This window comes from Ahaetulla prasina, chromosome 12 (assembly GCF_028640845.1).
Source record: "Ahaetulla prasina isolate Xishuangbanna chromosome 12, ASM2864084v1, whole genome shotgun sequence".
In the NCBI taxonomy this organism is placed as follows: Eukaryota; Metazoa; Chordata; class Lepidosauria; order Squamata; family Colubridae; genus Ahaetulla; species Ahaetulla prasina.
Genome location: NC_080550.1, coordinates 8,773,544 through 9,060,492, shown reverse-complemented (window position 1 = coordinate 9,060,492; position 286,949 = coordinate 8,773,544). Strand labels below are relative to the sequence as shown.

General features: G+C 43.2%; 9 protein-coding genes and 1 long non-coding RNA gene across 14 annotated transcripts; 5 read left to right on the top strand and 5 right to left on the bottom strand.

The window, feature by feature from the left end:
• Window positions 1–27,484: 27,484 nt before the first annotated feature.
• On the bottom strand, window positions 27,485–66,510 carry SHCBP1 (SHC binding and spindle associated 1). 2 transcript variants are annotated; one of them, XM_058154963.1, is made up of 13 exons: window positions 66,296–66,510; window positions 62,192–62,374; window positions 61,145–61,260; window positions 59,761–59,969; window positions 55,684–55,776; window positions 48,849–49,082; window positions 47,364–47,532; window positions 45,478–45,598; window positions 35,958–36,089; window positions 33,029–33,147; window positions 30,598–30,684; window positions 29,150–29,282; window positions 27,486–28,387 (listed from the first exon to the last, which is right to left on the bottom strand). In XM_058154963.1, exons 1-13 carry the CDS (start codon window positions 66,474–66,476, stop codon window positions 28,077–28,079), a joined length of 2,088 nt encoding a protein of 695 aa, XP_058010946.1. In that variant the 5' UTR covers window positions 66,477–66,510; the 3' UTR covers window positions 27,486–28,076. The 2 variants fall into 2 exon arrangements, with proteins under 2 accessions (XP_058010947.1, XP_058010946.1); XM_058154964.1 differs by lacking the exon at window positions 55,684–55,776 and having other exon boundaries at window positions 27,485–28,387.
• Window positions 66,511–88,436: 21,926 nt separating this feature from the next.
• LOC131184283 (histamine H3 receptor-like) lies at window positions 88,437–94,343 on the top strand. Its single transcript, XM_058155405.1, has 3 exons — window positions 88,437–88,641; window positions 91,586–91,752; window positions 93,462–94,343. The coding sequence occupies exons 1-3, from the start codon at window positions 88,437–88,439 to the stop codon at window positions 94,341–94,343; spliced, it is 1,254 nt and encodes a 417-aa protein (XP_058011388.1).
• Window positions 94,344–95,484: 1,141 nt separating this feature from the next.
• Window positions 95,485–116,912, bottom strand: VPS35 (VPS35 retromer complex component). Its single transcript, XM_058155287.1, has 17 exons — window positions 116,822–116,912; window positions 113,297–113,395; window positions 112,620–112,716; window positions 112,135–112,258; window positions 110,777–110,959; window positions 109,763–109,976; window positions 108,678–108,761; window positions 108,053–108,162; window positions 105,514–105,610; window positions 103,700–103,848; window positions 102,808–103,015; window positions 101,438–101,593; window positions 100,616–100,738; window positions 99,884–100,063; window positions 99,392–99,631; window positions 98,360–98,503; window positions 95,485–96,578 (listed from the first exon to the last, which is right to left on the bottom strand). Exons 1-17 carry the CDS (start codon window positions 116,822–116,824, stop codon window positions 96,399–96,401), a joined length of 2,391 nt encoding a protein of 796 aa, XP_058011270.1. The 5' UTR covers window positions 116,825–116,912; the 3' UTR covers window positions 95,485–96,398.
• A 311-nt stretch (window positions 116,913–117,223) lies between these two features.
• Window positions 117,224–127,485, top strand: ORC6 (origin recognition complex subunit 6). Its single transcript, XM_058155020.1, has 7 exons — window positions 117,224–117,344; window positions 118,457–118,586; window positions 120,680–120,843; window positions 122,101–122,190; window positions 123,887–123,999; window positions 126,220–126,294; window positions 126,674–127,485. Exons 1-7 carry the CDS (start codon window positions 117,238–117,240, stop codon window positions 126,793–126,795), a joined length of 801 nt encoding a protein of 266 aa, XP_058011003.1. The 5' UTR covers window positions 117,224–117,237; the 3' UTR covers window positions 126,796–127,485.
• A 987-nt stretch (window positions 127,486–128,472) lies between these two features.
• Window positions 128,473–169,131, bottom strand: MYLK3 (myosin light chain kinase 3). 3 transcript variants are annotated; one of them, XM_058155589.1, is made up of 13 exons: window positions 168,135–169,131; window positions 148,437–148,527; window positions 146,532–146,922; window positions 142,661–143,199; window positions 141,318–141,423; window positions 136,822–136,915; window positions 135,728–135,837; window positions 134,281–134,422; window positions 133,618–133,688; window positions 133,218–133,346; window positions 132,696–132,848; window positions 131,375–131,507; window positions 128,473–129,698 (listed from the first exon to the last, which is right to left on the bottom strand). In XM_058155589.1, the coding sequence occupies exons 1-13, from the start codon at window positions 168,177–168,179 to the stop codon at window positions 129,615–129,617; spliced, it is 2,088 nt and encodes a 695-aa protein (XP_058011572.1). In that variant the 5' UTR covers window positions 168,180–169,131; the 3' UTR covers window positions 128,473–129,614. The 3 variants fall into 3 exon arrangements, with proteins under 3 accessions (XP_058011572.1, XP_058011571.1, XP_058011573.1); XM_058155588.1 differs by lacking the exon at window positions 168,135–169,131 and adding an exon at window positions 160,139–160,907; XM_058155590.1 differs by lacking the exon at window positions 168,135–169,131 and adding an exon at window positions 156,003–156,022.
• LOC131184385 (uncharacterized) lies at window positions 156,271–160,132 on the top strand. Its single transcript, XR_009151960.1, has 3 exons — window positions 156,271–156,576; window positions 157,626–157,771; window positions 159,438–160,132. It is a non-coding gene; the product is annotated as an uncharacterized LOC131184385 (long non-coding RNA).
• Window positions 169,132–176,871: 7,740 nt separating the features above from the next.
• C12H16orf87 (chromosome 12 C16orf87 homolog) lies at window positions 176,872–193,089 on the bottom strand. The gene is made up of 4 exons (XM_058155359.1): window positions 192,933–193,089; window positions 181,481–181,577; window positions 179,691–179,873; window positions 176,872–177,856 (listed from the first exon to the last, which is right to left on the bottom strand). The coding sequence occupies exons 1-4, from the start codon at window positions 192,996–192,998 to the stop codon at window positions 177,738–177,740; spliced, it is 465 nt and encodes a 154-aa protein (XP_058011342.1). The 5' UTR covers window positions 192,999–193,089; the 3' UTR covers window positions 176,872–177,737.
• Window positions 193,090–200,812: 7,723 nt separating this feature from the next.
• Window positions 200,813–233,163, top strand: GPT2 (glutamic--pyruvic transaminase 2). 2 transcript variants are annotated; one of them, XM_058154776.1, is made up of 12 exons: window positions 200,813–201,148; window positions 201,606–201,982; window positions 217,227–217,316; window positions 218,116–218,224; window positions 221,512–221,645; window positions 223,328–223,571; window positions 225,116–225,195; window positions 227,370–227,506; window positions 228,982–229,156; window positions 231,412–231,567; window positions 232,833–232,945; window positions 233,050–233,163. In XM_058154776.1, the coding sequence occupies exons 2-12, from the start codon at window positions 201,611–201,613 to the stop codon at window positions 233,138–233,140; spliced, it is 1,701 nt and encodes a 566-aa protein (XP_058010759.1). In that variant the 5' UTR covers window positions 200,813–201,148; window positions 201,606–201,610; the 3' UTR covers window positions 233,141–233,163. The 2 variants fall into 2 exon arrangements, with proteins under 2 accessions (XP_058010759.1, XP_058010757.1); XM_058154774.1 differs by having other exon boundaries at window positions 200,813–201,154.
• Window positions 233,164–238,156: 4,993 nt separating this feature from the next.
• LOC131183969 (borealin-2-like) lies at window positions 238,157–253,465 on the top strand. The gene is made up of 10 exons (XM_058154779.1): window positions 238,157–238,376; window positions 239,900–240,028; window positions 241,581–241,633; window positions 243,037–243,097; window positions 244,693–244,769; window positions 245,484–245,542; window positions 246,650–246,757; window positions 248,620–248,743; window positions 250,223–250,309; window positions 251,581–253,465. The coding sequence occupies exons 1-10, from the start codon at window positions 238,214–238,216 to the stop codon at window positions 251,626–251,628; spliced, it is 909 nt and encodes a 302-aa protein (XP_058010762.1). The 5' UTR covers window positions 238,157–238,213; the 3' UTR covers window positions 251,629–253,465.
• Window positions 253,295–274,914, bottom strand: DNAJA2 (DnaJ heat shock protein family (Hsp40) member A2). Its single transcript, XM_058154778.1, has 9 exons — window positions 274,661–274,914; window positions 268,223–268,282; window positions 266,504–266,727; window positions 258,711–258,791; window positions 258,269–258,402; window positions 256,527–256,723; window positions 255,056–255,200; window positions 254,773–254,900; window positions 253,295–254,183 (listed from the first exon to the last, which is right to left on the bottom strand). Exons 1-9 carry the CDS (start codon window positions 274,736–274,738, stop codon window positions 253,995–253,997), a joined length of 1,236 nt encoding a protein of 411 aa, XP_058010761.1. The 5' UTR covers window positions 274,739–274,914; the 3' UTR covers window positions 253,295–253,994.
• Window positions 274,915–286,949: the final 12,035 nt, after the last annotated feature.

Below are 286,949 nucleotides of genomic sequence, written 5' to 3'. Positions count from 1 at the left end.
AGAAGAGTAGAGTTGATGAACAGAGGAGAGCAGAGGAGAGCAGAATAGAGTAGAGTAGAATAGAATAGAGTAGAGTAGAGGAATAGAGTAGAGTAGAGTAGAGTGGAGTGGAGTGGAGTGGAGTGGAGTGGAATGGAATAGAATAGAATAGAATAGAATAGAATAGAATAGAATAGAATAGAATAGAATAGGTCAGTGATTCACTTAACAAATGTGGCAAGAAAAGTCATAAAATGAGGAAAAACTCAACAAATTTCTCACTTAGCAACTTAAAATTTGGCCTCAGTTGTAGTTATAAATCAAGGACTACCGGTATATAAAATCAAACAGTGTCCTCTTTTGTCCAGCAACTAATGAATGATGGATTCTCCTGTTGGTTCTTTTTATATTGACCCTCCAAAGAATTTACTCACCAGTTAATTGTAACAAAGAAACCAACCTCAAGGGAAAACCCACCTCTAGCAGTGGTTAAGATGCAGGCGATATTAGATATACTTTTGAAGGAGAGGGGAATTGAGTGTGTGACTAAGTGTGGTGTGACTAGAGATTATAATTTAGGAATTATTTTGGATTATGATTGTTAGTTTTGATACCCTGCATTTTGTTCTGGGAAGTCGGGGTGGGGGGTGGGGGGTAAGGGGGAGGGGAATTGGGGGGGGGTTTGGTAGAGATGGAGTGATGGTTAATGTACAGGGATTATTGAAGAAATATAATTAATGTAGGGTCGGGTCTGCATAGTTACCATTTTAGAACGGTGAGGAGGGAGAAAAGAGAGAGTAGGAGGTAGGAAAGAGGAGAAGAGGAAGGAAGAGGGATAGTAGAGGGAGAAGGAAGGTGTAGGGTGGAGGGAGGAGCGGATGTAGTTAAGAGAAGGAGAGGAAGGTTTGGAAAGTAAAAGAAGGTAGAAGAGGGAAGAGTGTTAAAAAGGGTGGTGGTGACTGGGCAAGCCCGACTAATTGTATATAACTGTACATTGGATGAATTATTTGATATGATTGTAAAAATAAAACTTTTTATTAAAAAAAAAAAAAAAAAAAAGATGCAGGCGAAAAACTTTCAGTGAGATAAATCGACTTGCCTTAGGGAATTCACTCCTGTACTTTCGTTCTGTGGATTTTATAATGTGCTTAAATAGAATTGCAGCAAAACATGGCAACAGAACATAAACACTTGGCAAATTTGCATTATTACCCAATGTCTGCTGTGATGCTTGTTTTTATCTGTTCGTGTAGGTAATGATTGAAAACAGAATCCTCTATTCCAGTGTTTTTCAACTTTGGCAACTTTAAGATCAGAGGTGGGTTTCAGCAGGTTCTGAGCAGTTCTGGAGAACCGGTAGCGGAAATTATGAGTAGTTCGGAGAACCGGTAGTAAAATTTCTGACTGGCCCCACCCCCATCAATTCTCTGCCTTCCAAGTCCCAGCTGATCGGGAGGAAATGGGGATTTTGCAGTAACCTTCCCCTGGACTGGGGTGGGAATGGAGATTTTACATATCCTTCCCCTAGGAGTGGGGTGGGAATGGAGATTTTACAGTATCCTTCCCCTGGAGTGGGGTGGGAGTAGAGATTTTACATATCCTTCCCCTAGGAGTGGGGTGGGAATGGAGATTTTACAGTATCCTTCCCCTGGAGTGGGGTGGGAATGGAGATTTTACAGTATCCTTCCCCTGGAGTGGGGTGGGAATAGAGATTGTACAGTATGCTTCCTCTGCCATGCCCACCAAGCCACACCCACAGAACCGGTAGTAAAAAAAATTGAAAGCCACCACTATTTAAGATGTGTGAACTTCAGCCAGCTGGCTGGGGGATTCTGGGAACTGAAGTCCACATCAGAGGTGGTATTCAGCCAGTTCATACCGGTTCAGGCAAACCGGTAGTGGAGATCACTGGTAGGCCTGTCCACCCATCTTAGCTCTATGCCGACCTATTTAGGCATAGTTTTGAGGCCAGGCACATGTGTGGAAGGCCAGGCCCAAGCATAGGAGGAGCATGCAAAGTGAGCATGCACACACGTGGATGCTGTTGTGGTCCACCAGCAGCTTGCGCAGCTGGCAACGGAGTCGGACAGCGATGAGGCAGAGATAAGGCCAAGACCATCGGGGGGTGAGGTGCGGACTCCAGAGGCTCCATAGACTGATAGTAGTGTTGTGTCTTGCCCGCTCTCACAGCAGCCGGGGCCTTCTTATCTGCTCCCGAACACGGAAGAATGTATGCCTCCCGGTCCCAGCCCTGGCTCCATGCCCAAGCAGGCTGCAGAGGAGGGAGCACCCCCCGGCCCCAGCCCTGGCTCCATGCCCAGGCAAACGGAGCAGCTAGACCCCTCCCCCTCCTCCACAGCATGTGAGCCTGAGGAAAGTTTATTTCCAACAGCTGCTGATTGGAGTGACCCTCGCATCAGAAGACTGGATAGGCGGAGGCAACAGAAGGAAGGGAGGGGCAGGCCTTAATGAGTGCTGAGTCATGGAGCCACACCCCATGGCCTATATAAAGGATCTGCTTTCTGGCAGTCTCTGAGTCAGGCAAAGTCGAACTTATCTTGCTGAAGTCACTTTCTGGTCTCCTGCCTGCTCTGAGGACTTTGCTAGGACTTTGGGCAGAGCTGCAGAGGCAAGCCTGATTCGGATTTCCCTGACCCGGCCGTCAGCGGAGGAGTGGGACACGACAAGTAGTGAGGCAGCGGAACAGGAGGAGCCTGTTCCTAATGCACGCATGAGAAGAGCTGCCAGAAGGCAAGAGCAGCTCGAGCGAAAAGGAAAACTCGGGAGTAGGGAGTAGGGAATGAAGTAATTCTCAGCTGTTAAAGTTGAATAAAGTTTGTTTGTTTTTTCATGGACTGAGTTTCCTACTACCTACTTGGGCCTGGGTCACAACAGATGCCAAATTCTGAGCTATCTTTTTGAAGTTAAGACCGGCAAATGTTGGAAATTTGATTCAATTTCCTCTCTGCTACCCCGAATACCCACATGGAAATGTCCAATTGAACCTAGGATTTTGTACATAAAGCTAAGGTTCATAGGAGGTCTCTAAGTGGTTTTAGCTTCACCGGTATTATCTATATCTCTGTTGTTTTATCAGACGTTCAATATTTGAATTCATGAATTATATAAGACTGCAATTATAAGCCTAATCAGACCTGCTGGTAAACCTAATTATACACATTTCTAGTTCGGTTTTAATCTGCGAACGCAGATCCTTCTATTTGCATTGTGTTCAGGTACTTCCACTGTAAACAAGCCAAATATGTAATTATGAATTAAGCCCTTGTTGATCTTGGACAAATGTAAATGCAATTATTGGGAAGATAATTTTGATGGGGCGGGGCAGGCAGAAAGAAGAGAAAGGATGCAAAATCTCACCTCTAGCTGCAATCATAAGACCAACGGTAAATTTTCTGGGGAAATGCATTAAAATGACAAGGACAGACTTCACACCTAAGTCATCTTTCTCTAAAACTGAACCTTGAGGAGTTTCATTTCCTTATGCAGGTAGCCCTCACCTTACAAGAGTTTGTTTAGTCACCATTTGAAGTTACCATGGCAGTAAAAAAGTGACTTACGGACATTTTTCACGCTTACAACCGTTGTAGCCAGAGGTGGGTTTCACATGTTTTTATCACCGGTTCACCCTGCCCACACACGCTCGCTTCTCATGCGCCCAGCTTTCTGTGCGTGAGTTTTGCTTACACACATGCCTTCCACACATGCACCTGCCCTCAAAAACATGGCTAAATAGTATAGCAGCATAGACTACTAAGGGTAGGCTGGCCCACCCTCAGTCGCTGCTACCGGTTCGTCCGAACCGGTCCGAACCACCTGAATACCACCATTGATTGTAGCAACCCCATGATCGCAAGATTCAGAAGTTTGGCAATTGAGTTCTCTTTATGATGGTTGCAGAGTCCCTGAGTCATGTAACACCCTTTTGTGACCTTCTAACGAGCAAACTCAATGGCGGAAGTCAGAGTCACTTAACAACTGTGCAAGAAGGGTCACTTAAACTCACTTAACAATGGTCTCATTTAGCCACCGTTGGACTCAAATGTGGTCATAGGTCGAGAACTGCCGGTACTTATCTCATAGTTAGGTTGTTACGCAAGGACATGCCACCTGCATGTAAATTCATCGAATGAACATTTTTAATATAAGAAAAAAGATAGGGAGAAAGGAAGGGAGAAAGGAGATGACACGTAGTCTATACATGATTATCCAAACAACTTTGGATGACCATTTTTGATCCCATCAGCATGATTACAGAGGAGATGCAGATACCTTAAAGCTCCCTGTGATTTACCTTTCTATCAGCAGGTGAATACACTACTTCTTCCCAGTCATTAGATTTCATTGAGTAAAATACGTCCTAACAGTTCTGGGTTACTCACGTCCCATCTATGTAGCCAATCAGGACTGTCCTTAGCTATAAAGACATCATAACATTTACAGAATGAGGACTCTTTAAGCAGTGATGGGTTCCTTCTGGTTTAACAACCGGTTTGGTGACCGCACGCTTCAACGAAAGATCACCTTCCGCGTTAGTGCTAGGGAATTAAAATAGCTGAGGTGTGGCAATCTGCTCTGCCACACTAATCAGCTGTGAAGATAAAGGTAAGTAAAGCGCAGTGGCGGTCAGTCGGGTCCAGCTGATTGTTGGAGTGAACCGGTTCATTCCCAGCTGATTGTTGGATCTACCGGTTTACCCGAACCGGTCCAAACTAGTAGAATCCCACCCTGTCTTTCATCCAACTGATGAAAAACCCAGACTGCATCCATGTATACAAGGACAGAACATACTGTACTTTTTCAAATCTCTCCCTTATCCTGAAGATTGAAATCCAAAATACCAATTTCAGAACCAAACCAGCAAGAGGAAAAAAACAGCTTGAAGAATACATTTGGAGGTGAATGCTCACAACTCCTAAATCATGTATATTCTTCTCTCTCCAGGAATAAGCAAGCAACTCAGCAGGTTCCCCTACTCCACGTCTCATTACTATTGACAAATCATGAATTTATGTATTCGGAACAGCATGTAGCCAAATGTGCACATGGGTTTTATGAAAATCCTCTATTAGCTTTTTCATATTTTTTCCGGTGCTGTTAAAATGTCACTTGGGGTAAATAATATGTGGTAATGTACCTGATAAATCTCACCTGCTTTTGTTCACTGTCTCAATTCTCCTTTGGTTATAATTCAGCCCTGATGAGTTCATCAATGCCATAAAAGAACCCAAATCTTCAGCTTCCAACTTCCAATTTTATCAGATCTAATTTAGTTTGCTGAGAAGTTATGCAAACAAAATTTAAGAGATTTCAGGTGAATTCTGTTTTCCAGTTCTGTAGTTTGCTACCATCATGGATTCATAAGGGGGCGTGATGGCTCAGTGGTTAAAGATGCTGAGCTTGTCAGCTGAAAAGCTGACGGGTTCGAGACCAGAGCAACATGTGACTGAGTGAATGAGCTCCTGTTCCTGCCCCAGCTCCTTCCCATCTAGCTGCCAAGCGTCAGGGAAATCAGAAGATTCAGGCAGTTCGAATGAGCATGAAGATTTATTGCAAGCTCAAACTCTCTACCTACAAGACTCTGAGTTACTAACGGTCAAGGCTAATGAGCAGGAATTAAGAAGGCATTCAAGGTGGCCTGGACTTTGATCTCTTGTGGGCGCTCAGGAACTCATGACTGATGACGTGTTTAACTCAGTGGTGGGTTGCCCCTGGTTCGGTCCGGTTCTATAGAACTGGTAGTAAAACCAGCAGGAGGCTCCGCCCACCCATCACGATGTCATCACGGGTGATCTGCACATGCATAGAAACGTGCAAGAGAGAGAGAGAGAGAGAAACGAGCATGTGTGCACGCTCCCGTTGCGAACCGATAGTAAAGGTAAGTAGAACCCAGCCCTGGTTTGACCCCTCCCTCGGCCTGTAAATGCAAGTAGGTAAATAGGTACCACTTCAATGGGAAGATAATACCATTCTGTGCACCTCAGTGTATACTCATGCTGATCACATGACCACAGAAATATCTTTGGACAATGTTGGCTCCCTTGGTTAATAAGCAAAGCTGAGCACTGTTCCCTTGAGTTGGACACAACTGGACAACTTTACCTTTACTATAGATTTATGGTGATCATTAAGAGACTCAGCATATCTTTAGTATGCAGAACAACACAAGGCTTATTGTGAGGAGCATATCTAGTTCAAAATTGATGGGTAAGCGCCTCCAATTTGCTCAAATGGAAACTCAAACCGGGCAGCCGCTTCAGAGGAATCCTTTTGGCCTTTCAAATGAAGTGGGATTCCCTCTTGTATCAAAACAGCGAACCTTCAGAAAGCCCTGGCATTAATTCAAGCTTTCTTAAAAGTTGCAGAAAGACAGATGGTACTCGCTCACTTTCTCATACATATATATGAGGCATTAAATGCAGAGCAGTGGCCTTCCCTTTTAATTCAGTTTAGACAGATTAGGTAAACTCTCCTTTGAATGAAGACCAATTCCGGTAACTTCATGGACACCGACAAGTTGTTTTCTTGGCAACAGACTGATACTAGCCAGCCACTGCCTTCTGGGAAGCATGGTCCCACCCCAAATTCTCAGTCTAGCTTAGAACCATGAGGTTTTCAGATGTTCTTCCATTCAAGTACTCACCAGATCAAAGCTTGCTTACCTTCTTAAGATCAGCCAAGACCTGCCACTTATTCCCTCTCCCTAATCCTCACCCCCTCGCAACCAATCTTCAGCCAAGCTTCATCTGATTCCAAGCAAATTAATATCTTTCAACTCAGTACAAAAACACTGGGCTTGAACCCCAGAATCTGCTGAAGGCTGATAGCGGCTTGGCTGAAGATTGATAGGGATGGTTAGAATGGGTGAACAAAACCCCTGGATGAATCCCTAAAGCCAATGGGAGGTTTAACAGATACGTTCTGATCTCCCTTTCTAAGCATAGCCTCCACTTGAGCCCTATAAACTTCTAGACTTAAGCTACCGTTTGTCAAATATAAAAACAACTGAAAAACATTACTGTCTCATTTACACGTAAGCCAGATTTTTGGTCAACCTCCGCGGCAGGGAAAGCTGTTTAAAGACCCAAAGTTTTAGGAGTTTATTCAACTGTGGTAGAAAGGACAGCTGTTGGACTTGGAATCTTCTGTATTCTTGAACACTGAGTGCTTTTCAGGGGTGAAATGCTACCGGTATGGACCGGTTCACATGAACCGGTAGTAATAAAAGCTACCGGTTCGGGCAAACCGGTAATAAAAAGATGCTACCGGTTCAGAGAACCAGTATTTCCAATGATTAGCTGTGCTGCGTGATTTATATTTGCTAGAAAGCGGGAAATCCTGCTTTCTAGTGAATCTAAATCACACGGCACAGCTGTTCTCTCCCCTCGCTGTTCTACTTACCTTCTTAAGCCTCCTTTTTCATGCCACGCAGTAGCGCTGCGGTGCACCTGTGTGCAAAGTGTGTATTTGGCGTGCATCGCGCATGCACACATGCAGCAAACCAGTAGCCAGACCTCGGAGGATTTCACCACTGGTCTTTTTACTATTTGATCTCTGCACGCTTATTGAGGGGAAAATTCTAAACAAAGCAAAGATCTTCCAAGGAAGAAGCTAGCAAACGTGTTACTTCCTTTCTGAATTTTCTGCTTTTGCTATAGAAAGTGAAAGGGGATTTGGGAATGACTGATTGTCCAGCTTGAATATCTCCTAGGTTCCTCTCCAAGTTTGACTTGTATTATAGTGTTAATCTAAGACAGTGGTAATAACTAGAGGCAGACAACATACCAGAGTCACGTTTTAGCTGCAATTCCTGCTTTGTTGTACTTTGTGGTGATAGATCAGATTGAGAACATTTCTAAGTTCTAAGGGACCTTGGAGATCTTCTAGTCCAACCCTGACTCAAGCAGGAGACCTTGTACCATTTCAGACAAATGGCTGTCCAATCTCTTCTTAAAGATCTCCAGTGACAGAGTGCCCACAACATCTGGAGGCAAGCTGTTCCACCGGTTAATTGTTCTCCCTGTCAGAAAATTTATCCTCAGTTCTAGGTTGGTTCTTTCCTTCATTAGTTCCCATTCATTGCTTCTTGTCTTGCCTTCAGGTGCTTTGGAAAGCCAGCTGGCTTTGTGGCAGCCCCTCAAATACTGGAACGCTGCTATTTACGATTATTTACTATTTGCTACTCTTTAACAGGTGGCTCAGCGGCTAAGACGCTGAGCTTATCGATTGAAAGGTCGGCAGTTTGGCGGTTCGAATCCCTAGTGCCGCCTAATGGGGGTGAGCTCCCGTTACTTGTCCCAGCTTCTGCCAACCTAGCAGTTCGAAAGCATGTAAAAAATGCAAGTGGAAAAATAGGGACCACCTTTGGTGGGAAAGGAACAGCGCTCATGCGCTTTTGGCATTTAGTCATGCCAGGCACATGACCACGGAGACGTCTTCGGACAGCGCTGGTCTTTGGCTTAGAAACGGAGATGAGCACCTCACCCTAGAGTCGGGAAAAACTAGCACATATGTGCGAGGAGAACCTTTGCCTTTTACTCTTTAACATTGAATTGGGGAAGGGCTTTTCTTAAGAGAATTTTTTTCAAAAACTAAACAGGGATGATTGAAGCCAATGCAATTTTCCTTTTGGGTAGCTAGTCTTTTTTAATTCCTTCTCGTTGCCCGTCTGGACTGACTGGACTGAGAGGTCCCTTTGATGGTTGTAAAACTTCCTTCCATGGAGCAATGGATAGATGGGTTCCGAACTACTCCTATAGTTTGTTTAGTGCTTTGTCAGGAAAATTACAGTAATATCTCATGCCATCTGTCCTCTTTCCCTTTCCACAGCAGGAGTCCTCTTCAGCTATAAAGTTGCGAAGCCGGATTTAAATCTAAAATAGTTTGCATGCGAGAAGAGCACATTTGGAAGAGACAAATATTCGGCTCAAGAGAAGGGAAAAAAAGCTAAAACTGAAGTTGAGTAGTGAGATTTGCGTTCGGCATGGCTTTTTTCTCCACCCCTTTTCATTAAAAAAAAATTTTTTAAATGTGAGTGAGCTTCAGGGACACACATCCTTCTCTAAAAATGCTCACGTCTTAGCAAATCTGCTGTGAGAGATCTCACCAATTTAGCAAGTACCAATGGTTCTATTGGAAAAAGATTTTGTGTGTGTGTGTGTGTGTGTGTGTGTGTGTGTGTGTGTGTGTGTGTGTGCATAGTTTTCCTGAACTTGGAATTCAAGGATCTCTCCTCTTTGTAGGACATGAATCAAGATTCAAGCCAGTCAGGCTCATCTTAATCAAGATTGAATTCCTACAATAAATAACCCGCAATCGGCCACAGGAAGGGATCCAAAATGACGGTAAAATTGAAAGTAGCCAACATTGGAACCAAGATCAACCAGCATCAGAACTCAGAACAGGCGTTACTAGACCAGATTTTATTTATTTATTTATTCGTATTTGTATACCGCCCTATATGATCCAACCAAGCTTCAACAAATCCATTGGCAAGGATCAGTGGTGAGTTGATACCGGTTCGCCCCTGCTCAGGCGAACCGGTAGCAGGAGGAGAAAGAGGCTCCGCCCACCCATCATCAAATACGATCTGCGCACGTGCAAGCAAACCAGTAGCAAAGGTAAGTGAAACCCACACCTAGCAAGGATGGTATGTGGAAGAGACCTTGGAAGAGGTAACAATATCAGTATCGGAGCTGGAAGTCTGACTGCCAGTTAGTGCTCATGAATGCATTCTGCCAGTATAATTGCTATTTTACTGGATTCTGTTTTGCCAATGTTGCAGTGGTTTAATTGCATCATATATTTCATGTTGCTATTGTTGTTTTAAAAAATGCCTTTCATATTTAAATATTTATTTGAATATATTTGACCCTGAAATCAGGACAATGAAATGCAGTTTAATAAACATACGTAGATTTTAACAGGTTCAGTTATTCATTGAAATCAGTAATTAAACCAATGCCTACCTAACCCATTTGATCTATAATGCCTAAACTTTATTAACAATGGTAAAAAAAATAATTAATGCAGAAAATTACAGTTCAACGAAAAATTGAATTAGAACCACCCACAGCTTTAAAACAAATATCACAGCACATTAATGAAATACTAGCTGGGGTAAAAATAAGATTAAGAGTTCACTTACAAACCTGCAATAATAAAATTGCCGAGATTAGCTTTGGAAGGAATCAAAAATTTTGGAAATATCACCAAAAGGTGCTAATTTTGGTATCTAACCATGTAATAATTCTTTCAGCAAGCAGAGCCTCAAAGCTTGAGGTTCATTTCAAGACTAATCAATAGGGATTGATTGATTGATTGATTGATTGACTGACTGACTGATTTGAATTGAATTGAATTGATTGATTGGATTGGATTGAATTGAATTGAATTTATATGACTCCATCACACAGTCCAAATGTCAGGACTGGAAGCCATTTTTTGTATTGGGCCTTCAGACCTGCCACATTTACTACTGTGGGGAACTGGGAGGGGGGATTGTATGGAGCATAGGTGATATATAGTCAAAATAACATTCCTTTCTCAGAGAGTCAAGGACATCTTGCCCTGCCCTTGGAAGGCTGGAACTGAGAGGCATCTCCAGTTGGGACAGTGTTCGGATTGGACCATGTGATGGACTTGTGGATGTTGGGCAGGGACTTGGACTTTCCTTTGGGTGGGGAAAACCTGGAAACTTTCAGATTCGGGTTTTCCCAGATGTGCCAATATGACATATCTAATAAAATGTAACTTTGAGGAAACTCAAACTTCAGAGTTTTCTTACGTTGGGGGTGTTACTTGGAACCCTTACACCAAGGGCAATCAAAATAACAGAATTGGAAGGGACCCTGGAGGTCTCCTAGTTCAACCCTCTGCTCAAGCAGGAAACTCATTTCAGACAAATGGTTGTCCAATCTCTTTTTAAAAGTTGTTTGAACACCCACAACTCCTGGAGGTGATTTTTTTTTCCCCATTGGTTTCTTGTTCTCTTTGTCAGGAAATTTCCAACTTGGTTCTCTCCTTGATCTAAGGTGAAGTTTCCTGACCGTCAGAACAATTAATCCATGGAACAACTTGCTGCTGGAAGTTGTGGCTGCTCCTACACTGCAGGTTTTTAAAAAGAGATTAGACAATAGGACATGGACGTGGCACATGGAGCCATGTCGCCTGGCAAGCGCGACAACACCCGTTCCTCTTCCGGGTTTCTGGCATGCATGCGCAAACGACGATCAGCTGGTGTGTGTGGCAGTACCAGAAACAGGAAGAGCTGGTCTCGGTGTGAGCATGTGTGCTGGCCAGCTGATTGGTGCATGAGTATGTGCGGCAGTAACTGGCTTGCTGGCATGCTTGCTGGAAACTGGAAGTACCTTATCTGACGCGCGAGAAGTTCTCGCGCGCTCACTCCCTTTTCGGCACTCAATGCCAAAAAGGCTCACCATCACTGGTATAGGATTTCCTGGGGGTTGGACTAAAACAGGGGTCCCCAAACTACCACCACCACCCCGCCCCAGCAACCGGGCCACACAAACAAGCGAAGCCCCATCCATGGGACAAGATGCAGACAGCACGCAAAACCACATCCACTCTCCAGTTCCACTATGCAGTTCCGAGAACCCCCAAATCCCACTCCTGGCTGGCCCCATCCACCCTACCCCTCCCCTCCCAGGAGTCCCCACACAGCCCGTTTTGAATGCAGATAAGTGCAGGGCATGTGTGGAGGCTCGGAGAGGGCAAAATATGGGCCTACTGGGAGTTCAGGCTTCCGGAGTCTGGGGAGGCCATTTCTGCCCTCTCGGAATCTCGAGGAAAGCCTACGGAGGCCAGAGAGGGCAAACCCAACCTCCCCCGGCCACCATGGTGCAGGAAGCCAACTAGGCCACGCCCACCATGGCCACGCCCACCCAGCAACCAGGCAAAGAACCCCTTGCTAGAACTTTTGAAGCCCACCCCTGCATCCATCCATCCATCCATTCCCATTGGCCAGTCTTGAAATGATCCTCAGCTTTGAGGCTCTGCTGGGTGATGTCCAACCCTCGGACAACATACTGTTTTTTGTTTGCTTCTTACTTTCAAGTCACCTTAAAAGTTTCAAATTTTGCAGCGCCCTGAGCTATTTGGAATATATTACTCTGCATCATTAGCTGAAATCTCTTTTTCCTGCTACTGGTTAAAATAAAAGCGCATCATGCATTGATTAAAATTCTTCCCTTGAAGAAGCTGAAGCTGGCTGCTTTCAGCTGATTAAAATGTTTCACAGCTACTTGCCATTCTGCTCCGGTATCTGCGTTTGTCTCTTTAGTGAAATGATCCACTTGGTTATAATTAGTTCTGGTTTTATCTCCCTTCACCTTCCCTACATACCACAAATATACTGAGATTCAACTCTCTGCTTACTATCAGCTTAATATCCGCATACAGGCGGGAGGTTGAACAACTAGCCTCGTGGTGTGACCAGAACAATATGAACTGAACACATGCAAAACCATAGAAATGGTGGTAGACTTTAGGAGAAACCCTTCCATACTTCCACCTCTTTCAATACTAGACAACACAGTATCAACAGTAGAGGCCTTCAAATTTCTAGGTTCTACCATATCGCAAGATCTAAAATGGACAGCTAACATCAAAACCGTCATCAAAAAAGCACAACAAAGAATGTTCTTTCTGCGCCAACTCAAAAAGCTCAAACTTGCCCAAAGAGCTGCTGATCCAGTTCTACAGAGGGATTATTGAGTCTGTCATCTGCACCTCTATAACTGTCTGGTTTGGTTCTGCAACCCAACAAGACAGAAACAGACTTCAGAGGATAATTAGAACTGCAGAAAAATTCTGACTTGTCTTGTACCCTTTGCTAATGGAAATATATTTGTGAGTTGCGATGGACAAGGCATTTGGAAGAGGGCGGAACCAGAGGTAGGTTTCAGCAGGTTCTGACCAGTTCTGGAGAACCGATAGTGGAAATTTTGAGTAATTCAGAGAACTGGTAGTAAAAATTCTGATTGGCCCCGCCCCAACTATTCTCTCCCTCCCAAGTCCCAGCTGATTGGGAGGAAATGGAGATTTTGCAGTAACCTTCCCCTGGATTTGGGAGGGAATGGAGATTTTACAATATTCTTCCCCTGGAGTGGGATGGGAATGGAGATTTTACAGTCTCCTTCCCCTGCCACGTCCACCAAGACACGCCCACCAAGCCATGCTACACCCACCAAGCCATACCCACACAGAACCGGTAGTAAAAAAAAATTTGAAACCCACCATGGTTGGAACTTGTTGTGGTTTAGTTGTTGGATTCTGGCAAAGTTCCTTTCTTGGTCTTCTTCCTTATCTGAAGACATCTTGTGAGACCTAGTCCTGATGGACATCAACTGGACATAATTACATTTCCTTTCTTTTATTCCATCCCTTTAATATGTTTCCTTACTATATTTTATTTCCCTAGGCTTTGCAGACCGTTTTGCTTCAAGCCAATTGAGAGTCAATGCCAACCCGTTGACTCGACATATTCGTTAACTGAGTTTTGCTCTATTTTACGACATTTCTTGCCCCACTTGTTAAATGAACCTGGTTTGCTTGTCAGAAAGTTGCAGAAGGGAATCACGTGACCCTGGGACACCGCAGCCAATTTTTTTTTTTGAATTTTTTTTATTTATTTTTAAACATAAAGAAAAAAAACTTATCAAATCAATTTCATTACAACATGTGTCATGTCCCACTCTCCCTCCGACGACTGGGTCTAGGAAGTCCGTATCAAGCGGGACAACGAAGCCTCTGCAGCTTTGCCAAATTCCTTCCAGGTTTCTCAGGGCAGGCAGGAGTCCAAGTTGTGACTTCAGCAAATTAGATGAGACTTTGCTTGACTCAAGGTTGGAATGCCACAAGCAGGTCCTTTATATAGGCTGTGGGGTGTGGCTCCATGACTCAGCATTTATCCAGGCCTGCCCCTCCCTTCCTTCTGCTGGCATCGCCTCTCAGATCTCCGGAAGTGAGGATCCTCCCACTGTCAAATCTCTTCAGCTGAATCTGCTGTCGGTAATTCCAACACATGGCTGGCTCCCTGCTCATACGCTGCAGGAGTGAGGTTTGTTTGTTCATTCCTGACATCCTGTCTGGGCATGGGGCCAGGGCTGGGGGCTGGAGGCATGACAGGCCATTCATCTTCATTATCAGACTCCGAGTCTGATAACAGGCCCGGGTGTAGACGGGAGGGGCCCGGCTGAGGAGAGGAGGGAGGATGAGGCACAACAACGTGCTACATGGGTGCTAACATATCTTCCTGTGCATTCACAAAATGAACATCTCTTTCATACATATATCTTATACTTATCTTTTCCAACATGCCTTTCCATCTAACCAATTATAGAATAAGCCCCATATTTTAGTACTGCTTATCTTCTTGCTCTCTAATTTCAAATGTTAATTTACTCATCTCTGCACATTCCACCGCAACCGAATTTTGATCGCGTGATCACGAGGAGGCTTCTCGCATGGTCGTAAGTGTGAAAAGGCTGTCGTAAGTCACTTTTTTGGGTGCCGTTGTAACTTTGAACGGTCCCTGAATGACCTGTTGGAAGTTGGGGATTGCTCGCAGTCTCGGGTAGCATATGATGAACTACATGTACTCAGAAAGCCATTCTCAGCGGAAATAAACACTGGGCTAGAGGAAGAAGTAATAGGATCATTATACATTTTTCAGGCATCCTGGTGGTTTGTTCCACGAGGCTATTTCAAATCCTTAAGGCCAGGAATGAGAGAGATTAATTTCCCTCTCCTTCATTTGTTTCCTAATGCTTGTTACCATCTCTAAAGCTCTAAAACAGCGAACTCCCTGGGTATTTAAAGGACCTACCGTTCATTTGCTGAGTCAACTCCCCCAGCTGGGATCTTCCAGGAAAAAAAAAATGAAGATTCTCCTTCCAACCACTGTGCGATTTACGGTAGGTTAATCATTGTGAAAGAGGCATTCTGGTAACGCTTCGGATGTGACTGCTTTGCTCAGAGAGCCCCGTTGCAGCCTCCTTCTCTCCGTTTTAACAGATTAACAGAGTTGGAAGGGACCTAACAGGTCATCCAGTCTAACCCCCTGCTCAAGCAGGAGATCGTATACCAGTGATGGCTAACCTTTTTGCCATCACGTGCCAAAAGCGGAGGGGCGCGCGAGGGGGTCACTGCGCCCGGCCCTGCCTCCCCCCCCCACAAGCTTCCCACACTTTTGGCACGTTATGGCACAGTGGGCCCGGTAGACCCGTTTTTCATTCTCCCCAGGCTCCAGAGCCTTTCTAGGAGCCTGGGAAGGGCAAAAATGGCATTCCCCACCCCCTTGGAGGCCCTCCGAAGGCCAGAAATGGCCCGTTTTCGACTGGTGGGCCCAGAAGGCCCGAAAATGAGCTGGCTGGCACACACATGCACGCCAGAGCTGAGTTCATGTGCCCACCGATATGGCTCCGCATGCCACCTGTGGCACGCGTGCCATAGATTCACCATCACGGCCCTGTACCATTTCTGACAAATGGCAGTCCAATCTTTTCTTGAAAGTCTCAAGTGATGAAGCTCCAACAACTTCCGAAGGCAACTTCTGTTCCATTGGTTGATTGTTCTCACTGTCAGAAAGTTCCTCCTCATTTCTAGGTTGAATTTCTGCTTGGTCAGTTTCCATCCATTATTCCTTGTCTGGCGTTCGGGTGCTTTGGAAAACAATTTGACCCCCTCCTCTCTGTGGCAGCCCCTCAAATATCAGAAGACGGCTATCACGTCTCCCCTGGTCCTTCTCTTCACTAGTCTAGCCGTGCCCAGTTCATATAACCATTCTTCATATGTTTTATTCTCCAGTCCCCTAATCATCCTGGTTGCACTTTTTCCTCTGCACTTTTTCTCGAGTGTCAATTAAAAAAAAAAGTTTTGCAAAAAAGCCACAGAGACGATCCTTTCAGAACAAGCCAGTTGATCTTTCTTTTTTTTCCCCCACTTTTTGCTTTCTGAATATTTTATAATGTTGCTGGTCGAATTCTGTATTGGAAGGATCTGTTTCAAGTATTATTTGGGTCTCCCCTTTTTTTAAAAAATAAATAAATAAATAAAAGAAGAGGAATTGCCCCCTTTGAAGAACCACAAGTAATCTCGGCATGTAATAAGTAGGGTGCAAAAGCTATGTTTTTTAAATAAAAAAACAGAACAGAACAGGGCCTCTGATGGCTCAGACTGGTAAGATAGTCTGTTATTAACAGCAGCTGCTTGCAATTACTGCAGGTTCAAGTCCCACCAGGCCCAAGATTGACTCAGCCTTCCATCCTTTATAAGGTAGGTAAAATGAGGACCCAGATTGTTGGGGGCAATAAGTTGACTTTGTATATAATATACAAAAGGATGAAGACTATTGCTTGACATAGTGTAAGCCGCCCTGAGTCTTCGGAGAAGGGCGGGATATAAATGCAAATTAAAAAAAAAAAAAGAACAGAAACAAATGTCGGTGAGATTTCCACTCAGTTGGTTTCTTTGTTGTTGTTAGTTGCGAAGTCGTGTCTGACCCATCGCGACCCCATGGACAACATTCCTCCAGGCCTTCCTGTCCTCTACCATCCTCTGGTTGGTTGGTTTCTTACTAGAGCTAAATGAAACCATTTGCAGCAAAAATAAATAAATAAATGTTTTCTCACATTAATATACAGTGGTGGTGGGTGGCTTCCGACAAGCAGTCCTTGGGCTTCTTTTGAAACTGAGAAAGGAGGAGATTCTGGGGTGTTTTGTTTTGTTTTTTGTTTGTTTGTTTGTTCTTCTTCCTCTTTTCAAAACATTCACGCCATTGACAATGTCATTTAAGACAAATGTGCAAACACCGTAGGACACGTTTATACCTGATGGGTTGCTGTAAACAACCCATTCTTTTGCCAAAAAAAAAAGCACCCAGAACTCTTTGGAGATTTGTCAAGAGAATCCAGAGATGAAAATTCTGAATTGTGACAGCTTTTTTTTTTTTTTCCTTTCTTTCTTTCTTCTTCTTTTCTCAGAAGCAGAGAATGCATTTAGGAAGCAGGGGCTCTGTGGAGAAAAGGACAACATCCCGTTAAAATGAGAGCCGGTGTTGTGACTCCAGCCCCCGAACCTGGCCCCATGCCCGAAAGTGACTCCGAGAGTAAGGGGGAAGGGCCAGTAAAGCTTACCTTTGGCCCAGCTCCAGGAGCCAGGACGTAATGAGGCCGTCATCCCCTGATTCCTCCCTTCCCCAGGCTATGCCTTCAGACCCAGCTGATAATAATAATAATCATCAAGCTTGGATTAACCCACGCTTCAGAAGATTAGAGAGGCAGTGTTATCAAAGGGAAGGGTGGGGCTATATAAGGAGCTTTGGGACTGCTCTCACTCCACGGGAAACAAAAGTTTAGCTGAACCGTTTCAAAAGAGCTGAAAGTCTTGCTACGTGAGTCATTTGTTTGAACTTTGGCAGGCAGCTGCGATTTCTCTGCCAGGACTGATAAGAGCCGTGAATTCACTGGCTGAAGGCCAGCTTCAAAGTGGGGAAGGAGACAGAACAGCCAGGTTCTTTGAGGAACCGTCTCACCACCACCCCCCACAATGGTGTGGGCCCGTGCCCCATGCTGTCTGCCAAAAAGGGGCATTCTGTGGGCCCCCTAGGTCAAAAATTCAGCTGGCAAGGTCTCTAGCAGGTCCCTGCCTTAGGTTGCGGTCCCCACTCTTTGGAATAACTTGCCACCTCGGATGAGTTCTGCCTCCATCCTGTTGGCCTTCCGGAAGGCATCAAAAACCTGGCTATGCTGGATGGCTTGTGGTCCTGATGGGGGCGCTCCATATTGGAGATGACTGGTGCAGGGGTAGGTTCTACTTACCTTTACTACCGGTTTGGATCGTGCTTGTTCACACTCTTCTGTGCATGCGCAGAAGCTTCTGCGCACGCGCAGATCACTTTTGATGACGTTCGGGTCAGGGGCGGAGTCTCCTGCCAGTTTTACTACTGGTTCTACAGAATTGATCCAAACCGGGGGGTAACCCATCACTGGACTGGTGGATTAACTGGGACGATGCCACCGCTGTACCGATTATGTCTTTTGTTTCATGTCTTTGTGTCAGAGCTTGTTGAGCACACACAATCAGGCACAATTAAATGAACTTCTGCAGGATTCAAATTAGAATAGAATAGAATAGAATAGAATAGAATAGAATAGAATAGAATAGAATAGAATAGAATAGAATAGAATAGAATAGAATTTTTATTGGCCAAGTGTGATTGGACACACAAGGAATTTGTCTTGGTGCATACACTCTCAGTGTACATAAAAGAAAAGATACTATCATCAAGGTACAACATTTACAACACAATTGATGGTCAATATATCAATATAAATCATAAGGATTGCCAGCAACAAAGTTACAGTCATACAGTCATAAGTGGAAAGAGATTGGTGATGGGAACTATGAGAAGATTAATAGTAGTGCAGATTCAGTAAATAGTTTGACAGTGTTGATGGAATTATTTGTTTAGCAGAGTGATGGCGTTCAGGAAAAAACTGTTCTTGTGTCTAGTTGTTCTGGTGTGCAGTGCTCTATAGCGTCGTTTTGAGGGTAGGAGTTGAAACAGTTTATGTCCAGGATGCGAGGGGTCTGTAAATATTTTCACGGCCCTCTTCTTGATTCATGCGGTATACAGGTCCTCAATGGAAGGCAGGTTGGTAGCAATTATTTTTTCTGCAGTTCTAATTATCCTCTGAAGTCTGTGTTTTTCTTGTTGGGTTGCAGAACTGAACCAGACAGTTATAGAGGTGCAAATGACAGACTCAATAATTCCTCTGTAGAACTGAATCAGCAGCTCCTTGGGCAGTTTGAGCTTACTGAGTTGGCACAGAAAGAACATTCTTTGCTGTCCTTTTTTAATGATGTTTTTGATGTTAGCTGTCCATTTTAGATCTTGCGATATGATAGAACCTAGAAATTTGAAGGTTTCTACTGTTGATACTGTGTTGTCTAGTATTGTGAGAGGTGGAAGTATGGAAGGGTTTCTCCTAAAGTCTACCACCATTTCTACGGTTTTGAGTGTGTTCAGTTCCAGATTGTTTTGGTTGCACCATAAGGCTTGTTGTTCAACCTTTCGTCTATATGCGGATTACATAAGAAACTTCTTTATATACAATACCATACAGGAGAATTCGACATACACTATCAGGAACACAGAGGCAATATTCATAGAAGCGAGTCATTACAGAGTAGAGCGATACAGAGGCTAATATATTGTACAGAGGCTCTCATTAGAGGCCAAACCAACTCTTATACACAGTTCAGCAAGTCTAAACCACACCCAGACCCCAAACTGTCTCTTATGGCCCCATACAAACAAATACTATGTTTCAGTATCCAAACAGTCCTCATTGGCTGACCTATTACCATGTCTATCCAAACAGTCCCCATTGGCTGATCTATTCCAGTCTATGAATATTCATACTCTGGCACTTCGTTTCTAATGTTTTTAAATATTATGGAGAGAGAGAGAAATTCTGGAGAGAGAATAGAATTCCCTGAAGATGGGCTCCAGCGTGAGCCCAAAAGCTTGGGAGAATAAACCTTTGATCCCGGCAATTGACTCCGATTAGACCCTAGAACATTACCCTAGGACAGGGATCGGCAATCTTAAACACTCAAAGAGCCACAAAGGTCCTAAGCGGAAGCCCCCATTCAATTCTGGAGCCAACCGGAAGTCCGGTTTCCCCATCATAGTCTCCTCCTACGCGGCGTCCTTTTTCCTCTGCTGACCGGAAGTCCAGTTTCCCCACCATAGAGTCTCCTCCTAGCGCAGTGTCCTTTTTCCTCTACCTGTCCTAACCAAAAGCCTTTCAATTGTGGAGCCGACCAGCAACAGGGAGCCACAGCAAAGGGATGAAAGAGCCACATGTGGCTCCAGAGCCACAGTTTGCTGACTCCTGCCCTAGGACACATATAATTTACCTTCCTTCATAATATTGTCGCATTTGTCATTTGAATTGGAAGCTTGCCCAGAGTCGCTGTGCAGAACGGGATGGGCGGCTTATAAATTTAACAAAGAAATAAAGAGTCAAAATTGGAAATCTGCCTCGATTCACGGATCCGTTCAGACACAATGCCGGAAGTAGCTCCATCCATCCAAAGAGATGGCAAGATTGAAAAACGTGATTTTTCTTTTTAAAAAAATTTTTTTTTTTTTAACATTCATATCCAATAACATATTTAATGTACCATCATATACAATTAATCGGAGTGCCCGGTCACCACCCCCTTCCTTTAACTCTCTTCCCTTCTCTACCTTCTTCTACTTTCCACGACCATCCTCCCCTTCTCTTATCTACATCCTCTTCTCCTTCCTCCCTACTCCTTTCTTCTCCCTCTTCTATCCCTCTTCCTTCCTTTCCTCTTCCTCCTCTTCTCTTTCCTACCTCTTTCTCTCTAAAAAAAACCTGATTTTTCTTGTTTCCCATTGAATTAGTACAATTACCCTTGGGGTTGTCATTGATTCCCCTGAATGAACCTTTCTCTAAATTAAATACACAGTCTCCGATCCATCATTCATCTCAAGGACCATTAAGGGAGGGTAAGTTTTGAAAGGAAGCAAATTGATGCCGTATTTTTGCCCTGGCACCCGTCTCTTTGGGGTTTTTTTGCATATGTTAAACTTTTGTGTTCCTTCTTGCTTGGCTCCCTTCTGCTTCGACGGTGGCATGACTGACCCTTGCAAATTACTCTTTCTTGTTCTCTCTGCAAACCAAGTGACTCAGAAGAGTGACTCTTGGCAATGCAGAAGACAAAGAGAAGGGGTTTGTTGTGGCTCCAGCCTCCAAACCTGGCCCCATGCCCGAAAGTGACTCTGAGAGTGAGGGGGAAGAGCCGGTAAGGCTTATCTCACGAACACCGATTCCTTTGGCCCAGCTCCAGGAGCCAGAACCAAGCCAGTCGGAGGACGTAATGAGACCAACATCCCCTGATTCCTCCCTTCCTCAGGCTACGCCTACAGATGCAGCTGATAACCATACCAATCAAGCCTGAACCGATCCGCACTTCAGAAGATTAGAGAGGCGGCGTCATCAAAGGGAAGTGTGGGGCTCCTACAGGATATATAAAGAATTTTGGGACTGCTTTCAGTTCTACGGGAAGCAAATTAGCTGAACCGTGTCGAAGTGAGCTGAAGTCTTAATCTGTTTGAACTTTTTGGCAGGCAGCTGCGTTTTCCTGGCCAGGACTGATAAGAGCCGTGTATCCACTGGCTGAAGGCCAGCTCGTTACTCCAGAGTGAGGACAGAGAAAGAACAGGGTTACTCTCCTTGTCTTTTTGCATCATCAAGTGCTGTGGTGGCGCAGTGGATAGAATGCAGTATTACAGGTTAACTCTGCCCACTGCCAAGAGTTCGATCCTGATGGGGCTCAAGGTGAACTCCTTCCATCCTTCCAAGGGGCCGGTAAAATGAAGACTTCTTGGCAGTCGCCCGCTTCCCATCGATCCATCTCCCTTGCCTGCAAACTCCTGCCCCACTCCCGCCTCTCCGCCGTGCGACCCCTGGCAGCCCCAGATGCCCAAAGCCTGCACCCACCCAGCTCCCTTTTCCACAGCACCCGGCTCTTTATCGAGTGGGGTGGCATGTAGGGAGGGGGAGAAGCAAGATGGCGGAGAGGCGGGAGTGGGGCAGGAGTTTGCAGGCGAGGGGGATGGATAGATGGGAGGTGGGCGAGTGCCAAGGACACTGGGGAGATTCCCACCTTTGGTTGCCCCCAGCAAACAGCTGACACAGCAGCAGCCATGAGGTGGCCACACTCACCGCCTTCCGCACCCCCAAAATAATAAGACCCTCCCCCAATAATAAGGCCAGGCTCTTATTTTGGGGTTCAAAAAAAATATAAGACAGGGTCTTATTTCCAGGGAAACACGGTAAGTCTAAGGGCTATTGCTATATACAATAGCTTTACAGCACTCTCCGAGTGGTTTACAGTGTAGAAGCATTATTTGCACGTTGCTCCCAACTTGGGTCTTCATTTTACCAACCCCTCGGAAGGATGGAAGGAGTCCACCTTGAGCCCCATCAGGGTCGAACTTTAGGCTGTGGGCAGAGTTTTCCTGCAACGCTGCGCTATAACCATAAGAGAAGTCTAAAGTGTTATTGCTGTCCTTTGTTAGGACCTTCTCCCAACCTTGCCCTAAAAGTTCAACCTTGCCACAACCGGATATCTATTTTGTGGAACTCTGATGTGAAAATCCGCACCGCACAGCTGATTATTTGCGTGGAGCAAATTAGCATATAAGAGGAGAAGCGCATAAGCAAATCGTCCATTAATATGCGTCTCGTGCTGTGAGGAAGTGTTAGAGTCCAGCTCTCGTTGGCAAATAGCTGGCAGATAAGATGATCTAATCACTATGCACATTAAGACATTTGTTTCATTAAGGGAGTCTAAAAATAAAGAACTTACTTGTGGGAAGCGGCACAGAAACGGAATCCATCAGCATGTAAGTGACAGGTATATTGTCATCACTTCTTTCTTCACCTCATTAAAATATCCATTTGGGACCAGAGAATCAGTTCCAAAATAAAATAGAGGGAAAAGTTACTTCATTTCATAGACCCGAATGTCTGAAAGCGTATTTTTCTGCCGTGTCTTATTGTTTTCCTAAGATCCAAGGGCCACGGCAAATCAGGTTTACACAGAGGTGTAAATTAGTTCTAGAACTTACCTTTTGTCTCCTTTAAGAACCAAGTCACGGTGTATGCCCGGTGATCTGGAAGCGAGTAAAAATCACATCCCAAGCTCCAAGAAAAAAAAAAATTAGTAGACCAAGTTCGGTTTTCATTTCAGCAGATAAATTAAAAATTAAATAAGAGAAGAGCCAGAAATAGTAAGTGCTTCTTAAAATAAAATAAAGTAGAACAGTCAGTTCCCCCATCTTGGCTTTTTCCAGCCGTGTGAATTTTGATTCCCAGACTGTAATTAATGACCGTGTTGGCTGAGGAATTCTGGGAATTGAAGCCCATGCATCTTCAGGGTGCCCAGGTGGGGAGGTTGAATTAGATGTAGACTTTATTCAGTTCAATCAACCGATCAGGAATTTCAATCTTTAAAAGTGCAGTCAATAAGCTGCATAGCACACACAGTTCCATACTTTCCACTGGATAAAACAACATTCAGCAAACAACAAAGGAGAAACTGAGATAAAAAGATAGGGCTTTCCACAGAGGGGGATTTCTACTGATGAATCAGAATAAATACTAGATAAAGTAGAAAAATGTGGGTTAGACAGCATCACCACCAGATGGATACGTAACTGGCTGACCAACTGCACCCAACGTGTAGTCCTCAATGGAACTGCATCTACATGGAGGGAAGTATGCAATGGAGTACCCCAAGGCTCTGTTTTAGGCCCACTACTCTTCAACATATAGGGGACGCGGTGGCTCAGGGGCTAGGACGTTGAGCTTGTCGATCAAAAGGTCGGCAGCTCAGCGATTCGAATCCCTAGTGCTGCCATGAAACAGGGTGAGCTCCCGTTACTTGTCCCAGCTTCTGCCAACCTAGCAGTTTCGAAAGCACGTAAAAAATGCAAGTAGAAAAAATAGGGACCACCTTTGATGGGAAGGTAACAGCGTTCCGTGCGCCTTTGGCGTTGAGTCATGCCGGCCACATGACCACGGAGACGTCTTCGGACAGCGCTGGCTCTTCGGCTTTGAAACGGAGATGAGCACGGCCCCCTAGAGTCGGCAACGACTAGCACGTATGTGCGAGGGGAACCTTTACCTTTACTTATTCTTCAACATCTTCATCAATGACTTGGACAAGGGGATAGATGGGGAACTCATCAAATTTGCAGATGACAGCAAGTTGGCAGGAATACCCAACACTCCAGAAGATAGTCTCAAGATACAGAAGGATCTTGACAGACTTGAACATTGGGCACTATCTAACAAAATGAAATTCAATGGTGAAAAAAGTAAGGGTCTACATTTAGGCAAGAAAAACAAAATCCACAGGTACATTTTATGTGGTACCTTGCTCAATAATAGTAACTGTGAGAGGGATCTTGGAGTCCTAGTGGGCAACCATTTAAATAGGAACCAGCTGTGTGCAGCAGCTGCCAAAAAAGCCAACACAGTTCTGGGCTGCATAAACAGAGGGATTGAATCAAGATCACGTGAAGTGTTAATACCACCACTTTATAATGCCAACTGTATTCAGTTTTAGTCACCACAATGTAAATAACAAGAATTGGGAGGGACCTTGGAGGTCTTCTAGTGTAACTCTGTTTTATACCATTTCGGACAAGTGATTGTCTGGACTCTTCTTAAAAGCCTCCAGTGTTGGAGCACCCACAACTTCTGGAGGCAAGTCATTCCACTGGTGAATTGTTCTCACTTTCTCCTTAGTTCTAGGTTGCTTCTCTCTGATTTGTTTCCATCGTTTCTTCAGTAGCTTTGGGGAATAGCTGGACTCCCTCTTCTTTGTGGCAGCCCCTGTGATATTGGAATGCTGCTATCATGTCATCCTTAGTCCTTTTTTTCTCCAAACTAGTCATTCCCAGTTCAATTCAATTCAATATCAATAGCATGAATGACTGGAATGATTATTTCAGTTGATTTTTTTGCAGGTTCTGCTAGCACAGTGCTGAGTCCTTGGAAAATTCAGTCCCCATTGTGTTGTGCCTAGCTCGCCCCCCCCCCCCCCCACGCCGCAGCCGGGCCCCTCTTATCTCCTGCCTCCCTCCGATAGCATGTGCGCCTGAAGCCAGCCACGAGCTGGGATTACCAACAGCTGGAGACGAAATGATGCAATGGATAGATAGGTGCAGGCCTGGATAAGTGCTGAGTCATGGAGCCACACCCCATGGCCTATATAAAGGATCTGCTTTCTGGCATTCTGAGTCAGGCAAAGTCTAATCTGGATTGCTGAAGTCACACCTTGGATTCCTGCATGCCCTGAGGACTCTGATAGGACTTTGGCAGAGCTGCAGAGGCACGCTTGATATGGACTTCCCCGACCCGGCCATCAGAGGAGGAGTGGGACACGACACATTTATTTTTATTTATTTATTATTCATATTTGTATACCGCCCTATCTCCCGAAGGACATTGTTGGAGTTTGTTCATACTAGTTCTTTCAGTTCTTTAGTTTGGAGAAATAACCTAACAAGGGGGATTGGATTCTTCTCGGTTAACCCCAAATTCTGGTTCTGTCTACAATGTCCCAATTGCCTTCTGACTTCACTTCTGCCTTTCTAAACTTTACAAGATCACCGATGACATTGTCACTTAGACTGGGGTAATTACGCATTGATCATTATAAGGAGGGTCCACAAGTCCCACCTCCGTCCTTCACTATCATCTTGATTTAATGACCTTGTGGGGTGGAGTCTGGGCAACTGAATGGAGCTGTTTTAACGGCCGGATGCCCTTCCTGTGGCCAATGCGGAGTTTTGTTCAGCGGATCTATTCTCAGTGTGCCCAGAGAGAGAAATATCTGTACCTAGGATTGAACTCACAGCCTCGTGATTGTGAGACGAGAGCTCTGCCTCTAGGCCACCGCACTCCCTCCATCCTTCACTATCAAGAGGCAAAACACTAAACATCATTGTAGCACCCTAGTATGCTGCCCTTTGGAAGACTTATCAACCCAACCAGCCTAAGGCGTAACTTTTTTGATACAACCCATAGCATCATCTAGTGTCGTGTCCCATTCCTCCTCTGACGGCCGGGTCGGGGAAGTCTGTATCAAGCGAGGCTGCGAAGCCTCTGCAGCTTTGCCAAAGTTCTGTCAGAGTTCTCAGGGCAGGCAAAAGACCAGGATGTGACTTCAGCAATCCAAGTTAGACTTTGCCTGACTCAAAGAATGCCAGAAAGCAGATCCTTTATATAGGCCATGGGATGTGGCTCCATGACTCAGCACTTATCCAGGCCTGCCCCTCCCTTCCTTTTGCTGACGTCGCCTCTCCATTCTCCGGAAGCGTGGATCTATCCATTGCATCGTTTCGTCCCTAGCTGCCGGTAATCTCAGCTCGTGGCTGGCTTCAGGCGCACATGCTATCGGAGGGAGGTTTGTTTGCTCGTTTTGTCCGGGCATGGTGCCAGGGCTGGAGGCTGGAGGCATGCCAGGACATTCTTCTGTACTATCAGTGTCTGGCAGGAGATGAGAAGGGCCCGGCTGCGGTGGGGGTGGGGGGGGTGGGGGGGCGAGCGAGGCACAACACTCTAGTAATGCATCTTATTTAAACAGAGCAAGTAGTGATTCTAGCTTAGAGAATCATCCTGAGCAAACATTGGGCTGTTTTTAAGGAGGCGGGGCAGGGGGGGAAATCCCCTCTAGTCCATATTAACACTGTTAGAAGGTGAATTCAGATCTTGAAAGAGAAACCAACGGTCCATCTCTCTCAACAATTCACCTTTCTGCAAATCTCTCAACAATTCACCTTTCTGCAAATAACCGTATCCACAGGAACAAATAGCGAGTCAATCCCAGCATTGATCACTTTTAACTTCTCTTTATTTATCAAAGTTTTGAAGACCAACTTTCCGGACTGATCGATTTGTTACGAAGGAGCACTGAGAAACACATCATCACATAAAATATTTTATGTGCTGCTGCGCTGTGAAATAAATATCAATACATACCATGAGTATGTGAACAAATAAAAATCCACTGGGAAGTGGGGGGAAAGTAATAACAAAACGTCTGCGGTTAGAAAAATGAGATGGGCTTGGGGATTTGCGTATATAATGATGGAGAGCTAGCTTATCCCTGCAAAAAGTGGGAGTTGTGAGCTGTGAACAGGACCCAACCTAACTAATCAATACACATTCGATGTGCTCAGGGGTGAAATCCAGCAGGTTCTGAAGGGTTCTGGAGAACCGGTAGCAGAAATTTTGAATAATTCGGAGAACCGGCAAATACCACCTCTGGCTGGCTCCAGAGTGGGGAGGGAATGGAGAAGTTGCAATATCCTTCACCCAGGAGTGGGGGGGGGGATGGGGATTTTGCAGTATCCTTCCCCCAGAATGGGATGGGAATAGAGATTTTGCAATATCCTTCCCCCAGGAGTGGGAAGGGAATGGGGATTTTGCAGTGTCCTTCCTCTGGAGTGGGGGGGGGGAATGGAGATTTTGCAGTATCCTTCCCCAGAGTGGGATGGGAATGGAGATTTTGCAATATCCTTCCCCCAGGAGTGGGAAGGGAATGGGGATTTTGCAGTATCCTTCCCCAGGTGTGGGAAGGGAATGGGGATTTTGCAATATTCTTCCCCCAGGAGTGGGGAGGGAATGGGGATTTTGCAGTATCCTTCCCTAGGAGTGGGGTGGGAATGGAGATTTTGCAGTATCCTTCCCCTGCCACGCCCACCAAGTCACACCACGCCCACATAGCCACATCCCACAGTAGTAGTACCAGTAGTAAAAAAAATTTGAACTTCACCACTGGATGTGCTATTTAGATTCAACCATGTTCTTTGTAGGCTTGGTCCAACATATTCAACCAAGGATTTCAATGCCAGGCAGAGATAAACTGGAGAGCAAAGAGCAAAATAAACAGCTTCCCTCACGCCCAATCAACCGGACGACTAATGCAAGAGGACAATTTTGCTAAATATAAAGTTTTACTCAATGTAGCTGAAACCGACGGCCAGCCATTTCTCAAACAACAAATGTTCATTTTACCTGCAGTCCCGAGGTCGAAGGGCAGTGCCAACAGTCTCCCTTTAAATGTACAGAGTTTTATTTTATTTTTAAAACGAGGTGATCAATGTTAGATATAAATAGTATAATAATAAACAGATATACAGAGCCAATAAGGATGAGAGCTTCTCCCTTCGAGAGGGTCATCAGTGAGCTTTCAACTCTCACGTTACGGCTTCAAAACTCACTCCAAGCCAACACATGCCTTTCACTGCTGCAAAGCACAACACCCACTGCTGAAAAGAACGCACAAAGAACACAGTGAAGTAGGAAATATAACCAGATTTAAATTTAAAAAAAACAACACCACCACAAAAACCAGGTGTCAAGGGAGTTTTCACTATTCTGGAAAGCATTAGTGCTTAGCTGCGGGTTATTCTTGTCAGGTTGATAATACAACTCGGAAAGTCAATAAAGAAAGGTTCCAAAACACCCTTTCCCGTTACGCTTGAACTGGTTGCCCAAGATGGACACAAACATCTCCTGAGATGTCTGGCTGTCTGCCTTTGGGATCCCCAACTGGCTCAGTCTCTTTTGGCGCAGCTGGTTCTTCTTCAGCGAGGTGGCCCAAAGCTCCTTTGAAATCTGAAAATTGCCTTCTCCATCATCGTCGTTGTCTCTTCTGTAAGGGTCCACTTCGCTACCATCCAGTTCATGAGGACCTTCGCAGTTCTCAGTGGTGGCACACTCTTCAGCAGACGCGCTCTCTTTCGGCTGTCCTAAATCAGAAATAGCGACACCAAATTGATTTTACCGTTTGTGGGTGAAAGTCATGATTCACAGCATTTGATTTGATCTACAACAGGGGTGAAACCCAGCAGGTTCTGACAGGTTCTGGAGAACCGGTAGTGGAAATTTTGAGCAGTTCGGAGAACTGGCAAATACCAGCTCTGGCTGGTCCCAGAATGGGGTGGGAATGGAGATCTTGCAATATCCTTCTGCCATGCCCACCAAGCCACGCCCACCAAGCCACACCACACCCACAGAACCAGTAGTAAAAAAAAAAATGGATTTCACCACTGATGGATTCATTTATCACACTGCTGGGCATATAATACCATGTGTTTGGTTGCTTCTGATTTGGCGCATTGGGGAACCAAACTGTTGCAGTATGAAAATACTGGCTTAGGCTACATTGCAATCTGTACCATGCATGCACCATGCCCTTTCTGCAAGCTTAATGGCAATGCTGATGGATTTGCCTGTACTGTAATTTTTTTTTCTTTTAAAGACCCTATAATCCCTTGCAGGGTGCAGTCGAAGCGGCTGAATGGAGATGAGCATTTGCTAGCCGGATGCCCTTCCCGACGCCTACACAGAGCTCACAGCAGATATTTTTCCCCTTTGTGTCCAAAGACAGACATATCTGCTGCTACCAAGGATCGAACTGACAGCCTCCTGATTGTGAGGCGAGAGCTCCACCTCCAGGCCACCATGCCGCTCAATTGCCAGGACTGTAAATAACATCTATAAAACCATACCTGACGTGCTTTCTGGCGTGACCTCACTAGCCTCTTTAGGTTTCATCAGTAACACACCATAGCCTTCATTATTGTGTATCACATTGTTCTTCATGGTTATCTTGGGCACGTCAAATTGCTCATCCAAAAAGTTCTAAAAGCAGAGACAGACAGACAGACAGACAGACAGACAGACAGAGACAGAGAGAGAGTTGCATGAGATTTATCCAGTTCAAAGGTTCTGAGAAAACTACTTTACAGACAGAAAACCGAAGGCCCACTTGCAATGACTTTATGGAGAGCAAAGAACCAATAACAAAAGCTAGGGCTATTCACCATCCTAAAGAGACATGATGGCTCAGTGGCTAAGAGGCTGAGCTTATCGATCAAAAGGTCGGCAGTTCGGCTGTTCGAATCCTGAGTGCCGCATAATGGGGTGAGCTCCCGTTACTTGTCCCAGCTTCTGCCAACCTAGCGGTTCGAGAGCACGTAAAAAATGCAAGTAGAAAAATAGGGACCACCTTTGGTGGGAAGGTAACAGCGTTCCATGCGCCTTTGGCATTGAGTGATGCCAGCCACATGACCACGGAGACATCTTTGGACAGCGCTGGCTCTTCAGCTTTGAAACGGAGATGAGCAACCGCCCCCTATAGTCGGGAACGACTAGCACATATGTGCGAGGGGAATCCTTTACCTTTATTCACCATCCTGCCAACACCTGCCATCCAGATGTTAACCAGAAGTACAGAAAGCAGCATCTGGAATCCTCCTCCTAATTTCCTAATCAGTTTTTCAGTATTGTGCAATGTTTTGTTTTTTAAAATCAAATCTGGACAGAAGAGAGCCATGATCTAATCCTAGCTTGATCACGGAGGTTTATTGGGCGACCTTGGAACAATTTCTCTCTCTCTCTCTCTCTCAGCCCAGCCTAGCTTCAGAGTCTTTAGTGAGGACAAAGGGAAGGAAAAATTCACCAAACACACTCTTTTGATCTCACAGGGAAATAACCCAATAAAGATTCTATCTTCCTACCAGTGGATTTTTCTCTCCCTTGCTTTTAGGTAAAGAAACATCAAGTACTTTTTAATTGCACAATGAATGTCCAATCAATTCTCATCTGTGGAATTTTACAACGATTCCAGTTTCGGTTTGCAATACTTCCCAGTGTGATTCAGAAGTAATAAAACTGAGAGTACGGTAAAGAGTTACTATACGATGGAAAAAGCACAAAACTTTTTTCTTCGCAAAACGAACAAAATGCAATGCCATTGGTTGTTTGCAAAGGAGCCAATTTGCCACGCTTCTATTTGTGGTTCTTTGCACTTTTTTTTTTTTTAAATTAAATTCCTGGGTGGAAAAAGATTGTTGAACGAGGGGAAAAATGGAATAGTTAAAACAAGCCTTTTCAACAACAGACTCAAGCGCAGTGTATTTCCTTTAAGGTACTCAGCTCTCGAGCTAGAACACACCTTGATCAGGATTCCTTCTCGACAATGGTGTAGCCCATTCCCCATCAAAATGCAGGTGCTGCCTGGGTGTATTTCAATCCCAGCACCCTGAAATTTAAGAGGAGAAGAAACGGTTAAGAAGCAGGTCAAAAATAGGAGAGACCGTGTGGTCAGAGTATATTCGTGAACTGGAATAGGGCATAGCAACAGGTCAGCCAATGAGGGCTGTTTGGAAACTGAAATGTAGCATTTGCTGTATGGGACCATAAGACAAGAGTTTTGGAGCCTGGGCGTGGCTTAACTGTTCTGTATCTAAGCTTGAGGGCATTAGCTTCTCTCTCCTCCATTTTTGCCTTTTCCATTTTGTGCTGTGTTTGTACTTGCTATTTCTCTTCTCTACAACGTGGAAAAATCTACAAGGGTATTGTATGCCTTATGTGTTGTTAAGTATATAAAGATGTTTTGAATCCTGCTTAATAGTCTGCTTCTGTGTGCTGCAACAAACTCTGACCCATGCCTCATGGAGGCAGTTGGAAACCTTCTTTTGTTTTTTCCTTTGAAGACACTTCGCTTCTTCTTGAAGGAGCTTCTTGGATGAGTAGCGGAAAACGTCTTCAAGGAAAAACGAGAAGGTCCAACTGCCTCTCGAAAAAGCATCTTAGAAACAACCATGACCTGAATGCCTGAGACTCTCCATAGACAATGGGACTAAACAATGCTAACTTGGTCTGGAAACTTCTCTAGTGTCAGTTGCCTTCAACAGGAATCCATAAAACGGGTGGAAAAGACACAAGAAATGTAGCAGTGTGGAAAACTACAAAACCGTTTTAAGCAGAGGTAGCCTTTGACTTAGAGCCGCAATGGAACCTGCCCGTTATAGTCGTAAACCATGACATTGGGTAATCATGTGACCAGATCCAATTTTATTTATTTATTTATTTATTTATTTGATTTGATTTTTATACCGCCCTTCTCCCGAAGGACTCAGGGCGGTGTACAGGCATAATAAAAAACCGGCAATACAATATACAAATTTAAAATACGATTTAAAAAACTTATTTAAATTAGCCCAATGATTAAAATTTACCCTACTGAAACCCCATTTAAAATTAATAAATTTAAGATTAAAATCCCAATTTAAGCCAGCCCCGCGCGGATAAAAAGGTGAGTCTTGAGTTCGCGACGAAATGTCCGAAGGTCAGGTATTTGGCGTAAACCCGGGGGAAGCTCGTTCCAGAGTGTGGGAGCCCCCCCCAGGGAAGGCCCTCCCCCTGGGGGCCGCCAGCCGACATTGTTTGGCGGACGGCACCCTGAGAAGTCCCTCTCTGTGGGAGCGTACGGGTCGGTGGGAGGCGTATGGTAACAGCAGGCGGTCCCGTAAGTACCCAGGTCCTAAGCCATGGAGCGCTTGGTCTGGAAACCAGTTATCAGTTTTGCGACAGTCATTAAGCAAATGGCACAGTCCCAAAGCAAACGTGGTGGTTGTTAAGTGAACCCATTGTTCGCTATATGGGGCATTTTTGCCCAAAAGCCGAAACAAATGCTAGTTTTTGGTTAAAAAAACAACAACCATTGTAAATGAGTTATTGGACCATGGGATCATAAATGTGGGCTGTTTGCCGAGGTCCTGAAATGCAGTCACGTGACCAGGGAGGGAGGAGGGTGTTGGACCTCCAGAACTGGTCATAAGTAATTTTTGAGGAGTCCATCATAATTTCAGTTGCTAAGCAACCGGTCATAAGTCAAGGATGACCTGTAGTGGAAGAATCACAATTCTATTCGCTATTCGCTCTGGTTTGTACAAATCTAGGGTTACATACAAGGGACACAGTGGCTCAATGGCTAAGACCCTGTGCTTGTCGATCGAAAGGTCGGCAGTTCAGCGGTTCGAATCCCTAGTGTCGCGTAATGGGGTGAGCTCCTGTTACTTGTCCCAGCTTCTGCCAACCTAGCAGTTCGAAAGCACGTAAAAAAATGTAAGTAGAAAAATAGGGACCATCTTTGGTGGGAAGGTTACAGCATTCCGTGTGCCTTTGGTGTTGAGTCATGCCGGTCACATGACCACGGAGACATCTTCAGACAGCACTGGCTCTTCGGCTTTGAAACGGAGATGAGCATCACCCCCTAGAGTCGGAAGTGACTAGCACACATGTGCGAGGGGAAACCTTTACCTTTACCTATGGTTACATCACTAGCAACTTTCTAAACATACTAAGAGCTATTTCTCAACAAACATGCAGAGCTAGCAAGATATTCATTCTTGGATTTCTGCCAGATCTTGCAATGTGCCATCGCTCGTATTGGCAACCCAGGTCTCCTTTATTTGAACACTTTATTTGTTACCAATCCATCTTCTTTTGGTAACAGGTATCATGTACCGTGATGGATTCATAGAAGCTCTTTGACGCTCTGGAAAAAAAGACAACCAACGAATGCAAATATCCCTTCCTACCTTCGCCCCATACAGGTCAGAGTTCTTCATTAAGAACTCGGCAGCCATCCGGACCGTAACTCCAGTAACTCCACACTGCAACACACAGTTTTCCAGAGTAGTCCTTCCTTGATGAACACCTGCCAAAACACATTGTGCTCTTGAATTTGTGGGCGCGCAAAACAAGACTTAAAAGGCAAAAAATTTCCCGGCGAGCATAAACAAGGAATCCCGAAATGCTTCAGCAAAACATCTTTTGTCGGGTACCTGAAATTCATTCTTAAGTCAACGGAGGCTGATTTGCACAAACACAGCCATCCGTTGGATGATGGGTCTCAAAACACAAAGGCCCAGGTGCGTTTTGAGTTGCACAAGCCGGTAGGCAAGTTCCTTTGTGGATGACACACACTTTGATTAAAAATCAATGAGCGCAATCATTTCTTGATGATAAAAGTAGCAATCAAGAGACGGGCTTTCCAAAGTCTCGTATGAAGGAACTGAGCAGCGTTATTGTAAACAAGGCAGTTAAAAAAAAATTAAGGATAAATCTTTGAACTGTTGGGTTGCGACTCCCTAAAACTTTCCTCTGCACGAGGCTGGTTGCCCAACGCTTTGGAGAACACAAAGATGGAGAAAGGAACACTTGAGAATGAAGAAGCATCTCGTGTCGAAGTTTTAGACCACGTCTTGATTTTCTTGCATCGAAATGCCAGAAGCTCCTATTAAACACTTACTTTTTTTTTTTTTTGAAAAGGACACAATGTATAAATTTACTCCATTAAATATATTAGGGGCAAGCAATTAATAACTTTCTCCAAGAGTGGCTCAAGCACCCCCTCCCCAATATTTTTTTTTTCCTTTTGGTGAGTGAATATATTTTCACATAAAAGGTGCTGAAATTATCTTGCTAGCCCATGGAGCATTTGTTATTCAAATCCACATCTCAGATGATGAAGTGTTAATTATCACCTTCTTCAAAAGGCAGAGGGACACAGCTAACGAAAATTCATCGAATTTGAGGGGGGAGGAGAGAGGGAAGGAGAGAGGGAGAAAAAGAGGACAAGAGAGGTGGGAGGTCCACATTAGGAAACAGCGTCTTTAAAGAAACTTTGAACATCGAACTAAGAAAACTCATCCCGTTTGTCTGTTTTAGCAAGACACACAGAATCAGTACTATTAACATTGAAATGAAACGAAAGGGAAAAGGGGAATACAATAAACTTAGAACAATGGGTACCCTAAACCTTTTTAATTTCTGAATGTTATAATCAAGAAGCAGGTGTTACCCAAAGGATGCGATCCTCAAATATATTTTTCTGTGGAGTCCTGGATCTTCTCTGAGCTTGGTTTTCTGTTTGTAGGTGCTTCGTTACCAGAGTTGGTAACATTAAGAGCAGTGGTGGAATTCAATTTTTTTTACTACCAGTTTTGTGGGCGTGGCTTGGTGGTGTGGCAGGGTGTGGCATGGCTTGATGGGCGTGGCAGGGGAAGGATACTGCAAAGTCCCCATTCCTTCCTCACTCCAGGGGAAGGATACTGTAAAATCCCCATTCCCTCCCCTCTCTAGGGGAAGGATACTGCAAAGTCCCATTCCCTCCTCACTCCAGGGGAAGGAAACTGCAAAATCTCCATTCCCACCCCATTCTGGGACCAGCCAGAGGTGGTATCTGCCGGTTCTCCGAACTACTCAAAATTTCTGCTACCGGTTCTCCAGAACCTGTCAGAACCTGCTGGATTTCTCCCCTGATCAAGAGTACTTGGTTGCAAACAAGGAGCCAGGCTGAGAGAACATCAAGGGCTCCACAGTTCAACCCTGAGTTAAATATATTGTCTGCCATTGGAATATTTCTCTGTGTACAAAACAAAGACCGCATTCAGACAACCAGTCTAGGTTTTTTTTAATAAACCCCCCCCCCCCCTAACAAATGCATATCTACAACATGCTATATACTTGGTGGGTCTTGCCCTTGATTACATTTTCTATAGCATTGTCTGTCAATCATACAGGAAGAGTTTTATGTATTCTGTTTACCTATATCTCTACCAAAGAAAGTTGGAAGTCATTCTTTTTGCAGTCTTTTTTTCCCCCTTCCTTCCACTTCCACTTTTTTCCTGAGCTTTTTCTTCTCTCAAATCTGTTCCCGTTGGTTTATTTTTTAACTTTGCCATTTTTTTAAAAAATTGATAATTAAGTCAACTAGCTTTGTGCATTGAACAAACCCCACGATAGAGTCAATTCATGGTTCAGTGCCTTAAGTTTAATAGAGAAGTCAGCAACCAATTTAAGGATGCCAGTGAGTGCTCCTTGGGCGCTATTCCCTCCTGATGGCCTTTGTTACAGGTTAGCCAGCAGAAGATAACACCTTGTAATAGACCCATGATGGCGCAGTGGTTAGAATGCAATATTGTAGGCTGACTCTGCTCACTGCCAGGAGTTCGATTCTGACAGGCTCAAGGTTGACTCAGCCTTCCACCCTTCCAAGATTGGTCAAAAGAGGACCCAGATTGTTGGGGGTAATATGCTGACACTGTAAACCAGTTAGAGAGGGCTGTGAAGCACTGTAAAGCGGTATATAAGTCCAAGTGCTTTTGCTATTTTCCTTCCTTCCTTCCTTCCTTCCTTCCTTCCTTCCTTCCTTCCTTCCTTCTTCCCAGTGGTTAGAATGCAGTATTGCAGGCTGACTCTGCTCACTGCCAGGAGTTCGATCCTGATGGGCTTAAGGTTGACTCAGCCTTCCATCCTACCGAGGTGGGTCAAATGAGGACCCAGATTATTGGGGGCAATAGGCTGATTCTGTAAACCGCTTAGAGAGGGCTGGAAAGCATCATGAAGCGGTATATAAGTCTAAGAGCTATTGCTATCAGACGCACCATTGCATCTTAGAACATCCATTGATTGTATATGCCTCATTTGACTTGGGAAATCAGCAGGCCAACTCAACAAACTCACTCAGAATGCCTTTCTCCGTATCATGTTGGATGAACTTCAGGTTAGAGATTTTCACGTCCTTTCCGGTACACTCAACAAAAGCATGTGTCTTCCCTTGCTTTTCTATCACGATGTCATCCGGCAGTCCATAGCCTTTGCAGAAATAAAAACAAAAAAAGGGGGGAGCATCATTTTGTAGGTTGTTAGATTTCCAGAAATAGTAGATCCTTCCCTAGAGAAATACTCTCTCATCATCATATGCTTATATAGGATAGTAAAAACATATTTGTTGTGACCCAGGCCCAAGTAGTTATTACCAGACACAATCAGACCTAAACAAACATATTTTATTAGAACAGCTGAGAAGTACTTCATTCTCAACTTAGTCCAAATTAAGTCCAAAACAAATTCTTCATAAACAGTCCTTCGGCCTTATCACAAACCTTTGTCTTCTTTGGTACCCTGCCAAAGGCTTTTCTTGGCAAGAACCCTACGAAGTTCAACAGGAGACAAGAAACAATTGTAGCAATGTTGCTTTCCTGCAAAGAACCCAAGAGCCATTGCTGCTCTTTTAAGCTTTATGGGAGGGGCCAATCATCTCCTGGCCTTACTCCCGAGTCGTCCTTTTTGCTTTAGCTGCTCTTGCCTTCTGACAGCTCTTCACATGTGTGCACTAGGAACGGGCTCCTCCTGTTCCTCTGCCTCTCTGCTGTCCGCCTCTGGAGGCTCCAAAATCCACGCATCACTCCCAGATGACCCTGGTCCCATCTCTGCCTCCAACACAGAGCCCTTGTCTGGGCCTTCCCCTGACTCCAGGATTGACCCATTGTCCTCCCCAGCCTCTTCATTGTCCGACTCTGCTGCCAGCAATATTCTCTAGTTCTACAATCCCCTCATGCTCAACAGCCAGGGATTATTCTAAACTCTGATCATCTTTATTCAGCATTATTCTAGAAAATATCAGCGTTATTCTAGAAAAACACATTGACCGGGATTTGAATCATAATTCTATGCATCTGCATTACAAAGAAAAGTCTGCTATATTCAATGGTCTCATATATCCATACAGTAGTGGCCAAAATTGTGGAAACCTTTTGGGAAAAGTGTATTTTCTATAACTAGCTAATAACACCACTTTCTTCTGGAGTAGTACCATAAAATTATATATCAATGGAAAGATAATTGAATCAAGAATGTAATGCAATAACTTTTATGAAGGATTTGCTATTAGAATAGCAGTTACTGTATAAAGAAGAAAAGTGAAACATGTAGAAAAAATGAGATATATAAAAATTATCACCATAGAAAAAACAAGATATACAAAAATTATCACCATGTCAGTTAATAGTTGGGTAACCTTTAGCATGAATTACGGCCTTACAAAGTCTTCCCATGGAGTGAACCAAGTCTTTTAGTTCTGCAATGGTTATCATGTGAAACCAAGATTGAATGATGGCTTCTATTAACTGGGTTTTATTGCTGGGTCGCTTCTGACTAACAAGTTTCTTTAGTTGGCTCCATAGATTTTCAATTGGGTTAAGGTCTGGGCTATTCCCAGGCCATTCCAGCAGTGGAATATGATTTTCTTGAAACTCCCCCAAAAAGTGGTGTTATTAGTCATCAAACCTCAAAAATACACTTTTCCCAAAAGGTTTCCACAAGTTTGACCACTACTGAACAGGGAGTTGGATTCGAAGACCTCTAAGGTCTCTTCCAACTCTGTTATTCTGTCCAAAATACACACAATGACTCAATTTTAAAGATGTAGCAGCCAATTAATTTTTTTTTTCACCCAAAAGTTCAGGAAGCACTATTGCAACTTCCAAATTTATTGGAACCTGTGTTCTTGATTAAACAAGCAACTCTTTTTAACCTGTGCAACATCACTTATCTTCTTAAAGTGGTGCTTTAAGGAAGGTAGTGTTATGTATTACTTAGGAATGTTAAAAAAGGCTTTACGTCCCTTGAATTAGCTTTCCTCAAATTGACATTCCCCAGATGTGCCCAGGTACGGCTCACACCGTCTCCAACTCTAACGCAGTACACCTTGAAGGTACACACCGGCTTAAAGATAATCCCTCCAAACAAATAAGGTAAGATGAGCTAGGGAAATGATATCTTTTAAAGAAGCAACTTCTTTTTCCTGGGCTCACTCAATGGCCATGCAATCCCAGGAAAATAAAGATAAGGTGGCGCCAACAGGCCGTGATAAGGCATTTCTAGGACACCGTAGGCATGTTGATGGAATCTCCATACCTCAATGCATATGTTTTCCTAGGACTGCATGGCCCACCTGCAGGGCCAGGAGAAGACACATCTCTTCTTTAAGGAAGCACCCCAAGAATGACATGCATACCTTGGGCCACTCTAAAGCAGGGGTCACCAAACTTTCGGACCCCAGGGACCACTAAATTCATCATTTTAAATCCCGCAGACCGCTGTTATGATTTGCCTAATGAATGGCTGGGTGGGCGTGGCAAGGTGGACATGTGACTGAGTGGGCGTGGCCGACTCGATGTCGCTCACGTTTTAATGTTTCATTTTGTTGTCTCTATTGGTTGTAAGCCTCTAGGTGAGATGGGCAGGATATAACAGAGGGATAGAATCGAGATCATGTGAAGTGTTAATACCACCACTTTATAATGCCTTGGTAAGGCCACACTTGGAATACTGCATTCAGTTTTGGTCGCCATGATGTAAAAAAGATGTGGAGACTCTAGAAAGAGTGCAGAGAAGAGCAACAAAGACGATGAGGGGACTGGAGGCTAAAACATATAAAGAACGGTTGCAAAAACTGGGTATGTCTATGATGAAAAGAAGGATTAGGGGAGACACGATAGCAGTGTTCCAATATCTCAGGGACTGCCACAAAGAAGAGGGAGTCAAGCTATTCTCCAAAGCATCTGAGGGTAGAACAAGAAGCAATGGGTGGAAACAAATCAAGGAGAGAAACAACCTAGAACTAAGGATAAATTTCCTGACAGAACAATTAATCAGTGGAACAACTTGCCTCCAGAAGTTGTAAATGCTCCAACAATGGATGTTTTTAAGATGTTGGATACCCATTTGTCTGAAGTGGTATAGGGTTTCCTGTCTAAGCAGGGGGTTGGACTAGAAGACCTCTAAGGTCCCTTCCAACTTTGTTATATCTATTCCATTCCATTCCATTATTCTATTCTATTCTATTCTATTCTATTCTATTCTATTCTATTCTATTCTATTCATAAATATGTGAATGTTATGCAATGGGAGACCACACTATTCCTTCCAGTTTAGGACTGATTTTCCTTTCCATTATCTTGAAATGGACAGAACTGAATGTTTTGTCATGACAAAGCATCTACTAGATCCCACTGTCACACCATCTCATGATTCAGATCTCCTATTTATAAACTTCTACATCATCGAAAGGGAAAGGCCTGCTGTTTCCTAAGGTAAGCCTTTAACACCACTGCTTTTCTTTCTTTTTTTTAAGAGCAAGGCTAAGTTAACTCAGTTATCCGCTATTGTTTACACCAAACCACTTAAAGAAATTTATGAGCATGTAAAGCTTTTATGGCCCGTCACTAGCATAACGACATGGCAACCGGGAATATAGATACCATCAGCGTCATGGCATATATTTTTCTGTTTTTTAAGCATCTCCAAACTCAAGAGATGGATCGAATGAAGAGATGCATGGTAAAGCTGTCAACTTAAAAAAAAATGTTTGAGGTGCCTTGTAAGAAGCTAGGATTTATTTAAGATTAGACATGCACATGGGTCCATGCTAGAGAGCGTGCAAAATATGTCAGGTTTGAAATATGTGAAATATTTGAAGCTTGTGTCAAAAATACCCCGTGTTTCAGAGCAATAGCAGTAGCGCTTAGACTTATATACCACTTCACAGTGCTTTACAGCCCTCTCTAAGCGGTTTACACAGAATCAGCCTATCGCCCCCAACAATCTGGGTCCTCATTTTACTGACCTCGGAAGGATGGAAGGCTGAGTCACTCTGCCAACTGCCTGGAGTTCAATCCTGACCAGCTCAAGGTTGACTCAGCCTTCCATCCTTCTGAAGTCGGTAAAATGAGGACCCAGATTGTTGGAGGGGGGGCAATATGCCGACTCTGTAAACCGCTTAGAGAAGGCTGTAAAGAAATATAAAGCAGTATATAAGTCTAAGTGCTATTGCTATAAAAGGTAAAGGTTCCCCTCGCACATATGTGTCAGTCGTTCCCAACTCTAGGGGGTGGCGCTCATCTCCGTTTCAAAGCCGAAGCGCCAGCGCTGTCCGAAGACGTCTCCGTGGTCATGTGGCTGGCATGACTTAACGCCAAAGGCGCACGGAATGCTGTTCCCTTCCCACCAAAAGTGATCCCTATTTTTCTATTTGCATTTTTTTATGTGCTTTCGAACTGCTAGGTTGGCAGAAGCTGGGACAAGTCACGGGAGCTCACCCCATTACGCGGCGCTAGGGATTCAAACCGCTGAACTGCTGACCTTTCGATCGACAAGCTCAGCATCTTAGCCGCTGAGCCACCGCATCCCTATTGCTGTACCGGCTGCCAAACGCCCAAATTTTCATCACGTGGGGGCCGTGGGGATTCTGCAAAGTCAAACTGTGAGGACCACTCCTAAGTCATTGTTTTCCGGTGCTAACCCTCACTTCAAATAATAGCGGAGCAAATGGTCGTAAGTCGAGGATCCCCCGTACTAGCAAGCCCGGCCTTCCTCCTTAAAAAAACAAAACGAGGCGTATTCTCAGCTGCATCCTGCCAAGAATACAACCGATTCTCGTTAGGCCTTCCTTGCAATTATACCTCCTGCTTCATTAACCCTCACAGTGAGCCGCCTCTGCCGTCCAAACCATCGCTGGACGGCGGCGGCTTTCGTGACTTTCAAAAGAGCCTCCCGTGATCGACAGGGAGACTTCCTGACTCTTGAATCAATCACCGCATCGGCTCTGTGAATAAACTTGACCCGGGTTTTTTGTTCCTGAAGAGCTTCAGGCTCGGGGCTGGGCCTAACGCGCACTTTTAATACGCTCTTGCTCCCGTTCGCCTGACCTCTCCGACGGGAGATGCAATTTGTCACAGATGCCACCTCGTGTGCCCAAACCAGCTTATCCCTCACCCCTACCGATAAATGAAATTTATTTCAACTCCATCTCCTGCAGGGGGTTCGGTAGGCTGGCGTGGATATCTGCATAAATCAAACGTCGGAGAGGAGAAAAGCGGGATGGGGGAGGGGGGGAGGCAAGGAAATCGTCATAAAAACCAACAATGTAAAAAAGGAGGGTGGGGGGGAAAAAGGAAAAGAAAAGATGACTGGCAGAGAGAAAGGTGGGGGGGGGAGAATTAGAACCCAAACAGCAGGAAATTAAAAAAAAAAGGAAAAAAAACCCCTTTGGCTCTGTTTTTTTTTTCTTCTCCCTATTACGGAGTTTTGACAAGATAAAGAATGAACCTTCAACAAAAGCTCACTCCGGAAAGCCGCGAGAATGTGGAAGAGCAATAGACATGCCTATTATGCTAACAATGAATGGCAGACCTCACCTTCCTGCAGATAGAATAAGGGAGCTCAGCCTACCCCAGTTTCTTTTTTTAAAAAAAAATGATCTAAGATCTGGGGTGTTAAAAACAAGGGGGTCCTTGTTTTTCTTATCTCCCAAGCCAGCTGCAGCTTCTGTTGTGGCCCGCCAGAGCTGGCAACAGATTCAGACAGTGAGGAGGTTGGGGGGGGAACGTGGGCCAGCTCTGGAGTCTGGGGAAGGCTCGGACAATGGCTCTGAGTCAAAGGCAGAGAGGGGGCCAAGGCCATCTGGCAGTTCTTTGCTGCCTCCGGAATCTGACATCAGCGAGGCAGAAGAACAGTATGAGCCTGTTCCCAGTATGCACATGTGCAGAGCTGCCAGGAGATAGGAACAATTAAGGAAAGAGGGTCAACTTGGGAGTAAGGCTTGGAGATGATTGGCCCCTCCCATAAGACATAAAAGAGAAGTGAACGGGACGTGAGCTTTTGCAGGAAGCAATTAGTTCATCTGGCCGATTCAAGATTTGAAAATTCTGTTTGTGACTCTGTGCCAGGTTTGGCCTTGCCCTGCGTCTGAAAATTAGGTCTCTGGCAGTAGGTGGGTGTTGATAACCTTCCTCTAAAAGACCGTTCATCAAGCCTTGCGGACTGTAAATGAAAGTAATTTATGAATTAAAGAGGTTTGCCGGGACTAAGTTTGTGCTGTTTAATTTTCCAAGGAAGCCTAAGTCAGAACAGCTTCATGCAAAATGCCTCGTTGCTGAAGGCGGCATTGAAATTGAAATTTGAAAATATGGTCCAGGATTCATTTCTGGGGTGTTAGCAAAGAGAACTTCAAGTTTTTGGAATGTATCCGTACAAAGCGCAGACTGGACACTTTTTGGATTCAATAAAGGAAAATGAGTGGAGCTCAGGATTGAAATGAGGGGTTCCCTGATACTCTCTGAGCTTCTTCGGTTGCTTTCCTGCAGATGGTTCATTATTCAATTAGGAAACCTCATCAGTACTAAGAGGGACTCTTCTAGCACTGATGGTGGTACCTAGTTGGGTAATGAAACGCCAGCAAGGCAACCAAACTCGGAGAGTAATGAAGATCCCTCACCTTTTGGACTCAACAGCAACGAGGTAGTCCTTGACATATGACAACTGGGACCGGAATCTCTCTTGCAAAGCAAGTTGGTAGTTAAGTGATTAAGGGACTGATTTTACAGCCTTTTCTTGCAGTGATTAAGTAAATCACAGCTGCCCCCGTTAAATACATCATGAGAAGAATTAATCAGTGGAACGACTTGCCTCCAGAAGTTGTGAAGGCTACAACACCGGAAGTTTTTAGGAAGATGTTGGACAGCCGTTTGATTGAAATGGTATAGGGCTTCCTGCCTGAGCAGGGGGTTGGACTAGAAGACCTCCAAGGTCCCTTCCAACTTTGCTATTCTATTCTATTCTATTCTATTCTATTCTATTCTATTCTATTCCATCCCATCCCATTCCATTCCACTCCACTCTACTTTCTACTCTACTCTACTCTACTTTCTACTCTACTCTATTCTACATTCTATTCTGTTCTGTTCTGTTCAGAATCCTATTCTATTCTATTCTATTCTATTCTATTCTATTCTATTCTATGCTATGCTATGCTATGCTATGCTATGCTATGCTATGCTATGCTATGCTATGCTATGCTATTCTATTCCTGCACATCTAGCACCTGAAGCCCTTTTGCCTTTAAATTGGAAACACTGCACAGCGTTGCTGGAAAGCTTTCTGGGATCTAGGATCTAGACCAGGGGTGTCCAAACTTGGTCCCTTTAAGACTTTTGGACTTCAACTCCCAGAGTCCCTCAGCCAGCAAAGCTGGCTGAGGAACTCTGGGAGTTGAAGTCCAAAAGTCTTAAAGGGACCAAGTTTGGACACCCCTGATCTAGACAATATTTTGCCGTGAGAGAACCTGAAAACAGGCACTCTTAATACAAGAAACCTAATTGTAGAATTCTCTCCTGGTCCATTAAGGTTTGCCTGAAGCCTGACACCTTTTTGGCATCAACTAACAATCATCTAATCATGGTTAGGCTGCTTTTTAACTGATTTGGAATTCCCTCTGTATTATAGACTTTAAGGTGTTAATGATACTCAGCACATCTTTCTTATGTGTTTTTGCTTGTTTGCCTATAGCATTTCTGCGGCCATCCATCTCACAGCGAGGTATGAAAAGTAAAACCAAAAATGAAACTTAAACCAACGATTCAGATAACGAAGGTCTAAAGTTGAAGAAAAAAAAAATCCCCTCTTACAGCAGAAATAACCAACAATGAATCCAATCATCCAGCAGAATTCACTTAACCTCCTGGCCTAAATTTTTTTACTGAACGTGTCCTTTGGCTTACAATAAATTTTAAACCCTTGCTTTTTAATTTATTCTCATTTTCTTTAAATTGTTCCCCGATTTGGATATATTTTTAAGAAAGAAAACAGGGATTTTTAAAAAAAATCCCAGCAATTAAGCAACCTTTCATGAGCTCATCAAGGAAATACACCTTCAGAAATGCTAGACAATTAATTATAGACAATTGGTGCTGCCAATTAAATAACAGAATATGGAAGGCTAGGGAAAAAAATGGAGTTTAATGATATTAAAAAGTTTGATCTGCACAAAATGGGCTTCGGAGTTAAGAGTTTTATCCCACTTTGCATTCAGAATCTCCAAATCTGTCATTCCCAAGATAACTGCACTATGGTGTCAAAATAAAAACGTCATCTAGGAATTCAAACAGACCACATCAACATAAAATAAGAGGTTAATTTACATTCAGTTTTAGGATTGCTGTAAAAGAATATTTGAATTTGTTTATTTATATTTCCTCCTTTGCTTCTTGCACTTTTCTTCTCTTATTTTTTTCTACCTCTTCCTTTTTTTAAAAAAAAATAAAAATCCTTGAACAAGGACATTAATAGTCCTTGTTCAATTTTATCTCTTGTATTAAAATATGTAGGAATATACATTCGTGTATATACATATGGGAACATCAAATGGGACATCCAGCAGAGTGATCTCAACAAGGGAGGTGAACATTTGGTGTAGTTTGGACACCTTTGGAATAAAAATCATAGGAACAGGGCCGCTTTATAATGCCTTGGTAAGGCCACACTTGGAATATTGCATCCAGTTGTGGTCACAAAATGAAAAAAGACGTTGAGACTCTGGAAAGAGTGCGGAGCAGAGCAGCAAACAGGATTAGAGGACTGGAGGCTAAAAACATATGAAGAATAGTTGCTGGAATTAAGTATGTCTAGTGAAGAAGAAAAAAAAAAGGACCAGGGGAGACATGATAGCAGTGTTCCAATATCTAAGGGGCTTCCACAAAGCAGAGGGAGTCAAGCTATTCTCCAAAGCACCTGAGGGCAGGACAAGAAACAATGGTTGGAAACTAATCCAGGGGGCCTCTGGTGGCTCAGACTGCCAAGACAGTCTGTTATTAACAGCAGCTGCTTGCAATTACTGCAGGTTCTAGTCCCACCAGGCCCAAGGTTGACTCAGCCTTCCATCCTTTATAAGGTAGGTAAAATGAGGACCCAGATTGTTGGGGGCAATTAAGTTGACTTTGTATATAATATACAAATGGATGAAGACTATTGCTAACATAGTGTAAGCCGCCCTGAGTCTTCAGAGAAGGGTGGGATATAAATGCAAATTAAAAAAAAAATAATCAAGGAAAGAAACAACCTAGAACTGAGGAGAAATTTCCTGACAGTGAGAACAATTAATGAGTAGAACAGCTTGCCTCCGGAAGTTGTGAGTGCTCCAACACTGGAGTTTTTTAAAAAAGAGATTAGACAACCATTTGTCTGAAATGGTTTAGGGTCTCCTGCTTAATCCGGGGGTTGGACTAGAAGACCTCCAAGGTCTCTTCCGACTCTGTTATTCTGAAAATGTGTGCGATGAGAATTCTCCCATCCGGGGAAAAAGGAATTTCTCTCTCTTTAAAGACAGGAAAGTTAAAAATAGACCAGTCTCCACCGAAATACTCACCTTCTAGGGCCACAGAATCAGCGATAGGCAATGCTCCCTCAATAATGTAATGGCCGGGACAAATGATGACCTGATCTCCTTCGTAGCAATTATTCAAAGCAGACTGTGGATCGTTGTGGAACTTAAAAAGAAACACACAGAATAATGAAAGCTGGCAAACCCCAACGCTGTGGGGCTGTATCAAAAAAAAAAAAGGCAGTACAAACAGACAGGAACAGCAGCCAAAGAACCAACTTGGATTTAGGGCGAGATGAACTCTAATCTAATTCAGATAAGATTATCCCACTCCCATTCGTTTCACTTCACCCAATCATTATTTTTTTTTAATTATTTATTTATTTAAAACATTTATATGTCCGCCCATCTCAAAAACAACTCTTGGGTAGCTTGCGACCAATAGAAACAGAACAAAACAACAGAAACGGACGTAAAAATTCCAGCTGGGAAGATTAGCAAGGTCCAGAATCCAGATCCTAAAAAACTTAGAAAAGGCTGTGGATGGTTTTGCGGTGGTTCACCAACCTTTTGAGATAAGAGCGTAGGAAAAAAACCCAGATATTGTGTAGGGAACTGTTGTGACTCCAGCCCCCGAACCTGGCCCCATGCCCAAAAGTGACTCCGAGAGTGAGGGGGAAGGGCCGGTAAGGCTTATCTCGGAAGCACCAATTCCTTTGGCCCGGCTCCAGGAGCCAGAGCCAGACCAGTCGGAGGACGTAATGAGGCTGTTATCCCCTGATTCCTCCCTTCCTCAGACTACGCCTTCAGACCCAGCTGACAATAATAATAATCAAGCTTGGCTTGACCCGCACTTCAGAAGATTAGAGAGGTGGCGTCATCAAAAGGAAGGGTGGGGCAGGAGCCCCACCCCACAGGATATATAAGGAGCTTTGGGACTGCTCTCACTCCATGGGAAGCTAAGTTTAGCTGATCCGTTTCAAAAAGAGCTGAAAGTCTTGCTACCTGAGTCATTTGTTTGAACTTTGGCAGGCAGCTGCGATTTCTCTGCCAGGACTGATAAGAGCCGTGAATCCACTGGCTGAAGGCCAGCTCGTTAATCCAAAGTGGGGAAGGAGACAGAACAGGAACGTTCTGGCATAGCAGAATAGCCACCGTGTGTTTAAAACCGTTCAGATCACTAACTCTATATAGTTGTTGAACATCTTAAGATGACAGTGATAAGTCATGATTACATTTGAAGCCTAGGACCCAGGGATGACATAATTAATTCCTTTACACTCTTGTTTACAGCTTAATCAATGCAATGATTTTTCTCCCCCTTTGGTGAATCAGCTATTTACCATATTTTTCGGCATATAAGACGCACTCCCCCCCCGAAAAGAAGGTGAAAATTTGGGTGCATCTTATACACCGAATGTAGCCCCATCCACCCCACCGCTGTCCCCCCCCCCCCGGAAAATGGAGCGTGCGGAGGCGGCAATCGGCTATGGCAATCCCTGCAGCCTGAAACAGCTGATCTTCAGGAGGCCAATCCAACCGACAATCAGCTGCTTGTGCTAATTGAGCTGAAACTGAAACCGAAACAGGCTATTTGCTGTAAGGAGGCAAATTGCTGGGAGGCAGAGGCAGATATTTTTTTTCTTGTTTACCTCCCCCCAAAAAGTAGGTGCATCTCATAGTCCGGAGGGTCTTATACTCCGAAAAATATGGTATTTATTTTTTTTTAGTTTCCTCTTATTTCTCATTTTTTCCCCACAATGTTTTGGTTGTGTTTGCTATACCTGGCTGGTTCACAACCTTAAATAAAAGCTTGACAGCTGCTATTAAAAAAAAAGAACCCAGGAAGTGCTAGCTAGCCAACTCCTGAGCATCTAAAGAGAAGGAAAACTACCGATCTATCGAGAAATAATTCCTTTAACCAAGCCAACCTGGATTTCAATGTCTTCATTGAAGTGTTCCGGAGAAAGTTTGTCCCTGAACAGACATTGTAGGAAGCTCGACTGGATCGTAGCACAGACAACGTGGGTAATGGTGACATTAGAGGAACGGGTTCCTTTTGCTTTGAGCCCAGCGTGCTTCTTATAACCAAAGACGAATCTTTAAAAAAACAAAAACCAAGCAGCTAGTTAAGGACAGCCAGTTAGGTCTGGTGTCAAGGTTCCAGAAAAACCTCTTCTGCATAAAAAAAACTCAGAAGCCATTGTCTTTCAGAGTTCTTTACTAGCATGAGGAAACTGGCACACGATGAGTGAAATTCCAAAACTGAACTTCCGGATTCTTTTCCCAGTTATACAAACCCCAAGAGTCCCACCCCCGTGACCCCTTTGCTGGTCACATGGTCCCACGTTCTCCCAGTTCATTCGAATATCTTCTCGCCACTCCTCCTGCAGATGTGAACACCATCCGACCTGGACCGCTTGAAGAATGTTACCATACCCCTCAACCCCCCTTCTTCCCCTCAGGGGAAAAATGTGGCAGTGTCTGGAACCCTAAAGTCTAGTATGGTTTCCAGGCCTGACATCTGGTGGTTAAGGCAGCAGGATAGAAAGAGGGAGAATTCTGGGGATTGAAGTCCACAAGTCTTAAAGTTGCCAAGGCTGGACACCCTTGGTTTATACTATAATTGGTGTTACCTTAAGATGTTTCCTGCCCCGAAGTCAGAAATCTGCTTTGCATTCTGATACACTTGGTTGCAGGAATTGGCTAGCTTTAATTTAATGAAAAGGAGGATTAGGGGTGACATGATAGCAGTGTTCCAATATCTCAGGGATTGCCAGAAAAGAGGGAGTCAAGCTATTCTCCAAAGCACCTGAAGGCAGGACAAGAAGCAACGGGTGGAAACTAATCAAGGAGAGAAGCAACCTAGAACTAAGGAGAAATTTCCTGACAGTGAGAACAAATCATCAGTGGAACAACTTGCCTCCAGAAGTTATGGGTACTCCAACACTGGAGTTTTTTAAAAAAGAGATTAGACAACCATTTGTCTGAAATGGTTTAGGGTCTCCTGCTTAATCCGGGGGTTGGACTAGAAGACCTCCAAGATCCCTTCCAACTCTGTTATTCTAATTATTCTGTTACAATAACTCCCAAAAATGCAATGACAGCTTTTAAAATCGCAGGCAGCAGACTTCTGATTCCCTCCCCCTCCCCTCTTATTTTTCCTGACACAGTTACTTTTAACGGGATAAAAAAAAAATTGAAATCCATTAATTGCCATCAAATATTTAACCTATTATCTGCTTTGGTCCCCAAAACCAAGGTAAGCAAACAAAATTATTCCACAAAAGAATTTAAACCAAGGGGGGGGGGGGAAAGGAGGGGTGTGTGGAAACAAGACTTCTTTGCATTAGGTTCTGCAGGCAGCCATAAATTCTTTGTTCCAGGGTGTTTAACCCGTTAAATATTTGCTTTACCGGAATAGAAGGTTTTCAATCATTTCCAGCTGTTGTTTCAGGTGCTCGATCTGGTCGTAGAGTTTCATCCCTTCCGCCACAGAGACATTGTCTTTTTCAGAGTCGGAATCGCAGGCCGAGATGCTGTTCCTCAGGACTTGGAACTTGAGGTAGAGTTCCTCACATTGAGAAAGGCGACTGTGATAGTCCGCCACCAGAGCTGGAGAGACACGGTCTTCCGCGATGTCGTAATACCTAGAATTCCAAAGGTTGGAAGATGGAAAACGATACTTACGTTGCAAAAATTCCTGACGTTCTATGCAGCAACCCCTGAATTTAAAATTTCTACTGTCAGAGTTCCAGCCGATGCCCTAATTAAATCATGAGCCTCGGAGCCAAGCTTCAAAAGAAATCCAGTTATTTATTAGGAGCTTCATGTCGGCACGTTCCAAATGAAGCCAACTCTAACCTCACTTAATTCACGCCCCGGCTCTGACCCTGTTTTCCCCTCCCCACCCCACCCCCAAAGTGTGTCATCAGTCACATTCCCCAAAGAAGCAATTTCATGGGTTGTAGAGTCCCTCCCTCCGGCCACTGTGGATCTCCGTGGAAATGGCCTTGACATAGAGATGTCTGGAATGCGCTTTTGTTTCTGACTGAAGTGTGATTCCCTCGCTGCAGCTGCGAGGCTCAGTTCCCCATCCCCCTGCCTGTGGCAACTCGAGAGCAGGTCAGGAATGTTTCGTGATTTGACATCTACAAGTTTATTTATTTATTTGTATCTCCCCTTTGTTGCTTTTACAAATAACCCAAGGAAGCGAACATATCCAACAAACGTTTCTCCTCCTGTTGGGTTGGGCTGAAAGGGAGTGACTGGCCCAAAGTTACCCAGCTGGCTTTCATGGCTAAGTGGGGACTAGAACTGACAGTCTCCTGGTGATTGGCCCAAAGTCGCCCAGCCAGCTTTCATGCCTAAAGCAGAACTAGAATTCACTGTCTCCTGTTGATTGGGTCCAATGACTCGGTCATTTGCTAAGTGATTGGGGAGGAAGGGAGGCAGAGAGGAGCGGGTTGCTAGTCTCTGCCCTCTCATTCAGATAAATTTCTCTCCTAGTCCTCTTGGGGCTGATATTTTGACAGATTTACTTAAACAGTTGATTAGAACGCTCCCAGCAGATGCTGCCTGAAATTGACAAGATTTTAATTTGTTTCACACTGAAGGCTTGTTGTTATTGTTGTTGCAAATGGGGAGAAACAGGCTCAAGCTCAATCCCTCCAAGACAGAGTGGCTGTGGATGCCGGCCTCCCGGTACAGTCAGCTAAATCCGCGGCTGACCATCGGTGGCGAGTCACTGGCCCCGATGGAGAGGGTGCGCAACTTAGGCGTCCTCCTGGATGAACGGCTGTCTCTAGAAGATCATTTGACGGCCGTCTCCAGGAGAGCATTCTACCAGGTTCGCCTGGTGCGCCAGTTGCGCCCCTTTCTGGACCGGGAGGCCCTATGCACGGTCACTCACGCCCTCGTGACGTCTCGCCTGGATTACTGCAACGCTCTCTACATGGGGCTTCCCTTGAAGGGCATCCGGAGGCTACAGTTAGTCCAGAATGCGGCTGCGCGGGTGATAGATGGAGCCCCTCGTGGCTCCCGCATAACACCCATCCTGCGCAGGCTGCACTGGCTACCTGTGGCCTTCCGGGTGCGCTTCAAGGTTTTGGTGACCACCTTTAAAGCGCTCCATGGCATAGGGCCGGGTTATCTACGGGACCGCCTACTGCGACCAGATACCTCTCACCGACCCGTGCGCTCTCACAGAGAGGGACTCCTCAGGGTGCCGTCAGCTAGGCAGTGTCGTCTGGCGACGCCCAGGGGAAGGGCCTTCTCTGTGGGGGCTCCCGCCCTCTGGAACGAACTCCCCCCGGGACTCCGTCAACTTCCGGACCTTCGGACCTTCCGTCGCGAGCTCAAGACACATTTATTCATCTGTGCAGGACTGGCTTAGATTTTAAATTTACAGGGGTTTTAAATTGATTTTAATATTTATATTTCTATTTTTAATATAGGGCATTAGAATAAGTTTTTTAATGATTATTTTAATTTTGTATATTGATGTTTTATATGCCTGTGAACCGCCCTGAGTCCTCTGGGAGATAGGGCGGTATATAAATTCGAACAATAAATAAATAAATAAATAAATAAATAAATAAATAAATAAATAAATAAATAAATAAATAAATAAATGCAAGTCTTGCTTGGAAAAGGAATATTTTGCTCCCATTTATTATCCTTGCATTTGGCAAACGGTCACTATCCAAGGCAGCTGCTAAACAAGGACTTCCTGTATTTCATGCCTTTGCGTCAGACCGCAAGACCCAGCGAGACCCTCTGCTTCCAAAAGCGATTAGGCTAATTCATGGGGGAAAACAAGCGTAAGGGCTCCTCACTAAGCGTGCGAGCTAACGCAACCTCCGTGTTCTGAGCCAGTACACCTTTGCGCACCCGTGCCTTGCAGCAGCCTAGGATTGTAGATCAGAAGTGGACAACCTGTAGCCTCTGGCTGGATTTCAAAAGATCGTTGCAATCAATTAGCGCCGAGCTTTTGCCAAAAGCAACGTGTCTTTTTTTGCAGTGGTACAGTTGCCTAAAGGTTGGAGAGGAAACATATTCCAGAAAGGAAGAAGGACTGAGTACAAATTGCGGCTGTGCAACGTATAGGAGAGAGGGGGGGAAGGAGGGAGAGAGGAAGAGAGAAAGAGAAAGAGAGAACGAGAGAGAGAAAGGAAGAGAGAGAGGAGGAAGACAGAAAGAGAGAGAGGAGAGACACAAAGAGAGAGAGAGAAAGGAAGGAAGAGAGAGAAGAGAAAGAAAGAGAGAACAAGAGAGAAAGGAAGAGAGAGAGAGGAAGACAGAAAGAGAGAGAGAGACACAAAGAGAGAGAGAGGAAGAGAGAGAGAGAGAAGAGAGAAAGAAAGAGAACAAGAGAGAAAGGAAGAGAGAGAGAGGAGGGAGAGAAGAGAAGAGAGAGAGAGGAGGGAGAGAGAAAGGAAGAAGGAAGAGAGAGGAGGAGGAGAGAAGAGAGAGCAAAGGGAGAGAGAGAGAGACAGAGAAAGGAAGAGAGAGAGAGGAGAGAGAGAAAGAGAAGAAAAAGAGAGTGAAAGGAAGAGAGAGAGGAGAGAGAGAGGAGAGACAGAGAGAGAGAGAAAGGAAGGGAGAGAGAGGTGAGGGGGAAGAGAGAGAAGAGAGAAAGAAAAAGGAAGAGACAGAAAAGAGACAGAAAGAGAGAGCGAAAGGAAGAGAGAGAGAGACAGAGGAGAGGGGGAAGAGAGACAGAGAGTGGAGGGGGACATATTTCCTATCTACCACCGTTTACCCACAATAAATATCTTTTGTGTCAATTGCAGGGAAACGCAATTGCCTTCAGATCTGCTTTGCCGACAAATCCAATGCATCTCAATTTTCTTCTGCAGTGGTGAAGGAGACAAGGCTCGAATGCTGGAACGAGAAGGCCTTTTGCGCTCAACCAGCAAGGTCCTGCTGGAGATTGGCACGGCTTCCCAAGGAAGCAGACAAAATCCATTTCACTTAAGACCTTGTCAAAGCGTTTCCTCGGTTGAAGGACAAAAGCAGGGATTCCCCAGACCTACGGGGCCATTTGGGAAGAGGGGCAATGAAAAGAATGGGGTCCGTCCATCTGTCTCCCCCACCCACAGGTACCCACAAAAATAAAGCTTCTTCTGCAGTGCTGTTGCCAAGCAACAAGCAGGCAAGGCATTTGCTCTGCCCTACCAAGACGTTACCCACCCCACACACACACATTTTAAGGATTCAGTGGAGAAAGACAGGCTCCCGTTCATGTGATTTGAGGATTGTGCTTCGTTTTTCAGCTTCTTCAAATAAATCGGCTTGGGGTTTGCACCCGTGAGATGCAATCTCTCCGCTGCCAACATCCCAGAATGGAAAAAGGGAAGGAAAAGAAAAGAAAGGGAAGATAGGGAAAGGGAAGGAAGGGGAGGGGAAGGAAGGAAAGGAAAGGAAAGGGAAGGGAAGGGAAAGTCGACCCAACCTGACCAAAAAAGGTTGTGATCTCATTTTAAGAGGCGCATATCCAAAAGGGGAGCAGGCAAACCTCCTCTTTCAGGATGTCTTAAGGATTTTCCAGAGGAAAACATGAAACATGTTTTCATCAACCCATTTACAATCAGTTTTGTGCTGCCATCTAGTGGTAGATGGATGCAATGCCTCAGACAGACCCCCCCCCCCAAAAAAAAATACCCCTGCATTCTTTTCCTCTTATCTTTTCAATCGCTGGGTTTTCAGGCCGAAAATATCAATAGAACTATTTAATTGAAATACAGAATGCAGGAAGGGGAGAAGAGTTCCTTAAATTTTCCCTGTCGGCTCTACCAGCTACTCTCCCCGCCAACGGCAAACTAAACTTGCCCAGTCTTTTGTTGAGTATTTGTCCTATTTGGTAGTTCTCGACGTACAACAAAATAGGGGCTGGAAAATTCGTTACTAAGTGAGACAATCGTTCAGCGAGGCATCACAGGAAGACTTGTGCAGGCAATCTCCAAGAATCAGATGCAATTGAAAGGACTTTCTTCCTTCCTTCCCTTTTTTTCTTCCTTCCTTTTTTTTTTATTTCACATAAGGCAATCACAAGACTGCAGAATGCCAAGCAATGTCGGCTGGCGGCCCCCAGGGGAAGATCCTTCTCTGTGGGGGCTCCTACCCTCTGGAACGAACTTCCCCCTGGCTTGCGCCAAGTGCCTGATCTTTGGACCTTTCGCCGCGAGCTGAAAACGTATTTATTTACTTGCGCGGGGCTGGCTTAAATTTTAAATTTTAAAATTTTAAATTTCTAGATGAATTTTAAGGGGTTTTTAGATTTTAAATGTTTTAAATTTCGGCCAATTATTTAATAAGTTTTTTAATTTTGTTTTAATTGTATATTGCTTGTGTTCTTATCTTTGGCTGTAAACCGCCCTGAGTCCTTCGGGAGAAGGGCGTTATAAAAATCTAATAAATAATAATAATAAATAATAATAATAAATCTAAGCTGGGTTATCCAGCATTTGGATTGCAATTACCGTATTTTTCAGAATATAAGACTCACCTAAATTTAGAAGAGGAAAACAAAAAACAAAGGTTTTGGCCTCCCTTTTTTCAGCCCTTTTCCAGTCTTTTTTTTTGGCCTGTTTCCAGGGCCTTTTTCAGCCCGTTTTCAGGACATTTTTGGCTCATTTTTTTAGGCTTTTTTCAGCCCGTTCTTGAGGCTTTTTTCGGCCCATTTTGTCTGAAAAATGGGTTGAAAAAACCCTCAAAAACGGGCCAAAAATGCCCAAACAACAGGCTGAAAAAGTCCCTAAAATGGGCCAAGAAAAGCCTCGAAAACAGGTCAAAAAAGCCCCAAAAATGGGCTGAAAAAAGGCTGAAAAAGGCCCAAAAAAAGGCCTGAAAAAAGGGAGGCCAAAAACTGTTGTTGTTGTTTCTTTCCTTTTCTAAATTTAGGTGCATCTTATAGTCCGAAAAATACCGTAGTTATTTTCTTCCGGTATTATTAGCACCGTCAAAACTCTGAATGATCGCTAAATAAAAAATAAAAGTGCTCCATGGCATAGGGCCGGGCTATCTACGGGACCGTCTGCTGCCACCGATTGCCTCCCACCGACCCGTGCGCTCTCACAGGGAGGGACTCCTTAGGGTGCCGTCAGCCAGGCAGTGCCGACTGGCGACACCCAGGGGAAGGGCCTTTTCTGTGGGGGCTCCCACCCTCTGGAACGAACTTCCCCCAGGTCTTCGTCAACTTTCCGACCTTCGAACCTTTCACCGCGAGCCTAAGACACATCTATTTATTTGCGCAGGACTGGACTAGAATTTTAAATTTTAATTTGGTTTTAATGGGGTTTTATTATTTTTATTGCAATTTTTAATATTCGGCCTTATTTAATAAGTTTTTTTAAATTGGTGTTTTATTCTGTATTCATATGTATGTTTTTATTAGGCTGTAAACCGCCCTGAGTCCCCTGGGAGATAGGGCGGTATACAAATGTGATTAAATAAATAAATAAATAATAAATAAATAAATAAATGGTCGTTAAGAGAGGAGTACCTGCCTTTCTCTTCTCAGCTTCCCTCGCTCGATTTGCAATACAGCCAACCGACAGCTACTGTCGTGTCCCACTCCTCCGCTGACAGCTGGGTCAGGGAAATCCGAATCAGGCTTGCCTCTGCAGCTCTGCCCAAAGTCCTAGCAAAGTCCTCAGGGCAGGCAGGAGACCAGAAAGTGACTTCAGCAAGATATGTTCGACTTTGCCTGACTCAGAGAATGCCAGAAAGCAGATCCTTTATATAGGCCATGGGGTGTGGCTCCATGACTCAGCACTTATCCAGGCCTGCCCCTCCCTTCCTTCTGACGCCGCCGCCTATCAATTCTTCTGAAGCGAGGGTCACTCCAGTCGGCAGCTGTTGGTAATTGACCTCCGTCAGGCTCACATGCTGTGGGGGAGGGGGAGGGGTCTAGCTGCTCCGTTTGCCTGGGCATGGAGTCAGGGCTGGGGCCGGGAGGTGCTCCTTCTTCTGCAGTTTGTCTGGGCATGGAGCCAGGACTTGGGCCGGGAGGCATACATTCCTCAGTGTTCGGGAGCAGGTAAGAAGGCCCCGGCTGCTCTGAGGGCGGACAAGACACAACAGCTACCCTTTTCGTGCCCGACACATTCAGTGATTGCTTGCAAGCAGGCTGGGGGTGGATGGGGGGCCCTTAGCAACCCACGCCATAGACATAATTCCACGTAACGCGCTGCCTTCCATGCTCCCAGGCTTAAAAAAATTAATAATAATTCCTTCTGCAGGACTTACAAACGCAGTCGTGGCTCCACGCATCGGACAAAGTAGTCGAAGTCGTCGTCGTCTTCTTCATCCCAGCTCCGCCAAATGTGCTGATAGAAAAACCTGCCGATTCCCCCGCCAAAAAAAAAAAAAAAAAGTGAGCTAAGAGACTTCGTGTTTTCACCAGGCAGGGCAGATGCAAACTATGGATCTGGTTCACTTAGCACTTAAGACTTATATACCGCTGCTCCATAGTGCTTTATAGTGTTCCCTAAGCGCTTTACAGAGTCGGCATTTCCACCCCCCTCCCCCTCAACAATCTGGCTCCTCATTTGACCGATCTCGGAAGGATGAAAGGCTGAGTCAACCTTGAAGCCGGTCAGGATCGAACTGCTGGCAGTGGGCAGAGTTAGCCTGCAAAACTGCATTCTCACCATGGTTCTTTAGCAATAGCATGTAGGCTTATATATTGCTCCACAATACTTTACAACCCGCTCTGAGCAGTTTACAGAGTCAGCCTATTGCCAACAATCTGGGTCCTCATTTGACCAACCTCAGAAGGATGGAAGACTGAATCAATCTTCAGCCGGTGAGAATTGAACTGCTGGCAGTCAGCAGAGTCAGCCTGCAATACTGCATTCTAACCACTGCGCCACCACGGTTCTGTTACGTTACATTAAACCCTGGCTTGCCTTAATCATTGGTCCCTGAGCAGGTTGCCACCGACAGGTGTTGACAGAATGCCCCAAGTCCAGCTCTAAATCACGTTTGGTGTCCTACAAGGTGCAAACCTTTCCTAATTGAGATCTAATCAGAACAATTCTGATTTCATCCGAATATTAATTTTTAAAATTCTCTTTATCATCCTACGTAGATAGAAAGTTTGACCCAGTGGCTAAGGCAGCAGGCATGTGAATGCTAGTCCTGTCTTAAACATGAAAGCTAGCTGGGTGACCTTAGGCCAATCACCAGGAGACAGTGAGTTCTAGTCCCACCCTAGGCACGAAAGCCAGTTAGGTGACTTTGAGCCAATCACCAAGAGAGTCTGAGTTGTAATCCTGCCTTAGGCACAAAAGCTGGCTGGGTGACCTTGGGCCAGCCACTTTCAGCAAACCAACCAACCTCACAGGGTTGTTGTTGTGGGGAAAATAGGAAGAGGAAGGAGTGTCATGTGGGTTTGCCGCCTTGAGTTATTTATTAAGTAATAAAGGCAGGATAAAAATCTAATATCTATAATAGCCATCACTCTGCTAAACAAATAATTCCCTCAACACTGTCGAACTATTCATTAAGGCTGCATTACTATTAGTCCTCTCATCGTTCCTATCACCCACCTCCTCCTTCTTATGACTGCATGAGTGTAACTTTGTTGCTTGTATCCTTATGATTTATATTGATATTGATAGTTTCCTGATTGTTAATTTGTACCCTATGATTATCATTAAGTGTAGTACCTTATGATTCTTGACGAACGTATCTTTTCTTTTATGTACACTGAAAGCATATGCACCAAGACAAATTCCTTGTGTGTCCAATCACACTTGGCCTATAAAAAGTTCTATTCTATACTATTATTCTATTCTATTCTATTCTATTCTATTCCATTCCATTCTATTCCATTCCATTCCAATGATTCTTGACGAATGTATCTTGTCTTTTTATGTACATTGAGAGCATATGCACCAAGACAAATTCCTTGTGTGTCCAGTCACACTTGGCCTATAAAAAATTCTATTCTATTCTATTCTATTCTATTCTATTCTATTCTATTCTATTCTATTCTATTCTTTCCTTATTCTATTCTATTCTATTCTATTTTCTATTCTATTCTATTCAGGATGAGATAAAATATCAAATAAAAATATCTACTTCAATATTTTTCTTGCTTTCACACAAGTCCACCCACTCCTGTTCAAACGTCGCTTCACCTTTTTCACATTTCCGACACAAACGAGAAGCACCTTTATACATCTTAGACAATTTCTCTTGCCGATTTGTACCGATGGTGTGTGTGTCGTTTTATAAAAATTCTCTTTTAACATTACAAGATCGTGTGAATTTCAAAGCTTTTTAATGTCTAATCCTAACCCTGGTATTTTATCCTGACTTCTGGCTGGGCCAGCTTTCTGCATTTCTTTTGCTTTCCCTTTCATTTCTTCACCGGTGTTATCTCCAGCTTTCACACCTTCACCCTGCAGCGAAAGTGGAAAATTGCCATTGTAACAGGCTCATTATCTTGTTTCCATATTACTTCCTGTCACTGGCAGGGGGTCCCTCACAACTTGGCAAAGAAGTGTGATCAACTCACAATCCTATTTAAACTACGAAGGGGAGGAGGGAGAGTTTGAAACTTTGGCAAGACCAAGTTTCTTTCTCACAGGCTACCAAGCCCAACTGAAAAAGGACCAGCTGTGTTCACACACAACATGCTGAACCCAAAACTCGACAATCCCCTTTTGGTTTAGCAACTTGGCGGCGCAGTGGTTAGAATGCAGTATTGCAGGCTGACTCTGCCCGCTGCCGGCGGTTCGATCCTGACCGGCTCAAGGTTGACTCAGCCTTCCATCCTTCCGAGGTCAGTAAAATGAGGAGCCAGATTATTGTGTTGTGGTCCACCAGCAGCCCACAGAGCTAGCAGTGAAGTCGGACAGTGAGGAGGCTGGGGAGGACAATGGGTCAGTCCTGGAGTCAGAGAAAGGCCTGGACGAGGGCTCTGCGTCGGAGGCAGAGATGGGGCCAGGGCCATCTGGGAGGGATGCACAGACTCCGGAGCCTCCAGAGGCGGACAGCAGAGAGGCAGAGGAACAGGAGGAGCCTGTGCCTAGGGCACGCATGCGAAGAGCTGCCAGAAGGCAAGAACAACTCAGGAGTAAGGCCAGGAGATGATTGGCCCCTCCCATAAGGCTTAAAAGAGCAGCAAAGGCTCTTGGGCTCTTTGTAGGAAAGCAACGTTGCTACATTTGTTTCTAGTCGGCATCTCTTGTTTCTGAACTTCATGGGGCTTTGCCAAGAAAAGCCTTTGGCAGGGTGCCAAAGCAGATAAGGCTGAAGGACTTTTTCTGAAGGATTTGCTTTAGAATTAATTTCGACTAAGCTGGGCATGAAGTAATTCCCAGCTGTTACAATAAAATAGGGTTGTTTAAGACTAAGTGTGTCTGTTATGCCTAAGTGAGTCCAGGTCACAACATATTGGAGGCAATGTGCTGCCATCGTAAACTGCTTAGAGAGGGCTGTAAAGCACCGTGAAACGCTATATATAAGTCTTCTAAGTGCTATTGCTATCTTCTGCAACTTCAGCTTGGGTGGCTGGCTCAATTCCCAGCGCAAAAGAACAGGATGCTCTGACAGTTGTGTGGGAACCTGTCTCAAGTCACTTTTGTTCAGTGCTGTTGTAACTTCAAACGTTCACTGAACAAACAGCTGTAAGTCAAGGATGACCTGTACAGGCCATCCTCGAGTTACGGCCATAATTGAGGCCCAACATTTCCGTTGTTAAGGGAGACACTTGTTAAGTGAGTTTTGCCCTACTTTATTTATTTATTTATTTAATCATATTTATATACCGCCCTATCTCCCAAGGGACTCAGGGCGGTTTACAGGCACTAAAAAACAGATAAATACAATATAAATACAATATAAAACATTTAAAAAACTTATTCCAAAGCCCGTCCAATTAAAAATAGAAATAAAACCCAATTTAAAACCCAAAATTTAAAATCTAGCTCAGTCCTGCACAATTTACAACTTTTCTTGCCGCAGCTGTTAAGTGAACCAGTACAGTTGGTATGTTAGTCACACGGCTGCTCAGTGAATCTGGCTTGCCCATTGACTTTGCTTGTCAGAAGGTCACAAAAGGTGATCACATGACCCTGGCGGACACTGCCACCGTCATAAATATGAGTCACTTGCCAAAAGTCCGAATTTTTGATCACACGACCATGGGGATGCTGAGAGGATTGTAACTGTGAGAAACGGTCATAAGTCACATTTTTCAGTGCCGCTGTAACCCTGAGTGGCCGCTAAACCAACTGTTGTAACTTGAGGACTCCCTGCAGTCAGAATTTTGAATCTTAGCGTCTCCCCGAGCCCCAGGCCAGCGCAATCTACCTGACATGCTCTATTGCAAGGGCTGTCTGGTCGAATTCTCCCGAGTCATCGAACACAACTGACAATTCCTGCAGCGGCAGCTGATGTTCCTTCACTTCCAACAGTGCGCACACCTGCTCCGAGGTGAAGACCCCCTCTTGCACCCGGCACCGAAAAGGCTCGGAAAGCCGCACCATGGCTTTTAGGGAGGCGTAGTCTACATTGGTAACCTGGCAGGTAGAGAAAACAAGAAAGTGGCAGTGAATTTTCTTTCCACCCCCAACCACACCTCTGGGAGGGAAAAAACTCTGCCCTAAAAGAATACAAAATTTTTGAGGCTTTTTTCAGCCCATGTTTTTTTTTAATCTGAAAAAGTTTTATTTTTACATTCATATCCAATAACATATTTAATGTACAGTCATATACAATTACCGTATATACTCGAATATAAGCCGATCCGAGTATAAGCCGAGGTCCCCAATTTTACCCCAAAAACTGGGGTAAACTGGGGACTCGAGTATAAGCCGAGGGTGGGAAATGAGGCACCTACCGTTGGGGAAACCTCCTCCTCAGCTGAGAAGGCTGGCGGCTCCCCGCCCGCCTCTCACTGCACCGGCAGGGCTTCCCGCCGTCCGGTAAAATGTGAAAAAAAAAACTCGAGTATAAGCCGTATATACTCGAGTATAAGCCGAGGGGCTTAAAAAAAAAAAAAACTCGAGTATAAGCCGTATAGACCCGAGTATAAGCCGAGGGGACGTTTTTCAGCACAAAAAACGTGCTGAAAAACTCGGCTTATACTCGAGTATATACGGTAGTCGGATCTGTCCAGTCAGCCCCCCTCCTTTTAACTCTCTTCCCTCTTCTACCCTCTTCTACTTTCCACACCTTCCTCCTTCTCTTATCTACATCCTCTCCTCCCTCCCCACTATGCCTGCCTTCTCCCTCTTCTATCCCTCTTTCTTCCTCCCCGTCTCTTTCCTACCTCCTACTTCCTTCTCCTTTCTCCCTCCCCACCCTGACATGGTAGCTGGGCTACAATTTTTGAGGCTTTTTTTTGGCTGTTTTCGAGGTTTTTCCCGGCCAGTTTTTTTGAGGCATTTTTCAGCCCTTTTTCGAGGCTTTTTTTGGCCCGTTTTTTCAATGAAACCTCAAAAACTGAAAAAAGGCCTGATAAAGGCAGAAAAAGCCCATTTATGAGGCTTTTTTCAGCCCGTTTTTTTCCCCAAAAAAAACAAACAAACCCAAAACAGGCCAAAGAAAGCCCGAAAATGGGCTGAGAAAAGGCTGGAAAAGGCCCAAAAAAAGGGAGGCCAAAAACTTTTATCTTGTTGTTTTCCTCTTCTAAATTTAGGTGCATCTCATAGTCCGAAAAATACGGTAAATAGCATGGCTGTGTTAGGCTTACCTCGACTAAGACTTCAAAGGCATTAGTGCGCCAGATTGCCTGCCATCCGGAGGGTTCAAGGACCTTTTCCAAATACTCGGCTGTAAATTCTTTCACCTCTGAAGCTTTGCAGTCAGCTAAAAATTAAACCAGGGACACAACATGTTTCTGTTAGGCTTTTTGCCTGTGCTGCTGCTGCTGCTGTTATCATCATCATCATCACCACCACCATCATCAAGCTACAAATAATGTCATGACACTGTAGCAGCTATAATCCGTCAGTCCCGGTGCAACCGGTTTTAATTTCAAAGTTTCCCAAATGTGCTTTAACCTCAATGCGGAAAAACTAATCGAAAAGGGTTGTTTTACAAAGTTGTGGGATTACGGGAACCTAGCCGCTTTTCCGTAAAAGAGACAGCAGAAGATTTATAGTTGCAAACTTGCAAGATTCTATTGTTTTTGAGCCTTATAAAATAAAAGAGAATTATCCTGTCCGGATTACCTGGACAGCTGATACTTTTGCAAAGTGTGGCATACAAATAAAGAGAAGATAGAAGGGAAGGGAAGGGAAGGGAAGGGAAGGGAAGGGAAGGGAAGGGAAGGGAAGGGAAGGGAAGGGAAGAGAAGAGAAGAGAAGAGAGATGAAGAATGGAATAAAAGGGAGAAAATAGAATAGAATAGGAGGGGAGGGAGGGAGGGAGGGAGGGGAGAGGAGAGGAGATGAAGAATAGAAAAGAAGGGAGAAAATAGGATAGGATGGGATAGGATGGGAGGGGAGGGGAGGGGAGAGGAGAGGAGAGGAGAGGAGAGGAGAGGAGAGGAGAGGAGAGGAGAGGAGAAGAGAAGAGAAGAGAGAAGAGAAGAGAAGAGAAGAGAAGAGAAGAGAAGAGAAGAGAAGAGAAGAGACCTTGGAGGTCTTCTAGTCCAGCCCCCTGCTTAGGCAGGAAACCCTGTACCATTTCAGACAAATGGTTATCCAATCCAATCCAACAAATGTTGGGCTCAGGTGTGGTCATAAGAGATATAAGATAGGTGCGTCCAAAGCACCGGAAATTCAAAATCACTCACCTAACATGTAATCCTGGTAGGTCTTGAATCTCTCATAGAAGAGGAGGTTGTTTGTCTGGAAGGTGTCTGGAAGAAGAGCTTTTGCATCTGACACCGCCCTCTGCAAAGAGGTCCCAGGCCTGTCGTGACTCCCGTAGCCGCTGCAGCTGCTGCCCTCACTACTCCCACTCTCATTACCTTCGTCTAGCAGCAAAGGGAGAAAGATATTCATCGCTCCACTTAGTAGAGTTCATTTGTGCATGCAGAATCCTTACATTCTATTATGACTAGCATTATCATTGAGTGACTGCCTAGCTTAGACACCATTCACACTTCCGACAACGATGAAAAAGTAACTTTGCAACCGATCATTAGAAACCTTCGCGGGTCCATAAAGCCAAGGAAAGATGAAGGAAGATCATAAGTGCAGTCAGTTTTATTTAGCAACTGATTTTAAGCAAAAACCCAGCTGTCAGTCCCAGTTATGGTCGCTAAAGGTGAACCATCTGAATTATTATTGTCAGCTTGCTGTAGCGGTTAAGGTACCTGGCTGGAAATCAGGAGAGCCTAAGTTCCAGTCCCACCTTAGGCACAAAGCCACCTGGGTAACCTTGGGCCGGTCATTCTTTCTCAGCCCTGGGAAGGAGGCAATGGCAAACTTCACCGAAAAAACTGCAGTAACCTGTTCAGTTACCAGGAATCAACACTGAGTTGAAGGCAGCCCAAAAATTATTTGTAATATATCGGTAAATGTAAAGGTTCCCCTCACACATATGTGCTAGTCGTTCCCGACTCTAGGGGGCGGTGCTCATCTCCATTTCAAAGCCGAAGAGCCAGCGCTGCCCAAAGATGTCTCCATGGTCATGGCCAGCATGACTCAATGCCAAAGGTGCACGGAACGCTGTTACCTTCCCATCAAAGGTGGTCCCTATTTTTCTACTCGCATTTTTGACGTGCTTTCGAACTGCTAGGTTGGCAGAAGCTGGGACAAGTAACGGGAGCTCACCCCGTTACATGGCACTAGGGATTCTAACCGCTGAACTGCCGACCTTTCGATCGACAAGTTCAGCGTCTTAGCCACCGTGTCCCTTTGTAATATATACTGTCATATTATATACACATGCAATCACAACTGCCAGTTCATTAGCTATGTTGACAGTATGCATCAAATTCTTACCAACAACCAGCTTAACGTAATGTATCCTTATAAGGTATGTCTGGATACAAGCAGTATGGCCTTTTGTAATTGACCGATGGAAATTTCTGTCAATGCCCAATTTTCTAATTACTCCCCAATATTTTTTTGGTACAACATCCAGTGTCCCAGTAATCCCTGAGACCACCACACCCAGTTTATGCCACAATCTTTTAACTTTGATTTTTATTACTGATATTCTGTTCACAACATTGTGAAGTCACAGATGCCACTTCTTTTAACTGGAGCGGGCCTTCATAGGCATTGAAGTCTTCCCAACTCAATATTATTATAGTTGGTGACACCATCAGTCAGATGTTGAGCCTGCATTTATTTCTGATGGAAGTTCGGCTCGGCCATCCATCCTTCTGAGGTCAGTTAAATGAGCACCCATATTGTTGGCAGCAATATGTAATTAATGCTTCTACATTTCAACTTCAGTTCAGTTCATTACAGTCACAGACTAGAGACCAGAACAAATAAAAACACTCAGAAAATCCAGAATTAAAAATTCTAGAATAAAATAATAAATAACAGATCAAAATCTACGATAAAATCCAGGCTGTCAATTATACACACTCTAACTATACTAAAATTACAATTTTATTTATTTATTTTTTATTTATTTAATTTAATTTATATACCGCCCTTCTCCCGAACAACTCAGGGTAAACAGCCAGGGTAAAAGCACAACTCTGAAAAGTTAAAAAACATTTAAAAACTACTTAAATTAAAGGCTGAAAGAATATAAGAGTATAATAAAACCCCAATAAAAACTTCATTAAGCCAGCCCTACACGATGAAATAGAAAAGTCTTTAGCTCGCGGCGGAAGGTCCGGAGGTCAGGAAGTTGACGTATCCTCGGAGGCAGCTCATTCCAGAGGGCAGGAGCCCCCACAGAGAAGGCTCTCCCGCTGGGGGTCGCCAGTCTACATTGTTTGACCGATGGCACCCTGATTAGACCCTCTCTATGGGAGCACACTGGTCGATGGGAGGCTATTGGTAGCAACAGGCGGTCTCGTAAATAACCCGGTCCTATGCCATGGAGCGCTTTAAAGGTGATAACCAACACCTTGAATTGCACCCGGAAGACTACCGGAAGCCAGTGCAACACTCGCAGGACAGGTATTACATGGGAGGCTCGGGTTGTTCCCATTATTATCCGCGCGGCCGCATTCTGAACCAGTTGGAGCCTCCAGGTGCTCTTCATCCATAAACTACTGCACAGTAATTGACAGACCGGGTTTTATCATTGTTTTTTTTTTATCCATTCTTCATTTTTTTATTCTAGACTTTTTAATTGTAGATTTACTGAGTGTTTTTATTTGTTCTGGTCTCTGACTGTAATAGACTGAATTGAAATTGCTTCTACCTTGTAAACCACCCAGAGAGTGCTGTGCAGTGCAATGGGCCAATACATATGCTAAATATATATGTCTATTATCTATCTATCTATATTTCTATATCTGTCTATCTGTCTGCCTCTATATCTATATATCTATATATCAATATAGATATAGATCTATAGATATAGATATAGATCTATAGATCCTCCCTCCCTCTCTCTCTCCCTCTATCTATCTATCTATAATTCTAGACTTTTTATTGTAGATTTACTGAATGTTTTTATTTGTTCTGGTCTCTGACTGTAATACACTGAATTGAAATTGCTTCTAGCTTGTAAACCATCCAGAGTGCTCTACAGTGCAATGGGCCAATACATATGCCTAAATATATACATATATATAAATCTATTATCTATCTATCTATCTATCTATCTATCTATCTATCTATCTATCTATCTATCTATCTATCTATCTATCTGTAGGAAGTTAGCACCCACCCCCTCCTAGAAGAATGAAATATTTTAGAAAATATTTAAAAGGCAGAATATATTTCCCTGGATGAGAAATGGAGAAACATGTTTTAAAGACAAAGCAGCTTCCTGCAACTTTCTGCAACCCCACCCCCCTACCTTTGTCAATGGGCCATTAAAGCCTCAGCCAAGCTCACTCATTTCCCCCCACCTTTGTCAATAGGCCAGAGGCAGAAATTAATTCTCCCCACCTTTGTCAATGGGACCATCATCTGCAACACAATAGGACCCACCTAGCAACAGAAACTCACCACATAACACCTGGGAAGATTACATCAGCCAGCAAGGCTAGCTAAGACCCCCCCACCCCCTGGGAGTCTGACAACCAATCAGGATACTCTTCCTGTGCCCCAGAAAGTTCAAAGCTCAGAAAAAGCATAAAGCTAGGGAGCGCAAAGGATCTCATCCCTTTTCTGTTCAGGAACTCAAGCCATGTGATCCTGACCACCATTAAACCATCTTTCCAAGCAGCCTCCATGTTTCCAGTGTCTTTGTCCCCACTTGGAACTGAACCAGATGGATATTTCTTCCAACATATCTTTCTATATCTGTCTATCTATCTGTCTGTCTATCTATATCTATCTATCTATCTATATCTGTCTATATCTATCTATCTATCTATCTATCTATCTATCTATCTATCTATATCTGTCTGTCTATCTATCTAATCTATATCTATCTATCTATCTTTCTATATCTGTCTATCTGTCTGTCTATATCTATCTGTATCTGTCTATATCTATCTATCTATCTTTCTATATCTGTCTATCTGTCTATCTATCTATATCTGTATCTATCTATCTATATCTATATCTATCTATCTTTCTATATCTATATCTATCTATCTATCTATATCTGCCTGTCTATCTATTATATCTCTATATATCTTATCTATATATTCATATTCTCCAGTTTGCCAGTAAACCACTTCCGGATTTTTAAACGCAATGTCCGGAGCCGAGACAACAACTGAAAAGTGGAATTAAAGTGGAATTTATCGTTCGAGGCTTGGAAGGGAGTCTGGCAGTAAAGAGGGAAGACAAATAAGCCTTACCTGAACTAAGATCTTCCGCGATTTCCTGGCTGCTGCCGGCGGCCGGTACGGGCGGCAAGGCGGCTTCTGTTACCTGGTTGTCCTCTTGTGCCGGCTCCGGCTCTGGCTCTACCTCTGGCCGGGCTTCCCTCTCCTCTTCCCCGGTCGCTTCTGCCGCCCCTGCCGCTTCTTCCACGGCCATCGGCGATTCAGCCTCCCCGGCTGATTCCCCTCCGCTCGGCTCTTCCATCCCGCCGCCCCCGCCCAGCGCCCAGCGCCCTTCGTTGTAAATTTCAAACTTCGCGCCCCGACGTCACTCCCAGGTCAGCTGCGATTGGTTCGAACGAGGGAACTCCGGAAGCGGCGGAGCCAATCGGCAGGCAGCAAAAAGAGGCGCGGTTAAGAACGTTCGGGGGAGTGGCGGGGGTTGCTCCGTTCCATAGGGGCGGAGCTTGAGTTGGTTGAAAGGGGAAAGGCGGTAACTTTGAACTTGGGCGCCCGACGGGAAACCGAGGAAGGGAGGGGTAGCAGTGGAAGAGTGTGAATGGGAGGGAGGGGAAATGCTGCCCGCTGGCGCCGGGGAAGAGGCTTTTCCTTGGTCTTCCAATGAGATGGAGGAGGATGGGAATTGTAGTCGGGCACTTGTGGGAGGGCGCCTGGTTGCAGAAGTCCCGTTTTTCTAAGCTGCAGGTCGCGATTGATTTATTATTGTTGTTGTTGTTGTTGTTATTATTATTTACACAAAATGACAGTATACACAACAAACGAGATAACTATTTATTTATTTATTTATTTATTTTGTCACAACAATATATGTAACTATCATACAGAAAGGTTATATAGTATATAAAGGTATAAGCATATATATATATATATATAGATAGATATAGATCTTTGTTATTCGGGTTTCTCACGTAAAATTGGAAGTGTCTTGGCGGCGTTTACGAAGTCTCATTCGTCATCTTCAGGCTTCAGCTGCTTCTGGGAGCAATGAAAGAAGCACGGCTGAAGCCTGAAGATGACGAATGAGACTTCGTCAAACGTCGCCAAGACACTTCCAATTTTACGGGAGAAAACCCAACAACCAAAGACCTATATACAAACACCGTGAAAACCTCAGAAAACATATATATATATATATATATATATATATATATATATATATATATATATAGGAAGAAGAAAAGAAAAACAATAGGACAGGAACGGTAGGCACGTTTGTGCGCTTATGCACGCCCCTTATGGTCCTCTTATGCTGGATTTCGTATCACGGATCACTAGTCGAACACTTCCCAAGCGTTTAGGACTGTGTGATGTATCGGCAAATTATGCGAGCAGATCCCAGTAAGGTGGCCTTCTGCAGCTGACCAATGGTGATCTTGTTAGCGCCAATTGCTTTTAAGTGTTTGCCTAGGTCTTTAGGCACAGCTCCCAGTGTGCCGAGTACCACTGGAACCACCTGCACTGGTTTATGCCAGAGTCTCATTATTATTATTATTATTATTATTATTATTATTATTATTATTATTACAGTATACACAGCGAACGAGATAACTATGCTGGATTTCGTATCACAGATCATATTATTATTATATTATATACACAGATAATTATTATTATTATTTTGAATATTTTGAATTATATTGAATATTTTGAATACAAAATAAACATTTTGAATACAGTGTATTGTCAGGGCGTATCGTTTACAAAAGAAAAACAAAAAAAGAACAAAAAGAAATATTAAGACATAAACTGGTAAGAATACTAATAATGTAACAGAGTAGTTTTTGGCTAAATTTCTCTTTATGTTAGCTTGTTTATAATTCTATGAATTATATTGGCATGTTTATAATTATAAATCATCTTTATATTTAATTCATGCAGGTCGCGATTTTGGCTGGGTTTCCACAATGGACCAAGAAATGTTGCGTAGCCAAAGGGTGGGTTCAACCAGGACCCTTGACCAGTGGTGAAATCCAATTTTTTTTTTTTACTACCAGTTCGGTGGGCGTGGCTTGGTGGGCGTGGTGTGGCTTGGCGGGCATGGCAAGGGAAGGATACTGCAAAATCCCCATTCCCTCCCCACTCCTGGGGGAAGGATATTGCAAAATCCCCATTCCCTCCCCACTCTGAGGCCAGCCAGAGGTAGTATTTGCTGGTTCTCTGAAATACTCAAAATTTCTGCTACCAGTTCTCCAGAACCTGTCAAAACCTGCTGGATTTCACCCCTGCCCTCGACCCACAGTGCTGTATTATCTATCTGCAGGTGGAGTATGGTGCGAATGCAGCCCCTTTGGTTCAACTGGCTATGATGGTTGATCTGTGTCTACGTAGACTGAATTTTCCCCTTAAAAACTTGAGGAAATATCCTAAAAGTTCTGCACCCCAAAAAAAAAATATTGGTTGCAAATAATGGAAGATCCAGTGGTCAAAGTAGAGGTTGAAATGCTTAAATTAATTTCATTTTCTTTTTTCTCTTTTTTTATCATTCATTATAATATTATTATTATTATTTTGTAGTTGGTTTCTTTTAGCATTTTTTTTTGGAATTTTTAAAAAATATTCCTGGTAATAAAATAGTTTTGAAAATTATCAAACTACTCTTCCCAAGAGACACCGAACTGTTTTGTGTCCTGGTTAAGAACAAAGCCACTGTGTTTGCGGATGTTAGCTAATCCATGGCCACTGAAGTAACTCAACTATCCAGGTTTGCACAACCGATGAAATCAAGAAACACGCAATTCAGCTTAGCATGTTGTATGCTGTGTGTACCCAGCCCATATATCCGTGACGCCGAATCTATGGCACGTGTGGCATAGGTGGCACACAGCACCCTCTCTGTGGGCATGCGAGCCGTCACCCTAGTTCAGCTCCACAGCGCATGCATACGTACATGTGCCTCCTGCCAGCCAGCTGGTTGTTAGGTCTCTGCCACGCATGCGCGGGGGGCGCAGGGGCATGGGAGGTGAGGCCTATGCGCGGGGTCCCACATGAGCATTGCATTTTGGGGGTTCGGGCAACATGCACGCATTTGAGTGCGTGCGCGAACGCTCTGGGCACTCAGTCCGGAAAAGGTTAGCCATCACGGCCATATATAGATAAAGGTAAAGGTTCCCCTCGCACATATGTGCTAGTCGTTGCTGACTCTAGGGGGCGGTGCTCATCTCCGTTTCAAAGCCGAAGAGCCAGTGCTGTCCGAAGACGTCTCCGTGGTCATGTGGCCAGCATGACACAACGCCAAAGGCAAACGGAACACTGTTCCCTTCCCATCAAAGGTGGTCCCTATTTTTCTACTTGCATTTTTTTACGTGCTTTCGAACTGCTAGGTTGGCAGAAGCCGGGACAAGTTAAAGGGAGCTCACCCCGTTACGCGGCAGCACTAGGGATTCGAACCGCTGAACTGCCGACCTTTCGATCGACAAGCTCAGCGTCTTAGCCCCTGAGCCACTGCTGAGCCATATATACTCCTTGACTTTCCAGGACTGAAGGAATGGGGGGAAAAACCCATTATTGTGCAATCAAATTACTCTAGCCACAAGAGGGCCATGTAACATTTCAAATTAAAGACTAACAGGAACTTTTTGCACTTAGGGTTGAGATGGAGAGAACACAGACTCATCCCCAACAGCCTGCGCCTGTGTTCAACAGTGAAGGAACACAGGGCAGAGAAAAAAAATTCTGCAGAAAACACAGCTCCACAATGCAGTCCTTTCAGCCGCTCCAAGAAAGCTCCACACCCATTTGCACTACTCAGGTGATCCTGAGGACACAGACAGAACCTCCAAGTGGCCTCAACGACTCTCTAAAAAGGATGCAAAAGACCGGCTGTCTGCAAGGAGTATAAATTAGTGGTGAAATCCAAATTCTTTTACTACCGGTTCTGTGGGTGTGTCTTGGTGGGCATGGCAGGGGAAGGATACTGCAAAATCTCCATTCCCACCCCACTCCTGGGGAAGGATACTGCAAAATCCCCATTCCCTCCCCACTCCTGGGGGAAGGTTATTGCAAAATGTCCATTCCCTCCCCACTCCTGGGGGAAGGATACTGCAAAATCTCCATTCCCTCCCCACTCCTGGGGGAAGGATTTTGCAAAATCTCCATTCCCACCCCACTCTGGGACCAGCCAGAGGTGGTATTTGCCGGTTCTCCAAACTACTCAAAATTTCTGCTACCGGTTCTCCAGAACCTGTCAGAACCTGCTGGATTTCACCCCTGGTATAAATCCTTCCATTCCCCACCATCCAGTCACAGCTGAAGAAGCTTCTTGGATGAGAAGCAAAACGTCTTCAAAGAAAAAAAAGTCATTTGCCTTTTGAAAAAGCACCTTTGCCACCTGCTTGAGCAGGGGGTTGGACTAGAAGATTTCCAAGGTCCCTTCCAACTGTTATTCCGTAAATGAAAAAAAAAAGTGATATACTTAAAACCTTTGCAAACATTTGCAAATTTGGACACATGGCAAATTTGGACACATGGCAACTGGCATGTATTTATGAGGGTTGCAGTCGCCAACAGATTGGCATTTGCTTCTGATAAACAAAGTCAGTAGGGAAACTTAACAACTATATGTTCTCTTAATCACACACACACACACACAGGTCACAAAATCAGGCACAACTGATTTAACCATTGCCTCACTTAGCAACAGAAGTTCCAGGTCAGTTGTGGTTATATCCAGTGGTGGGTTTCAAATTTTTTTACTACCAGTTCTGTGGGTGTGGCTTGGTGGGTGTGGTGTGGCTTGATGGGCCTGGCAGGGGAAACATACTGTAAAATCTCCATTCCCACCCCACTCCAGGGGAAGGATACTGCAAAATCCCCATTCCCTCCTGATCAGCTGTGACTCGGGAGGCAGAGAATAGATGGGGGCGGGGCCAATCAGAGGTAGTATTTACCGGTTCTCCGAACTACTCAAAATTTCCGCTGACGGTTCTCCAGAACTGGTCAGAACCTGCTGAAACTCCCTTCTGGTTATATCCTTTCAAAGTAAGGAGGAGGCCCACGCCCTACCATTCACACTTTGGACGTTAAATCCAAAATACTAAGAACCTGGTGTAGGTTGGGGCTTTTTGGACTTAATATGTTGCATGCATGAATCCAGCTCTTGTAAGTTATAAACTAGTGTTACCCTTCGGTGCGGTGCATGAAAGTACCCACTGTGGCTTGTTAAATAAACCACAGTTTAGCCAATATGTATCACCCAACTGTTTTCTCTAAATTAGGCCTGGGAGCAAATAATCAGAAAGCATTTATTCATTTATATATAACCTGCAAGTCGTTCGACAGGAAAAAAAAAAACCCCATTTATTCATTATGTTATTCCTGTCTTAGAAACAGCTGACTTGTTTAGACACTTCAATTTTTGCCAGCTAATATGGTTTTCATTGAGCAAGACTGATCACCAGAAAATCGCTCTCTAATTGTCAAAATAGAACGATCCACCTCATTAAACAAATGCAAAAGTCATTGTCTTTAAACCATTAAGGCGTACATTTCTTCCTGAAGTGGAATAATGCGATAATTTTGTTGGTTTCCAATGACTCTTGAGTTCCTCTATAGAGATTTTGTTTTCTCTTAATTTTTTCCCTTGGTAACCATTTAGGCAAAGCAAGGTTGATGTTGGACCTTTATCTCCAGAATGGCCAGGCAACACACCATTGGCAGAGGTGGTTTCACATAGTGTTGCCACCGGTTTGCCGTGTGCGAAGGCATGCGCCTTCCACACATGCGCCCCAGTAGTGGGTTTCAAATTTTTGAACTACTGGTTCTGTGGGTGTGGCTTGGTGGGCGTGGCTTGGTGGACATGGCAAAATCTCCATTCCCTCCCCAATCCAAGGGAAGGTTATTGCAAAATCCCCATTTCCTCCTGATCAGCTGGGACTCAGGAAGCAGAGAATAGATGGGGGCAGGGCCAGTCAGAATTTTTACTACCGGTTCTCCAAACTACTCAAAATGTCCGCTACCAGTTCTTCAGAACTGGTCAGAACTTGCTGAAACCCATCTCTGATGCGCCCGGCCTCGAAAATGTGGCTAAATAGGATGGCATTATGTTCAGGTGGGTGGGTGTGCTGGCCACCCGCAGTCGCCGCTACCAGTTCGCCTGAACTGATCCGAACCAGCTGAATATCACCTCTGACCGTTGGCCATGCTTGCAAGCAAGAGAAGTCCAAAACGTCTCTAGAGCATCAATGTTGTGGTCCGCCAGCAGCTTCTGGAGCTGGCAGTGGAGTCGGACAGTGAGGAGGCTGGGGAGGACAATGGGCCAGTCCTGGAGTCAGGGGAAGGCCCGGACGAGGGCTCTGCATCAAAGGCAGAGATGGGGCCAGGGCGGGGAGCGATGCACGGATTCCGGAGCCTCCAGAGGCGGACAGCAGAGAGGCAGAGGAACAGGAGGAGCCTGTTCCTAGTGCACACATGCAAAGAGCTGCCAGAAGGCAAGAGAAGCTGAAGAAAAAAGGACAACTCGGGAGTAAGGCCAGAAGATGATTGGTCCCTCCCATAAGGCTTAAAAGAGCAGCAACGAGCTGTTGGGTTCTTTGTAGAAAATGAATGTTGATTCCATTGCTTCTTGTCAGTGTCTCTTGAACTTTGTGGGGGCTTTGCCAAGAAAAATCTTTGGCAGGTTGCCAAAGACATCAAAGCTTGGTGATAAGGCCTACGGACTGGTTATGAAGAATTTTGTTTTGAATAAAATAAGTTTGCTGAGGACTGAATTGTGTTTGGTAATCACTACTTGAGCCTTGGTCACCACAATCAAGTTCAACCTACCTGAAGGGCAGGGTTTTAACTGTACGGTCATGGCCATCGATTAGAAATATCCCCATTAAATTCAGGAAGACAGTTCCCCAAAACTTACTTTGCTAAAATTATAGTTTAAAGTTATTTGCTTTCTGACTCCCAGTGGCTTGCTAAACTTTTGTGGCAACCACTCAGAGCTATGTTCTTTGGATCTGGTCCCGTACCTTTGTCTCTATCCCTCTCTCCCTCCCTCCCTCTCTCTCCCTCTCCCTCTCCCTCCCTCCCTTCTTCCCATGTGCTCTATTGCCCAGGATCCAGCAGGTTCTGACAGGTTCTGGAGAACCGGTAGCGGAAATTTTGAGTAGTTCAGAGAACCGGCAAATGCCGCCTCTGGCTGGCCCCAGAATGGAGTGGGAATGGAGATTTTGCAATATCCTTCCCCCAGGGAGTGGGGTGGGAATGGGGATTTTGCAGTATCCTTCCCCTGAAGTGGGGTGGGAATGGGGATTTTGCAGTATCCTTTCCCTGCCACGCCCACCAAGCCACGCCCACAGAACCGGCAGTAAAAAAAATTTAGATTTCACCACTGCCAGGACCTCAAACCATATGGTCCTGTCCACCATTAAACCATCTTTCCAAATAGCCCCCAAGTTTCTGAACCCAGATGGACGTTTCTTCCAACATAATGGAACAATATTTCACACTAATGGTCCTCTGGCGTACCAGAGGTCAGCGCCTATGCATCCCTGGGAAAAACCTCTGCAACACACGACCGTATCTTCAGTGGCAGCATCTTGTCTTAACAAATCAGCAACGTTACCTTTATTTTTATTTCTGTTTTTTTACCTGGATGTTAAATCATCACGGGCCTCTGGTGGCTCAGACTGGTAAGACAGTCTGTTATTAACAGCAGCTGCTTGCAATTACTGCAGGTTCAAGCCCCACCAGGCCCAAGGTTGACCCAGCCTTCCATCCTTTATAAGGTAGGTAAAATGAGGACCCAGATTGTTGGGGGCAATTAAGTTGACTTTGTATATAATATACAAATGGATGAAGACTATTGCTTAACACAATGTAAGCTGCCCTGAGTCTTCGGAGAAGGGTGGGATATAAATTCAAATAATAATAATAATAATAGTGTAAGCCGCCCTGAGTCTTCGGAGAAGGGCGGGATATAAATGCAAATAAATTTTTTTTTAAAAAATCAGTGTCTGAGAATTTAGAAGCATCTAGGAACATCCGTTGCCAGCTCTCTTGGTGTGTCAGCTTTGTTTTGTTCTCATCGTTCTGGCACCTCGTTGAACGCGCTGAATAATTGAAGGAGTCTCAACAGTGCTGGTAGCCAAACTGAACAGATGGGCTCTAGAAAGAAACAATCTGGTTGAAGGCAGCTTGAGACAGCTCTAAGGATTAGTTGCATGATGCAAGTGCTCGAGATGTTGAGGCCTGCCAGTTTAGATACATTGAAGGGGGAAGTTGCGGCAATTCGTGGAAGGGGAGAGGTTTATTCGTTGAGCATCCTGTGTTCATGAATCATGGCTTAGGGCCGTTGATGTTGTCAAAGAAACTGTTTGCTGAGAAGTCCAGACCAGTGGTGAAATTTAAATTTCTTTCCTATCGGTTCTGTTGGCATGGCTTGGTGGGGGGGTCATGTGACTGGGTGGGCGTGGCTATGTAACCATGTGACTGGGGGTATCAAAAGACAGAAATTCACTAACAATGTCCTGCTGGAGGAGGGTTGGACTAGATCAGGGGTCTCCAACCTTGGCCACTTTAAGACTTGTGGACTTCAACTCCCAGAGTTCCTCAGCCAGCTTTGCTGGGCTAGATGACCTACAGGTCCCTACAGGTCCCTTCCAGCCCTGGATTATCCTCTGAAGCTGCATCTAGTGCTAGGTTTGTAATTCTTCCTTCCTCTCCTTTTTCCTTCCTTCCTTCCTTCCTTCCTTCCTTCCCCATTCCCCCTCCCCCTCCCTTCTCTCTCTCTCTCAAAAAACAAAACCCCACCCCACATTTTTTGCCTACACCCCCCCGTTTTTTTGCCTAGATGGCTTCAGGGAAGGCTGCTGGGAGCAAAAACGGACTCCCCCACCCCCATTAAAAAAAAAGGCTCAGATGATTGTACACCACAGCTGTGATCGTCGGAGCCTTTTTTTTAACCTTTTAAAAGCATTTTTTTTTACTACCGGCTCGGGTGAATAGGTTGTAAAAAATGCTTTTAAAAGGTTTTTTAAAAGGCTCTGATGATCACAGCTGTGGCGCACGATCGTCAGAGCATTTTTTTTAACTTTTAAAAGCAGGAAGTAACGACACCTGGGCGGGTGGGCGGAGCCTCACACCGCCATCATTACCGGTTCTCCGAACCACCTGCCACAATCGCTACCAGATCGCCTGATCCGGTCTGAACCAGGAGCATTTCATCCCTGGTCCAGTCGTTTCTGCTCCACCCTCGTCCCTCACCCTTCCAGATACATTGGATCATTGAGGGCATAATAGTCACTGTACTAAGATTCTCCTTTTCTGAGGGTGGGGGAAATTAAGCAATCATTCCCCCAGTTTCTTTGAAAGCTTCATACCAACCTCCAACCTCTTCTCTATGTTGAAAGGCACGTTTAGGCCAGCGGCTTTTAGCTCTGCAGCTGTTATATTGTGAAACCAAGACTGAAGGATTGCTTCTATTAACTGGGTTTTATTGCTGGGCCGCTTCTGACTAACAAGTTTCTTTAGTCAGCTCCATAGATTTTAAATTGGACTATTCCCAGGCCATTCCAGCAGTGGAATATTAATAGAATAGAATAGAATAGAATAGAATAGAATAGAATAGAATAGAATAGAATAGAATAGAATAGAATAGAATAGAATAGAATTTTTTATTGGCCAAGTGTGATTGGACACACAAGGAATTTGTCTTGGTGCATATGCTCTCAGTGAACATAAAAGTTCATCAAGAATTCTAAGGTACAACACTTAATGATAGTCATAGGGTACAAATAAGCAATCAGGAACCAATCAATTATCCTGAAACTCCCCCCCCCCAAAAAAAGGAGTGTTATTAGCCATCAAACCTCAAAAATACACTTTTCCCCAAAGGTTTCCACAATTTTGGCCACTATTGTATTTTGTAACTTATTTTTATTTTATAACCCAATAAAAACATTAAACACATGAGTTCATCGTATCCTTGCCTGTGAATATACTGCAGGGGAGAATGGATGACTCCTGAACGTACTTATATGACTTCCCAAAGGAAGAGAATAGTTCACCTTCCAGCTCTGATTATATGCAAATAATAAGCACTTCTCAAAGAGCCACAGAAGCGATGGAGAGAATTCCTGGCATCTAAACCCCAACGAAGATATCTGCTGCTTCTCTCTCTCTTTCCACTCCAAGATACGTTTGGCAAAAGAGCCCTGTGACTCAGCCTCCTTCTTTCCCACCATGGTCCGGTTGTGATGAAGCTAGCTTTCCCCAGGAAAATGTGTGCGCTATGTAGATGTTCTACTTCCCACGCGATGGGCTGGCTTGGGTGAGTAAATTTCCACCTGGCACCCCTCAGGAAGGCCTTGGGGAAAAAGCCCCCAGACTCAACGCCAGCAGACGCGAACAATAACAAAACGGAATTTAGGCTGAAATAAGACTAAGGTGAAAGATTTTCAGGATGAGGGTGAAGATCATCTCGGGATGAGATTTCATTGCAAAGATGCAAGATAGCAGAGAGCAGGGGTGAAATCCAGCAGGTTCTCACAGGTAGTAGAGAACTGGTAGCGGAAATTTTGAGTAATTCAGAGAACCAGTATCGTGTCTCACTCCCCCTCCGATGACTGGGTCTAGGAAGTCCGTATCAAGCGTGGCAACGAAGCCTCTGCAGCTTTGCCAAATTCCTTCCAGGTTTCTCAGGGCAGGCAGGAGTCCAAGTTGTGACTTCAGCAAACTAGATGAGACTTTGCTTGACTCAAGGTTGGAATGCCAAAAGCAGGTCCTTTATATAGGCTGTGGGGTGTGGCTCCATGACTCAGCATTTATCCAGGCCTGCCCCTCCCTTCCTTCTGCTGGCGTCGCCTCTCAGATCTCCGGAAGCGAGGATCCTCCCACTTTGAATTGTCTTCTGCTGTTTGAGAAAGGGAGGGGTCAGAAGGAGTAGGCCCGAGTAATTCCAATCTGTGGCTTACTCTGATGGCTGAGCCAAAGGAACACACGCCGTATGAGTGAGGTTTGTTTGTTCATTCCTGACATCCTGTCCGGGCATGGGGCCAGGGCTGGAGGCATGACAGGCCGTTCATCTTCATTATCAGACTCGGAGTCTGATAGCAGGCCTGGGTGTAGATGGGAGGGGCCCGGCTGAGGAGAGGAGGGAGGACAAGGCACAACACCGGCAAATACCACCTCTGGCTGGCCTCAGAGTGGGGTGGGAATGGGGATTTTTGCAATATCCTTCCCCTGGAGTGGGGTGGGAATGGAGATCTTGCAATATTCATCCCCTGCCACGCCCACAAGCCACGCCCACCAAGCCACACCCACATAACCGGTAGTAAAAAAAATGGATTTCACCACTGGCAGAGAGTCTAAGGAGACTTGCGCTCCCCAGTTTTGTATACTTTTTTATTTTTATTATTTATTATTATTGGCCATGCCCATTCAGTCACCTGACCACCAAGCCATGCCCACTAATTAAGCCACGCCCACAGAACCGATAGGGAAAATTTTTAGATTACACCCCTGACCTATTTCTAACCACACATATATAGGATGGTGGGTATATGTGTCCCAGATGAATAGGACAAGTTAGCCATGCCTAACATGCTGATGCAGATCCAATTTAGAGTCTAATAGTGTATAAAGCCGTGGGATAGGAAGCAAAACTGTACAATACATCTGTTTGATTGGCAGAGCTGTGTGAAAAGAAAGCAGACGAACAAGACGTGACATCAGGCTACAGGCACAATTATGTCAATTGTTTGTTGCCCAAGAAGCAGGAAATGAAGGGTCACATTTCCATGGAGACTCGAACATTGTGGACCACGAGGAGACAAACAGGGGCATTTTCATCAAAAGGCATTGCAACAGTTCAGAACAAATGCATGTAATACAACACTCATACACGCACATTCTATACAGCATTTAACTACCAAGAAATTATAAAGGGTGGGAGCATTCAAGGTCGAAAGCATAAGACCGGTGAGAAATGACGTCTGTACACTAATATTGTGGTTAGTCAACAACAGTGAAACAAATGAAGTGAGAGTCCCTGAATATGCATGAGAATAGAATAGAGTAGAGTAGAGTAGAGTAGAGTAGAGTAGAGTAGAGAAGAGAAGAATCATGGAATGGAATGGAGTGGAGTGGAGTGGAGTACAGTAGAGTAGAGTAGAGTAGAGTAGAGTAGAGTAGAGTAGAGTAGAGTAGAGTAGAGAAGAGAAGAATCATGGAATGGAATGGAGTGGAGTGGAGTGGAGTACAGTAGAGTAGAGTAGAGTAGAGTAGAGTAGAGTAGAGTAGAGTAGAGTAGAGTAGAGTAGAGTAGAGAAGAATCATGGAATGGAATGGAGTAGAGTAGAGTAGAGAAGAATCATGGAATGGAATGGAGTGGAGTAGAGTAGAATAGAGTAGAGTAGAGAAGAATCATGGAATGGAATGGAGTGGAGTGGAGTGGAGTAGAATGGAGTAGAGTAGAGTAGAGTAGAGTAGAGTAGAGTAGAGAAGAGAAGAGAAGAATCATGGAATGGAATGGAGTGGAGTGGAGTGCAGTAGAGTACAATAGAGTAGAGTAGAGTAGAGTAGAGTAGAGTAGAGTAGAGTAGAGTAGAGTAGAGTAGAGTAGAGTAGAGTAGAGTAGAGTAGAATTATGGAACAGAACGGAATGGAATGGAATGGAATGGAATGGAATAGAATAGAATAGAATAGAATAGAATAGAATAGAATAGAATAGAATAGAATAGAATAGAATAGAATAGAATAGAATAGAATAGAATAGAACTTTATTGTCACTTTAAATGTACACTAATCAACATATATTAAAATGAAATGTTGCATATACATGCACGCACCCACTCACCCACCACGTCCAGGGCCCCATTCTGACCAGGCTGGTGGTTGACCCCTGCTATAGGTAACCCAGATGGACATAGGCCCATTTTAAGTTCCAAAGGAAAGAGGTTTTAGTTTTACCATGCTGCCAAAAAACTCAATATATTTGCATCCATATCATATCATTTTACCTAACAATAAAAAATCGATATTAGATAATGTTTCATTTGCCTTCCATTGTTTCAGTTAATAAGTAACTTGCCCTGCTTTCTCATTTCAGTTCAATAGCTCCCACCAGTTGATTGCCATGTTCCAAAAATGCTGTCTCGGATTCACTCAATTTTCCATCCCACCATCACAAAAAAAATAGCAGGTTGCGTCTTTCTATTATGGGTTCTTGTGATGCAGCCGGGTATACTTAGGTCGGCTGGAATTGAGGCCTCTCTTTGATACTTATTGCAAGCTTTTTGGACAAAGGATCACGTCTCATAATAATAATAATAATAATAATTTAAATCTGCTCTTTAAAAGAAGCAATCAGTAGAATAAAGGACCTCAAGTAGAAGACAGAAAATTGAAACGTTACCCAGATGAAATTATTCCATTATCGTCATTGCACTTTCGCTGTTTTTCAAACACATAAAAAGGTTCATTGAACATCGTTCACACATTATGCTAAACCACAGAACGGTCTGCTTGTTTCCGAATGCTGTGAATCCGGCCACTTTTATTTGGTAAACTACCATTGATGGTGATGCGGTGGCTCATTGGCTAAGATGCTGAGCTTGTCAATCGAAAGGTCGGCAGCTCAGCGGTTCAAAACCCTAGCGCCCTGTAACAGGGTGAGTTCCCGTTACTTGTCCCAGCTTCTGCCAACCTAGCAGTTCGAAAGCACGTAAAAAAGGCAAGTAGAAAAATAGGGACCACCTTTGGTGGGAATTTAACAGCGTTCCGTGCGCCTTTGGCATTGAGTCATACCAGCCACATGACCACGGAGACATCTTCGGACAGCGCTGGCTCTTCGGCTTTGAAATGGGGATGAGCACCGCCCCCTAGAGTTGGGAACGACTAGCATGTATGTGTGAGGAGAACCTTTACCTTTACCTTACCATTGATAGATCTGTGCGATACAAAAACCTAGCCAATTGTGATTCTTTAATAAACCGGAGTCAGAAAGAGCCTCTTAGTAGAATGTGTGCTGAGTTTGTGTGAATTTCCTAACAGGTTTTGGGAACAATAACCACCTGTTTTGGGAATAAAAACTGTATCTATGCCCTGAGTCTAATTTGGTTGTGCTTGGGAGCCAATCTCCCACTTGTCTTTTTTTTTTCCTGCTTCCTTCCATTCTCCCAATTACTAGTTAGGTTTAAATTTTACTTCTACCGAAGTTGCATGAAATATATATGCCAGGTTATATTTTATTCACCAAAACAGTTCCTTTAAATCTTTTATCCAGTCATTTCTTTTCATGCTTTATTTATCCCCTCTGCTCACCCACACTTTGAATATATGCCTATACTTCTCTTTTCCTTGCTTTTTTGTAAATAAATAAATAAATAAATATATATATATATATATATATATATATATATATATATATATATATATATATATGGGTGGGAGATGAAGGCTTACGGTATTCTTTTTGCTCAGTGCGTTCTGCTCAAAAAAGAGGTGAGTCATTTCTCAAGGTGAGCCTTAATTATTCATTTTAATTTGATCACCAACTTTGCCCCAATTTTATACAAGCGACCACAACAACTAAGCAAGGTGGTTAAGTGAATTGTGCCCAAATTTATGACTGTTGAGCCACAGTTGTTGAGCAAATAGCAATAGCAATAGTGCTTAGACTTATATACTGCTTCAAAGTGCTTTACAGTCCCTATCTAAGCAGTTTACAGAGTCAGCCTCTTATCCCCAACAATCTGGGTCCTCATTTTACCCACCTTGGAAGGATGGAATGCTGAGTCAACTTTGAAATGGTTGGGATCGAACTGCTGGCAGTGAGCAGAATTAGCTTGCGATACTGCATTCTCACTGCGCCACCATGTTTTTTTAGAAATAGCATTTAGGTTTATATATAGTTCCATAGTGCTTTACAGTTTACAGAGTCAGCATCTTGCCCCCAACAATCTGGGTCCTCATTTTACCCACCTCGGAAGGATGGAAGGCTGAGTCAACCTTGAGCCGGTCAGGATCGAAATCCTGGCAGTGAGCAGAGTTAGCCTACAATAGCCATAGCACTTAGACTTATATACTGCTTCCTAGTGCTTTACAGCCCTCTCTAAGCGGTTTACAGCCTCTTGCCCGCAACAATCTGGGTCCTCATTTTACCCACCTCAGAAGGATGGAAGGTTGAGTCGATCACTACAGTTAAGTGAATCGTGCTGACTTTCCCTGTTGACTTTCCTTGTTCGAAACCGGCTGGATGACCATGGGCCAGTCACTTTCTCTCGGCCCTAGGATTCACTTAACAACCGTGTCGCTTAGCAACATAAATTTTTGGGCTCAATTGTGGTTGTAGGTTGTGGTCCCTGTGCTATCATATTCAGGCATCGACCAGGTTCTTACCCTGAGTAGCCTTTTGATGATCAACCACGCTCGGCCGCAGGTATGCTAAAAGCTACCGCTTCAAATAACCATAGAGATCACACATGCATTGCAGCAGAATTCTTAAACCGAAACTCTGATGTGAAATGCTTGAAATATTTATACATATACATGTATGTCTATATAGGCAGGTTTTGGTATGTTCGGGTCTTTTCCCGTGTAAGATTGAAAGTATTTAGGCAACGTTTCGATGAGGTCTCACTCATCATCTTCAGGCTGGAGTTTTTGGCTTTGTTCTTATGTGACAAAGACAAACAAACAAACAAAGCCAAAAACTCCAGCCTGAAGATGATGAGTGAGATCTCATCAAATGTTGCCTAAATACTCAATCTTACATGGAAAAGACCAACATACTAAACCTGCATACATATACCCGTGAAAACCTACGAATATATATAATATAACAACAGAGTTGGAAAGGACCTTGGAGGCCTTCTAGTCCAACCCCCTGCCCAGGCAGGAAACCCTATATCATCTCAGACAGATGGTTATCCAACATTTTCTTAAAAATTTCCGGTGTTGGAGCATTCACAACTTCTGCAGGCAAGTTGTTCCACTGATTAATTCTTCAAACTGTCAGGAAATTTCTCCTCAGTTCTAAGTTGCTTCTTTCCTTGATCAGTTTCCACCCATCGCTTCTTGTTCTACCCTCAGATGCTTTGTAGAACAGCCCGACTCCCTCTTCTTTGTGACAGCCCCGAGATATTGGAAGACTGCTATCATGTCTCCCCTAGTCCTTCTTTTCGTTAAACTAGACATAACCTATATATATATATATATATATATATATTTGTTTTCTGAGGTTTTGGTGTTTGTATGTAGGTCTTGGTTATTTGGGTCTTTTCCGTGTAAGATTGAAAGTATTTAGGCAATGTTTCGATGAGGTCTCACTCATCATCTTCAGGCTGAGTTTTGGCTTTGTTCTTATGTGACAAAGACAAACAAACAAACAAAGCCAAAAACTCCAGCCTGAAGATGATGAGTGAGATCTCATCGAAATGTTGCCTAAATACTTTCAATCTTACATGGGAAAAGACCCGAACATACCAAAACCTGCATACATATACCCGTGAAAACCTACGAATATATATAATATAACAACAGAGTTGGAAAGGACCTTGGAGGCCTTCTAGTCCAACCCCCTGCCCAGGCAGGAAACCCTACACCATCTCAGACAGATGGTTATCCAACATTTTCTTAAAAATTTCCGGTGTTGGAGCATTCACAACTTCTGCAGGCAAGTTGTTCCACTGATTAATTCTTCAAACTGTCAGGAAATTTCTCCTTAGTTCTAATTTGCTTCTTTCCTTGATCAGTTTCCACCCATTGCTTCTTGTTCTACCCTCAGGTGCTTTGGAGAACAGCCCGACTCCCTCTTCTTTGTGGCAACCCCTGAGATATTGGAACACTGCTATCATGTCTCCCCTAGTCCTTCTTTTCGTTAAACTAGACATAACCTATATATATATATATATATATATATATTTGTTTTCTGAGGTTTTCGCGGGTGTTTGTATGTAGGTCTTTGGTTATTTGGGTCTTCTCCCGCGTAAAATTGGAAGTGTCTTGGCAACGTTTCGACGTCGAATGAGACTTCGTCGAATGACGAATGACGAATGACGAATGACGAATGACGAATGAGACTTTGTCGAAACGTCGCCAAGACACTTCCAATTTTACGCGGGAGAAAACCCGAATAACCAAAGACCTACATATATATATATATATATAATGTAGGTCTTTGGTTATTTGGGTCTTCTCCCGAAAATTGGAAGTGTCTTGGCAACGTTTCGATGAGGTCTCACTCATCATCTTCAGGCTGGAGTTTTTGGCTTTGTTCTTATGTGACAAAGACAAACAAACAAACAAAGCCAAAAACTCCAGCCTGAAGATGATGAGTGAGATCTCATCGAAACGTTGCCTAAATACTTTCAATCTTACATGGGAAAAGACCCGAACATACCAAAACCTGCATACATATACCCGTGAAAACCTACGAATATATATAATATAACAACAGAGTTGGAAAGGACCTTGGAGGCCTTCTAGTCCAACCCCCTGCCCAGGCAGGAAACCCTATATCATCTCAGACAGATGGTTATCCAACATTTTCTTAAAAATTTCCGGTGTTGGAGCATTCACAACTTCTGCAGGCAAGTTGTTCCACTGATTAATTCTTCTAACTGTCAGGAAATTTCTCCTTAGTTCTAATTTGCTTCTTTCCTTGATCAGTTTCCACCCATTGCTTCTTGTTCTACCCTCAGGTGCTTTGGAGAACAGCCCGACTCCCTCTTCTTTGTGGCAGCCCCTGAGATATTGGAACACTGCTATCATGTCTCCCCTAGTCCTTCTTTTCGTTAAACTAGACATAACCTATATATATATATATATATATATATTTGTTTTCTGAGGATTTCGCGGGTGTTTGTATGTAGGTCTTTGGTTATTTGGGTCTTCTCCCGCGTAAAATTGGAAGTGTCTTGGCAACGTTTCGACGTCGAATGAGACTTCGTCGAATGACGAATGACGAATGACGAATGACGAATGACGAATGAGACTTTGTCGAAACGTCGCCAAGACACTTCCAATATATATATATATATATATATATATATATATATATATATATATATATATATATATATATGTATATATGAATAAAGCAGAAGCTGTCTTGTTCTAGTGAACATTTAAACGCATCTTTGAAAAGTGCTCCTTACATTTCCAATTCCTTTAATAATTTGACAAATAGGAATTCAGCCACGTCAATACAGTACATTTTGTTCTGCTAGCAAAGCAGTAATTAATCCCAAGCGCTCAGGAAAAATTCGAAAGCACATCATTCATGCTTGAAAGGAAGAAATATAGATATATATATATTTCAGGCCTGTTGATTTCAAGCAATTAGATGTTTTAAGAAAATGAAATGTTCAAGAGGTTAAGTTTCTCTAGGGAGAAATGTGATTTATGTGAAGTTTAGGAGATTCATTGGAAGAAGTCCCCCTTTTCGTATCCTTATCCTATATTCATAATCATGTTTATACTTATATCTGTTATCTTATACATGTTTGACAAATAAATAAATAAAATTTAAAAAAAACAAGGTCACATCATCGGGCTAGAAGGCAGTGAGATTTGCTCTCATTTTATATACAAGGGGCTTGTTGTGTTAGCATCGGTGGGTGTGTCCTTGCCGTTGCTTGGAATACTGTCTATTGCTTGGTTGTTGGTCTAGCATTAATCTTGGTTTTAATCTCTGCTTGTCTGGGGGTAACTTCCAGGATTTTTTTCCCCAGAAAGGAAGGGCTTCAGTGACTTGATCGAGTAAAATAGCCGGGCTATAATTAATTCCACTTGCCAACATTTCTAATTCCCAAGGCATCATTTTTGCAGTCTTTTTTTTTTTTAAGCATGCAAGTCAGTCATCTGTCACTCAGGTTTACACTTTACTGGTGGGGGCGGCATGGGGAGCACAAGAAATTTCCTTCCTTCCAGTCAACGAGATTTCTAGAAATGACAGGAGCAGCCGAGATGCCAGCACTACAATAAATAAACCCACTTGGGAGCAAAAGATTAATTTATCATACGCCGTCCAAAGAAGGCAGATAGGAAATGAGTGTGATAGATTTTCTCCAGCCGTTTAATTAAATTTAGACGTTACTAATAAAAGCGTGTTATTTCTCCGGTTGAGAAATCCTTGGATACAATCCTTTCACGAACATGAAGCAAGGCTCCTTACAAAGCCTGTGGGCCTTCTTTGTTCTTGGGAAGAACAAACTCAGGAATATCTAAATAGCTAGTAGGCAGTGGTGGGATTCAGCCAGTTCGCACCTATTGGGGAGAACCGGTTGTTAACTTTCTAAGCAGTTCGGAGAACCGGTTGTTGGATGAAATCTAATTTTGTTTTTTTCTACTTTAGAGGACTAATCCTGTAAGGAAGGCAGGAAGGAAACATTCTGGTGGTATTTCTAGCCTAATCTTTATTGCCCTGCTTACAGAAACTGCCTTTCTGGTTAATCCTTGTTACATTGTAACAGCTAAGGCGAAGTGCCCATTGACGTGAGTGAAGTTGAGTTGGCCACGCCCACACGGTCACATGACTACCGAGCCACACCTACCCAGCTGGTCATTAGGGCAGAGAACCAGTTGTTAAATTATTTGAATCCCACCACTGCTAGTAGGGTGGAATCTTCCAGAAAGACGTCTATAGAGGATGACTTGCTTTGGAAAAAATGCCACAGAAATCGTTGCGTTTTGCAAGGGGATGGCCGAACATCGTTTGTATTCTGCGCGAGATGAGCCAGTATAAAATAAAGCCCTGAAGCTGAGAGAAAGAAAACAATGGGATGTTATTCCATTCAAGAAAGCACTCACCAACTGGGCTACATAAACTGCTGATGATTTATATTACTTAAATTGCTTCTCAGGATGAATGTGAAGGAGAGCAGGGATTAGTTTCTTTTTTCTTTTTTATCCACAGTTTCTTCATTCTGCAGGTTCGTTCCAATTGCTTTTCTCCGCCATAAATAAAAGAGTTAACAATCTATCTTAGAAAAACACACACACACACACACACACACACACACACACACACAGCACAGCACAAAGAGGCTGAGAGTATTTTGATAGCTGGGATCCAACTAATACTCCATCTGGTGCCCTTCAGAGGAGATGGACTACATCTTCCTTCATTCCCAGCCAGAATAGTGGCTTTGGGTGAAGTAAGCTGTGGTCCATCCCCTTTGGAGAACACCACCTTAGGGGTTGAGTCTCACTCAAGCAAGAAATGTCACAGAATAAAGATATTAACACCAACACTTCACATCCCCCTTTTTTCCAGACCAGAGAACCAAACCACTATACACCCTCATCTTGGCAATGGATCTTAGGAATGGAATGGAATGGAATGGAATGGAATGGAATAGAATAGAATAGAATAGAATAGAATAGAATAGAATAGAATAGAATAGAATAGAATAGAATAGAAGAATTGGAATGGAATGGAACGGAATGGAACGGAATGGAACAGAATGGAATGGAATGGAACAGAACAGAACAGAATGCAGAATTGGCATGGCATGACAGAGAAGAGAAGAGAAGGGAAGAGAAGAGAAGAGAAGAGAAGAGAAGAGAAGAGAAGAGAAGAGAAGAGAAGAGAAGAGAAGAGAAGAGAAGAGAAGAGAAGAGAAGAGAATGCAGAACTGGAATGGAATAGAATAGAATAGAATAGAATAGAATAGAATAGGAGTAGGAGTAGAGTAGAGTAGAGTAGAGTAGGAGTAGGAGTAGGAGTAGAATAGAGTAGGAGTAGGGTAGAGTAGGAGTAGGAGTTGGAGTAGGAGTAGGAGTAGGAGTAGGAGTAGGAGATAGAATAGAATAGAATAGAATAGAATAGAATAGAATAATAAATATGGAATGGAATGGAATGGAATGGGATGGGATGGGATGGGATAGAATAGAATAGAATAGAATAGAATAGAATAGAATAGAATAGAATAGAATAGAATAGAAGTAGTAGTAGAGTAAAGTAGAGTAGAGTAGGAATAGGAGTAGGAGTAGAATAGAGTAGGAGTAGGGTAGAGTAGGAGTAGGAGTAGGAGTAGGAGTAGGAGTAGGAGTAGGAGTAGGAGTAGGAATAAGAATAGAATAGAATAGAATAGAATAGAATAGAATAGAATAGAATAGAATAGAATAGAATAGAATAGAATAGAATAGAATAGAATAGAAATTCTTTATTGGCCATGTCTAATTGGACACACAAGGAATTTGTCTCTGGTGCATAAGTTCTCAGTGTACATGCAAGCCACAAGTGATAAACTATGTTCCTAATCATAAAATACCATCATCATGCTGAGCTTAAAATGACAGAACAGCCTACTAAATAACATTATCTCGGGGTCTATTATTTGAACATATTTTTTAAATGAAGTACGTGGACTTGAACCTAACTGGGGAACTAAAACTAAGTCCCTGATTAAAAATGCATTCGAACCCAGACGCCTCAAAATCTATTGGTCATTTAGCTAGACGGATGAGTCTGAAATGAACTGTTTTGAAATGCATGTGGTTTTCATTGCAGTTCACATTGCCAGCCTTTTCTTCCCTCCCCCCGTCCCCTCAATAACACATGCATGTGCGTGCACACACATAAGCTCGCACACATCCTCCTACCCAAACTTATTTGAAACAGGAAAGGAATACAACTGGCAGTGCTTTAACAGAATCCAGGGAGTTGGTTCTCTTGCTTTGCAACATCTTTGTCCAAAAGGGCAGCTATGCGAACTGCAGAGAAGGACAGAAAACTCTGAAAAAAGAGATTAGCTTGAGCACCCAAAGAATGGAACACCAAGCTGGTAATTTGGTCTCCCCTTTTCTCCTTCTCTCCGTGGAAGTCTTTCTTGTGAGAAGCAACGGTTATTATCTGCCTTGCCTTTGTGTGTGTTTCTTTCTTTCTTTCTGATGCTTCCTTTTATTCTATCTTTTGTCCCTTCTGCTAATTTTCTGTCCTCTGCTTCTAGGAACCAATCCAACTGATATGCTTCGGCAGCCTACAGCTTCCCCTTTTCTCCAACGGTTGATATCCCATGCTTAGGAATGAATCTATCCGTGAATAACCAGAGTAATAACAACTATCAGACTTTCCAGCCTGTTGTTTATAGTCACAGTACAACAACAACAACAACAACAACAACAACAATGCTAATCCGTTTTGTGTTTGTCTTTTCACGCTGCAGCTTTGTCTGAGGGAGCTCAAGTGGGACTGAATTTGTCTACCTGCCTGGGCAACGGATGTATGATTGCTGCAGAACATCATTTTCAGCACCATGGACAGTTCTCAGCACCCGTCACCGTCCTGCTGGCAATACTCATGGGATTCCTAGTGTTGGTCACCGTCTTGGGCAACGCATTGGTCATCTTGGCGTTTGTGGTGGACAAAAGCCTACAGACGCAAGGGAACTTCTTCTTCCTGAACTTGGCCCTGGCAGATTTTTTAGTGGGTGAGTGAAGCTTCTGGGAAATGAGTCAAGCCAGAGGGAAGTCAAAGATGGGAGGGGGGGGTGTCCGGTGGAGGCTTAGTTGGTTTCTCTCTGAGAACTCAAAACACCACTCAGGGCAAGGAAAGGGGTCTTCTTTCATCGTCTCCCAAGAGCAAGCACTGTGTGATTGAACTGAGTAATAAGTAGAGTTCACACTTCTTGGTGTTTACTCAACCAGTTGGTTGTTGACTAAGCCAAGGGTCTCCAACCTTAGTCCCTTTAAGACTTGTGGACTTCAACTCCCAGAGCTGGCTGAGGAACTCTGGGAGTTGAAGTCCACAAGTCTTAAAGGGACCAAGGTTGGAGACCCCTGGACTAAGCAATAATAGAAATAGCATTTAGGTTTACGTAAATTGCCCGATAACACTTTATAACACTCTCTGGGAAGTTTACAAGGTCAAAGCATTATTTGCATATTGCCCCCCCCCAACAATTCAGGTCCTCATTTTATCAACCTCGGAAGGATGGAAGGTTGAGTCAACTTTGAGCCCTGTCGGGATTGAACTCCAGGCTGTAGGCAGAGTTTTCCTGCAGTACTGCACTTTAACCACTGGGACACTAATATGCAGCGGTTGGGCTGGGCTGGGTTTACATAGGGTTCTAAAAGAAACCCCAAGTTGTGATGGGTTTTTGAAATTGGCAGAATTAATTTCTGCTAGAGAACATGATCCAAAACTCTCAATGGCAATGATAAAGATGACATGAGTTTGTTGTGATGATACTTTGCATTCATCCAATATGTTTAACCCAGTGGTGAAATTCAATTTTTTTTTTACTACGGGTTCTGTGGGTGTGGCTTGGTGGGTGTGGCTTGGTGGGCATGCCAGGGAAAGGATACTGTAAAATCTCCATTCCCTCCCCACTTCAGGGGAAGGATACTGCAAAATCCTCATTCCCTCTCCACTCCTGGGGGAAGGATATTGCAACATCTCCATTTCCACCCCACTCTGGTGGCTCAGACGGCTAAGACTCTGGCCTCTGGTGGCTCAGACTGCTAAGACAGTCTGTTATTAACACAGCTGCTTGCAATTACTGCAGGTTCAAGTCCCACCAGGCCCAAGGTTGACTCAGCCTTCCATCCTTTATAAGGTAGGTAAAATGAGGACCCAGATTGTTGGGGGCAATAACTTTGTATATAATATACAAATGGATGAAGCTATTGCTAACAGAGTGTAAGCTGCCCTGAGTCTTTGGAGAAGGGCGGGATATAAATGCAAAAAAACAAAAAACAAACTGGGGCCAGCCAGAGGTGGTCTTTGCCAGTTCTCTGAGCTACTCAAAATTTCCGCTAAATTTTCTCCAGAACCTGTCAGAACCTGCTGGATTTCACCCCTGGTTTAACCTGATTGTTGAATTAACCCATTTGTGGATTTACATAATACAATGAACTGTAAACCAAGGAAGAAATGAACTGGGTTTACGCAGCGCATTATGTCACAAAATAACCAAGCTTCCCACTACACCAAACTTAACAAGCTGTGTAGATACAGCCCCTGGGTTTGTGGTTTGGTTTAATGTGTTGTGTGTACAAAGTCCCTGTAGAAGAAGTCAGATTCGTGCAAGTGGTCTTGTGTTCTTCCGAGGAAAGTCTCAGTATATGTAAAAATACTGTGTAAAAATGAATAAATGTGGCAAAGAGGCAAAATCAAAGATTGAAGCCACATGGGCTTGAAATACAAAGAATATCTGCAGAGAAAACAATGTGTAGTCCTATTGACATGGCAACTGCAGAGCTTAATCGCTTTTTGGTTCAGTTTGTATTCATTTTTTTTAAAAAGGAGTTGACTTCACAGGGATAGTACGTGCACAAAGAAAAGGGGGAAAAAGCATTGTTGCTCGTAGGCTATAAATGAGAGTTTAGTTAATATCATAGTGGCAAACTCCTGGATTAGAGGTCCAATTGCATTAATTTTTCTACCTCTCAGTAAAGACAGAAAGGTGACTTTTCATGTGGGATCTAAAGTGGAGAAGGGGCCAGCTACAATTCCCAATTGATCTCCGGTATCCCTTTAAACTCAGAGTCCCCAAACTAGGCAGACAGAACTTATTTACATTTGAAAGGAGGAATTTAAGAGGGAGAATTTGTTCATTAAACCTGAGACGGAAAATAACCATTGCATCTCTTGAAAACCTGGATTGCTTGCCTTTGACTGGGAGGTTTCAGTGCACTCTTCTTAGCATTTAAAATCAGGAAGAAGGAGAGGGAGGGAGGGAGGGAGGGAGGGAGGGAGGAAGGAAGGAAGGAAGGAGATGGGAAGGAGGAAGAGAAGGGAGGGAGGGAGGGAAGGAGGAGGGGAGGAAGGAAGGAAAAGAGGAAGGGAAGGAAGAAGAGAAGGGAGGGAGGGAGAGAGGAAGGGAGTTGAAAGAAAGGAGGAAGAGAAGGAAAGAAGGAAGGAAGGAAGGAAGGAAGGAAGGAAGGAAGGAAGGAGAAGGGAAGGAGGGAGGGAGGAAGGAAGGAAGGAGAAGGGAAGGAGGGAGGGAGGAAGGAAGGAAGGAAAAGAGGAAGAGAAGGAAGAAGAGAAGGGAGGGAGGGAAGAGGAAGAAAGGGGAAGGAAAGGAGGGAGGGAGGGAGGGAGGAAGGAAGGAAGGAAGGAAGGAATAGGAGGGGATGTTGCTAAGGTTCAGAAACAGTGCCCAGGTGAGATTGTGAGTGTTCCACCTCTTGAGCTTTTTAAAAAAGACATTGCACAGCCAACTCTAGTTGGTTTCCCCACACATTGCAAGAGGGTTGATAATCTCTGCATTCCTTTTCAAGTCTGCCTTTCTATGAAATCATGCCTGATTTCCACGTGAGTTTACCATTTCAAATGTCCAGTGGGTGAAAGGTTGAGGGGGTGGGGAAATCATTGCTTGTTGTTAATACACTTTATGGCTGTCTCCGCAACCTTGTTTCCTTTGTCCCCAGGTGGGTTTTGTATTCCCCTCTACATCCCATATATCCTGACCGATGAATGGAAATTTGGAAAAGGCCTGTGTAAGCTCTGGTTGGTAGTCGACTACCTGGTCTGCACCGCTTCTGGATTCAACATTGTCTTGATCAGTTTTGACCGATTCATCTCCGTCACAAGGGCGGTAAGAAACGTTGCTTTCCATGGGCTTCTGATTATCTCCAGCCAGGGGCATCTTCTCAGAATCCAAGTGCCACTCTAGGCAGGTGACACAAAAAGCCACACATTCTGCTGGGCAACCCACCAATTGCAACTAACTAAGTCAAACTGCCACGAAATTTAAGGCACACCCAAGCGATCGTGGTTGCACAGAGCCTTTGATTAGCTCCCTGATGTTTAGAAAACACTGCCGTGAATTACTAGGCACTCCTATTTCTGCCTTAATGGATTGAAGGGACTTGTTGAGTCTCCCAACGTTTTCTGACTCATTCTCTTTCTGACATCATCGCACAGTTGTTCAAACTTTGTGTTGTGACCCAGGTCCAAGTAGGGAGTAGTAGATGCAATCAGTTCAAAAACAGACAGACTTTAGTAGAACAGCTGAGAATTAACACATTCTCAGCGTAGTCCAAACAAAATCAAAGCAATTCTTCACAACACAACTCTTCAGTCTTATCACCAACCTTGGTCTAATTAGGCAAACTGCCAAAGGCTTTTCTTGGCAAAAGTTCAAAAGCAGAAGACGCCGACAAGAAACAAATGCAGCAAGACTAGGAGCAACTCTATCAATGTTGTTTTCCGGCAAAGAGCCCAAACGTCGTTGCTGGTCTTTTAAGCCTTATGGGAGGGGCCAATCATCTCTTGGCCCTATTCCCAAGTCATTCTCTTTGCTTCAGCTGCTCTTGCCTTCTGACAGCTCTTCTCATGTGTGCATTAGGAACAGGCTCCTCCTGTTCCTCTGCCTCACTACTGTCAGCCTCAGGAGGCTCTGGAGTCCACACATCACTCCCCGATGACCCTGGCCCCATCCCTGCCTCTGATGCAGAGCCCTCATCTGGGCCTTCCCCAACCTCCAGGACTGGCCCATGTTCTTCCTCAGCCTCATCGCTGTCCGACTCCGTTGCCAGCTCCGCAGGCTGCTGGCGGACCACAACACATTGAACCTGTTCACAGGTGAAGCCATACAGTATCTAATTAACAATGGCTTTTTAAATCCACTCCAACTCCATACATACATGCAACACATTCAGCATGAGAAGCAACAGATGGTCTCAAAAACTGCAGTTAAGATGTCAACAGGCAAATCACATGCTGTTGGTATTCACACATCACACTAAAGGCATGATGTGGGTTTCTTGGCTCGACTTCCTAAATTGTGGAGAGCTACAGCTATGCCAACCTCCGTTTTAGGGTAGCATGTGATTAAAACAATGGTAACTGTGTTTTATTCAACCCGTGTGGTAAAGCAAAGCATAGCTTGGTATACACTATGTGAACTTAGCATGATGATCCAAGTCAGTAGAAGAAGATTTAATTATGAAAGGCCAAGAATGAAAAACTATGGTTGGCCATCAACCATGGAAACAGTTGTTGCTTAGAGTTTTCCATCTGATAAACAAGCTTTTCATAATAATCAGATTTCCACCTGTTGTAGATGATCAAGCTGAGCCAGAGGGAAGGGTCAAACGTGTCATAAGTCTCGAGCCCCCTCATGCCCACAAGAGATCTAAGTCCACCTTGAATTCTTTTGACTCTCAACTACTGCCAATTTGACTTGACCGTTAGTAGTTCAGATACTTGTAGAGAGCATTAGCATACAATAAACCGATATATTCATTTGAACTGCTTGGGCTTCTGTTTTCTTGGGCTCGACATCTACCTTTTTTTTTCTAGGTGAGCTACAGAGTTCAGAAAGGGATGACCAAGAGCACAGTGATGAAGATGGTGACAGTGTGGATTGCAGCATTTCTCCTTTATGGTCCAGCCATTATCAGCTGGGAGTACATAGCCCAGCAGAGCATCATCCCTGAGAACAAGTGTTATGCCGAGTTCCACTACAACTGGTACTTCCTCATGATCGCCTCCACCATTGAGTTCTTCACACCATTCATCAGTGTCACCTACTTCAACTTAAGTATCTATTTCAACATTCGCAAGCGGACGCCGGTCAGAAGCGAGAGTTCCTTGGCAGCCCGAAAGGACTGTGGACTTCTTTGCTGCAGGAAGAAAGGAGACCACGTCGTAGTTTTCACAAAAAGAGGGGACGAGAGGAATGAAAAGATGGACAGCTTCAGCCCTAGCAAGCCTGCGGCGGGGAGGCTCAGCATCCCTAACCTCCAGACTCACTCAGTAGAGTTTAACATCAATCAAGACTTTCCACCTTGGAAGGTAGACATTCAAACCAAATCACCGTGGGGCGGTGTCTACAAAGCTCTAGAAAATATATCCGGCACCGCACAGAAAGCAGAGTTGGCCAATACTGCAGCTAGCCGGTTTAGGCTTTCCCGAGATAAGAAAATAGCCAAATCTTTGGCCATTGTTGTCTGCATCTTTGCTGTATGTTGGGCTCCCTACACTCTTCTAATGATCATCAGAGCTGGTTGTCAAGGGAGATGCATCCACCATGATCTCTATGAAGTATCGTTTTGGCTACTGTGGTTGAATTCAGCTATTAATCCCGTATTATATCCTTTGTGCCATATCAGTTTCAGAAAAGCCTTTTTGAAATTGCTCTGTCCGGCCAAGGCAAAAATCTACCCTAATATTTTTACATGAGAGAGAGAACACCGAAGAGATGTTTCTGCTTAGATACCTTTGACATAGAACCTCTGAACATGAACTTATCCTCCAAGTAGGGAAGACAAATTCAAATGTTCGATCCAAAGAGATTGACTCCTACATCTTTTTGGCAAAAATGAAAGAATGGAGAAAGCTCAACCTTGATTTCAGAAAACGCAAAAAATTTACAGTATTTTGCAGTGCTTATGTATGCAAATGAGGACTAATTTATTCTCCGGTACCTAAGCTCGGCACGCTTTGTAAATTCCCAACCGAGCCCTCATTCATAAGAAATAATTTAATTCTGATATAAAGCAATTTAACCAGAGGACATTGTACACTTGTGTTGAAGTAACTGCAAATAAAAAAAAAAGGCAGTTTCTTTTTGCATGTAAGGGTTTTGTACTAGTTTTTTTTTAAAAAAGAATTACTTGTCCACTTTATATTGCAGAAAACACAGTGCAATGGAGCATCTCTTGCTAGATCTGTGGGTGGACCTTGCTCATGTGCAGTGGTGCTTTCCCAAGAATTACTCAGAGTTCCAAGGAATTATTCCAATTCCACTTGGCAAAATGCAACTCATAAGCAAAGGTAAAAGGTACAAGAGTCCCTGCAGATTTTACTCTTTGCCACCTCTAGGGAGTGATACTCATCTCCATTTTAAGGCCATTGAGTCAGCACTGTCCGAAGAGATTCCATGGTCATGTGGCCAGCTTGATGTCGCAGAGAGCTGTTACTGCCCACTAAAGTGGTACCTATTTAGCTATTCGCATTTCGAACTGCTAAGTTGGCAGGAGCTGAGGCGAGTAAGGGAGCTTACCCCGTCGCGTGGAGCTTGAGTCTCGAACGTGGGCTGCCGGCTTTCCAGCCTGCAAGCCGTTTCTTAACTGCTGAGCCACCACACTGCCCTACTCATAAGCAAACCTCCCGCAAAACCTGGGTCGAAAAGTAAGATGGACTTCATCAGGCAATTTCCAGTCAATACATCAAGCCATAACGCATTGAATGCATAGCTTTGCCTGTGTGAAAATAGCCGTAGTTGCTATACCGGCGCTTTTAATACAGGCATCAATTGCAGTGTTTTTTAAAAAAGAGTTAGAATGATCATTAAATGCAACAGCAGATAGTTGAGACCATATCCATTAATAGCAACTTTATTGTTATACTGGCACAAATTAAGGATACAGATTGCATTTCCCCCTAATTTGACAGCACTGAAGGTTATATACTCTATAGACCACCGTCTGATTTGAATTTTCTTACTATTATCTTGATAAATATGCCCTGTGTACTATACTGAACCCTCACTGTATGTCACTTGAGTCCCCATATGCAAAATATAACTTTCTTGGTTTAATTTCTTTCCTTTTTTTAAAAAGAATGGTGCTTTATAACTCCAAATACATGCATGAAGATATTCTGGGGGAATCTGACAGAACTCTGACAAATATGGAAAAAAAAAAAAAAAGAGGAGAAAGTGGAATCTGATAGACAAAAAAATGAAACGTTATTTTTTTTTTAAAAAAAATTGTCCACAGCCTTAGTAACACTTGCAGATGAAAAAGTGGATTAGAGATTATATGGCTTTTGGGCGGAAATGTGAGGACAGAAGAGCAGGAGAGAAAAATCAGCAGACAAGGGGGGAGGGAGAGGGGAGAGATGTACAACCATGTGGAATTTTAGAAGAACGGATTCAGTCATGCTAATTTTCTATTGGCCTGCTAGTCCATACCTTGGAAATTCTGACAGGAATACTTAAATCCCAAATGCTTGGAAGAAGCAGCCTGGAACATATTTGCACATTCACACACACACACACACACACACATACACACACATACACACACATAAAAGAAGAAGTGTGAACCGAAAGCCTATCGTTGGCACTCCCAAAAGGCACAAAAGTCTATGATCTCTAATGCAAGAAGAATGATAATTAACAACAAAAATGCTGTGTGTATTGTACGTGGAAAGACAGAGGACAAGCGCCCACAGAATGGGACCGGGATGGGAAGGTGGGTGGGTGGGTGGGTGAGTGGAGTTGTCTTTTGTTTAAATGACCAGCCCTTCATAAATTGGCCCCTCGGATTCGGGGGACTCCCTCCTCAAGCGCAAATGCTCCAGCGTGTTCTGAAAATGTTTGTTGATCTGTTCTGTTTCCTCGGTCGATTCGAGATTAGGAAGGTCTTCCCGGATTTTTTGAATGAGCTGATTCAACACCTGAATTGTCACCTATGGTTAAAAAAGAGAAGTGTGTCAGACAGACGGGGTTTATACAATGCATGATCTGGTTTAGTTGCCAAGACCACCGTGACGTTGCCGAACAACACCTCCCATCATCCCTCATTCTGGGGCTGCTGGGAGTTGTTGCTCAGCAACAATTGAGAAAGAGGCAAATCATATGGTGGGGCTGCCACCCTTGAAGCTAGATGCTGGCAGAATTTTTCAGTGCCCGCTCACCCAATGGCCAATCTCAGATCAGAGTTTAGCGATTTAATTGTGGAGAGGAAAGCAGAGAAAGATCTCAAGATGGTCATGAAGATTCAATCAAATAATGCACCTGAAGTCATAATGATGGTCCACCACTTTGTAACTTGCTCAATCTCTTTCACATTCCCTAACCTATACTCTTTTTTTTCCTCGTTCAATTTCAGTTATGCACTGTATATTCAGAGCACTCCAATGGTAGAAAAGCTGTTGGGAAATGAGATGCTCAGCCTCCTTTCCTGCTATTTCCCAGTGCTCTGCAGAGAAGTAAAGGACTACAGACTAAGTGTAACATGTAGTCTGGCCTCTTAAGACAAGGTTGTGCTGCTGTGCAAAGCAACTGGGCTTGAGACAAAGAAGGGATGGTGCCAAAGGAAGTGTTGTGTCTCGTTCACTTCCCCCACAGCCGGGCCCGTCTTATCTGCTTCCGAACGCTGACGAATGTCCTAGCATGCCTCCCGGCCCCAGCCCTGGCTCCATGCCCAGACAGGCAGAGGAAGAAGAAGTGCCTCCAGCCCCCAGCCCTGGCTCCATGCCCAGGCAAACGGAGCAACTAGACCCCTCCCCCTCCCCCACAGCATATGAGCCTGAGGAAGGTCAATTACCAACAGCTGCAGACTGGAGTGACCCTCGCTTCAGAAGAATTGATAGGCAGCGGCGTCAGAAGGAAGGGAGGGGCAGGCCTGGATAAGTGCTGAGTCATGGAGCCACACCCCATGGCCTATATAAAGGATCTGCTTTCTGGCATTCTCTGAGTCAGGCAAAGTCTACCTTATATTGCTGAAGTCACTTTCTGGTCTCCTGCCTGCCCTGAGGACTTTGCTAGGACTTTGGCAGAGCTGCAGAGGCACGCCTGATTCGGATTTCCCTGACCCGGCCGTCAGCGGAGGAGTGGGACACGACAGGAAGCTCCAAATCTGAATTTAGCATCTGTCAAGCACTCTTACATTGTTGAGACCATTAGAAAATTATAGGCAGTCCTCCACGTATGACAATAATTGAGCCCAAAATTTTTGTTGCTAAGTGAGACGTTTAAGTGACTCATTTTATGACATTTCACGCCACATTTATTAAGTGAGTCATTGCAGCTGTTAAGTGAATCTGGGTCCCCCATTGACTTTGCTTCTCAGAAGGTTGCAAAAAGTAATCACACGACCCCCGGGACAGTGCAACCGTCCTAAGTATGAGTCAGCCGCCAAGCATCTGAATTATGATCATGTGACCACGGGGATGCCACAACGGTCGTTAAGCATGAAAAACAGCCACAAGTCACTTTTTTCAATGCTGTTTCAACCTTGTATGGTCACTAAAGGAACGGTTGTAAGTCGAGGACTACCAGTAATTTTAATTTAAGTCAAAAGATTGCCTCCTTTTGTTGTTGGATGGAGGGGGAGAAGAACATTCCTTCTTTTTGGTCTCATTAAAGTTCTCATTTTGATGGAAATTTTGGAGAGATGGTGAGGGTGATGGGAGGGAGGGGCAAATTTTGCACCTCTGCACAAAAAAGACAACGTGCTTCTCCTTACCGCCTCGTTCTCTTTTTCATAAAAGTAGATATATCTGTTTAAAATTTCTATGAAGAGCTGAACTTGCAGAGAGGGATCCATGCATTGGTTGGCTATCTTCAGCGCCTTTTTCAAGCATTCCATGACCCTCTTGCCTCCATGGAGCTAAGCGACAAAGGAAAAAGAGGGGATTAGCACTCCCCACATCAACACATTTACCCAATGATTTCCCCCAAATGTAAGCTGCATGACTGACATGTTTATTTAGCCGATTTAGGGAGGATGAAGGAATTCACAAAAAGGCAATCAATTTGCACCTCTGATACATCAATCAAAATCTGTATTCCTTCTAGAACCCTGCCAAGATATGCCAAGGCTGAATTTCTCCTTAACCCAGAGGTTAATCCCATTAAACACTGTTTTCCAAATTTACCAACGTTAAGATATGTGGACTTTAAATTCCTGAATTCCCCAGCCAGCATCCCCTCCAAAGTAGTCCAGACTAGGAAATCAAAACCAAGAAATCAAATTCTACCTTTATTGCGAGAATACAGCAACAGCATGGTGTTTTTTTAAAATTTGAATTTATATCCCGCCCTTCTCCGAAGACTCAGGGCGGCTTACATTGTGTTAAGCAATAGTCTTCATCCATTTGTATATTATATACAAAGTCAACTTTTATTGCCCCCAACAATCTGGGTCCTCATTTTACCTACCTTATAAAGGATGGCTGAGTCAAACCTTGGACCTGGTGGGATTTGAACCTGCAGTAATTGCAGGCAGCTGTGTTAATAACAGACTGCATTAGCCTGTTGAGCCACCAAAGGCCCCGTTTCCAGCCTGAAAGCACTTCCCCCGTCCCCTGCCTTTACTTTCCAAAGAGCTAGGGAGGGTCCTTCCTGAGATACTTTTTCCACCCCAATTGCCTTTTGTGGGGTGGAAAAGATAGCTGAACAGATAGCTCTTATCAGTTGCCTGTTTCCTCCATCTCTCAAGGTTACTCTCACAGCCCATTACAGCAGACCATTCCCTCAAGTCTTGGACTGGCCTTACCTCTTCCCCATTCTTGTCTGTGTTCCGGCCAGACCAGAAAAGATGGGCGCAAATGCTTACGGCTCGGCACTGATCTGGCTTCTTCAGCAATTTCGAAGCCGCCAGCGCGCACTGAGTTCTCAAGGGTTCGTGGTTCTCCTCGCCAAAGCACTTCATCCGTTCAAATGTCCCAATTATCAGCGTGATTGCAGCCAGCTGGGCTTTTGAATCACTGATTTCATCTTCATAGAGAGAAAATGCCTGATTCAGACAAGAAATATGGGCAGAGGAAATAGGAGAGAGACAGACAGACAGAAGAAGTGTTATGCACTGTATTTTTTATTCCTCTGAAAGTAAAAAAAAAACCCCAAGTATTTCAGCAACTAGTAGAAATCATCTTGATTGTTGTAATGTTTTTATTTTTGCTGCTCTCGATGGCGATCAGAAATATTTCAAGGAAATATAAAGGAGGGGAGGGTGCCTCAAGAAAGAAAAAGATCTTCTGGACCTCACCTGAGACATGAATTCATAGGCCACTGTTTCATGGTTCTCAAAGCCAATTTCTCCAGCGGCTAAAGCTCCCTGAAGGAAGAGACGGAGAGGAAGTTCCGCCAGCTCGGCTTTAATCAAAGCACTGATGGTCTGGTGAGCAAAAGTGAAGATCTTCTGGCATTTCTTTTCCCATTTGTCATCCTGGGGGAAGGGAACAAATCAGAAGAAGTCATCCCAGATGGGAAAGAACAAAATCTGCATTCTTCTATTTAGAATTCCATATCAAATGCTATCTAGATCTGAAAAAGCAAGCGTGTGACCATGCAAAACTAAACATGTCATTTAATAAATCTTTTTTTTTCCCCAACATACAGTTTAAGATTTTATACCATCCAGTCCAGCCACATCCAAGTAAGTGTTTGCCAATCCTGGTAACTTTTAAGATGGGTAGACTTCAATTCCCAGAATTTCCTAGCCAGCAATGGTGGCTGGAGAATTCTGAGAGTTGAAGTCGACACGGTTTGAAGTTAACAAAATTGGCAGACAATGGTTTAGAGATTACTTTCATCCAATTTATTCCATATTGCACCAAATTTAGGGACCTGCACTTAATTTATCGCCTCTCATTGGTCAAAACTTTCTCAGACTCATACAATTTGCCATTTCTTTCTTTTCTATTCTGCAATTTCCAACCAATCCCTCTTAGCTTAAGTAGCCATTGAAGCAAATCGTATCATATGCAGATGTACTCACCACTTTCTCATTCTCTTTGTAACGAAATGCAAGCTGATACGCAGCAAACACCAATGGCGGCAACGTGTAGCGGATGCGCTGGTTCCCACCGGCACCGAAGTGCTTCCGCGCAGTATTTAAAATCTAAAATATGCAAAGGTTCCCATGTTGATATATGCACTGAATATCGTAAGAGAGACATATAAGTAAGGAACAGCCTAACTTACAAATTAGAAAACTGCCTTTTAAAAGGGGGGAATTGACTAAAACTGCCTTTTAAAAGGGGGAATTGACTAAAACTGCCTTTTAAAAGGGGGGAATTGACTAAAAATCACCAGAAAAGGGCAGGTCAAGGGTCCAATTTCACACTTTCAACGTTTTTATTTTGGTATGCACAAACCTACTTAGTCTCAGAAGCTGTGAACAGTTACCTGAGGTAAAATGGGCAGTCAATAAATTGGATAGATGGATGGGGGGAGGGGAGGGGGGAAGATAATACCTACCAACCTAGAGTTCATATACAAAGCTGGAACAAAACAATAATTCAAGATTTGTAATGTACACTGTTAGATAAACTCAGCTAGTTAAGGCTGGGCCTACAAATTGTGGTTAAAACAGTTAATGACTTAGTACAAAAAATGAATGAAGACCAACAATTGCATATGGTCCGTCAATGTACTGAATTTCATTCTGGCTACTTCAAACTTGATTCCTTTTGGTGTGCTGGATTCCAACTCCCTTGGCTAACTTGATAACCAGAGATGAAGTAAAAGGAATTCTAGTCCCTTTGGTGACCGTCCAGTTATGGAAGGAAGATGCAAATGCCTCGGAAGGCCACCGTACCAGATACTGCTGATTGGGATCGTCTGAACGGAGCAGGTGGATAAATCTGCCTACAAGACCCTGTTCATCAGCCATGTCTTCAGGGTCTGGATCTTCAGCCGGCTGGTCTGGCTGGTCCTGAATTAGCGTTGAAACCAGATTCATGATGGCATCTACCTACAGAAGGCAAACCACATTCAGGTCAAGTACGGCTCCTAAAGGAAAGGAACTCACATCAGTTTGGCTTGGAACTACCAGTAGGGCTCCACTGACTCATTCCATTTCCTCCCTGCTGGACCAGCGTAAGATGGAGATGAAAAGGCTACTGTAGAAGGAGAGTCTCTGCACATGGAGCCTTTTGCAGAAGGGAAAACGACTTCCTGTCATGCCAACCACTCCAGGGATTTGCAGCTGCAATGAATTCTGGTCAACAGGCTTGGGAAGGCAATTTTTACGGGTCGGAACAACTTAAACCCTATTTCAATGAACTCAAGTTTTTGAATGGTTGTTTTACATCAATTTGTAAAGAGCAGCTGTTAGAATGCCACATTGCAGCCAAACTCTGCCCACAGTCAGGAGTTCGATCCTGACAGGGCTCAAGGTCGACTCAGCCTTCCAACCTTCCAAGGTTGGTAAAATGAGGACCCAGAGTGTTGGGGGCAAGAGGCTGACATCTGTAAACTGTCCAGAGAGTGCTGTACAGCACTATGGACCAGGATATAAGTTTAAGTGTTATTGCTATTGATAATTTGTTTTATTGATGACCGTTTTTCAGCATGCTGTTGCTTCCCTTCTAGCTTCCTTTAAAGAGAAGCAAGTCTATGCACAACCCTTTTCCTTTTCACTTAAATACCGTGTTTCCCTGAAAATAAGACCCTGCCTGATATTTTTTTGAACCTCAAAATAAGCGCTTGGCTTTATTTTATTTATTTATTTTTTGTTTACATTTATATCCCGCCCTTCTCCGAAGACTCAGGGCGGCTTACATTGTGTAAGGCAATAGTCTCATTCTATTTGTATATTTTTACAAAGTCAACTTATTGCCCCCCCAACAATCTGGGTCCTCATTTTACCTACCTTATAAAGGATGGAAGGCTGAGTCAACCTTGGGCCGGGCTCGAACCTGCAGTAATTGCAGGCTTTGTGTTCTTAATAACAGGCCTTACCAGCCTGAGCTAAACCGGCCCCTTTGGGGAGGACTTATTATTTTGGGGTGCATCCTCTTGCCATCTTACCTGATTTCCAGCTCTGCATTTAAATATTTTCGATGAGGGCTTATTTTCAGGGAGCGCATGCACTCAAAAGCCCGATTGGGCTTATTATCAAGGGATGTCTTATTTTCGGGGAAACGGGGTAATACAAATGGACGCTCGTTCCTGTGATTTCCCCACCTGGTCTTGGGAGATAATTTCCGTGTTGTAATCCAGCACGTTGCTAAGCACATAGCAACTCATGGTCTTTCTGGATTCATAGTCAAAGTACTCGAACAAAGGGTGGAAATGCTTCAGTTTCAGGACTGTGAGGACGTTGTTGTAGGTGTCAACAGGGATCTTCAAGAGTCTCATCAGTTCCTTTGAAACAGCGCTGCTGGTTGCAATGCTGAAAGGACAAAGAGCGGGTGATCCATGAGAGCCTCCAGCGCTTTAGCGTCTTAATTTACAGAGAAAGTCTTTACAAAAGACAGAAATTCAAAAAACTTTGGACTGTGCTGAAATGGACAGGCTAATTTTAAAAATAAAAGATAAAGAAGGCACAGAATACTATTCGATATGGAATAGATTTTATGAATGGGTACAGACAAGAGGTAGAAATTAGATGAAGAAAGACTACGAATATTTGTACTAAAGATAGAGAAGATCTATAACTACAATCATCATAATTAACAAAAATGTAAATAAGTCAATTTAAAAAGAAAAAACTTTTTTGGTTATATTATTATTATTAGTAGTAGTACACATGTTATTATATGAATATTACTATTATTAGTTCATGTGTTAATATTTATTACTATTTTCTGTTTGATCTTTTTTCTCTCTCTCTCTCTATTGTAAATGGTATACCCGGACAATGCTCAGTATTCAAAAATATTTTTTTAAAAAGAAAGACAAGACAGAACTGGCAGAAATCAATCTCCATCAACCCAAAAGCCAGCTCCCTCAATTCTTTCATCGACCAGGTAAAGTCACCTCATTTGAAGCGTCAGACGGTGCAGGAATTTATTTTGTTTCTCCAACTGGGAGAGTTTTTTTTCGGCACAAAGCCAAGAAATTCGCATCAACTTACTGTTCCAGGTTAAGCTTGTTGAAAATCTCCACTGTTGTCTCCAGCACTTTGTCCACATAGTCCACACGATCTGGATAGCACTTCATCGCCAAGTTAATGAGCGAGACTTGTAATGACACTACATCCTCGGAAGGCATATCTTGTCTAGACTGAAGGTTGGATGGCCAACAACGGAAGCAAAAGAAGCGTATTCAGGCATTAGAGATAACAGGAAGGACACTTCTATTTATGAACATCGAATTTTGCTTTTTATAGCCGTGACCAAATTGAAGTACAAGTGGTCCTTGACTTATGACAATTGAACCCAAAATTTATGTTGCTAAGCGAGACAATTGTTAAGTGAGTTTTGCCTCATTTTATGACTTTCTTGTCACAGTTGTTAAATGAATCACTGCAGTTGTTAAGTTAGTAAGATAGTTGTTAAGTGAATTTGGTTTATCTTTTGACTCTTGCTTGTCAGAAAGGTCACAAAAGCAGATCACATGATCCCAGGACACTACAACGGTCATAAATGTGAGACAGTGGTCAACAGTCTGAATTTTCATCACATGATCATGGGAATGCTGCAACAGTTGTAAGTGTGAAACATGTTCATAAGACACTTTTTTTCAGTAACGTTGTAACTTTGAGGAGTCACTAGTCGAGGACTACCTGTAGTTACTTATCCAGACCTGAACCAGTCAAAGAAGCACTTGTTTTTAGCTAGACTGGGTTTCTAGCAGATTCACCTTTGTTATTTTACAGTGGGGGGAAATACTTCCTTTGCATACAAAAGTTCTCACATTCAAACTTTTAACATTTACAGGCATGACTGAGAAAAACTCCAGCCTAAAATCCTGAAATTGCCGATCTGTAATGCTCACAGTATTGAGATAAACCAATTTCCAATGGGTCAAGGATTTACCAGCACGCTAACTTTGCCAAAGAAGATATACTCAATTAAAATTCAAATCCCAGGCAAGTTGAAATTTCTGTACTTCTTGAGAGCCTGTTGATTACAGGGGCGATGAAAATAATAAGCAGTTTGCGAGGGCGGTTCTTTGTCAGCATACAAATTCGCAGCTAAGAATTGAATATGTATGTGCCTTTCTAATAGATTCTTAAAGCAATCAAATCACCCTGGCCTTCCTTTAAATTTATAAGCCAGAATCAGAAAAAGCATTAAGAGAAAATATTCAATACATTAAGTAACCAGTATAGTTAAAGACTTTCACTGCAAAGATAAAGGTAAAGGTAAAGGTTCCTCTCGCACATATGTGCTAGTGGTTCCCGACTCTAGTGGGCGGTGTTCATCTCCGTTTCAAAGCCGAGCCAGTGCTGTCCAAAGACGTCTCTGTGGTCATGTGGCCAACATGACTAAATGCCAAAGGCGCACGAAACGCTGTTACCTTCCCACCAAAGGTCGTCCCTGTTTTTCTACTTGCATATTTTTACGTGCTTTCGAACTGCTAGGTGTGCAGAAGCTGGGACAAGTAATGGGAGCTCACCCCGTTACGCGGCACTAGGGAGTCAAACCGCTGAACTGTTTAATACCCTGCACTTCTGATTGAAAAAAAATGAAACATTGTTACAACCTATACTTCCCATTTTTCTAGGGATTAAGGCAACATGAAGTTCTTTATATTTATTATTTTATTTTATTTTTTGGCACTCTATGCCAGGCAGCCTTTTCTGCTACTTTCCTTAGCCTCTAACAGATAATTAAATAATAGTTTTTGTCTTGATTCGCTAGTGATCAGATTCAAGGATATCAAACCCAGCAAACACATTTATGATGAGCAACACAAAAGAATGTGCAATTGTTTTCCAGTTACCTGTATGACTGTAGCCACCTGCTGGGAGAATATGTCAAAGAGTTTAATATCCGCTGGGATCCCTGGACCATCCTCTCGGTGGGCAAAGAGAGCGAGTCTAAAGACAGAACAAGATTTATGAGATGCAGCTTGCAAACTTGTTAAACAGGCAACTGTGCCGTTCAAATCAAGATGTTTGCAGTTATAGCATTTGATTTGTCTTGGAGAAAAATGGGACATGCCCCCAATCTCCTCACCCATCAGATCCACACCCTGCTCTTCTTCCATCGTGGAATTCAGGTTGCCATGCATGAAATCCCTCCCTGGCTAAATACATTTCATCAGAACACACTGTCAAACTCACATCCCTTGACCCAAGAAGCCAGACAGAGTAAACATATGAAGGCAACCTTCCTCTGATAAACCATTCTTTGATCCAAACTGACTTTTATTAACACAAGTTAATTCCACCTTTCCTTTATGACTCCCTACTCCGATGCTCCCAAATCTCTTCCAAAAACTGGCAAAGCAATTAGGAAAGGCAAACTAGTAAGGATTGTTTTTCTGGAAATCACAAACAGATGGAACAGCTTTTCACCAGCAGATGGTTACCACCAGATAAGAATTAAACATGAGCTAGGCGGGAGAAAGGAGGAGGAGGAAAAGGAGGGTGAAGGGCTCCTAATCATCATACGAGACAGACAAATTTCTAATTCAAGATTCTGTCTGAAGACAATTTGACTGAATCGCCGAAATCGAATCCTTTGCGAATGACACTTTGGATCAAATCGTCAAACACCCTTTGAATTGATAGGACAATTCAGAAAAGATTTCGGACACATCTCTAAAGTGATTTCACGGTCCAAACTGATGAAGTGAATCACAGCCGATTTGCACGCCCACTATAATCAGTCTGCCCACAGCATAAAGTAGTTAAACAAAGTGGTGGTGGGGAGAACCTTATCAGCACCCCACATCTTGCACTATTTAGTGCTGTGAAAAGTATGTCAAAGTAATGGTGGAGAGAAGGATTTAAAAAATGGCTTGCTCCACTTGATATAACAAGCTTTGAAACTACCTAAAGCTACATTTCAGAGAAATCTTCTATTCACAGCTTTCTGCAAACAAACGAACAAAATTGGGAGTTTAAGCTCACTCCAGAAAGCAGATTTACATGCATCTCTCATACAGACAGCAAACAACTAGCTTCTGCAAATGTTTATTTTAAAATGTACATTTATAAACATATATATATACCAAGTATATGCAAATATTGTAGTTTTCTGAACATATGCCGACATAAATTGCTATTTGGAAAAAAAAAACAATATCACAAGGAAGGTGGGAGGAAGGAGAACGGTAGAGATAGAGAACACTTGTTAGAGAATACTGTTCACATTGTCTCCAAAAATATGATGGGAGAAAAGAGTTGTGCCCAAAAATCTATAGGGAAGGACTTAGTTGAAATCCAGTACAAATCAGCGGTAAATCAAGCCTTTGTATTTCACATCAAAGCTTCATATGTCTACCTTAATCATGTTACTAGTCCTTATGAACTACAACCTGCATCCTTGAGAATATCCTTGTCTGTTCAATTTTCGGAGCAATTAGCTGCTTCCAATTTCAAATTCTCAAGTTTTTCCCCCAAAATGCATTTTTTGCTTCTTTGCAATAAGGTAATATGAAACATAATTTGAAACTGGTTGAAAGTAATTTGAGGTCTCTGTTTCAAGCGTGAGACATTTCAGGATATAACACTTTTCAAATTTACATTTTGTATTTACTAATTCATCTTTTCCTTCTATGTATACCTATTAACACTATAACTTCTTCAACCTCTATTAGTTTTTTCTTCAGTTTTCCTACCTAAACTAAAACATATGTCTTTTTATTATAAATCAGTCTTAACTTCTATCTAATCATCTACTAAACAGGAAGATATACAAATGGTTGCATTGAAAAATGTCTTCCTGCAAATAAATAATAAATGTGTGTGTTTGTTTGTGTGTGTGTGTGTGTGTATACACACACACCATATTTTTGGAGTATAAGACGCACCCCAAAAAAGAGGGTGAAAATCTGGGTGCATCTTATACTCTGAATGTAGCCCACTTCTCAAACGGAGGTTTCAGCGATTGAAAGAAGCTTCAGAAAAAAGCCCCAAACAGAGCTTCAAAAAAAAAAGCCCCCAAATAGAGCTTCAGAAAAGAAGTTCCCAAACAGAGCTTCAGAGGCTTTTTTTCTGAAGTTCTGTTTTGGAGGCTTTCAGAGGCAGAAAAAAAAAGCAAAAAAAAAAGCAAGGCGCAGAGTCACAACCAAGGAACCTGTTGCTAAAATTCACCTCTGGGAACAGCTGATTGGGGGTATTCCGGGAGGCAATCTACCTGCCAATCAGCTTTTTTCTTATTTTCCTCCCCAAAAACTAAGGTGCGTCTTGTACTCTGAAAAATATGGTATGTATATATATCTATCTATCTTCTAAACCTTCTCAATGAGGCCCTAATATTCCCCCTCTCCTTTGCTCCAGCACAGACTTTATAATGTTTGCTTCATTACGTACCTATCAATTAATGCAATTATAATATTCTTGACATTCACGTTTTGGTGTAATTCCGCACATGCTCGAAGGAAAGGATTCAAAGTCTGGAGGTGAAATTCGTCTGGGAAAACCTAGGAGGATATGATGAAGCCAGTAGATGAATTATTATTCTAGGTTATTTAGTAAACAGACATTTGATCATTGTACTAAAGCATGATAGAATATTTGCTCCATTTCAACTTACTAACTTGTATAAACTCATCCAATTTCTGCTTATTTGTTATTTATATATTTCCCCAGCTGTCAAATTGCAGGAAGGTTAAAATAATAAAAATTAAAATCTAAAACAACAGATTCCATGTCTCTAAAACCAAATAACCAGCTGACATAAAATAAGGGGCCCAGTCATCGTAACATTTATATAAACCACCTCAAAAACCATACACCATGTTGTTGAACACAATCCATATACAAAGGTTTTTGGAAACTCACTTAGAACTTTTAAAAAGCCAAACACATCCATTCTTGGTGCTGATTCTGCTAGCTCAAGAATGGCATTGTGGCCTTCTCGTGATTGGCTTTCTTTTCCAGCCTATCAGATCCTTCGTACCAACCTGCCAATTAACCTTCCTTTAAGCCATGTTACCTGTATGATGCATTCCATTAGGTATTCTTGAGCTAGCGCATCCCTGCAGTTAACTACTTGCTCCAATATGCCAGGTAAGACAATCTGGAAAACAGGAAAAAAAAAAAAGACTTATGACCGCAATCGAGTCCAACATTCTGTTGTTAAGTGAGAGGTTTGTTAAGTGAGTTTTGCCTCATTTTATGACTTTTCTTGCTACAGCTGTTAAGATGAATCACTGCAGCTGATCAGCTAGTAACCCGGTCGTTAAGTGAATCTGGTTTCCGCACTGATGTTGCTTGTCTGAAGGTCTCAAAAGGTCATCATAATAACCTTGGGACACAGCAAGGGTCGTAAGTATGAACCAGTTGCTAAGGATCTGAATCTTGGTCACATGATTATAGGGATGCTACAAAGGTCGTAAGTGTGGAAAATGGACACAAGTCACCTTTTTCAGTGCTCTTGTAATTTTGAACAGTCACTAAATGAATCTGTCAATCCTGAAGCTGGCCTGATTGAGGCCATTTTGAGACTTAAGAGCTGACACACCAGAGAAGAGGGATAGGGAGTGGGGAACAGAGATAGTTGGGGTGTTGTAGCCAAAACAAAATGCTTTCTCATGGGAACCAAGGACATTCCTGCCAGTGCTCGGAAGAAGGGGACTGGAGTCACCTAGCAACTGGATAACATCCTGATTGGACCATGTGACTAGTTGCTTTGAGAAAGTGAAAAACTTTTACTTTTAACGAGGTGAAAACCATGGGAATATTTAGAGCCAGTTTTCACCAGCTTGTACCAGTATGATATATCCAATAAACCCATTCTGTGAGGAAGTTGCCTGCCTCAGTTTTGTTTGCTATGGGTATGTTACTTGGAACCCTGACAGAACCATTTAAGTTGAGGACTGTCTGTTATTTGCATACTTTCTACAGCTATTAACCACGTAATACCAAACTCTGGAACTTCTTCCTCACCTAAACATACTTTTTTCTAGGGAAGTGATAAGGTAAACTAATTGAGATGCAATTATTGAGTAATTAATTTAGCAATTAACCAACTGAGGTGCAGTAAATATGCGCTAATTGAGAAGAGAGGAGTTAACTCACCTGTTTGTATCTCTCTACGTTGACCCCTTCCAGCTGGCTGAGCCGGACCAAGTTGGTTCCCACCAGGATCCTCAGCTCCTGCCTCTCACGCTCCCTCTTCTCCCGATCTCGACTGTGCCCTTGGTGCTGCATTCGCACCCAGAGCTTATTCATCTCAGCAAAGTTCAACAGCACAAAGTCCATGGAGTCACTGATGTCCCCGGTGGTTTCTTCGCTGTGGGCCAACAAAGGGAGTCATGTCAAGAATAAGTATTTCCAGGATGTGGATTGGATGTCTTTGAACCAAGGGACAGCATGCATTTGCGACCGTAGAGAGAAAGGATCATGAAAAGAACTCCCTTGTGGGGGTAAGATTTGAACCTCAGATTTAATATCGTCTCGACACCAATTCTGCATTAGGAAGAAAAGTATGTAATATATTTTTTTCTGGCTGAACGGCTTTTTGTCCTTTCCATGGAAACAAAACTGCAACCTGAGCTAAGCCACCACAACCTTTTCACAACTGCAAAGCTATGATCAGCTGTATACCAATCAGTTATGAAAGTTAAATACATTTTCACTGTCTCGTGTGCTTAAATTCTGCAAAATATCGGTCACCTGGTTCGCTCATTTTTTTTTTTACTTTAATGTTCATATTAATCCTACTCACAACTCACACATTTATGATCTACTCGTAATTCCATCCATTTAGGTTCTTAGAACTAGGTATTGTTTTCTTTCAATTGGCTTCACGTTTTCCAAACGCTTTGTATCAAGCTCAAAAGATTTCCAGAAGGCCCAGTTTCAAATTCAAAACCGTGTGTTTCAAATTCAAGAAGGTTTGGATTTGAAATACTTTGTAATGCTCAAATTCCAAAGCCATCCCTCTTGTGCACGCTGAGCCCCTAACTCTTCAGCAGGTGACTTCGTCCCAGGCCTTCAAACTGGGCCACTAGTTCGCCCTATCCGTCCACCCCCTCAATAAAGATGTGATTCTCACAGATGAAACGACAAAACATATTCAGTCTTTCTTACTCTGTCTGCTCTCCATCATCAGGCAAAATGTTCCGGGTGCATTGGAGAAGATAGTTGCGGAGGAAGAGGCCTCTTAAAGGATGCTGGACCCCACGACACATTTCCACCAAGTCTTTTAAGATGTCCTTCCGAGATTGAGGGAAAGACTTCACGTAGACCACTCCAACGGTTATTAGTAAATAGCTGAGAAATAAGGGAGACAGTATTACGAGACTCGCTTCCCACGACTGGGCTAGTGTGAAAGCAGGCTGATAATTACCATTCCAACACTCCCTTCGATTAAGGGTTTTCTTATTTGCTTATTGATTTTATTAATAGTACTGTCATCTCACCACCATTCAGAGAAGGCCCTTGGCGGTTTACATAAAGAATACGGTTTAAATATACAGAGGGCAATCTAAAAACCCAATGGTCCTGAGTTGGGCAACATTAAGGAAAACCAGAATATCACAAAAGCAGAAAATTAAAGATGGCAATATGAAATCACGGAAAAACTTCACAAAACAGTTCAGATTTTAGAAGTTTCTGAAAAATTTGTGAAGTGGAGGTCAGTCTCATCTCCAAGGGAGGCTATTTCCCAACGCTGGCTCGTTCCTTTAACCCCCGTCTCCATTTTTTTTTCCTTTTTGAAGCACCAGCCATTTAGAATTTGCTAAGAAGAAAGCATGTGTGTATTAAATATATTAATAAATACGCCATTACTTCCCTATATTTTTTCTAATTTCATTTTTCATTCATATTGCCATCACTGCTGCAAAGAAGCTGATCTATTACAGCAAAAGCCCATTTTAAGGTACCCTTTTTAAATTAACTGAAGGACTGAATGATCATTTCAATGTCATCTTTTCTTCAAGGATTACAAGGCAGCATACAGGTAGTCCTTGAGTTAGGACCACAGTGGAGGCTGCTCATCGTGGTCGTAAGTTGTGACGGTTGTAAAATGGGTCACCCACATCACCAACCTGATTTTACAACCATTTTTGCGAAGTTCGTAAAGTAAAAACAAAAAGATGCAACATGGGTTGGTTTTGTAAAACTGAGCATTAAATGCGATCATGTAGCTGTGGGACACTGCAAATGGCTGTAAAGGTAGGGAGGGGAGGCTTAACTTTGAAACTGGCTTGTAAATACTCCTGGGGAAGCCCTTCACTACTCTACACAGTTAAGTGACCAGTCATAAATCAAGGACCACCTATTATACCTTTTGGGTTAATGCCAATAGGCAGAAGTAGACAGGAACCCATGTTTGGAAGCATTCTGTTTAATTCAATAAAGCACACACACACAAACAAACAAACAAAACCCAAAGCCAACCATCAGAACTGAATGTCTGACCAGGAGATTTTTAATTGACTTACAGCCGTGGGATGATATTTCCAGCGTACTGAACCAGTTCATAGAGATCAGCCACCTTCCTTCCCTTAGCAAACTCATCCGTCAAGTAAACCTCTAGATAGTGCAGCTCGTCAGAAATCGCCATATCTTTTCCTTGCAATTAAGGATCACAGACTAACCGCAACACAACTTTGATCATTTCCGTTCAATACCAAGGAGAAACCCATCGCTTAGAAACTAAAGGAGGAGAAGCGAAGGAAACAATGGAGCTAACATCCAGCCTAATAGAAGAACACGAGAAACAGGCTAGACAAGGCTGGAATTTGGATCAGAAGCAGCGGCTGCAAATGGACAAACACGAGCAAGTCACAAATCATAAAAAAAAAAGAAGGTTGCTGGTCTTGACCTATGCATGAAGCTCCCATCACCACTTTCCCACAACTATCCACAGACACTAAGAAGCATCGTTTATCAGCTAAATGAGCCCCAGCCCAATTAAAGAGGATACACAATTCATAATAACTCTTTGGAGACAGCATTGAAGTCCTCAGCTCACCAAGCATGTTCGAGGCATGTTTCAGGGCATCCATCAGCTTGTTTTTGTCCTATCAAAACAATAACAATAATATGTGATTTTTTTTTTGCCATGCAATATGCATATTCTCTTTATTAATTAGCAGTTTATTTTCCAAACAAACCACAGAGACCAGGATTATAGCCCTTTAAGGAGTAATTGAAAAAGATATTCTGGATTATCATTGTTACTAAAGCTGCAAACCTCTTGAAATATTCAAGTCATTAAAACAAAGCTAGAAATAGGTTTGTGAATTTATAAAATTTCTATCCCAAATTTGGGGGGCTAGAGAGTTTAGATTTTTGCTGTACCCAATTTTTTTTTTACTTTTAAACATAAGCAACACTATTGAACGTTTTACATTTAAAATGTTTTTGGAAGCAGCACAAGTTTTTAAGTAATAATAATTGTACAACTGGCATATTTATGAATTACACAGAGCAGCTCATTGGATGTTTGCTGAGAAGAAAAATCCTCACTCAATTCACCTTTTGCTCAGAGAAATACACACAAGACTACAAAACTATGAACAGGTTGCTGCTTTATCCGATTCACAGAATTAATCATTGTAAGGGGAAAGAAAAGAAGACTTCAAGTCCACCAGTTCTTACCAAGCAGCGTTTCATTTGGAAAGACTGCACCTTAACAGCCTGTATGGCTTCATCCAGAAGCTTCTCTTGCTCATCTTGCGGAGACTGCTGTGTAGTTGGCTAGAAAAGAAGGAAAGGAATGTTTTCTGATAAGACTATCAGGGCCAGCCTGTGCAAAAGGCACCAAGGAGTTATGCAGCCCACACCATGTTCCCCACTAGTTGCATTAAAAACACAAGTGAGCAACTTGTTCCGTCAGGGACACAACTGGGGCGGAGATACATAAAATATAGTGAATGTGAATAGGATTTCAGTTTTCCATGCTTTTCTCTCCCTGGTTTAGAAGAAAGGAATATTAAAGTGTTTTGTTTTGTTTTAAAGTTGGTTTAAAGTTGCTGTAACTCTTTTAATTTTATATATTTATTACTGGATTATGAAACAAGCCTATATATCAGTTTTTATTTTAAAAATCCTAAATTTGTTCCCAACAGTACTGCTTAAAACTTTATGGTCAAAGACCAAAAATATAGTAGCAAAAATACAGCTGCAGCTTTGATGTTTTAATTTTTTTTATTCTGGTTGTATGCCAGTCAGAACAGCTGTGGAGAGGAACAATATATAAATACCAATACTAACAAAAACAACGTATGATTATTCTGTGTTGAAGAAGACTTCAACACAATATCTATGTTGAAGAAGACTTGTGAGACAGCCAAAAAAACAAATGAATCAAATAGATCATCCCAGTATTTTCACTCAAGCACAAATGACCAGGCTCAAATTATCCTACTTTGGACACATATTACGTGAAGAGCTAGCTTTTGGAGACGACTGTCATGCTGGGAAAGGTGAAAGAAAAAGGATGACTAAGCAATCAGGTAAGCGGACTCAGTTAGAGCAATGATGGGAGCACCACTGGAAGACCAGGTTAGCAGTTCATCACGGGGAATATTGATTTATGTAGTTCTTAAGAACTGACACCAGCTTGAAGGCACATCGGTCAATTTTTATTCTAAAGTATAGGTCAGGAAGTGCTATGGTCTTCACACGGATGGTCACTGCAGCATCCCCGTGATCACATGGTCAAAATTTGGGCTCTCGGCAACCAGCATATATTTATGATTGCAGCATCCGGGGACATGTGATCAACATGTGTGATCTTCCCAGCCCACTTCCAACAAGCAAAGTCAATAGGGGAAGCTGGATTTGCTTAACAATTACAGGACTCATTTAACAACTGAAGTATCCCACTTAATAACCATGGCTGAAAAAAGGTCATACATTAAGAGGCAGTTGACTTAACTGCCTTGCTTAACCACAGAAATTCTGACCCCTTTTGTGGCTGTAAATTGAGGATCCCCGACATGAACAAACTAAAAAATAATGTAACAACTGATTAAATTTGGATACTGTCCAATGCCTAGCAGCTCTCAATGACTATACTGTCTAAGGAAAGATTCCCAAACTGATCAACATAAACCTTCAAGGGTCAATAGCACTATCCATCATCATCATCATCATCATCATCATCATCATCATCATCATCATTATTATTATTATTATTATTATTATTATTTGTAGCATTGTTAGTTAAAGTAGTATGTATTAAATTATTTTCATATAATAAATGTTGGGAGACGGGGTTTGGAGAACGATTTGAAGAGGTCAGTGAGCTGTGAAGAGTTGGGAGAGGGGCTGGTCTAAGGCAAACCTAACATCTTTACAGGTAGTCCTCGACTTACAACAGTTCATTTAGTGACGGTTCAAAGTTACAAGAGCACTGGAAAAAATGACTTATGGCCATTTTTAACACTTGTGACTGTTGCAGCATCCCCAGGATCACGTGATCAAAATTCAGCCATTTAGCAACTGACTCATATTTATGATGGTTGCAGTGTCTTGGACTCATGTGATCCCCTTTTGTGACCTTCCAACCAGCAACAATGGGGAAAGCCAGAGTCACTTAACAACCATTTCACTAACTCAACCACGGCAGCGATTCACTTAACTATTATGGGGAGGAAGGTCGCAAAACGGGGCAAAACTCCCTTAACCAACGTCCCACTTAACCACAGAAACGTTGGGCTCACTTGTGGTCGTAAGTGAAGGACTACTCATACAGGTAGTCCTCAACTTACAGCAGTTCACTTAGTGACCGTTCCAAGTGACAACGGCACTGAAAAAAGTGACTTATGACCATTTTTCAGAGTTTAGGACCTTTGCAGCAGTTTCATTTCACTTAATCCAAATCCCCTTAAACCAAGGTTTGTTTCGCTGAGCGACAAAACATACGTTCGGCTCCCTTGTGGTCTACCTGTATTTAAATATCCCAATGTCAGTCCAGCTTTTATCTTGATTCACTCATACATAAAGATTCACCTATCACCACCACTTACTTACTTACTTATCTTTTCATTCAGGGAGATAAAGGTTTCCTTACAACAATAGAATAGAATTCTTTATTGCCCAAGTGTGATTGGACACCCAAGGAATTTGCCTTAGGTGCATATGCTCTCAGTCTACATAGAATAGAATTTTTTTTATTATTATTGGCTAAGTGTGATTGGACACCCAAGGAATTTGTCTTTGGCGCATATGCTCTCATGTACATAAAAGATACGTTCATCAAGAATTATAAAGGTACAACTCTTAATGATAGTCCTAGGATACAAATAAGCCATCAAATCGTACTAGGAAACAATATAAATTGAAAGATACAAGCAATGCGGTTATAGAAATAAGTGGGAAGAGATAGATACTAGTAAGGAAGAGAATAAAAGTAACAGTCTTAGTAAATTGTGTTGTGGGAATTATTTGTTAAGCAGAGTGATGCCATAGGGGGGAAAAAACTGTCCTTGTGTCTAGTTGTTCTGGTGTGCAAGCCATTGGGCTCAATTGTGGCCGTAAGTCGAGGACTACCAAAAAAAAATAAAGACCGAATCCTTTTGCCCCCCCCCACACACATACACACCAAAGGGGGGGGGTCCACCCAAGGTAACATCTCCTGCAAACTCCCCCACCCTCCCCATAGAAAACTCTATAAATGACACCCCCCCAAACCGCCTCTGCCCGGCCTTATTCCACCCCGACTCAGCCGCGGGGCCCAGCCAGGCCCCACTATCCAGCGATTCCTTCCCCCCCCAACACCACCACAGTTTTACACGCACGTGCACGTACACTCGGCTTTCCCTCCGCCTGTCAGGAATCCCCGGCCCCTGCCCTTCCTGGCTGGGGATGATGGGAGCCCTAGTCCCAACCCGTCTATAAGAGACGGTGTGAGAGAGAGAGTGGAATATGGCCTCCCGTGCAGCGTCGTCGTTAAAGGAGCGTCGTTTCTAAGGAGAAATTTTCTCTCTTTTTGTGTTTTTTTTGCCTCCCCTCACGAGGAGCCGCAACCGGGCAGGCCCGTCAGCCTTCCCGGCTCGGGCGATGGAGGCGTCCATCTCATCCGGGCCTGACAAAAGGGGGCTTTTTTTGGCGTGGGGAGGCCTGACAACCCCCCTCACGCACATACTAGGCGCCCCACCGGTCGCCCCCTCCACTCACCATGGTGGCACCTCCTTCGCCCGGCCGCACCGCCCGCACGCCCAGCGCCTCGGTTTCCCCCCCACTCACACGCCAACCCTCAGCGTCATGTGACTGCCCCTGCGCCCGCCCCCTCTTCCCTCCTAGGCGCGCCTCCGCCTGCCACTCTTTCCCCTCGCCTTCCTCATTGGTTCGGCCGACCAGCGGAACGGCTGAGGCGTAGGGCGCGACGGACCAATCGGAAGACCGGGGCCGCTTCCCCTTTTTTTTTTTTTTTTCTTCCCCTCGGACTTCGATTCCTCCTCCTCCCCCCCTCCCGCCCTTCCTTTTTCTTTTCGCGTCATAGAAAAGGAAGGTGGGCGGGGTGAGAACGTCGGGGAAAAGGACGGCGTTCGAAAGGGGCGTGGCCATGGGAGGTTTTTTTTTTCTCTTCTTGAATGGGCTTCCGCGAGCGCGGGAAAAGAAAGCGGCCGGGCAGGATGGAGCGGGAGGTTCTGCAGCGCTGGGCGGCCAAATTGGGGGTCTCCACGCCCGGAGTTATCAGGTGAACAGGGATCGGGGTGGGGGGAGGTTGCAGTTGGATGTTGCTGGACCACCCCCCCAAGGAGTACCCGCATTTTTATTTTTTTGCTAGCCGGGGATTATGGGCACTGTAGTCCAACGCCCCTGGAGGGCTTTGCATATTGGGGGCGGGGGGGGGTCTTATCCGCCCCTACTTCGCCTCCGGTCCCAGCACGATCTTTTGAAAGGGTTCTAGGATGAGAGATAGACTGCCTCTAGCTATGGAGGTTTTACCTTTCGCTGGGCTGGGTGCATAATAAAATGACCGATGACGGAAAAGGAAGAAACTGAATACTTTTTGACATGGGACTTATTTTGTCAGTGGCTAGCTAATAAAAACAGAGGTTAGAAACGTAGGTATAAGGAAAGGACTAATGATACAGGGGAGGTTTGTTAAAAATGGATAAGCAAATATTATTAACATTATTATCTCTTTTATTTATTAAACGTGAAACTCAGTCAACTGAACGTTTGAAAATGTATCACAAATATTGACTGGCACTGATATTATTATTATTATTATTATTATTATTATTATTATTATTATTATTATTATACTGGCATAGGATTTTAAATAGGATTTTAATTAGTTTTAATGTTTAATTTTATAATTCGGGGTTTTATTTTTAATGTTTTAATTCGGCCATTTGTATAATAAGTTTTTTAATTATGGTTTTATGTGTATATTTCTGTTGTTTTATTATGGCTGAGTCCTTCCGGAGAAGGGCGGTATAAAAATTTAATAAATAATAATAATAATAATACCAATGTAATGAATATTGCTGTAAACATTGATGATTATTTTCTAAAAATATTTGTACCCAGACAACACACTGTTTAACTAAAAATGGAATTTTTGTATGTTATGAAATAAAATAAAAATTATACACACACACACACACATATGCATATACATACATACATATACATACACACACACATAGTTGCCTCCAGAATAAGTACTAGATAGGCTTATCTAATTGCTAAATATTAGGTGTTGCAATTATATAGCTGTGAACGTAAGAGGTAGGAAATTAATGCCATCTCTTCTGTTGCCTTTCATACTGATAAATAGCCCTTTTTGTGGTTCTGCAGAAAAGCAGAAGAATACCTGCGACTTTCTCAAGTTAAGTGTGGCCCCCTGCTAGCCCAGATGAGCCCCACAAGCAGTGCTGTGATCTGCCTCGACTTGGCTGCTACCTTCACAAGGAATCCAGTGGACAAAGTAAAATATCTTATCTATTCTCTTGCCATTTCCTTCTCAAATGTTTTCCTTTCCTTGCATCGCTACACGGAATCCTTGATTTACGACCAGAGTTGAGCCCAACCTTTCTGTTTTAAGCGAGACAGCTGCTGAGCGAGTTTTGTCCCGTTTTACGACCTTTCCTTGCCCCGGTTGTTAAGCGAATCGCTGCAGATGTTGTTAATAACTGGGTGGGTTAGTGAATCTGGCTTCCCTGTTGACTTTTTTTTTTGGATTGCCGGAATGACACAAAAGGCGATCACGTGACCCTGGGACACTGCAACCGTCATAAGTACATGCCAGTTGCCAAGTGTTCCAGTTTTGATTTTGCGACCATGGAGATCCTGTCAGTGGTTTGTGTGAAAAAGTCACTTTTTTCAGTGCGGTGGTAACTTTGAATGAATACTAAAACGAATGGTGGTAAGTCAAGGGCTACCTGTATTTTATGCCGAATTCTTGAGAATTAGTAGCATTTCCGTAGATGTTTTAACTGCTAGTAAATAGGATAGGAATAAAATGCTGTTTTGGCTTGAAACGCAACATTTAAGAAAACACTAAGATCACTAAGAGCACCCAGCCCTCTCAATTCCTGGCAAATAGATGGGGAAGAAATGGAGGTAGTGACAGATTTTATTCTCCTGGGCTCCAAGATCACCGCAGATGGGGACTGCAGCCAAGAAATTAAAAGACGCTTGCTCCTAGGGAGGAAAGCCATGCAAAGCTAGACAGTGTATTAAAAAGCAGAGACATCACCCTGCCAACAAAAGTACGTATAGTCAAGGCTATGGTTTTCCCAGTTGCAATGGATGGCTGTGAAAGTTAGACCATAAGAAAGGCTGAGCGCCAAAAAATCGAGGCCTTTGAACTCTGGTGCTGGAGAAGACTCCTGCGAGTCCCTTGGACTGCAAGGCGTTCAAACCGGTCAGTCCTAGTGGAGATCAATCCTGACTGCTCTTTAGAAGGCCAGATCCTGAAGATGAAACTCAAATCCTTTGGCCACCTAATGAGAAGGAAGGACTCACTGGAGAAGAGCCTAATGCTGGGAACGATGGAAGGCAAAAGAAGAAGAGGACGGCAGAGAATGAGGTGGCTGGATGGAGTCACCAAAGCAGTCGGCGTGAGCTTAAATGGACTCGGTAGAGGATAGGAAGGCCTAGAGGAACGTTGTCCATGGGGTTGCGATGGGTCGGACACAACTTCCCAACTAACAACAACAAAACATACTGTTCTTGGGTTTTGTAGTGCTGGGAATTTCTCTCACGTTGGCATTAAATAATTTAGTTTTGGGGATTAAGTAAAAGGCAATGCTGTAGCTTTGTATGCAAAGGAAGCTATGTATGTGGGTTTGTTTGATATTGTATCCCATTTGTTATCTGACCAAAGTTGCAGGAAATCCCCCCCACCCAACCTAAAAGTTTACTAGACAGGGCTATCGTTTTTGTCAATTCCAATATTGATCGTAATCTTTGGGAGGCAACCAGCCTTTTAAACATAAAAAGTAAAGGTAAAGGTTCCCCTCGCACATACGTGCTAGTCGTTGCCGACTCTAGGGGGTGGTGCTCATCTCCGTTTCAAAGCCGAAGAGCCAGCGTTGTCCAAAGACGTCTCCGTGGTCATGTGGCCGGCATGACTCAACGCCAAAGGCACACAGAACGCTGTTACCTTCCCACCAAAGGTGGTCCCTATTTTTTCTACTTGCATTTTTACGTGCTTTCGAAACTGCTAGGTTGGCAGAAGCTGGGACTGGTAATGGGAGCTCACCCCATTACACGGCAGCACTAGGGATTCGAACTGCCGAACTGCCGACCTTTCAATCGACAAGCTCAGCTGTCTTAGCCCCTGAGCCACCGCGTCCTTTTAAACATAATTTAATTTTAAAAAATCAGACTGTCCACAGTCCTGTTCATGAGTATAAAGATAGCAGACAGGAGTATGAATAAGGACAAAAATTGTTCGATACCCAGAAGCAATATCAAATAACCTTTTGTTAAATGGTGGCTCGTGAGTGACCAGCATGTATAGGTTTGGAAAAGACTTGATGGCTTCATTGTTGTTGTTGTTGTTTTCCTTTAAAGAGTTATTTCGTGAAACTCTCCGGCTTGAACAGAGCCACTTACCAGCGCTACCTGAGATCCTTTGAAAGCCTGCTGGCTCTGCAATCCAACGTTGGCGTCAGAGAGGTGGCAGTTCAGTTCTCCTGCTTGGAAGCTGCGAATCTGGCATCAAGAATCCTGCGGAGGTAGGAAGTTTTCAAAGACCATTTCCGCTTCCAGGCCAGGGTTTTTCAACCTTAGCAACTTTTAAGGCGTTTTACAGAATGTGTTTGACTAAATCCTTCATCATCCTCGGCGCAGGCAAGATTGGGAACAGCTCTTGGAAAATAATCACTGATGGACTAAAAGATGTAGTTGTCTCAGATGTTTCTGTGCTATATTTTGGGAGGGGATTCATCCATCATGGTCAAATACTGTAAGAATATATCTAGACCAGGGGGTCTCCAAACTTGGTGATCTTAAAACTTGAGGAGAATTAAGGCTGGGGTATTCTGGGAGTTGAAGTCCACAAGTCTTAAAGTTGCCAAGTGTTGTGGTCTGCCAGCAGCCGGCGAAGCTGGCAGCGGAGTCAGACAGTGAGGAGTCTGGGGAGGACAATGGGCCAGTCCTGGAGTCAGGGGAAGGCCCGAACGAGGGGCATTGGAAGCAGAGATGGGGCCAGGGCCATCTGGGAGCGATGCACGGACTCCAGAGTCTCCAGAGTCAGACAGCAGAGAGGCAGAGGAGCAGGAGGAGCCTGCTCCTAGTGCATGCATGCGCAGAGCTGCCAGAAGGCAAGAGCAGCTAAAGCAAAAAGGGTGACTGGGGAGTAAGGCCAGGAGATGATTGGCCCCTCCCAGAAAGCTTAAAAGAGCAGCAAAGGCTCTTGGGCTCTTTGTAGGAAAGCAACAATGCTAAATCTGTTTCTAGTCAGTGTCTCTTGTTTTTTGAACTTCGTGGGGCTTTGCCAAGAAAGGCTTTTGGCAGGGTGACAAAGAAGATAAAGATTTGTGATAAGCCCAAAGGACTTTTTCTGAAGGACTTGTTTTGCAATTAATTTGGACTAAGCTGGGAATGAAGTAATTCCCAGCTGTTATAATAAAATAGTTTTTGTTTGAGACCAAGTGTGTCTTGTAATGCCTAACTGAGCCTAGGTCACAACCCCAAGATTGGAGACCCCCAGTCTAGACGTGTACAAATTGAATGGTCTCTGGAGTTGACGATCCTCAGCCAAGAATCTAAACTGTCATACAATTAAAAATATGAAGCTGTTTGGATAATTTGTTCCATCTGCGATATCTAAAATTAGGAAAAGAATAAGCAGCAGAGTCTGTAAAAAGATTTTCCTGAATATTTTAGCAGCGTATGGGTTTACACATAGCAAAGTTCTTAGCTAAAGATGAACTGAATCTCAGATCGCATTAAAATTGTTGGGGCTTCAGTAAACAGGTTTGCCCTTTCAGGTACGAATCCAGCCTGCCAGAAATTCAACAGGTGACGCTCGATTTGTCGCAACCCTTGTTCACCACTGCAGCATTGTTTACTGCTTGCAGGTAAGATTGGAGGAAATGTACTCATGATTTATGATGTGTTTCTCATGAGATGGAATCAGGGGCGAAATTCATTTACCTTCCTTACCAGTTCACCTATGTGCGCACGCCGTTGTCCACGCATGCGCAGAGGCTGAAAATTGTTGCAAAAAAGGGGACGTCATGACGTTTGCGTGGGTGGGCGGGGTTTCGCGCAGTCGGCCCTACCTTATCGCGCAATCCGGTAGGAAGAGGCTGAATTCCACCCTTGGATGGAATGAACAGATTGTGATGAAGATCAAGGACCAATTATGGAGTCTGATAGACTCTTGTCGCTCCTGAATCAATTTTCTTCTAAAAATATACTGTAGGAGATGACCAAGCCTGAAACCTGAGGGAGGGATCAAACACGTCCTAAGTCATGAGTCCTTGCGTGCCCGCAAGAAATCCAAGTCAACCACCTTTGAATGCCTTTCTTATCCCCCGCTTATTTCCTTGGTTATTTAGTTAGCCAGATTCCTTCTGAGAGCTTAAGCTTGCAGTAAACCTTTATTTTCATTTGAACCGCCTGATTTCTCCAGCGCTTGACCTATACCAGTTAAGGAGATACTTCTCGTGGTCTCCGATTTCAGTGGCGATGCTATTGGTGAAAGATAACTAGCCTGTATTTTTTTTATTAATCCCGGTATTTAATTTAGAAGCAAAATACACCGTGGAGTTGATTTAGTGCTACTCTGTAATGTTCAAAAGGTCCACTGAAGACGGTAGCTTTTAAACAGTCCAAATTATAGGAACTTCGGTTCTCTTGTCCAGCCAAAGATTATGGTGCATGATGGGAATTGTAGTGTTGCTGTAGCACTCCTAAGATGTTTGGTCTTCCTAAGGGCCATCGTCTGATGCCAGCTTCTAATCAGTCTTTCCACAGGGAGGAGCCCTTCCCCCACTATCACATCCCGGGAATATTTAGAGAGGCTGCGGAGGGGCTCAGCTACGGTTTGAACATGCGGTTTTAAAAGTTTTAAAATACTTTTTGTCTAGCAAGGATTGTTGATTCATGGTCTGCTCCTCTTTGTCGAAAAAGCAGACTCTTGGGGGGGTGGAAAGTAGAACATTCATAGAACGATGCGAAAGAACCTTTTAAAAGAAAATAAGCTTTTTTTAAAAGTATAAAAGAGTTGCTTTTCACTAGAAGCATATCTGGCTAACCAGATTGTTATTCTTATTTTTAAATGTCTGCTTGATTTCACTCACTAGTCGCTTGTCGCCGGTGGGATGTAAATTCAAACTGGGAGTTTCTAATTGAGAGATTTGATAGCAACAGCAGCAACACTGATAGCAGTGTTCCAATATCTCAGGGGTTGCCACAAAGAAGAGGGAGTCGGGCTGTTCTCCAAAGCACCTGAGGGTAGAACAAGAAGCAATGGGTGGAAACTAATCAAGGAGAGAAGCAACTTAGAACTAAGGAGAAATTTCCTGACAGAACAATTAATCAGTGGAACAACTTGCCTGCAGAAGTTGTGAATGCTCCAACACTGGAAATTTTTAAGAAAATGTTGGATAACCATCTGACTGAGATGGTGTAGGGTTTCTTGCCTGGGCAGGGGGTTGGACTAGAAGGCCTCCAAGGTCCCTTCCAACTCTGTTGTTATGTTATATTATATTATAACTGTTTACGGCGTAAGTTTAAATCATTTCACGAATCCAATCTTTCTCGTTGCAGAGCCTTGAAACTTAAAGTGGATAAAACCAAAATGGTGACTGTATCAGGGGTGAAGAAAACCATATTTGACCGGCTCCACACTCAGTTAGAGAAGATTAGCCAACAAATCAACCGTATGTTTTTCTTTATGCTTTTTATTTTGTCTTGTTTTCGCTTCTTGCAAAAAAATCACCTCCATTTTTTTTTCTAAAGCCTTTTTTTTTAATTTGCATTTATATCCCGCCCTTCTCCGAAGACTCAGGGCGGCTTACACTGTCTTAAGCAATAGTCTTCATCCATTTGTATATTATATACAAAGTCAATTTATTGCCCCCAACAATCTAGGTCCTCATTTTACCTACCTTATAAAGGATGGAAGGCTGAGTCAACCTTGGGCCTGGTGGGACTTGAACCTGCAGTAATTGCAAGAAGCTGCTGTTAATAACAGACTGTCTTAGCAGTCTGAGCCACTCAAGAACCCTTTTGTTGGCAAACTGTAGAACGTGACGTGCCTGAATACGGCTGGTCCTCGCCCTGTGACCAAAATTGACCCCAAAATTTCTGTGGCTAAGTGAAGACGGTTGTGAAGTGAACTTTGCCCTCGTTTTACGACCTTTTCTTCCATTGCAATTCACTGCAATTCAACTGCAGTGAATTGCTGCAGTTGTTAGTAACGCAGCTATGTGAATCTGGCTTCCCCCATTGACATTGCTTGTCAGAAAGCCGCCAAAGGAGATCATATGACCCCAGGACACTGCAACCGTCATAAATATGAGTGAGTTGCCAAGCATCATAATTTTGATCATGTGACCATGGGAATGCTGCAATGGTCCTAACTTTTTTTAGGTCTGTTGCTACTTCAGTCACTAAACAAGTGATTGTATGTCAAGGATTACCTGCATCAAGCTAGGAAATGGCTTGTTTGCTTTGAGCATTTCATGGGCCCCAAACTTAGCTACTGTGATCTGTAAGCCATGGCTTATTGAAGTGTGGCCAAATTCAATGGTAGCTTACTAGCAAACCTTATTTGAACACGAGAGAATGCGGCTATTTGTTTAAACGAACAGCTGAGTTCTTGCATGTTCAAATAAGGTTTGCTAGTAAGGTACCGTATTTTTTTGGACTATAAGACGCACTTTTTTGTCTCCCAAAAGGGGGCGAAAATGTCTTTGCGTCTTTCAGACCGAATATTGCCGAAGTCCCACCCACCCACCAGGCATTTTTTAGCCTCTGCATGCCCTGTTTTCGGGCCGTTTTTTGGACTTTTTCAGGCGTTTTTTTACCCATTTGAGGCTTTTTTTGGCCTGTTTTCAAGGCTTTTTGGGGGGGCATTTTGTGGGCTTTTTAGGCCTGTTTTCAGGGCTTTTTAGGCCCATTTTCAGGGCTTTTTTTCAGCCTGTTTTTTTTAAATGGGTTTTTAAAAAACGCTCAAAAATGGGCTGGAAAAAAGCCTCAAAAAACGGGCCCCAAAAAGCCTCAAAAATGGGCCCCAAAGTCTCAAAAATGAGCCATAAAAAGCTGAAAAAACAGGCCCAAAAAAGCCCCCAAAATGGGCCCAAAAAAGACTGGAAAATGGCCCCAAAAAAAGGGAGGCCAAAAACTTTTTTATGTTGTTTCCTCTTCTGAATTTAGGTGTGTCTTATTGTCAGGTGCGTCTTATAGTCCGAAAAATACGGTACAATTGAATTTGGTCATACTTCAATAAGGAATAACTCAACAATTAGTGGCTTGAGTGGCTCAGACTGCTAAGACAGTCTGTTATTAACAGCAGCTGCTTGCAATTACTGCAGGTTCAAGCCCCACCAGGCCCAAGGTTGACTCAGCCTTCCATCCTTTATAAGGTAGGTAAAATGAGGACCCAGATTGTTGGGGGCAATTAAGTTGACTTTGTATATAATATACAAATGGATGAAGACTATTGCTTGACATAGTGTAAGCCGCCCTGAGTCTTCGGAGAAGGGCGGGATATAAATGCAAAAAACAAAAACAAAAAAAAACCAATAAGGAACAACTCAATGTTGTTCCTCCAGAGTTTGAATCAACTATTTATGGCTAGTTTCAGTTGCAAAGAGAAAGGAGAGAAAATACCTGGATGGGTAACTTTGGGCCAGGGCCCTCTTTCTCATCCCAACTTAACTCATAAAATCGCTATGGGGAAAACATTGTGCGGCAGGTATTAGGTATGCTCACCACCTTACGTTAACCATGTTCTAGACTTGGGTTTCCTGTTTCCTACAAAGTACAACCAGTTCCTTAGTTCAATTTATCTCTAGTGGCTTATTCATCTGAATGTAGCCATTGTCGTCCATTCAAATGTGGCCCACACTTGACAATAGTTTCTTCTTCTTTTCAAGGAGAAGGTGATTCATTGTCGGCGAAGCTTGAAGAACCTCAAAAATCCTTCCTTGAAGAACTTGCAAAGGAAGAAGGTAAGGGCAACCATGCTTTATAAGATGGACCTTTATATGGGCAGGTTCCTCAGCTGGGAAATATCCTTATCCTACTGCCCTCAAATAATTCCCAGGTTTCATAACCGGAGCACGAGCACTCCATCCTGGTTTGAAATTCTATAAACCAAACTCCAGAATTGCAGAAGTCTCGTAAGAACCAAGCTGGCTTAATGCCCAAGTCGTTCATCTGGAAACTATTCCAAAAAGCATATTTAAATACCAGCAAGAAGTCGCACACAAATTCTTAACAAGCAAGTGGGATCCGTTAATCCTGATGTCTTAAGAAAACTGATTCTTAGAACTGTGTGCTTGTGTTTGTATCTATACACGCACCCATATCTTATTCTTTCCTCATTAGTTCTGGAAGCAAAAGTCTCGCGCAAGCGTCCCAAAAATGAAATTGAGCCTAAAGAAGATTATGAAGAATGGAAACGAAGAATCTTAGAAAATGCTGCAAAATCACAAAGGAATAGTGTGTGAGTGGAATTGTTCCGCTAGTGAGTGCAAACATCAGGCTGGACTGTTGACTATTGTTAGTCTGGAGCAGGCATTTCCAACCTTGGCAACTTTGTGGATTTCGATTCCCAGAATTGAGGAATTCTGGGAGTTGAAGTCCACAAGGCGTAAAGTTGTTAAGATTGGAGATCCCTGGTCTGGAGAACTAGTCTGTTGGGAGAGAAAAAAAAACTTCTAAAAACTTGAATTCCTTGAATAGGCGGCCATGAGGCCTAGATAGACGTGCTTTTTAAATGTGTTCAGCTCATTGATACTTAAGCGAAATGTGAGCTGTGTTTTTGGGTTGATAACAACTGTAATTCAGATAGTTTAATGATTTGGCTCTGAATTTGGGCAGCAAGATAACTGCCATGTCCGTTCTAGCACACACTTAATGCAGCAGTAAAATGAAATTCTATATGAATGAATGAAACTTCTATTAGAGGCATAGATTAAGAATATATGTTAATCCAAGATGCCTGCTTTTATCTTCCGTTGTGTAACTAGTGGGAATCGCATAATCAACCATACAGAATACTTAATGTCCCATTAACTCATTTTAAGATTGGTCCCTTTGAGTATTTAATTTTTTTTTAACCATGACTTGTGTTAATTCCTCTCTGGCAGCATCAATAAACTTTTAATTTGTGCTACAGTCTTCTGTTTTGTGGTTTCATTCCATAAATCCAGATATCTGCTTCCGAATTACAGGTTTGTCGCCTCCGTAATGATACCCTAATCATAAATGAGTAGAGCAGGCAATTGGTTAACCCAGAGGTCAGCAACCCGCAGCTCTGGAGCTACATGTGGCTCTTTCATCCCTCTGCTGCGGCTCCCTGTCGCTCAAAATATGTCACAATCGCCAATGTGCGACCCTTGCTGGCACATGATATATTGAGCTTTTTGACTCCTGGTAAACCAACCATGGATAAATCCAAGAAAAGAAAAGTTTCAGAAGAAAACAAAACGTTTAATTCAACTACATATGCTAGTTTTGTGGCCGCTCAAGAAATAGTCAGGCACGGGAAGCGTTTTGAGGCTCCCGGTGTTTTCTTTTCTGTGGGAAATGGATCCAAATGGCTCTTTGAGTGTTTAAGGTTGCCGACCCCTGGGTTAACCATTTAAGCATGACTGGCCAGGGGAATCCTGGGAGTTGAAGTCCACATCTTAAAATGGCCACAGTTGAGAAACACAGATTTAGATGGTAAAAGAAAAATGGGCATGTCGGCAAGACAAACTAAAGTCAAGAGGAGGATTCTGCCAGTATCCCATTTCGCCATCAGATTGTCCGGTCGGATCCAAGCGTTTCCAAATCAAGTTGCAAGGATCTGATTGAATGTTTGAATCAATTTGCAAATTCAGCTTCATTATTTCTGAGGCTGAGAATTTTTAAACAATTTTAAATTCTGTTCTTAATCTTCCCCTCCCCCACCACCACTTACATTGTCAGCAGATAACCTCTGTTCTGTTAGAGACAACAAATCATTACGTCATTTTTATTTTTATCTCCCATTATCCACAAAACCCCAAGCTGACATCTTCCTGATGGTGTCCGAAACAGTGGGAAATTTTTTTTTTTTTTAAAAAAGTTTAGGAAAGTTAAGCGAAAGAGAAGCCATAAGTGAGTGTATAAAAGTTAACTAATTTTATTTACTTTTCACATTTCTGTACCGCCCATCTCCCTCCAGAGCGGAACTCTAATCCCAATACAACGTCTTCACAAGTGTTCTTAAAGCTATGGATCGCTACCCAAAGTTCTACTTTCAAAGCAAAAATACCGAATTCAGAAAAGAACTATCACAACCCCTGCAGAAGCTACCACTTTCTGCTTGAAGAAGTTCAACCTTCCAGCCGTGACTTGACCTTTTCAAAACGCTAACATTCTTAAAAATAAGACAACCCGTTTCCCTAGCAGAAAAAGCCATTCCTAACCCCTAATGCGCACCGTATTTTTCGGAGCATAAGACGCTCCAGACTATAAGACGCACCTACCTTTTTTGTTGAGGAAAACAAGAAAAAGAAATCTGCCTCTGCCTCCCGGCAATTTTGCCCTGTTGCAGCAAACAGCTTGCTTCACTTTCATTTTCAGTATAGCGATTAGCACAAGGGAAAAACAAACAAACCTGCTCCCAGCAATTACCTCCTTGCAGCAGAGGTGGGTGCAGAACAGCTGAGAGCAAAACAGCTGACAGTCGGGAGGCCGATCCAATCAACTTGTGCTAATTAGGCTGTGCTGAAGATGAAAGGGGCTGTTTCTTCTTGCTGCTTGCTGCAGGGAGGTAAACTGCTGGGAGGCAGAAACCAAAGGGTGGAAGCAGTGATGGGATTCAAGTAATTTAACAACCGGTTCTCTGTCCTAATGATTTCTTCCAACAACCAGTTTGCCAAACTGTTCAGAAAGTTAACAACCGGTTCTCCCAAAGTGGTGCGAACTGGCTGAATCCCACCACTGGGTGGAAGCCAGTGGGTAGGCGGGGCTACATTCGGTGTATAAGACGCAACTAAATTTTCAGCCCCTTTTAGGGGGGAAAAAGTGCATCCTATACTCCGAAAAATACGGTAATTACGGAAATGAAAGCCTAAGAGGTATAATTCAAGCAGTTTTCTTCCTCTCCTCTTGCAAGCGATAAGTTGCAAGACAACCCATTCAGTCAGACCTCCCCTTGGTGCAGGCAAGTCCCAAGGTTGTCTTCCTAGGTTTGAGGGCAGCAACCTAAGCAGACGACTGGATGTACAATTGAGGAAGAGGAGGAAAGAAAACACGAAACTGGTGGAAATGGACGGATCCCTAAAATCACCCAATCTCAGTTATCTTCAGCAGCTGGAGACTCGGGCAGGTTAGGGAATCTTCTTAGTCTGTTGGCAGCTGTGACCACGTGGAAGTGTTTCTGTAAAAGAAAGAAACAGGATGAAAAAACAAGATTCTTGCAAGGTTCTTCCAGTGTTGGATTGTACCTTCACCATAGCACTCAACATTCGTATAGATTTTTGAGATCCCTGCCCATAGGGCTCTGTTTTCACATAATACTACCTGGGACTTTAGACCAGTTGTCTACTCGTCATGCTCAGTATCTATGGAGATTTCTTGATGAAGGTATCTTTTCTTTTATGTACACTGAGAGCATATGTACCAAGACAAATTCCTTGTGTGTCCAATCACACTTAGCCAATAAAATTCTGTTCTGTTCTGTTCTATTCTCCATCATCCAGGTCATGGTTGTCTCAAAGGTGCTGAAGAAAAGCTTCTTGGATGAGAAGCTTTTCTTCAGAAGAAGAAAAAGGTGAAGAAGAAGGTGCTGAAGAAGCTTCTTGGATGAGAAGCGAAACATCTTCAAAGAAAAACCAGAAACTCCAGTTGCCTCTTGAAAAAGCACCTTCGGGACAATCATGTTCAGTATGTATCTTCTGCTAGATCAGAAGATCTTAAACACTCAAAGAACCACAAAGGTCCTAACTGGAAGCCCCCCCATTGAATTCTGGAGCTGACCGGAAGTCTGGTTCCCCCCACCATAGAGTCTCCTCCTAGCGTGGCGTCCTTTTTCCTCTGCCGACCAGAAGTCCAGTTCCCCCACCATAGAATCTCCTCCTAGAATGGCATCCTTTTTCCTCTACCTGTCCTAACCGAAAGTCCTATCAATTGTGGAGCTGACTGCGATAGGGAACCGTAAGCAAAGGGATAAAAGAGCCACATGCGGCTCCAGAGCTGCGGGTTGCTGACCCCTGTGCTAGATTAAGCTTATCCATTGCTTAAAATTAACTTGCTGGTAGATAAAATAGTTTGGATATACAAAGTATTGATGTAATTAAGAGAAAAAGAGGCATAAGTATCATGTTCACATCTGGTTTCTGTACAGAAATATTGTCATGAATGGAGGTAAATATACATGACCCAGGATAACGTTGCAGGATCTGAGTCGGTCACCAGGACCAAAGGTTGGTTCTTACGAGGTTCTGGTGACCGACTCAGATTGGAACCCGCAAAAATGTTGTCATCCATAGTAAACCAGCAACTTGTTCTGACACTGAAGCAATGATTCCTTTATTAAGAGCGCCAGCAACCCCAGCAAAAAGTTTTGCTTTTCACCTCAGGCTAACAAGTCCAGCCGGCTGAAAGATGAAAAATCTGCCACATCTATTCATCTCCGGCCCATGCCTTTTATCCCCAGAGCTAGGGTGGGGCTTCGCTAGCAGCGGTGGCTCTTCTGTCCCAGGGATCGGCCCACGGATTTCCACTGCTCTCCTCTCCTCTGCCTTCTGCACAGCTGTGTGTCAGGCACTGGACCCAGTTGTTCCTCCTCTTCCTCATCAGCCACCTCCAGACCTGGGGGCTGCTGACTCTCCATCTGAGGGCTGAGGGACGGCCCAGGCTCCACTTCCCTCCCTCCCTCCATCTCCCTCTCTCTCTCTCCCTCCGTCTCTCTCTCTCTCTCTTCCAGCTCCACTCCCTCTTCCCCCTCAGAGCTCTCCGATTGCCTTGATGCTGACCCTGACTCCCATGCCCCCTCCTCATCTGTCGACAGACCACAACAGCAACATGGAGCTCAGAAAAAAGGGGAGCATTTACCTTCCACTTCTTCTGGGCCATGTATCTCTGTAGAAGCATCTGAGACTTCAAGCGAATTTTCGATCTCTTCGCCTTGGCGGACAGGTTGGTCAACCACTCGTGTTTCAAGCAGTTGGCTGCGCTTATTCTGCCACTGGGATGTCGGGACCAGAGAAAGGGGGGGAAAGAATTTGTGAAGGGACAGGTTGCAGTGCAGAGCATGCCATTATAAACCTCCTGTCAGGCCTGGAAACCATACTAGACTTTAGGGTTCCAGACGCTGCCACATTTTACCCCTGAGGGGAAGAAGGGGGGTTGAGGGGTATGGTAACATTCTTCAAGCGGTCAAGGTCGGATGGTGTTCACATCTGCAGGAAGAGTGGCGAGAAGATATTCGAATGAACTGGGAGAACATGGGACCATGTGACCAGCAAAGAGGTCAGGGGGTGGGACTCTTGGGGTTTGTATAACTGGGAAAAGAATCCGGAAGTTCAGTTTTGGAATTTCACTCATCGTGTGCCAGTTTCCTTATGCTAGTAAAGAACTCTGAAAGACAATGGCTTCTGAGTTTTTTTTATGCAGAAGAGGTTTTTCTGGAACCCTGACACCTACAGGTAGTCCTCGACTTAACAACGGTTCATTTCAGTGACCCACGTTCTAACGGCACTGATAAAAAGTGGACTCGCGGCTGTTTCTCACACGATGGTTGGAGCCTCCCTGTGGTCATGTAATCAACATTTAGACACTTGGCAACTGGCATGTATTCAGAGGTGGGTTTCAGCAGGTTCTGACCGGTTTGGACGAACCGGTAGCAGAAATTTTGAGTAGTTCGGAGAACTGGTAAATACCACCTCTGACTGGCCCTGCCCCCATCTATTCTCTGCCTCCCGAGTCCCAGCTGATCGGGAGGGAATGGGGATTTTGCAGTATCCTTCTCCTGGAGTGGGGTGGGAATGGGGATTTTACAGTATCCTTCCCCTGCCATGCCCACCAAGCCACGCCCACAGAACCGGTAGTAAAAAAATTTGAATGCCACCACTGCATGTATTTATCACTGTCGTAGCGTCCCAGCATCACCTTTTGCAACTTTCTGACAAGCAAAGTCAACGGGGAAGCCAAGTTTGCTTAACAACCATGATACTAACTTAACAATTGCAAATACACTTAATAACTGTGGCAAGAAAGGGGGTAAAACGGGGCAAAAGTCACTTAACAACTGTCTTGCTTAGCAACAGAAATGTTGGGCTCAATTGCGACCCTAAACTGAGGACTTCCTGTAGGGGAGAGAGACTGAGAGGCCTGGAATGAGAGCTGGGATAAGACACCATAGCAAAGTTATCACCTTTTTTCCTTTATTAGAAGTCTGGAAACAAAGTCTTTGGCCTCTTCGGACACCTGTTCAAATGCTTCTGCATCAAAATCCCAGTTGCAGTTGATGATGTAATTCATGGTCTCTGCGTCAGTCTCCCCAAGGAAGGGCGACAAGCCACTGACCCTAAAAGAGAAAGGAGAAGTTGCGGAGAGATGCTTCGGTTGTTGCGCATTTTGAGTAGTTCGGAGAACCGGTAGTAAAAATTCTGAGCGGCCCTGCCTCCATCTATTTTCCGCCTCCCGAGTCTCAGCTGATCAGGAGGAAATGGAGATTTTGCAGTAATCTTCCCCTGGAGAGGGGAGGGAATGGAGATGTTACAGTATCCTTCCCCTGCCACGCCCACCAAGCCACACCCACCGAGACATGCCACGCCCACCAAGCCACGCCCACAGGACCGGTAGTAAAACAATTTGAAACCCACCACTGGAGCCGTCATTGAAAATGGCCCCCTTTCCTTCCTTTGGGGAAAAAAAACAAACAGGGTTTACTCACAGCATGTATGCTATGATGCCTACGCTCCACATGTCCGTCGGGAACGACACAAAATCATAGTTGACGACTTCGGGAGCCAAAAACTCGGGCGTGCCAAAATTGACTTTCAGCTTCTCACGAGGCTTGTACCTTTAGCAAAAATGAGAAAGGGAGACAGACGGTTGGTGGGGGATAGAATAATGAGTTTATATCGATAGAGGCATCGGGGCGCAAAGTTATTGTGATCGCTGTCACGTTCTAGCAAGAAGGCCTTTTGAGTGAAAGCTCAGTCACCATGGCAATGGGCGGCATTTTAGTGAACTTCCAGATGGGTTCACCAAATATTTATAGTCTATAAAGGAGAAGATGCCGAAGGAATAAAGGAAACATCAACAAAGCGTAGAGAGGAGGGGAGACTTACCTCCTTGCGAGTCCAAAATCAATTATTTTAATCTGGTTTCCACTGTGGCTCACGCAGAGGATGTTCTCTGGCTGCAAAAGAAGACAGTGGACAAGCTTAAAGCTTAATCTTTAGAGTCCTTTTCCAGGATTCATGAAGAGAAGAGAAGAGAAGAGAAGAGAAGAGAAGAGAAGAGAAGAGAAGAGAAGAGAAGAGAAGAGAAATTAGAAGAGAGAAGAGAAGAGAAGAGGAGAGGAGAGGAGAGAAGAGACGAGACGAGAAGAGACGAGAAGAGAACAGAATAGAATAGAATATGGAAAAGAGAAGAGAGAGAAGAGAAATCAGAAGATAGAATAGAATAGAATAGAATAGAATAGAATTCTTTATTAGCCAAGTGTGATTGGACACACAAGGAATTTGTCTTGCTGCATATGCTCTCAGAGTAAAAGAAAAGAAAAGAAAAGATAAAAGAAAAGAAAAGAAAAGAAAAGATACCTTCATCAAGAATCATAAGATACAGCACTTAATGATAGTCATAGGGAAACAGTCAATATAAGTCTTAAGGATACCAGCAACAAGGTTACAGTCATAAGTGGGAGGGGATGGGTGATGGGAACGATGAGAAGATTAATAGTAATGCAGACTTAGTAACTAGTAACTACTGACAGTAGATTCCAAATTTACCTTCAGATCAAGATGAAGGATGTACTGTTGATGCAGGTAGTAAATTCCTTCACATATTTGTTTGGTAAACAAGATAGCATCCAACTCGGTAAGATTGTAGTTTTCATCTATGATCCGGTCAAATAACTCACCACCATCAACACTGGTGGAACAAGACAAGGCAGCGATGAACAAGGGCATTTATTATGGAGGTGGACATCTACATATCTCCCCTCTCTCTGCCGCCACCACCCTAAAAAAAAAACCCTGGAAGTGGCAACCCCTCCCTCCATGTCATCCATAGGCACCGATTTGTGATTTTTAATTGCGATAGAGGGAGGGCATCCATCCAAACACAATGGACGCCCATCACAAAGCTGTCAAAGCAAGCCACATTTAAGGTGGCCCAATCCAATCTATATTCTTGATTCCGATTCTAGCTTTTGTTTTAATGCATTTCCCTTGAGCAGAAGAAACCAGCTTGTTGGGGAAGCTAATTTACATCAGAGAATACCATGTCCCAAATTTAGCAATCGGGACCTGCAAGAAAGGGGAGGGAGTCAGCTGAGAGTTTTCAGCTACAGCTCAACCCAGAAATAAAGTCCTTTGAGTCCAGCAAGGCTCATTCCTCAGCCCACGTTCTCAATATCATACTGATTGGCCCACAATCCTCTCAGCCTTTCACAGGACAGTAAGACCTGCCTGTTTTCCTTGGGCATTTGGGCCAGGAGGTCATCTGAGATCTGCTATTATCAATGTGCTTTCTTTTTTGTGATTGAGCTCTATTGTTGAAACCTTGGGTACTGTGAGTTTCATGTTCTGGCTGTTTGTTCTGACCTAGGCGTTCCCAAAAGCATGAAGCAGACTCCTGGTCCCGACAGAAGCCCCTTTTTATTAAGTTACTGTGAATTCCTCTCATTCACATCCAGCAAAGTCTTTCAAGGGAGAATTTACAGTCACAGACCTTATCTGGCTTGGAGAGCTGCCAGGCCGATATCTTCAAAACTTGGCAAGAAGTCTCTTGAGAGTCACAAACCAATTAACTGTCTCCTGTTAACTCCACTCCCCTTTCCCTCCTCTTTTATTCCTTCTGGGAGGGGCCATTCATCGTCTACCTGTGGCCTTACTTCCACGTTGACCCTTATTCTTTAGCTGTTCCCTTCGTCTGGCAAATCTGCGCATGCACACACTGGGAACAGGCTCCAGCTGTTCATCTGCCTCACTGATGTCTGACTCCGAAGGCAGCTGATGACTGGCATACTGCCCTGGCCCCCTCTCAGCAAGGCGCAGCAAGGCTCACAACCAAGGAAACTGTTGCTAAAATTCACCTCTGGAACAGCTGATTGGGGGTATTCCAGGAGGCCAATCCACCTGCCAATCAGCTTTTTTCTTATTTTCCTCCCCAAAAATTAAGGTGCGTCTTGTACTCCCAAAAATACAGTACTTCAAAGGTGTTTTGCAAACTCACTATTCCATGATTAAGGTGAGGTTGTTCTTGCTCTCAAAAGCGTCATAGAGTTGAATTAGGTTCACGTGACTTAACTGGTTCATTATATTTATCTCATTCTTCACTTCCTCCTGAAATGTGAGTAATGAAATACATCATTAGCAATGCCGATAGCAGGAAAGTAGAGATCCAAATCCAACACCTTTACCCGCGAACTACTACAAGATGGTTTTGATATCTAGCTATCTAGTCGTAAAAGTTGCTTTGCAGAGAAAACCAGGGTAGATAAAAATTGATGATTTGGTTTAAAAAATTAAAAAATTGGATGGTTTTGATTTAAATCAGATTTTTTTTTATTTTTATCAAATTTATTTTAATAAAATGATTTTGGAGTAAAAATATATCTAGTTTTCTATTTAAGATATGTTAACCATTTAGTTTATTCAGCATGAAATGGAGCTTAGTTAGGTAGCATGAAGCTGTATATATTCTGCAATATTTATATTTCTGGTAAACTCATTCAATGAATTCAAGCTCTGCAAACTGAGATAATATGCACTGTGTGGATGCATTCACACAATTTCGCAGCAGAGATGGCAGTTGCCCTTTCAAAATTAGGATTTAAACCACGTCGATTTAAATCAAGCCTTTTTGCTAGCAATTTAAACAGTGGTGAAATCCAATTCTGTGGGCATGGCTTGGTGGGCATGGTGTGGCTTGGTGGGCGTGGTGTGGTGGGCATGGCAGGGGAAGGATACTGCAAAATCCCCATTCCCTCCCCACCCCTGAGGGAAGTATATTGCAAAATCTCCATTCCCACCTCACTCTGGGGCCAGCCAGAGTGGTATTTGCCGGTTCGCCGCACTACTCAAAATTCCAGCTACTAGTTCGCCGCACTACTCAAAATTTCCACTACCGGTTTTCCAGAACCTGTCAGAACCTGTTGGATTTCACCCCTGGATTTACCTCATGATATTTAAATCGTCATTTAAATCGACTCGATTTAAATCAAATCCACCTTGACGCTGACTGAAATGAAGAGGTATCTCTTTTAATCCTGGTCTTTTGCTTGCTTTCTTTTTATTTTATTCTTTTTAAGAAGCTCTCCTCCTTACCCTTTCTTTTGCTAATTTCACTTTGATGATCTTGGCGGCCAGACAGAGTCCCGTGGACTTTTCTGTACATTTGTGGACTTGACCAAAACGCCCCCTGTTGAAAGATGGGAGAACACAAAGCGATGAAACCCACAAGGAAAAACAACTCGGGGGAGGGGGGGCACCAATGACACGCAGCCGACGCCTCCGGAGACCAACTATTCTTATCGTCAATTAAAAATAACCTGGTACAAAGCGAACGGAATCGAGAGGTCAGCAGTCTAAAAGCTCTTCTTTCTCCCAGCTTAGGAAGGATTAAGCCTGATCTTTCCAGACAGTTGTTCGGTACTGCTTATGTTAAAATCTTACTCCCCCGGTTGTGTATTCTTCATTGTGGAGCAAAATATGACAACCAGGAGGCGGCCTGTGGTGGGTTCTGTAATTGTATATGCTTTTGCGGGTTGTACTTCAGCAATGAATAACCCCCAAAACAGGGGGTTTTTTTAATCAATTTTATTAATTTTCTGTTACATTAAAGGTTTCCCTCGGGAAGGACTCTAGGGGGCGGTGCTCATCTCCGTTTCAAAGCCGACGAGCCAGCTCTGTCCGAAGACATCTCCATGGTCATGTGGCCAGCATGACTAAACGCCAAAGGCACACGGAATGCTGTTACCTTCCCACCAAAGGTGGCCCCGATTTTTCTACTTGCATTTTTTACCTGCTTTCGAACTGCTAGGTTGGCAGAAGCTGGGACAATTAACGGGAGCTCACCTATTACACAGCGCTAGGGATTCGACCCGCTGAACTGCCGACCTTTTGGTCGACAAGCTCAACGTCTTAGCCACTGAGCCACCACATCCCTTCTAGTTACATTACTTAGTGCTTAATAAACATCGTGTTGTCTGGATATTAAATTTGCTTACCGTGTTTCCCAAAAAATAAGACCCTGTTTTATATTTTTTTGAACCCTGAAATAAGTGCTTGGCCTTATTTTTGGGGAGGTCTTATTATTTTGGGGCGCGTGGAGCAAGACGGGACTCCTCTTGCCATCTTACCTGATTTCCAGCTCTGTCTCCCTAACCCTAAGCAGAGAAAATGGCGGGGACCGGCTGCAAATGCATTTAAATATTTTTGGGGAGGGCTTATTTGGGGGGGGGCTTATTTTAGCACATGCGCTCAAAAGCCTGATTGGGCTTATTATCAGGGGATGTCTTATTTTTGGAAAACACAGTAGCAATACAAATCCTATTCTTACTCTCCACCCCTTTTTTCCAACCATTGGTAAAATAAATTCCAAGTTTGATAATATTCTGTGTCTTCTTTCTGTTTGATTTTCAGTGTAAGTCTGTCCATTTCTGCACCGTCTAGTATCTTCTTAATTATCTCTTCATCCTGAGCTGTTTCTTCATCTTTCTAATGTGGTTCAAAAATAATCCTCGCTGCTGTTAAAACATATAATACTAAATTCATACTTCTCTTATCAAGTTTTTCTGCTATCATCCCTAGTAAAAATATGTTTCCCTATTATCTTTTCTAGCCATCTCTGTATTTTTTGCACATATTTTTTTTGTTTTTTGTTTTAGGACAAGTCCACCCCATATGATAAAATGTGCCCATCTTTTGGTTAAATTTCCAACATTTGTTAGACCTATTTTTAAACATTTTAGCTAACCTTGCAGGTGGTAAGTGCCATGTATGAAACATTTTATATAGATTTTGCTTTGTAAGAAGGGAATAATTTTGAGCTAGGCTGATCACTTTCTAACTGATGCTAAAGCCAACCAGTAGAATCAGGCACTATCTACTACACTTAGTTACAACTTCTAAGGGATGGGAAAAATCAGTACAGGTAGTTCTTGATTTGTGACCATGAATGAGCCCAAAATTTCTGTTGCTCAGGGAAACATTTGTCAAGTGAGTTTTGCCTCTATTTTACAACCTTTCTTGTCATTGTCGTTATGTGAATCACTGCAGTTGACAAGTCAGGTGGTCAAGTCAGGTGGTCATTGACAAGTGAATCTGGCTTCCTTACTGACTTTGCTTGTCCAAAGTTTGCAAAACGGGACTGCGTGACTTTGGGACACAGCAACCGTCATTAAGTATGAACCGGTTGCCAAGCCTCTAAATTTTTATCACATGATCGTGGGGACCCTGCAAAGGTTGGTAACTGTGAAACACGGTCCTAAGTGTTCCAATATCTCAGGGGCTGCCACAAAGAAGAGGGAGTCAAACTATTCTCCAAAGCACCTGAGGGTAGAACAAGAAGCAATAGGTGGAAACTAATCAAGGAGAGAAGCAACTTAGAACTAAGGAGAAATTTCCTGGCAGTTAGAACAATTAATCAGTGGAACGACTTGCCTGCAGAAGTTGTGAATGCTCCAACACTGGAAATTTTTAAGAAAATGTTGAATAACCATCTGACTGAGATGGTGTAGGGTTTCCTGCCTGGGCGGGGGGTTGGACTAGAAGACCTCCAAGGTCCCTTCCAACTCTGTTGTTGTTGTTGTTATTACTATGTCACTTTTTCTGGTGCCGTCATGACTTTGAACCATGGGTGGGTTCTACATACCTTTACTACCGGTTCGCATCATGCCCGCTGGCGCAGATTACTTTTGATGCATTTGGGTCAGTGGGCGGAGCTTCCCTCCGGTTTTACTACCGGTTCTATAGAACCGGTCCGAATCGGAGGCAACCCATCACTGCTTTGAATGCTCACTGAATGAACTCTTGTAAGTCGGGGACTACCTGTACTATATAACGCCATTAAAATTGTACAAGTGGCACAGTGATCTTCTATAAATCTATTTGGAAGCATCTGATTGTTAGAAACAAATTCCTTTGCAATGGTACAAGGCAGAATTATTTATTTTATTTATTTTTATTTTATTTTATTTTATTTGCATTTATATCAGCAAAAAGTTTGGATTCAGGCAAAAATAAGGGAGTCTTACAAACAGATCAGTTTACTGTTCAATAAGTTGCTGGTGAACTTCATCAGATATCTCTGAATATATTCGTACTACCGTATGTCGTGGACATGTCCAAAGGCAAAAAAAAAATAAATTAGACGAAAATACAGTTAGAGAAAATGATAGAGCAACATATAGATTTAAAACCAGAAATAGTTTTTTTTAGGTATCTTGCCAGGAAAACATGACAATGGGAATGTATATTTAATATTACATAACGTTGGTATATTTAATATTGCACAATTGCATTGGAAAAGTGAGGAAACTCCTACAGAGGAAAATATAATTTAAAAAATATTAGATTGTGCAGAAATGGATAGCGTAACATTAAAGATAAAGGACAAAGAAGATGCAGAATATTTTTTAAGCTGGGATTTCTTTTATCAATGGCTGGATAATAAAGGTAGAAATTAGGAGTTGGAAGATTATATACAAGTAAAGAATATTATTATTACTACGGTATCATTATGTCTATATAAATTCTCAGACGATACACTGTTTATTAAGCACTTATATATAAATAAATATAAATAAAATTATATTTTAAAAAAGCCAAAGATATCCCCAAGTATAGTCCCGAAAAGAAATATTTAGACCACAAATGTATACAAGTGGTTACTTTCCTAAGGTCAAAAATGCAAACCCAGTACCGATAAATCCTTTTTGTTTTTTACAAAGAATGTGCTGAGAGATCGCCAAACAGAAATTTGTGACATTAATCTTCCCTCCATTAGGAGCAAACTATGGCAGCACAGATGGCGTATCTCTCTTCTTGGGGCTACCCAAGAAAGTGTCATTAGATCAAAGCAAACGTGCCTCCTAAACTTGTCTTCCAGCATCAGGTTTCTACCAACCTTCCAATCTAAGTGTTGGTGAGGTTGTTTTGCCAAGGAGGTTTCAACACACAGCAAGATCTCTTTGAGTGTGGAATGGACAACTGCAGAGGCTTCATCCCAAACTCTACAACCTCTAGTTTCCAGGCGTCGGAGCGAGCGAGACTTTCGCCCAACCAATATGGGCTGAGTTGGTGCAATATACATACAGTAGTGGCCAAAATTGTGGAAACCTTTTGGGAAAAGTGTATTTTCTAAAACTAGCTAATAACACCACTTTTTTTTTTTTGAGTAGTACCAGTGGTGAGTTTCTAATTTTTTTTACTACCGGTTCTGTGGGTGTGGCTTGGCGGGCGTGGCATGGCTTGGCGGGCGTGGCTTGGCAGGCGTGGCAGGGGAAGGATACTGCAAAATCTCCATTCTCACCCCAATCCAGGGGAAGGATATTGCAAAATCCCCATTCCCTCCCCACTCCTGGGGGAAGGATACTGCAAAATCCCCATTCCCTCCCCACTCCTGGGGGAAGGATACTGCAAAATCCCCATTCCCAGCCCGCTCTGGGACCAGCCAGAGGTGGTATGTGCCGGTTCTCTGAACTACTCAAAATTTCCGCTACCGGTTCTCCAGAACCTGCTGGATTTCACCCCTGCAACTGGGGGATTAAGAAATTATTTCCAAGGCAATTGCTTGGTGATCGTGCTATCAGGAAACTTACCCTCCCAGCACTTCATCGTGGCTTACAGTATACAAAGCGGTTAACTCGGTTTGTTTGATGCTCACAATGCGATGCTCAAAAGGAGCTGGAGGAGGAGGACTGTCATCTGAAGAAGAAACAGAGGAACATAGCTTTGGTTTTTCTTGCAACAGACAGTTAAACATCATCTTGACATCTTCCTTTGGCCTCTTTCACTAGCACTGATGATGTTACCTAGTTTGGGTAATGAAACATCTCCAAGAAAACAAGCAAGCTCAGAGGCCACCAACCCTGAGCTACAAATATTCTTTCTTTCTTTCTTTCTTTCTTTCTTTCTTTCTTTCTTTCTTTCTTTCTCTCTCTCTCTCTCTCTCTCTCTCTCTCTCTCTCTCTCTCTCTCTCCCTCTCCCTCCCTCCCTCCCTCCATCTGTTCCTTCCTTCCTTCCTCTTTTGTACTAGCACTGATGAGGTTACCTAGTTAGGGTAATGAAACATCTGCAAGAAAACAAGCAAGCTCAGAGAGCACCAAGGACCCTACATTTCTACCCTCAGCTACAAATATTCTCTTTTATTGGTGCCTCTTTCTTCCTCCGGATGGAGAGATATAAAGTAATTAGATTAGAGACTATTCACAGCTGAGTTGCCAGATCACCAGAAACTTTTAAACTTTTGGCCGAAGAAGTTGTAGAAAAAATGCTTTTAAAACAAAACCAAAAAAATTGGCCACGCCCACCTCATTCACATTACCCACCATCACCAAGCCACGCTGTTCTGTCCTCCTCTGCCTCCGTCTGAGTGATGGCTTAATTAGCCGGCACTATCAGTTCTGGCAGCAAAATAGTAAGCGTATGCCAAGTGTCTCTGTTATCTCCCTCAATGCCGATGAGTCACCCAGGAACAAACTTCAGCTCATAGTTAATCAGTTGATTTTCCTGCTACGAAGAGGCACAGCAGCTCTGGCTGCCTTTATATCCTGTGGGGTGTGGCTCCATGACTCAGCACTTCCTAGGCCTGCCCCCCCCCCTGCTTCTGCTGTTCCCTCCTCTCCTGCCTATGAAACCTAGGGTCCAGCCAGACCTGATTGCCATCAGCTGGGTCTGGAGGCGTGGCCTGGGGGGGGGGGAAGAGTCAGGGGACGGAGGCCTCATTATCTCTTCTACCTGGCCTGCCTCTGGCTCCTGGAGCTGAGCCAGGGAAGCCGGTGTTCCCGAGGTAAGTCCTGACGGCCCTTCCCCCTCACTTTCTAAGTCACTTTCCGGCAGGAGGCCCGGCTCAGGGGGCGCAGACACAACATACGTTCACAGAACTGGTAGTAACAAATTTTACATTTCACCCCTGCAACTGATCCAGAAATGGTTACTTACCAATGACCATCTCTTCTGCTTTGGTGGCTCCTACGAATGGAGTCACCTCTGCAACTTTCTCTGCTCCCTGTCTGGATTGGCTTTCTCGTCTCACTAAAGAAACTCTCCGCGATTCCACAGTTTCTGGCTTGACGTCTTTGATGGTCTTCGCCATCTCCTTGGGACTTTTTCCTGAAGCTCCCAGATCTTCATCAAAGTCTTGTGGGGTGGATGTTGGACATGGGAGAGTCTTGCGTTGACTTTCTCCTTTGTCTTCAGCCTTTGGAAGTGGTGCTGGTGAAGGAGGGCCTGACAGTTTAGGAATCTGCTCGCTCCTCTTATTGGGAGAATGGACTCCTTTCAGTTTTTGTGTGGGCTCAGTCCTGCTGTCCTTCGAGGGCTCCTTAGCTTTAGGAGGCTCCTGCAAATGCTTACTTCCTTCACCTACTGGCTGCAAAGAGAACGGAGCATGTCTACCTGCAGAGCTACCAACACTTCCTTCTTTGCTTCTCAGCAAAGTCTTGCCCGGAGCATCATTCATCTGTGCAATGATTGAAGGCCTGCAAAGAAATTAAATTTAGATCTTTCCTTGTAGCATTTGAATTTCGTTAATCAAGATTTTACCCGGTTGCTTCAGGAAGCCATGGACTCAGGAAGAGCTTGCCTTCAGTTGGCAGGCTTCAGAAATGTCATGCGTCACCCCCCCCCCTCTCTATACTGCCTAAGGCTAGTTTAAGTGATTGTGGGATTTACATTCCAACATCTGGAGTACACCGGGAGTGGTGCAGTGGCCTAGAGGTGGAGGTCTCGCCTCACAATCAGGAGGCTGTGAGTTCGATCCTAGGTAGATGCAGATATTTCTCTCTCTCTTGGCGCAATGAGAATATATCTGCCGAACAAAACTCTGCATTGGCGACAGGAAGGGCATCTGGCCAGTAAACACTCAGCTCCATTCAGTTGTCCAGATCCATCCCGTAAGGGATTATGGGGTCATTAAATGATGATCTGGAGTACACCGGGTTGAGGAAGGCCAACAGAGATCATATAGTGAAAGCTTCTCTTTGGCCGTCTCTCAGATGTGCTCGTGGATGTGGACATGATGATAAAATAGCTCCATGATCCTTTTCATGCGACACTGGCTGCTTTAACGGCAGCAGTTCTCCAATCCCTTAAGCCAGGGGTGGGCTTCAAAAAGTTGAGCAAGCGGTTCTCTGCCCGGTTGCTGGGTGGCCGTGGCCATGGCAGCCGTGGCCTAGTCGGTCTCCTGCACCACAGTGGTGGGAGGAGACTTTTTGCCCTCTCCGGAGGCTTTCCTCAAGCCTCTGGGAGTGTGAAAATGGAGGCCGGAAACGGGCCCGTTTCCTGCCTTACCGAACTTCTGGTAGACCCGTTTTTCACCCTCCCTGAGCCTCTGTGTGCAGTCTGTAGTTACCTGCATCCAAAACGGGCCACATGGGGACTCCTGGGAGGAGAGGGGCAGGGTAGGCGGGGCCAACCAGAAGTGGGATTTGGGAGTTCTCCGAACTGCACAGAATCTTAGCTAGAGGTTCTCCCGAACCCCCAGCAGCCCACCCCTGCCTTAAAGCCAGGATCATCCAACCATGCCAATTCTGGACTTCAACTCCCAGAATTTCCCAGCTGAAAAAAACCAGTGAGTGGAGCCATAAACAACAAATGTGAGTGATTCCCTCTTTTCTTTTGACCACTCCTTCTTTAACCAAGCAGCGGACCAGTGGGAGAAAAAAACGCTTAGCCGTCACCAAAGATCCGAAGGGATCTCTCATGTATAAATATTGAAATCAGAGCTGTTGCAAATTGTTAGAATCTCTCTTCTCTGAGCCTGGCTAGGCTTCCCTGGGAAGAGAATATTAAGCAGACTTAACTGGATGGAATGTTTCATAGTAACTAAAGTCTGTTTAATTCTGTACTTTCTTCCCCTTGGGAAAAAAAACACTACAGTATTTTGCAAAATAGAGATGGACTTTTGCAAGACATTCAGTTCAGATGCATTGGGTTTTTGTGTCTGTTGACGCCCCCTAGTGGACATTATCTCTGTATCAAAGATAATAAATCAGTTGAGCTAGCCCAGGGGTCTGCAAACTTGGCTCTTTTAAGACTTGTGGACTTCAACTCCCAGAGTTCCTCCTCTGGGAGTTGACGTCCACAAGTCTGAAAAGTTGAAGTCCACAAGTCTTTTTTTTTTTTTTTTGTTTACATTTATATCCCGCCCTTCTCCGAAGACTCAGGGCGGCTTACAGTGTATAAGGCAATAGTCTCATTCTATTTGTATATTTTTTACAAAGTCAACTTATTGCCCCCCCAACAATCTGGGTCCTCATTTTACCTACCTTATAAAGGATGGAAGGCTGAGTCAACCTTGGGCCGGGCTTGAACCTGCAGTAATTGCAGGCTACTGTGTTCTAATAACAGGCTTCTTAATAGCCTGAGCTATCCCGGCCCTTAAAAGAGCGAAGTTTGCAGACCCTTGAGCTAGCCTTTTATTGAGTCAAGATCATATTTGGATCTATCCCCAAAGTCAATAATTTTTGCACACTTCTGCCACCTTTGCACATTCCCAGACAATAGCCTGGACAACCCTCAGCTCAGGATAAATCTTATCAGATCTCAGATCTTGTTGAGAATTCATCAGTTTCTCCTTTGAGTTTTCAACCCCATTCTTGAAATTACTTTGAGAATCCCAACTTCGGAAAAGTGAATTAGAAAAATAAAAGGTTTTCCCCTCTCTAGCTACAATTATTCTTTTTTTCCCCCTAAAGATTATATCATCTTTGTATTTCCACTTGGGCAGCTTGGCAGAATTCTGTTTTTAACAGCGATTCTGTTTTAAGGTCAAAAGGACGATGCCGCTATATTAAACTATGACTAAAATATATCGCAAAGTAGCACCGTTGCATCGTAAGGTGCTAACTTAACAAGCGCAGGAGATGCTATATGTTGTAAAGTATTTGTCAGGATACAGAAGGCACAGAAACACTCCCTTGTCAATAAGATTGTTCAGAAAGTTTCAGTGAAGGAAATACTTAACGGGTAAATCTGGATCCAAAGAAATACTTGGAATTTTATTGTACTGCCTTCTTCGGGACTGCTGATTCACATGATATCATAAGATGGAATTGATTTAAAAAGTACCCATGGAATCATAGAACTGTAGAGTCAGAAGGGAACCACAGAATCATCTAGCAGTGGCACAGTGGTTAGAATGCAGTATGGCAGGATAACTCTGCCCACTGCCAGGAGTTCGATCCTAACCGGCTTAAAGTGAATTCAGCCTTCCATCCTTCCAAGGTCAGTAAAATGAGGAGTCACTGCTGACTGCATAAACCGCTTAAAGAGGGTTTTAAAACAGCGTGAAGCAGTATATAAGTCTACGTGCTAGCGCTATTAACCTTTGCAAAATACAGGAAAACCATTTCATCATCCTTAAGAGATTATTCAGTTGCTGCTTCTTAAAGACCTCCAGAAACAGAGAAACTACAACAATTTGTAGGTAGAGGTACAACTTGGTTCTTGGGAAGTTTTTCCTTGTATTCAACAAAATGATTTCTATTTACTCAGCATCCAGTTAACTTCATAACAATTGCTACCACCTGAGGAAACAAATTCTGGTTCCTAGTTTATCTAGCTTTAAACCAGCTTTCCTTCAAAGGAAAACTTTCCATGGAGGTTTCACATCTATAGACAGTGGACCACCGAATGCCGGTCATGCCAAGGTGCCCATAAAACCTACTGCTTTTACGTTGTCCCTGCCAGTTTGTCAGAAATATCATGGTGCGGATTCTGGAAAGCATGAAGTTGGGTGAGATGCACCTCTGTTCTACTGCAATCTTCTTTCTCAGAATCCAAGAGTAGAACATCAGGAACCACCGATTACCTTGTCCTTATAACTTCACCGCCAGACTTCGAGGTAGAAGACACAGCTTCCCCGGTAGGAGTGTCAAGTCCACTTTTTTCTCCTCCCTTCCGTTTTGGAGTCACCTGTTCCTGGGCAGATTTTTCTTCATCCATATTTTGGGTCTCTGTCGGATTGCTGCCACTCAAGCAGAAAGGACCATCCTTCTGGACAATGTCCCTGTTCCCAGTTTCTTTTTGCCTGGGGCAATCCTTGGAGCCATTCGCCCATCCCAAAGGCTCTGTTGGTTCAAGATGGGCCATCTTCTCTGCAGCACATGATCTGGAGTCCTCCTTGGAAAGGACCGCGCTGGACAAGTTTACCTTTTCACGTGATCCGTGTTGCTCATCCAACTTGGTCCCCATTTTGTTTTCTACAAAAATATTTGCACAGGAATAAGATAACGCTGGAGAACATTGACGGAGAACATCCACATTGCAAAAAACAACTGCAAGAGCTTAAAACTGTAGGTGTGTAAGCTTTTGACTTTCCTCCTCTCTTTTTATCATTTCTTCTTCTCCTCTCTTTTTATCATTTCTGAAATGTATGCATCACTGACCAGAGCTATACCCTCTGAAAGAATTAATCTCTTACTTGTGGCTTCCCTCAAGAACCCAACTTTTACTCCCAACTGTCGTGTCCCACTCCTCCGCTGACAGCCGGGTCAGGGAAATCCGAATCAGGCGTGCCTCTGCAGCTCTGCCCAAAGTCCTAGCAAAGTCCTCAGAGCAGGCAGGAGACCAGAAAGTGACTTCAGCAAGATAAGTTCGACTTTGCCTGACTCAGAGACTGCCAGAAAGCAGATCCTTTATATAGGCCATGGGGTGTGGCTCCATGACTCAGCACTCATTAAGGCCTGCCCCTCCCTTCCTTCTGTTGCCTCCGCCTATCCAGTCTTCTGATGCGAGGGTCACTCCAATCAGCAGCTGTTGGAAATAAACTTTCCTCAGGCTCACATGCTGTGGAGGAGGGGGAGGGGTCTAGCTGCTCCGTTTGCCTGGGCATGGAGCCAGGGCTGGGGCCGGGGAGTGCTCCCTCCTCCTCAGCCTGTCTGGGCATGGAGCCAGGACTGGGGCCGGGAGGCATACATTCCTCCGTGTTCGGGAGCAGATAAGAAGGCCCCGGCTGCTGTGAGAGTGGGCAAGACACAACACCAACACTGCTGTCCAGCATAACTGCAAAGGCCAACCTGGGACTTGCACTGGAATCAACATCAACAGAAGATAGGCTTAAGATACAGAAGGATCTTGACAGACTTGAACATTGGGCGCTATCTACCAAAATGAAATTCAAGGGTGAAAAAAGGAAGGTTCTACATTTGGGCATGAAAAACGAAATGCACAGGAACAGTACATGTGGTACTTTGCTCAATAGTAGTAACTGTGAGAGGGATCTTGGAGTCCAAGTGGACAACCATTTAAATATGAGCCGGGAGTGTGCAGCAGCAGCCATAAAAGCGAGCACAGTTCTAGGCTGCATAAACAGAGGATAAGCAATCAAATCATCTTAGGAAACAGTCAATATACAATCCACCTGTCACATGAAGCCACATTTTGATTGGGTATTGCTTGATCTGGGAATAGAATAATTATATCAACACGGGTTTAGAATATGGGCTGTTGGGTGGACCCAAATACATCCAGTGTGCAATTTTATGAAACAATTTTAAATCAAAGATAGGCAGCCTGGAGCTTTCCAGACGATTGGACATCAACGTCCATAATCCCCAACTAGTAGGGTCAATAAGAAATTAGGATGTTAGCAATCTGAAGCATTTTGGAGGTCACCACGTTGCCTTCTCTGGCCTTAAACAGTCCTATTAATTTATTATCACACCATTAAAGGTTCTGCCCCAACATTATTCAACAGAATGTATCTGTAAAGTACCTTCCAAAGAATTCTTGCTTTCTGTCTGTAGGCCTTTCTTGGGCGGTGCATCCTTTCCTGTTGAACCCTTGTCTTCTGGCTTATCTTTAGTCTAGAAAAGTAAAAAACAAAAAAACAAAAACCACCACAAAGTCAGTTGTACCCATTTCTTGCAAAAATGAAAAAAACGTTTATTGCTTTCAGTTGCGGACAGCACAGGAAATCAAAGAAAGTGAAGCAGAGGTGGGTTTCAGCAGGTTCTGAGCAGTTCTGGAGAACCTGTAGCAGAAATTTTGAGTAGTTCGGCGGTAAATACCACCTCTGACTGGCCCCCATCTATTCTCTGCCTCCCAAGTCACAGCTGATTGGGAGGAAATGGGGATTTTGCAGTATCCTTCCCCTGCACCGCCCCCAGGCCACGCCCACCAAGCCATGCCACCCCCACCAAGCCACCCCCACAGAACCAGTAGTAAAAAAATTTGAGTCCCACCACTGAAGTTTTCATGTCAAATGATTTAAGTGCCAAAGCCCATTGCAACTACATAGCAAAAAAAGCTCTAAGAGTTATAAACCTAATCTTGCGTAGCTTCTTTTCCAAAAACACACTACTAACCAGAGCATATAAAACATTTGCTAGACCAATTCTAGAATACAGCTCACCTGTTTGGAACCCTCACCACATCTCTGACATCAATACAATTGAACGTGTCCAGAAATATTTTACAAGAAGAGTTCTCCATTCCTCTGAAAACAATAAAATACCTTATCCCACCAGACTTGAAATCCTAGGCTTAGAAAACTTGGAACTCTGTCGCCTTCGACAAGACCTAAGTTTAACTCACAGAATCATCTATTGTAATGTCCTTCCTGTTAAAGACTACTTCAGCTTTAATTGCAATAATACTAGAGCAACTAATAGATTTAAACTTAATGTAAACCGCTTTAATCTAGATTGCAGAAAACATGACTTCTGTAACAGAATCATCAGTGCTTGGAATACTTTACCTGATTCTGTGGTCTCTTCTCATAATCCTAAAAGCTTTAACCAAAAACTTTCTAATATTGACCTCACCCCATTCCTAAGAGGACCATAAGGGGCGTGCATAAGTGCACAAATGTGCCTACCGTTCCTGTCCTATTGTTTTTCTTTTCTTCTTCCTATATATATATGCTAATACCTCCTTATATTTAATCATATATGTGTTTATATACTATATAATCTTTTTGTATGATACCTACATATATTGTTGTGACAAAATAAAATAAATAAAATAAAAATAAAGTGAAAATTAGAGTATTCCACTGTTTCCAGCTACTGTTCCTTCTTGCCTGTAGACATAGGGGAGAGGTTGGTGGTTGAGTAGGTAGATTAAATTATGGAAATCAAGAGGTGCTGAACACCTTCAACAATGTGGCAGTGAAAGAGTTAACATCCATATCTCTAGTTTCCTCCATTTGTCGCCCTTGCTCACCAAGGATAATCTGTCCCAGACACACCAATCAATGGTTTCAATAAGGGCTGCACCCTGCATTGTGAGACATCCTGAATATCTAGGATGGGAAAACTCATTTCAGAACTCAACAAATCACAACATTGTACCAAACCTGATTGGTGGAACTTCCATTCCAGAAGCCCTTGTGATGAACCTACTTAGATTAGCAACGTATTTAAACATGTCATTTTTGGAAAAATTAAGCCTTAAGTCCTCGATCCAGGGATGCTATTCAGCAGTTTCTGACAGGTTCTGGAGAACCGGTAGCGGAAATTTTGAGTAGTTCGGAGAACCAGCAAATAACAGCTCTGGTTGGCCCCAGAGTGGGGTGGGAATGGGGATTTTACAGTATCCTTCCCCTGCCATGCCCAACAAGCCACGGCCACAGAACCGGTAGTAAAAAAATTTGCATTTCACCACTGCCTAGATCCACAATAGGAGACATTTCATTCTCACATTCATTAGCTTTTTTATGAGGAATCACCTTGCTAAGAATTAAGCTACCGGTCTATGGGACGCCATGACTGCGTGCTTCCTGAGTTTAGTTTGCTTGCTCCTGTTACTTACCACTCCTGCTACTATGAGTTGGACTTTTGATGCTTACGATCCATAAAATGCCTTGCTAATTGGCATTTCCCCAAACCCCTCTAGTCAACCATTCCGCAAGCTATTTCAAAATAAGATGATTTAAACTCTCAGAAAGCAGCACATCACTGTTTTGATGTTTATCGGATGTTTATTTACTTCGTTGGACTCCCCTTGAGCAAGAAGGGATATTCTTGGGAGACTTTGGGTTGTTTACGCATTCAAATTTTGTATCATTGCTTATTTGGCTCCAGCTTATCTACGCTTTTCTGAGTGATGAGAGATCTATCACATTAGTGGCAGAAGGAGACGTATCTCATGGAACCTTTCTGAAGCTTTTCTCTATCAACTGATAAAAGCCCACATTCAAAACAAGGCCCCTCATGGCAAACCTCAGATCTGTAAGCCCGTTGGTTTATTTCACTTAGATTTTTTTTTCCTCTTTCAAAAAACGAACAAGCTAATGTGAAATAATGCTCTGGCTAGATATAGTTTCTCTGAGGAATCGACTTGTCAGCCCTGAAGCTGACCTGACCGACGCCATTTTGAAACTTCCGTGTTGCCATGCTGGAGCTGAGGGATAGGGAGCGGGGGAATAGAGATGGCTGGGGGTTTTGTAGCCAAAACAAAATGCTTCCTCCTGGGAAACAAGGACATTCCCACAGGTGGTCGGAGAGAGGAGGAGTGATGTTACTCAGCAACCAGACGGCAACCTGATTGGACCATGTGACTGATTGTTTGGGGAAAGGAGAAAAAAAACTTTTACTTTTAATTGGGTGAAAACTGAGGGAACCTTCAGAGTCGGTTTTCACCCGAACTGTGCCAATATGATATATCCAATAAAATTATTCTTTGAGGAATCCACCTGCCTCGGAGTTTTGTTTGACGGAATGAGGATGGACGTGGCAGTGGATGACGTCGTGGGAGGAGATCGCGGCTGCTTCTCCAATCAGCTGAGCAGCGCGGCCAAGGGTGGGGCGCGGGGCGGTGCGGCATGTTCAAAAGGCGCTGAGAGGCGGAAGCTCTCAGCGCCGACTTTGTACAGATAGCACTCGAACACAACTGAGACCCGTTTCGTAGCAGACTTGAATAAAACAAAGTCACTGGTAGCGCAACCAAGTTTGGCTTGTTATTCGGTGGCGTCTGGCACAAACGGGGCTGAGCAAGCCGAGATCTACTTTCTTCTTCCTCCTCTCCTTCCTCTTCCCTACTTCCCCTTCCTTTCCCCCATTCCTCCCCTCTTTTCCCCTTTTCTAATCTTCTCTCCTACTCTTATCCCCTATCCTTTCTTCCTCTCCTTTCTCCTTTCTTCCATTCCTCTCTCTCTCCTCTTCTATCTACCCCTCTCTCCTTTCTTTTTCTCCCTTGTTGTGCAACATTTCCCCTATTTGGTATCCGAGCAACTCCGGTCATGGCTTCTTGGGAAGGCAACAGCTTGTCCACCTTTTCATGGAGAAGGTTGAGTTTTGTCATGGTGTGCATGGTGTTTACAGGGGTGCCTTTTGTAACCTGAAGAAACCTATTTATAAATGCTTCTTGGGGCCCTTTCAGACATTCTGAGGAGAAGAGATTAAACGGGCTGGCACTTTACTTGCCGGAATTAAAGGGCAGTGCTTGGAAATTATGTCGGCCTTTGGAATGAAACGAAAATTCTAGAACCTGCTAAGAGCATGTCGTCTATTAGCCGCCTATGTAACCCGCTCTTGTTTCGTATTATTCGTTTTCTTCTTGCATGATGATGATGACAAGTTGGCAGTCCGGTTTAAAGAATCCTCTCCCGGGCAGCCTCCCTGCCGTCACAAAACCATTTAAAATTCTTCCCTTGAGAGGCTGTTGATAATCAAGCATCTTAAGAATTGGCAGCCGCTGAATAGCTGAGATTCGCCTGGAGAAGAGGAAAGTTAGAATTTTGTACGGGGTTTTCTGATGGTGCGAGAAAACAGCTTTTCCGAGGAACGGGTGTGCGGGAGGAGAAGGGAGAACGGAATGGGGAATTAAAGCAAGGTTAAGCTCTCTGACCCCATAAAAACAGGGGGGTTGTTGTCAAATACAAAATGTACACATGTTGGCCAACACGCATACTGGCCATGGTTAAAATTGGCCGGCAGTCAGGATGTTAAAAATAGGATGTTAACGACAATGATACAAAGCATGCATCCCTCGCCAGCGTGCCTTTCAAAGCAGAAACAACTCAAGTCAAATTCTTTCAGTTGTGCCAAGAGAGTCCTCTGGCCTTTTTTTTTTTTTTAAAAGAAATGGGACGATCAAAATTGTTTTTATAACGAATAGCAAAATCATTAGTGTTACAGGCTACCCCCCTACCCTCCCCACCCCACCCCACCCAAAAAAATAATTCTGTTCTAATTTGCATTTTTACACCAGGGATCTTTTAGTTCGATTTAACATGAATTAACATTCCCTAAAATGGTTACAGATTAACTAGAGTTGGAAGGGACCTTGTAGGTCATCTAGTCTAAACCCACCCCCCGGCCCAAGGAGGAGAACCTACACCATTTCTGACAAATGGCAGTCCAATCTCTTTTTGAAAGCCTCAGTGATGAAGCTCCCACAACTTCTGAAAGCAACTTCTGTTCCATCGGTTGATTGTTCTCACTGTCAGAAAATTTTTCCTTATTTCCAGGTTGAATCTCTCCTTGATCAGTTTCCACCCATTATTCCTTGTCTGACCTTCAGGGACTTTGGAAAATAGCTTGACTCCCTCCTCTCTGTGGCAGTCCCTCAAATACTGGAGTACTGCTATCCTGTCTCCCCTGGACCTTCTCTTCACTAGACTAGCCAGGCCCAGTTCCTGTAACCATTCTTCATATGTTTTAGTCTTCAGTCCCCTATGTTATGATGCAAAGTTTTGCCTACTTTTTCTATATTCACACAAATGAAGGCTACTGCAGGCGTTATTTGAATAGGTATCTTTTTTCCACACAATGTCCAGGTTTTTACAGAGTGTGGAAATTAAGGCAGATGGTCTCCACAAGGTCAGTTGTTCGTTATTCCTTGGTCAGTTGAATGAATAAATGCCATCCAGAAGAGCCTCTTTCCTTCGCCGTCCAAAGCCTTTCATTCTTTGTCCGTTCCAGAACCTGTATTTCAATCTCCAGGGAAGACAGTCCAGATTATAATTGAAGTCACAAAACCAGGGGTGGGGCTGCTGGGGGTTTGCGGGGCTTCGGGAGAACCTCTAGCTAAGATTCTCTGCAGTTTGGAGAACCCCCAAATCCCACTCCTGGCTGGCCCCGCCCACCCTGCCCCTCCCCTCCCAAGAGTCCCCACATGGCCCATTTTGGATGCAGGTAAGTGCAAGGCATGCGCAAAGGCTCAGGGAGGAGGGAAAACGGGCCTACTGAAAGATCGGGAAGGCCAGAAACCGACCCATTTCCAGCCTCCAGAGGGCCTCCTGGAGGCTGGAGGAAAGCCTCCAGAGCCCAGGGAGGGCGAAAACGCCCCACGCCCCCCTGCCGTGGTGCAGTAGGCCGACTAGGCCACACCCACCATGGCCACGCCCACCCATCAACCGGGCAGAGAACCCCTTGCTAAAATTTTCAAAGCCCACCCCTGCACAAGTCTCAGTCCAACCTCTGAATCAACAGTCCAATCTGTATTAGATTTCTAGCATCTCGTATGGGAGATTGGCATTTTAGAAACTGTTACATAGATTAATTCATGTGCCCCTCTGGACACTTTCAGGAAGCCCAGTGGGATTAAATAAATACAGATAGCGAAGCAGGTTCCCAACTTTTGGGTCGTTGTCTCTTTGTGCAATGGTATGTGAGAATGACCTTGGGAAATAGGAGGGAGAACCATAGACTGGACAACGTGGATGTAAAAGATATCTCATCCCGCAGAAGAAGGGAGGGTGTGGGAAACATTTTAGAAGGAAACACCCCCCCAATTACAGGTACTGGGAGTTGTGATCCAACAAGTTTTTACAGATTACAGATTAACAGAGTTGGAAGGGACCTTGTAGGTCATCTAGTCCAACCCCCTGCCCAAGCAGGAGACCCTACACCATTTCTGACAAATGGCAGTCCCATCTCTTCTTGAAAGCCTCCAGTGATGAAGCTCCCACAGCTTCCGAAGGCAACCTCTGTTCCATGGGCTGACTGTTCTCACCGTCAGAAAATTTCTCCTTATTTCCAGGTTGAATGTCTCCTTGTTCAGTTTCCACCCATTATTCCTTGTCTGGCCTTCAGGTGCTTTGGAGAATAGCTTGACCCCCTCCTCTCTGTGGCAGCCCCTCAAATATTGGAACACTGCTATCCTGTCTCCTCTGGCCTTTCTCTTCACTAGACTAGCCAGGCCCAGTTCCTGCAACCGTTCTTCGTATGTTTTAGTCTCCTGTCCCCTAAGTTTAGGAGAATTGTAAGAGAGCCAGCGTGCTACCGTTCCTGTCCTAATGTTCCCTTGATTGTATCCAATTTTGTATAGTTATTACGTACTTATGCTTATATATATGCTTATATATCGTATAGTTATTTCATGCTTATGCTTAGATATACTGTTGTGGCAAATAAATAAAATAAATAAATAAAAATTATCTCAAAGGTGCTTTTCCAAAAAACAACTGGGCTGTTGTCGTTTTTTTCCTTGAGGAAGAAGAAGAAAACATGTCACTTCTCATCCAAGAAGCTTCAACGTTTTAAAAGAAGACAAGGACAAAAAAGAAAGCCAAACGTTTACTTCTTCCTCCTCAAGGAAAAAAAAAAACACAGTCCAGTTGCCTTTTGGAAAAGCACTTTTGAGACAACCATGACCTGGATGACTGAGAACCTCCACAGACACTTAGGAGCGCTATTCTCACCATGCTCGTGGGATTGAACATGTACAAAGCTCATTCTTGATCACTTGTTGTGCACACAAAACCGATGTTGTTCTCCTCAGGGAAATGTAATTAACTCTTCATTCACCAAATGTTCACACCAGGAGGAATTTACAACGATAGGTTTTGCCGCACAGCGTGTTCTACCCGCCCAAGCTAAAATAGCTATGATTAGCAACCCCCTATATCAGCAGGAAAGGGACGCGGTGGCTCAGGGGCTAGGACGTTGAGCTTGTCGATCGAAAGGTCGGCAGCTCAGCGGTTCGAATCCCTAGTGCTGCCGTGTAACGGGGTGAGCTCCCGTGACTTGTCCCAGCTTCTGCCAACCTAGCAGTTTCGAAAGCACGTAAAAATGCAAGTAGAAAGAATAGGGACCACCTTTGGTGGGAAGGTAACAGTTCTGTGCGCCTTTGGCGTTAAGTCATGCGGGCCACATGACCACCGAGACATCTTAGGACAGTGCTGCCTCTTCGGCTTTGAAACGGAGATGGGCACCGCCCTCTAGAGTCGGCAACGACTAGCACGTATGTGCGAGGGGAATCTTTGCATTTACCTTATATCAGCAGTGGCACCTAGTTCTGCCCCGACTGTTATCTTGGCATAGTTTATCTAGGGCCCCCACATTCCCTCTTGCTCCCCAGCTAGTCTACAGGCACAAACCAACATCTTCCTCACCTTAACTCATCCAAATGTTTGTCCTTCAACGTCACCACCATCACTCTTCTTACTAGCTCCCCAAGTGGACTTTTAAAGTCAGATTGCTCCGACACCCAGATCTCCCACATTCTAATTTCAGCCTGGCACACTCCTCTGCCAGTTCTCTCTGTGACATTTGCACTTGACGTCATTCGCATGGACAAGAATAATTTATCAGTTGTGGGGGGGGAAGGTATCAGCAATTGGATCACAAACAGCTAACCCGGTAAAAGAAGCAGGTGGAACCTCAGTTTACCCACTGTGCAGTAGGTAGCACTTAGGCTGTTGACTTACTTAGGTGCCTTCTGTTGAATTATCAGAATTGTTATAAGGTATCTTCCCTGCCCAGCAAGACAACTCCAGCGGGTCAGAAGCAGTGGTAGGTTGCCCCTGGTCCAGACCGGTTCTTGCGAACCGGTAGTAAAAACCGGGGGAGGCTCCGCCCACCGACCCCGACATCATCAGGAAGCTTCTGCACATGCGCAGAAGCAAGCAAGCAAGCACAGGCGAAGCAACTGCGTGTGCGCGAACCTGCTGCAAACCGGTAGTAAAGGTAAGTAGAACCCACCCCTGGTCAGAATAACAAGTGACTAGTTCACTCTTTGCTCGGAAATCTTGAAAGCCCTGTTGGTTGGGAACCTAATAGAAGACGAAGCTTCTTGGTAGAGCACTTGAACCTGAGGCTTTGTGGAGCCCATATTTAACATAACATAACATAACATAACATAACATAACATAACATAACATAACATAACATAACATAACATAACATAACATAACATAACATAACATAACATAACATAACAAAACAACAGAGTTCGAAGGGACCTTGGAGGTCTTCTAGTCCAACCCCCTGCCCAGGCAGGAAACCCTACACCATTTCAGGCAAATGGCTATCCAACATTTTCTTAAAAACTTCTAGTGTTGGAGCATTCACAACTTCTGGAGGCAAGTTGTTCCACTTATTGATTGTTCTAACTGTCAGGAAATTTCCCCTTAGTTCTAAGTTGCTTCTCTCCTTGATTAGTTTCCACTCATTGCTTCTTGTTCAACCCTCAGGTGCTTTGGAGAATAGCTTGACTCCCTCTTCTTTGTGGCAGCCCCTGAAATATTGGAACACAGCTATCATGTCTCTCCTAGTCCTTCTTCCCATTAAACTAGGCCTACCCAGTTCCTGCAACTGTTCTTCGTATGTTTTAGCCTCTAGTCCCCTAATCATCTTTGTTGCTCTTCTCTGCACTCTTTCTAGAGTGTCAATATCTTTGTTGAAATATTTGTTGATTTTGTAACCAGTGGCCTCATGAAGTCAGAGTTGCTTGTAGCAGTTAAAATACTCTACATGGTCAACATTGTAAGCACCTATTGTAAGTATGGGAGTGGAGCTGAGTCCAACAGTGATGTTTTTGAGAGAACATCTAGGCCTACCCAACTTGAGATGAGCTTTCAGTCAAGAACGTCTTCATTCCTAGTGTCACCTTCCAGCCACCATTTTGCATCAAATGGTTATTGTGAGGGCCCGCTAAAAAAAAAACACCGCAGATTTCAGCATTTGAGTGAAGACTCTTAAGTTCCATGTTTACTTCAACCCACAATATTTTGCAGTGGTGGGTTTCTACCGGTTCGCTCCGGTTTGGCCGAACCGGTAGTGGCCGCAGTGGGAGGCTCCACCCAACGTCATCACGGATGCTCTGCACATGCGCAGAAGTGCCACAAGTGCGCTCCAAACTGGTTCCAAACCGGTAGTGAAGGTAAGTGGAACCCGCTACTGATATTTTGGCATGTGAATGTATGACCAATGTGGAAAACAATGTTCAAAATAATCAGGTGGCAATATGAAAATGTCATTTTTAGCATTCTCTGCCAGCATCCTTAATTTTGTGATCTGTAATGTGTTGGAAGCCACCATCTGGTGAAAATCCCAGGAGGAACAGCTGGCCTAAGGACTTCGCTGATCCATATTTCTGTTTATGGGTCCCGACAGAGCTTACTTTATCATGCTTAATTTTCTACTGTAATACTAATAGCCTACTTATTTTCCAAGTGCCACTTCTTAGATACTCAAAGGATATCATCTATATCAAAAGAGGAGGAATTTAGAGGGAATTAGGTGAAGTCCATTTTTAAGAGAAGCACGGTGGAGAGAAAACTGGGGGGGGGTTGGGGGAGTTGGAATTGAAAGGAAGAAGAACACCACAAAAACAACCCGATGAATGGATTCTACAAAATGTTCTGAAAAAGAAGATAAAGTTCCTGCCGCAAGTTTTTTTACTGGGAATTATCACGGACTGTACAGTAATTGAGACTAAGTTGATTTTAAATTTAATAACAGCGGCAAGATTACTAATAGGACAGTATTGGAAGAAAAAAGAAGTACCTACAATAGGAGAATGGATATTGAAAGTTGCCAATTTGGCTGAGATGGCAAAAATCTCAGCCTTTTTGAAAGACAATACGCGAGAAAGATATTTAAGTGAATGGAAAAAATGGATTGACTATATTCAAAACAGATACCAGATTAAGAGTTATCAGACTGCCTTTGAATGATTAGGATGTATTATTTTTGATTGTTTTGGGGGAAGTTAGGAATTGATGAGAATTGAAGGATTATAATTTAGTTAGGAAGGAAAAATTTTTAGTATATGTTTGCTTTATTTTTACTATACCTTGTGTTTGTTCCGGGAAGTCGGGGGGGTTTGGGAAGGGAGGGGGGAGGGGGGAAAGGGGTGGAGGGGGGAAAGGGGGGAAAAAAATTGTAAAACTTTTTCAATAAAAAAAATCAAAAAAACCCAACCCAATGAAGCCTAAAGCATACGCAGTGAGTGTGCAATTGTAAGAAGCAGAAAAAAGGGACAGAAATCACATACTGCAGAGAAGGGAAACGAACGGAGAATTCTAGAAAAGCGTCCAGCTGGCTGTATTCTTAAAGTAGAAAGTAGTGTTTGATTATATGCACAAAGGAAGAGGAGACAAAACACCAGAATGTTGCCAAAAAGCTATTTTTAGAATGAAATGCCTGGGGAGCAAAATAACTTGGAAGCCCCCATCCAGCCAAGACTGCCAGATCTAGTCAGCAAACTTACACTAAAATTTAACCTAAGCCAGGAAACACTGCATAAGAAAAAAAAATACAGGCATTGTCATATTGGTTAATATTTAGAGAAAGATTAGCTGCCTCACTACCATAATAAGTGTTTGTGAGTGTGGATGTATGTATCGCACACACACACATCTATATTTTGTGGGTCTGCATGTAAAGGCAGAGATATATGCAATATTCCACGGACAGCATTGATAAGAACTTCATTCCTGAATTTCTTTTTTGTTTAATGATAGGATTCCTTTCTTTCCCGATTCCTGCTCTTCCCCTCTTCCTCTTTTTCCTTCTTTTAAACAAATATATTCTGGCTTAAACAGATCAAAGGAAAAGACCGAAAGAGTTGTATTTAGATTGCCAAGAACACAAGAGTAAGCTGACATCATGCAATTCAAAAGAATGTAAACTTCGGCAAAAGTTCGGAAGGAAAAAAATGCAAACCCGAAACACAGCTTCTGCGCAAAAGGGAATCACAGTCGCATTGCAGAGATATAATCACATCGCGCAGGCTTAAGTTAGATATAATGAAGCATTGTTGAGAAATTAACAAATGAAGAAAGGATGTTGCGTGTTTTCACAGTTCACCGAAATATGACAAGGCTGTGAAGGATGTTCTCTGTTCTCTGTCATTTTTAAATAGCTAAAAAAAATATATCTGTTTCAAACCGTTGTGACCTCAAACTTCATTTGGGGAACTCTTTAGAAATGTGAACCGCATACATTGATCTATATATTAAGATTATTTCCTTTGCTTTTTAAACATATCACATTGCATGAGTCTCTCTCAAGGGTCAGTTTGATGTTGAGCAGGTAAAGCTACAAACGGCCACGAGACCTTCTGAGTCTTAATATTAACAATTAACGCATGGAAGGAGAACCAAGGCAGGTGAAATCTTGACCCCCATCGCTCAAGATGGTTTCACCTTTCGAATAAAAAGTTGTTTCCAATGAAACTGTGGCAGAAAAGAACTCCCTGGAAGTAGCGTCGGAAAACTTAGAATAAAGAGAGACGTTTCCTTACCGCAAATTTCTTGATGTAATCGGAGACACAAGATGCCCCCATGCTCAAACCAAGGGACTTATGCAACGAAGAACTCTGATAGAGGGTGCCCATTTTTTTTTTCCCTTTTCTTCTTTTTGCTGTCCTCTCGCACTCGTTGGGCAGACCATCAAGGACGGCCCACAGCTTTTGACTCAATGGAGTGAAATGAAAGCCTGGCTCGATCTTGCTGGAACGGACAGCCTTCTTTATCTGTCGCTGAACCAGGCATTTCAACCACTTTCTTATCTTGAAGACCCAGCGATTATCTGTATTCCTACAGCTCACTTCCTGAATGGCTGATAGGGGCCATGGCACAGAGCATTGGCGCTGACGGGACTAATGAAATCTGTACAGAGACTGCCCAGTCTATTGCACGAAAGCCCTTTCGTAACCTGTGTACACCAGAGGCAATGCCCAGGAGCGTTACTTTCAGGATAAGAGAATTATCCTACCTAAATTAAATTAGAGAAGGCTTTGCAATGCGTCGGGTGTAATTTTCAAAAATTACTTCAAAAGTAAGTAAGGGGCATGAACAAAGCAATTTTTTTTTCCCGACTTTGTGTCAGAATGGTCAAAAACTTGGCAACTCCAAATCTCAACCAGCAAATGCTTTGTCTTACACATTGGAAAAAAGAATCTGAACACTAAATACAAGCTCGATGGACATTACCTTGTAGATGACCCCCACCCCGTTAAAGACCTTGGAGTTTTCATATCAAATGAACTAAGTGCCAAAGCCCACTGCAACTACATCGCAAAAAAGGCTTTAAGAGTTGTTAACTTAATCATGCATAGCTTCTTCTCCAGAAACACTACACTACTAACCAGAGCATATAAAACATTTGCTAGATCAATTCTTGAATACAGCTCATCTGTCTGGAACCCATACCTCATTTCGGACATTAATACAATTGAGCGTGTCCAGAAATATTTTACAAGAAGAGTTCTCCACTCCTCTGATTACAACAAAATACCTTATGCCACCAGGCTTGAAATCCTGGGTTTAGAAAATTTAGAACTCTGCCGCCTTCGGCATGACCTGAGTTTAACTCATAGAATCATGTTACAATGTCCTTCCAGTTGAAGACTACTTCAACTTCAATCACAACAATACACGAGCACACAATAGATTTAAGCTTAATGTGAACCGCTCCAATCTTGATTGCAGAAAATATGACTTCAGCAACGGAGTGGTCAATGCCTGGAATGCACTACCAGACTCTGTGGTCTCTTCCCAAAATCCCCAAAGTTTCAACCAAAGATTGTCTACTGTTGACCTCACCCCATTCCTAAGAGGTCTGTAAGGGGCGTGCATAAGAGCACCAGCGTGCCTACCGTTCCTGTCCTAATGTTCTCTTTGATTGTATCCAATTTCATATAGTTATTACATACTTATGCTTATATATGCTTATATATCGTATAGTTATTTCATGCTTATGCTTATGTATACTGTTGTGACAAATAAAATAAATAAATAAAATGTTGGGAGCTCGGTAATGACAGCACCTCTGTTTTGGAGCTGCCCACCAAGTTAGATTTCAGCTCTTTTCAGGATCGAACCCGTAACACTGAACATTAAGTCGCCATCTCAAAGAGAAACTTTCCAGATAGCTGAGGAAATAGCAGTTTCAAGATTAAGCCTTGTCTGTTTCTTGCAAGGTATGTAGTGTGTAAGAAGATCCACCCATCATGTACACACCATGTAGAACAGTGGTGAAATCTGAACCGGTTTACTACTGGTTCGCTGGCTGTGCATGCGCACTGCGCAAGCGCATGCACAGTGCACACCACGCACCAAATGCGAGGTGTGTACACGTGTGCAGTGCACGACAAAAGGAAGCATGGGGTAAGTAGAACAGCACACGGGTGGGGGGGTGATCAGCTGTGGCACGCGATCTTTTTTTACTTTTAAAAGTATTTTTTTTACAACCTATTCGGCTCAGCTGTGATCATCAGAACCTTTTTTTTTACCTTTTAAAAGCATTTTTTACAACCTATTCCTACCATTCGGGCGGGAAAAGCAAGCAAGCCGGAAAGAAGCAGCAAGCGAGCAAGTGGGCAACCAGGCAATTGGGGGGGGAATGGGCAGGGGGTGGGCAGGGATTTTTGCTACTGGTTCTCCAAACCACCCGCCGCCACTGCTACCGGATCGGCTGATCCGGTCCAAACCAGGAACATTTCACCCCTGACTTAGAGACTATGTATTTCACAGTATTGGTACCTCTTTATAAAAGCCTTAGTAAGGCTACACCTGGAATACCGCATCCAGTTTTGGTCACTGCATTACAAAAAAAGATGTTGAGGCTTTGGAAAAAGTGCAAAGAAGAGCAACTAGGATGATTAAAGGCCTGGAAGACAAAAACATCCATGAAGAATGGTTGCAGGAATTGGGTTTGGCCAGTCTAGAGAAAAGAAGGACTAGAGCTGATATGATAGCAATATTCCAGTATTTGAGGGGCTGCCAGAATGAGGGGGGGGGCAACTTATTTTCCAAAGCATGAAAAGGCAAGACAAGAAACAATGGATGGAAACTAATCAAGGAGAGAAGCAACCTGGAACTAAGGAGAAACTTCCTAAGAGTGAGGATAATTAACCAGTGGAACTTAATTGGGGCTTAACCAATTAACCTCCAGTCCCTGGAAGTTTTTAAGAAAAGACTAGATAGCTACCTTTCTGAAATGGTACAGGGTCTCCTGCTTAAGCAGGGGGTTGGACTAGAAGACCTCCAAGGTCCCTTGCAGCTCTATTCTGATTGACTGGATGCAAGTCCGTAACAGGTTCCAAGGGACATGCAGGGAGAGCTAGAGAGCCATAGATAGATTGCAAAGGTTGCAAATGGCACAGGGAGGGAGGGAGGGAGGGAGGGAGGGAAGGAAGGAAGGAAGGAAGGAAGGAAGGAAGGAAGGAAGGAAGGAAGGAAGGAAGGAAGGAAAGGAGAGGGAGAAGGACAATCTTGCATGACAGCAAAGGTCCCCATTAGGAAATCTGGCAGCTGGTTTGGAACAAACAAGCTCCAACCTTCCTCCCTTAATTAGCAGCTCTAAATTCAGACGAGTTGTGTAAAAGGACACCCTGCTACCACAGTGGTTAACATAATACATGAAGATAACTGCATAATCAGTCAGATTTCCTCTGCCTTTGGACTTCTTCTTTTGAATGCAAGCAGTTTTTTTTCCCCCTTTCTCTGAGGTTCTGCAGAGGGTAGACAGGAAGAAGATCACTAGATAGATAGATAGATAGATAGATAGATAGATAGATAGATAGATAGATAGATAGATAGATAGATAGATAGATAGATAGATAGATAGACAGAGACAGACAGACAGACAGACAAACGATGATAGATAGATAAATAGATAGATAGATGATAGATGGATGGATGGATGGATGGATAGATAGATAGATAGATAGATAGATAGATAGATAGATAGACAGACAGACAAACAGACAGAAATGACAAATGATGATAGATAGATAAATAGATAGATAGAAGATAGATAGATAGATAGATAGATAGATAGATAGATAGATAGATAGATAGATAGATGAGAGAGAGAGAGAGAGAGGATAATGATATAGATGATATAGATAGATGATAGATGATTGATAGATAAATAGATGATAGAGATAGATAGATTGATGATAGATAGATATAGATAGATGATAGATTGACTAATGAGATAGATAGATAGATAGATAGATAGATAGATAGATAGATAGATAGATAGATAGATAGATAGATAGATAGAAATGAATATTGCTGTAAATATTATTACTGTATAAAGATATCTGTACCCAGACAACACACTGTTTAATTGAAGATGGAATTATTATATTGAAAAATAAAGAATTTAATTTTTTAAAAAAAGAAAAATCACCCAAGGCTTATTTTCCATTATGGTCTTATTTTCAGGGAAACACGGTAGTTGCATCTTGGTGGAAATGGAAACGGTGGTTATTCCCGCAGGCCCCTGAAGGGGAAAAGTGGTGTGAACAGCTTTCCCTGACCTGTTCCAGTGTAGCATTTTCTCCCAGCAGAGTCATGAAACCCTGCCAAAGAAACAAGTAGCAGGCAGCTTGTAAGATTGGGCAGAAATTTCAGTCATGCCAACCAGCTCACAGGCGTAGCAGGGAAGAGCTTTCCTGGCACAGCAAATTGAGCCATTGTCACTTTCCCAGTGAACTGCTAAGCAGAGACGGAGGTGCAGAGTTGAAAAATCTCAATAAGCAAAAAGCAAATATACGACATCTCCCCTCCCTTCCCGTGGCAACTGGGCTTTCGTATTACCGTATTTTTCAGAGTATAAGACGCACTGGAGTATAAGACGCACCTTAGTTTTTGGGGAGGAAAATAAGAAAAAAGCTGATTGGCAGGTGGATTGGCCTCCCGGAATACCCCCAATCAGCTGTTCCCAGAGGTGAATTTTAGCAACAGTTGGTTGCACAGAAATGCCTTGCTTTTTTTTTTTTGCTTCCCCCCCCCCCCGCGCCTCTGAAGCTCTGTTTGGGAACTTCTTTTCTGAAGCTCTGTTTGGGGGCTTTTTTTCTGAAGCTCTGTTTGGGAACTTCTTTTCTGAAGCTCTGTTTGGGGGCTTCTTTTCTGAAGCTCTATTTGGGGGCTTTTTTCTGAAGCTCTGTTTGGGGGCTTCTTTTCTGAAGCTCTGTTTGGGGGCTTTTTTTCTGAAGCTCTGTTTGGGGGCTTCTTTTCTGAAGCTCTATTTGGGGGCTTTTTTTCTGAAGGTCTGTTTGGGGGCTTCTTTTCTGAAGGTCTGTTTGGGGGCTTCTTTTCTGAAGCTCTATTTGGGGGCTTTTTTTCTGAAGCTTCTTTCAGCCTCTAAAACCTCTGTTTGAGAAGCTGGGTGGGGCTACATTCAGAGTATAAGATGCACCCAGATTTTCACCCTCTTTATACTCCAAAAAATACAGTAATTCTGTTTGTTCCGAATCCTTTTTTAAAAAATAATTTTTATTGAATAGTTTACATTTTTAAAACCAACAACAAAAACACAACAACAAAAGAAAACAAGAAAAAAAAAACCAAAAACACATTCACTTACATCAAACGGTAAACTACAATATTAACAACAGATATATACAATTTTACAACTGTCAGCATTGACTTTGTCTTTACTCTTAACTTTTATCCTTTTTTCTAAACCAAGGATCCCGAGAGTTTCTTCCCTAACTGTCCCTAACTACTTAATCATCAAATACTTCTGCCCTTGATGGGGGTGTATTTTGAATTTCACAAAAGATCCTCGGTTTGTTCCTCCATGCTGTTTAGCTGTTGCATTACTGGCCAGTAGTAAGCATCCAGTAGCAAAATGATGTGCGTATAGGAAATAACAAGAGTCTTTATCCCATTTTTCTCTGCTGTTTAGAACAGTAATTTCTGGGCACTCAAACCCGGAACCTCAGATCCATAATGGCCCATTGAAAGTCTCATTAATACAAGGAAAATCCTGTGTTTTAGTCCCTTTACCCACTTACCTTTTCTTTTTTTAAAAAAAAATATTGATTTTTTTTAATTAATTACATTTCTTAGTGCTTAATAAACATCGGGTTGTCTGGGTTTCCTTACCAATATTGGTTACGTTCTTAATCTCCACCCCATTTTCCCCCAACCACTGATAAAAATAGATTCCATGTTTGATAATATCCTGCGTCTTCTTTCTGCTTAATTTTCAATGTCAGTCTATCCATTTCTGCACGGTCTAGTATCTTCTTAATTTACCTCTTCCTCTCGCGCGTTTCTTCGTTTTTTCCAATGTTGTGCGGATATAATCCTCGCTGCTGTTGCGACATGTAATATTTTTTTTGGAAATATTTTTTATTTTTAACATTTTTAAGAAAACGTTGGATAACCATCTGTCTGAGATGGTGTAGGGTTTCCTGCCTGAGCAGGGGGTTGGGCTAGAAGGCCTCCAAGGTCCCTCCAACTATTGTTGTTGTTGTTGTCCCTTCCAACTTTGTTGTTGTTGTTGTCCCTTCCAACTCTGTTGTTGTTGTTATTATTGTTGTTGTTGTTGTTTTATATCATACATGTCCTTTCTATGTTGAGCAATGTGCTCTCTATTTGTCCAAGGGGTTAACATATGCATTCAAAAATCATCATCACTATGATTATATATATATATATATATATGTTTTCTGAGGTTTTCGCGGGTGTTTGTATGTAGGTCTTTGGTTATTCGGGTTTTCTCCCGCGTAAAATTGGAAGTGTCTTGGCGACGTTTCGACGAAGTCTCATTCGTCATCTTCAGGCTTCATCTTCGTACTTCAGCTTCGTGCTTCGCCAAGACACTTCCAATTTTACGCGGGAGAAAACCCGAATAACCAAAGACCTACATATATATATATATATATATATATATATATATATATATATGTTTTCTGAGGTTTTCACGGGTGTTTGTATATAGGTCTTTGGTTGTTCGGGTTTTCTCCCGTGTAAGATTGGAAGTGTCTTGGCGACGTTTCGACGAAGTCTCATTCGTCATCTTCAGGCTTCAGCTTCGTGCTTCTGGGAGCAATGTGTGATCGCAGCTGTTTCTTCCTTTTAACTGCTAGTGGGGGTTTGAACTGATTGGGTGGGAGCTTGGCTGTGCTCTGATTGGATGGGGGTTTTTCTGTGCTCTGATTGGCTGGGGGTGTGTCCTGTGTTGGTTATTAGCCATTTCAAACCCCTCCAATCCATTCATGCAGCAGACTGACACCCACTATGAAGATGTAGCACGACCACAAAGCCAAACAACAGCTATGCAGCTCACCAGCTCAAATCCCCCTGCAGCACAGACTAGACTGAGCACAACCAAGCCCCCACCAACACAGGACACACCCCCAGCCAATCAGAGCACAGAAAAACCCCCATCCAATCAGAGCACAGCCAAGCTCCCACCCAATCAGTTCAAACCCCCACTAGCAGTTAAAAGGAAGAAACAGCTGCGATCACACATTGCTCCCAGAAGCACGAAGCTGAAGCCTGAAGATGACGAATGAGACTTCGTCGAAACGTCGCCAAGACACTTCCAATCTTACACGGGAGAAAACCCGAACAACCAAAGACCTATATATATATATATATATATATAAATATGCGATAACATCAATCATATTATAAGATATTATAACATATATTATCTCCCATTATATTGATTATATAACCGACATAGATATTTACTCATGTTTTTTCTTTCTCCTATAAACCATATTTCACCTAATTCCACTCCTCTAACCTCAATATTTAAGGGACGTGGTGGCTCAGGGGCTAAGACAGCTGAGCTTGCCAATCGAAAGGTCGGCAGTTCAGTGGTTCGAATCCCTAGCACTGTGAAACGGGGTGAGCTCCCGTGACTTGTCCCAGCTTCTGCCAACCTAACAGTTCGAAAGCACGTAAAAATACAAGTAGAAAAAATAGGGACCACCTTTGGTGGGAAGGGAACAGCGTTCCATGCGCCTTGGGCATTGAGTCATGCCGGCCACACGACCATGGAGACATCTTCGGACAGCGCTGGCTCTTCGGCTTTGAAACGGAGATGAGCACCACCCCCTAGAGTTGGGAACGACTAGCACATACGTGCGAGGGGAACCTTTACCTTTACCTAACCTCAATATCTGTCATTTAACTATTTATAGAATAGTTTCCATGTTATGTAATAGTCCGAATCTTCTTTTCCTTTAATTTTTAGGGTTAACCTATCCATCTCTGCACATTCCAGAATTTTTTGATTATAATATCTTCTGCAGGGGTTCTGGGTTTTTTCAACCTTGTGCCTAGCTGCTGTTATAATGTGTAGAACCAAATACGTGTTGCCCTTATTATAATTTTAACATGTAATATTAAATACATACTTTTCTTATCTAATCTTTCCAATACGATACCTAATAAAAACCAGTTCAGGTTTAAAACCTGCACGTTCCCCTACCGCCTTTTCTAGCCACCTGTGTATCCTTTGCCCGAAATTTAGCACCTTACCTTTTCATTGATCTTCCAAGTCAACGTAGAATTGGATACTAGCATAGAGCAGGGAGCAGTCACCCAGGAAACCTGCGGCAGGAAGAGCAGCTCAGGAGCCCGGCTAAATCTTTTATCCGTTATAAATCAGGAAAGACCATCGGGAAAGCTGCCATTGGGTAGGAATAAAATGGAAACGCACGTTTTCTCCTGCGGGGAAGCATCATCAGACAACCTTCATCTTTCTGACCGCCCAAGTTTGGCAGCAACCCATTTCAAAAGGTGCTTCCCTCCGGATGGATTAGACGAAAAGGTCAGAATCTCTACCGGCTTCCCTAAAATAATTTTAGGGACATTGAGATTTGCCTCCCGCATCTCGCAAAGAGGGAACATTTCAAAGCCAAGAAGATCCTCCTGCCTTTCAAAAAAACAAACAAAAAAAAACTTCCATGGTCTATTTTGAAATCATTCCCTCTGGGCCATCACCAATCCCGACCTTGCTAATAATGACTGCATATTGTTAGCTGTTTCTATTTAGGAAAATGGAGAGGGGAAGGTTGGTGAGGGGAGGGAGGGAAGGACAGGAGGATCTGGCCGGAGTGGAGTGGATTTTTAAAACTCCCAACTCGGTGATGGGACACTGTGCAAGGGACAGCAAGATGGCAGGGCCATCGTCCCCCAGCATGGCAAGACTAATTGGGTTTTGAAGTGATTAACGATAAAGGAGAATTATTTGTAGCTTAGGAGGGTCTGATGATGTTCTGTGCACTGATGATATTACCTAGTTTGGGTAATGAAAAGTCTGCAAGAAAACAACCAAACTCAGAGAGCACCAAGAACCCTACAGTTGTCCTCCTTCTCCTCCTCCACATCATCTTCATCATCCGCTTCCTCCTCCTCCTCCAAACCCCACTCTCTTCTAGCACTGATGATACTACCTAGTTTGGTTGTGAAATGTCTGCAAGAAAACAACCAAACTAAGAGAGCACTAAGGATCTACAATTGTTGTCTTCCTTCTCCACATCATCCTCATCATCCACTTCCTCCTCCTCTTCCTCCTCCTCCCCCTGCAAACACCACTCTCTTCTAACACAGATGATATTACCTAGTTTGGTTGTGAAAGGTCTGCAAGAAAACAACCAAGCTCAGAGAGCACCAAGGACCCCTCATCTGAATTGGAAGTAACTGGTACTTAAAGAAGACCCCACACACGCATACACATATACCCTGACAAGATCTTTACATTCCACATGTGTTAAGAGAACCCAGTGAGCAAGACTATCTAGCACAAAACTTCGTGCATTTTTCCCCAAACTACAGTATATGAGGGTGCTTTGTTTATTTAAGAAAAGTTTAAACTAGTATTTTTTATTTTAAAAATCCTTATTTTTATTTTGAGGGTTAGGATTAGGGTTAAGGGGAAATAAGCATGATTTTACTGAATCCGTCACCTAAATTCGTGGCTGCTCTTCTACGTTAATCCAAAACTTGTCCAGAAAGATAAAAGCAGCGGTGGGATTCAAGTAATTTAACAACCGGTTCTCTGCCCTAATGATTTCTTCCAACAACCAGTTTACCAAACTGCTCAGAAAGTTAACAACCGGTTCTCCCGAAGTGGTGCGAACTGGCTGAATCCCACCACTGGTTAAAAGGACTCTGCCAAACGAGGAGTTGGGTAAATCATCAATGGGCTGGGAATTTTTTCCTTGTGACGATTTCACTGAAATTGCAGCACATTTAAGGTGATCCCTGAACATGCATCTGTTCCCGAAAACATACTGCAAAAGGAATTTTGCACGTTAGTTTACATTTTTAATTACACCATTCCACTGGCTGCATATAGCCACTTCCTGACACACATAAACATTTGTTCAACTTGAGGTTTAAAAGACAAAGATAAAAAAACCCAAATCCCAATCATAGGAAAACAGGATACAGGTATATATATTTTTCCCAGTTCAAGGTAAATAAACGAAGAAGTGGCAAGCATTCCGATCAACTAGAATTTCCTTAGCAAACATTTAACCCTGCAATCTCTTTCCTTCTCTCCTTGATTCTTGTTCTCAGAAGTCATTTTTTGAAGGATCAGTTCATTTTCTTAAAATTGTGATTATACGGATCAATGGTGAAATCTGAACTCGTTTACTACTAGTTTGCTGGCTGCACATGCGTGCTGCAGGCACACATGTGCAATGCACACCACATACCAAATGCGAGGTGTGCACGAGCGCAGTGCATGCCAAAAGAAGGCGTGGGGTAAGTAGAACAGCGCGCGAGGGGTGTGTGATCAGCTGTCATGCGCGATCTTTTTTACCTTTAAAAGCATTTTTACAGACTATTCAGATGAATAGGTTGTAAAAAAATGCTTTTAAAAGTAAAAAAAAGGCTCTGATGATCGCACGGCTCAGCTGTGATCGTCCGAGCCTTTTTTTTTTTTACCTTTTAAAAGCATTTTTTAAAAGAAACAGCAAGCGTGCGACTGGGCGATTCGGTGGGCATGGGTGGTGGCGGGGGAAGGATTTTTGCTACCGATTCTCCGAACCACCCGCCACCATTGCTACCGGATCAGCCGATCCGATCCGAACCGGGAGCATTTCACCCCTGCTACGGATCGAAGGAGCAGGAAGACACAGAGGAAAAAATATCTCAGGGAGATACAGTGCCTGGAAAAATTCAGCCACACATTTCTTCGTACTACTTTGGTAAGCAGTAGCGCGAATGCTTCTTTTGTTCTTCGTAGCAAATGACCAGGTAACCACAGGACATGTAGTCTTCAATTTACGACTATTCGTTTAGTGACCGTTTGGATGGCACGGGGGGTGGGCAGAAAGTGACTTACAACAGGTTTTTTTTAGACTTACAATCATTGCAGCTTCTCCATGGTCACGTGATCAAAATTCATGATCAAAATTCAGAGGCTGGCAACTGACTCGTATTTATGACGGTTGCAGTGTCCCAGGGTCGTAGGACCTTCTACTTTTGTGACCTTTTGACAAGCGAAGTCAACGGGGAATCCGGATCCGCTTAACAACCGTGTCACTAACTTAACTCACTGTAGCAATTCGTTTCACAACTGTAACAAGAAAGGTCACAAAACAGGACCCAAACTCACCCAAGAATTGCCTTGCTTAGCAATGGAAATTTTGGGCTCAGTTGGTGGTCGTAAGTCGAGTACTACCTGTGTAATGGGATTCTTTTTTTTCCCCACAGGAAAGCAGCGCCACCTAGTGCTGGAAGATGGAAAGGCATGATGAGAATAACTATCGGTAGCAGGATAAATCCACTTGGATATATGATACATAAATAAATAAATAAATAAATAAATAAAATGATACCATGGTAAGATTTGAGAAGATTCCATTCTATCCCATACAATGAACGTACATGTATCTGTGGAGCTGAAGAGGTAGACCTGACTCATATATTGCTGTTTATATAAGGGGGTGAGAGATAAGTACCTTGATCCACATATTAAACGTATGGCCCAGTGGGAGGCCCATATTAAAACAACATATCCCATACGTGGCCATAATCTGAAAATTGTTTGTTTAGAATTTTATTGGTAATATATGTTTGAACCTGTACGTTGATATGGCCTACAGACTAATCTATCTATCTATCTATCTATCTATCTATCTATCTATCTATCTATCTATCTTTCTTTCTTTCTTTCTTTCTTTCTTTCTTTCTTTTTCTTTCTTTCTCTATATCTATCTATCTATCTATCTATCTATCTATCTATCTACCTATCTACCTACCTACCTATCTATCTATCTATCTATCTATCTATCTATCTATCTTCTATCTATCTATCTATCTATCTATCTATCTATCTATCTATCTATCTATCTATCTTCTATCTATCTATCTATCTATCTATCTATCTTTCTCTATATCTATCATCTTTCTCCATATCTATCTATCTATCTATCTCTATATCTATCTAGCTATCTTTCTCTCTATCTCTCTCTTGTCTATCATCTACCGTGTTTCCCTGAAAATAAGACCAGGTCTTATATTAATTTTTGCTCCAAAAGATGCATTAAGGTTTATTTTCTGGTAAGGTCTTATTTTGGGGAAAATACGGTACTAAATGCATCCATCTGGCTGACAATCTTAACTGGGGCTTATTTTGGGGGTAGGGCTTATATTACGAGCATCCTGAAAAATCATGCTGACTTATTTTCCGGTTGGATCTTATTTTCAGAGAAACAGGGTATCTATCATCTATCTTCTATCTTCTATCTATCTATCTATCTATCTATCTATCTATCTATCTATCTATCTATCTATCTATCTACCTACCTACCTACCTACCTATCTATCTACTATCTATCTATCTATCTATCTATCTATCTATCTATCTATCTATCTATCTATCTATCTATCTATCTTCTATCTATCTATCTATCTACCTATCTACCTATCTATCTATCTACCTACCTACCTACCTACCTACCTACCTACCTACCTATCTATCTATCTATCTATCTATCTATCTATCTATCTATCTATCTATCTATCTATCTATCTTTTATCTATCTATCTATCTTCTATCTATCTATCTATCTATCTATCTATCTATCTATCTATCTATCTATCTACCTACCTATCTATCTACTATCTATCTATCTATCTATCTATCTATCTATCTACTATCTATCTATCTACCTACCTATCTATCTACTATCTATCTATCTATCTATCTATCTATCTATCTATCTATCTTCTATCTATCTATCTATCTATCTATCTATCTATCTATCTATCTATCTTCTATCTATCATCTACCTACCTATCTATCTATCTATCTATCTATCTACCTATCTATCTATCTATCTATCTATCTATCTATCTTCTATCTATCATCTACCTACCTATCTATCTATCTATCTATCTATCTATCTATCTATCTACCTACCTATCTATCTACTATCTATCTATCTATCTATCTATCTATCTATCTTCTATCTACTATCTATCTATCTTCTATCTATCTATCTATCTATCTATCTATCTATCTATCTATCTATCTATCTAATCTATCTATATCTATCTATCTATCTATCTATCTTCTATCTATCTATCTACCTACCTACCTACCTACCTATCTATCTATCTATCTATCTATCTTCTATCTATCTATCTATCTATCTATCTATCTTCTATCTATCTATCTATCTATCTATCTATCTATCTATCTATCTTCTATCTATCTATCTATCTATCTATCTATCTATCTATCTATCTTCTATCTATCTATCTATCTATCTATCTATCTATCTTCTATCTATCTATCTATCTATCTATCTATCTATCTATCTATCTATCTATCTATCTATCTATCTATCTACTATCTATCTATCTATCTCTATCTCTATAATATCTATATCTACCTACCTATATTTATATCTATCTAACTATTACACACACACACACACACACACACAGAGAATATGGATGATCCTAGGGAGGAAGATGGAGGGCGATTTCTAACGGTGGGCTTTGTCTTCCACTATCCCACTTGCACACCAGCCTTTCCTTCTCCTTTATCAAAACAGGGCTAGCTTTATCTGAGAAAAATAAAGCCTGATTACAGGTAGACCTCAATTTAAGACTGGTCACTTAGCAATCGTTACAAGTTACAACAGAAGCCCAAAATGGGACTTGTGACCCTGTATTCGAATTTCCAAACATCTTCCTCCTCCCCTCCCTGCAGTCACATGACTGTATTTTGGTTGCTTGGCAACCCATCCACATTTAGGGCCCTTTGCCGCACCCCAAGATCAAATGGCAATTTAGGACATTTTTGTCAGAAATCACAACTTGGCAAAAATTGCCCCATGCCAACGAAAGGGTTTGCTTAACAATCGCTGCAAAAGAAAAAAAAAGGCTGTAAAATCAGATGTTGGCGATACGGTGAGAAATACTATATGGTGATACTTTAGAATCATCACGATTTACGGCCAAAATGGTGGAATCTCTTATGGCCGTAAGTCAAGGACCAACAGAGCCATGGCTGTTTCCCCCCCCACCCCATTGTTATGAAGTTTCTGAAGGACTGTAGCAGACCAAGCTTGAATATTCTTTCCTTTTTATTTCAAAGGGCCACTGTTTATTTTCATTTTCATCCCATTCTTTTCCATCTGGTTAGCAGAGCGATAAAGTCAGGGATAAAGTCAGAAGTTTTTACATGAGTGTGGAGCGGTTAAGTTATGGTTTAACTTATTTATGAGTTAAACCTGTGTTTAAGTCATAGAATCATCTATTGCAATGTCCTTCCTGTCGAAGACTACTTCAGCTTCAATCACAACAATACAAGAGCAAACAATAGATTTAAACTTAATGTTAACCGCTTCAATCTTGATTGCAGGAAATATGACTTCTGTAACAGAGTTGTTAACGCTTGGAACACACTATGTGACTCTGTGGTCTCTTCTCAAAATCCCCAAAGCTTTAACCAAAAACTGTCTACCATTGACCTCACCCCATTCCTAAGAGGTCTGTAAGGGGTTGCATAAGAGCACAAAAGTGCCTACCGTTCCTGTCCTATTGTTTCATTATATCCAATTAATATAGTTATTACATACTGATGCGTATATATATGCTTATATATTATATAGTTACTTTCATGCTTATGCTTATATATACTGTTGTGACAAAATAAAGAAATAAATGAATGAATGAACCATCAATCAAAATCTTAACTTGAGCAAGAAATTGGAGCAAACTACCGTATTTTTCAGAGTAAAAGAAGCACATTTCCCCCCCTAAAAGAGGGTGTAAATTTGGGTGTGTCTTATACACCGAATGTAGCCCCGCCCAGCCTCTGAAACTTCTGGGGGAAAAAAAGCAAGGTGCAGAGCTCACAACCAACAAACTTGTTGCTAAAGTTCACCTCTGGGAACAGCTGATTTGGGCAGTGGTCAAATCCAAATTTTTTACTACCGGTTCTGTGGGCGTGGCTTGGCGGGCTTGGTTGGCATGGCAGGGAAAGGATACTGCAAAATCTCCATTCCCACCTCACTCTGGGGCCAGCCAGGCGTGGTATTTGCCGGTTGTCCAAACTGTTCAAAATGTCTGCTACCGATTCTCCAGAACCTGTCAGAACCTGCTGGATTTCACCCCTGGATTGAGGGTATTTCGGGAGGCCGGCCCACCTGCCAATCAGCTTTTTTCTTATTTTCCTCCCCAAAAACTAAGGTGCGTCTTCTAGTCCGAAATATACAGTACTTCCCCTTGTGGGAAAATGTGTAAAGTCTGAAGTTAAAGAGTATAACCTCAGGTTCTTAAGGGCCTCTGGTGGCGCAACAGGCTAATGCAGCCTATTATTAACAGCAGCTGCTTGCAATATTGCAGGTTCAAGTCCCACCAGGCCCAAGGTTGACTCAGCCTTCCATCCTTTATAAGGTAGGTAAAATGAGGACCCAGATTGTTGGGGGGCAATAAGTTGACTTTGTATATAGTATACAAATGGATGAAGACTATTGCTTGACATAGTGTAAGCCGCCCTGAGTCTTCGGAGAAGGGCGGGATATAAATGCAAAAAAAATAAATAAAATAATAAAATAAAATAAAATTAAGAACAAAAAATGTGCTTTAAAAAAAAAATCTTCTGAATGCATAATTTGGAAGAACAAAAAGCAAAGGCATGAGAAATCGAGGGACTTGAGGGAGGCGGTGTGTTGGACATACAAACAGGTAATAAAAATGAAACTACAGTTCGACATGACGTCCGTTAATATAAACCACAACCCCAGCTGGGAAGCATTACTTTAACCACATTTAAAAGCGGACGAGTTAATTTCATCCCTATATGGATTTTTCCCCCTAATTCATTTCCTTATTTGGAGAAGAGAAGAAAAAAAACAGGGACGCAGCTGGCAGGAGAGCATATAAAGGCAGCATACAGCTACCAAATAAATATGGCTTTTGTGTATGTGCCAGTGTACATATATTATGCGTGTTTATGTGTAGAGATATTGTTAGAAGAATTTTCTAAGCCTGAGTCACAAATAAATACAAATGGTAGCTTTGCTGGCTGAGGAATTCTGGGAGTTGAAGTCCACAAGTCTTAAAGTTGCCAAGGTTGGAGACCCCTGGCCTACATCATTAAGGAGATAGATAGATAGATATATAATGACAAGCTGGCTTTGATGTTTAAATGTGCAAGATTGAGGTACTCCTAACCTGAGCTTTGATCCTGAGGTACGTATTGAATGCATACAGGTATTCCTCAACTTACAACCCCATTTGCAAGCCCAAACGTGTGTTGCTAAGTGAGACAGTTGTTAAGTGAATTTTACTTACAACCACTTTTTCACACTTATAACCAGCATCCCTATGGTCACGTGATTAAAATTCCAGACTTTCGGCAACTGACTCATACTTACGACGGTTGCAGCATGCTGGGTGTGTGTGTGTGTGTGTGTGTGTGACGCGATCACCTTTTGTGACTTTCTGACGAGAAGTGTCAACGGGGAGTCTCATATTTTATAACAGTGGTGGGGTTCAAGTAATTTAACAACCGGTTCTCTGCCTTAATGATTTCTTCCAACAACCAGTTCGCCAAACTGCTCACAAAGTTAACAACCGGTTCTCCCGAAGTGGTGCGAACTGGCTGAATCCCACCACTGTTTTATACGTAGTTTAGCAGCATTTGGAAACTGAAAATGTGAGGTTCATTTAACAGATTTAAAAAGCTACGAAGGAAGTAAAAGAACGGCGTCTCCATTATTTCACTGCGACTGCAAACATGTGATGTCTGAATTCAAATTCTTTTAATTGACACGGAGACGTTGCAACACTGCTAACAAATTTAGAAGACAATCTCCATATGAAATCATGGACCAGAGCTTTCCTTGATGTGGTGCCTTCAAAAATAAGTTCTGGATTGCAGGACTTTAAAACCCCAGACACACAAAAGCTGTATAAAATAAGCTTTTTTATCAAAGCCCATCAGCGGAATATAATAGGCCTGCTGACTCCCATCCCAATGAGTTTGATGCAATTTATTCCCATGTGTTTCTATGGTTACAGTCTGATACGTCCGTTTGGTAAAGTTTAGAACAACGCAGAAAGACGCTTTGATCAATAACGTATTATATAATAATAATAAGAATCAGTTCGACTTAACCCACCCGTTGATTTCGCAATCGGTGGATTTCCAGGGAAAATACGGGCATATCAACTTATGTACAGGTTAAGACTGACTATGTGCACAGGAAGTTCGACGTTAACTGAACATCCGCAGCGAAGGAAGTTTTTAAATTAAAACACGGCGTTTGAAGTGGATCGGTGTGCAAAAACTCTCAGAAGAGCCTTCCAGCTGTCACTGCAAAGTGAAAAGATGTTGCTTTTGACAATCTGACACACACACACCCCTCTGCCGCTTCCACAAAGCGGAGAGCTGGTCCTTTTCGCTTCTTGACAATCGGCCGGCTTCAAAAGCAATCCCAAGTGGCAGAGATTCAGCCAGGGAGGAAAAAGGAGGCGGAAAAAAAACCAGGAATGACCTCGACCGACACAGGGGTAACAGCATTCACCGCCTTGAGAGGCCACGGAAGATCTGTAATCCACTACCTGGCTTCAACAGCATGGCATGCAGAGGTCACGACCGCGTCGTCAAAGAATCAGTCTCTGGTTGATAATTTTTCGGTTTATTTCCGCCAAGGCCACAGAAAATACAAATGCTTTTTCGTCGGAGAGATTGGCGTACATGTCCACTTCTTTTTCTTGTTTCTCTGTAAGGAGAAAAGACGCTGCATGAACCGAGTCTTTCAGCTTCTGGTCTTTGAAGTGGAAATAGGTAGGAATTGAGCCATATCAGTAAGACATGCAAGCTCAGCTCCAGCGGATTTTCGGGCCTTCTGGGCCCACCAGAAGTAGGGAAACAGGCTGTTTCCTGCCTCCAGAGGGCCTGGAGGGTGGTTGGGAAGGCCCGTTTTTCTCTCTCACCTGGCTCCAGAGCCTCTCTCTGAGTCTTGGGAGGGCAAAAACTGCCTCCCCACCCACCCACCCCCGGAGGCCAGAAACAGCCTGTTTACCAAATTCTGGTTGGACAGGAAGTGATGTTTTTTGCTGTCCCCAGCCTCCAGAGCCTCTCTAGGAGTCTCTGGAGGCTTGGGACAGCAAAAAATAAGAGAGAAAAATGGGCCTACCGGGCCATCGCGTGCCAGGAGCGGGGTGGGGAGAGTCACGCGCGCATGCACAGGGCACATAAAATTATGAGTGTGGGCATGTGCACACACAACTCCCCACACACACACACCGGCACGCAATGGCAAAAAAGTTAGCCATCACTGTCCTAGGTCCACCGGGTTGTATGGGTAACTTTTCTTTAAAATAAAATAATTTCTAAGTAAATTGCTTGACATTTTATCCTCTGTAATTTTTTTTTCTGTATTCTGAAGTCATGCATGGCAATAGCCCTTAGACTTATATATCGTTTCATAATGCTTTATAGCCCTCTCTAAGCGGTTTACGGAGTTGGCATCTTGCCCCCCAACAATCTGGGTCCTCAATTTTACCAACGGCTAAGTCAATTTTGAGCTGGTCAGGATTGAATTCCTGGCAGTGGCCCTGCAATACTACATTCTCACCACTTGCACCACCATGGCATAATTTCAATAGAGATTGAATTTGGTTTTGCGATTATACATTGGACTGGTTGCTGGCTCTAGGAAAAGCCTCAATCTTTCTTGGAAGTTAGTTTGATATTTTCTAAGACTGGGTTCAAATGGCATGATAAACAATATCGCGACTTATCAATTCAGTGACCATGGCATGCAAATGATCATTTACAGTGCAGCTTGTTGGGCAAAGCAAATGTGTCTTATTCCATAGGCCATGGTCATATCGTCCGGAGCGTCTTATAGTGCGAAAAATACTTGCTCACAGCCAATTCTTGGCGGCTTACAGATAATAAGAATACAATATAGAAAAAAATTAAAATAATTAATAAAATATAATAACCCCCACCGGCCCTCCTCGGCGACAACACACACCCAAATCAACCATTTATAATAATAACAGAGTTGGAAGGGACCTTGGAGGTCTTCTAGTCCAACCCCCTGCCCAGGCAGGAAACCCTATACCACTTCAGACAAATGGTTATCCAACATTTTCTTAAAAATTTCCAGTGTTGGAGCATTCACAACTTCTGAAGTCTAGCACTTCCACTGGTTGATTGTTCTGTCGGGAAATTTCTCCTTAGTTCTAAGTTTCTTCTCTCCTTGATTGGTTTCCACCCATTGCTTCTTGTTCTACCCTCAGGTACTTTGGAGAATAGCTTGACTCCCTCTTCTTTGTGGCAGCCCCTGAGATATTGGAACCCTGCTATCATGTCTCCCCTGGTCCTTCCTTTCATTAAACTAGACACACCCAGTTCCTGCAACCAGTCTTCATATGTTTAATGGGGTCCATCCCACTCTTGGGTTCCCCAGGCAAAACCACGTCTTCAGAGCCTTTCGAAAGAGTGGGGGCCAATTTAATTTCTAATTTATAAAACCATGGAGGTTATCTTATTTTATTTTTTTTAAAAAAATTACGGTCAACCCAACCAATAATTTTCGTTACCTTTTTCTTCATCGTGCTTTTTAGATGAAGCTGCCTTGGGCCGTCCTCTTCCTCTTCGGCTATGATCCGATTGACTGTGTGATCTGGACCTTTTCCTGTTTTCTAAGTCTTTATTTACCACTGGATTGATCTTCTCCCTTTTGACTCTCTCTGTGCGTCTTCTCTTAGCATCACTTCTGCTTTCTGTGGCAAGACATTTTCAAAACAGACAGACAGACAGACAGACAGACACACACACACACACACGTTATCAGACCTGGAACTGTTCTGAAATCTTTGCTCCTGCCTGCATTTTCTCTTTGGCTTCTTGAGCTTGACAATTAGTGGGAACACCAAGCCTGCAGGCTTTCTTTAACGCACAAAGCAGAACGTCGCCATAAATCAAGTCACCCGTTGAACCGTTCCTTATTTTTGAAGTTGGACAAACTTGTTTTTCACAAAAGACACTTTAGAGCAGTTTTTCCAGTAGAAGAAATGTTAACCTGCAGGAACCTCCAGGCTGCCAAGCCCCAAAAGAGAGGAACAAAATAAGAGAGGGGGGAAAAAACGACAACCAGAAATGTAAATTAAGAAGGTGAAAGAAAGAAGAGGTGGTGACAGGAAGAAAAGAAGATAACGAAATTCTTCTCTACCAATAAAAAAAGAGCTAGACTATAAAACAGTTTTAGAAATGGTTGGATAGTAGAGGTAGAGATTAGAAATGAGAAATGTATTACTATATAAAAATAATTGATCCAGACAATACGCTGTTCACTAAGCACTTTTATGTGTAATGTGAAAATACATAAATCAACTGCTTTCTTTTCAAAAGAAGAGCTGGACTAATGAAACAAAAAATGTCTAAGGGCATATGGAGAAGAGAGAGAGGTGATAAAGGAAAAAAGTGAAAATGAGTTTAATCAAGCCCAAGAAGAAAGGATATTTCTAAGCTTAAACGCTGATAAAGGAGAATGGTATTTTTGCACATTAATGTCTAATACAGGCAGTTCTTGACTTATGACCACAACTGAGTCCAAATTTTCTGTTGTTAAATGAGACAGTTGAGTTTTACGACCTTTTGTTTACGACCCATTTTACCACCTTTCTTGCCATAGTTGCTAACTGACTCACTGCAGTTATTAAGTTAGTAACGCAACTGTTAAAGTGAATCTGGCTTCCACATATTTTTTTTATTTGAATTTATATCCCGCACTTCTTCAAAGACTCAGGGCGGCTTACACTGTTTTTTTTTTTTAATTTGCATTTATATCCCGCCCTTCTCCGAAGACTCAGGGCAGCTTACACTATGTCAGGCAATAGTCTTCATCCATTTGTATACTACAAAGTCAACTTATTGCCCCCCAACAATCTGGGTCCTCATTTTACCTACCTTATAAAGGATGGAAGGCTGTGTCAACCTTGGGCCTGGTGGGACTTGAACCTGCAATATTGCAAGCAGTTGCTGTTAATAAACAGGCTGCATTAGCCTGTTGAGCCACCAGAGGCCCTCTTTGATATAGCTTGGCAACTGACTCATGTTTATGACGGCTGCGATGTCCTGGTGTCCCCTTTTTTGTGACCTTCGGACGAGCAAAATGCGGAAGCCAGGTTCAAGTAACAACCGTGCTACTAACTGACCGACCGCAGTGAGCTTCTGAACAACTGTGGCAAGAGAGTCGTAAAATGGGTCAAAAACTCAATTAACAACCATCAAACTGTTTGCCACGGAAACGCAGGGCTCGATTGTGGCCGTAAGTCGAGGACTACCTATATTTTCAAGCCAAACTAAACCAAGTGAATTGAAACAATACCTGCAGAGGACGGTAGCTTTTCAGAACGTTTAGCATTCAGGAGCTTGCGGCTGATAAATATATACCCACATGGACACGACTTGCACGCAACAGGAACCTTAGAAAAATACAAGAAAGGGAGGGAGGGAGATGGGAGGAAGAAAGGTTTTAATCCCTTTGTCATGAGAAACACAAGCCTAGGTGACAGGTGTATAGGAACAACGAGGAGCTGTACCGCTGAAGACTGCATGTCCTATGTCCCGTCTTGAATATTCCTTCCATAGGGGAGGGAGGGGGAGAGAAAGGCCCTGCTTGATGGAGAAGTTTTGTTTTGCATGTCAGCCCAAAGAAATGAGGAACTGAATTCCAGCTGATTTACTTCTGAATGGACAATGTGACTTTGTTGCTTGCATCCTTATGATTTATGTTGATATTGATTGCTTCCTAGTATGATTCGGTTGCTTATTTGTACCCTATGGCTATCATTAAGTGTTGTACCTTATGATTCTTGAAGAACATATCTTGTCTTTTTATGTACACCGAGAGCATTATGCACCAAGATAAATTCCTTGTGTGTCCAATCACACTTGGCCAATAAAGAATTCTATTCTATTCTATTCTATTCTATTCTATTCTATTCTATTCTATTCTATTCTATTCTATTCTATTGTCTATTCTCTTATTCTTTCTCTATTCTCTAATTCTTTCTCTATTCTCTATTCTAACCTGACAGGGCCCTCTGCAAATCATCTGCTGACACCGCACCCTCGGTGGTTATCTCCTTGACAGTAAATCAGCTGCACAATAACAAAATTACTTTTGTATGCAGTTCACATCCTTGGAGATGACCCACTCACCAGCAACCACAGTGGGACTAGATAATAATTATGCGTTTTAAATAAGAAGTGCTTTACAGCACAAACTTCCTGGATTATTTGCCTTTTTGTTTTGTTTTTTAATTGTTTCAATGGGTTGTTATTAATTTGTGTGGGGATTTTTTTTTTAAGGAAAACAAATGCAACATGAAACCTTGGAACACAAAGAAAGTTGGACTGGAAAGAAAAATGCTACAGAATTCAACATTCCTTTTAAAACTCTCCCTCTGGGTGCGTCACACACAGTATTACAACCGCAGCCAGCAGCACAACTCTTAAAACAATCTATACATTGATGAAGATCAGCCTTTGAATGGAAGATTATGTGTTCAAGTGCAGCTTGCATTTCCTCCCCCCCACACACATCCCCGCTCCCCAGAATTTCTTGCTATTAACAAAGGAGGCCATTCATTATGCAACTCAGGATAATTAAGTAGGTTGATACTCCAGAAGACCTAGTCCTAAAAATGGAGTTTGCATGAATGTTGTTAAAAAAATAATTTCTTCTGAGCAAAAAACAAACAAACAAAAAACAAAATTAGGGGACAAAAGCAATTGATGCTGCATTGCTACTTTTTTTTTTTCATAAAAAAGTTTTATTTTTACAATCATATCAAACAGCTCATCCAATGTAGTTATATACAATTAGTCGGGCTTGCCCAGTCACCACCCCCCTTTTCAACACTCTTCCCTCTTCTACCTTCTTCTACTTTCCAGACCTTCATCTCCTTCTCTTATCTACATCCTCTCCTCCCTCCACCCTACACCTTCCTTCTCCCTCTTCTACCCCTCTTCCTTCCTCTTCTCCTCTTTCCTACCTCCTACTCTCTCCTCTTTTCTCCCTCCCCACCGTTCTAAAATGGTAACTGGGCAGACCTGACCCTACATTAATTTATACATCTTCAATAATCCCTGTACACCAACCATCACTCCATCCCCTACCCTCAACCCCCAGCTGCATTGCTACTTGAGTGCCATTTTAAAACCAAACAGAGACCCAGCATTGATGAATGCAGTTTCCTCCTTGTAAAAGCTCACTGTCGGATATTAGAAGAGCATAACAGAATAAATTTCCCCATCGCGCGCCACATACAAATGTTCAGATGCAAGCTTCCAGTGGAGAACAGAGACACGATTCAGTCTTGAGCAGTTGCAGCAGTTTCTGGACAGATGCTTGGATCGCATCCCAAATCTCGCTTTTCCCAATGGCATTTTCCTTGGCCAATAACTGAAAGCTGCCATTTTCGTGAATACATTCAACCTTCAGCTGCCTTTTAAGTTGCCTTACAAGGGCTTCATTGACTTGCTCTGCTTCAGAGGGGCTTTTTGTTTATTTTATCTTTTTAATTCGCAGGTTTGATCTTAATGGATTCTGGGATCAATTACAATTTGGCTCACGTGAATGGGAAGCAGATTTTTTTTTAAAAAAAAAACAACAACATTACAAGCCCACAATTTTAGGGTATGAATCCACACACAGAGATTTCTGCCTGGTAATTTTATGTCAATGCCATTTGGTATTTTGCTTTATATACATTTTCAATCAACAGCAGTGTCTCCTGATTTTAAACATTCTTTTTTTTTTTAATAATAGGAATTGAGGGGGCAGCTTTACCTTGGAGATGAGCCTTTTTAAGTGCTGAAGAGAGCTAGTATATTTCAGTTTTGCTGAAGAGAGCATAAATCCTCCTAGCCTCCTTTTTACATTTCCGGTCTCCTTAGCTACAGAACAATCCTACTTCACAGGATTTTATTTTTATTGAACAAGACGACGACGTTAAATATAGAAATAATGTAATAGCAGCTCCTGGCTTCTTTCTGAAGGCGGGGTTTGCTACAATGCCAAGAAATGTATATGAACACTCCTGCATCACAAAGAATTCTCATATATTTATCTTTATATATCTATATCTATCTATCTATGTTTTCTGAGGTTTTCACGGGTGTTTGTATGTAGGTCTTTAGTTGTTTGGGTTTTCTCCCGTGTAAAATTGGAAGTGTCTTGGCGACGTTTCGACGAAGTCTCATTCGTCATCTTCAGGCTTCAGCTTCGTGCTTCTGGGAGCAATGTGTGATCAAACAGCTGCGATCACACATTGCTCCCAGAAGCACGCTGAAGCCTGAAGATGACGAATGAGACTTCATCAAACGTCGCCAAGACACTTCCAATTTTACACGAGAAAACCCAAACAACCAAAGACCTACATACATACATACATACATACATACATACATACATACATATATATATATATATATATATATCTTTATCTTGACATTGAATACCTCTCCCAGGAATTCTTAAAAATTACTGACTTGGAAGCAGTGGTGAAATCTGAACCGGTTTATTACCTGTTCGTTGGCTGTGCATGCGCGCACGTGCACCAAAAGCAAGGTGTGCATGCGCAGGCACAGTGCACACCAAAAGGAGGAATGGTGTAAATAGCACAGCGCACAGGGGTGATCAGCTGTAGCGTGCGATCTTTTTTTTTTACTTTTAAAAGCACTTTTTTACAACATATTTGGTCGAATAGGTTGTTAAAAAAATGCTTTTAAAAGTAAAAGAAAAGGCTCTGATGATCACGCGACTCAGCTGGGATTGTCAGAGCCACTTTTTTTACCTTTTAAAAACATTTTTTAAAAAAAAACAAAACATTACAAGCCCACAATTTTAGGATATGAATCCACACACAGAGATTTCTGCCTGGTAATTTTATGTCAATGCCATTTGGTATTTTGCTTTATATACATTTTCAATCAACAGCAGTGTCTCCTGATTTTAAACATTCTTTTTTTTTTAATAATAGGAATTGAGGGGGGCAGCTTCACCTTGGAGATGAGCCTTTTTAAGTGCTGAAGAGAGCTAGTATATTTCAGCTTTGCTGAAGAGAGCATAAATCCTCCTAGCCTCCTTTTTACATTTCCGGTCTCCTTAGCTACAGAACAATCCTACTTCACAGGATTTTATTTTTATTGAACAAGACAATGACATTAAATATAGAAATAATGTAATAGCAGCTCCTGGCTTCTTTCTGAAGGCGGGGTTTGCTACAATGCCAAGAAATGTATATGAACACTCCTGCATCACAAAGAATTCTCATATATTTATCTTTATATATCTATATCTATATCTATATCTATATCTATATCTATATCTATATCTATCTATCTATCTATATGTTTTCTGATGTTTTCACGGGTGTTTGTATGTAGGTCTTTGGTTGTTTGGGTTTTCTCCCGTGTAAAATTGGAAGTGTCTTCGCGACATTTCGACGAAGTCTCATTCGTCATCTTCAGGCTTCAGCTTCGTGCTTCTGGGAGCAATGTGTGATCAAACAGCTGCGATCACACATTGCTCCCAGAAGCACGAAGCTGAAGCCTGAAGATGACGAATGAGACTTCATCGAAACGTCGCCAAGACACTTCCAATTTTACACGGGAGAAAACCCAAACAACCAAAGACCGACCGACCGACCGACCGACTGACCTACCTATCTACATACATACATACATACATACATACATACATACATACATACATACATACATATATATATATCTTGACATTGAATACCTCTCCCAGGAATTCTTAAAAATTACTATGACTTGGAAGCAGTGGTGAAATCTGAACCGGTTTATTACCTGTTTGTTGGCTGTGCATGCGCGCGCGCGCACCAAATGCAAGGTGTGCATGCGCAGGCACAGTGCATGCCAAAAGGAAGCATGGGGTAAGTAGAACAGCGCACACGGAGGCGGGGGTGATCAGCTGTAGCGTGCAATCTTTTTTTTTTACTTTTAAAAGCATTTTTTACAACCTATTTGGCGGAATAGGTTATTAAAAATGCTTTTTAAAGTAAAAAAAAAAGGCTCTGGCGATCATGCGGCTCAGCTGTGATTGTCAGAGCCTCTTTTTTTACCTTTTAAAAACATTTTTTTAAAAGAAGCGGGAAGCGGGCGACCGGGCATTGGGTGGGCATGGGTGGGCATGGATTTTTGCTACCGGTTCTCTGAACCACCTGCCGCCATCGCTACTGGATCAGCCGATCCGGTCCGAACCGGGCGCATTTCACCCCTGCTTGGGAGGGATATTTTGATTCCAGTTTCCCCAAGCAGTACAGCAGTTTATGATCTGATATTTCAGAAAAAGAAACAATGGTAGGATTTTTCACAAATTAAAAAAACACCCCCAAAACCTTTTCATCACAAGAGCTATAAATAGCTCCTCGGAGGCTTTCAAGAACACAGGAGCAAAAACAGCATGAGCTGCTCGGAAGAATTAGCTTATAAAGCATTAAAACAAGGCCTTGGGGGGGACGGTTAAATAAAGCAAAACTCCTCCGTGACACATTTATACCACAGCAAAAAGCTCTCTGATTTTGCTTTCTTTGGTTATCATCCAAGACACCATACACACACACACACACACACACACACACACACACACACACAGAAGGCAAATTTGTTTAGGTTGGAAACACTATTTCATGCTCAGTTTAACATATCAACTTTGGTAAAGGTCTGCAAAACACACACACACACACACAAAAGAAGACATGTCACAAAAATGCACATGCAAAGCCATAAAATGTAATTGTCTTATGAGAGCAGTACAAATTGTGCTTTTCCGGGAACAAAACACTCTCCAATTTTGGTGGGAATATGAACCTTGCTTTGTATTACAACCTTGAAGATTAGCGCAAGTACGGTCTGTCAGTCACTGCCAACTTCACATCCGCTCCAAAACCTCACCACTTAAATTGATCAAGGGCAGGTTTCTTCCTCCTAAGGAGTCCAGTGGCACTGGGCTGTCATTCCTTGATGAAAGGAAGATCAGCCTTTGCTCATATATGTTGTTCCGAGTTAAGTGATTATTCTGGTCTGGGCAGGGGGTTGGACTAGATCAGGGGTCGGCAACCTTAAACACTCAAAGAGCCATTTGGATCCATTTCCCACAGAAAAGAAAATACCGGGAGCCACAAAACCCTTCCTGTGCCTATTTCCTGAGCAGCCACAAAACAAGCATATGTAGTTGAATTCTGTTTTCTTCTGAAACTTTTCTTTTCTTGAATTTATCCTTCGTTGGCCTACCGGGAGTCAAAAAGGTCAATAAATCGTGTGCCAGCAGGTGTCGCACATTGGCGGTTGGAGCCGCAGCAGAGGGATAAAAGAGCCACATGCGGCTCCAGAGCCGCGGGTTACTGACCCCTGGACCAGATGACCTACAACTCTGGTATTAACAGCAGCTGCTTGCAATTACTGCAGGTTCAAGTCCCACCAGGCCCAAGGTTGACTCAGCCTTCCATCCTTTATAAGGTAGGTAAAATGAGGACCCAGATTGTTGGGGGCAATAAGTTGACTTTGTATATAATATACAAATGGATGAAGACTATTGCTTGACATAGTGTAAGCCGCCCTGAGTCTTTGGAGAAGGGCGGGATATAAATGCAAATTTTAAAAAAAAGTATAATTTGGTCTGCATTCCTGGAGAGGGTGATGGATTCTGGGATGGACCTTTAGGTGCTGCGGTATTTTGGTACCCTGAATCGAGTATACTGATAGTCCTCAACTTACAACCACAATTGAGCCCAACATCTATGCTGCTAGGTAAAACATTCGTTAACCGAGATTTGCCACCTTTTTACGACTTTTCTGGCTGCATTTGGTTAAGTGAGTCACCTGCAGTTTGTAATACAATTGTTAAGTGAATTGTCAATTTCCCGTTGACTTTGCACGTGATAAGGTTGCAAAAGGAGATGGGCATGGCTTCAGGACACTTGCAACCGTCACAGATATGAAGCGGTTGTCAAGGATCTGAGTGTAAATCCCATGACCAGGAGGAGGCTGCCATGGTCGTTAAGTGTGAAAAACGGTCCTAAGTCCCTTTTTTTCAGTGGCGTTGTAACTTTGAACAGTCACTAAATGAACTGGTATAAGTCGAGGACTACCTGTGTTTGAGGAACCTTGCAAAAAAATAAATAAAAGAAAGCTTTTCTATTCTATTCTATGTGTAGCTAACAAGGTGTTGTATTTTTATCATTAAACAGAGAACTATGTAATACTTTTAAGTCCAAATAAAATGCGCCACAACATAATGGGTATTCTTCCAATTTTCAGAACTTTTTGGCTAATTTCACCCATCCAGTTTATTAATAAGTCTTCACATCCTTAGCAAACTTAGTTGGACCACGTTAGCGTTACATATCACTTGAATCCTGGGTACCAGTTAGGAGAGGACACTAAAACTGCAATCTTCTCTTTGTTGATTCCACCTTATATCTTTGATTGATGTAGTTCTCCTGGAATTTATTTATTTTTTTTGACTGTTTTACTCCTGCTTTCATTTTACTTTACATCCTGCATCTGGAAACCCCCAAAACATTTTCTGACATGTTGAATGGTTCTAATAAAGTATTATTAATAAATAAATATTATAAATTATTCAATTGCAATTTGGGGGCTTTTTTTAAAAAAAAAGAAACAGACTGATATGACATATTGTTGTATGTTTTGAAAACTGCCAATAATACTGTTATTATTGGCATTTTTCAAAACCTACAAAAATAAGTCATATCAGTCTGCTTTTTTTAAAAAAGCCCCCAAATACTGTAAGATGTGTAACATTCCCTTTAAAAGGTACTCTTATCTCTCTCCCCCCCCATTTACTTAATGTTAATGGGGGAGAGAGAGATAAGAGTACTTTTTAAAGGGAATGTTACATATCTTACAGTATTACTAATTGCTAAAAGGACACAGGGATAAAAACAGCTTCAGCCTTAGCCAACGGATGACGCCAATGCAGGAATGAAACTGCACGTAGAATAAAAATTGCCCATTACAGCAATAATCTCCACCTCATCTTAAGGCGTCCTTTAGATTCCTCAGTCCTTCATTAGGCCATTAACAAAATGCAGCAACCACACTGTAGGATAATTAAGCAGTTAAGCTGGCAGGAATGTAAAAAAAAAAAGTAGCAGCAGTTTTATAATGCACAATTGTATGCATATTTAATGTGTGTGTGTGTGTGTGTGTGTGTGTCATTTTCCCCCCAGTCTGGCATAGGGAGATCTTAAAAGGTAAAATGGTATTTTCATTGCTGTTTATCATCATTGAAGGTAAGAGTTATTAGTCACAGGGTAAGATGTAACCATTTAAGCTTTATTTTGATTCCCTGTTAAAGCTGCAATTGGTACCCATCTTTTGTGTCTTTGGGAAATAAAAGCTACAGCCATGCCCTGAGTGAAATACATTTCTTTATTTAGCCTGAGTCTCTCAAGCACTCAAGCTTTATTGGATTTCCTCACATGATAGCATTATCACAGGAAAAAAAAGTTTCTCTCTCTCTTCCATTTCCTCTCTGCCAAGGATTATATATATCGAGCTCTTTTTGGGGGGGTTTTCCCCAGCTAGTAAACTCCAAATACTTTCCCTGACAGGGGAAGTATTTCAGTGTGCATGACAGGATCGGGTTTCAAGTTCAAATATAATCAGAATGAGAAATAAAACATTTTCGAGGCAAGAGCCTTGTAAAATAAATTAAAACTGCAAAACTGCCTCTCGTGGGGGGGATAAGCAAAAAGGGAGACTTTAGGGGCCGTGAAATACCACCTCATCAATCAAAGCCAAAATTTCTGAATGGTTTCTTGTACAGTAGCAACGTACAGTTGGGCCTGTAGCACAAGATCAGTTGGGCCTGAAGCACACACACACAAAAAGCCTTCAACCTTACCACAGCAAACAACTTTGCAATACAGCTACTATTGTTTTATGCACTATCTTTGTAAAATGTGTAAACACGTGAGCATGTACAATAGGGCAGGGTTCTCCAACCTTGGCAACTTTAAGACTTGTGGACTTCAACTCCCAGAACTCCTCAGCCAGCTTTGCTTGTGGAGTTGAAGTCCACAAGTCTTAAAGTTGCCAAGGTTTGGACCTCCTTACTTAAACATATAAGTGTTCAAACACCGGGATAGATTCCTTGCTTTTTAGATTGTCCTCAACCTAATTTCCTTCAAACATTTCACAATTACAGTTTCCAGGAACAGTAATTTCCCAGAATTTCCCACAAAGCAATCTAACTTACAGGAAATTCTTCCACTGTAGAAATACTTTGCCCACCAGATAAAACTTTCTTGTTCGATGAAGCCTGGAGCTGAAAGAACTTAAGATGGCTTACCTTTTAGCAAATACCTCGTGGATATCAAAAAAACAACACAACCAGTAAAGGGGCACAAAACACTGAAACTAAACAACTCAATTTCAACCTATGCAAGGCTGCTTGAATCAAGCAAAGGGATTTTTACACACCGCAAATTGCTGGCGGCCACCTGATATTTAAGAAAGAAATGTTGCAATCATGCTGTCCATTAACATGAACAGACCGAAGATGCTTCCTAAGGAAGTCCTTGACTTACTACGGTTCATTTAGTGACTGTTCAAAGTTACAACAGCACTGGGGGAAATAAGTGACATATGACCGTTTTTTCGCACTTAAGACCACTGCAGCATCCCCACGGTCATGTGATCAAAATCCAGCCGCTTGGCCACTGATTCATCCTTAGGACGGCTGCTGTGTCCTTGGAGGTCACGTGATCGAATTTTGCTACCTTATGGCAAGCAAAGCCAATGGGAAAGTCAGATTCACTTAACAACCATCTAATTCACTTAACAGCTGCAGCAATTTACTTAACAACTGTGGCAAGAAAGGTCTTCAAACGGGGCAAAATTCACTTAATAAATGTCTCACTTAGCAACAGAATATTTGGGCTCAATTGTGATTGTAAGGCGAGAGCTACCTGTATTATGCTTGCACAGCCTTGTTCTCAGAATTTTATGGGAGCCCAGATATTGTATCATCTGCCACATAAAACTGCCCGGAATTCTTTTAAGGTTTTGCCTCTCTTTTTTCTCCTATCATGGAAAACCATCAAAGACAGAAAAAACAGTTGAAAACTCTCACAGCAGTATCAAGGCTCATTTACTTAAGTACCCTGTCCTCCCCAGCAGCTAACCTGATGCCAAGAGGAAACAGAATTATAGAATAGAGATGCATGCAAGTTCTTTTCCAAATCACACTATTTAGCTGAAGCGATACTGTATTATATTTTTAAATAAAGGTAAAATGTCAAACTCTACTAGGTTGGCTGCATAAGTAACTTTCCAAGTTTTAAAAACGTATTTTTAAACAACCAAAATAAAGAACTGTATCATTTTAAACATCCAAAACACAAGACTTTGAAAGAGATACTTTTTGCGTTGATTTCTGGGGACTGATTGGAAAAGCCCCTCCATTTTCTTGGCATGATTTTTAGAAGCGGTTTGCCAATGCCTCCTTCCTAGGGCTGAAGGGAGTGACTGGCCCAAGGTCACCCAACTGGCTCTGTGCCCATTGGTTTGTAGCCAGATGCTTTTAACGATTATACTAAACTGGCTCTCAAGTATTTACTTATACTAAAACAAAAGTACATGGAATGATTCATTAGAACCATTTTTCCAGCACTCTCATTTCCTCAAAATGCCTTTCTGCCATTGTTTCACGACAAACAAATCCTAGAGTTTGCTTTATGTAGATCAGGGATTAAAAATATATAAGCTTTAAGTTAAACAGCCTCTAAATGGAAAATCAGAAGATTGCTTATCTGCAAAAAACAGTATAAACAAAGGGGATCCCCCCCCCTCGCTCAACACATTAACTAACAGCAGGCTGGTGACTGTAAAACTGACATATTTTTGTCCAAGGGATGGTAACGAATCTAAAGCTTATTAATACCACAAAAAATGGGTGGGGGCGGGAAAACATTTACAGGAAGCATGGTAATAACAGCGAAGATTAAAATCATCTATATTTCAGAGTATATGCTGATCTAAAACTGTACTGTCAGCTATACTGGCAATTTTCTAATTCTTGCCCTGTATGCAAATCTTCACGCAATTTCTGAATCAGCATGCAAATAATTACCCGAGGAAGCAAGTCCCCATCAAGGAGAATTAATGTCACCCAGCCTTTTTCCCAGATCAAACACACCTGCAGGGATCATCATTGAGGCCTTTATCCAGAATTTATCTCCCACCCCAAATTCTTTGCAAAATATTGCAAAGCAGGGCTGGAAAACCAAGGCAACTGATTTGCAGCTTCTCCAACCCGGCGCCCGCCAGAGGTGTTCCAGCTCTTAACAAGCCTGAGCCAGGAAGGGCTAATTATTTTTTTTTTTTTGCAAAACATCAGGCTGAAAAAAAAAAGGAAAAAAAACCTCTTGATTTACAGCCTTGTGCCTAACCTGGCTAGGGCTTTGCCTCCCAGCTTTACAAGCGCCAACCCTTTACCTATCCTGAGTAGCATTTGGAAAAGGGGCAAAAAAAGAAGTGCTTTGGGGAGGGGATTCACAGCAGGGACCCCAGCCAGAAGCACCCAGGGTGAGGTGCAAAGGAGCAGGCATCCTCGCCCTGCCCACGGCACCTGGGCAGACCACGAGGGCGATACACCTGTATGGGACAGGTGTGATGTCCCAAGCAGGAGGATGGCCAAAGCCGCAAGGAGAAGGGAAAGAGCAGCGACGGGACAGCCAGCCTCCCTGAAACAGGGACGACGGTGAGGCTCTCACCTGCTGGTCGCACTCGGGGCAAGATTTGGTAGCCATCTTCACTTTTTTAGCCCGGCCGGCAGACATGCTTCCGCCCAGCTCCGTGGCTGCGCGCCGACTGCGGGCGAAGAGCGGCGGCGGAGCGCGCGCGAGCTCGCCCGCCCCGCCCACCTCCCTGGAACGCGGCCCTCGCGCCCGCCGCAGCCAATAGGAAACGGCCGCTCGCGAGCGCCCCTTCCTTTATTTCTATCAGCGTCTCCTTTTCTTAATTTCTTCCCCCCCCCCCAAACACAGATACACACCTCCCGACGACGAACGGGCCGCGCATGCGTACGTGACGCCGCCCTCGAGGTCGGGTTTGGTGTGTTTTTTTTCCCCCCTTTCCAAAGGCCGGAATACAAACCCGAAACCGTTGGGGAAAGCCAAGCCTCGCCCGCGAGCGAGTCCGGGGCGTGGTTTTAACCTTGATTTTTTTAAAAAACTAAACAAAAATAAGCCCCGGGATTGGCTAAAGGGATAGGGACGCCGGGGAAGGGGCGGGGCAGGCCAGTTGCCCCAGTAACGCTTAAGAAGTGGGAAGGAGGAAGAGGAGGGAAAAAAATCTCCTCAGGAGGCAAAAGGGCGCCGCCATAAATAAATTCTCTAATAATTTCTCAAACATAAATAGGTTCCAGTCACTGTATCTCGGGAATGCTGGTGTCGAGTTACTGTTATAGGCAAAATTAATCACATTAAAATTCCTTAAGAACACTGAAGAAAAAGCTGAACCAACTTTCTGTCAATGGTGCTGGAAAGATGGTTGGACTTCAATTCCCAGAGTTCCCTAGGCAGTCATGCTGGTTGGGGAATTCTGGGAAATGAAGTCCGTCTATCTTCAAGGCGCTTAAACCAGGGGTCTCCAACCTCGGCAACTTTAAGAGTTGTGGACTTCAACTCCCAGAATTCCTCAGCCAGCTTTGCTTCTGGGAGTTGAAGTCCACAAGTCTTTAAAGTTGCCAAGGTTGGAGACCCCTGGCTTAAATTGAGCAGCCCTGTTTTTCAGCAAAGCTCCCCATGCCCCAAGGCTAGAAACAGCATTCATACAACATGTTGCACCTGGGTCAGGAGTGAATCCTCCTTCAGGATTTTCAGGGCAAGGAATCCTAAACCAACCAAGCCAAATGGGCTTGCAGGCATGCCAGTTGCATCAAAACCAGCTACTGCCAACATCAGTAATGAAAGCAAGCTAAAAATGTTGTGCAATGTAAAACTTTAAATAAACCCTGTTAAAAGCAATGCAGGGAAAATTTTTCTCAAGATTCATTAGATCCAGGAATGACTTGGAAGGGAAAAGACATCTTAGCAGAATAGCCTATTTTGGTTCCTGTCAATAGGCTTAACCTGCTCCTTGCTAGATCTGGAGGAAAGACATTATGCAAATGTTGCTTTATTTTTTTTAAAAAATATATCACTTTTATTGATGCATTTAGATCCGACCAATTCACCAACAAAATTAATGAGTTGGCAGACTTCAAGTCTCTTATAAATATCTCAAGTTAACTGGGTTGGGATCTTGCTCAGCTCTACAATGGTCTTTTCTTTCAAAACAATATTAAATTTATATACCTCCCATCTCATTATCCAAAGTAATGCTGGGTTGCTTGACTTCAAACATTAGCACCAACATCAAGACAAAATGTTGGCCAAGAAATGCCTATAGGATTGTAGGGATGTCCCAAGATACAATTAAAAAGTCAGGATGGTACCTGAGATGTAAGCTCCACTTGGTTTTTTTTATGAATCTTGTAGGTGGGCGGAACTTTAATTAAACCATCATGGCTACCATCTTGACTTTTTTTGACCATATCTTGTAAACATTCCCATGAGGGTCAGTACAGGACAAAAGATACCAACAACTAAAACCTGCGGAAGGCATTGTAGGTTGTGAATGTATCAGTAAGTCAAAATATAGGCATTTATAAACAGGCAGTTATAAATATAAACATAAGTTTCACATATAAGCTCATCCATCATTTTGCTCTGTTTGTTGTTATCACCCTAAGCTAGAAATACTTAGCACATTAATTCGCCCCATCAGATGATGTGGGTGGATGATTCACAGATTTGAATTGCTTCATTGAAATGAGCAGAACATTCCAAAGGAAAAAAAATGTCTGTTAAAGCAAGTTTAATCTTGCCTTTTTGTGCACCACTCCCCACAGTTCTTTATCCATGCAGATGCTCTAGTTATGTGCTTCAAGAGTTCAGTTTACAGGAGAAGAGTCTACTATTACAGTTTCTACTCTGTGAAAACAAGTACAGTGTTAGTCAAGGACAGTAACTTTTACACATTAACTTTCTTTTCAACTGCTTTATAAAATGCATGTTGTACTCAGCAAAAATGAAGGAAATTCACAGGCTGCCGAAAACTTTAGAGCAGAGCAGAGGTAAAAAAATGTAAACAAATTATAACTGAATTTGAAAATATTAGTCATGTTCATCAAATACGAACTCCCAGTCCATGCAGAATTAAGATGCTACCAAACCACAAGGAATAAAAGAGGCAGAAGTATTTACAATGAATATGCCAAGAATAAATAGATGAAGGTTATATTTCTTTCCTCTCAGTCCCAGTTAATGCATTTCTTATAACACTAATGTGATTTTCCCATGATTAATTACATACACATTAAGGAAAAATCTATAAATCACATTACAATTTTTTCCCCTAATAGATCCATAGAACCATTCACATCCCTTGGGAGAAGCCAATCTATTAGTCTGTTGCTATTTCACAATACTAATGATTTATGCTTAACAGGATCATAGCCTTTTACTTGAATTTTCTCCTTTGCTCTCCATAAATCTCCATATAGTCATTTCATAATGGATATTGTTTTAGCCAATTCACAGACATGTTAATAATATTACATCACTTCCACTGTCTATCCATGGATGTCTGAAAACTAGTTTTGGAAGCTAATTGTCATTTAACATAAATTTCAGTAACACTAAACGCCAGTGAATTATAATGTTTTAAAATTTTCATTCTGGATTTATGCAAATAGGGCGTCATTTTAACTTTCTGTCTTATGCACTAGGTCTTCTTTCTTGCTGAAAAATTCTGGATCAGCATTATCATTTGATTTCCTCCTTCCCTCCATATATTTTAAATATAGTTTTCTCAGTCAAAGAACCAATGTTGAAGGAATGACAAAGAAATGCTTAAACTAAGAAGGCGTAAACGTTTTAACAGCTGTTTCTAATGCCATCCAATGATAGAATTACTTGCTACATCTGCCTTTTATCTAGCAGTTAAGTTCAGTTATAGCTCCTATCAATATCAGTGACATGAAGGGAGGGGTACTGGATTGATTATCAGAGCTACTCTCAATTTTGAAATTCTACCTCACGTTAAGTCATGATATGCTTTGTTTCATTTTTACAATTCATTTCTGAATTCTAGTAATAAATCCAAGAGCTTAGTGGAAAAAAAGGAACTAAAATTATAAAGACGAAACTAATGAAAACAGGTACTGCACAGCCACCAGCCTTAGAGCGACCAATGAAGATATAGGTAGTCCTTGAGTTACGACAGTTTGTTTAGTGACCGTTCAAAGTTACAATAGCACTGAAAAAAGTGAGTTACGACCATTTTTCACACTTACAACATGACGGCATGTATTTATGACGGCTGCAGTGTCTTGGGGTCATGTGATCACCTTTTGCGACCTTCTGACAAGCAAATGAGAAACAACCAGGTTCAGATTATCCTGTCTTGGACACATTATGTAAAGACACAAAGTCCTCTTGAGATGTCTATAATCCTGAGAAAGGTGGAAGGAAATTGGAAAAGACAACCAGCACAAGATGAATGGACTCAATTATGGGTTCACAATGGGTTCACTATTGGAAGATCAGATTGGGAAAGCAAACACCAAACACACATTTATCTTTAAGTAGTGCAAAATTCTGTGTTTGCTGCAACAGATCACCAGCTGGTCGAGCCACACATATTTATTTTATTTATTTATTTTGTCAAATACATATTAAATAATATATATATAAGTATAAGTCTAAGCATGAATTGAATACATAAAATGAATACAACTAAAGGGAACATTAGGACAGTAGACACGCTGGTGCTCTTATGCACGCCCCTTACAGACCTCTTAGGAATGGGGTGAGGTCAACAGTAGACAGTCTTAGGTTAAAGTTTTGGGGATTTTGGGATAAGAACACAGAGTCTGGTAGTGCATTCCAGGCATTAACAACTCTGTTACTGAAGTCATATTTTCTGCAATCAAGATTGGAGCGGTTCACTTTAAGTTTGAATCTATTGTGTGCTCATGTATTATTGTGGTTGAAGCTGAAGTTGTCATTGACAGGAAGGAATAAGGGGACATTTTAGTCTAGCTTCTCCTATAAATATGGTTAGTTTATGGTTTATGGTCAGATGAATCCAGAAAAAAGAGTCAGTCTAGCAACCAACATGGCTAAATTGCTAATTATTAGCTTCAACTTGATGGTATATAACCAATCAATTATTTAGTAATGGTAAACCCAATTACTGGCATAATTAAACTTTGTGTGCGAAAGATAAAGCATATCTCCTATATAGCTTCTCTTCCGTTGGGTCTAACGAGATGCAAGTTACCACATGCCATCTGAATATTTTCTTTGCGTGCCGTGCATAGAAAAGATACCTTTGTTTTAACTGGAACTGTTGCCAAAAACATTGAGCTAAATTGCACAAACATGTATTTGGTTCCAGAATAAGAATAATATAAAAAGCCTGACTGGGCCTGTTTGTGAACTTAGGAATCTGAGCCTGAAACTTTTTAAAAAATTAAGCTATCCTCGGATGGATTATTGTTTAAGCATGCTAACTACAGCAATATACACAACTGTATTTTCCAAGGGAAGAAATGTATAAAGCTAAATGAAATAAGCAGCCCAACATGTTACAAATGGAAAAATGACAAATTGTTACCAAACTCTTAGCTTAATTAATAACATTTGGTTTCTGGATCAACAAAGGTTTCTATTTTAAACATTGTTACTCTGAGCCAAGAAAAATATATTCTACAACACACATGAAAACATAAAGTGAAACATTCCCTCCCCATTCCAGGGGAAGGATACTGCAAAATCCCCATTCCCTCACCACTCTGGGGCCAGCCAGAGGTGGTATTTGCCGGTTCTCTGAACTGCTCAAAATTTCCACTTCCAGTTCTCCAAACTGCTCAAAATTTCCACTACCGGTTCTCCAGAACCTGTCAGAACCTGCTGGATTTCACCCCTGGGTCTGATCAAAATAAGAAAATTCCTTCCTGGGAATTTGGAAATGATCCTTTTATTGATGCAACTTAAAGCGCTTCTATTTTTTTGCAGTCACTCATGCTGCTGGCGGAGGTTGACTGGGTTTTGCATTCATGTCACAGGAAAAGGAAAACGCAACAATGCCACAGATCTTCCTGTTTGAATGTGATATTCTTGTTTTTATTCTCCACTTCTCTTTTTAACAGAGCCACTGTATATTTTAACGTATTGCATTTTACAGTTCAGTCATTTCATGTTTAATAACCTTTAGAGATGGTTACACGGGAGGCCGTTTAACAACAGATTCAATAAGTAACAAACTCCAAATCAATAAATCAATAAAAGGCTATTGGGATAAAAAGAATGAAGATTCTTGATGGGGCACCCTAAGGGGATGATGAAGGCCTCAGATTTTATTGTTTTGCTGTTTTATTGATTAATTGTTGTGTTTTATAGTTAGTGGTTTTACTATTGTTGTGAACTGCCCAGAGTTATAGCAATAGCACTTAGACTTATATACCGCTTCATAGTGCTTTACAGCACTCTCTAAGCAGTTTACAGAGTCAGCATATTATCCCCAACAATCTGGGTCCTTGGATTGGGAGAATGGCAGGAGGAGCATACAAATCTTTAAAATAAATACACACACACACATACTTTCTAAATAATGTAAACTAGTACCGTGTTTCCCCGAAAAGAAGACCCTGTCTTATATTTTTTTGAACCCTGAAATAAGCGCTTGGCCTTATTGCCATGCGCTCAAAAGCCCAATTGGGCTTATTATCAGGTGATGTCTTATTTTAGGGGGGAAACAGGGTACTAAAATGTAAACAATGTTCTGGGTTCAGATATCATGTTACATTGAGCATGAATGACATAATGTGTCACCTGAATAGGCCTTCTTCTCCCTTTTGTTTCCTTCCTCGACACACTAAGCCAAACAATTTCGCAGAAACAGTGAAAAATATTTTAATGTCTCACACACTTTTGTCTACATTTTCCTTGAGCAAAGCTTTCCCCCCCACTCTACCATAAGCATATACACCAATACACATTCCTTTGCTGGAATAAGGCATCACTCACCCCAGGGAAACAGCTGGTGTGTTTCGCAAACACTAACCTTTCGTTTATCTTTTAAGTGGTGCAAAATTCTTTATTTGCTTTTGCAACAATAAGTCACCCTTGTTTCAACTGAGCCACAAACTAGACTAGAGCAGGGGTCTCCAACCTTGGCAACGTTTAAGACTTGTGGACTTTAAAGCTGGCTGAGGACTTCTGGGAGTTGAAGTCCACAAGTCTTAAAGTTGCCAAGGTTGGAGACCCCTGGACTAGAGGGCCACATTTCGGCCTAGCTTCTCCTGTCAAATATGGCTAGTTTATGGTTTAATGTCAGATGGAAGCCAGTAAAAATCACAGTATCAAAATTAAAAGAAATTAAAACCAACATATTATAAAGTGGCCAAATTTAAAACGAATTAAAATATTAAAATATAAATAACCCAATAAAATTTTAACCCAATAAAATTTTAGGCCAGTTGAAGTCCACAAGTCTTAAAGTTGCCAAGGTTGGAGACCCCCTGGACTAGAAGGCCACATTTCGGCCTAGCTTCTCCTGTCAAATATGGCTAGTTTATGGTTTAATGTCAGATGGAAGCCAGAAAACAGAGTCAGTCTAATAACCAGGTAAATTAATCCTGGATCCGATTTTGCAAAAACAGAGCCACTAAGATAAAACGGGGTGAAGTTGATTATTTGATCAAGTTGGTTATTTTCCACGAGAAAGTTGGTCCCTTCCCTGGAAAAACACCGAGCCTCAAAGGAATCTGTTCATCTGCAGACCCCTGAACGCTGTTCCTTGGGGGCAACTCACACGATCCTTTAATTCTTCCTTATTAGTCAGCGAGGCCTGATTAAGAAGAATCACGATTCAAGTACAGCTAAGCTTGCACGACATGTCTACCTGTGGTCAACCGAACCAAAGTTTGCTAAATTACCCCAACCGTCCCCATTCTGCAGAAAAACACTGAATCGTCTATCCTTTTTCACCGTCAGGGCTGGATTAAACGAGGCTAAAACTAAAAGTAAACCCGACTAAAACCTAGCTGATAAAACTTTTGCGGCTCAATCGGTCTCCAGCGCAGACCGACGCCTAAGAAAACTTGCGAGGCTCGCAACTCCAAATCCTTCGTTGGAAACGCGCAAAGCCCGGGGATATCTCGTCTCAACCCCACCGTATTTCCTTCTGCAGCATTTCCACCGAACTAATTCTCTTCCGCTACGGTTGCGCTCGGGGCATCTTGGGCTGGGAAGCCCTTGCAAAATTCAGGAAACATGTTTTCACGTGCAAAACCGGCTTTTTTTTCTTTCTCTATTTTCATTCAATTACTGGTTCCTTTGGGAGGGGTTGCTTTGGGGAAAGGAGCGGACCGGGGGGGAAAACCCCCTCTTCTTCCACCCCTTTGCACCCACCCCCCACCCCAGAGCCAAGACACGCGTCAGCCTTGCTCGGGGTGCATTCTGGGAGGTGTAGTCTCCTCTCCCCCTTCCTCTGCAACGGAGGCCCCGGGAAACTACAAGCCCCATCAGGCAGCGCGTTTCGGCTGGTGCAATTCCCCCACGGCCAGCTGTTGGGAGGGCCGGCCGCCTGGGCGGTTCCCCGCGTCCAGCAGGCGTGGGGTGGGCTGGCCCAATAGGCTTTCCCAGAGCCGGCTTTCGCCGCTGAATCGTTTGCAAAAGGCAGCCAGGCCGGTCCTCATTGGAGAGAGCTCCGTGGGGCTCAAGTCCAGCCAGCGCCGCCTCTGCCCCCCCCTCCCTCTTTTCTTTTTATTTTTGCATGCGGAGGGGCCGGGGCTGAAAGAGGCATCGAAGCCGTTCGTGCGTACGCTTGCTAGCTCTGCCTGCAAACCGAGATCATCTCTGCTTCTCTCGGGACGCTGGTGCGGGTGAGATGTGGGGCGGAGAACGCCTTTGCAGCGCTGGGGGGGAGAGGGAGGGAGGGAGGGAGGGTCGGGGGTCGTGTCGCTTCTCCTCCCCCCCCCTCCCCGGTTTAATCTTCCCCGCTAAAGGAGAAGCTTCGTAGCTCAGGGTTGATGCGGTCATAGCACTTCTACACCGCTCCATAGTATTTTACACTGTGGTTTACACGGAATCGGCCTATCGCCCCCCCCATAACAATTTGGGGTCCTCATTTTTACCGACCTCGGAGCGATGAAAGGCTGAGCTCCATCTCACCCTCAAGCCGCCAGCAGAAATGAGGGCTCCTTGGGGCTTTCTGAGCTCCGCTTGAATTTCTTGCAGACGTTTCAGGACCCAGCTAGGTAACAGCATCAGGACTGGGTCCTGACGTTCTCACCCCCCCCTTTTTTTTTTTCTTTTTGGTCTCCTTCTCTAAAGGCACCATGCATCGCTTGTCAGGGCTGAGTAGGGAAGCCGCCGCCACTCCCCCTCGCCTCCCCGAGCGCCGAGCCGAGGCCGTGCGCTTCCTCGCCTGGCTGGCCACCGGCAAAGAGCCGCGCCGCCGACGGCCCCCCATCAATGCCCCGCGAAGCGTCGCCCAGCCGCCTATGGGGACCGAGCGGCCAACCCGGCTTGCAGTGGCCGGTTGGAGCAGCGCCGCCGCCGAAGCCCCAGCTCTGCAACTGAAAGAGAAGGCGCCTCGCGAGAAGATCCTCACGTTGGAATCCATGAACCCGCAGGTCAAGGCGGTGGAGTACGCGGTGCGGGGGCCCATCGTCCTGAAAGCGGGCGAGATCGAGAAGGAGCTGCGGAAGGTAGCTGCAGGGGTTGGCTGGGTGGGTGGGAATCTATCATTGGAATGGGCTGTACTTTGAGGGTTCCGACAGGGGTGAAATCCAGCAGGTTCTGACAGGTTCTGGAGAACCGGTAGTGGAAATTTTGAGCATTTTGGAGAACCGGCAAATACCACCTCTGGCTGGCCCCAGAGCGGGGTGGGAATGGAGATTTTGCAATATCCTTCCCCTGGAGTGGGGTGGGAATGGAGATTTTGCAGTATCCTTCCCCTCCACCCCCACCAAGCCACACCATGCCCACCAAGCCATGCCACAGAACCGGTAGTAAAAAAAATTTGGATTTCACCACTGGATTCCGGACAAAGTTTTAGGGGAGGCGTTAGGTGGGTGGGAATATTATTGGAATGGGCTCTAATTTGGGGGTTCCGGACAAGGTTTCCATTGGAGGGGGGTTAGGTGGGTGTTGCTTGTTATTTGCACATCGCGGTAACTCAGGTTGCTGGAACGAGCCCCGAGTGACCGCGCTCTCACGATACGCGAGTCCCTCCACCTTAGCTTGCATACCGCAGTAGCCGAGCTCACCTAGGCTTTTAGGGCATTTTATACTTGGAAACGGCCTTTCCCCAAACCTGGCGCCATCCGAAGACGGCTGAGCTTCGAATCCCGTACTGTCCCCGGTGGGCGATACTCGCGGGACCCCAGCTTGGAGCGTCCCCCCCCCATGTGCATCGCGTGGGGAAGAGCCCGAGTGTCGTCCTGGCCGCCCCCCCCACCCCCCGAGCCACTCCTTTGCCGCTGCGGCTCTTGATTGGGGCAGGCGAAGTTGGTTTGCTGGCCGGCCGGCCTGAGAGGCAGCCGGCATGCGGGGATGGAGGAAACAGAGCCGGGCGACGCCCCTGGCCTCGGTTCCTTGGGAGAGAGTCGCTGGACAGGCTCTTGCAGGCACCGGGACCGAGTCTCTTAGGCGATTCTCCCCGGTCCCTGCCCTCCTCTGCATCCAAAAATCCTTTTAAAAAACCAACCAATTGAGATGATTTAGCCTGGAGGCTAAAACATATGAAGAAGGGCTGCATGAATTGGGTATGGCCAATCTAGAGAACATAAGGACTAGGGGGGATATGATAGTCTTCCAGTATTTGAGGGGCTGCCACAAAGAAGAGGGGGGGGGGCAACTTTTTTTCCAAAGCACCAGAAGGCAAGACAAGATATAAGGGATGGAAATTAATCAAGGAGAGAAGCAACCTGGAATTAAGGGGAAACTTCCTAAAACAATGAAGACAACCCACCTGTGGAACAGAAGTTGCCTTCAGAAGCTGTAGGGGGGCTTCATCACTGGAGGTTTAAGAGACTGGACTGCTACTTGTCTGAAATGGTAGGGCCTCCTGCTTGAGCAGGGGGCTGGACTAGAAGACCTCCAAGGTCCCTTCCAGCTCTATTCTGATTGATCCTGTGTCAGGACACCCTTAGAAAGAGCCCAGCGTTGCTTTTCTTGCATGGATTAAGAGCTTGGGTGGGGGAGGGGGAGAACCGTGCTCCCTCTTGCTTCCAATACGGTGGCTTTACTTAGAGCCGGGATCTCCAAACCTGGCAAGACTTGCAGATTTCAACTCCCAGAATTCCCCAGCCAGCATGGCAGAGGAATATTCTGGGAATTGAAGTCCACAAGTCCTAAAAGTTGCCAAGACCCCTTTCGGCGAGTCTTTTGGCAATAGCATTGGCCCCATCCCACCCAGAATTCCATTAGGGATTCCAGATCTTCGGCAAGGCATTACCTGTAACTACGTCAAGTACAGGTAGTCCTTGACTCGCAGCCATTCGTTTAAGGACCGTTCGAAGTTACGGCGCCACTGAGAAAAGTGACTTGTGACCGTTTCTCGGACTTAACGACCGTTGCAGCAAACCCCCCTGATGTGATCCAAATTCAGACGCTTGGCAATGGGCAGATACTTATGACGGTTGCACGGCCCTGGGGTCGTATGATCTACGTTTGCGACCTTCCGACAAGCAAAAGTCAAAGGAGAAGCCGGATTCACTGAACAATTAACCACGGCAAGGATCCGCCTAACAGTTGTGGTCAAAAAGATTGTGAAACGGGGCAAAGTTCAACTTAACTTTAACCGTCTTGTCTAGCCATGGAAATTTTGCGCTCAATTGTGGTCGTAAGTCGAGCAAATGCCTTGTGGTTGTTGTTGTTTTTTTCCTTGCGTCTGTCCTTGCCTGGTCTTGTTTGGTCAAATAAGCCTGGTGCTCTTAATTAATTTTCAGGCCTTATTTTAAGGAGAGGAGAGATTACCCAGGAAGCTCTGTTTTGCTTTGGCAAATGTTGGCTGTCCTTTGGATTGGAACTTGAGGATAGAGTAGAAAAGAATAAAAAGGGATAAGTAAATTGGAAAGAGGCAGTCAACTTCAAAATAGATGGTCCAGCTTTTGTAACAGAGTGATTTTCTCTTCCCCCCCCCCCCGTTTTCTTGCCGTGTAATATTTTTTGCTAGGCCATTACGCAGGATTCGTTCTTTGAGAATAAACACCCAGGGAAAAGCAAACAGCCACCTCCCATCTTCTGGAACACATCCTTGCATAAGAATGCAGTTGCATATTCCGTAGATATTTACTTTTCTTCTGATGCAATCTCAGGGTTCCTTGGCTTTATGTAACCATAGATAAGATACTTTAGATCTTGTTTCAGTAAAAAGTTAACCCTGATTGGGGTGGGGGGCGGACACGTCTTCCCTACTTTTTTTTTATTATTATTATTATTTGCATTTATATCCCGCCCTTCTCCGAAGACTCAGGGCGGCTTACACTATGTCAGCAATAGTCTTCATCCTATTTGTATATTTATATACAAAGTCAACTTATTGCCCCCAACAATCTGGGTCCTCATTTTACCTATCTTATAAAGGATGGAAGGCTGAGTCAACCTTGGGCCTGGTGGGACTAGAACCTGCAGTAATTGCAGGCAGCTGTGTTAATAACAGACTGTTTTACCAGTCTGAGCCACCAGAGGCCCTGGTGGCTTTTGCCATTAAGTATATTTTTCTTGGCTCTGTTAATGGAGATGTTTTTTAAAAAAGATTATTTTTAGATATCATTAATTTGGATGCATCGTTTTTCTCAACACTGGTTGAAGGTGCTGGGTGTAACCTCTAAAGTCAGATAAGTTACGATTCACCGAGAACCTTGGAAGACGGCTGTAGCTTTTTAAACCATTAACAGGACTTTATTTATAAACTTTTAACTTGTAGAAGATGGCCCGGATGGGTTTTTGTGCCCTGCAGATAAAATTGAAAGTCAGTTTCCATAATAAGACAATTGCAATCTACATAGCTGCAGGGCACCGAGTGGAAAAAGTAGTAAACCGGCAAGTGTCCCCACCCTGTATAAGGGCCTCCGTTGTGGTACACCAGGGTTCACATTAACCTCCAGCTGGCTAGATTCACAGAACATACGTCAAAACCTTGATGGAAAGTAATCAAGGAGAGAAGAAACCTGGAATTAAGGAGAAACTTCCTAACAGTGAGGACAATTAACCAGTAGAACAACTTGCCTTCAGAAGTTGTACGTGCTTCATTGCTGGAGGTTTTTAAGAAGAGACTGGATAGTCACATGTCTGAAATGGTATAGGGTCTCCTGCTTGAGCAGGAGGCTGGACTAGAAGACCTTGAAGGCCCCTTTCAGCTGTATTCTGATTAATTGAAAACCAGGGGAGTCATATAATATGATAATATTTGCGAACTCAACTCATCACAGGCAGTCCCTGACTTACAACCATTTGTTTAATAGCCATTCAAAGTTACAGTGGCGCTGAAAAAGGGACTTAAGGCCAGTCCCCTGTAACCATGGCATCAGAATTTAGGAACTTGGCAACCAGGTTGTATGGTTATAGTGTCCCAAGGGTTACATGGTCACTATTTGAAACTTCACAACAAAGTCAGGGAGAAGGGGAGCTGGAATTCGTTTAAGAACTGTGTGATTCACTTAATGCCTCGGGCATGACTCACTCAGCTGTACCACTTAGCAACAGAAGCAGCTGTCATATGTTGTGGACTGCCTGCAGATGGATCAGGGATTTGCAACCTTCCCAGGGGGCTTCTGACAATAGGTTTCTTTAACAGCCATATGATTCTCTTTATGACCGTGGCGGTGCAGTGGTTAGAATGCAGTATTCGAATGTCACCGGCTCAAGGTAGACTCAGCCTTCCGTCCTTCCGAGGTCGGTAAAATGAGGACCCAGATTGTTGGGGGCAAGATGCGGACTCTGTAAACCGCTTAGAGAGGGCTGTAAAGCACTGTGAACCGGTATATAAGTCTAAGTGCTATTGATCTTCCTTCCTTCCTTCCTTCCTTCCTTCCTTCCTTCCTTCCTTCCTTCCTTCCTTCCTTCCTTCCTTCCTTCCTTCCTTCCTCCCCTTCCCTTCCCTTCTCTTCCCTTGGTTAGAATGCAGCATTGCAGGCTAACTCTGCCTACTGCCAGCAGTTCGATCCTGACTGGTTCAAGGTTGACTCAGCCTTCCATCCTTCCGAGGTCGGTAAAATGAGGACCCAGATTGTTGGGGGCAAGATGCGGACTCTGTAAACTGCTTAGAGAGGGCTGTAAAGCACTGTGAAGCGGTATATAAGTCTAAGTGCTATTGATCTTCCTTCCTTCCTTCCTTCTTCCCTTCCCTTCCCTTCCCTTCCCTTCCCTTCCCTTCCCTTGGTTAGAATGCAGCATTGCAGGCTAACTCTGCCTACTGCCAGCAGTTCGATCCTGACTGGTTCAAGGTTGACTCAGCCTTCCATCCTTCCGAGGTGGGTAAAATGAGGACCCAGATTGTTGGGAGCAAGAGGCTGACTCTGTAAACCGCTTAGAGAGGGGCTGTAAAGCACTGTGAAGCGCTATATAAATCTAAGCGCTATCGCTATGGCAAAAATATCTTAAAATCAGGCATCATGACACACTGAGTGACTGCATCACTCAGCAGCAGAGGGCCCAGTCCCAATTGTGATTGTAAGTTGAAGACAACCTGTAAATGCATCAGGAACTGCCCTTCGTTCAGTCCATCTCCTGTGCTTGCCACTCTGCTGTTACCTGCCCCCCAGATACTCCCTGAGTTAGTGATTGCCCCACTCTCCCTGTTAGTTAACAGGAGCCTTGACCCCTTCACCTTGATTCATGGGCTTGCTATGTTTGAAGGACTTGCGCATACAGATAAAGGAGTGTTCAAGCATGTGAATTCCCATCTGTTCGGTTTTAAGACTCCTGATGATTGGCCCAGCACTGTTTGAGAGTGAGTTGACTTTAATTCTCTGGAGTTTACTTAGGGCTCCGGTCTTGTGATGCCGTCTTGATATTTCTGCGCCAGGAAGAATTAAGTTGGCTGAGCGTTTTGTTCGAAACTGGATCACCTAATCCAACAATCTTAATATTGATCAGCAATCATTCTGAAGCCTAGAACTTGTTCCCTTGGCAGCCTTTCAGTGCATGGATTCTGTCTGAAAGGCAGTCCATTGGTACTTATTAACCATAGTCATCCGAAAGGATTTTGGTCTTAACTGTTGCTAGGATTTGTGCATCATGTTAAGGTAACATGCCACTGGATGGCTTGGACTTCATGTGCTGCAGGGACCCAAGCGTTATGGTTTGCAAACCATGGTTTAGAATAGAATAGAATAGAATAGAATAGAATAGAATAGAATAGAATAGAATTTTATTGGCCAAGTGTGATTGGACACACAAGGAATTTGTCTTGGTGCATATGCTCTCAGTGTACATAAAAGAAATGATTTAACCTGATGATTTAATTTATGATTTAACCTGATATGAAGCCTAGATCATTGTCGGTTATTCCATAAAGGATGGCTTTAAAATGGCTAAACATGATTTTGAGCCTTAAATAGATATATATATATTTTCCTCCCAGTTTATCTGTGTTTTGAAAAGACAGCATTAGTGGCGAAAGTCCAGGACAAATTACAAAGATGTTCCCCCTTTTAAAAATTCATCTGGCAGGATGGAATGACTAGCAGTCTCTGTTTAGCCTGTCCCTAACTAAGAGTATCCGCACTCTCAGAATTGTGTGTCAGTGTAAAATGAGACCGAGATATCCAAAACTAGCAATTAATGTATTTACAAAAGCCTGGAAAAGTACAAACATGAAAAACAAGTTCCAGCAGGAAAATCTTGCTGTCATTTCTAGCTCTGCTGCTCAGTTTCACCTTTCGGTATAGTTAACATTTTGTGTCAGAGATTTTTGTTTATGTTTCAGCATTTGGAATCTATGGTTGACACTGGACACATGGCCTATAGCAGCCCATAAGACTTTAGTCAGTTGTAACAAGGGGGTAGTGCTGTTTTTCCAGTACTGGCTGCAACCTTCTCCAACCAGGAGCCCCTGAAAAGCATCATCCCGGCATCTGTTAAAAATGTCGCTTATAATTTTTAAAGTAGCTGCTAACAGATAAACCTGTCTACTTAATGAAGGCCTTCCTGGGAAGAACTTTTGCAGAGACTCTACTGGACATGGTCTACTTATAGGTTGGAATTCAGAAGATGAGCTCAAATCTTGCAGCATAAAATGGTTGGGTTGGTTTTGACTTAACTATTCATCGAAAAGCGTATACTAAAAAGCAGAGACATCACTCTGCCAACAAAAGTGTGTATAGTCAAGGCTATGGTGTTCCCAGTTGCAATATATGGCTGTGAAAGTTGGACCGTAAGGAAGGCTGAGCGCCAAAGAATGGAGGCCTTTGAACTCTGGTGCTGGAGAAGATTTCTGCGAGTCCCTTGGTCTTGCAAGGCGATCCAACCGGTCAGTCCTAGAGGAAATCAACCCTGATTGCTCTTTAGAAGGCCAGATCCGGAAGAGGAAACTAAAATACTTTGGCCACCTAATGAGAAGGAAGGACTCACTGGAGAAGAGCCTAATGCTGGGAACGATGGAGGGCAAAAGAAGAAAGGGATGACAGAGAACAAGGTGGCTGGATGGAGTCACCAAAGCAGTCGGCATGAGCTTAAATGGACTCCAGAGGATGGTAGCGGACAGGAAGGCCTGGAGGAACGTTGTCCATGGTTTCCAGTGACATGAATTCAGTGCAATGAACCAGAAGACTCCCGCAGAGCTCTGAGGGCCATTTACGATCTATTTTTTGGCTGTTCAACCTTCCCTGGTTGTGACTTCAGCACTATCACTTTGAATTACGCACAAGCCTTACTAGTGCAAACAACAGTCTGCAAAATAAACAGACCTTGTTACCATCTGCAGAGCAATAACAGGAGATTTGGGTGTCAGTTGTTGGCAGACCTTCCTTAGGAACAATTCCCAGTGAGCTTTTAGAAGGACTTTTTTTCTCAGTCGAATTATTGTGAATCATAAGTGTTTATCTGAGCAGTCAGTCCCATTGAACCTAATAAGCATTGCTTCTTTGCGGAGACTTAAAAGTTGACGTTGACTGGAGTTAGAAATGCTTTGTTTAATTACAGCTTGTGAATCAGCTACCAATGACTGGGGTTGCAAAACTTGCTAACCCTTACATCACAAAGGCTAGATTCCCAAAACAAGATAAAAGGAAATAAGTCAGTCCGAATGAACCAAGTCTAGAGTATGATATTGGGCTAAGGAGAATGCCATTGAAATGTTTCGTCTGCTTTAATTTTGAGGCTGGCTTTACACGGAGTCCTTGACTTATGACCACAAGTGATCCCAAATTCTCTGTTAAGGGCGTGTTGCCCCGTTTTACGACCTTTCTTGCCACAGTTATTAAGTGAATCACCGCAGTCGATGAGTAACAACACAGTTGCTGTTACTGGCTTCCCCGTTGATTTTGCTTATCAGAAGATCCCAAAAGGGGGGATCCCGTGACCTTGGGATACAGCAACGGTCATAAGTATGAACCAGTTGCGAAGCATCTGAAATTCGATCACGCGGTTACGGGAAGGCTACAAAGGTGATAACGGTGAAAAATGGTCATAAATCACTTTCTCAGTGCCGTTGTAACTTTGGTCACTAAATGAACTGTTGTAAGACAGGGACTACCTGAATTCAAGCCACAGATCCACACTTGTCGTCATAGATGGATCCGGCCCTCGACCTCTCTCTGGATCAGCAGTTTTCATGCTCCTCTTATCTCACACTGCTTCCTTCAGACCTTCCATGGTCATCCTTGTATTTTCCTTCTTAGTGTCCAGCCAGCAGCTAAAGGGGCAGCCCCTTCTCCTTTTTCCACAAACCAGTCCTAGTGTGATTGACTTTTCAAGCAAGTCAGCTCTTATGACATGACCACCCTTTGCATAATCCTGATTTACTGTATAAACTACTGTTGCGGACAGTAGTTAAAGCATGTCATGGCTTCGGACCGTGATGGCGAACCTATGGCACACATGCCAGAGGTGGCACACAGAGCCCTCTCTCTGGGCACGCGCGCAGTTGCCAGCTGCTCTTCTGGTGCGCGCCAGCCAGCTGATCTTTGGAACCACATCTCTGATATTAATACAATCAAACGCCGGGATAGCTCAGGCTGTTAAGAAGCCTGTTATTAGAACACAGTAGCCTGCAATTACTGCAGGTTCAAGCCCGGCCCAAGGTTGACTCAGCCTTCCATCCTTTATAAGGTAGGTAAAATGAGGACCCAGATTGTTGGGGGGGCAATAAGTTGACTTTGTAAAAAATATACAAATAGAATGAGACTATTGCCTTATACACTGTAAGCCGCCCTGAGTCTTCGGAGAAGGGCGGGATATAAATGTAAACAAAACAAAAAAAACGCGTCCAGAAATATTTTACTAGAAGAGTTCTTCGGTCCTCCGTAAACAACAAAATACCTTATGCCACCAGACTTGAAATCCTGGGATTAGAAAACTTAGAACTCTGCCGACTCCGACATGACCTGTGTTTAAGACACAGAATCATCTATTGCAATATCCTTCCTGTAAAAGACTACTTCAGCTTCAATCGCAATAATACAAGAGCAAACAATAGATTCAATGTCAACTGCTTCAAACTTGATTGCAGAAAATATGACTTCTGTAACAGAGTTGTTAACGCTTGGAACTCATTACCTGACTCTATAGTCTCTACTCAAAATCCCAAAATCTTCAACCAAAAACTGTCTACTTTTGACCTCACCCCATTCCTAAGAGGACTATAAGGGGCATGCATAAGAGCACAAATGTGCCTACCGTTCCTGTCCTATTGTTCCTTTTCATTATATCAAATCAACAAAGTTATTGCATTCTTTTGCTTATATATATATTTTTCTTATATGATGTGTTGTTGTTTTATGTCGATGTTTGTATACTGTTGTGACAAAATGAAATTAAAAAAAAAAAGTGCCAGAGCGCCAGAAAACGGCCTGAAAAAAGGCTGGAAAAGAGCCCGAAAAATGGCCTGAAAACAGCCCAAAAAACAGGCGGTTTTGGGGGGCGCTTTCTGGGCTGTTTTGGGGGCCAAAAACGCCCCCCAAAACGGCCAAAAAACAGGTATGCGCACACCGGACAGCTGTTTCTGGCGCTCTAGCACATGCGCATGCACGCACGTTCCAGTTTGGGCACTTGGTGCCGAAAAGGTTTGCCATCACTGGTTTAGGATGTTCTATGAACCCAACCAATATTTTGCGATTTTTAAGTAAAATGCTAGATGTGTTCTGTCCAGATCTACCTGTATTTTTTTTTCCCGGTGAGATGGACAATGTAGGCATTTAATCAATCAATAACATTTTTAAAGTAGAGCTTTTTTAGCAGCTGGCACTTTTAAGTGGCAATACCGGAATGAAAAACCAAAAATTGTGGTTTAGGCTTTTGCTGCTGGAGATGGGAAATATGTTCAGCTGCTGACTTTTCACTTGCCTTTCACCCAAGAACCCCGCAAGGAGAAAAATTGGCAACCTACTGCACGGAGTTTGTTCTTCTTTGCAAAAAGAGAGAGAGAGAGAGAAGGACTTCATAAACAGAATTAGCTCTCCAAATTGTGCTGAAATTCACATTCCTTTTTTTTTTGGATGCCCTTTAGATTCTTATGATTTATATTTATATATACCCTTATATTTATATATACCCTTATGATTTATATTGATATATTGACCATCAATTGTATTGTAAATGTTGTACCTTGATGAACGTATCTTTTCTTTTATGTACACTGAGAGCATATGCACCAAGACAAATTCCTTGTGTGTCCAATCACACTTGGCCAATAAAAATTCTATTCTATTCTATTCTATTCTATTCTATTCTATTCTATTCTATTCTATTCTATTCTATTCTATTCTATTCTATTCTATTCTATTCTCGGTCCTGCTGTTCTTACGGTGATGGGGAAGAAGAAGACAAGTTGCATTCTTTGCTAAAATTTGCTTAGATTTCGGGGAGGAGGGGCACACGTCTTTAGGATCTTTAGTCTTGCATCTGTGGCAGCCAGGGGTGGGCTTCAAAAATTGTAGCACGGGGTTCTCTGCCCGGTTGCTGGGTGGGCGTGGCCATGGTGGGTGTGGTTACTTGGCTTCCTGGACCACGGTGGAAGGGGGGCGGTTGTCCTCCCCGGGCTCCGGAGGCTTTCTTTGAGCCTCCGGGAGGGGGAAAACGGCCACCCCAGGCTCCGGAGGCCCTCTGGAGGCCGGAAACAGGCCCGTTTCCGGCCTTCTTGAACTTCCGGTAGGCCTGTTTTTCACCCTTCCTGAGCCTCCATGCACACCCTGCACTTACCTGCATCCAAAACGGGCCGCGTGGGGCAGAGGTGGGTTTCAGCAGGTTCTGACCAGTTCTGGAGAACCGGTAGCGGAAATTTTGAGTAGGTCGGAGAACCGGTAGTAAATATTCTGACTGGCCCCTCCCCCATTTATTCTCTGCCTCCCGAGTCCCAGCTGATTGGGAGGAAATGAGGATTTTTGCAGTATCCTTCCCCTGGAGTGGGGAGGGAATGGAGATTTTACAGTATCCTTCCCCTGGAGTGGGGAGGGAATGGAGATTTTACAGTATCCTACCCCTGGAATGGGGTGGGAATGGAGATTTTACAGTATCCTTCCCCTGGAGTGGGGTGGGAATGGAGATTTTACAATATCCTTCCCCTGCCACGCCCACCAAGCTATGCTACACCCACCAAGCCACACCCTCAGAACCGGTAGTAAAAAATTCTTGAAACCCAGCACTGGCGTGGGGACTTCTGGGAGGGAAGGCCAGGTGGAGCCAGCCTGGAGTGGAATTTGGGGAGTTTTCCGAACTGCACAGAATCTTAGCTAGAGGTTCTCCCGAACCCCTGCAAACCCCCAGCAGCCCACCCCTGGTGGCAGCCCTTGTGTTAAACTGTAACCATGCATCCTTGGATGTCATGTTTTCCTTTGAAGGAGAAAAACATTCTCCTGATTCCAGCCTTTGTACTTCTTAACGGGAGACCAAAAAAAAAAAAGTTCAGCTTTTGGATCATGAGTAGCTTTGAACAATCTGATAGAATTACTGTAAAAACATCTCCCGCGCTCTTTTAGATATTGCTGTTTTGCAACATGTTCCCTTTTTTTTTTCTTTTTTAAAGTACTAACATCAAAGGAATGCTTGATTGCAGATGATTGTTGTCAGCCGGGTGTTCTCTTATTTGATTTTGGCGGGTGGGATTTTCTGCAGGAGGGTGTGATGATCTCAGTGTACACCTACCTCGGTGGTCTGTATTTTGCATCGTGTAAAGGCAGAAACGAGCAGGGTACACTGCGATGTTAGAACAGAAACATGAGATTTATCCTTGAAAGCGTTTTCCTTTATTCCTTTTATAAATTAAAAATGCATACCTTTCCATGTTTCATCTTCCAGATTAAATGTGTATTTTGATTGGCCCCAATTATGTCTGCAATATAGTCTTTTTATTTCTTTACGAAAGAAGCATCTTTCGTGTTCAGCCTGGAAGAAAAGAATGAAGTCCTTTGGTATCAAAGCTAGGACGTCCTCGGGGGTCACAAAAATCCAGGATTATTGAGAATGAATTGATAGAGTTGAGAAGAGAGTAGAGTAGAGTAGAGTAGAGTAGAGTAGAGTAGAGTAGAGTAGAGTAGAGTAGAATAGAATAGAATAGAATAGAATAGAATAGAATAGAATAGAATAGAATAGAATAGAATAGAATAGAATAGAATAGAATAGAATAGAATAGAATAGAATAGAATAGAATAGAATAGAATAGAATGGAATAGGAATAGGAATAGGAATAGGAATAGGAATAGAATAGAATAGAATAGAATAGAATAGAATAGAATAGAATAGAATAGAATAGAATAGAATAGCCGAGTTGCAAGGGACCTTGGAGGTCTTCTAGTCCAACATTCTGCTTACGCAAGAAACCCTACACTGCTTTAGACAAATGATTATCCAACCTCTTTTTAAAAACTTCCAATGTTGGAGCATTCACAATTCTGGAGGCAAGTTGTTCCACTGATTAATTGTTCTAACTGTCAGGAAATTTCTCCTTAGTTCTAAGTTGCTTCTCTCCTTGATCAGTTTCCACCCATTGCTTTTTGTCCTGCCCTCAGGTGCCTTGGAGAATAGCTTGACTCCCTCTTCTTTGTGGCAACCCCTGAGATATTGGAACACTGCTATCATGTCTCCCCTGGTCCTTCTTTTCATTAAACTAGACATACCCAGTTCTTCATATGCTTTAGCCTCCAGTCCCCTAATCGCCTTTGTTGCTCTTCTCTGCACTCTTTCTAGAGTTTCCAAATCTTTTTTACGTTGTAAAAAAATTTAAATTAGCATCCTGGTGTCTCTCATTTGTTGACTTCTGTAGGATTGCTTCATGCAGGATGGCTAAACCCATCAGGGAAATCCACTGTGATTTTTACTTAGTCCAAACCAAACCAGAATTCTTTATTTATCCTCTAAATCAGAATTGGAGCTGAGGTTTTGGTTCACAATTCTGGTACTTGTTAGAGAACAAACAATTAGCATCGAAGTTAAAAATAAAGCTTGGAGACTGAAAATAAGATGTGCTTCTCTCTTTTCCCGCTCTAGATTGCTTGTGATAGTATCAGTTACGCTATTCAGGTTATGCTTACACCATCTGGTATTTATGCATGTTCAGCCTTCCCTCCAGTTTCTAAGATTGCCACCCCCATGGGTTGGTTGAAATACCACGTAAGGTTGTGTTTAAACAGGTTTGTTTGGTTTGTTTGAGTAAGCCTCCAAATTCAGGAACGTGGGCTAGAATTTGCATCGCCTTGTTTTGGAAGGGTCTCCTCAAACGATCCTTTGCTATATGTGATAAAGCTACAAGATTGCTGCAAATAAAGAGTTAACTGGCCCTGTATTGTAAGAAGGAGAAGGTAGAAAGCTAAAACTTAGAAGAGAGAAGAACAAGAAAAGGCAGTTGGCAGGGGAAGAGGAAATGGAATATAAATAGGCAATATATAAGTTTGTGGTAAAGGAGTCCATCCTCCTTCCGCAAATAAATTTTGTTTTATGGATGTAGACGGAAATGATTTACATCCTGCAATAACCATTCAGATCTGAAGCTGCTACGGCAGTGAACTTGTTCTCAACGTAAAAGAGAGATAAAGTGGTACCTTATTATTTTTTTTTAATAAGATACTACACCACTAGCAGCAGAAAGCAAGACAGTCAACTCTAGCTTTATAATTTCGGGGTGGCATCAGTGAGATTTTTAAAGAACATTTATGCTCCAAATAAACCTAGACCTTAGGCCATTTCTTATCATGGAAATCTGGGTCTGCCATGTTGTAGAACGACACCTAACCATCAATTGCATGGACGGTCTTGATTTTAGCACCCATGTGCTTTTGAATATTATTCTCCTGCAGTAGTAGGGGGGGAAAAAACCCAGCACAATCATATCCTGTTCTAGTCTACTGAACATCAGCTGATTGACTGCTGTCAGAAGCTGGAATAAATGGACTTCTGGACTTAAGACCAACAAGACGTCTGGTTTAATCATACCAGGATGTTATTAAACCAAGCATGGAACGGGAAAAAGGATGTACAAGGTTCATAAACTTGATGTCCAAATATACCCAGGAGTTGCCTATGGCCTCTTATGTTATCAGTGGTCCTTTTCAATGCATTTCCTAAGATGACAAAGCACGAACAATGAACTTTGTCTTACATTGACCGTAAACTACTTAGGGCTGTAAAGCAGTATGAAGTGGCATATAAGTCTAAGCGATATTAAGGAAAAATAACAATACGTTTATTTTAAAAAAGCTGCTTGCCATTTATTTATTTATTTATTTATTTATTTATTTATTTATTTATTTTGTCGAATACATATTAAATAATATATATAAGTATAAGCATGAATTGAATACATAAATTAATACAACTAAAGGGAACTTTAGGACAGGGACGGTAGGCACGCTGGGGCTCTTATGCACGCCCCTTACAGACCTCTTAGGAATGGGGTGAGGTCAACAGTAGACAGTCTTAGATTAAAGTTTTGGGGATTTTGGGATGAGACCACAGAGTCTGGTAGTGCATTCCAGGCATTAACCACTCTGTTACTGAAGTCATGTTTCCTGCAGTCGAGATTGGAGCGGTTCACTTTAAGTTTGAATCTACTGTGTGCTCGTGTATTGTTAGTTGTATTACAATATTTGCTTTTAACCGTTTCCTCGCTTTTTCCTCACATTTTTTCCCCTCACATTGGAAAAACACATTCTTAGCATTTATGTGTGGCTGCCTTTGTCCTTTATAAAAAGTGCCCTGTGCAACAATTTCAGCTGTTATGCCTTTTTCATAAAGTCATAATCATTCAGGGATATTGAAAACAGCTTTAGGAAAGGAGGAGAATATGTGATGTGTAAGTACCATGTTACTAATGCCTGCCTTAAGGACCGATCCTCAAACATTTTAAGTGATCTGCATAAAAGAGAAGGTTGGAACGGCTGATCGGTATTGTGTCCTCAGTGGCTAAGACGCTGAGCTTGTCGATCGAAAGGTCGACAAGTTCGAATCCCTAGTGCTGCGTAATGGAGTGAGTTCCCGTGACTTGTCCCAGCTTCTGCCAACCTAGCAGTTCGAAAGCATGTAAAAAATGCAAGTAGAAAAATAGGGACCACTTTTGGTGGGAAGGTAACAGCATTCCGTGCACCTTTGGTGTTGAGTCATGCTGGCCACATGACCACGGAGACGTCTTTGGCCAGCGCTGGCTCTTTGGCTTTGAAACGGAGATGAGCACCACCCCCTAGAGTCGGGAACGACTAGCACATATGTGCGAGGGCAACCTTTACCTTTACCTAGTTGCGTTGGGTTCTACAAAGCTTGGATTCGCTGCATTAACAGCTTTTCTTTTCTTCCCTTCAGGGTATCAAAAAGCCTTTCACAGAAGTCATCAAGGCCAACATTGGTGATGCTCACGCCATGGGACAGCAGCCCATCACCTTCCTTCGACAGGTAGGAAGACCCTGCTGGAGTAAGACTAGCCTTTAAGAAAGACAACTGAAGTCATAAGATTATCCCAAAGTAGACAGCCGTGTCCGATTTCTCCAAACTGGAAATTAAAGCGAGGAAGGGGGAAAAAATTCAAGCTGCTCACCTGGATTGTTTTTTTTTTTTAAGAGATACCATCCAGATAGCAACACACTTGTGGGTTGTACCTGAAAAACAAGCACCATGCCATGCTACCTTTGAAATAATAACATTATTGACAATAACAGTACAGATAGTTCTCGACTTACGACCACAATACAGCCTAAAATACCCCTGGCTAAGCAAGGCAGTACTAAGTGGGTTTTGTCCCATTGTACAACCTTTTTGCCACGGTTCTTAACCGAACCGCTGCCGTTGTTAACCGAATCATGCGGTCATTAAGTGAATCGGGTTTCCCCCTCCCCCCCCATTTAACTTTGCCTGCCCAAAGGCAGCTGGGAAGGTTATACGTAGCGATCACCTGACTCCTAAGAACAGTGCAACTGCCATAAATACAGGCCAGTTGCCAAGCACCTGAATTTTGATCGCATGATCAAGGGGGCTGCTACAACAGTCGCAAGGGCGAAAAAAGTCCATTTTTTTCAGGGCCATTGTTGTGGCTTCAAACGGTCCCTAAACGAAGAGTTGTAAGTCAAGGACTTCCTGTAGAGCGAGATGGGAATCGTTTGATAGATTGCTTTAATAGTTGGGTATAAATCTGTGTTCTGTGGAATTTATCTCTTTCCGTGTGTGGTTGTTTTTTTTTTTGTGGGGGGCCATGTAGGTGGTGGCCCTTTGCACTTATCCCAACCTACTGGACAGCCCCAGTTTCCCAGAAGACTCCAAGAAGAGGGCAAGACGGATCTTACAAGGCTGTGGAGGCAACAGCTTAGGTACTTCGATCACTTTTTCACATCAGCTCCTGGCCGTCTCTGTTGGCGGTCATTCTGGACTGTGAAGTTGGAGGAACAGGAGGCCTGACTTCTGTTCGATAGAAACTCTCTCTTTGGCCTAGATGCAGCTCAGGGGTGAAATCTAAAAATTTTCCCTACCGGTTCTGTGGGCGTGGCTTAATTGGTGGGCGTGGCTTGGTGGTCAGATGGCTTGGTGGGCGTGGCCAATAACAATAAATAATAAAAATAATAAACAAAGTGTAAAAAAACAATAAGAGGTACCAAAAACCAACTTTCACACTTTACACACACACACAACATGACACAACTGACTCACACACAATGTAAAAGCAGCTGCTTTTACACTTCACACTTCACATAGCCACAAAAAGCTCAAAAATCAACTTTCACACTTTACACACACACAACACAACACAACTGACTCACACACAATGTAAAAGCAGCTGCACTTCACACTTCACACTTCACACATCCACAAAAAGCTCAAAAACCAACTTTCACACTTTACACACACACAGCTAACACACACACACACACAAAATATGCCACATACAGCTTTCTGAGATTTTGTGTGTTTGTGTAGTTAGAGTGAAACACTACAGAAACACACCAAATCTCAGAAAGCTGCACAAATATTTTATTTTATTTTATTTTATTGTGGACTTCAAATCCCAGAGTTCCTCAGCCAGCAAAGCCAGCCAGTTGATCACCGAGGAAATAGATTAGCTGAGTGATTGATTCTGTCTGGCTGAAATTGAAACTGCTTTCGGGCTGTGGCCATGCGTTCATCAGTAATCAGGTAAGTTCCTTAGAATCTCTACTCTTACTTGTAGAAAACATGTTTTCTACAAGTAAGAGTACAAGTAAGGTTCTGCTGTTTTTTACTTTTAAAAGCCTATTTCTGCTGAAGCAAAACCGGCTTTTAAAAGTAAAAAAAAAAAACCTCTGCAGATGGTGCGGCTCAGCAGAGGCGGCGGGGGGGTGGGGGAGGCGCCAGGGATTTTTGCTACCAGTCCTCTGAACCAGCAGCCGCCATCGCTACTGGATCGCGCGATCCCGTCCGATCCGGGAGCATTTCACCCCTGATGCAGCTTGAAAATAACCTGATATTTAATTGATAATTATTCAGTACAGTAGTCCTCTTTTGTTTTCTTCCGTTTTCCTACCTATTTTACCTTTTTTTCTCCCCCCCCCTTTCTTTTCACCTTGCAGTTGTTTCATTTCTTATTGCTTGTGACACGATGAACAAATTTGGATACGATCCCTCAGCTAAATAATTTGCATGCCGTTCTGGGGAATTCTGGGAGTTGAAGTCCTCACGTCTTAAATTGGCCAAGCTAAGGGATCGTATCCAAATTGGTTTATCGTGTCGCGAGGTTGAGAAACAATGCTAGAGAGTGATGCTTTATGCTCATCATTATCAACATCAATTCAAGATGTTCCAGGGCTATTGGGTCTAGAAAAGAGTTAAGCTGGAATAATTTACTGTCAGAAATATTTAGAAATTTTCCAGTGGAAATGTCTTGCAGTTTAACATTAAGCACAAATGAAATATACCTTTCCAATCTCAAACTGGAAAACTAAATGCTAACTGAGATGAATGAGAGGAGCAACAAAGCCAGTCTATCTGAGCCACTTTTTCCATCTAGTCATTTACCCAGTTCCTTATGTTCACACATATTTTTCTAAGTTTCCTTAATAACATTTAAAACTCTAAAACTAGTTCAACTTGATATATAAGGAAGTAAAATTGGGCAACACTGATACAATATGTACGTGCTGAGGTATGTGGCGTCTTCATGTCTGAGAAACAAGTCCTTTTTAAAAAAAATTCTTTGCCTGCAAGGTTGAGCCTCCTGGGATTATTGGAGATACTTTGATCAATGCATCTTGACATTGATCACCCTGATATCAACAACAACAACAACAAAACCATGTAACTATTTTGATTTGAGAAAAGGATGTCATTGCGCTTTGTCATTATGGCAGGGCCATTCGTCTTTGGTGAATCTCTCTGCAGTCTTGAGTGTTTTTTTAAAAAAATCATTCCAAATACATTCCAAAATTCCGCGATCCAGACAGCATCAGAGAGTGCGTAGAAAAGTTGGAACATAAAAAAAAAGAATATCTCTGTGGCTCTGGTTTTTTTAAAAAAGCACCTTACAAGATATAATTGAACCATAAATCAGAACGTCAGCTTTCTTCAAATTGTTACTCAAAGCTCTCCTGGTCCTTGTGTGTCCTGAATATATTTTTATTCTGATTGTTGTTTTGTGCTCTCACCAAGAGGAGTGTGGGAGAACTGTGACTGTGAGGGTTCTTAGTGCTCTTGAATTTGGTGGTTTTCGTGCAGACATTTCATTACCAAACTAGGCAATATCATCAGTGCTCACGATGAACAATGTTTGTGCACTGAGCCTCAATTTGAAGTGACAAATGTACTGCTTGATCTATTTTGGTTTCAAGGTGGAGACAGAACGGCAAAGGGAAATCTGCCCCAGATTTAATCTTTAGTCTCTCTGAATATGTTAATTGATGAAAGAGTTTAACTATCTGATGGGCAGAAGTTACAGATAGACGGTTATGTGTGACCTAGGCCCAAGTAGTTATTACCAGCCACAATCAGTCCTAAACAAACATTTTATCAGAACAGCTGAGAATTACTTCATTCTCAGCTTAGTGCAAATTAATTCCAAAACAAATCCTTCAGAAAAAGTTCTTCGGCTTTATCACAAACCTTTATCTTCTTTGGCACCCTGCCAAAGGCTTTTCTTGGCAAAGCGCCACGAAGTTCAGAAACAAGAGAAGCCAACAAGAAACAATTGTAGTAACGCTTTTCTACAAAAAGCCCAAGAGTCGTTCTGCTCTTTTAAGCCTTATGGGAGGGGCCAATCATCTCCTGGCCTTACTCCCGAATCGTCCTTTTTGCTTTAGCTGCTCTTGCCTTCTGGCAGCCCTTCGCATGCATGTATTAGGAACAGGCTCCTCCTGTTCTCTGCCTCTCTGCTATCCACCTCTGGAGGCTCAGGAGTCCACGCATCACTCCCAGATGGCCCTGGCCCCATCTCTGCCTCCGACACAGAGCCCTCATCTGGGCCTTCCCCTGACTCCAGGACTGGCCCATTGTCCTCCTCAGCTTCCTTACTGTCCTCTTTACTGTCCAGGCTGCTGGTGGACAACAACAAGTTAGGAAACTTCTTAGAAGAAACTCAATACATCTTTCGTGGGGTTCGGTCCAGAGGCTGACATTTTCCTTTCTTTCACAGGTTCATACAGCGCCAGCCAAGGAGTCAATTGCATCCGTGAAGATGTAGCGGCATACATTGAACGGCGAGATGGCGGTGTCCCCGCAGATCCCGAGAACATCTACTTGACCACGGGAGCAAGCGACGGCATTGCTGTAGGTGGCATTGGGGGCATCTTCTGATGTGAGGTTCCTCGTGTTTGGGACCAAGCATCCAGGTTTATTCAAACTGCATGAAAGAACAAGAAAAGAAATGCTCAACCTAGTTTGTTGAGGGTAGAAATCTCTTTCTCGTCTGGTCTCAACATTTCCTCCTCTCCTTTGTTTTGGCTGTAAAATTCTGGCTGTAAAGATCATCCAGACCACCAGGGGTCTCCAACCTTGGCAACTTTAAGACTTGTGGACTTCAACTCCCAGAATTCCTCAGCCAGCTGGCTAAGGAATTCTGGGAGTTGAAGTCCACAAGTCTTAAAGTTGCCAAGGTTGGAGTCCCCTGGTCCAGAATAGACTACAGTTCTGGATGAATGTCTGGAGAAAATCCATTTTTTCCCCCTCCACGGTTGGGTTAGAGGTAATTTTCAACTTACAACCAGTTGCTTAACAATTTGAAGTTATGTTAACGTACAGCTAGTTCTCGACTTACAACAGTTTTCATGCACCTGTCTTTTTTGCTACCTTAAACAAAAAAAAATAGCATGATTAAAATGCCATCACCTGGCCCAGTTTGGTATTGCAGGTAGTCCTCAACTACCTGCAATAGTTCATTTCAATACGACAGTTTATTTAGTGACACTTCAAAGATAGAACGGCAATGAAAAAAGTGACTTACGACCGTTTTAAACACAACCGTTGCAGCATCCCCATGGTCACGTGATCAAAATTCAGACGCTTGGTAATTGACTCCTATTTATGATGGTGGCAGTATCCCTGGGTCACGGGATCCCCTTTTGCGACCTTCTGATCAGCAAGATCAATGGGGAATCCAGATTCATTTAACAACCGTGTCACTAACTTAACACATGCAATGAGTCGCTTAACAACTCTGGCAAGAAAAGGCATGAAATGGGGCGAGCTCGCTTAACAAATGTTTCAATTAGCAAACATAAATTTTGGGCTTGATTGTGGTCGTAACTCGAGGACTACCTATCCAGTATTTCTGGATCAGCAGTTCTACTGATCCAGCCTTTTCAGAAGCTTCTTGAAGTTCTTTTCTGGTGGTTTGTTTTTTCTAACACCAAAAGATAGTTACTGTATTCTTCGGAGTATAAGACACACCTTTTTCCCCAAAAAAAGAGGGTGAAAATCTGTGTCTTATATTCCGAATGTAGCCCCATTCAGCTTCTCAAACGGAGGTTTGAGAGGCTGAAAAAAGCATCGGAAACGAAGCTTCAGAAAAAAAGCCTCCACACAGAGCTTTAGAAAAAAAGCCCCCAAACAGAGCTTCAGAAAAGAAGCTCCCAAACAGAGCTTCAGAAGCTATTTTTCTGAAGCTGTTTTAGAGGTTCTCAGAGGCATTTAAAAAAAAGTTTCTTCTGAAACAGTTTTAGAAGTTTCAGAGGCAGAAAAAAAGCAAAAAAATAATAATAAATAAATCAAGGCACAGAGCTCAGAACCAAGGAACCTGTTGCTAAAATTCACCTCTGGAACAGCTGATTGGGGGTATTCCAGGAGGTGGATCCACCTGCCAATCAGCTTTTTTGTTATTTTCCTCCCCAAAAACTAAGCTGCATCTTATACTCTGGTGCGGCTTATACTCCAAAAAATACGATATGTATGTTTAATGCAGTTCGAGGAGCAAAGAAAATTCTAATCCAAGTTATCTCTCCTCAATCTTCCAGACCACTCTCAAGATCCTCGTCTCTGGAGGAGGGAGATCCCGAACCGGAGTGATGATCCCCATTCCTCAGTATCCTTTATATTCCGCTGCCATTTCCGAATTGGATGCCATCCAGGTTAACTACTACCTGGACGAAGAGAACTGCTGGGCCCTAGATGTGAACGAATTACGCCGTTCCTTATACGAAGCCAAAGCGTATTCTAATCCCAAGGTTCTTTGCATCATTAACCCTGGAAACCCCACAGGTGTGCAAAACTTCTACAGTTCTGCTCTTCATATTTTTCTGTGTCATTTCTCTATGGCCCGGTCATAGTAAATCATGATGTCTGTGTACGAGCAGTCCTCGAGTTACGACCATTGCTCAGTCAACGTTCAACAATGCTGAAAAACGGTGGTCTTTAGAATTCTAGTCATACCAGCATCTCTGCAGTCATGTGATTGTGTGCAACTGCCTGTCGTGTCCCACTCCTCCGCTGACGGCCGGGTCAGGGAAATCCGAATCAGGTGTGCCTCTGCAGCTCTGCCAAAGTCCTAGCAAAGTCCTCAGGGCAGGCAGGAGACCAGAAAGTGACTTCAGCAAGATATGTTTAGACTTTGCCTGACTCAGAGAATGCCAAAAAGCAGATCCTTTATATAGGCCATGGGGTGTGGCTCCATGACTCAGCACTTATCCAGGCCTGCCCCTCCCTTCCTTCTGTTGCCTCCGCCTATCAAGTCTTCTGACGTGAGGGTCACTCCAGTCGGCAGCTGTTGGTAATTGACCTCCCTCAGGCTCACATGCTGTGGAGGAGGGGGAGGGGTCTAGTTGCTCCGTTTGCCTGGGCATGGAGCCAGAGCTGGGGGCTGGAGGTATTTCTTCCTCTTCAGCCTGTCCGGGCATGGAGCCAGGGCTGGGGCCGGGAGGCATACTAGAACATTCCTCCGTGTTCGGAAGCAGATAAGAAGATCCCGGCTGAGGTGAGATTGGACGAGACACAACACTGCCTCACGCTTACAAGCAATTACTTGTTTGCCATTTGCTACCTTTCCCGCTGGCTTCCCCAGAAAGTAATTGGGAAAGCTGGCAGGAAAAGTCACAAGTCTCCCCCACCTATGCACTTTTTTCCAACCATTCTGCGCTTGTGCTGGCCATTTGCACACACACCGCTCAAACCCTCTCCGAGCCTCGCCACATCTCCTCCGCGTCTTTCCCAACCCTCACCATGCGTCCCTTGTGCATCCCCTCACGCCGTCCCCCTTGCCCATCTTGCTATGCATCCCTCACAGCCTTGTGCACCCTTGTACACCCTCCCTGACCCTCACACCTAAAGCGAAGACAGTTGTTCTTTTGTGCTGGAATGAAGAAATGACTGACGTAACCTCTGTGTCAAGGTTCCAGAAACCTTCTGCAAAAAAAAACTCAGAAGCCATTGTTTTTCAGAGTTCTTTACTAGCATGAGGAAACTGGCACACGAGTGAAATTCCAAAACTGAATTTCCGGATTCTTTTCCCAGTTATACAGACCCCAAGAGTCCCACCCCCCTGACCCCTTTGATGGTCACATGGTCCCACGTTCTTCCAGTTCATTCAAATATCTTCTTGCCACTCTTCCTGCAGATGTGAACACCATCCGACCTTGACCGCTTGAAGAATGTTACCATACCCCTAAGCCCCCCTTCTTCCCCTCAGGGGAAAAATGTGGCAGCGTCTGGAACCCTAAAGTCTAGTATGGTTTCCAGGCCTGACACTCTGTTTCGTTAGAACGGAGGGCTGCTTTGAATCTCTTTTCCTATTTCTTCTTGAATTTTAGGTCAAGTTCAAAACAGAAAATGTATTGAAGAGGTGATACACTTTGCCTGCGAAGAGAAGCTGTTTCTTCTGGCTGACGAGGTAATGAAAATATTCTGCCTTGGAGACAGCAACATGTTTGGAAATTGGAGAGCAGGTATTGCTGTGATGTTCTCACAAAATGGCCATGAGGATCTGTGGGGCCGATCACAAAACTTTCAGATACTAAAAGTCAGATTGATACATTATTTGTCTCAGAGGTGGGTTTCAGCAGGTTCTGACCAGTTCTGGGGAACCGATAGCGGAAATTTTGATTAGTTCGGAAAACCGAACTAGTAAAAATTCTGACTGGCCCCGCCCCAATCTATTCTCTGTCCCAGCTGATCGGGAGGAAATGGGGATTTTGCAGTAACCTTCCCCTGGAGTGGGGCGGGAATGGAGATTTTACAATATTCTTTCCCTGGAGTGGGATGGGAATGGAGATTTTACAGCATCCTTCCCCTCCCATGCCCACCAAACCATGGCCAAACCATGCCATGCCCACCAAGCCATGCCCACAAAACCGGTAGTAAAAAATTTTGAAACCCGCCACTGATTTGTCCAATCATGAAACATATGGAGGGCCTATTCCTGGGCCTTCCCTACGTTTCATGATCACTCTTGAAGAGCTGTGGTGGCGCAGTAGATTAGAATGCAGGATTGCAGTCTGCCCATTGCCTGGAGTTCGATCCTGACCGGCTCAAGGTAGACTCAGCCTTCCATCCTTCTGAGGTCGGTAAAATGAGGACCCGGATTGTTGGGGACAAGAGGCGGACTCTGTAAACCGCTTAGAGAGGGCTGCGAAGCACTGTAAAGCAGTATATAAGTCCAAGTGCTATTGCCATTCTTAGAAAATGAAAAATGTGGGTTTGCCTGAGTAAAGACACTCATGGAACTCAGGATGATATTAGAGTTTGGGACTTTCTATGGAGCACATAGGGACGCGGTAGCTCAGGGGCTAGGACGTTGAGCTTGTCGATCGAAAGCTCGGCAGCTCGGCGGTTTGAATCCCTAGTGCTGCCGCGTAACAGGGGTGAGCTCCCATTACTTGTCCCAGCTTCTGCCAACCTAGCAGTTGGAAAGCACGTGAAAAAGGCAAGTAGAAAAATAGGGACCACCTTTGGTGGGAAGGTAACAGCGTTCCGTGCGCCTTTGGCGTTGAGTCATGCTGGCCACATGACCATGGAGACGTCTTCAGACAGCGCTGGCTCTTCAGCTTTAAAACAGAGATGAGCACCGCCCCCTAGAGTCGGGAACGACTAGCACGTGTGTGCGAGGGGAACCTTTACCTTTACCTTATGCAGCACAGCAATGTTTGTGTTTATGTTAAAAGAACTTTTAAAATAAAAAAAAATCAGAAACGAACTCTGCTGGGTGTAAAGAGAGGATTCCATGACCTAAAGAACATCAAGAGCTCTAGATTCTTCCTTGCCGAGTCCTAAAAAGTGACATTGCTTTTTTGAAAGTCCCTCCACTATGAATGGTCACTCAGTGACTATTCGAAGTTGTTACAGTCTCCCTGAAAGATACTTATAACCTGGTTCCAAAGGGCGAGGCCTCCAGGGGTCGGCTGCTGGGGGTTTGCAGGGGTTCGGGAGAACCTCTAGCTAAGATTCTGTGCAGTTTGGAGAAGCCCCAAATCCCACTCCTGGCTGGCCCCGCCCACCCCTGCCAGGAGTCCCCACGCGGCCCGTTTTGGATGCAGGTAAGTGCAGGGCACACGCAGAGGCTCGGGGAGGGAGTTCCTACCGGAAGTTTGGGAAGGCCGGAAATGGGCCTCCAGAGGGTCTCCGGAACCCGGGGAGGGCAAAAAGCCTTCCCCCCCCATGGTGCAGGAGGCCGACTAGGCCACGCCCATCATGGCCACGCCCACCCAGCAACCAGGCAGAGAACCCCTTGCAAAAATTTTTGAAGCCCACCGCTGGAGGCCTCCCCTGCGGTCATATGTCCACATTGGGTACGCTGAATAACTGACCCACATTTATGGCGTTAGACCCACATTTATGGCATCCCACGGTCATGTGACCATAATTTACAACGTCGTTGCTGAAACTCAGCATTTAGTTGCCCCAAAGCGAACAATGGGTTCAGGTAATAGGCATGGCGGTTCGCTTACCATTCGCTGCAAAAGCAAGGTCCATAAAATTGCATGGGTCCCGTGTTGACCAGATTTGGATAGGCTTCCTTATGGACATAAGTCGAGGACCGCCTGAAATTCTGTCTTTTCTGGGGTCCAGGTGTATCAAGACAACGTCTATTCGGAGAACTGCCAGTTCCACTCCTTCAAAAAAATCCTTTACGAGATGGGACCCGATTACTGGAATAACGTCGAACTCGCTTCTTTTCATTCCACTTCCAAGGGCTACATGGGCGAGTAAGTTTCAACAACCGAGGATGGAATTGTGGCTATGCAGTATCCGTTTACTTAAGTGTTTTTTCTATCAGGGCAACCTGGTGTAGACCCAACTATGGGATGGAGCATTCTGCTTCTGCTTTCGCCTTTCAGCCCCAATCCAGGGGCCTTCGCAGGCAGTCGCTTTCACCACAAACTATTTTTGTGTTGAACTTATATTTGTTTCCTTGTCGGTAAATATAAATTTAATCCATTTACTGAAAATCACTTGCTGTGGCTTCTCCGGGATGGTCAAAAAAAGTCAGGGCCTCGCTTCTTTTGTATAAAAGGGGTGTGGCTTGAATTGCACAGGTGTGGCATTTGATTTTTTTTTAATAGTTACTATTACAAAACAAGTGGTATCTTTTATTATTTGGGCACAGTAGTACGAATGGAATGGAATGGAATGGAATGGAATGGAATGGAATGGAATGGAATGGAATAGAATAGAATAGAATAGAATAGAATAGAATAGAATAGAATAGAATAGAATAGAATAGAATAGAATAGAATAGAATAGAATTTTTTATTGGCCAAGAGTGATTGGACACACATGGAATTTGTCTTGGTGCATAAGCTCTCAGTGTACATAAAAGAAAAGATACCTTCATCAAAGTACAACACTTACAGCACTTAATGACAGTCATAGGGTACAATAAGCAATTAGGAAACAATCAATATAAATTGTAAGGATACAAGCAACAAAGTTACAGTCATACAGTCACAAGTGGGAGGAGATGGGTGATGGGAACGATGAGAAGATTAATAGTAGTGCAAACTTAGTAAATTGTTTGACAGTGTTGAGGGAATTGTTTAGCACAGTGATGGCGTTCGGGAAGAAACTGTTCTTGTGTCTAGTTGTTCTGGTGTGCAGTGCTCTATAGCGTTGTTTTGAGGGTGGGAGTTTTTGTCCAGGATGTGAGGGATCTGTAAATATTTTCACAGCCCTCTTTTTGACTCATGCAGTATACAGGTCCTCAACGGAAGGCAGGTTGGTAGCCATTGTTTTTTCTGCAGTTCTAATTATCCTCTGAAGTCTGTGTCTATCTTGTTGGGTTGCGGAACCAAACCAGACAGTTATATAGGTGCAGATGACAGACTCAGTAATTCCTATATGTAGAGTGTTGACTGGAGATTATTAATACTCTGATGATTCAGATAACTTAAACCTTAATGATAAAAAAAAAAGTTTATGTCCATATTAACTCTGATTTTTTTTTAACTTTCTGCCGCAATGCATAACCCTGGTTTATATGCCAACCTAGTCCACCAAACAGCTGCCTTTCCCTTTCTCAGAAGATTAAAATAGGATGCTGCATTAGTTGCAGACTTTATAGGTTGCCTTTCTGCCACTGCGAGAATTTCATGCTAGTTTTTCTCTCACCGCCGGTTTCCCCCCCCCCCCTCTCTCCTTTGCTTCTCTTTTCTCTTCCTGCGGCTTCTGCCTGATTTTTCAGGTGCGGCTACCGAGGAGGCTACATGGAGGTGATAAACCTGCATCCAGAAATTAAAGGGCAGCTAGTTAAGCTCCTCTCTGTCCGTCTGTGCCCGCCCGTCTCTGGTCAAGCTGCTATGGATGTCGTGGTGAACCCTCCCGTTCCCGGAGAAGAATCCTACGCCCAGTTCATTAAGGTTTGTTCATGTTGTTTGTGACGTCCTTTCATTTTTTTTTTATCCTTCTTAAAGCCACCAGAAGCTCGTGAATCTCCAGCAGCCAGAAGAGATGAGAATGAAAACAGGTGCTCAAAGAAACACCCAAGACAAAAAAAAAATCACAGTTTTGATTGGTCCAGTTTAAGGATTCGTCTGGGATCCATTTTCCTAAAGCAGAATTTCCTTTCCTTTTTCAAACATCGATTTAAAAAAGAAAGTAGCTGATCTTCCATTCGTCCAACCTGCCTCCATCTGGTGGTGCCTTTTCAAATTTGACTTTGAACTTACCGTATTTTTCAGAGTATAAGATGCACCGGAGTATAAGACGTACCTTAGTTTTTGGGGAGGAAAATAAGAAAAAAGCTGATTGGCAGGTGGGTCAGCCTCCTGGAACACCCCCAATCAGCTGTTCCCAGAGGTGAATTTTAGCAACAGGTTCTTCTTGTGCCTTGCTTTTTTTTTTTTCTTCGCTTTTTTTCCTGCCTCTGAAACTCTATTTCAGAAAAAACGTTTTTCTGCCTCTGAAAGCCTTCAAAACAGAGCTTCAGAAAAAAAGCCTCTGAAACTGTGTTTGGGGGTTTCTTTTCTGAAGCTCCATTGGGTTGTTTTTTTTAAAGCTCCGTTTGTGGCTTTTTTTTCTAAGCTCTGTTTGGGGCTTTTTTTCTGAAGCTCCGTTTGGGAGCTTCTTTTCTCAAGCTTCTTTTCTGATGCTTTTTTCAGCCTTTGAAACTTCCGTTTGAGAAGCTGGGCAGGGCTACATTCGGAGTATATGAGTAGATTTTCACTCTGTTTTTTTGGGGAGGGGGGAAAAGGTGCATCTTATACTCTGAAAAACACCGTAACTCTAATTGTTTCCAACCAGCAGGGGAGGATGTCAGACTGAGAATGTGTACGTTGTCTCAAGGGATAGGTGTGTTTAAACACACCGATAACAATGTTTTCGGTGATAGTTTCTGGATTTATACTTGAATATGATTAGGTTGGACTGTAACTAATTTACATCCCTGGCTGGGTTCACACAGGAACCCAGATAATATTTGACAGAAACAGTGCATAACAAAACTTGTCAGTAATAGTAACAGAGTTGGAAGGGAACTTGGAGGTCATCTAGTCCAACCCCCTGCTCATGTACTAGGGATTCGAACTGCCAACCTTTCTGATCGACAAGCACAAGTGTCTTAGCCACTGAGCTGCCTTAAGAACTGAAGATAACTGAAGAATCAAGTCAAGTGTATACCGGGCAATTTTAAGTTACAAAGGACTATCACAGTTGGCTATTTCCTCCTTGCAGGAATAATTTTTTTGCTTATTCGCTCGTTTCTTCTGTCCATGATTTCTTTAGCTGGTGAGATACAAGATGCTCTTTTAAGAAGCTGCCTTCTGTTCTCCAGCCAAGGAAATGCACATTATGGGGATGATGGAAGTTCAGATGTAGGGTATTCGATGCTCTCTGAGCCCGGTGGTTTTCTTGCAGACGTGTTTCATTGCCCAACTAGGCAACATCATCAGTGCTCGTAGGGAGTGGGGTCTGCTATCATTTTACATGCTAAAAATTAGATGGAGGGAAGTTGAGATGGTGAGTGGACGGTGCCGAGAAACTTGAAGGATGGATCGTCTAAGACAGTGGTTCTCAACCTTTATAGTGCTGTGACCCCTTTAATACAATTCCCCATGATGTGATGACCCCTTTAATACAATTCCCCACGATGTGGCAACCCCAACCGTAAAATTATTTTCGTTTTGAATTTATCGCGCCTGAAGCCGTATTGGCTAGCAATCTGAACTGCTTGCGATTGCCTTGAGGACGGAGGCATTAAAGCGGAGACTCCTCCCCTATTAAGTTTATCGTGCCTGAAGCCAGATTAGGCTAGCGATTGGGAGTGATTGCAGCGGGCTTGAGAGGGAGACATCAGAGCAAAGATTTCTCTCTTTTTTTAATTCATTGCGCCTGAAGCCGAATTCAGCTAGCAATTTGAAGAGCCTTCAGCTTGCTTGTGGAGTCAACCATTGGAGCGCGATTCTTCGACTCGCAAGTTATACTTCCCATATTTCCGATGGTCTTAGGCGACCCCTGGCAAATTGTCATTCGACCCCCAATGGGGTCCCAACCCACAGGTTGAGAACCGCTGGTCTAAGAAATAAAGTGAGAGCTGTAAAATAGTGCCAGCTGGTTTGAACTGCCCAGTTGAAGGGTCCCCTGTGTGACTATTCTTTCACTTTTCCTGACAACGCAGGAAAAAGAGTCGGTCTTAAACAACCTTGCCATGAAAGCCAAACTAACCGAAGACTTGTTCAATCAAGTGCCGGGGCTCCACTGCAACCCACTTCAAGGGGCCATGTATGCCTTCCCACGAATCTTTATCCCTGCCAAGGCCATTGAACTAGCAAAGGTGAGAATGTCTTGCTACTCTACAAGAAGAAATGTCACCGCCGCTGAATCCCACGGGAGCTGCTCTCTTGCTTTAGGTCCGTGATGGTGAACATACGGCACGTGTGCCACAACTGGCACACAGAGCCCTCTCTGCGGGCACGTGAGCCGTCGCCCAACTCAGCTCCACTGGGCATGCGCGCGCCTCCTGCTAGCCTGATTTTCAGGATGTCCTGGGGGTGGGGCGCACGGAGAGATGCATGCGCACGGGGGTCGTGCGTATGCAGGGAGGCAGGGGTCACGCGCATGCGGGGGGGGCAGGGGCAGAGTGCGGGGGAGGCTGCAGGGAGGCCCAAAATGGGGGGGGTCGCACATGCATGTGCAGGGCAGGGTAAGAGTGGGGGGGGTGTCATGTGTGCATACGCGGGGGGTGGGGTGAACGGGGAGGTCATGTGTGCTTGCATACAGGGATATCCTATCCTATCCTATCCTATCCTATCCCATTCCATTCCATATCCTATTCTATTCAGAATCCTATTCTGTCCTGTCCTGTCCTGTCCTGTCCTATCCTATCCTATCCTATCCTATCCTATCCTATCCTATCCCATTCCATTCCATATCCTATTCTATTCAGAATCCTATTCTGTCCTGTCCTATCCTATCCTATCCGATCCTATCCTATCCTATCCTATCCTGTCCTGTTCTGTCCTATCCCATCCCATTCCATATCCTATCCCATTCCATATCCTATTCTATTCAGAATCCTATTCTATTGAATTCTATTCTATTCTATTCTGTCCTGTCCTGCCCTGTCCTGTCCTGTCCTGTCCTGCCCTATCCTATCCTATCCTATTCCATTCCATATCCTATTCTATTCAGAATCCTATCCTATCCTATCCTATCCTATCCCATTCCATATCCTATTCTATTCAGAATCCTATTCTATTGAATTCTATTCTATTCTATTCTATTCTATTCTATTCTGTCCGGTCCGGTCCGGTCCGGTCCGGTCCTATCCTATCCTATCCTATCCTATCCTATCCTATCCTATCCTATCCTATCCTATCCTATCCTATTCTATTCAGAATCCTATCCTATTCTATTCTATTCTATTCTATTCTATTCTATTCTATTTTATTCTATTCTATTCTATTCTATTCTATTCTTGAACATGAGAACATTCAGATTTATTTAACCGTTATTTAAGCGCAGCTTTCAGAAGCAAGTAGAGCAATTTGAAAGGACTGTGATTAGTAATTATCTCCATTTAACTTCCAATTACTCCAGGCCCATCAAATGGCTCCCGACATGTTCTACTGTATGAAACTTTTAGAAGAAACTGGAATTTGTGTTGTACCTGGAAGCGGGTTTGGCCAAAGAGAAGGAACTTATCACTTTAGGTAGGTCTGACCTTACAGATTGCTCTTGTCCAGGTTTACGCTGAAATTCTTCCCTTGTAATTTCCCCAAAATATTTATTAATTACCCCTTCTTTTTCCTTCTAGGATGACGATTCTCCCACAAGCAGAGAAACTAAAGATCTTATTGAAGAAAGTGAAAGATTTCCATATAAAATTTCTGGAGGAATATTCTTAAAATAAAGACTTTTTTTTTTTCAAGACTGTATCTTTGAAAGTGTATTCAAGCGGCGAGAGAGAGAGAAATACGCTTTTTAGAGGGGGCTGTCTTTTTTTTTTTAATCAAATTTCTGACAGAATTACAATTACTGGAGCTTCCGTTTGATAGAAAAGACTAGTAAAATACTGGAACAAACTTACGAAAACAAGATACGGGAAAATGTGTTCAAAGAATGAGTAACGCAATCATTGGTTGCAAAGTGGGATGTTGCAAAATTTGCCTTTGTCCCCACAGCATGAAAGCCAAATCTCTTCCATGCTTTTCTTTAAAAATAGAAGACACCACAGTGCCCCTTTCTATCAAACCAATTCAGAAAACTACAGTGGTACAGGTAAACTAAAGGCACAGATGAGTTATTTTGAACTCTTCTGGTTAGAAATTTTTTTGCAAAAAGAAGTATTAATATCTCCTGTTTCGGGATCAAATAAGAGGCTCAAGATTTTGTTCCGACAATCGGAGACTGAATTGAGTGCCTTTCGAATTCCTGGCGAGGTTGCCTCCCCATGTAAAATGGGACATTTGTCTTCTTTGATAAGAAGAAAGCTCAGTTCATCAGTTTACAAGCATGGCTGAAAAATAAAGGAGGGGAACTAGATTATAACAATTCTTCCATTCCTACTTAATTTTAGCCAGCCGTTTCCAAGCTAGAAATATATCGAGTTTAAGCTTCCTTTGGCCATGATGAGTATGAGGTCTTAAGAAATTGGAAAGCGAGGAGCAACTTGGCTACAGTCGTCTGAATAAGAACATTTTGGAAATAAATGCCTGGTTATTTTGGATAAAATACCCAAACCAAACGAAGAAGAAGGCCTTGTTGGGGTATTGGATTTGTTGTGACCCAGGCCCCAGTAGGTAGTAGGAAACTCAGTCAGTGTAAAAACAAACAAACTATATTCAAACAGCTGAGAATTATTTCATTCTCAATATAGTTCAACTAAATTAAAGCAAATTCCTCCCAACACAAATTCCTCAGTCCTATCACCAACCTTGGTCCAATTAGGCAAATGGCCAAAGACCTTTGTTGGCAAAAGTTCAGAAGACACTGATATAAAATAAATGCAAGAAGACGAAGCTATCAACGTTGTTTTCTGGCAAACAGCCCAAAAGCCGTTGCTGGTCTTTTAAGCCTTATGGGAGGGGCCAATCATCTCTTGGCCCTACTTCCGAGTCATCGTCTTTGCTTGAGCTACTCTTGCCTTCTGGCAGCTCTTTTCATGCGTGCATTAGGAACAGCCTCCTCCTGTTCTTCTGCCTCACTACTGTCAGTCTCTGGAGGCTCTGGAGTCCGCACCTCACTCCCTGATGGTCCTGGCTCCACCTCAGCCTCCGACATAGAGCCCTCATCCAGGCCTTCTCCAGCCTCCAGGACGGGCCCATGCTCTTCCTCAGCCTCATCGCTGTCTGACTCCGTTGCCAGCTCCGCAGGCTGCTGGCGGACCACAACAGGATTATATCTTTGCATGGTAAACACAAGTTGATAACAGAAGAACATTTGCTCATAAAAACCTTTGGTTTTCTTGATCGCTGTTCTTTATGAAAAGGTTTCTGATCGTTCTTGAATCATCATAAATAGGCCAACATAAATAAGATTTGAGCAATAAGAAAGGGCCCAATTTGATGTTGTCTCCCTAAATATTCAGATGCTTTCAGAACTGTCACTCAAATTTAAATAACTATTAAACTGGGACTTGGCTTGGAAATTTGGTCTGCTTCAAACTGTGTTTCTAGTTGTCGAATTTCAACTGCTCAGAACAGTGGTGAAATCCAAATTTTTTTACTACCGGTTCTCTGGGCATGGCTTGGTGGGCATGGTGTGGCTTGGTGGGCGTGGCAGGGGAAGGATATTGCAAAATCCCCTTTCCCTCCCTATTCCTGGGGATGGATACTGCAAAATCCCCATTCCCTCCCCATTCCTGGGGGAAGGATATTGCAAAATCCCCATTCCCTCCCCACTGCTGGGGGAAGGATATTGCAAAATCCCCATTCCCTCCCCACTCCTGGGGGAAGGATATTGCAACATCTCCATTCCCACCCCTCTGGGGCCAGCCAGAGGTGGTATTTGGCAGTTCTCCGAACTACTCAAAATTTCCGCTACCGGTTCTCCAGAACCTGCTGGATTTCACCCCTGGCTCAGAAGCCATTCAGTCAAGTCTTCTGAATTGGGTAAATTTTTGATGTACTAAAAGGCTGATCTGTCAATAACCAGTTCTTGTTAGCAGTCCATAAAAACAAAGAATGGGACAGGATAGGAAAGAATGCTTTTCACATGACCAAATTAAATTTTGCTTCCTAGCTTGATCCATGTTTCACCCCTGGTGTCAAGCCTGTAATGAGATTCGACCCTTTTTCCCAAGGAAAAATTCACATGGAGTTTCGTTGAATTCCAGAAGAAGAAAAGATTGAATGCCCTCATCTTAGTGAGTTCATTAAGGTGGCATCTCCAAGCATAGTTTGAGCTTTTTTTCCCAGACTGCTTCCCCGAAGGGCTAATGGCTCTTTCCCAGATAAGACTGAAATAGCCATTAGCTGTGTTTTGAAATACCTCCAAGGCTCCTCTTACACTTGGGTATCATCAAATGAGATTTAGAATTGCTTCCCACCTAATGCTCTTCAGATACGATGGGAGTTTCGGGTTTAACAATCTGAAGGTTTGACGTTTGTCATGTTAGTTGAGTTGTTACAAACGCTGTCATAAATGTACCAAAAAGTTTCAGTCTTAATTACCAAGATTATATATTATTTTGAGTAGTTGAGCCATTCTCCAAAACCTTCATATCAAACAAACATCTTTTCCATTGGCAAGTACTAGCTACGTTATTGTCTTAATGATTACTATGCTTGGTTGGATGTACGGTAAGTTCTGTTGAATTCTGAACTGACCTCCTTAGATTATACTAAAAATTGCAGTTGGCTGGCTCTTAGATCATATTTGGTATTTTATTGATGACATCAATTCGTAAGAGGGTGATAGCAATTCTCAAAGCAGTGGGAATTTTTCCCCAAATCCATAAGTTGCCATGAACTACATATATGTAGTCACTCAATTCAAGAGAATGTTATGCTTCATCCTTAGCAGTTGCAATTAAAAATATATATATTTTTGTAAGTAAACATTTTCATATGGTACAGATGGGAAGTGAGCATTTGTAATCTTGTTTTTTATTCTCTTGTGTTAACTTTTTATTGCTACTGAAAATTATGTCAACTTGACATGTTTCTAAGTAATGCTTTTACAGAGATATTTCGTTTCTTTGTACTTTTTAAAATTGGGAAGCAGTGTTACTTTTCATTTATTCCTAACTGTAAGAAATCAACTTCTAGTTTTCCTTGTGTTGAAAACTGTATTTTATGGTGCCTTTTGATTTCTGATATTATTACATCTCTGAGCATAGTGCATAATATAATCATTGTAAGGGATGATTTATCACATTTGTCATTACTGCAAAGAAATTAACAAGCCACTTAATTGTCCTTGGCTAGTGATGGTCATTTTCTCAGATCTGCTTCCAAGCTTCGATGGATATGATCCTCAAATGGTTTAAAAATAATTAAACTATGGAAGTTGTTTCATTTTTTTTAATGTCAAGAACGAATTACCAAGGCAAGCTAACATGATGATGTTCGGTCGTAAGTTTGTTTTTCTCGCCTTCTGGTGTTTTTCATCCTGTTCTCGGATGACTTTTTATAGATCTTTACAAATAAAAGAGCTATTATGAAGTGTGGGATTCATTTGATAATTTGCATGATGTAAGGTAACCTGGTTCACGCATCACTAACCAGTGCAGTGCTTAACCATGGTTGGGCTCCATTTTAGTCCATTTTCCAAGTCACCAAGGCAAAAACAAGGAAACCTCAATGGATGTCTGAGTTCATTAAACAACCTAACATAACTCATACCATAACATAATATAACATAACTCATAACGTAACATAACTCGCAACAATAAAAACAAGCACACAATTGATTTAAACTTAAACTGAACCGCTCCAATCTTGATTGTAGAAAATATGACTTCACTAACAGAATTGTTAATGCCTGGAATGCACTACCTGACTCTGTGGTCTCTTCCCAAAATCCCCAAAGCTTTAACCTTAGACTGTCTACCTTTGACCTCACCCCATTCCTAAGAGGTCTGTAAGGGGCGTGCATAAGAGCACCAGCGTGCTTACCCGTTCCTGTCCTAATATTCCCTTGATTACATCCAATTCGTATGATTATTTCATGCATATACTTATATATACTGCTGTGTTTGACAAATAAAATTAAATAAATAAAAAATCAATGGGGTTGGCTGTTGGGAGCCCCAGATTGCTGGTCAAACCCAACCAACAGTTTTATCATTCAGGTGCAAGTTATATGAACTAAGAACTGAATTCAGGAAACCATAGTCAACTGGCTGTTTGCAACTCCAGCTTTAGATGCAAAAGCTATACGGATCTCTATATAGGTTAACTTAACCTTGGTTACTTTTAAGCTTGGCTCTTTCCAAGTTAGGTTTGGGTCGTTTGCAAAGCCAGCCAGTTGCAACAGCTTCTGGTCCTACAGAGGCTGCAAAACCCAGACGGAACCCAGTAACCAGGTTTAAAGCATTGCACACAGGTAATTGGAACTCAGCCTGATTCCAGTTCAGACCTTCAGGTTTGGGGGTCAGATGGGAATGCAGCTCCCATTCTCTCCCACTTCCTTTGGCTGTTGGCCAGGCAATTTGAATTAGCAGGTGCAGAACTGCCCCCACCTCAGCTTTGGGGGTGGGGTGGGGGGTTCAAAGAAACCATCCAGCCCACCTGAATCTCTCTTGTGTTGCTTCTGCACCCCCAAATCATACCTGGAGCTCAGCTGGGAATCGATCCTACCACCTTTCCTTCCCCCACCCCACCCCATCCCACACCCAACCAGACCGCCCCATGGCTCCTGGGGGCGTTTCCACCGGGTGGGTGGGACTCTATAAATATCTCTCCCCCCCCCCCGCCTCTACTTCAGCCGGTCCCTCTGCGTTTCTTTTGGGGAGGCTTCGTCCCGCGGGCTCGGAGATGGTCCAGCCGGCTGGGTCCTTCTCCATGGCGCTCAGGCAGCAGCTGGAAGCCTCCAAGAAGCGCAGCACCGACTCCGGAGTCGAACCGGATCGGAGCGTCTTGAGCAAAGAGCAGAGGCACCAGCGGATCAGCCTCTTTCTGCAGGATTTCGACCACCAGGGTAAGGCTTCAGGAAAGGGGGAGCATCCCATGGGGGTCATTCCTGCGACACGTCTTGTCTCCCTGGCTGGCTGGCTGGCTGGGTGGTCCTTCCGTTGTCCCCCAACCAGGATCTTCAGATCTTTTTTGTTGCACTACAAGAACCATTCTGCTAAGATTGTGAACTACAAGAACCATTCTGCTAAGTCCTAGGATTCGTGGGAGTTAAGAGTCTTCAGATCCCATCAGTTGGCAGGAGAAAGTTAGGCAACTCTGTGGTCCCCTCCGGCTAAGCTACAAGATGGCTAGTTGGTTTTGGCTTCATTTTTTATTTATTTATTTTTGTCGCACAGTATATATAAGCATAAGCATGAAACAACTATACAACACATAAGCATATATATGAGTATGAGTATGTAATAACTATATTAATTGGATATAACGAAAGGAAACAATAGGACAGGAATAGTAGGCACACTTGTGCTCTTATGCACGCCCCTTACAGACCTCTTAGGAATGGGGTGAGGTCAATGGTAGATAGTTTTTGGTTGAAGCTTTGGGGATTTTGGGAAGAGACCACAGAGTCAGGTAGTGTATTCCAAGCATTTACAACTCTGTTACTGAAGTCATATTTTCTGCAATCAAGATTGGAGTGGTTAATATTAAGCTTAAATCTGTTGTGTGCTCGTGTATTGTTGCAATTGAAGCTGGAGTAGTCTTTGACAGGAAGGACATTGTAATAGATGATTCTATGAGTTAAACTCAGGTCATGTCGAAGGCGGCGTAGTTCTAAATTTTCTAAACCCAGGATTTCAAGTCTGGTGGCATAAGGTATTTTGTTGTATTCGGAGGAGTACTCTTCTTGTAAAATATTTCTAGACTTCACGCCACCATGTCACTTAATACTTAGTTGGGTAACCTTTAGCATGAATTACAGCCTTCCAACATCTTCCCATGGAGTGAACCAAGTCTTTGAGTTCTGCAGCTGTTCTCATGTGAAACCAAGATTGAATGCTGGCTTCTATTAACTGGGTTTTATTGCTGGGTCGCTTCTGACTAACCAGTTTCTTTAGTCGGCTCCGTAGATTTTCTTTTTTTAATAAGTTTTTTATTTTTAAAACATACAAACATAAAAGCATCTTCCATTCAGTTACAATGTGTCGGTGGGTGAGTTACAGTTCTTTTGTGCAATTTCAACAATTGTATAACATTAATTTATTTTTTACTCTTACATTTTATCATCCAATATATATTCAAATATTTTAATCAATTAATCTTTAGGTTAACTGTAATATTTTATTCTCCGATTTAATGTAAGTTATTCTGGATCAATATTTTGTCTTATTACCCCGTTTATTCCATCAACTTAGAACCATTATGTCATTGCTCCATAGATTTTCAATTGGGTGAAGGTCTGGGCTATTCCCAGGCCATTCCAGCAGTGGAATAGGATTATCTTGAAACTAAAAAAAAAAGTGGCCAAGGTTGGACCAACCCCTGATATACAACCGCCTCTTTTATTGATACCTACTTTCTCTCTTCAAGCAAAGGAACACCTACAAGAAATGAAGAAAGAATTAGCTTCGCTTCTGCAGATGGCTGAGAAGGCCTTCCGAGTAGAGCTGCTGGCTCTGCCCCCGGCCATGAGAAAAATGAAGAGGAAAGATTTGTTGGGTGAGGCCTTGGGCCACTGCTGCCCACTTTGCGTTCTCCCTTCTAGAGGAGCCTTCCCTCAAGCAGGGCTGACCCATGTGTAAAGCTTGCAGATCAGGGGTGAAATCAAGCAGGTTCTGACGAACCGGTAGCGGAAATTTTGAGTAGTTCAGAGAACCGGCAAATACCACCTCCGGCTGGCCCCAGAGTGGGGTGGGAATGGGGATTTTGCAGTATCCTTCCCCCAGGAGTAGGGAGGAAATGGGGATTTTGCAATATCCTTTCCCTGCCACGCCCACCAAGCCACACCATGCCCACCAAGCCACGCCCAAAGAATCAGTAGTAAAAAAATTTGAATTTCACCACTGTTGCAGATCCTACTTTGGTGTTGGTCTTCCTAAGAACCTTTCCATATCTACCAGTTCAGACAGGAAGGGACCTCTCTTTGCCCTTTCCCCATATCTCAAGGCAGTGTTCTCTTCTCACTGTGATCCACTGAGGCAGAGTAGCTGGACCCAACCCATCCAGAGAGTTTCCATGGCTGAAGGTTTCTCTGAACTAATAACAGACAGGTTAACAGCGTTGGAAGGGGTCTTGTAGATCATCTATTCCAACCCCACCCCACCCCCGCTGCCGCCCAAGCAGGAAACCCTACACCATTTCTGATAGATGACAGTCCAATCTCTTCTTGAAAGCTTCCAGTGATGAAGCTCCCACAACTTCTGAAGGCAACTCCTGTTCCATTGGTTGATTGTTCTCACATCTCAGAAATTTTTTCCTTATTTCCAGGTTGAATCTCTCCTTGATCAGTTTCCATCCATTATTCCTTTTCTGGCCTTCGGGTGCTTTGGAAAAATAACTTGACCCCCTCCTCTCTGTGGCAGCCCCTCAATTATTGGAACACTGCTATCATGTCTCCCCTGGTCCTTCTCTTCTATCGACTCTATGGACTTGTCCATTTTTTTAAAAAAATAAAATGGGCTGGACATGATTTGCCACCATTTTTTTCTGGGAGATCTTTTTGACTTCCCATTTTTGACTCTAGTCCCAGAGTTTCCGTTTCCATGCTTAGCTTTTTGAGATCCAGCTTAAATACGGCTGCATCTACAGAAAGTGCTAAATTCCAACTTCTAGCGGTCTTTTTTTGTTGTTGTTGTTGTTTTTTTGTTTACATTTATATCCCGCCCTTCTCCGAAGACTCAGGGCGGCTTACAGTGTATAAGGCAATAGTCTCATTCTATTTGTATATTTTTACAAAGTCAACTTATTGCCCCCCCAACAATCTGGGTCCTCATTTTACCTACCTTATAAAGGATGGAAGGCTGAGTCAACCTTGGGCCGGACTTGAACCTGCAGTAATTGCAGGCTACTGTGTTCTAATAACAGGCTCTAACAGCCTGAGCTATTCCGGCCCCATTCCGGTCTTTGCTGCTTATAAGCCTGCCTGGATGCAGTTCCGGAGAATTGTGAATTCTCAGCTCCAGATACTTCTGACCTGTAGGAGGCAAGTCGCTTTTGGGAGTTGGCAGCCAGCCGGCTGCTTTAGCATGATGGTTTAATCTCGGTCTTTCAGATCTCAAAGAAGAAGATGCAGCTGCGGCAACAGCTGTAGCCAGTCTGGAAGCAGTAAGTATCTCCCCAGTGTCTGTTCTATCAAAAGCATATTAAAACATTGAATGGGAATGGAATCGGCAGCCTTGTTATACCTATAAAATGGGGAGATCTGTGACAAATTGCTGAGGATGGAAATAGTTCTATTTATATACTGTTAAAATGCTCTTGTCTGTAACTATTAACTGGGTGAAACCGTGTGTCTTAGGGCAGGGGTCTTCAAACTTGGCTCTTTAACTACTTGTGGACTTGAACTCCTAGAGTTCCTCAGCCAGCAAAGCTGGCTGGGGAATTCTGGGAATTGAAGTCGTCCAAGGATTAGAGTAAATATTTTCACAGCCCTCTTTCTGACTTGTGCAGTATACAGGCCCTCAATGGAAGGCAGGTGGGTAGCCATTGTTTTTTCTGCAGTAATCTAGGTAAAGGAACCTCTGTGGTGCTAGTCTTTTTTTTTTATTATTGAAAAAGTTTTACAAAAAATTTTCCCCCTTTCCCCCCACCCCCTCCCCCCTCCCTTCACAACCACACCCCCCCCCCCCGACTTCCCGGAGCAAACACAAGGTATAGTTAAAAATAAAACAAACATATGCTAAAATTTTTCCCCTCCCAGCTCAATTATACTCCTACAATTCTCATCAGTTCCGAATCTCCCCCAAAACAATCAGAAATAATACATCCTAATCATTCAAAAACAGTCTGATAACTCTTAGTCTGATATCTACTTTGAATATAGTCAATTCATTTTTTCCATTCCTTTAAGTATCTTTCTTGCGTATTGTCTTTCAAAAAGGCTGAGATTTTTGCCATCTCAGCCAAATTGGCAACTTTCAATATCCATTCTTCTATTGTAGGTACTTCTTTTTTCTTCCAATACTGTCCTATCAGTAATCTTGCCGCTGTTATTAGATTTAAAATCAATTTAGTCTCAATTACTGTACAGTCCGTAATAATTCCCAGCAGAAAAAAATTGCGGCAGGAACTTTATCTTCTTTTTCAAAACATTTTGTAAAATCCACCAAATTTTTATCCAAAAAGCCTTAATATCCTTACAAGTCCACCAAATATGAAAATATGTAGCGTCATCACAATTACATCTCCAACATTTTGCTTGCATATCTGGATACATACACGATAGTTTCTTAGGATCTAAATGCCATCTATAAAACATTTTATAAAAAATTTCTCTTAAATTCTGTGCCTGCGCAAACTTAACATTTCTAACCCAAATGTTTTCCCAAGTTTCCAATAATATTGGCTCCTGAACATTTTGTGCCCACTTTATCATTACAGTCCTTTACCAAATCCCTTTCAGAGTCTATTTCAAGTAACACATTATACAGTCTCTTTATATGCTCCTGGGATTGATTTCTAATTTGCTAGTCTTAATTTTCCCCTTTTTCTCCCCAACGTCTCTAAAGAGTAACTGCGGCATTGGAAACCTGCACAATCCCAGATTAATAAGGACAAACAGCAAGCGAGGTAAATCTGAAAAGTTCCTCTTGGTACGAAAAAAATCTTTTCTGTACTCTTCTCAAATTTGTCTATCCAGATCCTTTTCGGAGCTGAAGGGAGTAATGGTGTTTTAAGACATCTGGAAGGCACCAACGTTTGCTTGATTCTAATTTCTTAGCTTGGACACCAGTGTTGTGGCCTGCCAGTGGCCAGCGGAGCTGGCAGCAGATTTGGACAGTGATGTTGTGTCTTGCCCGCTTTCACAGCAGCCGGGGCCTTCTTATCTGCTCCCGAACACGGAGGAATGTATGCCTCCCGGCCCCAGTCCTGGCTCCATGCCCAGACAAGCTGAAGAGGAGGGGGCACCTCCCGGTCCCAGCCCTGGCTCCATGCCCAGGCAAACGGAGCAGCTAGACCCCTCCCCCTCCTCCACAGCATGTGAGCCTGAGGAAAGTTTATTTCCAACAGCTGCTGATTGGAGTGACCCTCGCATCAGAAGACTGGATAGGCGGAGGCAACAGAAGGAAGGGAGGGGCAGGCCTTAATGAGTGCTGAGTCATGGAGCCACACCCCATGGCCTATATAAAGGATCTGCTTTCTGGCAGTCTCTGAGTCAGGCAAAGTCGAACTTATCTTGCTGAAGTCACTTTCTGGTCTCCTGCCTGCTCTGAGGACTTTGCTAGGACTTTGGGCAGAGCTGCAGAGGCAAGCCTGATTTGGATTTCCCTGACCCGGCCGTCAGCGGAGGAGTGGGACACGACAAGTGAGGAGGTTGGGGAGGAACATGGGCCAGTCCTGGAGTCTGAGGAAGGCTCTGATGAGAGCTCTGCATCAGAGGCAGAGAAGGGGACAGGGCCGTATGCTAGAGATCAACTGCCTTTGGAGTCAGACATCAGTGAGGCAGACGTACAGCTGGAGCCTGTTCCCAGTGTGTGCATGCACAGAGTTGCCAGACAAAGGGAACAGCTAAAGAACAAGGGTCGACTTGGGAGTAAGGCCTCAGGTGGATGATGAATGGCCCCTCCCAGAGGGAATAAAAGAGGAGCGAAAGGGGAATGGAGTTTGCAGGAGACAATTAGTTTGCCTAATTGGATTGTGACTCTCTGAGGCTCCTTGCCAAGTTTTGAAGATATCGGCCTGGCAGCTCTCCAAGCCAAATAAGGTCTGTGACTGTAAATTCTCCCTTGAAAGACTTTGCTGAAGGTGAACGAGAGCAATTCACTGTTTGTTTAATAAAGGGGTTTTTGTCCAGGATTCCGCTTCATGCTTTTTGGGGAAGCCTAGGTCAGAACAACCAGCCAGATCAATGGACCTCCGTCTCTTGACTTCTTAGTCAAGATCTACTTGCTGAGATCTTGGGAATGCCTGGCGCTGCTTTAAAAGGGGATCAAGAGAGCGCACTGAGCATGGAAAGTCCTCTTGATCCCATCTTACTATAGTTGTGGTGAAAAAAATGGCTGGTTATGAGGACCGCACACGCAAAAAAAAAAAAAAAAAAGATTAGCTGCTACTGAACTCTTAAGGTCTAAACTTTAAAGCTGTTAAGTCATTTCTAAAGCAGGGATAGCTGTACTCGTACCCATTTTTAGTTTCTTAACTCTTGACCCAAATCTCTTTTCCAGTTAAAGTCACCACAATTGTGGAATATAAGGAAGCTGAAGACGAACAGGGGACGCAAAGCAAGAAAACTTCTCAGAAGGTAGGTGGAGAAAAGGATAATTGTCCGCCTGGGTATTTATTTATCCCAATCCTGCGTCTGAGGTGATTATCTACATTAGCAGGCACCTGCCCCAACAACTTGCCCTCTTTGCTTGAAGCTGAAGGCCTGGGGTGGTTTTTTTTTAAAAAAACAACAACAATCCCCCTTACCAGAGGGAGCCCCCTTGTCAGTGGTGGGATTCAAATAATTTAACAACCGGTTCTCTGCCCTAATGATTTCTTCCAACAACCAGTTCGCCAAACTGCTCAGAGAGTTAACAACCGGTTCTCCCGAAGTGGTGCGAACTGGCTGAATCCCACCACTGCCCCTTGTGGAGTATTGTGAAGCTGTTAGCGTGGCAACTCCACTGTGCTGTACAGTAGAAACCATTTTAAGGCACAACAGGCTGCATCTTAACAGAACTTGAATCCAAAATGCATACTATCACTGTCAAAAGTACTGTGATTTGACAGTATAGATATAATTCATTCCTTTTCATTTCAGCTGCCCAAGCGTTCCAGAGTTATGCTGGAACACATACATACACACACTCTGAGGGGTCTCTTACCCCCAAAGTATTTCTTTCCAGAGAGTAAGTCAACTGTGTACCAAGTTTGGTTGAAATTGCTCGAGGCGTTCCAGAGTTATGCTGGAATACACACACACACACACACCATTTTTTTATATATATAGATTGCTTATTTTTTCTTGCAGGCATTTAAAACTAAGTCACTGACTTCTGCCATCACAGATAAAAAAGGTATTGTCTGCAGGTAAGAGGAAGTCAATGCTTTCAAGTCATCCTGTACTTAAAAATCAACGTGATATATCCACTGAGACGGATTGATGAAAAGATGACACTAGATAGCTGAGACGCTTGACAATATTCTAGGGGATAGGATGAGTGCATAGCAGTAGTATCGGGTGTCCAAAATGGGGAGGAAAAAAACCCTCTTAAGGAGAAAATCTGAATAATGAACCAGTAAGGAGTGAGTGTGATTTAATTGCCAAAAGTGCAAATGGATTTTTCTGCAGAGGTGAAAATATGGAAAAGACACTGGTGGTATGGATAATCAGAATTTGCTCTGGACTGGAATGTGTTCTTGTAGCACTTGTCTGTCTTAATCAGTGATCGGTTGCTACCGGTTCGCCCCGGATCGGACGAGCTGGTAGTGGCAGCAGGAGGCACCGCCCACCCGCCTAGATGCTTCTGCGTGCCCAAAAGTGAACCAGTAGTGACGGGATTTGAAGCCCACTTCTTTTATTATGTATATTATGTATATCATAAGCAACTGCAGACTCAGCCTGAGTCTTTTTTTTATTTTAGTGGAGAAGACTTTTAAGCATCAAGCTGATGGAATTTAATTTAGCTGGAAGGGTTTTAAATTGTTGCAGGCTAGTGGTCTTCTTTTGCAAAAGCAAGTAGCTCGGTGAGGAAGTTACGGTTTGCTTGCAGGAATCCTTTTTGGTTTCAAGCAAAGAAAGCCAGTTGCTGTTTCTATGCAGATTTTTTCCTCTTATCATTTAGGTCTTAATCAAGTGCATCCTAGCTGTATTTGCAGGAAGGTAAAATGGAAGCAATCATAGGAAGAAATATTGGGTGTATCGTCATTTTCTTTTAATGACCTTGTAATCCCTTGCGGGGTGGAGTCTGGGCAACTGAATGGAGCTGAGTGTTTACTGGCCGGATGCCCTTCCTGTCGCCGATGCGGAGGGGCAGATATACCCGGAGAAATATCTGCTGCTACCTAGGATCGAACTCACAGCCTCCTAATTGTGAGGCGAGATCTTCACCTCTAGGCCACCGCACCACTCAAATACTGTGTGTATGTGTGTGTGTGTGTGTGTAAAATAATTCAAGGACTGGTGTCTTCCATCAGGTCTGCATCTGTGTGCTCCACTCCAAAAATTAGACGCATCGAGCGATCGGCTTCTCTGCGCGAGCAACCGAGATCTACTCCCAGGTTCACCAGCTCAGGGTCTAAAAGGTCAATATTGCTGGTTTGTTTTAAAGGATTTTTTGTTTGTTTGTTTTAAAGGATTGTTATTGTTGGTTTGTTTTAAAGGGATGCGGTGGCTCAGCGGCTATGACGCTGAGCTTGTCGATCGAAAGATCAGCAGCTCAGCGGTTCGAATCCCTAGTGCTGCATAACGGGGTGAGCTCCCATTACTTGTCCCAGCTTCTGCCAACCTAACAGTTCGAAAGCACGTAAAAAATGCAAGTAGAAAAACAGGGACCACCTTTGGTGGGAAGGTAACAGCATTCCATGCGCCTTTGGCGTTTAGTCATGCCAGCCACATGACCATAGAGACGTCTTCGGACAGAGCTGGCTCTTTGGCTTTGAAACGGAGATGAGCACCACCCTGTAGAGTCAGGAAAGACTAGCACATATCTGTGAGGAGAATTTTTACCTTTAAAGGATAGATCCTTGACAACTTTTAAAGCACTAATTGGACTTCTACAGAGAGGCTGGATGTCTGCCTACATGAGAGGTCTTCAAACTTTGGCAACTATGCTGGCTGGAGAATTCTGGAAGTTGAAATCCACAAGTCTTAAAGCTGCCAAGTTTGAGGACCCCTGGCCTACATCTTTCCTCCAGAGTTGAAGAGCTCTCCGCCTAGCCTTGAGTCCGCACAATATGAAACTTGATTGTTCTCATTGCTGATCCCTACCCTGCTTGTCTTCCTTCTGTTTCAAGGCGTTGCAGCAACCCCAACCTCTCTCCCAAAAAAGATGAGCGTAATGGAACTATCCACATCTGGACCCTGTCTTTGAATGCTGTCAAAATAGGGTGTATGGACACCAGTTTAGCTAAGGGTGTGACTGGAGCCCATTTCCCTCACGGGTGGTAGAGAAGACAAAGGCAAAACAGAGCAAGAAACTAAGCGGTTGTTGGAGCATGTTGTCAGATGCAAGAAGGGAAAACGCCCCGTGTCTTCTGAATGGATAGGTCAGAGATCTTCAAACTTGCAAATTTAAGACTTGTGGACTTCAACTCCCAGAATTCTCTAGCTAGAGAATTCTAGGAGTTGAAGTCCACAAGTCTTAAAGTTGCCAAGTTTGGGGACCCCTGGGATAGGTTTTGATCTATCTCTCCATTTGCAGGTCTCTGGGGGTCCTTGGGGGTGGGGGGAAGCTGCCCTCTGGGTGTTCAAATGAACTTGCCTGCTCTGGGACAAAATCTGTTGGCAGTGCCCTGACAGCTTGGAAATAGAGGAACAAAAACATAGCTGCTTTAAAGAACTGGTTCTTTAAAGCAGCTGCATATATATATATATATATATGAAGCTGTCTGCCTGCTTGTTTATATTGTATTTGTATATATAGAATTGGTGAGCAATAAATTTAAATTCTACCTATATCGAATCAGTTTTTTAAGGGTTGTTTTAATTATGATGTATGTTTCTGTTTGTATTTTATTGGCCTGTTCACCGCCCTGAGTCCTTCGGGAGAAGGGCGGTATACAAATTAAAACATCATTATTATTATTATTATTATTATTATTATTATTATTATTATTATTATTATTATTATTATTATTATTATTATTATTATTATTATTATTATCTGTCTTCCTACTTACGACTGGATGTACCCTGTTTCCTCCAAAATAAGAGATCCCCTGATAATAAGCCCAATTGGGCTTTTGAGTGCATGGCAATAAGGCCAAGCGCTTATTTCAGGGTTAAAAAAATATATATAAGATAGGGTCTTATTTTCAGGGAAACACGGTATATGTACACACATTTGATACTTGGAGCCTGATCTTTTTGGAGATGAAGATTTCAAATAGACTCGAAGCAATCTCTTTTTCTTTTGTCTACCCTCCCTTAATTTTTCTCTTGGTAGATTTTCACAGAGGGGGTTTTCCGCAGGACCGTCTCAGAGAATTCCGGCTTCTAGTCTTCGCAGTTCTTCGATGCCACCTGGACGATCCCTTCCTTTCGTCAACATACCTCTGGCCGATGGGCAGGTATGGCTCTTTCGGTGCTTTGGCTATAGCAGAACTGGCTTTGCTTGATGGGGGCACGTGTGCGTAGATCAGAGGTGGGTTTCAGCAGGTTCTGACCAGTTCGGGAGAACCGGTAATGGAAATTTTGAGTAGTTCAGAGCACCGGTAGTAAAAATTCTGACTGGCCCCATCGCCCCATCTATTCTCTGCCTCCTAAGTCCCAGCTAATCGGGAGGAAATGGGGATTTTGCAGTAACCTTCCCCTGATTGGGGAGGGAATAGATTTTACGTTATCCTTCCCCTGCCACACTCACCAAGCCACACCCACCAAGACACACCCACAGAACCGGTAGTAAAAAATTTTTGAAACCCACCACTGGCGTAAATGTTCACATATCTCCAGTTCTGACCTTTCGCCGCGAACTTAAAACCTATTTATTTCATATGGCTGGACTAGCCTGATTTTTATTTTTATTGGATGGGTTTTTAAAATTGTGTTATTTTACAGGGGAGTATGTTTTTTAACGTTTTGGGCATTTCAATTAGTTTTTTAAGGGTTGTTTTTAAATTATTGTGTGTATTTATATTTTATCTGCCTGTTCACCGCCCTGAGTCCTTCGGGAGAAGGGCGGTATACAAATTAAAATATTATTATTATTATTATTATTATTATTATTATTATTATTATTATTATTATTATTATTATTATTATTATTATTATTATTATTATTGTGTGTTAAGAAGCTGTCTGAATCTGGTCCTTATGGAAATTTGGTTGGTGAAAAAGCCAGATCAGTAGCAATTATTTAAAGATGCTTAGGAATAAAATCGCCATCGCAATAGAAAGGCCATGTGGATTTGAAGTCATTGGGGTGGATAAAGCCCACAAAAAATCCAGCAACGTGAATGGGTAAGAAAATGTGTAAAATTAAATGCACATTTGCTGTATAGATCAGGAGTTTCCAACCTTGGCAACTTTAAGGCTTGTGGACTTCAACTCCCAGAGTTCCTTCAACTCTGGGATTTGACGTCCACAAGCCTTAAAGTTGCCAAGGTTGGAGACCCCTGGTACAGATGATCCTCAACTGATGGGGATCAGAGCTTATGTCGCGAAGCGAGGCGGTCATTAAATGTCTCGCACCCAATTTTACAACTGTTTTCGCTGCGATCATTAAGTGAATCACGGCTGTTGTTAAATGAACTCTGCTATTCAGTGAATTTGTTTTTTCCACGTTGGTTGTTGCTTGTTGGGAGACACCTGGGAAAAAGTCAATCATGTGACCTTGGGATGCTGCGACCATCGTAAATACGTGCTAGTCGCCAAGGCTCCTGAATTTTGATCACACAACTGTTAGATGCTGCGACGGGCATAAGTGCGAGGACTGGCCTTTTTTCCCCCTTTTTTTAGCACTATCGTAACTTTGGTCACAGAAGAAAAGGTTGTAAGTTGAGGATTACTTGTAGGTACATTCCAAACGGCATTTCTTTGCTTTGTTTCAGACTCTTTGCTCATCCAGGGACGACATCCAAAACATTGATGTCCAGCTGTTAAATAATGACACCGTCCAGCACATCCACACCCTGGTGGTAAGTATTGAAAGCAAAGCATTTTTGAGAAATGGGCCTACATTTCAAACCCCCCTACATCCATGTTTTTGGGAGAATTGTGGAGTTTCTCCTCTTCAGAAAGTTCAGCTGTTGACTTTTGTCAGTTCTGAGCTGGTCTGAATCCAGGGGTGAAATGCTCCCAGTTAGGACTAGATCGCCTGATCTGGTAGCGATGGTGGCGGTAGAGCCGATAGCAGAAGTCCCTGCCCCCCACATGCCCAGCTGAGCCACGCGATCATCAGAGCCTTTTTTTTTTTTAACTTTTAAAAGCATTTTTTCTTCGGCCGAAAAAATGCTTTTAAAAATAAGAATAAAAAAAGTCTCTGATGATCGCGCAGCTCAGCTGGGATCATCAGAGCCTTTTAAAAGCATTTTTTTCTTTGAGGTTGTAAAAAAGAATGCTTTTAAAAGGCTCTGGCGATAAGGCAACTCAGCTGGGATCGCCAGAGCCTTTTAAAAGCTTTTTTTCTAAAAATGCTTTTAAAAGCATTTTAAAAGCAACCAAAGAGGTTGTAGAAAAAATGCTTTTAAAAGAAAAAGAGTTGACCACACCCACCCAGTCACATTACCCCACCACCACCAAGCCACGCCCACAGAACTGGAAGTAACAAATTTTACATTTCACCATTATCTGAATCCCTACTTTCCCAAGTGGTGAAGAATAAGAATTGACAACTTCTTTCATCCAGCAGGTATAAAGATAACATTGAGAGCTTGTGATTTTTCCACCAGGGTTGCCATAGGTAGATAGGTACCAGCAACTCTGCAAAATGCCAGCTGGGTTGAATTTGGCCGACTGGAAAAAAATCCCCCCCCTCCCAACATAAATAGAAGGAGTTTCATCCCACAGTATTCCCTATTTTTATTCTAATTTAGAATGGCTCTGCCAAGGGAAAAAGAAATTAAGTCACTGAACTGGAGCGATCTAAATGAGGCTTACAAGACTGAGCAATTCTGTGCCATTCAGGTCAACACTGATTTTTAGTGGACCTACCGACTTACTCCAGGGAGAATAGACTTGTAACCTTGGAATAGAAATAAAGAGGACATTTAAGGATAATCATTTTGCTAAAACCACCTTCCCAATTTATTTGGGCATTAAAGTACCTGAAATAAATTCTACCCTCACATAAAATCCATTAATTTATTATTTTTGAAATACCAATCCACAAAAACCAGGAATAACCCCCCCTAACAGATGTTTAGATTTCGAAGGAGATGCTTACACCAACTGCTTTTTCCTTCCTCAGAATCAGCTGACAGCCCTTTGTGGAAAAGCAACAGTTAAGTCAAGTTGAAGAAATAGATTGCAGCTTTTCCTGCGTTTTCCTTCGTGTAAAGAAACTCCTTGATAGTTAAAGCAGCAGGCAATTGGTTTTAAGGATTTATTGCATATTAAACTTTGTATATTTCTCATCTGGAAACGCTTGGTGACTTGACATTTGAAGCAGACGTTCTTATTGGGAGACTGAATGTAAAATGGTTATTTGCATTCATTTCCCCAGATCGGCGTTTACGCCTGTATGAATACATGAAACATAAGTGAATTTAGCTAAACGTTTATTGAAACTGATCTTCCATTAGAATTAAAAACTGAAGAATGCACTTTGAAGTTCTGATTTGAGTTTTAGTTTTGTCACGTTGATGATCAGGCTATAAAATTGCCTGATTTTTTGACATAATCTTATAACGAACATATATATGACAAAGGTTGGTGAAGCGCCAAAGATCTGTGTTTTTAAGACTTTTGAGAACGGCTCTTTAATGCAGGAAAATCCCAATATAATCTTCCTATCGAAGGAGGATTAACGGTCAGAAATGTAGATGTGCCTGCATGCTCCAACTTTATCACGGTACTATAAATTCAGAGCCTTAACTTGTTTTTAAAAGTTGGCTAGAGATATGCTATAGTCCTCGATTTACAATCTTTTGTTTAGTAACCTAGTGACCAATGTAATAGAAATATATCACATACGATACCATATTTTTCAGAGTATAAGACGCACTTTCCCCCTCTAAAAGAGGGTGAAAATTTGGGTGCGGCTTATACACCAAATGTAGCCCTGCCCACCCGCTGGCCCCCCCGGAAAATGGGGCACGCGGAGCAGCAATAGGCTATGGCAATCCCTTGCAACCTGAAAGTTAGTCTTTGGGAGGCCGATCCAACCGACAATCAGCTGATTTTCTTTAGTTTTCTTTGGTTCAAGCTAGTTGTGATGACCCGGAGTGTGACACAAAGGCAACACAGCCAGAGAACCAATATGAGTCCCTTGATTATCACCAACTGTGCCCCCAATGTCCCTTTCAACTCTCCGGCCTGGAGAGAGCTCTTCCACCAACCTGTAATAGTCTTTGGCTGGCAATACTTCAGTCCCCAAACGTTGTAAGCAGAAAACTTCTAACAAAAAAATCCAAAGGCAAGGCAAGGTAATTAATCCGGCCGGGCAAGCAAAATAAGGAATGCCACAAGTAAAGTAGCACGGCAGTAAATCAAACCCATTGGGAGGATGCCAGGATTCAAAGAAACACCAGATAAACTCAGTGTTTGTTCCTGATAAACACCCCTCCCATTTGCCTCCTTTTAAACTCTAGCAGCAGCTGTGCCTTGTAAGGAGGATCGGGTCCCTTTCCTCCCTCGTAAGCCACGCAACCCACGTTGCTCTCCTCTCTGTTCCTCCCTGCGCTGCCTAGGATGAGGAGGGGTTTGGTCTTCATCTGAACCCCCTCTCCCTTGTTCTACCTCTCCCCTGCTCTGCCCAGCCTGACTTTGCTCTTCCCCAGTTTCTTCCACAGCCAACGGATCCACTCTCTCACTGTCAGGCATTCCTTTTCCCCTTCAGATTCAGACTCCGACAGATTCAGACTCCTGTGACACTAGTCAATACCGGAAGTGATTTGCTTCAAAACTCCTAAGGTCTAATTTCAGCTGCGAATTGATAAGAAAGCAAGCCGTTACAAAACGTATCATCATACACCAATGGTTTTTATTAAGTTTCAGAAACCTTTTTTTTTTTCACAAGATGGTAAAAAAACTCTTACAACCACTTTTTTTTTCCTTTTTCCTTTTAAATCTTCCATGGTTTTCCCCATCAGCTTCTATTCCCGTGTGCCGAAACCCAATTTACTTACCATGCATCTAAAAGTGATAGATACAGGCTATGAATTTCTTTATTCTATTTGTAGCAGCTTATGCAGATGCAGCCAAATAACCAAGCCTCGGGACAAAATTTTTACACAAAACTTTACAATGTAAATTTTGAATTTAAAATAGAGAGAACTTAAAATCTACACAAAAAACTGGTAAAAATCAAGCACAAGTACAAGGACCGGAACTTAATCCAGATGAACAGGAGATAGTCTCGCCTTCCTTTCAAGTGCCTTTATTCTGCTACAGAACAGTCAGTCGAGAGAAAAAAAAAAAGATGTAAGCTCTGTGTGTGTGTGTGTGTGTGTGTGTGGTTAGTTTAAATTATACACTTCTGTAGATACTATGGACCAATTTTAAAAGTTACACATACAGCAACATATGTCCATTGGGCTCATGTGCATTGTTTAGACAATCCAACTGTGTTGCTGAGAACAAGTCAGGCAAAATTTTGAAGAGAGAAAAATCCATGTGTAACTTCCCTTACCCCGCCCCGGACAATTTTTTAATATTTTTTTTTTACTGATGGGCACACTGCACCCCCGGTCCATGATGGCCACTTTCCTCATCGGAACTATCATTGTACGCCTCGCGCCTCTGCCCACCGCTTGACCCACGAGTGGTGTCAAATTCTTGAAGGTCTACTTCTTCCGCTTCGCTAATTATGTTGGGAACTTCTGGTCTGGAGGGCAGAAGATCTTCAAGTTCCTAAAAGTAAAATATCATGAATTTATCTGAATACGTTATTTGGCCAAGTGTGATTAGACACTCAAGGAATTTGTCTCCGGTGCAGATGCTCTCGGTCTATATGCCAAGCAATAGAATGATGATGATAATACCAAATAGAGGAAGGAGTAAGAAAGATATGTTTTAAAAAAATAACACTACAGCCATATTGCATGGGTAAATACATGTAGACGTTTGAAAGCCTTGTGAAAATTAGGTGCTTAAAGAGTGTTGGCCTGAGGATATGGCAAGGAAAGTGCTACATGGAGTTGTCGTTCTATTTATGCCCCCAAATGTTTATGGTTATTTGATTTTTCAAAAAAGCTTGCCTTCTGCTCATATGTCATGATGTGGCTGGCTGCCCTACGCCTAAGATTTCTGGAGAAGGTAGAACAATGTGGCGTGGGCCAGATCATGTGATTTTCCTGTGTATGGGAGTGGAAGGTCTCCTTGAATAATATTACACATATTTTAAGGTTTAATGGCATGTAGAGAGAGGGGGTGCAAAGAGTTTAGGATTTTCAATAATCTCGGAGAAGAGAATATTTACCAGACTGCTTTGCATACTTACTGTAAGCTTTTCTGGGCTAATCCAGTTGTTTTCAGGAAACTGCACATCAAACTTTATATAAAGATCGCCCTTTTCAAAAGGGTTGCGATACTGTGGCATTCCCTCCCCTCGAACTACCCGGACCGAGCCTAGAGTTTTTTTTTTAAAAAAGGAACACTGTCAACGAAGGGCAGCAAAAACATTTTAAAAACATTTTTGCCTCTCTCTAGGCAAAAGCATTTTAAAAAAAAAAACTGTTGGAAGGTGGGAGAACTTTTGGAACAGCAATATTACAAGTTTTTACCTGGCTCAATTACTTTTCCTGGAGGATATTTCACCACAATCTGACGTGCGTCAAGGTGCTTAAATGTGAACTGAAAGCCACACAGGGCTTCAACAAGTCCGATCTTGTGCGTCATGTGCAGATCGTTTCCATCTCTCTGGAACATCTTGGGAGAAAAGAGGGAGAAGGGCAGGGTTGGGTTTTTTGCTTTCACCATTTGGCACTAGTGTTTATAATATAATATAATATAACAACAGAGTTGGAAGGGACCTTGGAGGTCTTCTAGTCCAACCCCCTGCCCAGGCAGGAAACCCTACACCATCTCAGTCAGATGGTTATCCAACATTTTCTTAAAAATTTCCAGTGTTGGAGCATTCACAACTTCTGCAGGCAAGTCGTTCCACTTATTGATTGTTCTAACTGTCAGGAAATTTCTCCTTAGTTCTAAGTTGCTTCTTTCCTTGATCAGTTTCCACCCATTGCTTCTTGTTCTACCCTCAGGTGCTTTGGAGAACAGCCCGACTCCTTCTTCTTTGTGGCAACCCCTGAGATATTGGAACACTGCTATCATGCCTCCCCTAGTCCTTTTTATTAAACTAGACATACCGAGTTCCTGCAACCGTTCTTCATATGTTTTAGCCTCCAGTCCCCTAATCCTCTTAATCATCCCCTAATCATCAGTTTCCTACAGAAGCTGGCCATCTTCGGAAGCCATACTGGATTCTTCAAACTCTTGTCCCAAGTGAATGGCACTATTGCCACCGTTTTTCAAACCGATCATCATTTATAAATTATCGTTTATCAACAGCAATAGCATTTAGACTTATCTACTGCCCCACACTGCTTTACAGCATTCTCTGGGAGGTTTACAGAGTCAGCCTGTTTCCCCCAATAATTTGGGTCCTCATTTTACCGACCTCGGAAGGACGGAAGGCTGAGTCAACCTTGAGCCAGTCAAGATCGAACTCCAGGCTGTGGGCAGAGTTTGCCTATAATACTGCATTCTAACTGTGGTGCCACCAGGGCTTGGTGATGTTACCGAGCTCAGAGAGCAACAAGGACTCCTCGGTTTAAACCTTGAGTTGCAAATATTCTCTTGTACTGATACCCAAATATTTTAACAGGTAGCTTCACGCAATCGTATTGCAAATGGCATAACAATAACCGTAGCAATAGCAATAACATTTAGGCTTCTTAAATATCGCTTTTGGGGCAGCTTACAATGTAGAAGCATTATTTGCATTACTGTGCCCAACAAAACCCGGCTCTTCGTTTTACCGACTTTGGAAGGATGGAAGGCTGAGTCAATCTTGAGCCGGTTAGGATCGAACTCCAGGAAGTGGGCAGAGTTAGCTGCAATACTGCACTTTTAACCACTGCACCGCCAGGACTTGTACGCATTTAATGAAGTTTCACTACCTCAATCATTACCATTTAAAATGCTCCAGTGCCATGGAGCCAATGCTCTTTCAGCAATTCAAGCCATTGTTACCTCGTGCTCCTTTTCTTGGAGCAGAAGAACAATGTCTCCTGGCTCCACGCCGGGGGCTTGATCAGCTTCTCCGGTAAAGGTGATTCTCTGCCCATGCTTCATGCCTTTGTCTACATGGACTTCAAGGATCTTTACTTCTTTTATCACCTTCTTCCCTTCACATTTTTTACAGCGGTCTTTTTCGTTGATTACTTCTCCTAAAAAGAGACAACATGTTTGCACCTTGTTCCAAGAGGTAGGATATGCAAGCTACAAAGGTCCCAATTCTCATTTTAGCGATGGCTATTCCGTAAAACTGTATGTATGTATGTGTGTATGTATGTATGTATCAGAGGTGAAATGCTCCCGGTTTGGACTGAATCGGCCGATCCAGTAGCAATGGAGGCGGGTGGTTCGGAGAACTGATAGCAAAAATCCCTGCTCCCCCCACCCATGCCCAACCAATCACCCGCTTGCCGCTTCTTTTTAAAAAAGCTTTTAAAAGGTTAAAAAGAAAGGCTCTGACGATCACAGCTGAGCTGCCTGATTGTCAAGAGCCTTTTTTTTACTTTTAAAAGCACGTTTTTTACAACCTCTTCAGCCGAATAGGTTGTAAAAAATGCTTTTAAAAGTAAAAAAAAAAGTTCGCGCGCCACAGCTGATCACCCCCCCCCCGTGTGCTGTTCTACTTACCCCATGCCTCCTTTTGGTGTGCACTGCGCATGCACCTCGCATTTGGTGCACAGTGCGCATGTGTGCCAGCGAACCGGTAGTAAACCGGTTCAGATTTCACCACCTGTATGTATGTATGTATGTATGTATGTATGTATGTATGTATGTATGTTCCCATTCATTCATACATTCATTCATTCAATTCATATGCTGCCCATCTCACTATCCAAAACAACTTTCTTTCCCCAGATTCCCCAACTTTCTTTCCCCAGAAATCTGGGGAAATGTTTAGGGGATTTTAGCTTCTGTTCCTCCTTGGCCTGACTGCCAAAAAATTAGCACAAGTGCAGAAGAATGTTCAGGGGGAATAAATGCTAGCTCCCTTTCATGATTTAGGAGAGAGATTCTGTATGTTTATATGGGAAAATACTGTATTATTTGCTCAGACTTTGTGGCCTTCTGCTTGTAAAAAATAGCTGGTGGCAAAAACATGTTTTAGTCACGTGTCACAAAATTTTAACAGCAGAAGAGTCCCTCCCCCCCCCATTCTATCTCTTCCCGCTTTTCTCCTTGAAGTCATCCTCTTTCTGAACGTATCCTTGATCCCCGAAAGATGGTCAACCCGACCTAGTTTTAAATATTGTAATGCAATAGCATCATCCTGTAAGGCATCACATGATTTGTGATCCCAGACCGTTTTTGTTTAAAACAAGCAAAGAAGCCCTCGATGCTATGTCTCAATTGTACCCCAAATTCCACTAACCCTACGATATAGAAACCAAGCCAAGATCAACGCCATTCCCAGGTACTGTATTATCAAAATATTCTAAGTGCAGAGGTGTCCCAATTTATTCCACCCAACTTCAGAAGGCTGTGTCTGTCACTTCTACCATTAGGGCAGGCAAGGCAAACTACTTATCTGTCCCCCCCAAAGTACAAAACATAAATGCTCACTAATGTGCATCTTAGCTATGAGCCCGGCACCGTAACATCCTGAACATTAACTGGGATTTATTTGGTAACAATGGGATCCAGAGCCTGCCTGAATTCTTTGGCCTCCTCGTTTCTAGCTGAAGAACCGGTTGGATTACCTTCTCCATTGCAATCGGAACAGACCGACTGCATTTGCTGAACCATTCCAGGAGCCAGCTGCCTGATCATAATTCGCATGCCTCGGCCTCGGCAAGCTGCACACTTCTGAACTGCTCCAGATTTACCCCCTTGACTGGATCCAGATCAAAAGAGAGAAAAAGAAAACACTGTGATTTTTTTAGGGGGGGGTGATGGTGTCCAACGAATGGCATGGAAGCACCAAGTAGCTAAGCAGGAGTGCCAGATGGAAAGAGTTAAGTGAGGGCCACAGAAAGAGTGGAGGTGCAACTATTATGCAGCTACTCTGGCTGGGGGGAAAAAAATCCCATTATACAAACAGCTGCATTTCAGATGGGCGTGCATTATTTTTTAGAATGATTAATGGACTTATTCTTTGAACTAAGAAATTTCCGAAGACAAATGAATTAAAAGAAAACTCACCCATTACATGAACTACAAAGGACATTCTTGCTAAGTTGTAGTTTGGTAGTTTTCCCATTATATAGATCTTCTAAAGAAACTCTGAGAAGAAAAGAAGTTTATTTTAATACCATGCAAAGGCAAATCTAAATAGGTGTGTTACTGTACATTTCCTCTGATGGAATGAAAATGTGCCATTGAAAATACTTGTTAAAACTGGCCCACGCAATGTAAGAAGAGTTGAGCTGAACTAACTGCAAAGTTGAAAATAGCAGTTAGGTTTCTATCTTCCTGCCATCAGAGCAGCTCTGAACACCTAATAATGTACCATGACTACAGTTAATACCCGTTTTCTCCAAGTACAGGAAAACACTGATTAATTTTGTCTACTTCATCCTACCACAGAATCACGGCTGAGACACCCATAGCCCCAATATCACCCGAATTTAATTGCTGAGCAGGCATTTGAGTCAAAATATTCCAAAACTATAAAGCAGGATGCAGTGCTTTAAGCCTCGTTTAGCATTTCAGTGGAAGAAATGTAAGTCAAATTAAAGCACAGAGTTATCTACAGAGCCTTTCCCTGTGCTCGCAACTCAGCCATAAATCTACAACTTCTATCTTAATTTGTGTCAGTACTTAACAACTAGTTTAAAACAATCACTTCTGTTGAAAACACCTGGTGACAGTTTGTATTAGTATGGTAAGCTATTTGGAAGGTTTTAAATCAGCATTTTTGTAATTTTTTTTAAAAAAGTATGTTCTGCCATTTTACTACTATGCTTGACCATTTGCTGTGTTCGAAATTCAAGTTAAGCATATTTTGAATATATTACAGCAGCAGAAGGGAACTGAGCAAAAGTCAATGGAACAATTAATTAAGGGATGGGTTCATTTTCAGGTGTTTAGTCCAACACACTTTTACAATATATTTATGTAGTACTAACTACAGGTAGTCCTTGACTTACGACCACAACTGAGCCCAAAATTTATGTAGCTAAGTGAAACATTTGTTAAAATGTTCATTCCGACCCTGTGGAATGAACTACCTGTGGGGCTACGTCTTCTCCCTGATCTTCGGACCTTTAAGCGCGAGCTCAAAACTTCCTTCTTTCACCAAGCAGGGCTGGCCTAATGATAAATTTTTAATCGAGGGGTTTATTAGTGGGGTTCTTAAGGGGTTTAGTTTATTTTATAATTTTTACTTATTAATTTTAAATTTTCAGCTTATTGAATCAGATTTTTAATGAATATTGTATTTTAAATCTTTTTTGATATTTATGTTTTATTTATGCTGTACACCGCCCTGAGTCTTCGGAGAAGGGCGGTATAAAAATACGAAAAATAAATAAATAAATAAATAAAATAAATAAATGAGTTTTGCTCCATTTTATGATTTTTCCTGCCACAGTTGTTAAGTGAATCACTGCAGTTGTTAAATTAGTAACACGGCTGTTAAGTGAATGTGGCTGCCCCATTAACTTTGCTAGTCAGAAGGTCGCAGAAGGTGATCACATGACCTCTGGACACGGCAACCGTCATAAATATGAGTCACTTGCCAAGTGCTTCAATTTTGATCAAGTGACCGTGGGACGCTGCAATAGGCGTTAAGTGTGAAAACCAGTCATAAGTCACTTTTTCCAGTGTCGTCGTAACTTTGAACGGTCACTAAAGGAGCTGTTGTAAATCAAGGACTCCCTGTATTTAATTTCACTCGTCTTCCTCACCATTTCTCTGCTGCTTCCGTCTTGAAGCAGAGCAACTAGGATTTTTGTGCTGCGTAGATTTACATTTACTTCTGTGGCATGCCTCATTTTCCCCACCGCTTTACCCCAAAATAGTATTTATTTATTTATTTATTTATTTAATCATATTTGTATACCGCCCTATCTCCCGAGGGACTCAGGGCGGTTAACAGGCACTTAAAAAACACATAAAAAAACACATAAATACAGCATAAAAACAATTAAAAAACTTATTCTAAAAGCCCAATAATTAAAAATATAAAAATAAAACCCAATTTAAAACCCGTAAATTTAAAATCTAACTCAGTCCTGCGCAAATAAATAAGTATGTTTTAAGCTCGCGGCGGAAGGTCCGAAGGTCCGGAAGCTGACAAAGTCCTGGGGGTAGTTCGTTCCAGAGGGTGGGAGCCCCCACAGAGAAGGCCCTTCCCCTGGGCGTCACCAGACGACATTGCCTCGCTGACGGCACCCTGAGGAGTCCCTCTCTGTGAGAGCGCACGGGTCGGTGAGAGGTATTCGGTAGCAGTAGGCGGTCCCGTAGATAACCCGGCCCTATGCCATGGAGCGCTTTAAAGGTGGTCACCAAAACCTTGAAGCGCACCCGGAAGGCCACAGGTAGCCAGTGCAGTCTGCGCAGGATGGGTGTTATACGGGAGCCACGAGGGGCTCCCTCTATCACCCGCGCAGCCGCATTCTGGACTAACTGCAGCCTCCGGATGCCCTTCAAGGGGAGCCCCATGTAGAGAGCATTGCAGTAATCCAGGCGAGACGTCACGAGGGCGTGAGTGACCGTGCATAGGGCATCCCGGTCCAGAAAGGGGCGTATCAAGGTAGTCCAGCCCAGGAAACCAACATAAGGAATACTACTTTTATTATAAGGTGTGAGTAACTGAATGTTGTAAGTCTGAAAGGGCTGCCCCCTTCTTTCTGGTTCAGGGAAGCAGGGAGGGTCAATTCTGAGATGCTTTCTCAAATTACATTTCTGGTTTAGGCTCAGATGTTGTTTATCAGACGGTTGTCTAGACCACAGCGCTTTCTCTTGTCTCTCAAGGTTATTCTCACTGTCCTTTAGAAATAACATGGTTATTAGCAGGCTACTTAAAGCCATCAGGTGATGATCATGCAGGAAGAATTGTGAAGACAGCGCAACCGGAAGTGAACTCTTTCAAAGTCCTATTGGGGAATTGTTTAACATTTTAAAGCCCCTATACGTCTATACGTATAGAGTCCACAGAATACTTAAAAGGCAGATTTTTAGGTCAGTCCTTCAACGAGGGAAGGAATAATCTCAGATTCAAAACACCAAAGATTCCACTCACCATCGAAGTTATTTTGTTCTAAAAATTGTATGTGCTACATTGAGCTGCCTGATTTTTTTTTAAAAACAGGATAAGGTATCAAATAAGATAGGTATCACTAATAGTCATCATTTCAGTAAAAAGTCTTCTCTATGCCACCTTATGGGGACGCGGTGGCTTAGTGGCTAAGACGCTGAGCTTGTTGATCGAAAGGTCGGCAGTTCAGCGGCTCGAATCCCTTGTGCCACTTAACGGGGTGAGCTCCCATTACTTGTCCCAGCTTCTGCCAACCTAGCAGTTCGAAAGCACGTAAAAAATGCAAATGGAAAAATAGGGACCACCTTTGGTGGGAAGGGAACAGTGTTCCGTGTGCCTTTGGCGTTGAGTCATGCCGGCTACATGACCACGGAGACGTCTTCAGACAGCGCTGGCTCTTCGGCTTTGAAACAGAGATGAGCACCGCCCCCTAGAGTCGGCAACGACTAGCACGTATGTGCGAGGGGAACCTTTACCTTTACGCCACCTTACAGTATTTTGAAGACAGCCAGCATATCCAGAACTGGGAATGTGAGACTCATGGACACCATCCACAGGAAACATGTTTTTAAGGTCAACTGCTCCGCTTGACTTAAAAGTTTATTAAAAAAATTAAATAGGGAGCCGATCTACCAGATAAAGAACATAATTAATAGGAGGAACTTTGAGCCCCATAAAAGTCCCTCTGGGATGTTAAGACAACTTAGTTCATCTTCTAGTACGTGAAGTTTTCGTGATTGGCCTCCCCCACCCTGAAGCTCATTCGCAAATAATGCAGCTTACTGTGCCAGCCACTCGCAAAATTTCAAATGTGCCCCACCTTGATATGGTTACCTACTTGGTCCTACACTGTGAATGCTTTTCTTCGCCTTGATCAAGTTTGAATATTTTGCTGTTTTTATTATAAATGCTGAACCATATTTTTAATGCATTGACTGGTAGAAGGATAGGCTCCGGTTAGTTATTATAGCTTGCTGGGCTGCTCTTAGCTGCAGTTTCCCTCCCTCAGGAAATGTATCTTATTACCTTAAGCGTAGGCAAGGCTTTAATGCTCGATTCTACAATGATTCAGTGGTATGACCTTATTTTTTGAATCACTTGCCTTGAAGTACAAACAAATGAATAACGAAATAAAAATACCCACAAAGTATTCTGAAGTTTTATACTCCGTCCAAAATAGAGCTCAGACCTCAAGGATCTAGTCCGATTAACGCTGATATTTCTTTTACCATAGCTTGATAATTTCTTCCAAGTGCCTTGGAATTTTGAAATTGTTTAAATTATTCAAAAATCAACACTCAGCTATTATTATCCAAAGTATAATTTCAGGTAGGAAGATTTAGCCCAATTTATGGCATGGATTAACAGCTGCGATCAGAAACTTTAGTAATAGTAGTAGTATAGAAAGAACTATTTCCTGCCCTTACTGGCTTTCACTCAGTTTTCTTATGTTCAAGATAGTATTTTTAAAGTGTAAATGATCTTAATCAGGATACTTTAATGTTTTCCTATATTAATTTTCCACTTTCTAAGATTCTCATCAGAGACTGTAGATAAAAACAACTGATGAAGGTATGCAAAGAACATTAATGGATAAAAGAGAAAATAAGCCATGATATATTAATTAAAAAGAATAATCAAACAATAAACCAAGAGAATAATATAGATAATTTTCCTATATTGGATTTACAAAAGAGCTTGTTAAAGTTTTGAAGAATTTTGTGAGGAGAGAAAAAATGAAAAGAAATCAAGTTCCATGATATTACCTGAACAGACTAAAGGTTAAGAATTGTTAGAAATAAAAGGAAGGAATACAAAGTTGGTTTATTGGATCAATATTAAAATAAGATGTTATCCTTGATAAATTTTATTGGATTTTTGCTGACATCCGGACTGAATGATGAGGCTTTAAGGATTTGTTTAGAGATAAGAGATGGGATGAAATGAAAAAAATCACTTTTTCCCCTTAAATTATGTTATCACTTTTGTCTCAATTAGGCTATTCTAAATACATATTGTAAAAGTTATGCAATATCTATTTTGCAGCAATTATTTTCCTATCTACTAATCTAAGGTTGAAATCTTCAAGTAGGATTAAAATCCTAATTTAGATTTCTTTTAAAAAAAGCCACTGAGTCAGAGATAGTTTGGTAAGAACTGCTGAGCAAACAGGGCTCATTTCCCAAATAATGACATAATCCACACCAAAAGAGGCACCCTTAGATCCTACAGTGATTCCCTTGCACCAACACAGCTGTATTCACACTGGAAGGCACCAAATAATTACGTTTATTTGTGCCAAGTCAGGAATGAACGTATCTTCTATAGATTCTGCAGCACAAGTTTCAGCCACTATCACCAAACCTGAAGTCAATGTGGATATTTTAACAATAAAATATCGGAGGAATCAGAATTAAAGCTACAGGCATGTTTTGACTGCACTGATTGGAATATTTTTAAAGATACCTCTGCAGACCTGGATGAACTCACAGATACTGTAACATCATATGTCAGCTTCTGTGAAGACCTATGTGTATCTACAAGGAACTTGCGAATACACAGTAACAACAAACCTTGGTTTACACCTAAATTTAAGCAGCTACGACATTCTAAAGAGGAAGCCTACAGAAAAGGTGATAAAATGCTGTACAATCAGGCCAGAAATGCACTAACAAGGGAGATAAGAGCAGCAAAAAGAAGCTACTCTGAAAAGCTAAAGAATCAGTTTTCAGCAAATGAACCAGCAAACATGTGGAAAACTCTTAAAAATATCATCGGCTATGGCAAACCTCCTTCCCAGGCTGAAGGTAATCAACAACTGGCAGATGACCTGAATGAGTTTTACTGCAGGTTTGAAAGGAAACTACAGCCACCTATCTCCACAACCCCCATCTCAGACACACCAACAACAGCCAAGCCTCCTACAACTGACCCCATTTCATTGGGTTCACAACCCCTAGTGATCACAGAAAAGGAAGTGCAGGACCTATTTCACAGACAAAAGCCAGGAAAAGCTCCAGGCCCAGACAAGATAACTCCTTCTTGCTTAAAAGTCTGTGCTGACCAATTGGCCCCTATCTTCACCCATATTTTCAATAAATCACTAGAGATGTGTTATGTTCCTTCTTGCTTCAAACGCTCTACCATCATCCCAGTGCCGAAGAAGCCCACCATCAAGGAACTGAATGACTACAGACCAGTTGCTTTAACATCTGTAGTCATGAAAACCTTTGAAAGGCTAGTGCTTTCCTACCTGAAAACCATCACGGATCCGCTGTTAGACCTCTTGCAATTTGCATACCGAGCAAATAGACCAACAGATGATGCTGTTAATATGGCTCTGCACTACATCCTACAACATCTTGAGTCTCCAAAGACCTATGCAAGGGTCCTTTTTGTAGACTTTAGTTCAGCATTCAATACCATCATTCCAGACATTCTTCTAACTAAGCTAAACCAGCTACAGGTACCGGAACAGACTTGTAAGTGGATCACAAGCTTCCTAACAAACAGGAAGCAGCAGGTGAAGCTAAGCAAGGTCACATCAAATACCTGTACAATTAGCACAGGGGCCCCCCAAGGCTGTGGGCTCTCCCACTTCTCTTCTCTCTGTATACCAATGACTGCATCTCCAATGATCCATCAGTTAAGCTACTGAAGTTCGCAGATGACACAAGAGTGATTGGTCTCATTCGAGACAATGACGAATCCATATAGACGAGAGGTCGAATGACTAGCCTTGTGGTGCAACCAAAACAATCTGGAATTGAACACACTCAAAACCGTAGAAATGGTGGTAGACTTTAGGAGAAACCCTTCCATACTTCCACCTCTCACAATACTTGACAACACAGTATCAACAGTAGAAACCTTCAAATTTCTGGGTTCTATCATATCGCAAGATCTCAAATGGACAGCTAACATCAAAAACATCATTAAAAAAGGACAACAAAGAATGTTCTTTCTGCGCCAACTCAGTAAGCTCAAACTGCCCAAGGAGCTGCTGATCCAATTCTACAGAGGAATTATTGAGTCTGTCATTTGCACCTCTATAACTGTCTGGTTCGGTTCTGCAACCCAACAAGAAAAACACAGACTTCAGAGGATAATTAGAACTGCAGAAAAAAAAATTGCTACCATACCTCCTTCCATTGAGGATCTGTATACTGCACGAATCAAGAAGAGGGCCGTGAAAATATTTGCAGATCCCTCGCATCCTGGACATAAACTGTTTCAACTCCTACCCTCAAAACGACGCTATAGAGCACTGCACACCAGAACAACTAGACACAAGAAGAGTTTTTTCCCGAAGGCCATCACTCTGCTAAACAAATAATTCCCTCAACACTGTCAGATTATTTACTGAATCTGCACTACTATTAATCATTTCATAGTTCCCATCGCCAATCTCTTTCCACTTATGACTGTATGACTATAACTTGTTGCTGGCAATCCTTATGATTTATATTGATATATTGACCATCAATTGTGTTGTAAATGTTGTACCTTGATGAACGTATCTTTTCTTTTATGTACACTGAGAGCATATGCACCAAGACAAATTCCTTGTGTGTCCAATCACACTTGGCCAATAAAAATTCTATTTCTAAATTTCTATTTCTAAACAGTTTCAACTAGAACTTGGGTCTTCCCGCTTTCTAAAGAAAATACTCAAGCAAATAGGGCTATTGTGAATGGAAGAACTTTTCAACGAAGACACCAGCTTGGTACTTACTTAAGTGGGTGCATCATATCTTCGCCTCGCCGTCTTCCATTACGACTTCTACTCTGATTACCCATGAAACCGAAAAGGCCCCCACCAAATATGTGGGAGAATATATCGTCCATTCCGCCGCTTCCACCACTACCTTCCCGGAGGCCTTGTTCTCCATATCGGTCGTATAATTCACGTTTCTCTGGGTTCGAGAGGACTTCGTAGGCAAAGCTGATTTCCTTGAACTAAAGAAAGAGAAAAGCATTTAAAAAACAAACAAACAAACCCTTGATTATTTTCATCCCCTAGTATTTCAAGCCAAGAAGAAAAGTGAGGTTACCATCCATGGATAATACTGGAATGGCTACTGTTTTGTAGGTGAATGTAGACCAGTTCCAGAAACAACTCGTCTCATTTGGGCACCTAACATTTCGTACTATCTACCTTCCTAAGCCTCTTCTCTGCTCACCCTGTTTAAACTTACGGTCCACTCTTAATGTACTTAGCTTTCAAGCATCTTAAGTGTTTGTCACTCAAAAGTACCAAGGACCCCTCATTTCAACCCTGAATTACAAATATTCTCCTTTACTGGTCCCGTCAGTCCTCCCAGATAAACCCGACAGGAAACGTGATTTAGATAAATTAATTCTACCTTACTATAATGCTATATTATTGGTCTGTTCCTGACACCATTTTTAACTGCTTCATCCATTAGGACAAGTCCTTCCTAAGTTCCTTTCTCTGACCAATAAGCCACAGGGGGCTCCTCCCACTTGTCTCCTAGGTAGCATCTTTTCTCCATACATTACACTACACCTCCCTTGACTCACAATTATGAGGAAGATTTGAAGATTGCAAGCTACTCAGTCTCCCAATCTTCTGACACAAAAGTAGAGATGAATATATCGTCTGTTATTACAACTGCAGGCCACTGTTTTTCAAGCAGCTCATAGGAAGACAGGAATCATCTTACTTTATGCTCATAAAAAGCTCAGAGCAAGTAGTTCCTATGTCGTGTCCCACTCCTCCGCTGACGGCTGGGTCCGGGAAATCCGAATCAGGCTTGCCTCTGCAGCTCTGCCCAAAGTCCTAGCAAAGTCCTCAGAGCAGGCAGGAGACCAGTAAGTGACTTCAGCAAGATAAGTTTGACTTTTGCCTGACTCAGAGACTGCCAGAAAGTAGCTCCTTTATATAGGCCATGGGGTGTGGCTCCATGACTCAGCACTCATTAAGGCCTGCCCCTCCCTTCCCTCTGTTGCCTCCGCCTCTCCAATCTTCTGATGCGAGGGTCACTCCAATCAGCTGTTCTTGGGAGTAAACCCTCCTCAGGCTCACCTGCTGTGGATGAGGGGGAGGGGTCTAGCTGCTCCGTTTGCCTGGGCATGGAGTCAGGGCTGGGGCAGGGAGATGCTCCTTCTTCTGCAGTTTGTGGGGGCATGGAGCCAGGACTTGGGCCGGAAGGCATACATTCCTCAGTGTTGGGGAGCAGGTAAGAAGGCCCCGGCTGCTCTGAGGGCGGGCAAGACACAACATCCTAGTGGATTTAGATTGAGATTGGAACTCGGCCATCTCCCCAATCAAACTTGAACACTTTTTATTTTATGGCGAAGACTGAACTGTTGTCAACTCCTAAAACCATGGGCTAAACATTCACAAGCTATTTAATTCACAATTGCATCTAGCTCAGTGTATGGTGCGAAATATGTTTCAGAAGCAAGTTGCAAGGAAAACAATTCATACCTTGTCACCTGCGTTTGGATTCTTATCCGGGTGGTATTCTTTGGCAAGCTTACGATATGCCTAAACACCAAAAAGAAACCAACGCAAGAAGTTAGCAGGCAATCATGCATTCTCTGTAGTTCAAGCTAAATTAATATGTAAAATATCCAACTTCCATGCAAAAATATACGTGAATGAGTATGTTCTGGTCCTCCAGACATTCTAGAACTACAGCTATAATAATCTTTCTTCATCAATCACACAGATTAAGTCTGATAAGAACTGGAGTTCAACAGGATCTGCAGGGCCGAGAATTTTTTATTCCTGGACAAGCACAAGTCCCTTTATAAGGAATACAGATGACCAATCAGAAACAGGAATCAATGTTTGTAGCCATATAGCAGTATTGTCCCAATATAGATTGTTGGGTGGTTAGACCAAACATTTGAGGCAACCCCTTCCAAAGGGGAACTCCTTCTCACAAACCTAGAACCTTTTTCCCCCATTTACCACAAAATTCACCCTTATTAACATTCCCAAATTAGTCAATATGGAAAAAGCAACAGTCCATGATTATGCATTATTCATAAGGAAAAAAAATGTATTGAATTAAAGCCTGGAAACTAATAGCAAATTATTATTAATTCCATATGAGGGCCACAGTGGGTGTTCAAATGTTGTTGAATTCCATAGACGTGGATGGGTTTAGTAAGAGTCTAGCAACACTAACATTATTTATTTATTTATTTATTTAATCAAATTTTTATACCGCCCTATCTCCCGAAGGACTCAGGGCGGTTTACAGCCTGATAAAAACACAAGAATAAATACAAGATAAAAACAATATTTAAAAAACTTATTGAATTAGGCCAGATTTAAAATTATAACTAAAATAATTAAAAAACCCATTTAAAAGCTAAATTTAACATTAAAATTCTAGGCCAGTCCTGCACAAATAAATAGATGTGTCTTAAGCTCGCGGCGAAAAGGTTCGAAGGTCAGGAAGTTGGTGGAGTCCTGGGGGAAGTTCATTCCAGAGGGTGGGAGCCCCCACAGAGAAGGCCCTTCCCCTGGGTGTCGCCAGTTGGCACTGCCTGGCGGATGGCACCCTAAGGAGTCCCTCTCTGTGAGAGCGTACGGATCGGTGGGAGGTTCATTACCTGAAGCTTCAGGTTCCTCCCCACCAACGCCGCATCATCACCGCTGACCACTTACCTCCCTCTATCACTGCTGCTACGACTGCTCTTGTTATTAGTATAACGCAGAGGTCAGCGGCCTGTGGCTCTGGAGCCGCATGTGGCTCTTTCACCCCTCTGCTGCGGTTCCCTGTCACTCAAAATATGCGTCAAAACTGCCAATGTGCGACACCTGCCGGCATGCGATTTATTGAGCCTACCCCCGGTAGGCCAACCATGGATAAATCCAAGAAAAGAAAAGTTTCAGAAGAAAACAGAATGTATAATTCAACTACATATGCTAGTTTTATGGCCGCTCAAGAAATAGTCAGGCACGGGAAGGGTTTTGTGGCTCCCGGTGTTTTTTTTTCTGTGAGAAATGGGTCCAAATGGCTCTTTGAGTGTTTAAGGTTGCCGACCCCTGGTGCAACATCTACCCAGAGCTTTTATTTTGTACTTTGGTTTCTTCCAGGGATGCTGAACTTTTTGGTACCATGGTTCAGACTCAGCTTAAGCAGGAGCAGCTTTCCAAAAAACCAAGGACAAAGCAAGAAGTGCTTTTCGTCTGAGAAAATTAACGTAATGTTAGTCAGCTGTAATTAAGACCTTTATTTAATAATGTTCTTACTCTCTCGCCTTCCTAATTACAATTTAGCAGCACTTTTGGGAAGGCTCTTAGGACTTCCTCAAAGGACTACATAGAGTCGGGGATCTCATGATATGAAACGCTCGTTTACAGCTTAGTATATGATAATTAATAACAAGTATAACTTGTTCAATAAGTACATCTTAACCTGGTCAATTAGTTTCATTTCTAAATAATCATTCACGGTTAACCTAGCTATACTTTACATCAAAGATTAACTAAATCAGTGTAATATTTTCTGAGATCAGCAGCTCAAACCATTATATAGGCATAAAAGATGACTCACTAAAAAAAAAAGTGCCAATAATCAGCTTTCATAAGAAGAGTACAGCTGTCCTAACATGGCCAAGACCTTGGAGTATTTTAAATGGCAACCCAGTTATTTTTTTTATGGGAGGTAATTGTTCCTAAGAACTGCAAGTATTATAAAAACAAAGTCAAATCCATTCAGCATGTTACAGACCACTCCTCTTTTTCAAGATATAGAGATAATCATGCCAACGCTTCTTTTGATATTAAAAATGAAACCGCTTTGGGTTCTACTTGGCCTTTGCCAAACCTTTCTTCTAAAAAGACAAGCAGCAAAAGGATGGGAGTATCGCTACGCAATGCACATTAGATGGAGATACCACCCAAGAGTTGTTAGTTGGCAACCATTTTAGAAGTGAGGAATGGAACTCTCCACCACTGATAATTGCCAGTTATAATCGAGAGAGTTCCATTTTGGTAAACCTGAGAGAGAGAATATCCATGCTAGATTCAAACCACTTTCAATGAACTTGGGGGAAGGATTAAAGTGGCCAGGTGCTCAACTTGATCCCCTAACAGCATCGGCTATGTTAAAAGAAATTCATTCACGTGTAGTTTTTTTTTTTTAAAAAAAGAGTGCATTTTCAGTTCCACGTTTATGAAATCTTTATGTATGCTCTCAACAGGCATGTTGGGATCCAACAGAGGTATTCAAAATTAGTGCCAAAGAACAATTAATTTTACCCTCCATCTAAGAAACTGGATTTACAGGAGGCAAAACATCACAGAATATCAAACTCAATTTGTTTGCTCATGGAGAAAGGCTATATAGGACAGAAGATAGGATTTTTTCCCTACCCACCCCCTAGTAGGGATGTCAGCTGACACCTCACACTTGCTTGTTGTTACTATTTGGTGACAGGCTGCCATGAACTGTGGGGAGGGGAATGAAGAGGGGAATGGTTTGGGAAACGAAAGTAAATGCTGTATTTCCTCAAGACACTGCCTCAAGATCACCCAGATGGAAAAAGGGCCATGTACCAAACTGAGCCTTGCCTTTCACTTGATCTCTAATAAACTATATACCTTTCTCAATAAATGGAGCCAATGATCGTTTTTACTGGGAGGCTTAAGCTGTGGACAAGGGATCTTATTTTCCAGTTGACCTCAGGTCCTGTGACTTCCTCCCACGCACCTCCTTCCTCAATAAGAAACATCCAGGCCAAACCAAAACTCCCCAATGTCTAGGATTCCTTTCCCAGCAGCAGCACCTTCTTATCATAAAGAGGCAGGATATAGTGATTAACCAGTTGAAAACTGCACTATGGGATGGCAGTCCGTTGGCCTGGGAGACAGAGGTGCTGGGTTGGCTGGTTACAAAAAACAAGGACACAGATGGTCAACGGATCAGTTACTGAGACCAAGGTTAGACGCAATCCCTAAAGTGGGCCAGGTGAAGGCAAAATGTCAACAGGATTTGATTTACTGAAAAATAATTATGAATTAGACAATGCCGCCTTTAACAATTTCCCTATCTCTGTTACTAGAAATTATTTTTGGTAATACTTGAGAAGTTTAAGGGGACTATATAGCTCAGCCTCATGGTGATTCTGCAGACAGGAACAATTCAACTGACTGAACTGTTAAGTAACCAAATTTACTTCCATGAAAAGAAAAAAGAAAAAGAAAGAGTAGTGTTAACTCATTCTTCTCCTCCTGTGGGAACGAGATCAGAAGGTGAAAACAATTTCTAGAACACACCTAAGACACTGGAGCGAGAGAGAAGAAAAAGAAGAAAGTAATTTCTGGATCATCAAAGCAATCACAAGGTTATCCCATGAAATGATAAGAGGGGAGATATGCAGTTACCCTAAAATGTTTTTTTCAAAAGAACAAGAATATGGACAAAATAAGAAAGCTATATTCTGATTTGCTTTTCCCACAATAATTGTTTAAGGCAATTGTACAGAATGCCTATTCTTGGGAAGGAATGAGGAAGAAGCCAAAGAAAAAGGAAGCCCCAACATTTCTCTATTCTTCACACTCCAGAGTAGAGCATCATATATTTAAACTGATGTTTACATATATACACATGGATGAGTTGCTCAGCCTCTCCCAAAGGGGCAAACAGAGATAGATGCTTGGATTACAGCTCTAGTTGGGGATGTTGGGAGTTGCAGTTCTGAGAGTATTTGGACAGAGTGCTGAACACAGGAAGTCTAATCCTTGATACACAAAAACATAAAAGGCAATGGAAAGCCAAAGGATTTGCTCAATTATTAATGTCTTGCTGCAAATCCAGATCTTACAGCCTGGAAACCATGAATAAGATTGAACCCAGCAAGATGGGTAGCTACAAAAATTGTTCAAATATTCAGCCAAGCTGAGAAGATAACGGGACTTCAAATATGTGATTCCCCCTCCTAAGCTAGGGAGGGAAAGGAAGAAGCAAAAGGGGGTGCTGCTGATCAGGATGCTGCCCCCCCTCCTTCCCCCCCCCTGAACCTGCAAAGTAATCTCCATTTTCGCTCACCCTACAAAACTCCCAGTATAACTTACCAGCACCCGAATTGCAATATTTCCTATTATCCTTTCCTAACAACTTACTGTACGCCTTGCATCCTCCCAAGCCCCCTTTGCCACCTACTACAATGACCCCTTTTATTCTTTCCTGCATGATAGCTTGGGCAACAAGCCCCATCCTCCCCAGCACCCCATTCCATCATCCATACAACCTCTACTATCCTTCTCCACCTGACTACAACCCCCATCCTCCCCAGCACCCCATCTCTCCCTCATACATCCCCCACTATCCTTCTCCACCTGACTACAACGCCCATCCTCCCCAGCACCCCATCTCTCCCTCATACACCCCTCCACCCTTCTCCACCTGACTACAACCCCCATCCTCCCCAGCACCCCATCTCCCTCAAACATCCCCCACAATCCTTCTCCACCCAACTCCCATCCTCCCCAGCATCCAATCTCTCCTCCATACACCCCCCCCACTATCCTTCTCCACCCAACTACAACCCTGATCCTCCCCAGCACCCCATCTCTCCTCCATACACCCCCACTATCCTTCTCCACCTGACTACAACCCCATCCTCCCCAGACCCCATCTCTCCCCATATACCCCTCCCTCTATCCTTCCCCACCCGACTACGACCCCCATCCTCCCCAGCACCCCATCTCTCCTCCATACACCCCCACTATCCTTCTCCACCTGACTACAACCCCATCCTCCCCAGACCCCATCTCTCCCCATATACCCCTCCTCTATCCTTCCCCACCCGACTACGACCCCCATCCTCCCCAGCACCCCATCTCTCCTCCATACACCCCCACTATCCTTCTCCACCTGACTACAACCCCATCCTCCCCAGACCCCATCTCTCCCCATATACCCCTCCCTCTATCCTTCCCACCTGACTATGACCCCATCCTCCCCAGCACCCCATCTCTCCTCATACATCCCCACTATCCATTTCCTCCTGACTACAACCCCATCCTCCCCAGACCCCATCTCTCCCTCCCTCTTATCCTTCCCCACCCGACTACGACTCCCATCCTCCCCAGCACCCCATCTTTCCTCTATACAACCTCCCACTATCCATTTCCACCTCACTACAACCCCAACCTCCCCAGCACCCCACTTCTCCTCTATATACCCCCCTCTATCCTTCTCCACCTGACTACAGCCCCCATCCTCCCTAACACCCCACCTCTCCTCTACACAACCCCCCCATGTTTCCCCACCCGCCTATAACTCCCATCCTCCCGATACGACGCTGCCCTTCTCTAGCTGCCGCCCCCGGCCCCTCGCATTGCAGATCCTCCACCCCTCCCATGACCCCCCACCTCGGCTTCTACCACCACATGCCCTACGAGGTATTCTCACCCCCAACCTCTCTCCTTCGATCCTGTCGGGCCTCTCTCTCTCTCCTTCACCCCCACCCCTCACCCCTCTGAGAAGGCCAATCGCTGCCGGCCCCGGTGGCTCTGCTCGGCGAGGCCTCTTCCCGGCTTCCTCTCCGGTGAGGCCCTTCAAGGAAGGAGCCGCTTGGGAAGGCCTCGGGGCTCCCTCCTCCTCCCTCCCATGACCCCCCACCTCGGCTTCTACCACCACATGCCCTACGAGGTATTCTCACCCCCAACCTCTCCTTCGATCCTGTCGGGCCTCTCTCTCTCTCGCTCCTTCACCCCCCCCACCCCACCCTCACCCCTCTGAGAAGGCCAATCGCTGCCGGCCCCGGTGGCCTCTGCTCGGCGAGGCCTCTTCCCCGGCTTCCTCTCCGGTGAGGCCCTTCAAGGAAGGAGCCGCTTGGGAAGGCCTCGGGGGCTCCCTCCCTCCCTCCCTCGAGCCGGGCCTGATTCCCTTCCTCGGACCTTCTTCAGCTCGTTGTCGGAGACCCCCGGCGGCACCCCGAGGATGTCGTAGAGCTTGGTGTCGGCCACGTTCGCCATGTCCGCGCCGGGGAAGGCCGCTCCGCCGCCGCCGCCGCCGCCGCCGGGAAAAAAGGGGGAAGGCCGCGAAACGCCGGGAGCGCGACGGCGCCGCGAGAGCTTCTGAGGGGGGGCAGGAAAAAAAAAGCAGGAAGGAGGGGGAAGGCGGGCGGAGAGCGGAGCAAAGGCCGCACGCACGCACGCACGTGACGTCGACGCGACGCACGCACGTGACGTCGACGCGACGCACGCACGCGGCCGCTCGGCCCGGCCTCCCCCGCAAGGCCCCGCCTTTCGCCTTCGGGGAGGGGAGGGAGAGCGAGAGCAAGTACTTTTCGGAGAGGAAGAAAACCCGGAAGCTGGATCCAAGTGGATCGGGAGAGAGATTCACGTCTGGATTCCCGGGGGAAGGGAAGGAGCAGTTTCCATGCTGCTTGATAAACTGCAATTAACTCCGGTTTAATTTTTTTTTTTAATTTAAAACAAGAGGCTGGCTGGAATCAGGGGCTGAATTGGCAGCTTGTTCTGAATAAGCCAAGGTTCGAATCCCTCCCTAGTACAGGACTCCCGCGTGAGCAGGGGGTTGGACTAGATGACCTCCAAGGTTCCCTTCCAACTTTGTTACTGTTGCTGAGATTAGTTTTGCAACAGGCACTGATTGAAGGTGTGAGCATACAGGAGATGCAATTCCCTGGGAATTGTTAGTGTGGGGAGCAGTTTTGGATTTAGGACCATGGAAACAATACACTCAGTCTCTCCGTTACATTTTTTTTAAATTTATTTTTGTCACAACAGTATACACAAACAATTGTCATAGATAAAACAACATATCTTGAAGAAAATATATATATATATAAGTAAAAAAAATATGCATCAACTATATTAATTTGATATAACAAAGGGAACAATAGGACAGGAACGGTAGGCACTTTTGTGCTCTTATGCACGCCCCTTAATTATTATTAATTAATTAATTACATTACATTGAGGTTTTTCTCAGTCTCAGTAGCTGGGAGATGGATGGACTACAACTCCCAGAATTCCCCAGCCAGCATGCATTAATGCTGGCTGGGGAATTCTGGGAGTTGAAGTCCCCAAGTCTTACAATGATCAAAGTTGGACGCCACCCCCACCCCGGTTTATACGTTTCAAGCTGCAAGGTTTTGCAGTGACACCTTGAAAATATCATGCATTGAATTATCTTGAGTTTTTCATCCAAAGCCTACCTTGGCTTTTAAATGCTGAATTGTTTTGCTTCGGACGCATCGAGATGAAAACCAACGATAATGCATTTTGTAGATCGTTCGCCAATAGGGCTATTTTGTCCCAAAGTCAAACTATAGTGGGGTGATTTGATTGACATTGATTGATTTATGTGCCATCAAATGATTTTCAACTCCTAGGGACCACATATATTTTCTTTCTGACAATCTATCTGAAATCTTTTAAAACCGATCCCTCTTTTAAAACCGAATGCTTCTGCAGAGTAGCAATGTGCTACAGCGCTATTACATTTCAAAGTAGAAATATGCCATCGGATTACAGTATAATATTATCCACCTATATCTGTAAAGCGGTGATGGAATTCAACTTTTTTTTACTACTGGTTCGGTGGGTGTGGCTTGGTGGGCGTGGTAGGGGAAGGATACTGCAAAATCCCCATTCCCATCTCACTCCTGGGGGAAGGATATTGCAAAATCTCCATTCCCACCCCACTCCTGGGGCCAGCCAAAGGTGGTATTTGTCGGTTCTCCGAACTGCTCAAACTTTCCGCTATGGGTTCTCCAGAACCTGTTACAACCTGCTGAATTTCACCCCTGCCGTAAAGACTGGCTAACAGATCTGTTTTATTTACATTAAATTCGGACACCTTCCCTAGACATGCTCTGGTAGCAGCTTACAAATACCCAGCAGTAGGACTTTTCAATCCTGCAGTTGGACAAATACAGAGAAAAAAAAAAGGTGTCAAGACGGTCCTAAATATTTTAATTAGTAAGCAGATCAGTGTTCATCTCTACTCTGAAGGTAAAATGCTTCGTCTGTGTTTTTTTTAATGATGCTAGAGAAGGGGCTGTTTTATTTTGCTGCGGAGCTGGCTTCAGTTTTTTCGATTGGGCCGGTGAGGGAATGCAATAAAACTTTTTTTTCCTAAAAGGTCATATTGGCTAATGGTCTCTTCAGATATGAACACCGCTTGGTTTTCAGGGCCCCGTGCCCTTTATCCTTCAGCAGCAGGCAGGTAGAAAAGGTAGAGATCATGGAGGGGGTTGATACTTTGAGAAGGTTGCGGATAAAGGGTGACATTTAGAATAGGCATTGACTGAAAACTCTGGCCAAAGGCAGCGTTTTCCTTCTGCATGAAATGAGAACGGCTTCACCACAAGGCATCTTGCAATACATAGTCCCTGACTTTGAAGAAGGAAGTTGTGTCCAATTTTATGACCTTTCTTTGGCATGGTCGTTAAGCAAACCACTGCAGTTGTTACCATGGCTGGTAAGCAAATCTGGGTTCCCCTATTGATTTTTCTTGTTGGAAGCTGGAAAAAGGTGCAAATGGTGATCACATGACACTAAGATGCTGCAAAGGGGCTTTGAAGATCTGGGTCTTCTCCCAGCCTTTTAGTGAGGGCCAGTGAAACCCCCTTGTGGGTCCCCCCCCCCGTTTCACTCCGATCCAGTTCTCCCATCTCTTTATCTTTCATTTTTATTTTTATCGCACAGGTGAGCTCTCTAGAGCTGGGGTGACATACAAAAAGTTAGACAGACAGACAGAGAGCTAATGGATGGATATGATAGAGATAGATAATAGATGATAGGTAGATAGAGATAGATGATAGACAGACAGATAGGACAGACAGATGGTAGATAGAAAGATGATAGATATGATAGATGCATAGATTAGACAGATGATAGTAGATGATAGATAGATAGATAGATAGATAGATAGATAGATAGATAGATAGATGATAGTAGATGATAGACAGAAATAAGATAGATACGATAGATACATAAATTAGATAGATGATAGTAGATAGATAGATAGATAGATAGATAGATAGATAGATAGATAGATAGATAGATAGATAGATAGATATGATAGATACATCAAGCAAGCTTCTCATGGATCATTTTAACTGGCAATCCCAAAATCAGAAAATCTGCTTTCAAGACCTAAAATACCACGCGAAACTGAAATGGATATATTGGTGGCAACGTAGCTCTTCAAGGAGGTAGGTTGATCTGCTGGGAGATCATTTATCCTCAATTATTAGCCATAATCTTGAACGTTCACTTTGTACAACATTATACCACAATAATCGTTGACTTGTGGCTTGCAAAACCTGCGGAGCAGACCTTTAGCTGGGCCTGCTTGGAGGTTGGCTCTTTTCCTTGAAGTAGCCAGCAGAGGGCACTTTTGTTTGCAAAATGTTTTAAATTCCATCTGGGATGCCACAAGGGGAAACGAAGGAAGCCCAAGGAAGGAGTGAAATTGTGCAGAACAAGAGTGAAATGACGCTTAAGCTATCAGTGCATCGCGACGGCCTTGCAAGCGGTTCAGACCAGCTGGATCAGAGTTGACATGTCAAGAAGATCTTCTGCAGGCACCAGGCCGGTTTTGATGCAATTCCTGACATTTTCACATAAGACCTAGGAAAAACCTTGGGCTGAATATCATCCTCAAAGAAGGTCATCTTCAAATGAGCTACGATTTGCAACATGGGTGGCTTGGACCTTGCTGGTGGCAAATGACAGCTGTTGATAATCCCACACATCTGGCTTGGCCAACGTGGAGCACCTCAAAAGTAGAGTCAAGAGCTTTGATGGCAACCTTGACTGTTTTTAACCACCTCTCGGAATTGGTATTAAGTGAAAAAGAACAGCGGTCCGACTGGGTAAAGTTCTTTATTTAAAGCAAAGCGCTACCAAAATTATCCATCTTTGTGAAAGTAAAAATCATCTTGCAGGTAGATCTCAACTTACATCCACCATCGGAATCAGAATTTCCTACGCTAAAAAAATTTAAGTGAGTTGGGTCTGATTTTGCTACCTTTTTTTGGTCACTGCCGCTGTTAACCCAAAGCTGTTTTTCTGGAGGCAACTGGACTTCCTTGTTTCTGAATCTCTGTAGACTTTAATCTATACCAGTGGTTCTCAACCTTTATAGTGCTGCGACCCCTTTAATACAATTCCCCACGATGTGGCGACCCCAGCCGTAAAATTATTTTCGTTTTGAATTTATCGCGCCTGAAGCCGTATTGGCTAGTGATCTGAACTGCTTGCGATTGCCTTGAGGACGGAGGCATTAAAGCGGAGACTCCTCCCCTATTAAGTTTATGGCGCCTGAAGCCAGATTAGGCCAGCGATTGGGAGCGATTGCAGCTGGCTTGAGAGGGAGACATCAGAGCAAAGATTTCTCTCTTTTTTAATTCATCGCGCCTGAAGCCGAATTCGGCTAGCGATTTGAAGAGCCTGCAGCTGCCTTGTGGAGTCAACCACTGGAGCGCGATTCTTCGACTCGCAAGTATATTTCCCATATTTCCGATGGTCTTAGGCAACCCCTGGCAAATCGTCATTCGACCCCCAACGGGGTCCCGACCCACAGGTTGAGAACCGCTGATCTATACAATATGAGCTGAAGACCCTTTGAATGGTGTGGAAGTAGGAATGGATTTCCAGAGGGAAAAAATTGCAGACTACAGGAACCATTTCCATTACTCAGGTGACCCTAAGAAAAGAAAAGGCAAAAGAAAACATTTTTAAAACAAAACAAAAACCTCTGACGGTCAGGCAACTCAGCTGGGATCATCAGAGGAGCTTTTTAAAAGCATTTTTACAACCTCTTCAGCCGAAGAAAAAATGCTTTTAAAAGTAAAAAAAGAAGTTAGCCACACCACCCAGTCACATTAAGCCTCCCCACCAAGACACGCCCACAGAACTGCTACTAACAAATTTTACATTTCATCACTGCTATCTATCCACCCTATTTATAGCTATTAAAAAAAAATCTTGCATTATCATGACACCAAATCATCGCCAGCCCTTTGAAACGCTGGGGGTCGATTTCTTTGTCAGATCAGCCGCGACCCTAAAAGTTTAATCGAAATAGTTTATGGCGAATCTCTTTCGGCTCCTAATCCCTCCTAAAAGGATTAGCTTTGTCTCCAAGGTGGGGAGATCAGAGTTGGAGAATAAAACATCTTTACGGTAGGGGTTTTCTAATAAATCAGTTTTCATCCTCGTTATCGCATCAGTTTGACCTACCCACCTTCATTTTCTCCCAGCCTCTTTCTTCCAGCACGATTCCATTTGCAGCCATACGTCTCTGACATCACCAGGCATCGGGTTTGATTTACAGGACATTTTAAGTTTATTGGATTCTGAAGCGCATCTTGCAGGTAATTGTAAATGGGAGGTGAAATGCCGCTTCTCTATCCTGCACCAAACCTTCCTCCAATAGTCCGTTTCATTTGGAGATTAACGTTTCCATGGCTGAAAAGCGTACAGACAAACAGATTAGGATGGAGTCTGTCGACCTCAGCAATTGCAAAATGTGTGGAGTTGAAATCCACACATCTTAAAGTTGCTGTTGTGGCTTGTCGGATGACGGCCCCTCCAGTAGCCAAATCAGAGGAGGAGGAGGAGGAGGAGGCATGGGAGTCAGGCAGGGGTGAAATGCTCCTGGATCAGACCGGATCGGGTGATCCGGTAGTGATTGTGGCCAGTAGTTTGGGGATCCGGTAGTAATGGCAGATGAAGCTTCGCCCACACCTCCGGGTGTCATTACTTCCTGACTTTAACCATTACTTCCTGGTTTTTACCTTCTGTGCATACACAGAAGGTCTGGGCAGGCATATACGGTGAGTGCACTTCCAAACCGGTAAGGAAGGTAAGTAGATTTCAGCCCTGGAGTGAGAGCAAGGCAACCTGAAAGCTCCGAGGAGGAAGAGGGAATGGAGCTGTCAGACACAGAGATGGAGGCGGAGCCTGGACTGTCCGTCAGCCCTCAGATGGAGAGTCAACAGCCCCCAGGTCTGGAGGTGGCTGGTGAGGAAGAAGAGGAACAACTGGGTCCAGTGCCTGATGCACGGATCACAGAAGGCAGAGGAGAGGAGAGCAGTGGAAATCTATGGGCCGGTTCTTGGGATGGAAGAGCCATCACTGCTAGCGAAGCCCCACCCTATTCATCTCTCTGCCAGCCAGACTTGTTAACCTGCTGTGAGAGAAAGAGAGACTTTTTGCCAGGGCTGCTAATAAAGGGAACATTTGTTTAACTACAGAGTGTTTGTCGTGTTTGGGAGCCGGGTCAAAACAGGCTGAGAAACTATTTTTTTAAATTTTTAAATATTTTCTGTGGTTGAGTTTCATCATAATATAAAACTATAGAAGAAACAAAGGTTTGGAAAACAAGGAAGAGAAAACGGCAAAGAAAAGAAAAGAAAAATAATGATTTCTGACTTACTTTGGTGCAATGGATTACAAAAATGATACAACCCAGTGGTGAAATCCTCCCTGGTTTGCCACCAGTTTGCTGCTGGCGCATGTGCCTGCGCGCATACGCAGTACGCACCAGATATGCGCTTCACGGAGAAAAAGGAGGCTTGGGAAGGTAAGTAGAACAGCTTGGGGGGGGGAAAAACAGCTGTGCTGCACGATTTAGATTCACTACAAAGCAGGATTTCCTGTTTTCTAGCGATTTTAAATCGCATGGCACAGCTGATCGTCGGAAATACCGGTTTGGATGAACCGGTAGCATTTTTTAAATTACGTGTTCACCTGAATTGGTAGTTTTTATCACTACCGGTTTTCCCGAACCGGTGTGAACCGCTAGCATTTCACCGTTGATACAACCTCAACTAAAATCTTAGGGTTTCACACATTACATTATTCCCTAATGTTGTTTGCATGGGTATTGTGTTATGTGAACCCAAACCATTGTAATATGTAGCTAGTCCTTAACTTACTGGCACAATTGGGGCCAGAATTTTGGTTTAGATTTCACAACATTTCAAGCCACTTCTATACAGGTAGTCCTCGACTTACGAGCACAATTGTGCCCAAAATTTCTGTTAAGTGAGACATTTCTGAAGTGAGTTTTGCTCCCTTTAACGACCTTTCTTGCCACAGTTGTTTAAGTGAATCATTGCAGTTAGCAAGTTAGTAACTCGGGGTTGTTAAGTGAATCGGGCTTCCCCTTTGACTTTGCTTGTCAGCAAGGTCGTAAAAGGGGATCACATGAGCCGAAAACACGGCAGCGGTCATAAATAGGAACCCTTTGCAAAACTTCTGGATTTTGATAACATGCTCATGGGGATCCTGCACAGGTTGTAACTCTGAAAAAAAGGTTATCATTCACATTTTTTCAGTCCCGTCGTAACTTTGAACGGTCTCTAAGTGAACCGTTTACACTGCCGCCACGTTCCTTGTAACGGCTCAGAAACGGTTAGTTTTTCCATGCGAGTTTAATTTCCTTAATGTCCCACAATTATATTAGGGGTTCGTAAAGGCAGACTATTCAATAGACTGCTCTGGTGGATAAACACAATCATATGCAATTAAGACTCTCTCTTCTTAATTAAATTGACTGGGAAAGGAGCCGAATCAAAGGTTTCTAACTGCCCAGAAAATGCCACTTTGGCATTTTGTCATTTGTCCACAGCAGGACAAATGCTTCTCTGAGTGAGAATATGGCAGCGGAGGAAAACAGATGGTTAAACATCAAATATCTGCTAGTCGTTCCTGACTCTAGGGGGCGGTGCTCATCTCCATTTCTAAGCCGAAGAGCCAGCGCTGTCCGAAGACATCTCCGTGGTCATGTGGCCGGCATGACTCAATGTCAAAGGCGCATGGAACGCTGTTACCTTCCCACCAAGGGTTTTGGGAAGACCTCCAAGGTCCCTTCCAACTTTTCTATTCTATTCTATTCTATTCTATTTCTATTATTCTATTCTGTGTGAAGTGAACATAGCCCCTGGTGAGCTATTTCTCCTAATGGTTTATGTTATTAGTTGCGAAGTTGTGTCCGAGCCATCGCAACCCCATGGACAGCATTCCTCCAGGCCTTCCTGTCCTCTACCATTCTCTGGAGTCCATTTAAACTCATGCCTACTGCTTCAGTGACTCCATCCAGCCACCTCGTTCTCTTTTGCCCTCCATCTTTCCCAGCATTAGGCTCTTCTCCAGTGAGTCCTTCCTTCTCATTAGGTGGCCAAAGTATTTGAGTTTCATTTTCAGGATCTGGCCTTTTAAAGAGCAGTCAAGATTGATCTCCACTAGGACTGACCGGTTTGAACGCCTTGCAGTCCAAGGGACTCGCAGGAGTCTTCTCCAGCACCATAGTTCAAAGGCCTCAATTCTTTGGCGCTCAGCCTTTCTTATGGTCCAACTTTCACAGCCATCCATTGCAATTGAGAAAACCATGGCCTTGACTATACGCACTTTTGGTGGCAGGGTGATGTCTCTGCTTTTTAGTACGCTGTCTAGATTTGCCATAGCTTTCCTCCCTAGGAGCAAGCGTCTTTTAATTTCTTGGCTGCAGTCCCCATCTGCGGTGATCTTGGAGCCCAGGAAAATAAAATCTGTCACTACCTCCATTTCTTCCCCATCTATCTGCCAGGAATTAAAAAGGTCGGATGCCATGATTTTAGTTTTCTTAATCTCCTGATGGTAGAATCCTATCTGCCACAAAGAGAATTCTCTACTTTCTCTACTTTTGTTGTTCTATCAAATTACAGAGTCCATCAATGTTCATTTCTGCATTTTAGTCGTTTCCTTCCTTCCTTCCTTCCTTCCTTCCTTCCTTCCTTCCTTCCTTCCTTCCTTCCTTCCTTCCTTCCTTCCTTTCTTTCTTTCTTTCTTTCTTTCTTTCTTTCTTTCTTTCTTTCTTTCTTTCTTTCTTTCTTTCTTTCTCCCCCCACCTTCTCTCTTTCTGTCTTCCTTTCCAGCCTCTGTTTCTCTAGCTAAATTGGAAGGGAGAGAGGGAGAGAGAAGCTATCAGCTTCCACTCCATTAATGTTCGGCTTTATGTCCATCAAAGCACATGCCTTCCTTTTGAAGTTTCAAAGAATGCATTTTGTCAGCTCCTTTCAAGGTGAGATCAATCTGAGATTTTTTTTTAGGGATGAATCAGGGAAAACATTTTTGTTTTGCTTTTTGCTTTCTTTTTTCTTGAGAAACTGGCCATGGGTTTGTCTTGTCTTGCTTACGGCTCTTGTTTGTCTTGCGTTTGCTTACAACCTTTTCTTTCTTTTTTCCTGACATCCTTTCCTTTTTTACGTTGCATTTTGGCTTGCAGGGCATCTATACACTTTCAGGAATGGCAAGGGAATGTACCATGGGAATTTGGGTGACATTTCAAGGGTAGCAACTTTTATGGTCGGGGAAAAAAAAAAAGGAATTCAAATTCAAATTCAGACTAGAGCTGGAAGGGACCTTGGAGGTCTTCTAGTCCAACCCCCTGCTCGAGCAGGAGACCCTATAAGAGCCGCGGTGGCGCAATGGTTAGAATGTAGTACTGCGGGCTAATTCTGCTGACTGCCGGCTGCCAGCAGTTTGGCAGTTCGGGTCTCACCGGCTCAAGGTTGACTCAGCCTTCCATCCTTCCGAGGTGGGTAAAATGAGGACCCAGATTGTTGGAAGCAAGATGCTAACTCTGTAAATCGCTTAGAGAGGGGCTGTAAAGCACTGTGAAGCAGTATATAAGTCAAAGAGCTATTGCTAACTATCATCCATCATCTCTCTCTCTCTCTCTCTCTCTCTCTCTCCTGTCTATCTACAATATGTATCACTGCTTGTCTGTCTCTCTAGTTGTCTATATTCCATCTATCTATCTATCTATCTATCTATCTATCTATCTATCTATCTATCTCAAGAGCTCTGATGTAGTGGTTAGAATTCAGTATTGCAGGCTGACTGCCCAGTGCCAGTAGTTCAGTCCTGACTGGCTCAAGGTTGACTCAGCCTTCCATCCTTCCGAGGTAGGTAAAATGGGGACCCAGATTGTTGGGGGCAAGAGGCTGACTCTGTAAACTGCTTAGAGAGGGCTGTGAAGCGGTATATAAGTCTAAATGCTATTGCTAAGTGTGATTGCTATACCATTTCATACAAGTGGGTGTCCAGTCTTTTCTTAAAAACCTCCAGTGTTGGAGCTCCCACAACTTCTGAACAGAAGCCGTTCCATCAGTTAATTGTCCTCACTGTTAAGAAGTTTCTCCTTAATTCCAGGTTGCTTCTTGCCTTGATTAGTTTCTAATCCATCCATTGTTTCTTGTCTTGCCCTCAGGTGCTTTGGAGAATAGCTTGACCCCCTCTATTTTGCAGCAGCCTCTCAAACACTGGAAGGCTGCTATCATGTCACCCCTATTCCTTCTTTTCTCTTGACAAGGAAGGTTGATTCGATTTGATTCACTTTAGATTTCAGTTCCATGAGAATCACATTACGTATCCCATCAGATTAATTACATATGACTTATTATGGCTCTTGATGAAGGGGAGATTTTCAAGAGAGGTCATTTGTCAACTAGACTGAGGCCGCAATGTTTATTCAACTTTCATTTTTCTTAAGAAAACAACATGGGCGTAACTATCAAGAAAACAGAGCCAAGTTGTAGCCAAAGGGCATTTATAGTTTTATCTATTGATTATTTTTTGTTGGTCTTATATATTGATCAGATTGATGTCTCTTTTTCAGAAGTTGTGCAGCCTGTTTTCTACACAACTACCAACACCCAGTTAGACTGGACCTGACTATATATATGATCCGACTATGTATGTATGTTTACACACACACACACACACACGCACACACACACACATACACACACGTGTGTGTGTGTGTGTGTGTGTATCGGAGGTGGGTTTCGGCAGGTTCTGACCAGTTCTGGAGAACCGGTAGCAGAAATTTTGAGTAGTTTGGAGAACCGGTAGTAAAAATTCTGACTGGCCCCACCCCCATCTATTCTCCCAAGTCCCAGCTGATTGGGAGGAAATGGGGATTTTGCAGTAACCTTCCCCTGGAGTAGGGTGGGAATGGAGATTTTACAATATCCTTCCTCTGCCACGCCCACCAAGCCATGCCCACTAAGCCACGCCCACAGAACCGGTAGTAAAAAAATTTGAAACCCACCACTGATGTATATGTATACGTATATGTATATGTATATGTATATGTATACGTATACGTATACGTATACGTATGTACACACACACACACACATATATAAAGTGTTTTTTTCTGTCGAAGCATCTGGTCTGCCCCAATGTGGGAGGGAGCATTCTGCTTCTCTTTCGCCTTTCAGCTGCAATCCAGGAGCCCTCAAGCAGTCGCATTCACGACAAACCATTTTATACCAAATATATATCGCTGATAAAGAAATAAAGGGAGACTAGTATAGATCTATTTCAAGCTTTTTAGCTTTCATCAGCTAGCCATAGCTATATATTTGGTATAAAATGGTTTGTCGTGAATGCGACTGCCTGAGGGCTCCTGGATTGGAGCTGAAAGCCGAAAGGTAAGCACTATGCTCCCTCCCACATTGGGACAGACCAGGTGCTTCGACAGAAAAAAACACATAATTTCTCCCCTGGCTCAGCTGATAAAGGGAGGAGTTTGTGGCTCAGAGGTTAATACAACTGCCTAATATGCAGGCAGCCCAAGCTCATCCGGAAGTTTGTATTACATTAAAGGGGCTTGCTGTTTTTTGTTTTTTAAAACACTCAAAAACTTAAATAATATTCTTCTGCAAAGTTCAACACAATCTGCAAATAGATCCACGCATGGTGTAAGTTCGGTTTATATTCAGTTCTCAGTACAAAGCATTGCCCATCAGAGTGGTAAGATCACAGAGTGAAGAAAAAGAAATGACATACAGTATAAAGAAAGTTGAAAGAAACAGGAGACAAAATGGCAAAGTAGCTGAAGTGTGTTTCACGAGTGACAACGCTGTGATTTACAGTTGCTGGCATGAACATTGATAATCCATTGGTTGCACAATACTTGAAGGGAAATACCACATAGGTCATACAAAATTAAGGTGCATCCAAGCTGTCTTTGATTTATAAATGGTGGGTTTAAAAAGTGGGAGCCATACCAGCAGAACTGAGGAAGGGGAAGCCATACCAGTGCAATTGAGAAAATATTATTTTTTAAAATAAATATTAAGGTTGATCCTTCCTTCCTTCCTTCCTTCCTTCCTTCCTTCCTTCCTTCCTTCCTTCCTTCCTTCCTTCCTTCCTT

Excerpts from the sequence above, each read along its gene's own strand:
- SHCBP1 (XM_058154963.1), bottom strand. The coding sequence starts at position 66,476 with ATGGCCGTGGAAGAAGCGGCAGGGGCGGCAGAAGCGACCGGGGAAGAG. Across the intron at positions 47,533-48,848 it reads ATTGAAAACCTTCTATTCCG|ATTCGTCTTTGGTTATAAGA; the intron begins GTAAAGCAAATA and ends GTTTTTTTAAAG. Across the intron at positions 45,599-47,363 it reads ATGAAGACATTGAAATCCAG|TTCCACAACGATCCACAGTC; the intron begins GTTGGCTTGGTT and ends TTTCTTTTTAAG.
- LOC131184283 (XM_058155405.1), top strand. The coding sequence starts at position 88,437 with ATGATTGCTGCAGAACATCATTTTCAGCACCATGGACAGTTCTCAGCA. Across the intron at positions 88,642-91,585 it reads CCTGGCAGATTTTTTAGTGG|GTGGGTTTTGTATTCCCCTC; the intron begins GTGAGTGAAGCT and ends CTTTGTCCCCAG. Across the intron at positions 91,753-93,461 it reads TCATCTCCGTCACAAGGGCG|GTGAGCTACAGAGTTCAGAA; the intron begins GTAAGAAACGTT and ends TTTTTTTTCTAG.
- VPS35 (XM_058155287.1), bottom strand. Across the intron at positions 103,849-105,513 it reads AGGTGGCTACAGTCATACAG|TCTAGACAAGATATGCCTTC; the intron begins GTAACTGGAAAA and ends TCCAACCTTCAG. Across the intron at positions 103,016-103,699 it reads AACAAGCTTAACCTGGAACA|CATTGCAACCAGCAGCGCTG; the intron begins GTAAGTTGATGC and ends TTGTCCTTTCAG.
- ORC6 (XM_058155020.1), top strand. The coding sequence starts at position 117,238 with ATGGGCTTCCGCGAGCGCGGGAAAAGAAAGCGGCCGGGCAGGATGGAG. Across the intron at positions 117,345-118,456 it reads TCCACGCCCGGAGTTATCAG|AAAAGCAGAAGAATACCTGC; the intron begins GTGAACAGGGAT and ends GTGGTTCTGCAG. Across the intron at positions 126,295-126,673 it reads AGAACTTGCAAAGGAAGAAG|TTCTGGAAGCAAAAGTCTCG; the intron begins GTAAGGGCAACC and ends TTTCCTCATTAG.
- MYLK3 (XM_058155588.1), bottom strand. The coding sequence starts at position 160,231 with ATGGGCACCCTCTATCAGAGTTCTTCGTTGCATAAGTCCCTTGGTTTG. Across the intron at positions 148,528-160,138 it reads ATTACATCAAGAAATTTGCG|ACTAAAGATAAGCCAGAAGA; the intron begins GTAAGGAAACGT and ends TTACTTTTCTAG. Across the intron at positions 132,849-133,217 it reads GGCATCATAGCATACATGCT|GGTCAGTGGCTTGTCGCCCT; the intron begins GTGAGTAAACCC and ends TTTCTCTTTTAG.
- C12H16orf87 (XM_058155359.1), bottom strand. The coding sequence starts at position 192,998 with ATGTCTGCCGGCCGGGCTAAAAAAGTGAAGATGGCTACCAAATCTTGC. Across the intron at positions 181,578-192,932 it reads GCCCCGAGTGCGACCAGCAG|GTTCCTGTTGCGTGCAAGTC; the intron begins GTGAGAGCCTCA and ends TATTTTTCTAAG. Across the intron at positions 177,857-179,690 it reads AAAGCACGATGAAGAAAAAG|AGAAACAAGAAAAAGAAGTG; the intron begins GTAACGAAAATT and ends TTCTCCTTACAG.
- GPT2 (XM_058154776.1), top strand. The coding sequence starts at position 201,611 with ATGCATCGCTTGTCAGGGCTGAGTAGGGAAGCCGCCGCCACTCCCCCT. Across the intron at positions 217,317-218,115 it reads CCATCACCTTCCTTCGACAG|GTGGTGGCCCTTTGCACTTA; the intron begins GTAGGAAGACCC and ends GGGGCCATGTAG. Across the intron at positions 218,225-221,511 it reads CTGTGGAGGCAACAGCTTAG|GTTCATACAGCGCCAGCCAA; the intron begins GTACTTCGATCA and ends TTTCTTTCACAG.
- LOC131183969 (XM_058154779.1), top strand. The coding sequence starts at position 238,214 with ATGGTCCAGCCGGCTGGGTCCTTCTCCATGGCGCTCAGGCAGCAGCTG. Across the intron at positions 240,029-241,580 it reads GAAGAGGAAAGATTTGTTGG|ATCTCAAAGAAGAAGATGCA; the intron begins GTGAGGCCTTGG and ends TCGGTCTTTCAG. Across the intron at positions 241,634-243,036 it reads CTGTAGCCAGTCTGGAAGCA|AGTAACTGCGGCATTGGAAA; the intron begins GTAAGTATCTCC and ends ACGTCTCTAAAG.
- DNAJA2 (XM_058154778.1), bottom strand. The coding sequence starts at position 274,738 with ATGGCGAACGTGGCCGACACCAAGCTCTACGACATCCTCGGGGTGCCG. Across the intron at positions 255,201-256,526 it reads TCCAAGAAAAGGAGCACGAG|ATGTTCCAGAGAGATGGAAA; the intron begins GTAACAATGGCT and ends TTTTCTCCCAAG. Across the intron at positions 254,184-254,772 it reads TTAGCCCAGAAAAGCTTACA|GAACTTGAAGATCTTCTGCC; the intron begins GTAAGTATGCAA and ends TTTTACTTTTAG.